The sequence below is a fragment of the Drosophila elegans genome, unplaced genomic scaffold, assembly GCF_018152505.1.
Source record: "Drosophila elegans isolate 14027-0461.03 unplaced genomic scaffold, ASM1815250v1 contig_814, whole genome shotgun sequence".
NCBI classification, from domain to species: domain Eukaryota; kingdom Metazoa; phylum Arthropoda; class Insecta; order Diptera; family Drosophilidae; genus Drosophila; species Drosophila elegans.
Genome location: NW_024546167.1, coordinates 1628441 through 1905775, shown reverse-complemented (window position 1 = coordinate 1905775; position 277335 = coordinate 1628441). Strand labels below are relative to the sequence as shown.

The window sequence follows — 277335 nt, the reverse complement described above, 5'->3', positions numbered from 1 at the left end:
TTGGTTGTTTAGTCAGCAGGGGGCATTACCCAAAAAGAATGAGAAAATCTTTTACTTCCTGGAAACTTTCATACGTAATATGTATTTAAAAGAGATTCGAATTCGGAATCGGCTTCCATTCAAAAATAATAAAAAAATAAAATTAATATATGTACATTTTGAGCTTTTGGAAATAAAATACTTAAAGGTTTCCTGTAGGAAGATTCAACATACTTCTCACTTTAGGAAATTAAAATTCCCATAACAAACAGACTTGCAACCTCACGGATGTCCAACTCAAACACACAGTCGAGAAATTCCTTCACATAACAAGAATAAAATATTATTGATGTGATGAATGCGAATATGGGAGATAAAAGCTGAACTCTTTATACAGCTTTATGGTAATCAGATTGGTAAATATTCTTTTTTAACATAGCACAATATTTATTTTTTTTATATTTAGTAAAGTTTTTATTGTGGAATAAACAGATTTTTGTCTCTCCTCCCTTCGAATACTCTTGCGTTGGTGGTTTGAAAACAGGTTGTTCCCTTCCCTTTGTACTTGGGGATTTAAGAGGTTTATGGTCTCTCTCCATATGAACCACAAATTGTTGCAAGCTGGCCCAGTTCAATGTCCCAAAATCGGTTTCGAGAATCGTTTGAATTGCGTTAATTCTTTTTTTCCGAATGAAATAATCGAACACTTCACAATGGAAGCGAAAGCGAACAGCACTTGACTCATTGTATCATTGAAGACAAAATTACCATAAGACGAGTCTAGATGTGGACTCATCGACTCTTAGAGTTGTCTTGGATTCCATCTTGCCTTTATAAAGATGATTCACAGTGAATTTCACACACTGCCACACATGTACATTTTTCGGTATGCGAATCACGCAATTATGCAAATCACCGCCAATCGCTATCTGTCTTTATTTTGCGCCAAACTCAAAGACGGAACGTGCCATCTCTGGACGATCTACAAGATTTGGCTACTCTTCGGTTTTAGTTTCCAATTACCAAATTGACACGCCATTCATGAGTCTCTAAATCTGTTTTTGGGATGGGCTCTTTGGTCTGGCGCCAGGCATAATTTTTTAATTTCGGATATAAATGCGATGAAAATTTGTCGCGTCTGGCGCAATGCTTCTTATGTTTTTATGTTTGGTGTTTTTTGGGGATTCTAAGAATTTGACGTGTTGTTCGGGCACATTCGAAATGGATTTTATTTTTCGATATTGTGTCGGGCGACCGTCACAAGTGGTTTGATAGCTTTATTGGCTGTGTTCTCAATGTTCCCCTGTCTGGCCAGAGTTTTTGTGTAATTTGTTGTGATTATCGGATCATGATTGGGGGTTTTAGAAACGTGATCGAGGAACGAGAGACACAAGTTCTTCTAAGGCACACATTTGGAAATCCATTCAGCAGAGACCAAATATCAAAATTATGATTGAGAGACTATTGTGTCAGCCCCTATCTTATCATTATATGATTGAAATAACAGTGGTATATAAGGGGGGCAATTAAGGGATAGTAAAATAGGTATATCTTTAGCTTTTCAAAAAAGTAAACATGCAATTGGAAACATGTAATTCTTAATCTTGATATTAAAATAAATTGTCTAACATTTAAGTAACTCATTGTATCTGCTAAACATTGTTAGCTTATCTTTATAAGCTTATTTTGTTAAAAAATGTTTCTACCGTGAATTAATCACTACTTGGATCACAAGCAATGATTTATAAATACAAATAAATGCTTGCAAAATATTGCTTATCTAATCGGAATACATATACAAATTTAATAGACCCCTAAGTGTGCCATTTGTGGTGTCTTTTCATAATCATTCAAATGTTTCTATGGCTTTCTATAGCTTCTACACCACCGCCATAGAAGGCGGCGTTCGGTCTTGGGTTTTTACTTTTCTGGTTCTGTGCCGCATTTCCGTTCCGTATTGGAAAAAGCTTCGTTTAATGTTTTTTTTTTTTTTTTTTGTTCTAACATTTTCAATGGTTTATCAAAATGCCGGCGACGCCGTTTCGTCTGGTCGCCTTTTTGAGACAAAAGTTTCTTCTGTTCTTCCTCGGCATTGTTTGCGTCTCTTTTTCGCTGTATATCCGACCCCCTTTCTCCTGCCAAGTTTCCTTGATACTTCTCTATGCATATCGGCTTGGCCATATCTTTAGTATGCATTCAACGCATTCGAGAAGTTTTTTCCCCTTTTATCGCAAACTTTGGCAGGGCAGGAAAAGGCGCGTTCGGACTTTGTGCTGCGCTCTTTTCCCCGTTTTCCTTCCATATTTTATTCAATTGTATGAGTATATGAAGATTTGTCATATGTTTTGTATGCAGCACTGCATAAAACAATGCAAAAGTGACATTTCCTCAACTCGCCTTTCACTCTTATCAGCTGCCGAGGAAGAGCAGCTGGGCTCAGCTCAACATGCTGGTTGTCGGATGCCGATTGCTGATTCCACACCCACTACGCCTTCACTCCGCTTTTCTGTCAGACCTTAATACTTCTACAATCGAAAGACTGGACGCCCGATAAGCCCCACTACCGAAGTGATAGTACGGCAAAAGAACAGTCAGTCGAGTCAAAAGAGCAAACTTCGCTCTGATTGCCAACTGACGATTGCCGATTGTCGATGTGCTGCAATTGACGATTGTGGAAGCTTCCTAAAGTGCCAGAAATACTCTATTTAGCCATCAGTAGCTTAATTGTGCTAATTAAGATTCAATTGAATGAAAGGGAAAGAATCTCAATTTTTATAATATAAATATTAACAGGTAAGGAGTAGATCGGCTTTAATAGGAAACTTGTGCAAATACAATAAAGATACATTTTAAATTTCAAAATATAATCTTTTAGAAATAAGAAATACAAAATTTGTAATATAAATAAATATAAATAAATATAAATATAAATAGTTTTAACATAAATAGTTTAGTATTGATTTATATTTTATGAGCAGTTTGCGCATATTTCCTGATTGCAAATTTCATCTTGTTGATGGGCTGATGGCTTGTTTTCAAAACACCCATCCATAAATCACTGATAAAATGTCGAAGTATGCATAAAGTACCATTCCATTTATATTAATTTATATGGCTTTTGTTGCAGCGACTGATTGTGCATTTTTCTCTGTACACACTTGTAAATCAGTTTCCGCGGATCGTTCGTGGCCAGGCACTGACCATGGGCAATTAGTCAATGTGCGGCGCTTGTAATAGAAACTAATAGCCAGGGTCGCATTCCCAATTCCATTTCAGTTTTCATTCCCCATTAAGCCATTCCGAAAACACGCATTCTCTTCTAGCGACTTGAAAGGGACCGTCCCATCAGGGGACCCGGGGTATTTTTAATTAGCTGTGTAAATTGGTCAACGAAAATTAAATTAATTAATCTAAGCGATGTTAATAACTTTATCGGCGTTGACAACTTTATTGGTCATCAACTGGAGGCTTGACTTTGTGGGTTGTGATGAGAACAGATTTAATAGTGGAGTATTTAAGATGAGGGAACATTTATAAAGAAAAAAAAAAACAAAATATAATACCAGGGCATCAACTCTGGAACTGCTACTTTACTTAAAAATTTGTTAAGCATTTAGTTTTAAGCAAAAAAAAATTTAATATTGAAAATTGATATATATTTAGCAAAATAGAAGTAGCCTACCGCTAAATAAATATTTGTGGCATTATATTTATAGTTTGAAATTCATGTAACAATAGTTTAGTTTATAATGCTTTTTTTTTGGTGTACATATTCTTTGACGATTTAAATATTATAAAGTATTTATAATTTTATAGCAATCATATCAAGTTCAATATCAACTCTACATTTCTCTTATAGTTGACTGAATTTTAACCCCAATAAACTGGATTCACATATGGTGTCAGCCTTGACTTTATCTTCTGCTGAACTCCTTTTCCACTCTTCCTTGACAGCTAGCTCGCATAGCGATTTACATTCCTTGGCCGACTACCTGGCCTCTTTGGTTCACAGGTAGCCAGCCAAAAAATCCACTCATTGAGAACGCTCATAATCTTATTAGAATTCGATTGCGGTACGAGAGTCGCTTGAATTCGGACGGAAAAAAAGGTTTCCCATTCCCCAACCATCTCATTTCATTTCATTAAAATGGTTTCGATGTTCGCCGGTATTTCTTTTGTCCGTCTCATATTGACGCCCGCCTGTCTACTGCATCTTTTCAATAATAATTTGGGTTTTATTTAGCCGCCAACGAAATACAAAAAAAATCGCCTGGCCAATGACTTTTTTTGAGGTGTGAGGAGAGGCTGAGTCATGACGTCTGTTCCCTGGAAAGAAACGACGGCGACGATGATGAAGATGGGATCTTCGATGATACACAGGAACCAGGACAAATTGATGGGGCTATATAAATAACTGATTAATCGCTCTCATAAAAGTCACGAACATTTTTTATTTTTTAAGCTACAAATTTGTGTTTCATGGCTGTTTCAATTCCCACTTTTGAGCAGAGCAACTATAAATTTCGAATTTTCATTGCATACTTTTAAGTGCCCATAAATATTCGATGACAAACAGTCACATAGATGCACTTTTAGGCATCTCCGCAAATATTCCGCTGAGAGATATCAGCTAAGATGAGAAAACTTTTGAGCGCTATAGTTGCAACAATTTTTTAGTGGGCGTGGCAGGGGCGAAGGCGCGTGCCTAAGTGCCGCTTGTCTAGACTGCTCAGCTAGCAAATGTCAAATGGAATAAATTTCTATTCGCCCACAACGAGCAAGGTAAATATTAGTGAGTAATTGAAAAGGCTTACTCTGAGGAGTGCTCTGAGGAAAAGCGAATGGAACACTGCTAAACGTCAGTCATTGTTGTTTGATGTGAAGTATTTTTGGTGGGAAAAGCGAAAAACTTAAGGAACCAGAGAGAAGCCTTTGAAAAAGTCTACGATTCTAGACTTGACTGCATTGGGATTTAACGAGGCAAATCAAAAGAAGTAAACAGATGGTTTGGGGTGAAAATAGTAGTTGAACATTGAATACACTTTCTTTAATAATCCGAAATGGAACATTAAGTAGAGTTTTTAAGATTATATTACTTACACCCAGAGTATAATCATGGTAAATCCAAATATTTTCACTTTGAAATAAATAATTTTGGTTCTGATTTAGCCCCGAGGGGTTCAATTTCATTTTTATTTTTAGGTATGCAAAAATTTAGTTTTATATAAAAAAAATATAAAAGTCTATAACATTCCGATAAAATAAAAAAAAACTTTATTAAGTTTTTAGTTGACTTAAAGTAAGTTTATATTTAAAAAAAAATGTTACGTTCAAAAATTTTAATGTTTAATTTTACTATCCGGTTTTTTTCTGGGTGTACTATTAGTAAATGTAGACATACAATAAAATAATTCAGAAAATACATTTTATTTAAATTTCTTATAGCACAACCTGAAACAGGCATTTTAATTAAAATAAAATAAAATTCTAGCAGAAAATAAACAAAAATTATAAAATTTTTTTAAATTGTATTTTTAAATAAATACAACCGCTTTCCATAAGTAGTACAGCAAATTAAAAAAAATTATTTTGGCATTAAAAAGAGTATTTTAGAATGGGGTAACGTTTTCTTTCATCTTAAGAAAATCCGTTTCTGCCTTTTTTTCATCCCCTTCTCATAAGCAAGCCTCGAGCCATCATTCAAGGGCCTCTACCCCATTTGGCGTTAATTAGTTTGGCAAGGCTGCGGGCGTGTGACTTTCACCAATCATTTATAACAGCAGCACCCCGTTTTCCTCCCACCTCCCACCTCCCGCCTCCCATTCGAAGGAAAATTCAACGATTCTCGCGTATTTTTTCCACGCAGCCAAAACAATTTTCATTAACAGTCAGTCGCCGTCATCGACAGTTGCTGACATGCCTTTCCCCAATCCACTCACTTCTGACCTTTCCAAACTCCAAGCTGATCCCCTTTTCGTGTCGCTTCTCTGATTACACATTTTAACGCCATTTTTGGCGCAACTTTTTCCCTTCTGACTTGCCTGTTAAACCCTTTAGGACACAGAAGGAAAAAAAGTTTTTCTCTTGCTTGGACGAACAGAAAATGAAAAGAATCTCAATGAAGGGTTAACAAGGAAAATTTGATTTATTTGATGAGTTTCTCTGTTTGCCAGAGAAGACGTATTTAATGAGCATGAAAATGAACTTGGCAAAGGTTTTGGAGCTAGTCAGGAATGGTCCAAACAAAAACTAGAAAAACTTGGCTGGAATAACTTTGAAACTGTAATTAATCAGGAAAGTAAAATTAAATGGGTAGTGAAATTTAATTGAAAATTGTTAACCATTAGATAAAAGAAGGGGAGAAGTCTTATGTAGCAGAAAACCCTTATTAGAAATTCTATAAAAGTGAAGCTTTTTAAGCATTCAATTTTATTATTTTTCGTCAGTAAGGAACTTTTAGTCAGACATTCCAGTTGATTTCTCCCCTCCCCCATTTTTCATTGCTTTCAATTTATTTGTTTTATTTTATTTGGCGATTGACAACTGAAAACTTTCTTTTTTATTTCCGGTTTATCGTTGCCTCTCTGGCATTGTTTATGTATGTCACATTATTGTCTTATCCTGTCCATTTCAGTTTAGATAAAGGACATCTCAGTGGCAGCAATGGAATTTCAATGCACTCCCCATCGTCTTGCCCACCATGCCATCCTCCAGAGCCAGTCTCTAATAAACAAGCGACACATTTCCCCTCGCATTTTGCTCTAAATTCAATAAAATCCAAGAAAAGCAAGGGGAAACTTTTCAGTGTCGCAACAAAGCCGCTGATTATCCAAGTAGCTTCCTGAATATCCTCCAGGCACCTCCTCCTTAGGATGGGGGCGTGTCAAGTTGGCAAGTGACATGAATAATTCCCAAGTCGGTTGGGCAAACATATCCATAGCCGAACCCTTATTGTAATCACATTTGGGCAAACTCAAATGGAAGTTGTAAATTCAATTAGAATTAATTTACGCAACTTTGCAGCGAACCAAAACGAAAGGAAGTGTGTTAATGCTAAGGGGACGAAAGGCAAAAAACTTCAGACCCAAAGTTTTAGTCGCTCAGGTTGACGGGCATAATTAACTAAGAATGCTCACAGTCTTAAAGTTTACGCAAACTTTAACAAGTCCGTTGCAGCGTCAAATGTCAAGTAAGTGTCTGACATTAAATGTGCAAAAATTGCAAAACTTTTCTCATATAAAAAGCATATTAAATCATTTTTATGGCAACATTTTTTGTGATTTTAGTTTATAAGGGAGTGTTTCCACCGAGTGTTTCCACCTTTTTACATTGTTTTCTCGCCGGTTTTTTATGCCCGGCTCATTCTCGTTTTATGCGCCATTTGGCGAGGCTCGTTTAGTGTTTTCGCCTCGTCTAGGCTTTACATTACCCACGGTGCGTATGAGTGATATTTTTATGATAGTTGAATCTAGAGTTATAGTTCATTTAGAGCATTATGATGTTTATGAGTACTTCTGCAGCATATTTGCAGTTAAATTATTGTCATCTAAGATTTAGATGATAATGCAGGCTTAGTGTAGATTATCACATCTTTATTTCTTAGCTGAATAAAAATTTAACAACTTGAATGCTATTCTTAGTGTGTAATTTGGCATGATGCGCATTTTATTTTAAATTTGGAATTTAATATCGCACTTGAGTTGTCATAAACTCTGCACAACTGGTATTTGTTTAAGAAAAAAAACAACATTTTAGTCTACGAAACAGTTGTCGACCTCAGGTCAGTTGCCTCCGCACAGAATCAACAAAAACAAAATGCAGTATTTTTCTTTTGGCCATTGTAAATCAAGTCATCGCCGTGTTTATATATAGACATACAGTGTCTGCTGGTAACTGAATTATCATAAGCAGTCACGTCAAGTGTTTGGCAACTGCTGCAGTGAAATTTCCACAGAGAGTGCAAAGTAATCGGAATGCAAAATAGTTCGCCAGCAGCAGCAGCTGCGAAAGTGAACTTTACATTTGACATGTGACAGCGACTCTGACAGCCAGACAAATAAAATGTAAACAAAAAGCCAAAGCCGAAGAGCTAAAATCGAAACAAAGGCCACAGCCACCAGAAGTTGACAGCATCATAATTTGGCGAAAAGTTTCGCCCAACTATTGCAATCAGGCATGCAAATAAGAATGGGGAAATGTTAATTCTGAGGGAACTGTAGTTGGGCTTGGCAAAGTCAAGGTTAAATTAGCTAATTGGCTGAATGTGGCGTGACAAAACGAGCTGGCAAATGTCAGCATGGCATAGTTGTTAAAAATATTTATGACATGTCAGATAAGAATGGGTATTAACTGGGAGCTAATAAAGTTCTTTAAGTTGAAGCCCCAACGTGAAGTGTTTTTAAAGAAAATGTGTCGACATTTTTTCTCCTCTCTTCCCTGCCAATATAATATTTAAATTAGAATTGAAATGCTGAAAAGGCAAAGAGGCAGCAAACGGCACCAGGCACATTGGCCGTGACGGTGATAATCTTCCCCGGAGACCAAACAGGCCCTAATGGAGTAGACTCAAAAGGAGCGTGAAAGTAAAAATACCGAGGCAAAATGTAAAGCGACAGGCCACTACAAAGTGTCAGAACCGTCAGACAAGCGTCAGAGGCAAAAAAAAAAAAAAACCAATATATTGTTAGACAACAAACAATAAAACGAAATGCATAACAAATAAATGGCTTGTTTGAAAAATTGAAAAAAGTAAAAAGTGCAGAAAGTGACCGCAGGATAATCCAATTCGAAAAACTCAAAGTAATAGAAAGAAAATACAATAAAACGGACAAAACGGAAGTAAAAACAGATTCTTTGACAAAGAAAAACTCCACGGGGCAATATTGGAAAAAGAACTTGGTTAATCCAGAGAATTGGCTTGCATTGATTGATTAAGTTAACAACGCTGTTAAGTGGCTAAAAAGAAAAATAAAGTGAACTGAAAATGGATTCTCAAATCAAATTAAGCATATGCTTACACTAAATTTCTATGAATTTTAAGGCTATAATAAGCCTACGATTCATAAAAAAACGTAAGCTTTATGATATAGACGTCCGATTTTAACGCAATTTAAACCGTAAATCTAAAATACTTAACCATTCCTACATTTTGAAGAGCTGAAAAAATAAATTAAAAAAACCACAGTTTTAATTGATTTTTTCCGATTGTTCCTATGGGAGCTATATGCTATAGTCGTCCGATCCGGCTCGAAATACACTTATAATCCGATTAAAATGTTTAGTAACAATAAAATTGAAAAACACAAAACACACTAAAAATCCGATTAAAATGTGTAATCAACCCAAAAATGTGTCCACCTGCATTGCCATCGCTGCTAGCTTTTCTTCTTTCAGTTTCAAGTGACACAATCCTGAAACTCGGTGTCTATCGCTTTGTTTTTGCCAGAATGTGAAAGGCTTTCAGACTGCAATTAGCCTGCAGCCAAAACGACACTGGGCAAACACGGAAACATTAAGAGGGAGGCTACTGCCTCCATAATCCGGTCCAAAAAGGAGACATTCCTGCAATGGCACTGGTCACGCACTCTCGTTTGGCATTCATAAATCGCTTACCCAACTGAAATCTTAATCAGATTTGTGCAGCAATTTTGATGGCATTTGGCAGATCCTGCCGACCTGTCCGTACCGTAAATAGCAATTTGTCGAACGGGCAACCAGCAAGCAGCAATCTGGGCTCTTGGCCAAATTTAAACGCATTTTATCGGAGAATTTGCAACTTTGATTCTCATTGTCAGTGTTTCTCCGGTCTTTGAACCCAATCGCATAAATGCCTGCAATTAATATGGCCAAACTAATTTCATTAGATTGGCAAATACGCATAAGGCAAACGCCGCCACGTACTCACTAACCAGCTGTTTAGTCAGTTAATTAAATTTGATTTGACCACCACACACAAAGGCCACTCTGCCTTCAATTATGCAAGAGACACTACATTTCAGGTAGCGCTTTTAGTTTCAATTACCCTTGCAATGCAACTGAAATTGCACTAAATTATTCAGAGTGTGGTCTAATGGAAAACTGAGCTTCTCAGGTAATTCAATGGCATAGATAACAGATGGACACTGGTCAAGGCAACTAATGGAACGAGAAAGCGAGACTTTTTGCCAAAGGATTGAGACAGATAGTCGTTGAGATTAAATTAAGCTTGAGTCATTTGGTACATTCCGAATTTTAAAGAAGAAAACTAACAAATTTTAAACTAAATATTTCCCCACAAAACAAAAAAAAACAGAGGTTTTTAGTGTTTCGTGATTTGTGGTCGTAAGAGTGAACGTGGCTCATTTTTAAAAAAACACGCGCTGCTTAGGAAACACTGGAATCTCCATGACAAATGAAAAAACTTTTGGTTCTATAGTTTCCAAAATCTCGACCATCATACAGACGGATAGACAGACGGACATGGCTAGATCAACTAGGCTATTGATCCTGAGAATTGATCTTGATCTATTGATCAAGAATATATATACTTTATAGAGTCGGAAACCTTTCATTTAACTTGTTACATACTTTTCAACGAAGACGAGTAACGGGTATAAAAAAGCAATAGCAAATAATTAAATTAATTAATAAGTTTATGGTTGTATATAATATACTTTATATAATAACTTTGTTACCAGGACTAACTGCTTCGATTTCTCAATACCGACTTTAATAACAATAATAGTTAATGCTAACTTATATAAACAAATAAATACTGAATACCGACTTGAATTTAGTAATAATAACAATAGTAATTGTTAATCTTATAATTATAATAATTAATCGAAATGTTTGACTGAAATCCTAAGTGCGACATTAAAATATTGCCTTTAGTTCTATAAGTTTAATTTTTTTTTCGACAAAATACACATAAAAACTTAAGGCTTTACAGTTATATTAAGTTATGCTGGCCAAACTTTCTAGTTAAATAAAATCTGAGCTAAACAATTTTTTCCGCCCTTAAGTTCGTGCCATGACTTCCCCTTTCCATTCAACTTTTTGTCACTGCAGGCAAACATCATAAAACCCTTGGAAGGTTTTTATTTACCACCCTCTCCATAAAGAAAAAAAACATAAAACACTTGACCGCTTGACCTAAATTTCCCAACCAGAGCAGGATCAACGACTCTCGTTGACTGTCCCTTTTGGCCCGGTCAAAAGTCAAATGTCAACAAAACAAGCGGAGGAGAACACGAGAAATGTTTTAAAAATTCCAACACGTAGGCAATTTCTGGATGATGCGCATAAAACAAGCTTTGAGTTCGAGCAGCGAGAACTATGAAAGTAAATTCACTATGGAGAAGGGTTATATCTGAGTCGCCTCATTAGACACTGGCAGCAGTCATGATTTCCACTCAAGCAATCTTCTCACATAACTTGGCCCGAGGCTGGAATTGACGTAAATTGATTTGAGCCTCTGATAAATTTCGAATGCCTGGAGGGCTGTTTCAACTGCCACCTGCCTGGAAAATTAAAGATTGCCAAGAGTTGACTTGTAGTGATGCCAAGTTAGCGAATTCATCTTAATAAGGTTCAAAAACAATCAGAAAAAAAAAATAGAAATAAAAATAATGTTTTAAGAATCAAATCAATGTCGTTAAAAAATTTGTCTTAAAATTAAAAATAATGTTTTAAGACTTAAATCAATGTCGTTAAAAAATTAGTAATACAATAAGGGGGTTCCTTGGAATTCACTAGATTTTTGAAATTACTTAAAAATGTGTCCCACTCTTATTTATAAGCTTTATAAAAATCATCAACAGTTTTGCAAAGAGTAGTTTATTTGTTTTTTTTTTTCTCAAACCTAAGCAAATTGAACATTAGAAATTCTACAGATTCAGTGACACTAACGGATTTTTGGGTCGATTTAACGAAACTGTAAATTATTCTTAGCTATTTCGAGGAGTTCTTTTTTTAATCCTTGGCTGCCATCACTGTTGCCTGCTGCTTTTTGCTGTTAGTGTTGATAAGCTCCAGGCTCGCACGTACAACATTTTAGCACACTATTTGGGTTGCGGGATGGCGGGAATATCCGCCCTAGAAATGTGTCAATTTGGCGTCAAAGACGTTGACGGAACAACAACATGTTTACATTAGCAATAAAGTACCATCTGAAATTCAAGATGGGCCAGCTGCCATCGAGGGAAGGGATGGGAAGGGAAGCGAAGTCGAAGTCCTTAGGTGTTTGCCAGCGCCTCACGTACTCATGGATGTTAGAATTAAGGGGACTCTTCTCCTTCCAAAACAAGCCAAGACCAGCCAGACAATAACTATAATTGTCGCATCAGCATTTTTTCCGGCCTCTGCCACAGCCTCAGCCTCAGTCTCAGAGCCAAAAAGTATGCAGTAAAACGCGTCAGTCATGATTCGGATTCCGGGAAGGAGGAAAATTCCATTAAACCGACTCAGACAGAGACGCAGACAATGCTTGAAGGCTCGTCAAGCGAATCCATTTGTAGCTCTGCCACCGACTTCTGCTTCCTCGTTCTGGTTCTTTGGTCCTGGCTGAGCTGTGAGGGGCATATATAAAATTCTTAAATTAAAGTCAATTCCAAGACAAGTCGTCTGCCGTGGAATCAGATGTTGATGATGGGAGGTTTTGCAAAGGGGGGGACACAAGTCTTCAGCCTGAAGTGAAAGTTAATGCTGATTAGGAAAATTGAAGTGATAATGCGAAAGGCAGTGTGTGGGGCATTTGCTTAAAGTAATGTCGTTTAAATAAAGGGGAAAAGCATACGGTTTACAGGTTGAAATAATCGGAAGATTAGCTAAAATATTAATCAAGCAAAAAAAACTCCTCTTAACGAGGTAAAAAAAAAGTGACGGTTGCACCTTGGACAAACTAAATTTCTGATAGCAATTTTCGGGACGCTTTATTGAAGCTTCAGTAACTTCCTCATTTAACTGAATGTTTTCCATTTCTCCGGAACCAAATGACTTTCTAAACCTTTTTTTTCACAAACTCTTGTGAAAGTGAAACCTTTTGATTGCTAAATCGTTTATTTATTAGGATCGGACTATTCTTTGCTGATTTACAATATTTCGGCTATATATAGTAGTCTACTTGTGCGTCGTCACTAGGTGGACGGCTATCCACAGTGCTAAAAAATAGTTTATTTTTCAGTAACATGAGAATGTTATTGCTTAAACGTTAAAATGTAAAAACTTTGTTTTTAAATGCCAAAGCAAAACATTTTTTTTTTATTTTTAGTTCTATTGAAAATTGTTATTCAAAAATTTCTTATTTTGAAAACTATAATATTTCAAGATAATGATACATCCGATTTCGTGCTGTCTAACACAAGCGAAGCAATTTTTTTTACACATTTTATCTACAAATTGTGTTGCCTAGGTTCGATTTTCCATTTTGGAAAATGAAGCAATAAATGCTTTTCTCCCCCTCTTCAATGACCTCTTTGGAGATAAACAACCGAGTTTCCAATTTCCAGCATTAATTAACAATTTGGTTCACTTGGCACTCAGAGTGGGAATTTGTAAGCTATTTCGGGCACAATAGAGAGGTGGCACCCAGGTCCAGGGAATCCCTGTATCAGCTGGCTGCAGACTGGACAACGTTTATTTTACGAGAACATTTTAATCTAATTTAGCACACTTTAGATTTATATTTGCTTAAATAGAAGTTATCTGAATGGCACGTGCCGGGCATAACAAAGAGGCAACAACAAAGGGAAGCGCTTGTGGTCAACTGCCAGTAGAAGATGTGGCCAAAAGGGCAACAAAGGATCCAGAAAAGCAATTTTATTATAGTTTATTTCGTTGGTAGCTCCTTTGGAATATTTCGGAGACGTGTTGCAGTTGCCTCGAATGCATTTGCAACAATCCAATTGCACCGCAATTGCAATATCCTTAGAGGAGAACGTTCCCCGCTTAAATGCAATCAATTGTGGCAATTGTTCGTCCTTTCAAGGCTGCCAAAGGATAACCTTGTGAGCGAAAGGAAACTTAGCCATAAACCCGACGTAGAAGGGTGAACAACGAGTAGATGGCGTTTAAAAGAGATTGTAACATTTTCAGGTTCATGGGGTATGTGCCACCAACCAAAATCTAGAGAGGAAATATTGGTTAATAACAAGACACAACTCAGTAAATATATAAAAGACTTCACCGCCAAGGGCTTTTGTGAACGCATTATGAGAAACTTCAAAGTCTTTTGTGTGTCCACATCAAAGTCCATCCAATTGCTCTCATAGGCAGCAATGGCAATATCAAAACTCTAAAGGAAAGTTGGGAAGTTAATGGTGTTTTAAAAAAAAAATAGAAGGGAAACTCTTACTTGAAAGTACAGTTCATTGGCCACGTAGTAGAGAACTACGCTATTGGCAAATATCATTACCATGTATGCAATTACTATGACGGTCTGGGCAATTGTTTGAGCCTGTTGGGAGGGTAATAAATAATAATTAAAATATAAACTTATTATTTATAATTATTCCCCAACACCTACAATCAAAAGCGAAAAAAGTAGAACACATAACATGGCCCCAAAGCATAAGAACTCAACCAGGTGAAGATGGGTATTCAAGGCATTCATGGAGTCCACTAATCTGTATATGGAAAAAGCATTAAATACTATTAATAAATACACTTTTTAATACTCTTACCCTGTTAATTTAAGCTGATATTTAATGCACCCAATAATTTCCCCATGAACTTGGTCTTCTTTCAGCTTTTCCAGGCTCCTCAGCTTATGTTGCAGAACTCGACACATGAGTATGGCAAAAAGGGTAAAGGTCACTACCATATTTGAATAGGGAATGTACATGCAACAGCCCATGGGAGCCATAATGCCTTGGATAACAAAGAAAATCTCATAATACGGAGATGCGTACTTGTACTCATCAATCGTGGGCAAATACATGCCATAAGGCAGTACTAAATATGTATGAAAACATAAAAAATATAAATAAAGATCTAGGAATAGCGCACTACTCACCTCTTTCTGATCCAAAAATGGGATAGGTAACAAAGCCAATGCAAGTGCAACAGCCCATCATCAAATTAACTCTTCCTATGAAAACCGAAAGGCGTGTGGTCTCTTTAACCAGTGAGATAATAAAAGGATCTTCCGATTCCTATAAATTGCAATTCTTATAAAAAGTATGACCTTAAGATACTTTTCTATGCTTACCAATAATTCTATATAGAAGCTTTTCAACATCTCAATAAATCGCTCATAACTGGAACGCTGCACACACAACAAAACACCTCTTACGATGGTGTTGGTAAACAAAACAGCCAGATATACATTTCTGATAATAAAATCCAAGGATTCGGTGCTCAGATATATATCCACATACTGAGTGCAGTTAATAATCATGTATGGAGCCATTGCCACATATCGACGCCAATTGTGAACGAAGAGATACGACCAGAATTTCATTAGCTTTAGAGTACTCCCGAAAATGGGCATATCCACTGTTTCCATCGATTTCAATTCCATACTGCCGTTGACAATATCCACAGAGGTGTGAATTACACAGGCAATACGAGCTTCATTTTATAGGTATCCCAGTGATTAGGGGTGGGATTTGTATGTCTTGTAGTGATGTCATCATTATTAGCATTTAATTAATGGCCTTCCGACGTGATTATGGGAGGGCAAATGTGTTAATTAGCCCGCTAAAGGCTGTTATTAGAGGTGTAAAGGATACAATTGTATTTCGAGGGTGAAGTCCTTCGATGACAATTTAAAGTCTCAAACAATACAGTCACTTTAATTTTATTTACCCAAAGTGAACGTTCTTTAAGAAGCTTACTTCTCAAAAGGTTCCTTGGACTACTTAACTTCATTTAACCAATACCCAGAGAAGCAACCACAACATCTTCATTTTTCATGGCAGCCCCTCAGTGGTCCGATAAAAAATCTTAATCGGTGGCAATTTGTTTGAGGCCCTGCTGAAGGAACCCACAGAAATACCAAAACCTCAAGCAAACAAAAGGCGTTCAAAGGGCAACCTTTTTCATTAGAACCCCAAGGAGCCGAACAAAACCCACTACATATGTTCCAGACTCACAATCTGTGTGCCAATTACAAGTTGTAGACCCTCGACTTCTTTGAACTTTGAACTAACAATGGAGTTGGTTCACAAATATTTATGGCCAAGGGAACTGAATCATTTGTCATTAAGTTGGGAATTCCTTTTATTACTAAGATCGAGAATCTTAATTGAGTTGCAATTGGAAATATCTTTGAGTGGACAAAGCAGAGAAAATATATTATCAATCACACAAGTTATTAAAGAAAAGAAACTAGCAGCTTAATTACATTTTAACTTGGCTGAGAATGATAAATTGCGTATACGCCCTGTGTTTACCCGAGTTTCGCTGTCACTTAAGCTTTATATCAAGGTGTTACTTACGCTTGATTTGCTTTATGATGCATGTGACCATCTTCTCCCCTCGTTTTTCAGTCTGGCAGCTGTCTTAATATGAAACTTAGTTAGTCGGTTTCAAAACTGCACTGCGAAAAGTTTTCCAGGGCTTAGAGCGGAATTTTTAACGTATTTGGCAGTTAGTTTTTACGTCGGCCAATTATAATTTTAATTGGCTGAACGTGGCCATTAACAGAGGCAACTATAAAAGGCATAAAGACAATGGTTGGAAATTTCTTCTTCCACTTGCTGTGAAAATATCTTAATATTATCCGATATGCTTTAAGTGTTTCCGAAAAGCGAAAAAAGTAACGGAGAATTCGAGGAAAACAAGCTGCAGGGCGCACCTTTTTGCGAAAGCGGAAACTAACAAGCAAAAAGGACGAAACATTTGAACTTGTATCTCGTATCTTGTATCTGCGACGGGGAAGCACTTAACACGCGTTATGAGGAGCTGCCGTCGGGGATTGGGGCAAATGCAACGAGCTTGCAACTTTTCCTAGCTGCTAAGTAGGAAAATCGCTTCCAGACAGTACAAAAAAAGGGCAAGGAAACTACGTGTCATATGACAAGTGAAATGTGCGCAAAATTACTTGTTTAGTTGCGGTTAAGACGCCTCAGACTTGGCCCCACCTTCCATGGGTCTTGTGTTTGCCAGACCAACTATACAGATATTTGCATTTCTTGAGGTTTGCTTTATGAATTGCGCTAGTGGTGGTGTGGATGCGCAAGATAAACATTTGCTAAGACCGCTGGAGAAACCAACAGAAATTTGTGGCGAAACTAAATTAGAGGCGACGATGAACAGGAGAATTTAATAAATGGAAATAGGTTTTATTAAATTCTGTTCAGTAGCAATTTTTATGCCTTTCACGTTGTGGCTGTTTTCGTGGAAAGAAAAGGCATCCCTCAAGGCAGGGCAAGAGGAAAGTTTGTGCCACTTTTCTGTTTCTTGCCATTGTTGTTAGCCTCTTTTCCCTTCCCCATAAATATACATATACATATACATATACATATACATACATATTCCTCAGGGGATGTCATTTGGAGGCGGCAAGTGTAAAAATTAAGCAGTCGGGAGGCGAGGCAATGAGTGAGATAAAATTACATGGGAGGGTGTTTGGTTGGAATGCGAGCAGTGGTGGCTACAAGTAATTGTAAAGTATGCTAAGAGGCGTGGCATGGCAGCCTCAAGAGATGCGTTTCCTTTTTTTGCGTTTTGTCTTCACAAGATACAAAGGAAGCGGCAGTGAGCGGAAAATGTGGCACAAGGTTGATTCAGTTTTCCATGTGGGTAATTAGTCTGAGTTTTACCCCTCAACAGTGGCTCACACAGAATTCAAGTCCAATCCATGATCACAGTCATTTTGCTTTTCATGGAGAATCTTGTTTGCGTTTTTTCGAAACCCACTTGCGTAATGTTGAGAAACTTTTTCAATCTAAAATTATCAAAGCAAACATCAAAGTTGACACAGCAGCTAGAACAGCGACAACAAATTAGTAAAATGGGGGAAAACCGAAAAGGAAAAGAGGAAAAAACTGTCAACATGAAAGGGACACTCAGTAAAAACTTTCACAAGCCGACGCACAACAGACATTTTCACACCTCATGAGTGGAATTTAAATTTCTGCCTCGCAGAACTTTCTTGACGTGCGACACTGTATGTTTGTTTGTTACTCATCCGCCCCGTGTGTCGCTGGTGCTGGTGTCTGTAAAATTTCATATCAATTTCGTTAGGATTAAGTTATATTTTAGTGCTTGCCAAGGTGTTTATAGCAAGTTGAGTGTGTGCTTTCCCTGCTGAGATTTTGAGCACGTGCTAGTCCTCAGGGCTTTCACACTTTGGTTGTTTTCGCTTTTTTAAGCCGAGTGGAGATATTCATTCGAACCAAAATATTGAGACAGCCTCATGTGCTTGTGGAAAACAAGAAAACGCTTTTGGATCATGATATGCTGCGTGTAAGAAAAGAGAATAATTCGAAAATATTATAATAGAAATGCAAGTAGAAATAAATGTGACCACAACATAAGTACTTAGAAAATTACATATCTTAATAAGTATAAGTAAGGCTAGCAGCGGAAAATATTAGTGGAAGGCTTAGAGTTTTTGTGTGATTTCTAAAATGCCATAAATAAAAAATACTACTTTCATTTCTTATACTGAAGTTTTTTTTCCAACTCATATTATTTATCAGCCACACACATTTTCACCCCTCGATTTGCCGCATTGTCATTTCATCATATTGCTTAATTCAATGAGTTTTGTGAGTGAAACGACACACATGTGAGTATGTACTTACCTAAAGCTCCATGGACCCATGGACTTACAAATCATAAAAGTCATGACCCGGACAGTTCATTAAAAATTCGGCCCAGAGCAGCAATTGCCGTACAAAACGGGCGCATTACGGCAGTGGGGGCAGTGTTGGGAGTCCAGGTCCACCAATTGCGAACCCAAATCCCGATTCACAGCATGACCGGCATATAATTCAAACACGTACCAATACAGTGCTATATGTATATAGAGCTCGGTACACACGATGGTCCTGGGCAAAACGATTTGGCCAGCGGTAATCAGGCAATTTCATATGAATAAGTAAGCAGGCAATGCCGCCTGAGTGTATGCAATAAATTTCGTTGTATTACGAATGCGACGCCGGCGCTTCTTATGAAAATTTTAAAAGCCGCCAAACTATGCACCCGACTGTGATTGCTTCCATCCTGCCCCCCGTCCGTCCCACCATCTCTGTCCCTTCTTGCCACCCGCAGCCACTACAAGCCAGAACAACAGGAAAATATAAATTTATTACTACGAAACGTGCAGGAGGTGGCCGAGTCAAGGTGTTTATTACTTATTTAGAGCAGCAACGCCTCCAAAACTCCTAGGGAGCGAAACAGGGCCAATGCTTCTCAGATAAGAGAAATAGCTGGCAAGTCATGCAAGATAGTAAGAATAGCGATACTCTTTCAACTTAGGTTTTTGTACAAAATAAAAAAGTTATTTTTTATATTTCCTAAATTAATATTGTCAGGTTTAACTTCACAAATTATAATTTTTAAAACATTTATATTGTATATATTTTGGTTTCTTTTAAATTCAATAATATATGAATCATTATTATAATGTAAATTTTAATGAAAGTAAATTTAAAACTTTATGCTCTTTATATTTTGGTAAGAATATGCATTTATTTTTTATATATATTCTTATATATATAATTTTATATATATCTATAATTTTAGTAAGAATTCTATAATAATTTCTGATTTATGTTTTATTTTAAATACTTTTGTTTCTATTTGTTTGTTAGTTAATAGTCATTTTTCTAAAAAGTATTTTAAAACTCGCCAATTTTCAGATTTTGTGGAAGTATATTTCGAATAAAATGTACCATTCAAAATTTTCTGAATCACATTAAAATAAAGAATGCAGTTTAATTAAGGTTATGCCTTAGCCTATTTCCAAACAAGTCTTGTTTAAAATGTTACAATTAATTAGTGAGAATAACTATTTGGAATTCGATATATTGTTGATAGATGTTCTTATAGCTCTAGTTCTAAATATTACCTTATTGACCACTCATACGTCATACCGCAGCCACAATACCCACATTGTACATTGTACAGGTAACTGAAGTTCGTTCCCCTCACAGCGGGAAAGGACTTGAGCTACTTGACGGGGAACCCCGCGTAGAGAACGTGCCTGAGGCTTTGGCGCCATCAAGTGGCAATCGAGGACCTCTCCGAAGACTTGAATATTGGAACGGATGGAGGGCGATCGTAAGGCGAGGCGGCGACCTGCTGCCACTAAACATTTTAATTAGAAAATTTTGCACAGCCAGTTGAGCCGACCACAAATCCAATTATCAAGTAATTATGCATTTAATTTGGCACAGCGGTGAGGTGTATGAGGCAGACTCTTCATGGGGCAGTCATTAATGCAGATGGCTAGCCATCAAATCAGCTCAACTCGACGCCCAACAAACTACGCCCACATGTGTGTATGCAAAATAACACAAAAAGTTTTTGCCGCATAACTTTGGGCGCCAAGGCTTGAAAATTTCAATTTTGTGTGTGTCTAGCCTCGTGATTTCCTCACCCCCAGTCCCTTCACGAGGGCTTACTGTACTATCTGCCATGCAATTAAAAGTTGTTTCCATGTTTTGTCTGCTCCCAGACGCTTATTACAAATGTCGAGACCAGCCGACCACAATCAAAGAGGTCAAGTGCAGTCTGCAAATGTTTTTTCAAGTGCGTAATTTATGGCCGCTTGTCTTGTAATTGGCCCAGGTCGTGGTCCAGCCTTTAAACAAGTTTTCTCCTCTATTCAGATATTTTATCTTGTTTTTTTGGTTCTCAGCCTGCTATAAAACTGTCAACATGCCGGCCACTAGGCAAATATTTACCACTTGAATGCCACATTTTTTCTTGTTCATTTTCGACTACTTTTTGGCAAAAACGGCGGCAAAAAACGAGCTAAAATTTATGTGGTGACCTGGTTTAGTATCGTCCAACTGCATTTGCTGAAGAAATTAAATAAAAAAAATGCTGCATGTTGAAGAACAAAATGGTATAAGTTAAATAAGGCTTTGGGGCATTGAGATTGAATTTCCCAGATGGATTACCCTTGTCTGCATAATTTAGACAGAACCGCAGGACAAAGAATCCTTCTTTACCTTCGCTGGCCTTCAATCGATAGACAGTTTTCCTTGATTGGCGAACCCTGAAAACGTGTTTATTTTCAGCTTAGTTCTGTCCTTGCTGTCCCTTGCCTTGACACACTTTTCGAAGGCGTAATCAGGGAAATTTGCCTAAAAAGAAAAAGAAGAGTGAAACTTTTCCAAGACCCAAACTAAATCGCCCACCTTTTTGAGTCGATTTTCTACGCATGTCAGCCAACGGTTGAGATTGATGAGGGCAATCTTTCCCCCACCAAATTAGAATAATCCCCACTTGCCGCAACGAATGGGTCTAAAGATTTTACAACCAAAACTTTAAGGTAAGCATAAATAATTTTATAGTTTTTTTCCAACAAATTGATTTAAAATTAATTTTAATCGAGTTTGTCGACTAATTGTTTGTTTAAGTCTGCCCTGTTGATGCAGCAATAAAGCAATTTGCAACATTTGCATTAGCTGGCAAGCGAAGTTCGATAAAATTTCAAAAATTGCCTATGATTGGTAAATATTTAATGCGCATAATTTAATTAAAAACATAATAAAAGGCAGCACAAAATGCGACACAGGTGCACACATCTGTTTGTGAGGGTGAGCATGTTTGCTCGTTTTTCCATGCATTTAAATTAGTTATATGCATTTTTTATAACCATATGTATGGTAGAAAAATTCACGCTTACATTGCTAAAATGTTTTCGTATACTTTTTGGGAGAGAAAACACTAATAGGGATTGATGGATGTCAACGTAATGGAAAATGTACAACATTTAACAGAAAAAATATAGGAATTTAACAAAATTGTTGGGAAATACATGTATGTTTTTCCTTTTAAGCCAAATACATCTTTAAATCTGACCCTGCCGGCAATCAATCAATATCAAGCCACAGGCATTCGTATTCATGCAATGTGTCAAGTACTTGGTTGGCTCTAAATAACTTTTGTCCCACTTCTCTAACATATTCGAGGGCGCCACTATTTAGTCAACCTAAATCCACAGAGAAAAAACAGGAAACAAAGAAAAAACGAAGAAAAGCGCCTGGCAGACTCAGACTCATCAATAAGCCAGTCCAATAAACAGGATGTATGCTTGAAGGCGCCGGCAGCCGGCAGGATTTAGCATCCCCTCGAGCAACTTCACTCCTCAATCAGCGCGGCCAAGTGGAAAATGCCTTGGCGTAGCGCCCTCTGACACCTTGTTAGGGGAAGATAGACAACCGGGCCAGGAGACTTATTAACATTTAGATGAAATGCCACAGAAATCGGGGAAGAACAAAGGAGAAAGGTGCTTTTTTGGGGGTCCTCTTCTCACTTGCTTACTTTTTTGCATTTGAATGCCACAAAACTGGCTATGAACTCGGCGATTTGTCTTTTTTTTTGTGATTTAATTTGGTGGGTTAAAAGGAAGGTAGCTCCGACTTCTATTTGATTGCCAAATAATTTACATTGACTAATGAAAGCAAAAACTCGGAACAGAACAAAGCAAAACTTTCCCTGGGCACTCAGACAAAGCAAAGAGGGGAATTTAAAGTTCTCCTTGGAACTTATTTCCCCGACAGCTTCAACACTTCCGACCAAAAGTTGACAAAATCTGCAAATTACTAGCCTCGAGGCAGAGACAATTGTCGTCGAGCCAGACAATTGAGCCAATTGTCTCAATTTCTTGTCCTCCATTGTTTGCCATTGTCGAGGCTTTGTTTGGTTTCATTTTGATTTTTTGTTTAACCAGAATATGCTAATTTTCCACCAGATCCATTGGATTAGTTCAAGAGCTGTGCGGGACTGTACCGCACAAAGCAGTTGGTCAACTGGCGCTCATTAGCCATGCACTCAACGTGCTAATGAGCTCGCTTAGACTTTCGGGGCAGGCCAATAAAAGTGTAACAAGAATTGCATGATTAGTGTAAATGCCCTCGCCATAAAACAGCCAAACTAAACCGCAGCAAACACATGTGTTGGCCTGGTCAGGGATTATTTGTCTAGGTCCGAAAATAAACGAATTCCCCGAAATGAGTAGGAGCCGCATGCTGAGGGCTATTGTTCGAGGCCAAAAGTAAGCTACATATAAACAGGGAAATTGTACAAAGAAAATCGCTTAAGACAGCAAAAGTGTAAGGATTGGGCTGAGTAGATTCGATAATGGCCTGCAACAATAATATTTTTTTTTTTCAAGATAAATATAAAACGATTTTCTTTTTCGCTTTCATTTTTATTTGCTGACCCAAGCCAAAAATGTATATTTATACTGCTTCTCAGGAGGGTATCTGAAACCAGCTTAGCCACAAATCTGTGGTTAAATAATGAACTCACGATATAGAGTGATCTCCTACTACGCAGCATTTGTAACTAAATCTTGATATGCTCGAAAATAAAACGAAATGTGTGAGCACAATAATCGTAAATATGCAAGTGAAGCACAACTAAGCGTTTGCTGGGTAAACCTACAGAGAAGCTCCAAATAAACCGAGCACATACCTTCGAATACTTCTTATATCAATGATTGGTTTATTTTGGCGAATCTTTTTTAGTGCCTGACTGTCCTGGATTTGGTCTAGTCGAGATAACTTCCTGGACTCTTAGTAAAACAATAAATCCCACTTCCTAGTCCGAGAATCAGCGGAATGGGGAAACCTACTCTCTTTGCTGTTTATATTAAAATAAGGAAATTACGCTCAAGTCATGCGTGTGCCACATAAACAAGTGGCGCAATCTGTGCGTGTGTGTATTTGCTTACTCTGTGGTTTCCGGTTTGCATCTGTGTGTGCGAGCGTCTCATGTCCGGCTGGTTTCCTTTTTGGCTCCGCCAAATAAAGCCTCCCCAATCAATCTTTATCAAGTGCGCTAATTATACGCATTAATAATGACAGCTCACAGAGCGCAAGATTGAGTAAGAGGTCGGCTAAAAGATTGGGAGCGGGCAACAGCAACACGTACACGCATCGTATACTTGATGTCTTAAAGGCGCGCCTTTAAGTCGGCCATATCTTATAGAATTGGTACAAGTCGAAAAAAGACTATATTTTAAAGCAAAATTAAAGGATAAAACCTTAAAAATCATGGTACAAAACAATAACGAAAAATTAAGCAATAATCAATATGAAACTTCAATTATTATTTATACTCCTTTCGAATATATTGATTAGAGAAAACATAAGAAAATGAAATAAATAGAACTTTATATATAAAAAAACCTAGTAGGTCAAAATATTTTTTACTAAATTTCAAAAACAGATTTTCGTCACTTTAGGATTTTAGTAAATTTTAATATGAAAATATACACCTTTTTTAAAGTTTTTCATTGATTATTTATGAAACAGATTTTAATATTTTAAAATTTAATTTAAATCTAATAGGAACTATTTCAAATTTTACGATTTCCACAATTATGAAAATGTCTTAATATTAATAGTAAATTTAATATTTTAGTAAATTTAATTATGAATATATAAAAGTTTTTCATTGAGTATTTTTGAAATAAGTTTTAATATCTAAAATTGTAATTTATTTTAATCTGAAATTTTCCACAACTATTAAATTATTCAGTGGAATGCTATGATTTAAGATTTGATTTAAATATTGACTATTAAACAGATTAAAATTATTAGGCGTATGAGCCATTTATGTTAAATTTTAAATTAAATTTGAGAGTGTAGGCTGTAAATTCTATGGGTTACTTACCAGGAAACCAACAGTGTGATGCGCGCTTAACTTTAAACAATGCTGGCCAAAGAATTTATAAATAATGCCCAACTGATTTTTAATTTTCTCCATTTGCAAGTGGCGACAGCAGCGATGACAGAGAATTATTCGCACGGCAACGAAAAAAAAGGGAAGCAGAAACCACTGCAGACCCGGTCAGAAATGGAACAATGTTAAACTGCTCCACAAGCATGCAAGGACAGCAGCAGCCGCAGGCGGAGTCGGGGAAAATAACTTGCAATTAGTTGCTGTCAGTGGCTGTGGCAATTTCTGCTGGAAATTTAAAGTCAAACCCAAAAAAAAACTGTATGAGGACAAAATGACACGGGGTATGCAAGTAGAACGGTTTATTTTTGTGCCTGAGATTTTTTACTTTTCCCTTGAAGTTGAGCTCGAGATTGGCAAATGTCTGGTTTTTTACTTTAAATTGAATCGAGAGAAAGGAAACGGAAATTCTGTTTGGCTAATGAAAATCAATGAACAAGGTTTCCATTTTTATTTTCTCGTTTTTCGAGTACAAGAAATGTGTCTGGAGCTAAATTGAGTCGTCGAGCTCTTAGACGAAACGTGCAAAGTGCCAGAGAAAAATAAATAAAATATGCAGCAGTATTCTTCTTTAAAGTCTATCCCTCGCTAAAGGACGTTTATTTGCTATGTAAGCTGTCTTGAGCACATCTAATCTATGCATAATTATTATGAAAATATCTCCGCAAGAAACACCTGCGGTTGAGCAAAAGGCTTAGGGCCAACAAAAAAGAGAAAATCACAGCACATTCCCACTTCAGACCCAAGCTCATTATTATGCACAAGCTGTGCCTGGGCTGAAAATTACATTTTGATGTCCTACATCGTTGAGTTTTGTTGATATTTTAATGGATTTGCTATCGAGAAAATTTCCGTGGCCTGGGGGCTGTCACATTGAATTTGCTCTTTTTGAATTTTGAATGAAGTTGAATTCTATCAGCATGTGAAAGGTTTCAATGGATAGTGAGAAAAAACGGCAAGCGATACAACAAAATAAAGCTTTCCCTGCGGATTAATGGTAGCCTTATGTGTGTCAGTTTCGAAAAAAAGGGTCTTTCACTAATCCTCTCTAATTGTTCATTAAATCTCCACTGTCGCCCCATCGACATTCATCTTCTACGGGGTTCCAACATATCTACCCCTCGGAGTATTTCACACGCTTCCAAGCCATAAATTCCAATTAATTTGTCGCATTTTTCTACACAGACCTTCGCCTTTTATTATCTTGCTTTTTTTTGTTTAGGGTAGCACCCTCCTTAGGAAATACGCAAATCATTGTTTTATAGCATTTTAATTTTGTTTTCTGCTGCAATAAAAAAGTAAAAAGGGAGTTGCAAAAAAAAAGAAAAACATTAAAAATCCAAATCAACTGAGAGCTCTGTTATTTATTTATAACAAATTGCCCGATTACGTTGCTTCTCTCCCGGATTGCTTATCAATATTTAAAGGCCAGACATTTCGAGGGACATGACTCCTTTTGGCCCTTGGCCCTTGGAAATTCCATTAGAAATGTGTCAAAAAAAATGCCATAAAAAATGCAATAATGGTCAGCCATTGCACATGCAGCCCGGCCGGAAATCGGAGACAAGGGTTAGGCACATCTCTTGATATTTTCCAGCTGCAGTTGCCGGCTTAAATGTACGCCATAAAATGCCAAACAGACAATAGACCCCGAGGAGTGCGAGAAGACAATGAATACTGGTGATGGGCAGTACCCAGCTCCTTGCGGCTTTATTGCATGCAAATATACAGCAAAACACCCCGGACAGACAGACAGTTGGTCGAGACACGTGAAATGATGTGCAAATCTTATTAACAATTGCTGCCAGGAGCAGGCCACAGAAGCAGATCCAGCCGAATGGATAGGATAGGATACCACTTTGGGTTTGCCTTCGTTGCCTGCCACGCCTTTTCCCCCCTTTTCGTAATTTTCGTCCTTTTCGTCCTTTTCCTTCCCTTGAATTGCATTTGCGTTGAGTGCAGCTTTGTTGCTGCCAGGTCCTTTGGGTGTTTTTCTGGTTGTGAAAAGCAGAGAAGCATTGTGGTCTATAGGAAATGGTTGGGGACTCGTTTATGGTATGGTTAAAGTTGTCCAGGGGGCAGGTTAGCATAGGAAATAGAATGGGCGGGCTGTGTTAGGTGTTAAAAGGTATGTGAACTTTAAGACGGTTAAGTAGAGTGAATGCAATTCGTATATAGTTGTATGTAGGTATTGGCAAATATGATAATTGAATAAATAGTACTTGAAATACATTTGAATTTTAATAATTAAAAACCTTTAATACGACTTAGGACCTATTTCTCGACTTAATAATTGGTGGTTCTAGTTGGTAGTCTGGCAGAAAAGTTAATTTGAATTTATTTGTTAAAAAAACACTTTGCTATTTCAATGTTATTTTAATTTACTTAGCAAGAATTTTTACAAACTCTTCAAAATTACAAATTTATCTATAACTTTAGCTGGTTAAATATTTTCTATTAGATAAATTGTAAAATAATTTCTCAAAAATTAAAGTATTTGTAAAGGAAGTTAACTTAATGTCAAATCTAGCATTACATTAAGAGATTGATTCCAATGCACCCAGACTTTAATTAACCAAATCTATAATCTTGTTCGAAAAATCCCAACTGAGGAGAAGTCTGTCCAATTAAATTATCTGATCATAAAAACTTTAATTTTCTTGTGATTTCCCCTTTAATTTATGCATCATCTACAAGTATTTGCCTAAAGCCCACTTAAATTTGCATGACATCAGCTTTCCCTACACCCCAGAAATCTCTAGTTTTATGTCTTGGCATAAGTCTCCGCCAGCAACAATTATGTATGCCAAGTGTTCGCCGGGGTTTTTCCATTAAAATCAACTAATAAATATCCAGAGCGGTCCGACAACGCAAAGCCAAGGCGAGTGGGTCCACAGAAGTCTCCGGCGGATATTAAACACTTAAATGCTGGCATAATTTTTACGCCAAGCGGTGCCGAGCAGCAGCTAAGTATTTAATTTAATGCGGCATACCTTACTATCCAACCGAATACCCCAGCCCTTAGGACAGAAGCTAAAACAAATAAATTGAGTCAGGGATTCGAAGGGGGAGAACCGACAGTTGGATAGACAGACAGTCTGGTTAGGGGGGGGGGGCGGAAAATTAAAGATTAAACGCTGGCAAAAATATTCTCGGGGTCAGTCTGGGATCCGAAAACAACAGGGTCTGACTAGACAGGCAGACAGATGGTAGTTGGAGGGCAGACAAGGGGTGTCAAGTCAAACAAAAGCTAAATGAAACGCTGGCATGCTCCCCACTCGATTCCCGATTCCGTAGCCAAGGAATGAAGCAGTCAAAAGGTCCGAATACGACTACCAATTTATGCGCATTATTAAAGTAAACGCATGATATGCCCGGAATGCCAGCCCCCAAGCAACGTGGCGACTGCACATGGACAGCTTCCCCAAAATAAGACCAAAATAACCCCGAATTGCTACGGGGCACGTTCGTAGGTGTCCAAAATGGACATTTATTTATTTAGATTTTAGTTGAAGACAACATGGGGCGAATTACGTTGGGGTCTGGGTGTTTGGCTTTGGGATCTTATTGGTGTTATTAAATCAAGTGGATTGGGATGGAGAATTAAGGTACATTGTAGATATTAATGGAGGAATGTAGATTTGATAGAGGGAAATAACGAAAGTTGGAATATTCTTTAAAATAGTATTTAAATTGAGGAGGTTTACAAATTTCTTAGCTTATTCAGTTTTCTTAAAAGTTTTTGATTTACTAATATGCTAATAATAACTAATTTTATTGGAATTGGTCTCCAAATTTAATTTAGCCTAATGACATAATATAAACCGATTATTCTATTTTCTTATTAAACTAAACTAGGGCTTAAAAAAGAACGTTCTTTATAATAGATATTAAGGAGACATACCTGCATATTAATAAAATAAAACAAATCAAATTAATTTAATTTTAATAGTCATATGGCTTAGATTAACTTTCGTTTTCTTTTATTTTTATTTTTGCAACAAACGAATTTGTTGTACGTTTTGTTCATTTACAACTTTAAAGTAAATAAATTGCATTGGACGAAAGGATGAAGGCTTACAAGTTAAAAAATATAATTATGGTATAAACAAATGTTGTATATTGATAAGATTTGACAAATATTTAAAAACGCTCAAATTATCTGGATGCTTTAAATTAAATGTTGACTTAATTACACTTTTTTTCTTTACATCTACCATTTTTCGGACCTTTCAATATTTGAATTCATTATTCGAAGAGGGTTTTCTAAGCCGCCAAATTGATCCCATAACCAGGAAGCCATTTGACCGCCACTGCTTCATTAAGTCCAACATTTTGGGGCAATAAAAGGGGATTTATGAACACCACCAATAGCAGGAATTATAAGTTTTTAATACGCCCCCCGCCCCAACCATTTGTAATGAGGCCTTGGTGCAGTGCGTCGCATTATGTACGCGCCATTTGAAAGAGACTGCCAGCAATGGCCAACTCGGGCCAAGATGGCCAACAACACAATAGGCATAAAAATCAATTATGAACCATTAGCCGGGCCCAGAAGAAGAGGCAGTTCGTGGGGAGGGGCGAACAAAGGGCCAGACCAAGAGCGAAGGTCATAAATCATCTGGCCAGGCTGTTGCTCCGAAGGTTCCTTGGGGAGGTGCCCCCTAACCACACTACCAACCAACCACCCACCCACTACTCACCAGTTGTTCACGCATTAAATATTTATTTAGCAAGATTTTAATGGAGCCAAATAAGCTAAGTGTAGGAACAGTCCATGGTCGAGACAGAAGTTGGCCCAAACACGTGTTCTCTTGAACTCGAGAGTAGGTGGCTTGGGCCGGGAAATGGCAAGGATCACGGAGAAGGGGCTGCCCAGGACATTCACAGTGAGTCAGTCAGGCAGGCAGGCACACTTCGCCTGTGCTTTATGTATTTGACAGCAGCTGGAAGCACTGGAGTTGGAAAAACGAGGGACAGAACGCTTACTGAACTCCAGACAAATTCATTTCATTCGTGCGGAAATTAAATGCATATTTGACCTATTTAAATTTTGAGCGGAGTGTCGTCCCGGAAGCAAGTCCTTCTGAAATTTAATTTATTGTGAACGATTTTTCAAGTCGTTGAACTGGCAGAACAGTCAAACGATGTTGGACACCAGCAACAGATGATGTCAGAATTAAGATGACAAGCAGCGAGTTGAGCTCTTGATTTACACATCGAATAATAAAAGTTAAATAAGCTGAAAGACATTGATACTCCACTTTATATGGAAAATTTCTCTTTGGTTTTTTAAGTTGAATCAAGCAAAAATATCGAAAAAAAAGTTTAAATTTTAACAATAAATATTTTTAGCTTTAATAGTTAAGTATAAAAGGAAATACTTACCTATGAACATCAGCTACAAAATCAAACCTTTTTTATAGACAAACTTTGATCTAATTGTTCCCAAGCTACTTTTCCCTTATTTTCAAAGAAGGCCACAAGCCATTCTTTTTAATTTATATTTCCTCAGCCCACTCACCCCGAAATATTACCCATTTAATTGGCTGCCCCGTCCAAAAAGTCCAGGCATTGTCTGCACACCTGATCCCTGTCGTTCCCGAGCCCCCTAAATTACCACAAGTTGCTCATTAACCATAAAAGTAGTCACATCCAGAGCCAAGTGGCAATTAAATGGCCGGAACACAACATAATCAGTCATAAAAGTCTTGGGGGACGACGAACAAAGGGAAGGAGCAGAAAAGCAACGTGAGCAGAAAGTCAAATAGGTGGCTGGGAAACACCTCTAAGGCACAAATTCAGGTTCAGATCCTGCTGCCCGACACCACAGGACACGAAAGTGTCACATGACCAAATAAGAATGTTCGACATTTAACTGGGAACAACTTTTATGATTGCTAATTAAGCCTAACGAGCAGAGGTCCATGTAAAGAGCACAGAATAGGCAAACAAAATTCTTTCCAATTAGCAGGGCATTTTCTTTTGTGACTGCTTTCCGTAGGAGCATAAATTAAAGTGGGAAAAGTAAAAGGTATCTCTGCGGATTTGGGCAAAGTATCAACAAAGATGAGCCTCATCTGCATTCGCTGCCAAAACTTATCGCAGCCTGCAGGCGAATGTCAAAATCCACAACCGAAATATGGTTGCAGCATATGGAAATTGCAAATTGCATGTCAAAAATTGTCAGAATCGCAACGCAATACACATAAAATGTTTGATAAATAACCCTTGGAGTCGAGAACAGGATATTTCTGCCGAGTCCTCTGTGCAGCTCTCAAATTGCTTCAAACTGTTTGACTTAATGGCCGTCGCTCAGATTGGCAGCAAACAGACGTCTAGAGAAATATGTATTCGGAGTAGCGGAATAGGGAATAGCAGTAGATGGCTAAAAGAAAACGCATTACAACCAACTCGACGGGAAGTTCTTTCTTTCAAACTGAAATTATGCGTTTGCACAACGAATCAAAAGTTAGCTTGACTTAATCGGCTCTCCGGAATGGCGATATTTGAATACCCTTTTTTGATCAAAATTCCGATTTATCCCATTGGTCCCAGTTGTCAATGTCCTCCTCAAACTCCTCCTCTTCCTCCTCGTCTATTTGGCCTTCCCTTTTTATCCGATTTGGCGGTCTATACACCCGACAAGTCTTCAGGCACTCTTCTTTTGTATAGAACCGATTCGGATTTCCACCACATCCACCATAATAAAAGAAAATGCAGCGATTGGTCATGTAATCGTAACCCCAGACTTTGACCCAGTTTTCACAGGGTCCGGGATTTGCCACATACCAGCATTTTGCTAAGGAAGAGTATGATTTCGTTTTCAATCGCTAACTGTATGGATCTTAAGACTTACGTTCTTTAATAGTCACTCCATTGGGCACTATAGCTACAAGGGGTTTCAGAAAAATCACCCAGATAAAAAATTTAAGATACATGCTAATAACATTTGAAATTACAAAAGCTTAAATGTATAAATTTGTGACAACTCAACGCTAATATGATCTCAAACGTAAAATTCAAATTTTCACTTCCCCAAAACGACTGAGTCTCTGAGTTCCATTCAATTTCAACTGGCTGAAAATGATTCGTTGTGGGGGCTGCCGAAAATGTTGCTGAACTGCTAAAAAGCCAGGGTAGTCGCTCTTTCCTAATAAAATTGAGAAGGCAACACTGCAGTGATATGCAAATCAAAAGTTAATAAATCCAAGGCATTTTGCATCGTATTGTTCTCTAACGTAAGCAAATGCAGTTGTATATAATTTAATTTCCCTAATTTGCTGAAAATGACTTCTGAATTCTAGCAATTCAGAGCTTCAGTCGTTTAGGGAATAGCTAAACTATATTATGATACCGTTCTTTAGCTTTTGGTAAAAATAATACAATTTATTTACCAGAAAATAAGTTTAAATCAATTTTACTTACAAGTGTCACGTACATGTATAGCAAAAACAATATTCCAGTTTCATTGTTTCATGACTTTCTAAAAATTTAAAGTTCATATGAAACAATCTTTACTTATAATAATACAATACAATATTAGCACAATTTTCCAACTGAATTTTTATTAAAGGAAATTACAATTAATATCAGAAATATCAAGTATCATTCCTGCATTTTGAGAATTTGAATATACCCCTTTTGTGTAAGTTTAAAAACCAAAGAATATGCCGGGAATGCAAGCCTTTTCAACTTCTTTGCTCTTGTTCCTAACCCATTCCTACTCGAAGTCCGAAGTACTTCATCATTTTTATTGCCACGAGAGACTCGAGAGAAGAGCAAAGAACTTAAATATTTTTTCTTTTTCTCGTATTTGACTAACGATTTGATGACGTTGATGGGTCTTTGAGATGCAATCCAGCGACATTGCAAGGACCAAAAGGAAACTGCAGATGCATATATCTCAGAGCTTTAAGCTCTGGTTCCGAAACGGAAGCGGAAATGAAAAACCATAATGCATATTTACAAGCTTTGCAACTTTTGGCAGAACAATTTTCCCCCAATTCATCCCCCATATTATCGTCTCGAAGAAATCGATTTAATTTAATTTGCAAAACGATTTTCACTTAAAATGTGATTACGCAAATTTTCAATTTGAAAACGATAACGTAAATTGGCAGACACAAAAGTGGGGGAAATGGCTTAAAAGGAGGGGCTATACCCAAATTTCGTTGCCAGCCGAAAGAAAGCGATTTGAAAATTGTTGTACCCAAGAATGCGGGGTGGTGGTGCAGATAAGCCAGCCGCTTTTTGTCTCGCGGGTATTAACTGTCTCCACATAATTCTTTATTACTCTTTAAAGGTAATTTTTAACAAACGCAAAGATCCAATCGAAGTGCATTTAAAATTTGATTTCCATGTTTACACATTTTGGTGTGAGTCAGTTGAGATGTAGATAAGACCATAGAAATTATTTAGGGGGATAACGTGGGAAATAAATTAAACATATTTTCACAGCATCTTTAAAGTGGGTAACATTTTATTTAAAACATTTATAAATGATATTATTTAAATTTCACACGTGAAAACTTTATAAATTAATATGGATAGTTTATAAGATAAACATGTAAGTAAGCCTAAAATATTCAACTTTAAATATTACTACAATGTTTAAATTCTGGTTGGATTTGAATACAAGTCTCAAAAATCGAGTAAAACCTTTGGCAAACATGTGTCTGTGACCGCCAAACAATTATTTTCCATTTCTTCTCCAGGGCGCAGGTGGATTTTGCATTGGTGCCGGCACTTAATTAAGTTTCAATATAACTCGATGCCCGCCGTTATCCTCAAAATCATCGAATAGCAACCACGGCAAAGCTCAGTGGCAACCACCAAAGTGGTTTAGTCGGTAAAATAGCCACAAAATGGTAACTCGCTGTAAAATTCCGCTAGCAGTTGATTTCAGTTCGCTGATTATCGTCGCACTGTCACCGAAAATTACACAATCCAACATAGGTACAAACCAGAACAAAAAAACAACAAGTATTGCGGATTGTACCCAATATTGCGACAACGGCTCTCTAGCATTTGGAAATTTAAATAGTTGCGTGGAGAGGTATTCCACGGAGGCAGGAGAACCCTCATCAACTTCCATTAGAATGTTAAAGTTCAGCGGATGTTCGTAGGCTTTCGGTTAAACCGTGCGCAAAAGTGTCAAAATGTTTAACATATGCCCACATGAGACACTGCAGGACCAACACAATGTCCTGTCCCAGTTGGCAATGTTGTTTTTGTTGCTGTTGTTGCTGCTATTTTGGTGTCGCCATTTGCACTGACAGCGTTGATAACAATGACAATAACAAGCGTCCTGAGCCCAGGGACTTGCTGCCTGTGAATCGGAGTCGGAGTCGAATTCGGAGTGGGAATCGGAAAGGTTATCCTCCCAGAGCTGTGCTTTGTGAGTAATCACATGAAATGGGCTGTTGACCCGTTAGTGGCTGCACTGATGTGGGACTGCACACAATGGGGGCGCTCCGATTTGATGGATGTCGAGGGGAAACCCGAGACGAGCAACTTGAAATAGCTGTTTGATCAAAGATGAACATCTGGGAATATGTTTCCAGTCTGCGCGCAATCTAAATATCTTGGAGTCGATCTTAACTATGGTATTAGCATGAGAAATTGGTTAAAAAAAGGAAACGAGATTTATATCGTTTCATATAAGCTTCACTCTTAAGGGATGTTCTTTATTTATCAATCACTTATTTTGAAAAAATAAATGTGCGAATTATACTAAAAAAATGTTTTACAATTTTAGTGGCGCATTTTACAAATGCAAATAAAGTGGAAGCACAAAGAGCTAAGATGAGCAAGAAGATTTATTATAATGAAAAAGGAAATAACAATTACAAGAAAATATAATACCCTCTGCAAGGGTATATATCATTCATATACATCTCTAGTTTGTACATAAAACTTGACCGTCTTGTCCTTTTACTAAATAGTTCCCCCGTTTTCCCATTTCAAAAATTTCTGAGACTTTTTAAAATATTTATTCAAAGCAAGTCTGGTTCACTGCTATTACAGAGCCCTTAAAAACATGCACCGCCCTTTCCGACAAATATTTTCATTAGCTGTCAGTCGAGGCGCCGCATTTCCACACCAACCCCTTCACTTACAGGAAATTCTTAAAATTACGTAAAATTCGAGCTTACTTTTCGGGCCTTAATGTTCAACTTAATTTAAGAGAACGAGTTAACAAGCAACGAAAAAATTTGATTTATCGCTGGCCAAACTTTTTCGGCTTGATGAGCTTCGGCAAAAGTTTTTGGGGATGGGCTGTCGTAGGCGGTCGAGGGCGTGGCTGGAGGAAAACGTCTGCTGCACTTTGCTGCCTCCTTAGCTGGTTTCCTTTTGCTTCTACTTCGGCTTTCCTTCTTGGCGCGTATTTCGGTGGCTCAGCAAAACGCTATGCAAAATCGCCCACTAAACTTTAATGGCCTGACATTGGGGCGCCGCCGTCGTCATGTCCGCCATTTGGGCGCCAGTTAGGCACCAGAAGTTTGCCACATGCAACATGGAGCCGGAGTTTTGGATGGGCCGCTTTAATTGCTTGGCGTGCCATGTGAAAATGGAATGGTTTTTGGAAAATGGTTTGAGACTCGCACATTTTTCAATCCCACTCCCCGTATTTTTCCCCTTTTTGATTTTATGTGCACTTTTATGGGACACGAGCTAACAATTTGCAACAACATTTCGAAGGCTCCATTTATTTAGGAATTGGCTTGGGGTCGGTCAGTTTACTGAAATGTTGCCGTTTGTTTTAATTTGTTTGTTGGCTGTTACCTGTCGAAAGCGTAAACTTTCGTCTAGACACGGCACTTGAACACGCGCTCTAAAAGTGTTTGAAAAATGTCACAATTAATGAGAAATGCTCACAACTTTTGCTCTTTTTTGGAGGAGAGTGATAAAATTAGAAGTGGTAACTCATATTTCAGTGCAAATAGGTCTCAATTTGGCACCGAAAATATATGAAAGGTAACTGGGTTTCGCACGAGCCATATCAATATGCAAAAGAGCTTTAGCGCACAGCCTTGCACTAAGTGAATGTGAAGGCACGAGCTCAAAACGAGAGCAGAGCAGGGCAGAGCAGCCACAGAAGGGGAAAACCTGGGAAAGCTGGAACTTGGGCCCAGGACACAAGTGGCTAGACGTGACTAGCATACATTATATCAGCTCTGGTCACAATAAATGCAAAATATATGTATGCATCAAGTGCAAAACACGCCGTTGCGACGAAAAATACAAGTGCGGGCGACAGCTTAAAATGGAAAACGAACAAAATATTCAATCAGACAGCAAGTGTGCAGGGAAAAGGGGACAACGGAAAATTCGTGAGAAAAATCGCGAAACATTTTTTTAGGTAAGCGAACTTAACTTAAAATAGACATAAGACCTCAAGGGCAAAAGTACTCGATAGCTCTTAAAAAATTGTAAATAAATATACCTAATCTAATGGTATTATTTAATTTCGAAACCGTTTAAATTTTTGTCTTCAATAGCCCTTTGAAAAATCGTGACCCAACTATATAAAATTTGTTAACCCACGATATAAATTCATTTAATTGAAATTTATAATCTGGAATGAAACAAGACCAAAAAATGTTATTATTATGCTTTCTTTGCGCCCAAACATACCATTTTTTTCATTGTCAGCAATGAAAATAAAAAAGTTCCGCTCAATATTAATGCATAATATTAATCGTAAGCTTATTTCATTTGAATGCAATCGAGAGGTAAAAAGGTAGAAAAAAAAACTCTTGAGAAAATTCCATTTGTTGGGAAAAATTCAATTTATATTCGATTACGCGACGATGTCTAAGTAGAAAAATAGAGAATGGCTCAAGTGCTTGTGAGCGAATTTCTTTCTATATTTGGCTTGAAGCGCATTGAGAATGCCCTGTCATGCGTTAAAATTGCAATTTCTTTTGCCAGGCAAAGCAGGAAAAACGTTAAGAAAATTGATAAATGAAAAATATATAAAACCATGGAGAAAATCAATCTCAAGCTCCAAAATCCCTGTGGCCTTTCGCCCAATCCCCATTCTAATTGTAAAGCACGAGGCACCAACAAACATAACAATCATAGTCAATTGTTGGCAGTTAAATATTCATGAGTCGAGTGAGAAATAAAACTGGAAATAGATATCCCCAAAACAAAAAGTCGTGTGGCGCAAACAAAATTCTGGGAATGGGGCTAAAAAGCCGAAGAAGTATCCCCTGGACATGAGCGCTGATTGCCCACATGACGTGCATAGAAAATGGCCAAAACTGCTCTGGGGTAAACTCCATATATATACACCGTATTCAATACTGTATTGGAAAACGATTTCCATTCAATGGTAGGCGGCGACGGCGAGCAGACAAAACAAAGACAGGCGCAGTACTTGCGAAAATTTCATTGCAAATGAAACGAAAAGCGTTTTATTTTGATTTTCTGCACACGCCCGAATTAAAGGGGAATGGGATTCTGGTGATGGTGAAATCCTCTTCAAAGGCAAATGTTTCGGCACTTTTTCTGTTTTCATTTGGCAATTGCTAGAGAGCATCCTGTTTTTCTGCTTTTTACGTGGCCAATTTAGGGAAGTTCGGAAAGAGGGTGGTTTGGTTAGCCAGAATTGAGGGTTAACGCCACATGTTGACAGCCGCATGTCATTAGATATAGGGGCTCTTTACATTTTGACTTTAAAATTTAATCAAGTGGTCTGAGCTTAATTAAGGTAATGAGATAATGCACTCGAAGGCAGCCAGATTTAATAAATTATTAAATTGGAAGTCAATGGTTGGGTTCCGTGACTTTTATAAGTGTAGGTACAAATTAAAATTGATTTGAATTTCTAAAATTAACATTTTTTATATATTTATAACGGCTTAGCTTTGGAGCCAATTTTCAAAAAGGAATTTGCCAATGATATACATATATCAGACAATATTTACACAACTCGATATAAACACAAGTGAATTTTAAATATAATCAGATTTCCTCTTTGAGTTTTCACTTTCCTTTTCGTCAAAAAAAGTTTACGCATTGACTTATTGTTTTCTCCATTTCAGTTTGATTCAAGGCCATCATATTTTGTTTCTTCTTACAGGACTTAATAAACCACTCAGCAGAGGACTCAGAGGACAATTGTCAGTACCTCCCCGAAGCAATGGCATCTGGAAACACTAAGAGAAGTGGAAGTAGACTGAATGCAAGTCTGAATCCGCTGCAGCTAAAATGATTTCCATGTTGTAAATCTCCTCCCTTTTATTTCCATCTAAGGACTTTACTCAGGCGGACAAATAACTGAGCACACAGAACACGAAGGAATCGATGTCTAGATGGAGGGATGTCAAAGTGAAACAACTCGAGAAATATCAACTTATGTAAATTATTATAGACGAGGAGTGGGGCGGCGAAACAGTTGCCACTATTTGTATTGACAGGACTCGGGACTGTCTGCCAGTTGTCCCTCAAGGAATTGTGGGCATATTTGCTTCTGCTGAAATGAGCAAAAATAATTGCAAATCGTAAAAGAAAAAGGAGCTAGAGTAGGATAGGGAATTTTTCCAGGCGACTGTCGTCGCTTTTCCACATGTGGATTCCACAAGGATTCAGGGGGCTGGGGAACTGAATAGTCCGGACTCCGGACTGAAGGAAACGGAAATATGCAATGAAGCAGAAGTTGGCAGGAAATTGTTAAGACGCCGCGCCTCCTTCGTCCCGTCTCGCTTTAACTCTTCCTCCCTTTCGTTTACTCACTACACTGACAAAAAGATGAAATGATTGGCTATTGAATTCAAAATTTCATTTGTGGACTTTAATTTAATTTCAAATCTTTATATTACATACAAAGTATGATTTAATCTTAAAATATTTGTACACTCAGAAAAAAATTTCGCTGATATTAGATAATTTTCTAAAAAGAGCCTCTTATGCATATGAAGGAAATTACTTAAGACATATTTTAAGGTCAAGTTTTCGTAAATTTATATGGTAAGCTAAACTTTATGGCCATTCCTTGAATTAAGAAAAGTTTCCTAAAATCAAGGAATTTTTTTAAACAAACAAAAAAAAGATTAAACAGACTAAACAATTCACATATTCTAATACGAAAATAATAAAATTAGTAATTGAACAAAAATTTTAGAAATTAAATTTTTAGAATAATTATAAACCACAATGGATATCAATTAAAGGAAAAAATATTTAACGTGAGTATAAAATACATGGACTTACTACGCTTTTTTTGAGTGTAGTTTCTCTGTTCTCGTTTTACAACTCTACTTTATTTTCCATCATCGAAAGGGTTCCCCGAAGTTTCCCCTGACCTGCGTTTTATGTTCTTGGAGGAATTGAAAAGCCGCATGCAAATAAAATTTGCCTTCTTTTTAGTGTTGTCCTATGACCTGACTGCCCCCCTCTGTTTTCTCTTTCTCTTTTCCGTTTCCGTCTTTTATTCTTTGTGTTCTTGCGGTTTTTATTTTTCAATCGAGTCCTTTGTATGCCTTAAAGTGTTTTCCCTTTTCTCCCTTTTGTGTTTTGGCAAAATTTATAGAACATTTATAAGGCATGCAAATGATGATCTATAGCGTGAGTAGCTCTCTAGGGATCTATACTCCTGATTATGTAATGGATTCCTCTCTCTGTATAGAGGGGCAAAATATTAAAGCAGTCAAGTGGAAAGCCACATAAGATGGTTATAAGGATTGTGTTTTATTTAATATTATTAATTTGAAGTTTTACAAATATAAAACAACTATTGCAAGAATTAAAAATTCTTGAAAACACTTCAAAATAATGAATATTATTAGTTTAGTACTTTTTAAAATCTCGTTTGACCCAGCTGAGACCTAAAATACTTATAAAATGTAATACGAAAATGTTTGCATAATTTTAACAACTGTCACAATAAATTTTAACCGACGACAGCAATATATGAACTGCGAACTAAATCGCTTGCCAAATGCGAAAAGTTGACCCAACCAAGAGCCAAAAAAAAAGTACAGCAAATCGGAGTAAAACGAAAACTTTGCCTAACAACTTTTGAAATAAAGTAAACAACAAAATGTGCCAATTGTGATTATGTGCCAAGAAAATATAATTAGGAAAACCATATAGGCAAGGAGGAATATCATCAGGAGCCATAAAATGCTAAAGTTATGATAAAATGTTCTACTAATTTAGGGATGCAATAAGACCAACATAAGTTGTCCATTTAATTGCGCTTGCGTTTTACAATTGGTAATCAATTTATTTGTATGTAACATTTTTGCAGCTTGCATCACTGATTGAATAATAATACATCATAGTGAGGGAGTGAAAATTGTGAAAATGTGTTACAAAAAACTAGTATGCATTTTAAAAATCCACTCCTAAAAGGGTGGCATGAAGATTTATACGCCAAATGCGAATGGTGAGGCACACGTGTCATGGTTTAGTCTGCACGCGATTTTCCCCAACCACAAGTGTCGTCCATCCGCTTCGTCTGCCGCCTGTCGCCAAAAAAAGTGGCTAAAAACGTGATGTGCATTTCAAATCGGGTTCCATCATCACCTCTAACCGATTGAGAGCTGCATCCCACCCAAACCCTGTCACACTTTCGCATGCACCTGCTCAACCCCGCCGATGAAGCGCTTGCACTTTTGCTTATGTCCTGTGCAAAGCGTGAGAAATTGAAACCCAGGGGTAGCGCCGAGTGAATAATTGGGGGTGTTAACAAGTCTTTCTTCTCTAGAAGTCCGACTCTTAAATGAAGCTGCAAAAAATCAGACAAAATAGGCTTTGCATAGACAGTCAGCTGGACGAAAATTATACCTTTCCAAACTCAAATCAAAAGCACATCCCAGTTGTATAACATCATCATGAAAATGAGGCGGCACTTCAAAGATTCTGGGGACAACGATCTGGACGAGATGAAGTGAAGCAGGAGTGCGACTGTTCATCAATCGACGAGGTCGAAGAGAAAGAGTCAAGGTGGCCATATCGCAAGTGGGTCAGACTTCCACTATCTACATGGAGTTGGGCATCATTAAAAAGTATATTGTTTACCAGCTAGTTTGCCAGCCTCTAAAGCAGCTTTCTCCAAAAACGGAATATTCTCGCAAATCCGAAAATGCGAATCCAGCATTTTTAAAAAGAAGCTAGACAAAAGTGGCAGTGCATAATTTGCTCAGAAATTTTCCTGCCCTCTAATGTGCGACAAAATATGCAAATAACCCCAAACAAAAATTTTTTTTGGGCATGTTGGCAGTCTCACGCCGCTTTTTACTTAGATCAACTTAAATTATACTTATACAACTCTTATAGTACATATTAAGAATGCCACCACTCTAGGACGAGCCTAAAAAGCTCTATTCAAATAAAGCTCGGGAAGTACAAATTTCGGGGGGTTGAGCTCCGGAAACGGAGAAAAAGTTCAGTTCGACTGTCGACTCGGTTTTCCAAACGTGTAACAAGCTCGAAAAAAGCCAATGTGTAAGCTTTTACGAGAACCTCGAAGATTTGACAGGGACAATCCTGGTCAAACTGTCTCAGCAGGTTTATCTTAATTAGGTTAACTCGCACTCATTTGACAATTATGCCCTAAAAACGTACTTTTCCGTCGTCCAGTAAAGTAGAAGTTAATACCTTTATATTCATATTATCGGAATGACATGTGTTCAAATAAATACATTCAAAAACATTTCCCGAAGACTTGGCCAATACATAAAAAATACTGAATCACAACCGAATTTACAGCCTACTTCTCGCCACTGTGCTTGTTTGTTTTGCTGAACGCTTAATTAACGCATTAATTATTTTATTTTAGCTTGTTTTGTTTGTTTTTTATTTATAGAGACATTTACTCAGAAGCACCGAATTATTATGGAACAGTACAATTGGCACGTGGAAATTTCAAGAATTTCGTTATTGTGTTCCTGTGTAATAAAGTACAATACAAAGGGCATGAAAACGTTTGGTTAGCGTAATTTTCTAGACCAGAAGCACCATTATATCAAACTTTGGTTCGTATAGAAAAGGTTGCTAATAAGGTTGAAATATTTTTAATTAATTATTTATTTATCTCTAACAAAAATTTAAAACTCAAACTTTGCGTAACATTTGGAGCAAATACACATAAAATAATGAATATTAACATTTATTTTTGCTTACAATATAATTGTATCATTATTTAAAAATAATATTTAAATTGTTTTTGTTTTGGCGCCAAAATAGTGATGTGAGTTCCTTTGAAAGCTTGGCAAGAGCTCAGGGATGAAGACATAGTTCATGAACGTTTTCGGTGGTTCTTTTTGCGTATTCAGGGATGCAACGAATTTGTAGTGTCGTAAAATTTAGTTTATAATAGCTAGCAAACTGCGGCAAAATTAAAAAGAAGTATTTATTTGAACCAAGGATTATACAAATATGTTATATCGCTGCTTTAGGAACAGTCGAAAAGTCAAGTGCACAAATTATAGCTTTCTAGTAATTTTAAACAATTTCAGAAATAGGGCTTAAACTACATTTCGAGCTAGGTGGTTGTGCTCGATTCTGAAATCGGTGAACAATCACCTCGTTTTAGAGATGTGAATTAAAAAAAAATTCAATACTCAACTGAAACATCTTTTTGTTGTTTCCTTAAATGTATACATTTTAAACTGTTTTGAAATTCTTGTTTGAATAAAACATAAGTTTTATTTAACTTATATTTTTGTTTCAAGCACGGAAAGATTTCTTTGTAGCCGCTGTCCCAGCATGACGTGTGGCATCGCATACATCAGCTTGTTCCAGAAGTTCGAATTATTTCGCTCGAGATATGTGTTCAGGACCATGTAGGCCTTCAACTCGCTGTCCAAATTATCAAAGTTCTCCACGTCCGGATAGAGGACAACGATCAGGCGCTTGCACCGATCCCTTGAGGTGGCATGAAGAGCCATCCTGAACTCAAGTCGTCCCCAGGTGGACTTCAGGAAGTTCTTCGTCATCAGGATGATTATTCGCCTTGAGTCCTTGACGGACTGGCTAATGCACTCGGGAATGGACTCGCCCACCAGCCAGTCCCGCAGATAAAAGCAGAGCCGGTACTTGTGTCTTCCGTTCTCCAGTCGGTCCACGAATTCGGCAATGAGCTCTTCGTCCTTGTGGGTGAATGACAGGAAGGCATCGAACTTCTTGTCCTGGTCGAGTTCCCGTCGGGCTGCCAGACTTAGGCATATTTCGTGTTCGTAGAACCAGATCAATATGGGTTGCTTAAAGCAAAAAAAAACGTTAATAGATAAAGCCAGAATTAATAAAGTGACCCCAAGGGATGCATAGTAGATGATGGCTGAGGGACATATGTCGATCTCCTCGATTTCAATCAGGGATTTGCCAGTGTCAGCGCATTTAACAGCTGATGTGTTTCTTATATTTTTCGCTTGCTCCTTCACGAATTCTAAAAAATCCTTTTTGTCGCAACTGCAAGTCCACGGATTCCCATGGATTACAAGCTGCAACTGCGAAGAATTCATTCTCTTCTGAAGGAAGCCCTGAACACGATCACTTAGTTCCGAGAATTTATTGTAACTAATGTCCAAATAGTCAGTGTTGTCTGGTAGATTATCGACATTGGTTAGTTGGTTGCTGGCCAAATAAAATCGTGAAATGCTCGAGTATCCTGGTAGCGAGCTAGAGGGCCACACCCTCAGAACATTCCTTTCAAAGATGAGAGTTGTGTGTCCAATTGTGGGCGTAGGCAGTGCTGGTACCTCCCCAAGACCTTTGTCGCTGCAGTCGACGATAAGTGCCGGCAGTTCGGGGTTGGAAGTGTCGAGGCAACAAATGCAGTCTTCGGGACATTTATCCTGGGTTATATTGACACGCCGAAGAACTGTTTCGTACTCCAATGGTTCACGTTCCCTCAGCAAAGAGAGAAAGGACTTCGCCCTGCAGTTGCACTCCCACGGGTTACCAGATAGTTCTATCTTTGTGATTTCGTCGCGATATCGCAGAAAGTCTACCACATCATCATCGAGTGCTCTCAAGCGATTATTTCTTAGATCTAGATATGTTATGTTCTCGGGCAGCAAATGAAGCGGAAGTTCAGTTAACAAGTTCTGCGACATATGCAACTTCTGTATCGAGGCAAGACCCATGACGATAAGATTTTGGGAATTAGTAAGCTTTCTTATTTCATTTCCTTCCAGAAATAATGTCGTGTTGTACTCAATCAAATTCGGCAGCCTTGGATAAAAGTCAAGATTTAAATTGCTGCAATATATTACGAATTGCCCAGTGGGGCGTTCAAGGCAACAAGTGCATCTATAGGGGCAGCTGGCGTTCAGATGGTGGAGCACATATTCATCAAACTCGCCTGATATCAGCCAAATTGCTTTGTTCAGTTCTTCCAGTATCTTCAATGTGAAGTAATTGTCCGAAAAATCAAATGTGCTCAATATGTCGTCTTCATTCGCTTCCAAATATAAATTATCGAACTGATATACAAAAAAATCTCCTAGATATGAGGCTTTCGAATTTACTTCCATAAATTCCATAACGGCATCAAATTTTGATGTTTTTATGCGTATCAATTTGGCTTTGTACCAAAAGAACTCTGTTAAGTAGGCTTCATCGCAATGGGCAATCCATTTGTTACCAAACTGAATGAAAGTATTTACGCTACCGAGATATTCAACCATTTCTTGGTTGAGGGTGCTTATTCGATTCAAACTTATGTTCAGGTAGTCTAAGGCTTCAGGCAGGTGTTCAACGTTGAGACTGGTTAGTCGGTTTTGTGAGACGTCCAGACCTTTTAAGTTGTTATAGCCTGCTAATGACCTATGAGGTAGTTGAGACAATTCGTTCTGCTGAAAGGCCAGCACCGACTTTCCCGTGACAGGAACCGGTAACGATGGGATTGTTTTAAGATTTAGTTGCAAGCAATTTATTTCTAGCTGTGACGTGTCTCGATTATATTGGCATCTGCATTTGGTGGGGCATGAAATGCCATTCACACCCGATGTAAACCGACATTTATTTTCACCCGTGTGACACAATAAAGCGGTCAGATTTGAAAATTTTTTATACTTGTTCACTTCAATGATTTCAAGTTTGGGAAATTGGTCAAAGTGTTTCAGATCCACAACATTGTCAAGCTTCATAATACAGTATTTTAAAGATGATCGAAGAGTAGGAGATCTGAAACGAAGAAATAATTTATTCTAAGGCCAAAATTTATATTTCATTACAAACCTCAAAAATGTGAAATTTTCTAAATCAACATTGTCAAAAGTTAGCCATTCCAAATTTTGTATGTAATCGAATGTCTCTTCTGTCAGACCTTCCACATTGAACCCAGTAACAACTAGTGAGTTTATTTGCGTTTTGCCAGCAAAAATAGTTTTCTCAAAAGTAAACGTTGGCTTTTCGAAAGTATTTTGATAATGAATTTGAATTTTTTTTGTGTTGTTCATGCTCTTTTGAATATAGTTATTTGTTACGTTAGAAATGACAGGACTTTCAATTAAATATTTAAAAGTTAAATTTTGTGCTCCATTTACATCATCTACTTGTTTCTCAAATATTGTTAAGGAAGGAAAGTAAATTTCGTATCCAACAACTTTTTTAATGCCCAGCAGACGAAGATAATTTATGCCAGGTTGAAGTCTTTCATCGTCAACACTCGGTATTCCACTCACTGTAATTTTAACTAGTTCGCAATCGGTTTCACCAGACACTCGATAAATATTCCACTGCTGAAAAACTGGATTTGTCCAAATAAATTGTAAATTAAATAAAACCAACTTTATTTGATAGTCATCTGTGATTAAATTTCTGTTGGATATTGAGCATGTCCTGTTATCACAAGTTCCAGCACAATAGGTTTCACAGTAATCCTCTTTTATCCCGTCCAATCCCTTGGTACAGTCATTTAAGGAATGTTTGAACAAAACAATAAAAAATATGGATAATATTTTCCTATCCATTTTATGATACACACGCGACCGATCCTCAACTTAAACTGAATTCTACAAAAATTTGTTTATTATTTAATCATTAAATGAGAAATCAGAAAAACTCCATTGAGATCAACCCCCATATGTATATACAAAAGTTTACTCTTAAGTGCCATACACTCGACGATTCGTTCCCAAAAGTCTGATAAAATAAACCGCGATTTATTTCGGTATTTGTGACTATGGAAATTTTCATTTATATAATTCCCTTTGCAACCATTTAGTATATATATGGTTATACAACTAACAAAAAAAACATATTTTACCCAGAAAAAACAAGAGGTTATTATATATGGCGCAAAGGGTAAATAACTACCCTTTAAATTTCAATAAAAATGTAATTAGTTTTAAAAAGGTATGGCGTGGGCCAAAATGTGTCCTTCGTTGTAAAACAACATTGCCCCTTTGATGCTCAGTTTAATATGTTATTTATTTATTAATTTTCTATAAAAGAAAAATGTGTAAAGAATTTATTGTAAAATAATAATATGAATTACGTTTTAATTTTAACACTGATTGGCTGATTGAAAAAATAAGATAGGAGGGCTATCTTTATTAAAGCCAGGAATTTTGTTTTAAATCTCTTTGACCTTAAACTCACCTTATTCAATGTGGTTTTCGTTAAATTAAATACAACATTTTCTGCCTGTCGACCAAATCGACTTCATTAAAAAAGCTGTTTACATTCATAGGGCAGTTTTGTTTCAAAAGCTTTAAAAATCTTCAAGAATTTATGGGAAAAATAAGAGCCTAACACGTGTTATGCAAACTATTGAATACTTTGCCGTCAAATGCGTTCAGCCCGCCTTTATTTGCACTCACACCCCAAAGAGGAGGTCGGCTAAGATCAGCTGAGTTTTTTTTTGCAATTTGGCTCACATCCACACCAGTGCTCCCCGTCTATACCCACTTCAGTCCGCCACTTTTCGACCAGCCGTTTGCCTCGGCCTGACTGTCAGACCTTCGTTGGCCACATGCCGTGGCAATTGATGTCAAATTTATAACGACAAATACTCGAAAAGTTTGCCACGTAGCCCAAACACACACACACACCCATGCAGTTATAGTGGCCAGGGCATGGCCATGCCCACTTTTCACACCGCCCGCATTTGCCGGTCGTCCATCCCGGCTGTTCAGATTTCGAGCATCATTATTGCTTTTTGATTTTTGGTGTGAATTTGCCGAGCAACAGAGGTCCTTGCGATAGTTGTGTGTGTTTTTGTTTTTATTGTTGTTGTTTTTGATATTGTTTTTGTTGGCCCCCCTACCAGATGAATTATGACCAGCAGATCCGGGGAAGGCACGAAAAGCTCTTCTTATGGCTGGAAATTTTTGGCCAGGACACAGCCTGCTCTCGGGTATCCTTTCTGGATGGGGAAAACATATTAATGCAATTTTATTTAAATTACGCTACATTTATGCCTCTTGCCCGTTTTGATATATTTGTTTTTTACTCGTCGCTGACTGTGGAAACAGCAATCGGAACTGGTTTCCTTATTGTTCTTTTGTGCGCTTTTCATATTGCCTTGTGTGCAAAGTTGCTCCCTCCGTTCGTCGGCCATCAAACAATTTATGTCAACTGATAATTTTAAATGTTAATTAGCCTTGTTGGCTCTTCGCTGAGAACGAATGGCCAATTATTAAAGATTTAACCAATGACACATACATTTATGTTTTACAGGACGAATGAATTAAATACAAATTGATATATTAATGTTTATAATTAAATTGAAGTAATGCGTAATCAATTGTCAACGAGTTGTTATTGCGCAACGTGCTTGAATAAAACGCCTTTAATATCTTAATGGTTAAATGTTTGCTGGTATTAAATTGGTGCCGTGCTCTGAAGCCAAGCATGATATTAAATCAAACAGTAATTATTCATTGGAGCTGTTCCATATGAGTCCCAGAAGTTCTAGACAACTTCCTTGCAATTCCGTAGTTATTAAGTGAACTCAGTGACGGGGAAAACACCTTGGGTAAATTGAAATTGCTTAATTTCATTTGCACTCACATTGAAAATCACCAGGAATTGTTTGCGGACAGCCTTTGGGATGAGCTGAGGTCCCAAGGAGCCGCAGGAACGGGAACTTTGCAATTATGGATAAGAAATAGAAATTCCCGTCGAGCCGTCAAAACCGGAAATGGCAAAGTGGCAAAGCGCAAAGCGCAGAGCGGAAATGGCAGGCACAACAAAACGCAACGCAACAGAAAAATGCAAATTTCCACGAAAAGGAAATTATAAAAATATTTGTTGGCGTCGCACCTGCTTGCCGCCTTCCTGCCCCTTGAAAAATAGCAAGAGAATTTTTGCACGTGGGTCGTCCTTGTTATTGCATAGGTTGTTCTTGTTGCTGTTGGCCGTCTGAAGTCCACTTGAAGCGACGTTCCCGCACTTTGGGACGAAGGTCTCACAACTTGGAGTGCCCCGTCGTCTGGTCCAAAGGTTTCTATTTTTATTTTATTTTATTTTATTTGACTTTTTTTTGGTCGCCACTATATAACAAATAACAAGTAGCCGCACCGTATATATATTGCCCAGATAAAAATAGGTGTGCGAGAGCAAGTAAATTTATGCACTGGCAAGTGAAAGGTGGAGTTCATATTTTAGCCATTGCCAGAACAAGCCAGCAAGCGATTTCACCTTTAATTATTTTTACAGGTGCAATTTATTTACATGAATTTCAATCTCCGCACCGGGGTATAAATTACCATAAACATCTCCTATACGGATATATGGATATATGCACGTATTGGGCTCTCTCCCAATTTTTTTTTTTCGCCTCCCCGCTTGCCAGTGCTTTTTCCATGATGAATATTTAATGCAAAGGAAAGCCGTGGATGAGGGGGGGAAACCACTCGAAATGTCAGAAACAGCGAGACAGCAAAACGAGCATTACAAAGGCTTGTTCCAGACTTACGTTTGCGAGGCCTTTTCCCGAAATCATAAATGCACAGGCACTCACACATTTAATAGTGTGCTAGTGAGTGTGCGGATGCACAGGTGAAAAGTCAGGCAGAGTCAAATTAATTCCACTTAATTTGTTTTAACCACAAAAGCCAAAGTATCGAATACCAAACGGATGTCACTATTTCAAGGTAATTTTACTGCAAGCCGTGACCAGAGATTTTTCGGGCCTTACTTTAATTTACTATTAAATATAACCCTGAATAATTTGTAGGCTTTCGAATCATTTCGAATTTATAAAGACACATTACACATTTCACATAAAAAAATAAGCAATGTGCATTCGGTTTTAACTTATTTAAGGTAACATGTCTGTAACATTTTTTTTAACATATTTGGGATAACATTTCTGCAAAAATTTAGCAGTCCACTTAAACATATATTATATAACATTTCTGTGAAAATTTCACAATCTGTTATAAGTTCGTGCCCTGTTAAGGTCTCTTAAGATGTTAACTTGTTAACAACCTCTTTCTCTTTCGCTGCTAGCTTTAACACTCTCTCTTTAACTGTAAGGACATCCTCTTAGTACAAACAGCAATGTTATGGTCTCTAGTTTTCATCACTTTTACATCACAAACAATTACCCCTACATAACTGTTGGCTTTTATTTCCCGCAAATACTGGTAAATTCACCCCTTCAAAAAGCTCTTTGTCATGCTAGCTTTCAAGTTTACCCGAAGAGCTTTCAGTATTTAACATTAGCTTTTGTTATCAGCAACCCCAATATAACCCACCCTCTGAATTTGGTATTTAGGAACTCTATATCTTGGCTCCGATTGGCTGGGCCTGCTTATAAAAGACAAGGCAGTGCCCAATTGAAGTTTAGTTAGGCCATGGACAAGCTCAACGGTTGCTGCTTGAAGTTGTGACGGAATCCAGAATTTTCCCAATACTTGGAGGCTAGAGGAAAAATAATAAAATTGATTTTGGCCAACAAAAATATTTTCAATAAAGAAACAATTTCTTTTTCAACGCTTTTTACTGGTGGTCAGATTATCCTTAATGAAATAAGTTGTGCAAACAATAAAAGTAGAAATAAGAATATATTAAATATTTGTTGTATTTTTTAATATATATATTTATCTTACATATTTTTTATATTATCATTATTTTATATTTGCTGCTAGACTTTTATAATATTTAAAGTTTGATTGTTTTTCAATGTTATCTGTCAATATTATTAATCATCCGCCTTGTTAGACAACTTTTTCAAGTTTTTTTTGCAGAGCTGGGCCTATTTTTGGTATAGTTAGAAGATAAATAAAAAAAACGACATTATATAAAAAGTCACTACGGTAGAAAAACAATATACAACAATTTCTTGTATTGTTGCAGGTTATTTTTTAGGAAACATTCTTTTTTAACATATTTTTAATTGGAAGAATAGAAAATGAAAGGAAATTGGATTCAAATTAAGTACATTTTCTTTAAGTCAACCGCAAATAAATGCGGGACTCACTTGATGTTACGTACTGTTAATATCCTTCGAAAGTCCCTCTTCGGACTTTTAAACATTATTGTCCCTAAATGGACGGCGATTTTTTCAAAATAAAAAAATGGTAAACAACAACAATAAATATTGGTGTTTTCACTGCTTAATATTTGGAAAATATAAAAAAGCTACCCTTTACCTAATTTCTGACCTTATCTACACCAAAGTAAACTATTTTACACAGGCTTATTACATGTATAAAATAACTGTTAATTTATCAGTACTTTACATGTATATGTTTCGGATTATCTACAGTTATCTACATGATTAAAAAAATGGTAAGTAATGGATATTGGCTGTTTACGGTTGGAAGTAATAACTGAAGAAATTTCTAGAAATTAAAACACCTCGGATTTTAACTTTTCTTCTAGTTCACATGCTTACAAGTCTGAATAGTTCCTTCAGGGTATTGATTTCGTCAAACCATTCAACAAACTTGTTTTTAATGTTTTAATATTTCTTTTTTAGTTAATAAACATTTTGCTCAAAAAACGTTTTTTTCAGTCAAGAGTAAGAATAAAAACGATCAGTGAAGCAACAAAAAAATAAAATGATGGTAGATGTACAATGTACATTGTACATACAGATATTGCCTTATACTAATATCGAAAGGTATTTAAGAAAATGTTGTTTTTTCATCAATTAGTAAAAGGAAATTTCAGCGTAGAATTGTAGATGGAGAACCCAAAATAGCCATCGCGATATTTATAGTTACCTTTGATCAAATATAGGTACTATCTTTCATATTGGCAGCAATCTATATTCCATATATATAATCAATTATTTACAGAGAATTATGAAAAAGTTGCTAAGGGTTTTAACCCAATTTTGAAACCAACACCGCCCTTCCACTTAACAGCTTAGTTTTCATTGCCCACATAGCACGACTTGGCGCAATTATTTATATCACCCCTTTATTACACCAAAGTAATGTCTTTGGGAAAGTCACCCTTCTCTTTTAACCTTTCTCAAAAACTCCAATTACGACCTAATTAACAGCGCCTAATTACATCCGACCCCGCCCACTTTGCGTTCGGAAGAAGAAGTCCACCCATAACCTTAAACGCATTTCTCTTGTGCAGTTGACTAGAGACATGGGTAAATGAAATGCTACGCGAATCATTCGATCCTTTTTATTTTCGCCAATTTGGCAAAGTCGAAAATGCGAGGAAGCGAAACTACTCGAGGCTGGAAACAATTTATTGGAAATGCAATTGAAAATGCAGCAAGCGTGTCGAGGTCGATTCAGAAAAAATGCCAGCCATCGAAACGTTTTGAACTTGCGGCAATAAATTCTTCGTTTTTGGCAAGCTATAAAATATCCAAAAAGAAATAAAAGTCCTAATGAAGAGCCGGGTCAGAGAGAGAGAGAGAGATTCAGAGAGCCTACAAATTGTATTAAAAGTAATACGTTTCTATTTTTGCCAGCACTCAAGTGCTGTTTTCGTTCTGTGGCTTCATATTCATTGCGAAATTACTCACGTATCAAGGGGCTAGACTTAGGGGGTATGGGTTGCACGATAGTGTTGAGCCAAAGAGCCGGAAAAGTCGACTACTTGTGATCTTTAACTTCGTTCGATACGCTTACGCCCAACAAGCTCATGGTGAACATTAAACTATCCCACAACACAACACAACACAGCCGAACGGACTAATTCCAGTTTTCAACTTATTTACTCTTTTCCATGTCCATCTAAGGCGGGCAAACAAGTTGTCAGACCTCCACAGACTATCCATGACTGACTGGCTAACAAGTCGTTTAACGCCCACTCAGCTCCTGTGCTCTTGGTCCTTTACCGAGCCCCTAAACATATGCCGCAAATAATTTGTTATTCAATACGAAACACGAAAAAGTACACAAAGCGGCAAACGAGCTTCAACAATTCAACACACACTGGACATTTAGTAAATTGGCTAACAACTTTTTGTTCGGCTCCGCTGTTGTTGTTGCTATTGTTGTTACGTGATTGTCCGTTGAGTGTGTGTGTGTGAGTGTGTATCTGTGTATCAGTGTGTTTGTGGGGACAGAACAGCATGTTGCTCTGTGTTGTGTGCCATATGCTTGACCACAAGCAAAAACAAAAACCCAGTCCAGACTAAAGGGGGGGGTGGACGACAACATCAAGCCGTTCCGTACAAAAAGAAAAGAGATTTCACGGACACAAAGGACAGATGACAGGGAGAACTTTCGGACAGGATGACAGTGCGGATTGAAGGGTGGGATTTTAGGGCGCCGAAAGGGTTTGTCGCGGCCAATTAATCGTGGCGGCTTTCAGGTCCATTTGAGATTACACTTCAATCTGAACATGACACATAGGTTTGTTGTTGGAAATTCAAAATCTCTTCTTGAATATACAATTAAAAATTATCCCTAAAGGTGGCATGTCCTTAACAACACTTTAAATTTACACAACTTACTGCTTGGTACACAATTACTTAGTTGAATTCTTTAAAATTTGTATCATTTGCTTTAAAAAGAATTGTTTTTATAAATATTTCATTTTATTTATTGAAAATCAATTATTTAAATACCCTTGCCGAAAAAACAGAATTTTCACCGAGGCAAGTGCAGTCTCTTCCAAATAACTTCCCCAGATGATCTACAAATTTACTACCAAAATTCCTCCCAAAACAAAAAACTTTATATAAGAAAGAAGACATTATAATTTGTATGTCAAATTATTGTTTTGGCCTTTGGGCAGCAGTACTCAGGCTACCAAAGAAAAAATACAATAAATGATGGTCAAGAAATGATTTTACCCTCCAAATAGGCCTCAGCATCGGCAATCACATTTGTATCCTACTGATAACTTTTTCCCTGGAGGTATTATACTTTTTGAGATCTGAAAAAGTCAGTAGAAAAAAGTGTTATTCTGACACTTAAAAACAAAAGTATACTGCTGTTAAGCCGCAACATTGAAAAACTGTTACCTCTTATTTAAGATATATAACTACGTACCTTAACGAAGTCTATGTTTACACCAGTTTTCGTAGTACACAGCCACTTAGGTTATTTTATGCTTCTACCCCTCAATCACCTCACCCATATTGTTTTCCTTAGCTTTCCCCGTGCCACTTCCTTTGTTGTTTACGCTATGGCCACTTGAGCTGCTTTTATTTTATTGAAGATTTGTATCAAAATGTCAACAGGAGCGCAAGTCAACAACAACTAAGGGAACAGGAGCAACAACATTGGCGTCGAGAACTGAGGAAAAATGCAGAAGTTGCTCTTTTGATGTGGGTTGTGTGTCTCAAGTTCCATTCTCACCCCATCTTCCACGGCGTTGTTTTTGTGTTTTCCTAGCATTTGAGCAAATAAAATGTTTGCTTAAAAAATTGCAGACATGCATTGCCAGTTGCCTTGTCTCATGTTCTTCTTTTTATTTTCGGTCCCCAGCTTAAGTTGAAAATGTTGAAATGCTCATTTCTACCAAGTTTGCCATTCTCCAGTTTTCTATGAATTTTTGGGTAGTCAGGAATTTACTGCAGTCACGACTTCAGCCTGACACAAATACATTTAAAAATGTGCTAACATATGTATGCCGCCCGCCCCAAGAAGCTCACATATTTCTTCTCCGTCCGCTGACAGAATACTCGAATTTCCCGAAACACCCTTCTTATCACCCATCCTGGAGCAGTGAGCTACTAACGACAGTTGGCATTTAAGTTCGGATAATGCAAGAAGGGGGCGAGGAGCAGGATGTTTGGGGGAATTATCTGGGAGTGCGTGAAGATAATCTACTAAGCTATATACAACCCTGATTTGAGCTTAAAGTGGTGTTGGGGGGTAAACAAGTCCAGCTAGAAAGTGTTAAAAAAATAAGGAATGTTTAGACAATTTCTAATTTTAATTAGTTATAAAAATTCTCATTTAAGAAACTTGTTTCTTCAGTGCATACTTTTCTCTTTGAATTCTTATACGGGTTTTATGCAAAGTTGATGCCAGTAATGCGCAACCGGCTTATTCGTTTACGAATACAAAGGTCCTCGGGGCAAAAATAGGTTGAGTCATCTTGGCATGGAAAAGAAGTAAGTTTGTTTTTCCCTTTAACATATCATTATAATTTATCGTATTTCCTTTCCTTTCCAGAGAGCGGGTTTAAGAGGGTGGGCGCATGAAAAAAATTAATATAATATAAAATAAAATAAGAGATATAAAAATATGTATCAGCCCTCACCCAGGGCTTAGGGTAGTTTTAGAAACTCTTTTTTCTAAAAAAAAAGTTATTTTTATTTTGTTTGTGTATTTTCTTAAAGATAATTTAGATTTATACCGATCTATACTGAAGGTTATACAACTGTAGTCTTAGGCCTTGATTTGAAACCACATAAGTTTTACTTTGATACTTTAGTGGTATTAATTTGGTACATATCTTACTAAGAAATGGTTCATACCCAATAGTTTAAAATTCATGGACCCAATAGTTTCAGTTCATGTGACAATAGTTTAATTTCTAGTGTAATAGAAAGCGATAAAAAACAACCCTTTGCACTTTTTCAATTTTCCCAACGAAACACAAGCATTGGCGTAGATACCTTGAGACAAATAACTCACAGACAGCGCAACCGGAAGAACTGACTTCCCAGTGATCCCCAGACACGTAGAATGTGAAATATTTAATATACTTCTCCCTTGTTCTCCTATTCCAAGCCCATTCAGCTCCAGCCCCATCAACATCGAATCAACACAAGAACAAATTCAATTACTCAACACTGGGACAACATTGCGAATGGATCGGGGTGGCTGAGAATGTGGCGTGTGAGTGACATTAATGCGATTCCGGCAACTGTCAATCATATTAGTATTTCCAAAGCAATTGCCAAAAATAATGTTCGGCTCTTGTTTTTCTGGCACTTTATTTTTATTCGCCCGCTCTTTGATGAGCAAAACAAGCCAAAGTTGAATTTGCAATTTAATCGATTGCATCTAAATTGGTGTAAATATTTGTGTTAGCTGTGATGTTCTGCAATTACAATTTCTCTCTAAATTCAAAGGTTCTTAATAGAAATGTTTACAGAAAGAAAACTCATACCCTTTTGATATTGGCCAACAAAAAAATGTTTTTACTTTACTTTATAAAGTTTGCGATTCTAACTAAAAATCTAGAAATATTTGTGTTAGCTGTGAAGTTCAGGAAATGAAATTTCTCTGAAAATGCAACAGTTTGTAAATTAAAAATGTAAACAAAACATTTATTTATGTGTAACATAAAGGAACAGTTGCTTAAAGTGCCACTGCCGTAGAATGAGTTGATTGAATTTAAAAATACTTAGAAAATGGGAGTGATTTATTCTTGGCTAAATTTGGAACATGTTCCACGCTACCTTGCAACTCGCTGTCAACTACCTGGCAAATAAATAACACCCTTGACACACTCATTAACACCCTATTCCCGCTCCTGGATCCCACCGCCCCTCGGCGCTGTGCAGGGAGTAAAAAAACAAACAGAATCGCTTTCAACTTATTTCGAAACGAAATCGAATGTCGAACGTTTGTCGGACAGATTAAAAATACAATTTACGGCAAATCAATTGCGGCTAACATGGCAACAACGTCGACGTCGACGACGAGGGAAGGAAAAAAGGCGAAAATTAAAATGGCCACCGCAAGGAAAACAGTTGGAGCAAAAAATGAAAAGCAAACAAAGGGAGGACCGAATGCCGGAAAATCGGAAAATCGAAAAATGAAAGGCATTCATCCGCCCACCGAAAAAAAGAAAGGACGTCGACTACAACAATAAGGCCGGCGATAGCAACAGCTGTTGGCATAAATTTGTATAAATAATAAACAATTCACGAGGACAACAGCTCCGGCTCTGTCGCTTGATCCTGGTTGTCCGGCATTTCCTCGTCCACTTGACTTTCGGGATTGGGGACAGCGGGCTCCTCCTTCTTCCGCATCATCTGGGAACGCAGCAGTTGCATTTCAAAGGCGCGAACCGATAGCAAACGTTGCTCCCGAGTTAGTTGGCAAAAGTAGATGGCGCCCATCACATAGGTGCGCACATCCTGAAGGTAGTTTAAAACGGGTCCGGCACTGGCGGGCATGGGAATGGGTAGGCTGCCCAGGACCTCAGCCACCGAATCTTTCAGCTGGATGGGACACACGACCTCGAGCACAATGCACAGCGATGCAATGGCCCCGAAAACCGTGCAAAATGTAGTCAATCCGTACTCGCACCACAATCGCCTGTGGCAGACAAGCCGCACAGTCTGATGGGTAATCCTTTCGAATCCACACCAGCCCACCTGCATCAACAGTTCGGTGACGAAGATAGTGCATAACAGATCGGCACAGGCGAAAATCCTGGGTGAAAATTGCCTGAATCTCTTGGGTATCATGTCTGAGTCCCAAAACAGCAAGAGGATGGCCAGCAGAAAGATGTGGCCGCCGATGAGGGGAGCCGGCGAGGACTGATCCTTCGGCTGGGACACGAAAAAGGATATGCCCAGCACTTGCAGCAGACCAGTGACCGCAATCGTTGTCTGGCTCACCATCTTGATGCTTGCAATTTCCGCTAAGGAAAAAATAATTTATTTAGTTACTCGGAAAATTTCGTTACTCTTTATCGACTTTCTAATCTGTTGAACAGCTTACTTGGAGTTTTTCCAACTGATAAACCTATCAATTGGGTGTCAGACTGCTGGACTGATAAGTCAAAGGGATACTGGCTCAACTGCTGGCCTTCCTGCTGCCCCTCCCAACATTAAGGAGTTGCACAAAAACATTTTCACATTTTCAGCTGCTACTGGCAGATTCAAGCTCTCTTGGCTTTTAAACACGCCATAAGCTTTCGTTCTGAGATCCCGGCTCAGCTTGGCCTTAACATTTATGGCATACATTTGAGGGCCATGGCTTATAAAACACATTCTGAAGTGGCGTAGGTGAAATAATGCTCTACTAACTCTGGGCATCGCGCTTCTGACACTCAATTAATAATTTTAACATTATTTCACTTTTAGTTTTTTACTTTATTGCAAAGTTACTTATCTAATGGGTTTTGTATAAATCTGCTCGTGAGAATTTTACATGACTTCAGTTATATGTTATGAAAAAATGGACATAATGCTGACAATTTTGTGAATGTCACCGTGTTGGAACCTGAACAGCAGTCGAAAGGATTCTTGTCTTTGAAAATTTTATTACAACATGGCCAAGTGCAAATTCTGGGCTCTCGAATATTTATTTTAAAGTAAATTAACGGAGTAATTAGCAGAAAAATAAGACTATTCTGTACAAATGTTGTTTAAAGAAAGTAAGAAAGTTAGTCTCACCCTTCTTTTGAAAATTCCACTAAAAAATATTTTTAGATTGAAGGATATTTAAAATGAATAACTCGCAAAATAATATACTCTACTCGTTTGCCAATTAATATCAGTTCTTGTCGCAGAAAATATGCATTGGGCTTACTTTTGCAAATTTAATTTAAATTTACGTTTAAAACTTTTAAAATAAAAGCTACAAATTTTACTTTAAAAGGTATATTCAAAACACTACAAGAATAAAGGGTATCCCAAAACTATAAGTAAATAATTAAAAAAGTCACATTTCTCCACTGCTTGGACTTGCTCGTTTGCCTCTTTGGAATTTATATTGGGCACTTCTCTGACGTCTTTCTGGTTTCAGTTTGTGTGATTTTGACTGGCCTCATAAATAATTTGTGGTCCAAAAAAACAGGTTTTAGTGCACACTTTGTGGCCAGCCCACAAACAAACAGTCACTTAATGTGCTATCAAACAATTTCATGGCCAATATAAGGCCTCACCAGCTTTGACATTTAAGCGTGACAAATTCCCGCAGAAGTCAAGCACTTTAAATTATCATAGCCCTAGGAACAAGCAGAGGTTTACTTCGAACAAACATTGGCCAAAGTCAATGACAAAACTTTTCGGTGCAGCAATAAAAATCAACATTATTATGCTAATTGGCTTGGATGCGGTGGCGCAGAAGAAGAAGGCCAAGCCCTCCGGCTTCCCCACGGTTGGGTCAAGATTTTAATCTCTAAATTAGTTTACAAAATACGTAAGTTTTTTCTTGGAATTTTTAACCGAGTGCCTTAGGTCAGGTACGAACAATCAGGTTGTGAAAAGGCCTAAAAGCATGTGGCCCTTATTTGTCTTGTGGCACGATGGCAAAAGGTACATCGCGGGTTCTTTTTGTTAACTGCGCAAAGTTTTGCACTTGTTAATTTTTTTTTTTGCCCTTACCTTCATTCTTTTCCAGCCAAAAATAATAAGTAAACATTATTTATTTTACAGGAAGCAGCCGAAGAGCCGAAGAGCCGTTGCATATCCCAGGGCGTTTCAAAGTGGAAACAATACCGGAAAGGAGGCTGGGAGAAAAACGAGGAAGTTCGCTTGTCATGGTCGCGGGCAGAACGTCAAAGTAATTAAACAAAAGTAATTAAGATTAGCGGACTTGGAGTAGCTCGGAGTCATCAGCGAGGTTCTCGCCTCAACCCGCCAACCATTATGCTCATTATCATTATAATAGTGAACGGGGAACGGTACAAAAAGGTAAGGTTAATGTTTAAAGGCAACAATATGAGAAACTCCCCGACAACTTTGACGTCATTATAGCCGGCCATCTCTCACGGACTCTTTATATATATTAATGTGGGCTACTCCCTACCCTTTTTCCCCCTCCATTCCTCTGGGGCATTTGGCAAATTATTATTGTTATGAAAAGTTTAGCCGAACAAAGCTAATGATCTTTAAAGATTAGTTTCGAACAATAACAGCACACCCACTTGAAACTGGACGCGGGCAATCATCAAGGGGTCCCAAACCCCCCCTGGAACAATCATCATCAGGCACTAAACTTAATCGACAGCTGACTTGCCATATTTCTCTCTCGACCTCTGAACCCTCTTGTGCCGTGCTTCATTAACTCCCACACACTCATCCCCTGTCCCTATCAATGCAATCCTTCATTGGCTTAACTCCTGGCTATCATCAACTAAAAAGAAAATCCCTTCGACTCTGATTCGAAACGCTTGCCAAAGTTTCGGCCAAACAACTTTCGCAGATGTTTGGCTGCTTAAATTATATTTCCCGCTGCCAAAGGTCGGGTTTAAGCGTTGATAGGCATCCCACAACCACGCACCGAACGAGATTTATTAGCATTCAAAGAGGCATTCTAGCCTGCCGCTTACCTCTACTGTATGGGGTAATTTTTCACCAGACCAACTTTTGTTTTGATTAAATGAAGCTTAACGAGCGACCGCACCAGCCACAAGCAAGTTCACTAAAAAAAATGTTTACGGAGAAATTACAGTGACTTGATTATGCAAAGTGTTGAATGTATAACACATGTTGTACAATATATATAACAAAATTGTAACTTATTTTTGTATGGCAATAATTACATAATTGCAAAACCAATTTAAAGGAATCAATTTGTTTAAAATTAAGATGTTTTCTTAAACTAATCGTTTTAAATGTTTTGACTTCAATGAACTAATTGCGCGCCAAATATCACATTGGTTTTGTGATTTTTAAAGTTTTAAAATTTCTTTAGCACTCTCATTGCTTCATAATAAATCACTTTTTCAAGAGAATAAAAGCATGATCAACATTTCGTTCGCTGTTAATTTGTTTCAGTGTAGCAGCAGCTACGTGTTACTCATAGACGGGTCTTAGCCAAGCTCGAGGTGCTGCCAACTAACTAATGAGCTGATTTACAGCCCAACACGTCCAGGACAAAGGCCAAGGACTGCAGTTTGCCAAAAGGTGAATGGCTGGGGAGTGAGAGTCGGAATTCCGGATTCGGGAATCAAGGTGGAGCGAGGTCGTATGACAAATGCGCTTTTGTGTTATTTATGGTGACCGCAGGACAAGATGTTCTACGTGCGGTCATTAGGCTGTAGGCGTTACTGCCTCACCATATAAAGGCAATTTGTAGTGGTTATCGATGTTCTACAACTGACTTTGAAACGCGGGGTAAAATGAAAGTTCTACTAATTTGAAGATGTGCCTTAAAACCATTCCTTATCCTTCAGAACTTTCAAAGTCCACTTTTCATCAGATAATCCATAAGTCTTAGTACTTACAATTGTATGTTAATAAATTGCTTTTATTTTTTTAATTTAAGAAAATACATAAAAATATATAAATGAGCAAACTTAAGAAATAAAGATTTTCGTGCTCTTATATTTTTTCTCTGTACACTTATTAAATCTTTATTGTAAAATATTTATTATTTTTTATATTATTTGCATTTATTTTCCCCGCGATTATCCCTAATTAGGCTCTGGCATGGATACCTTTTGCAGCCAATCAGGCGAAGGATAAACGCAATCCCGGCGACCTAAGCCCCACTGACAAATTGTAATTGTGTGACAAACAGCCGGAAATCGGCTTAAACTTGCCTTGCCACAAAGGAAATCCCCAGAATGCGGTGGCGGATGGTTTAGCGCATGACTTCCTTTATTGAGTTATTAGCCGCACTTTGTGGCAGCTCGCTTTTAGGCCATGTGGCAAGTCAATTTGTCAGTGGTAAAAAGTTTCATCAGTCGCGCTTACTCATGATTGCTAATAAAGTGCAGACAGGTTCTGGGCGATGAAACCCCCAGCGTCGACCAATTGACAGCCGATGGAAATGTTTATTTTAATTTAGTAGCAATGACGGAACAAATTTCTCGCCATTTTGTTATGTAATGGCTCGATGGAATCCCGTTAACCGCACGTCCTTTTCCATTATTCACACATTGCTTTTTTTCGTTTAAATTGTAAAACATTATGTTTCCTGTGTTCGCTTGATTTCGAAACGTGTTCATGAAACACTTGGCATTTTATAACTTTTTAAAAACATTTTAACACCCACAACTAAAAATATTTTAACTACAGAAAAAAGGTCAAAAAATACAGTTTAATACAATTGTTAATAAAAAGTGATTTAAGTTTAAGTTTAATCAGGCCCTAAATTCGGATTAAAACACATTCACATTTTTAAATTCCCTCCATAGAATTTATTTATAAATAAGCATTTTTAGTTAGAGAAAACTGTATAGTTATTTAGGTATGCGATTTCTTAACTTTAAGTATGTTTCTTAGAAAAAGGTATCAAGTAAAATTTATACAAATTTACTAAGGAACAACGAAAATCCTGTAACATATCTGTGCTTCGTTTTAAGTGGAGGGAAAACACAAATATTTCTCGTATAATAAGCCCTCATCGACTGCCAGAAAACGTGAAATAAAAAATGTTTTACTTGCTAGGTGCTAAAGGGCACTTATGCGTAACATTGCGTAAGTGCAGCTGTCAGATAACACGGGTTTCTGGAGGAGGTGCCGTGGAGGGGATGCAGCCAAAGTGCATGCCAGCTTGGGTGTGAAAATTGCTGGAAAAATGAATGCATGCTCAGGGGGAGCCAGCTCTGATTTCATACCATTTTTGCCTTGAATGGGAGGGTAAATGGAAATGGAAATGCGACGTCAGCCTGCGGTTTGTTCATCCTTCACAATACGTGATGTTATTACGTTGGTGGCCCATAAAAGGGTCTACAAATCTATGCCCATTAAACTTTCGATTCTCTTCTTAAATCTTATTTTATTACTCGCTCGGAGTTCTCCACATGTATTGTTTTCTTTTCGAAACTTGAATATCCCAAGTATAAATCTTCACCAAGATGGCTAAGAAGGAGAAACTTTTCCGATAGTATTCCCCAAACTATTTTACCTCATTTGGACACTCCTTAGCACAAAGACTAGACTGCCAGCCATACTTAACTAAAGTCGCAGACAAACTGCAAAAGGAATTCTGAATATATCTACACAGGAAGACAGGAACCAAACTTTCCATTTTCAATTTGCTGCAGACTTTTGCTAAGTACCAGAGAAACAGGTCCAGCATTTCCGACCTATTCTTGTTTTTTTCGTGTATTTTGTATGGCTCTGTCTACTTTAACTCGCATTGAACTGGAAGAATAACATTGAACAGCAAACAATCAGCAGTCAAAAATTTCATTGTTAAGGCAGCAGCGGGAAAAAATAGCTAAACAAGTAGGGGGGAAAAAAACAGGAAACTTTCGGACAAGGCGTGAAAAATACAAAAAGACTGGGGGAGAGAAAAAAAAAGTTTTGCCATGGTGGCGAAAAACTTTACAAAGCAGCCAACAAAGTGCTGTAATGGCTGGCATCCAAGGGGATCCCCCGCCCAACGCTTGACTTTTGACCCAACGAAGCGAATGTGTTGCAACGACCTTTGTGGCCTTTCCGCCTCCGCCTCCTGTCCACCCCAATCTCATCCTGTGTTGGTCACATGCTGGCGCAACAGTCGACCACGCCCACTCCAGGCCCCGCACCTCTGGGAATCCTCTCACAATGAACTTACCAAGCGACGATGCACGTTTTTCCTTGGGTTCCGTGCAGGGGAAACCCAGGAGAGGATCAGAGGGCAGTCATCTTGTCTACCGTCTAGCCTTGTCAGTTTTAATATTTTTGGCATTGAGCGATGTCTGTGATTTGAAAGAGTTCATTAAGTTGGTTCAGATGGCCAACTGGGGAAATCTATCACATATCCGTCTTTATATTCACTGTCTTTCTGTGTCTATGGAAAAACTTTATAAAGCGTTGTTGCCGTTCACTGTTGTTTTCGTTTTCATTTTGAGCCATTTTTTTGTTTTAAATTTGCTCTCTGTTAAATAAAAAAAATGCTTAAAACAAAAACCAAAAATAAAACTAGACCACCTCGTATAGAAATAAACAAACACAAAAACAAAGCATTGGAAACCCAGAAGATATCTTCTCTATTCTGCTCCCTTTTCCTACCAATTGACCAATTTTGCTGCAAACTCATTCAGTCATTAAACACAATTATCACCCTCAATTAGTTGAGCCTGCATCAGCGAAAAGCAAACTGGCATAGCTTGCAAATTAAATATATCAAATTAAATGATTTTTTTTTGGGCCAAAATATACATGAAGACTTGAAATAAAATGCAAATAAATTTAATTAACTCTTCTAATTAAAAGCTTGCCTCCGAAATGCAATATGCCCCAAAACAAACAACTTCATGTGCTGCGAGAAACAAATATGGGATTTGAATTTGCTTTTAATTTGGCTTGATTCGATTATTATTAAAAAGCAACCCAACGGTCGGTTCGCCCATCAGGCCCAAAATGTTCGACAGCGAAATTGGCTTGCAACTCGAACATCATGGGGCGGTTTTCGGGGGTATGAGTTGGGAGTTAGGGTGGATTCTGTTAACATTTTTGTCGCGTGTTTTGCGGTCTGTTGTTGTGGTTGCAGTTGCACGCAAACTACAAGCCGCCGAACACAACAAGGATACCGGGGCAAAGGCAGCAACAACTACCAATGGACAGCATCCTGCGGCCTTTGGTTGGCTTACACCGAACCTCCACTTCGGCTTCGTTCTGTCGGACGTCGGCTCGTCCCGGCCTGTTATCACTCGTCTAACGCGGCGTATACGTAACAGCAATTTTCATTCGTTGGATTTTCTTTTCTTGTTGTTGGTGGAAATCCAGAGCCGGGCTCTGTGCGAGCATTAAGTGTCCTCGGCAAATCAGTTTCGCTACGGGTTCTGCACGAAGCGGACGCGTTTTGTCACAGTTACTCAAAAGAAATCGTGAGTGAAGATCCCGGCTGACTGAAAGTCGTACTTAAGTGAAGCGCGCTCTTCGCCATGTGATCGATTGTAAAGAAATAGCACATAACTTTATGTGATAGTGTGTTTATTACTTGACTGTGGTGAAAGATTATTCAAACTCTTTACTGATAATTTAGTAACGGCATTTTTTTGTTGATACCATGCACATAAATAAAGTAGTTGCAAAGTTTGTATGGTGTATGTTTTAAGAACCATTAAATGTATATCAAAAAGTTTTACATACTGAATATTTGCTAGGTTGAAACTAGAAGACGATTTTTGAGGATCAAGATTAAATATTTGTATAACAGGATTTTGAAATAAATTTGGAGAACAACAACTAAATCCACAACAATGAAAAAAAATAACATATTTTATTTCACAAGATTTTTAAACACAATAAACTAGGAAACAGATTCCCACAGGTTGAGGAAAGTCAAGCGCAAAAAGAAAAGTTTCAAACAAGAGGTTTTTTATATCCTGTACCTTTAATAAAAACCATTTTTAATTTAACTCATTTGAAAGTGAATTATTTTCATTTGTAATGCAACAGATTAAGTAAATTTTGGATTTTCAAATAAAGGCGATTTTATATCGTTTAATTAGGGGTGGCTTTTAAATAAGTAAGAAATATATAAATTTAAAACCAACAATAATTTCCATATTATCTTTCAAATTGTATTTGCTTATTATATTAAAACCTATTAAAATTTCTCAAGGCCAAAAAATGTCGTTTTATGTTGGTAATAACAATCCTACATGAATGTCAGTCTAAAACATGTTAATGAAAATACATTTTTAATTTCAAAGATATTTTAAGAAATTATGATATTTAAAAATGTATTTGAAAAACAACTTACCGATCATATCCTAATAAAAAAAACCATGTTTGAGCTAGCCATCTATTTAAAGTTATAAAATATATGTTTATGTATTTCAAATATAATGTTATCGGTGTGTTTTATATTTCTATATCTAAGCCTATTAGAAAATGTAGAAATGAAATGAGAAATGAAAACGATAAAACAATTTCATGACCGTATAGTCATAAAATTCAATTGAGTTCTATGATTTATCTAAGTGAAAGTAATTCAAAAATACTCTCAAATAACTGAGTACCTATTTAACGTTAACCACAACTTCAATCCATACCACACACTCAAATGTCACTTGTCAGGCACTCCAAATGGGTAAACAATTAACAGTTAACTCTGCTAATGCACATTTCATGCCAACAAAAAGTAAACAAACATCGAGACTAACTCCAGGACCCTCAAAGTCCCGAAGTACCGCACACAGAGACACTCTCTGAATCTCTGAAAAAATCCCTAACAAACTTATAAGCGAATAAATGAATCCACCAGAGTTCACTTTGGGACAACTCGCAAAAAGATGTTGAGGGGGAACTTTGGTGCGATTGATAAAGGACTGCAGTTGTTGCCACTGCAACGCAACGCACAACAGACAAACACAACCGAAAACAGCAAGGCAAATATAAACAAAGAATTTAGCTTAAAAATACATTAACCCACTACATCCACGGAGAGTAGGGAGCTGCGGAGAGAAGGGCCAGGGCCAGGACTGCCAACTGCTGAAAACTTGCATACGTAATGGGGCAGTATATAGAGAGTCAACGCGTGCAACTACAGTGAAGCTTGGCTTGAGCTGGAAACTGCAGGATATATATATTTTCTGTTCTTATAAATTATGTTATGTTTATTAAATAGACAACAAATTAGACATAGAAAGAGAAATTACAAACAAATTGTATGTTAATAGTATATAGTAAGAATTTTGTTTAACACCAATTATATTATAAAACAATTGTCTTTTCTTTAAATTGAGCCTTATAACTTAAACTGATATTAACAATAATAGTTTAATTAATTCACAATCATCTAAATAATCCTATAGATAGGTTTCGGTCGGAATAGGTTCGATAATATAAGCATTGTGCTTTTCAAAATAAGTCAATCCTTATAAAAGTTTTCTTAAAGTTTCCTTTCATAAGATTAAGTTTGAGACTGTTCATTCAATATTTAATCAAAAAGTGGTATTTAATATAATATATACATATATGATTTTGTAGAATTTTTATGCCATATAACTCCGAACATAAGATATATCTATATTGTAGGAAATATTCTTGCAATAACTAAATCGATTTGTTTTAACCGAGAATAGAGGTCCCATAGTTTAACCAATAAAATAAAAATAAGTAAAATTAGAAATCTATATAATAATACATTATTTTTGCTTTTAGAATGAATTTAATTTTAACAATGAGTAAATCTAAAGCAGCATTATACATTTAGTTTTCACTGTAAAGTTTGGTTGTGTTGCATTCAATGCAGATCAATGGCAAGATACAGGGCCGGAGAAGGATAGTAAACTCCAGGATGTCAGCTGTTTCTGAACTTTTTGTCGTCAGCCAGGGCAAGGCTTATTGCCTCTTTATTTATTTCCATTTTTTTTCGAAATATTATTTTCTGTTCAGCTCTGTTTCGTTTTGTTTGCTGGAATTTGGTTTGTCGTTTGCTGTTGCAACTTTACAAATTGTGCAAACAAAATTGCAAAAATATGATGATAATGATGATGATATGGAAATATGGAAATTATATGTGTGATAGGAATTTTGATCAAAAGTGGACATTTTTTGATGCGCATATTGAAAAACTCTTGCCAATTTCACATTTGTGTGAATTTAATAGGGCAATTAAGGCGAATAGGAATTCGCTTGCAAAGGAGCCCAATCTAATTCCTATTGCGTACACTAAAATAGTTTTTTAATTTTACAGAAGATAAAAGTTTTCTTAAAAGTAATATTTACGTAAATTTTTTTTTTTTTTTTTTAATTTTTAATTTTTGCAATAGCTGCTAGGATACATAAACTTTGGCTTGATGAAGTTTGCTTCCTTTCTTGTAAATAAATTGTGGATACAAAAATTAAGAAGAACTTAATCAAGATAAAGGTATTGATAAAGTTGATCGCAGTGGGTAGGCGCCTAATAAAAGGAGGGACCTTTTAATTTTTAGTTATTTTATTTATATCTGTTTCTTTACATTTGAATTATTTCAATAGTTACCTTTAAATTGAGTTCTTCCTACAGGACTTTTAAATATAAATAAACAAGGCCACAGGTCTACTTAGCTTTCCATCCCGGCAACCTTTTTGCCTACTCAGTGTCCTCCCCTCAATTACCATGGCAATATGGAAGTTAAAAGCTGTCAAGTATTAAGCGAAGCTTAAGAGAAATCGCCTGAGGACAGGGACCATTTTGCATGGCCTGATGATTTACTTAGGGGACAGGGCATGGCTGTCAAGGCTTATTATTGTTTACAGAATTCCTTTTACATAATTTTAAGTAAATTGGACAACCACATTCCGAAACCCTTATACATGGTATGATCTTTACTGCCGTTACAAATATTACATATTTAATTCATTAGCTTTCCCCTAAACACTGCATAACTTTCATTTAGTTAATCTTTCAAAAACCCACAACAATTATAAGCCAAAAGTTATCATTCAAAAACAGAACAAGCCAAAGCCAAACACACACTAAGTGGCCTCATTAAAATTTAATTTCCTAGCATAAAAATAAAGGAAAAACACAAACACATTCGGAACAAGTTCCTCCCCCAACAATTTATTAATTTAATTACAAACACTTTGCCAAACTCATAAAAAAGTGCATAAAATTTGTTGGACTTCTTGTTCTTGTTTCTGATGGTAAATCTGTTTTGGTCCATACCAAAAAAGCTTCATCATGTGTGAGTGGTGTGGAGGATTTTGGGCGGCTGGGGCGTCGGCAAAAATTGCTTAATTTCATAAGCGAGTCATAAGGGAAAAAGTTTTGTCTCTGTGACTACGAGTGGGTTTTTGTGGGGAGCTCTGTCTGAGTAAGTGTTTGCCAAGCTGCGTGTGGACCCCACAAAAAGCTGAAGGCGACACGCTTAAAAGCCATAAAAAATATAACATTTTTGAAGAGAAAGTTTTGGATCAGATGGCCAAGAAACAGCAACGAAACAGAGTAAGGGCAGTGCGTGACACAACTATAACGCACAAGGCAGCTGGAAACAGACTAATAAAATAAATTGTATTTTTGCGTTATATATCATTATGCTAAGTTAAAGATAATAATTTTAAGTTTGTAAGCTTTATATAAAATAATAGACCGTGTTTTCTATGAGCATATTTTAAACGAGCACAATCTGAAGTAAATTTATGGGCGAAACGCACTGTAAGCCAATCATAGGACGTACTTTCTTGTTAGAGAAACTTAAGATATTACAACATTGACAGAAATAAAGTTGTAAAAGTATAAAATGAAGTCAAAGAAGTAAGAAGCAAGCCAAAAAACCAAAACTTAAGATAAACAACAAATGAAAAGAGCATTTAAATTAATTGGCATAAACTTGGCTGTCTGCACATGTGGAATAGAAACTTTTATTTTGCCAACTTTTCATAAAGTTCGCAGTCTCTAGTACCTTTACTTTCAAAGATAACGAATGCATTTTTCTATGAGTTCCGGTTAGGCCTTTCCCGAGTTTTAATTTTATCAACTACCCGCCAGGGGCTGTTCGAATTCCTTGTTCTGAGGCAAATCTTTATGACTTTTGGAAAATTCCGTTGGTTTTCTTTCCTTTTTGGTGGCTTAAACTTTGCTGCAACACGTGCGAACCGCCTACGCAAAGGGGGCGTGGCAGGCAGCTAACATGCGGGTCTATGGCATAATATTTTGCCAAACTTTATTGAATTCCCCAGAAAATCTGCATGCCATCTGTGTGCATGCGTTGAAAGTTACTAGACAGCAAACAATTGGGCAGGGAACAGGAAAGTGGGAATCCAGTGCATTGAAGGCAAATTTATGGGTTCTAAAGTCAAATGGAAAAATCCAGAATTAAGGCAGTTTTTCCCATTCCTTTTGCTCATGGCAAATGGAATATGTATCACTAGAAAAGAGTCCAAATTGAAAAACGGGAGAGTTTGAAATAACTAGACAAAGTCTTTAAGAAACAAATAGTAGTAGATATATTTCTCGTTTTTCTTATTGCGAAATTGAAACTTGTTCCTTAATTTTAAAATCATATTCTTTAAGTCATTTCAAAAAAATGTTAAAAGGACTTAACGATTCTTCTTATCAGGTAAAAGTTCTTTGCAATTAAAATAATTTATAAAAATTCAGTTATAACTTATACGATAAGTTGATTCAATTAAAAAAGTAATGAGAATACAGTCTAATTAAATAGATTTTATAAGCCTTGATTAGATAATTTAAAGCTTGCAACTTACAAGAATAAATTTATATTTAATATCGAGTTTAAAAATATGCTATATTCAGGCTAAATACCATTTAGAATTCATTTTAAAAATTCTGCACTCCAGTTTCACCAGATCCTTATAAAATGGTTTCACCAGATTGGCTTTGCTTAAACCACAATACATATTAAGTGAGTGCCCAAGGAAATGTATAAAGTAAACAAAGTCTAAAATCTGATAATTGCCACGAGCCAAAAACTGCGATAGCAAAACCGTGTGAAAGACTCCCGAACAAAAGTAAAAACACAAACAAACCCCGCGGCGTGCAAAAAACTAGAGTGGCGGAGCGGTGGTAAAAACTGAGCCAGTAGATCCGAGAGGATGCACTTTGGCCAGGAGGCGAGGCCATCATTGGGGCTCCTGGCTGTGGCTGAGTCGACCGCAACGGCAAGTTGATGTTGCCCCCGTCCTGGCATCTAATTGGGGCCCTCCTCGTGCTCGCGGCAACAGCGGGGGACTCCACCAACAAGATCATCTTGCCGCAGATTCTCAACGGCGGCGGCGTCGGGGGCATCGGAATCGCCTCGGGCAAACATCCGTCCGGCTCCAAGACAGTGGCAGTTGGAGCGGTTCCAAGTCTCGTCGCTGGAGCAGGAGGAGCCGGAGGCGGAGGAGGAGCTGTGGCTGGCAGCGGCGGAACCGGCAGCACGGTGGTCGGGAGCAATGGCGTGATTGTGGCCGGAGGCGGGGCCAATGTGCCGACCTCGAATTTAAACAGTGAGTATCTGGCATGACATATCTAAATGAATATTAAACTCAAGTCATTTTACACTGTGGTACAGAGCTTTTGTAATCAATCTGTTTACTACACAATTGAGTTTTCCCCCTTTTTTATTTTCCTGCCTATAAAATGCATTGCCGATAAAGGTCAAACTTAATCTGGTCATCAGGAAAATCATCTTGCTAGCTCTTTATTTTTATTTAATTTCATTAGTTACATAAATCAAAATTCGTACTTAGTATATTTAGTTATACCGTGATACGCAGGAAATTCAATAAGTTCTTATTCTAAATATTTACCCTTCTAAATAGGTTTTGTTTTCCATTATCCACTATTTTCTGATTATTTAGTTCATTGCTGGCCCTTTATTGTTACATTTTTAATCCCTCACCTTATTAGGTAACGCTTAAAGAGTTGTATTTGTTAAAAAATTAAAAACATTTATTCTGTAACTAGATTTATACGGCTGCTATAAAACATTTTCCAATTTATATATTTATACTTAAATTGCAATTAAAATAAATAGATTTTGGCAATTAGTCAAACAAAAATGGTGGGCTAAAAATTGTGCATTAGCATAGCAGCATTCATGCAAATAAAAAAATGATTTTCTATTTTAAAAAATGGTATATTTTCGATGATTTTTTAAAGGTTTTTCTTTGCTTAAACAAATTGAATTTGTTTGTAACTTGTATTCATTTTTTGTCCAACGTCTGAGAAATTTTTAATGTTTACTAATATTTTCACCATGTAACTTGTCCCTTGACTGGCAATTTTGTAGTGCAGTGTAAATACTGCAATCGCACTTTATCTTTATCCGCGATTGCCTTTTGGCTGCTTTCCGACTCCCGCTGCCTGATGCCATCAATAACACTCTGATGCCACGTGGGCGACCAACGCCCCCGCAGCGAATCATATTTGCACAGACAAGCGGGGGAAAGGGTCTCCAATACACCCACAGATTGAAGAGCCAGTGATACTGGCAATAGGGAGCCCCAGGGCAAAAGGTGATACAAGGCTTTACGGCAAAAATTGAAAGCCATCATGGCTTAGGTGGCAATTTCGCAGATATCCCCTTATCATGCACATGCAAACAAATTTATCACTAATATAAGGTTAGGATAAACTTAATTTGGAAAAAAAACATCTTTTATATTTTTAAGATTCAAGAAATAGTTTGATCAAATGTATAAATCAATTTAAAAAAAAATTTCAGAACTATGCATTACATAGCAGAGTGCTTACCACAACCCCTAATTTGAAAACTATAAAATAGCTTTTGAATATTGGTGTTTATGATTTATTATAATTTCAATCAGAAGTTTGCAACGCAGTGTTTAGCTCCCATGGAAAAAACCCAATTGTAAAAATAAATAAATAAAAACATGTAACTTCTAAATTTTATAAATCTTTTTAAAATGTAGTTCTAAAATGTAGTTGTAAGGAAATATGTATATGTATATACGTATATTTCCGAAATTTCTGTCCCAAATTAAATAGATAAAAAAAGTACTTTAAAAGTATTTTCCCAAGTTCAAAAAATGCCAAAAGCATAGATTGTTTCATAAGAGAAATTTAAATGTTACAATAACAGACGAGATTTCGATCCGAAGAAAAAAAGTTCTGAGTGTGCACATGTGAAATGTGTGAAGGGGAAGAATAAATCCAGAATGGTGACATAGCCGCGGGGCTAACACGCCTCCAACTCCGATCCGTCACACAACTCCTGCGAATGCCGGCTGTCATTGTTCTCAGGTGCAGTGGCAACAAAAGCAGGGGGAAACAGGACCAGCAACAGCAATAATGCAGTTTAACTGTGCACAAAATTCATTCAGGCAGCGCAATTTATGTCGCAACAGGCGACATTCACCGCATCATCATCCTCGTCGTCATCGCCATTGACATCGACATCCTCTCACTTCGTCGTCTCAACTGCCGATGGCCAATATCATAACCAACGTGTTTTTGCATTGCTGCGAATTTATTCATGAGTCGAGCACCTTGACTATGCAGGCAAAAATGCAATATCAACTTCAATTAAGTGTTGAATATTTAGTTGAAGACATTCATGGTAATATTAAGATGCTTGGTTGCAGAAATAAAATGAATAGTAATTTATGAATATATTTGTTGCTTCTATACGGAGAAATTTTCAATTTCTTAAACATTTTACTTTAAATTGTAGTAAAACACTGACATATATTAAATCTTTCTTCACAAAATGAAATTGCATGATTTGAAATGGCAAGCATTAAGCGGCCTACTGACTTAAGCATAAAGAAAAAACCAAATATTAGCAACAAAATTATACTCTAGCTTATAAATTGCATAAAGAATTCGTTAGCTGATCGCTACAAAAATTAAGTTAATTGGCAAGTCAAAAACCAATGGCTGCATATAGCTGGTCCTCATTTTAATATTGTCTAGTTATTTGCTAAAATAAATTTAATAAAAATTAAAGGCCTTAATATCAATGTAGTCTTAAAAATTGATTGAATTACTTTTCCTGAAAATGCAATGCCTTAAGTAAAAGTTAGCAACAGAAAGTATTTTTTTTTATCATATAGTAAGGGATTTAATTATATCCCATTCCTTGAAAACTGGCATCTCTATCAGACTTCTCATTTGATTGTTTGTTGTCACTGTTTTAGGGCGTGGTCGTGTGGGCGTGGGCGGACGGCTGAGACCCCAACAAAATTTATATGCAGACACGCGCTCTGGCGCGAAAATTGCAGCTGGATGAAATCCCATGATTATGCAGACTATTTTCCCCGCCGTTGGTGCCATTGCGTAAACGTTGCACGCTAGACTTGCAACAAGGGGCTCACAGTGCTGCCCTTTGCATCTATTTTTTGTCTCTTCAAGAGATAGTCACTCAGAAAAAGAAAACTATATTTTGTTTATCATGGTACTGACAGTTGAAGTTACATACTGTTTTATACGAGGCCTGACCTTTAAACAACTTTCCTTGATTATATATCTTTACATTATTCAATATAAAACTGGGTATACATTTTTTTAAGTGAGCTGGATTTATTTTTTGTCCGATAAAAACAATAAAATATATAACTTTAAACAACCGTATTTTAATGTCATTATCGAAATCTGTCAATAATTTTTTTTGTGCAAGAAACTTTTCACTAATTTATGCAACTCTTGTGTTATTGATTCATAATTAGTTGGGCTTTAAGGGTGCGGCCAAAATGGCGGAGAGGTGGGCATATTGTTTATATCGCCATGGCCTCGCGAAGTCAACCAAATTCAATTGACTTGTGCACATTTCGATTCGGCAAATGTGTAACTCTATATGGGCTGCTGTTTGTGTTTGAGTTTATATTGTGCATATGTACATTTGACTGGCAGGCACAACGGCCATCATAAATAGCTAATTAAGCTAAAGCAATAGTTCGATATCATTTCTGGGCCGTGAAATTAGGTTCCCAAATGAAATTTGCGCAAATATACATTTTAATTATAATCCGAACTTTTGTCAATTTATAAATCAGCAAAAAGTCACAATAAGTATTTCAATTTGAATACCTTCATTAAATGCGCTAATATAAACCTTTTTAACACGGTTTAATGTTATTAAAAAGGACTTATTTTAAATAGAAAATTATTTCAATAAATGAATTCAAAAAATCAGCTGAAATCACTTTAAATCGAAACACATTCGAAAGACTTTTAGAGTCCTTCTAAGCCGCACACTTCATTAAAATTGTGTGATTTGTTATGCATAATTGTTGCCTTTTCAGGAATGCGATTAAATAATTGCAACTCAAACAGTTTAATTGAATTGCCAAAGCTATTTCGTTAGGCTATCATGCTCAAAGCAAACAAAAATTGAATTTCTATGTTAAATATTTGCTTAGCTCAACTAAATTAGCAGCTAAATGAATGAAGCTAAGTCTCCTCCTCTTTTGTGGTCTTGTCGCCTGTGGAGTTTCAATATTTGTCTGAATAATAAAGGAAATGCTGCTAGGAACATTCCCAGTTGCTTTCGTAGCACAATTAAATGCATTTCGGCAAATTTGTTGCACGGTCATTAAAAGTTTAATGATTGCAGCTGGCTGCAGCCGCGAATGAAAATTTCCGCATCGAGTGTTGCAAAAAAGAGTTTAACTTGTTGATGTTTGAAGCAAATATGTGCGTTCGAACATGTGTTTAATTATAATTGTGCATTCCCGGAAAATACCCGTACAGCAGTCGGAATAATGAGTCAACGCAAAAATCAATGATATAATTATTTTGCATCCCCGAAATCCATATTTCGAACCACTGCCGCCGCCGCCGACGCCTTTTCGCCCGCAGCCAAATCCGAAAACATTTTTACAATTAATTTTCCGCGCATAATTGATTTTTATGGTTTATTTGATTATGCAAATTCATGAGCGGCATATTGACATAGAACTAAGACAAATAGAAATAAAATTGAATAAATATTTTATGCACTTAATGAAAATAAATTCATTTTTAACTATCTTTTTTAATACATTATGTGTTTTGCAGTTGTCGTCGAAGAACCCGAATTTACTGAATACATCGAAAATGTAACTGTACCTGCTGGACGTAATGTTAAACTTGGTTGCTCCGTTAAAAATCTGGGCTCATATAAGGTGAGAAGAAGTTTTCTTTTCCGGTTTCTTATTTTATAAGTGGTGGCATAAGTTTCTAAACGAAACTTGGTTTAAATATAATGCATAAAAATTCGCTTTAGTTATAACGATAATGTAAGAACTATGGTACGTAATTTAATCAAAAATATAAATGTATTTTTAGTAGAAATTAATATAAATTTATAAATCTCATTTATTTATCATTGTCTTCATTTGTCTGTTGCAACAAATTCAACAAACCTTTACCACTTAGCATTTACGATTAAATACGTAAAATCCCGCACTTAAATCACTACAAATATAATTTTTACAATTGGCTAAATCCATTTAAAACCGGAGTGAGACTTTCCTGAAAAGTGCTGACATCGTTTCGCTTAGTTTTTATGCATCATTAGCCGTTCCCTTTTGGCGGTGAAAAGAAGTCCAAACAGAGCAAGAAAAGCGACGGGGCCACGATAAATGGGGTTGTACAAGGGACGTGAAATGATTTATTAATTAAGCAGCTTGTAATGAGTGCTAATGATTTGATTACTTAGCATAAAAACCATGTCTTAAAAGATTAGACTGGGAGTGCATAGCAAATGAGGTGGGATGAGCCCGCTAATTAATTTTCATTGAATGCAGACTGCAATCTCCACATCCCCAACATCACCAACTCGGCCATTCGCTATTGAGGCTATCCGAATGCTTTTGACGGGTCTTAAACAGATCATTACCATGAATGGCGGAAGCGGTTTACTTGCACTGACTTTGGCCATCATTAGGGGACACTCAAAGTGCTGGATTCCCAGCTCAAGTAGCCATCACCATCACCATCGCCGGCCTTGTTAGCGTGCTGGCTCCGAAAACCCATCCAACGGTATGTCGGAACGCAGGAAATAGAATCAAATTGAGGTGTAAATGAGAGCAACAAAAAAATGTGTGCAGCAAAAAGAAGAACGTGCAGTGCATGCAAGTAAATGGAAAAGCCCTTGGCAAACTCCTGCCAGAGAAACGAGAGACCCGACTTGGCTTTAGTCGAATGGCATGTTTAAGTAACTGGGCGTCTGTGAGTAAGGCTTCGCCTTACATATATTGGCTGCATGTAATTCATAGCTATCACCACACACACAGGACTCTCTGCTTTTCCCTTTCAGAACATGCAGGAACTTGTAACCGGTTGCGTTTATTTTTATATGCGACACTATGATGCAATTTTCTCGCTTCCGCCCCCTGCCATTTCCATTTCCCGCCCGTTCTTTTCCCTTTTTCTCCCCCATTTCGACTGCCGATGCTGAGCTGTGAAATTGCTGGATGTTCCATATACTACGTGTGTGTAGTGACAGAACGCAAAAAAAAGAGACGTTAGGATGTTATTAAAAAGTTCTCGCTTTTTTAAGCACCAGTAGTGGTAGTGGTTAAAGGGTTCAACCGAAAATTAGACTAAGAGTTAAGCTTTTATTTTTAGTATTCTATACTTGGTTCGGGTTTTAATTAAATTACATTTTTTTCTTTTTTTTACACAAAAACTTTTGAGTAATTAAATATTACTTTAAGCAAAGCAATGATTACAAATTATTTTTCCCATTTTTAAACCCTTGGAGTGGCTATTATAATTTCAGTCAGAAGTTAGCAACGCAAAGTAGTCTCTCAGTTGTCTTCCCGGATCGAACTACTATATCACGTAGCTCCGAAGAAAGTTATAACTTTGTTGTTTTTAACTATTTTTGTTTTGTTCTTCGATATACAGTAATGGTTTATTATTTTACAACTACGGATAAAATTTTTTTTTAAAACCGGCCGACTTTATCATTTAGCTTCCATGAGAACAATAGGAATATTTAAAAAAAAATAATGTAACTTCTCTAATTATCAATTTATTTTTAATTCCTTAGGACATAGTTTAATAATTAAGATCTACGCTTAAAATTTTATTCAAATCGGAAAACTATATTATAGCTTTTCTAGAAACGACCGAATAATTGATCTGAAAATTATCAAGGGTTTTATTGTTTTATACATATTCAAATTATATAAAAATGTAGATGTTTCGATGACTATCCGAGGTTTCTTCCTGTTTTTGTTTTTTTAATAATTTTAATTTAAGTTTTTTTTTTTTTTAATTTGCTTTATCTTATAGTTAGTTTAGTTTAACGATAGTTTGTAAGGAATGTATCACAATGTGGTTTTCGATTTATCTTTTAGGTTGCCTGGATGCACTTTGAGCAGTCCGCCATCCTGACCGTTCACAATCATGTGATCACGCGCAATCCGCGCATCAGTGTCACGCACGACAAGCACGACCGGCATCGCACGTGGTATTTGCATATAAACAACGTGCACGAGGAGGACAGGGGTCGGTATATGTGCCAGATCAATACGGTGACGGCCAAAACGCAGTTTGGCTACCTGAACGTTGTGGGTAAGTTGTGGGGAAACTAATCAAAGCGGCAAAGCGGAGTACCTCGGGGATTTTGTTGGTGCTCCCAAAAATCCTGTGCAAATACGCCGCGTATTAAAAAATAATTTATGTGCCTTAAAGCGTGGTGCAAACATGGCGAAAACAAAAGCAAAAGCAAAACAGAAAGCCGGTCCAGAACCGAATCCAGGAATCAGGACGAGGACGCAGGCCAGTACCCGGAACGGAGCACAGTTCAGTGAATCCTTTGCCCAGGCAAAATTATTTTCCCTGCCTGGGCAAACAACAAACAAATTATTAAAAATGCATGCGATATTTGTGGAGCAGGGAGCGAATGCGCGTGCTTTTAATTAAAAAATGTGAGAAACAGAAACGAAATTATATGCAGACAATAAAAGATATCAGACACAACTTTAAAAATGGAAAAAACGTAAACATAGTTACATTAAAATGGTTTCTAGTGAAATTTAAAATTAAAAGCTTCCGAAACGGAAAGCCAATCCCTGATAATTATGTTAGCTTAAAAATAAGTGACAGTTTTTATTTGCAATAAAATTGAATAAACCAGGTTACCCGAATACATTCGAATACAAAAATTGAGCACATGTTTCTGGCGAATGACCAATAAATGCTTTTCTATTTAAACGAATAATGAGAAATGGGAAAATAATTGCTGTGCGACAGCGGGGTTCATATTAAAAGCAATTTCCTGATGCTAAACTAGAGTTTGTCATGTTTATTCGCAAATATTTATCATGCATAAATACGAGGGCAGAGTTCAATTTTAAATGGGCGCTGACTGCATCTATTTAAGAGGATTACCGGTGCGCAACAGTTTAGCGGATATTGCAGATTATTCGTTATTCCCCGATTTTCACTGATTTTCACCCCGCAGTTCCGCCCAACATTGATGACTCGTTGAGCTCCAGCGATGTGATTGTGCGAGAGGGCGCCAACATTTCGCTGAGGTGTCGGGCGAGCGGCAGTCCCAGACCCATTATTAAATGGAAACGCGATGATAACTCCCGCATAGCCATCAATAAGAATCACATAGGTAAGCGCGGATGCAGTGCATCAATCATTTAGCACTGTCCCCTGTCATTTTCCATTCCATTTTCCCCCCGTTTTCAGTGAACGAATGGGAGGGCGACACCCTCGAGATCACTCGCATTTCCCGGCTGGACATGGGCGCCTATCTGTGCATCGCCTCCAATGGGGTCCCCCCCACGGTTTCCAAGCGCATCAAAGTCAGCGTGGACTGTAAGTACCCCAGATGGGAGTGTTTTTGGTTTTGGTGATAGGACACTGATTAAGGGACCCCTAGAAACTGTGAACGTGTATAGTTATATAGTTAACAGTTTGGTTAGCTATTCCATAACGTGTCCACGAAAGTCGACTTAAATCTAAATACAAACGTTGTTATTTCTGTTCATAGTCTCTATTTTTCCGTTCCGGCTTTCAATTTATTTTTGTTACGTGCGTACTGGGAATATTGTTGTTTGGCTGTTGAAATTGTTGAGTTTTTTCCTGTACACTTCGTGATTCGCTGCCGCTCATATTTCCATTTGTCGGCAGCGGATTAAAGTCGAACATCCAGGAAAATTGTCAGAGACTGATGAAAACTACTATGGAGCAGAATGAATAAGGATCACATAGGTCCAGTTTAGCTATAAGAAAATATTTAATTCACTTAGACGGCTGAGGAGCTGTTTAATTAAGGTCAAACCTTATTCAACCGCCTTTTTTTTTTCGTTGAAAGTCTTTAGAAAATTCCAGGTTGAGGTTAAATAATTTCTTTGAAACAATATACGATATATTATGTTATAAACTTGGTCTAAAAATGTTTGGTTGGACCATTTATATGGCAAGTGTATGAAATCAAATTGGTTTTTTGTTTATATAAACATTTAACATTTTAAAAAAGAAAGAAAATTCTTAAAAAAAGTAAATTCTTAATTTGTATTTAAAAATTCTTTTTTTTAGTCATCTTAAAAAATAATTATATTACAAATTTTGTTTTATGTTTGGTACCGTTAAACCAGTAGTTTTAAAAATGGCAAGTTTTGTTGATGTCAAATGTTCTTAATGAAGAGCCCCAGTTGGGTTAAAAAAATTTTAAGAAATTGATTACGGTAATAACAATATTAATGTTGTAATAACTTTTAAAAACAGTGTCAAAAATGTTTGTTGGCCTTTAAACTTATTTTCTTTCTGTTATTTAATATTAATAAAAGAAAGCTAGGGAAATTATCCATTTTGTAGAATTTTTAAATTATTGTTGTCTAATTTCTAAAATGTTGTTCATTCTTAACCATTTGTAAAGCATATTAATACTTAACAAAATGTCGCAAAGCATAATTTTCTCATTCCTTAAAGCTGCCTCACATGTCTGAGTCTGAAGTCCCGCAAAAACCCCACAAAGAGGCCCATGGTTACGGTTTTTTTTAATCGGCAGGCAACACACTTGTAGCTGCTGCAGTTTGTGGCTTATAGTAGAGCGGGTAGCTGGACAAAAAAATAAAAGACGGAATCAAATCACTGCGTTTGCCGTTGTGCACTTTTTAAGATTTATTACAGCCGACAGACACATCACATGTGCTGTCAAGTCCTGTCATTCCCGGGGAGGTGGGCGGCTTTCAGTGGGCGTGGTCGTAGTCGTGGTCTAGGTCGTCACAGAAATTTGCTCGTTTGCTGTCACTTAAAAATGCCGCAAGCATAAATCTATTTTTGTTTTGTACACGACATTCGGTGCTTTAACCAAACAATCCGCCGTCGAACAGTGGTTGCAATCCCCTCGTGGCAATAGTAAGCCAAACTGGGCAGAAACCAGTTCCAGTTTCCGTTAACAGTCGGCAGTGGCTAACCTCTGGCCAGCAAAAAGTGCAATACAAATTACGGTTGTGCAAGGGGTCGCAAAAAAATTGGCAAACTACAAATAGAAGAGCCGAAAATACCTTGATTGCCGCAGATGTCCTCCATAAAAAAATACACTCTATTGTTCAATGTGTGTGTGCGAATCCCCTAGACAAAAAAAAAATTGGTGTATCTAAAGGACAACATTGGTGAAATTGGTGTTGGGCTTAAAGTACAAATAAAACTAGAGAAAAAATTTATTATGTTATTAAATGTAAACAAATAGTTTTAATATTTTTCAAGCGGAACTTATTTTGGCGGTAATATTAATGTAAACTTATGTTAATATTTATTTTTTATTTAAAAAATGGACTGCGATGAAATAAATTATTATTTATTTGTGTGTAGTAAAAATTCATTGATTAATATTTTATTCTTAATAAGGGGATATTGATATCCAATTAAGATCATAATATTTTATTTCCTGAACAAATTTCCTTTTAAAGAACTTCAATAATTTTGTATTATCTCAAATAACCATTAAAGGCTTTAAAGCATGTAGTTGGGTTTTTTATATTAACAGCCACTTCCCATCCACACACATAACCATTTTCAATCCTCCGATAGCCCTTACAATCGATGATTGCCCAGCCAGACGCAACTTTTAGTCTGGCAATCAAGTCGATCCCATCATTCCCATTTCGAGCCACACTAATTCCACAAATATTGTCCCTGCATTTTGCCCCGGCAGGGCAATCAATGGTCCGCAACTGTTCAACAATGATGCTGCTTGAACAGTAATCCTCTCGGCCGTCGGCCATCGGCCATCTTGCAACCCCTTAACGAGGCTTCATTAACGGCTAATTTTCAAGTTGTTTACACTAGCAGTCAGCTTACCTTTTTTCTTGCCATTTTCAATGGAGCCGGGCGGAAAGAAAAGAATGTCACTCAATGTCCGGGCCAAGCAACCCACCCACCGTGCTAAATTATTGTTGACTCAACGCGAGTCCTTGTGGCACTTAACAGCTGCTTGACTCGCTACTTCCCTGCGCCAGTACTTGCCCGACTTGCCTTTCCTTTCGCCAATATTGTCGCCACTCAATTGTAATTTAAATCAGTGCCCGAGTGAAAGGAGTGGAGGAAGCTGTTATCCCGGACAAATGTTTGTCCTTCCCCGTCCAGTCCAGTCTCGGCACTCGAGTCCTGCGCTTTTCACTCGACTCCCTCGTTTTTGTGTGGGCAATTAAAATGAATGGAAATAAAGGAAACGACGGCGACAACTTCAAGGTGATTTCTGCTTGACTTTCGCTTAAGAGCTCCGCTCAAAAGTTGTCTGGGGAAAAATGAACAGAAACAGAAATTATATCAATATAGAATATCTGTACTGCATACGAAATTAGCAAGGAAAATGTTTCGCCTTTGCTTTTTGCCTTGGACGCTTTTCCTTTGGAGTGGCGCAGGTTAAGGGTCGTTTGCAGCATATGTTGTCCTCTTGCCGGCAAGAGGCGAACTTTGGCCATTTCTGCTCCGGTTTCGGTTGCACACAAAGGCAACAAATCAGTATGCAGTCAGAAATACGTATGGCATAGGAACCGCTTCTCTTCGCAGCCGGAAACAGAAACTGAATTTGTTGCTTCCTGCTTGCTAAGCAACGCACGCCACAAAAATAAACGTAGTGTGTGTAGATGTATGTGTGTCCTAGCCAAAGGACATGAGGACATAAGGACATATGCAAGCTGTCACAGTTGTTTTAACAAATTGTTCGGGCCGTCTGTGTATTTCCCCCATATTCTATATACCATAAAAATCAAAGAAAAATCATCGTGTTTATGTTAAAGAATCTGCCAATCAAAATGTTATTGGTAAATTGGCAAATCAGAAAGCAGTGAAAGAAAATTGGTTTTTGTATCTCCTCAGCCGGGCGTATAATTGGTGAGCAGTACCAACTAACCCACTTGACCCAACTCGTTGACAGGCTAATTAAGCCGCTTACTTCGTCACACTTAAGCTTGTTTTGATTAAAAGGATTATACCCAGCCCTGATGGTGCCACCGAGCGAGCACCTCATCAAAAATACAAAAGAGCCACGAGATACTTTTCATAAGCGTACAAAGCCGAGCGGGGAAAAGCCGGGGCGCTAATTTGTGTCCGAGCTGATTAAAAATTCAATTGGACCATCAGCAGGACTGCTTTTCCGTGCCATTTTTTGTTAGCCTTCAGCTTAATTGCCAACTCTTGGTGGACATAAATCAACAAAAGGTAAAACAGGCAGACAAATGACAAGGCGGAAAAAAGCACCGAAGAATATCCATTGTGCCCCTTAATGATGATGAAGATGCTGATGACACTCGGATGCTGACAATAACTATAGGCGAAACGTAGTGCTCGAGTGTTCATTAGTCCCGCTCTCTGCGACATTTCCCCATTTAATATCTTAATTAAAAAAGTGTGCGCCAAATGCGCCTGAAGTGCGGAAATTTTTTATATTTGTTTTTTTTTTTTTTTGAGGTGCCAAAGGTTGGATTTCCATAGATGTCCTCGCACATAATTACAAAGGTGCAGGCGGTGAAAGCGGTGCAGGCTGGCAGTCAACTCAAGATGGAAAAAATCCCGAATAATGCTATTCATAAGATTTCGTTGCAAGGAAATAGTTTCTTTTTTTTTCGTTCTGTTCGAGGCTCAAGAACTTTCTCCTGGTGACTCGTCTTGACTTGCAATTTAAATGAAAATCAGTCTGGGGAGAAAATGCCTGCTTAAATCAAAACTAAAAGAGCGCATTTGCATACACCCAAAAACAGCAGGAAAAAATCTATATGAAATATATGCATATACACTTTGCTCTTGAAACTTTGTTGTTTGTCAATAAAAAATGGATAAAATAACTTCCAAAGTTGTCAAATGAATTATAGAGAACTTGACCACAAGTTTGCTTCCTAGTTGAGTTTATGCATTTGCTGAGTTGAACTTTTTTGATTACAGAAGTGAGTGAGCTGCAATTTTACAACTGAAATGTAAAATGATTTAATAGTCATTTAGGAAGGGTTTTTCGTGCTAAACAACTAATAAGTGTATGAAAATATTTGAAAACTTATTTGCATGAATTGTCTTACATTCAGTTCCACCAATGCTGCTTATTCCCCATCAATTGGTTGGTGCTCCAGAATATTCCAACGTTACCATCGAATGCTTCACTGAGGCACATCCCACATCGCTGAACTATTGGACACGTGGCGAGGGACCAATCATTCACGATTCGCACAAGTACAAGTGAGTACCGAAACCATATATATTTATAAAGTAAGTGATTGAAGATAGAAAGCAAACTTCGGCAACCCTAATTTGATATACCTTGCAGCTATTACAAGAGTAAAATATTATAAAAACCTACTACTATGAGTATAAAACTATTTCGATTTTCCGTTGAGCTTTTCAAAGTTTCCTATATTAGCTATATGATATCGTTGTACAATGTTAATAATATTTTAACTCTAATTTTGGAATAGTAAGCCATTACAATCTCTAAGTAGATTGAGCTATATTTTTATTTATAAGACTTTTTGAAAAACTTTATACAGATAGCTCTTAAACTGAAACGGACACTACTGACTCTTTTGGTGATGCTGGTCAAGAATACATATACTTTTTAGTGTCCAGAATATATCCCTAACTAAGTTGCGCACTTCATACCCTCTGCAGGGTAAACAAATATAATTAAATTCCTTTTTTTAAAAGTGTTTCCTCTTAAACCTCCTTACTTGCAGAGTTGAAGCTACAATCGGATTGCCAGCTTATAAAACCCATATGAAGTTGACCATCATAAATGTGAGCAGTGGAGATGATGGCATTTACAAATGTGTGGCCAAAAATCCCAGAGGCGAAACGGACGGCATTATACGCTTGTATGGTAAGTTTAAAAGCAAAGTAAATATACTGAATTCAATTCAGACAAGTTGGTGGCCATTGCTTTCTTTAAGTTCTTCGCTCGCCAGTTCAATCCCAACTAATTAAGCTCTCCATGTCCGGCGGGTCTAATAAAGGACTCGAGGCATTGAAAAACTACCGCATTGGCCTTAACACAAATTGACAAATCTAAGCCATTTAGATGTTTGTCCGTGCCAGGGAGAAAGCCAAATGAAAGGCCAAAGTGAAAGGGGCGAGAAAGAACCTCGGCCACATCCGTGGTCTGACTTAATTGCCTGTCTACGAGGCAGAACTCACTCTCTTGGCCCGAATGAACCGGAATAGCCGCCCCAAAAAACGGGGAAGGACGAGCTCGTTGAGCGGCCATAATAATCAAGCCAGTGAAAAATCAAGTCACGTCCCTTCACCAAGGTGTGGAATTTTTGGCCAGGCTGCTCTGGCTTAGCCGGCGAACTTTCCTTCTGCAGGCTCCCTCAGCCTCATGTGATCCAATGGCGAAACTTGGCTTTAAACTTAATGTGCATGTGCATGTATGTGCCACAAGATTGGTAGCAAGTTAATATCACGTATTTAGTTTAATTACGTGATGGATTCGCTACCATTGAGAACGTTTTTAAGTTATCGATTGTGAAAATGGTTTTGCAATTTCTTGGCAGTGAATTCAAAGTTGCACCGAGAACATAGTCCACAAAACCAATATAAAAGCTTTAACGGGCAAACCTACAATATAAGGCATTCAAAAGTGTTCAGTTCACAAATAATTACAATTTATTTAGAAAGGTTTAGAACAAAAGAAGTTAACATTTTTGGTGTGGGAAAATTGGTTTTACAAATTATATCAAACGGCATTTTTCAGTTGACATTTTAATTAATTTAAAATTTTTGGTTTTTGTCCATCAGAATGGGACAAAAGCATCATTCCAAAGCACATTGCATTTTAAAATATTTGGTTACATATATCCAGCATTGATTTTCCAAACTGACCTGGCATAAATTTCAACATCCAAATTATAATTTCAACAAATTGAAATGGGAAACGGAAAAGGCCCCCTGCTTTAATTATGACAGTTTTCTGGGTGCCCGGCGGCGCACATAAATATGCATATTGACACATTATTATGAAAATACAAAATAATTAGCATTTTGCGAAAGCCACTGAGGCGTATGAAATACCCAACAAGAGACAAGTGCAAAAATTATTCAGAATGAGACACAAAAAATCAGTAAAATGAGACTGCATCAAAATTTAAATAAGTATAAATGACGGAAAAAAATGAATCGAAACGTGCTGTAAATGCCAAATTGAAAAATGTAAATTTTATGAAAACAAGAACATTCTCCCACAAATAGAATATTTATTGTGGCGTATATTTATATGGACTTAAATAAATGCAGAGTAAATGAAAACACAATACAGTGCAATGCCACAATCAAATAAAACTGTGCTTTTTTAAAGACTCCATTGTAAATATTTTGACAACATCAGAAGGCAAAGCTTATTATGGATTGACGTATGGATTTGCTTTTGATTTGGTTCAATGTTTCAACTAATGTTTAAAAAAAAACGCAGCTATTCTTGAAGCTCGAATTAATTCTGTTTGGTTTTTGTAAAATGCATACATTATCTATAATAATCAATATGGAAAATGATTCCTTCTTTTCAGTGTCCTATCCTCAAACTACTGCCTCATCGGGTCTATACTCCACCGATTCACATTGGGGAGAGAACGGGATCAACAACAACTATGCATATGGTGGCTCCGATTCCACACGATCCATTTATGCGCAGGATAAAAGTGAGTTAATAATAGATGTCTTCCTAATATCTACTTCCACCGAGCACCCTACTTATTCATCTGTCCCTACTCACACGATTTCTTCGGCTTCTATTTGTGCTCTATTTCATTTCATGCCCATCATTTCATGGCCACCCATTCAGATACGCGGTATCAATCGAATTTGAACGAAATCGGTTTATCTGAACAAAAATCCTTCCTAGATAAGACGCAGAATCCGCTGTTGGCCAATGGCAATGCCAACGGGGCGGATGCGGAATCTAACGGAGGCCACAAATCTTCGATGGCCATTGCGTGGCTGTTCGTCGTCATCTCGACACTATTGTTAACAATCCAAACTGCGGTTGGTTCTAGCCTTAGCGTAAGTCTATGTTAGTTAATGCGAATCTAGCTTAGAGTTACCTATTTCACCTAAGTATGGGATAAGCTGTAAGGCTTCATGTTAGCGAATAAAGTATATACTAAAACATATATGTGTAATCGACTAGTCCCTAGTGAAACAGACCCTAATTACGATCCGCCCTTCCCTCATATATATTCCAAAATATGTATATGTGAATATACAGCTTGGACAGCATATGTATAGCCATCAATCACAAAACCCTTAGACGGGAGTCTATATACACTCACATTCGCATCTATGTCTAGGAGGTACGACAAACCAACCAAAGGGTAAATGCAATTTCATTTTGCTTTCAATGCTGTGCTTTCAACTGAGAACGTTTCATAGTTATCAACTTAACAAACCACGGTCTATATAAATATGCATATACATCTATATATTCGTGCGTTAAACGCTGCTGACTCACACTTGCATATAAGATTACACTTAATTATATAATTATGCATATGCCTTAAGGATTGCAAGCTGAAATGCAAAATAAACTTAACATAAGACACCACACATATCGATCATCGAAATTGTTTAAGTAATCCAAAAATACCGAACCACATATATATATATATTATTTTTTTGAGTTCAGGGAAACAAGCGGCGATTTAATTTATTTCGACTTTTAGTGGATATAAGCTTTGAAAACAAAAAATGAAATAATTTTATATAAAGAAAAGAAAATAATAATAGCTATGTTGCAGCCTATTAATTATTAAATATTTCCTACAATAAATATTGAGAACTAAACTGCCAAAAAACCAGGTCATGCTCTGTTTAACATTCGTTTATATAATTTCAGCTATCGTATAGCAGTTTAATTAAGTTCATTAAATGCTTCTACCACAGTTCAAACAATAAAATAAATATCGTTCATCATAAGCCAAAAAATTAATTACGATGTAACTAATGGATTAATAATAATGTAAGATAAAACGAAATGTTAAACATTTAAGCTAAAATAATACAAAATAAAATTGTGTTGCTTTAAATACAAATTGAAATATAAAACGAGAAGCATGTTGAATGATGAGAAATATATTTGAATTAAATGCAGAGCTATGGATACAATTGAAAAGATATATACATATGTAACATTATATACAATTATAGACCTACGTATATACAAAGAAACACACGCATACACGGACTACACTTATGTAACATGTATTTAAGCATATAAAATGAGTTGTAACTGAGGCATTAAATTAAATAAAAATCCCAAAAAGACAAAAAATCAACTGAAATGGTATTCAGGGGATGATGAAAGTGAGAAAATTGAAATAAAAAAGAAATGCATCAGCAAGAAGCCAGAATGATGTGTTAAATGCTTAATTAGCAACCAAATTAAACAACGCCGCGCGCAAACAACGCCAAACGTTAATATTAACAAAAAATAAACAATAAAAAAACCCTGCAAAACATTAATAAACAATTAACCTTGTTGCAGTTTTTTATGCTCTGATCTAGCAAGTGGCTGGAACTCTGACCGCATTTTATTCGTTATGCAATTTTATTGTATCCATTTTTAATACCCATTCCAATAAAAACAAAAACCATAACAGCGATGAATACAAAAAAAAAAAACGGTCGAAAAAGTTTTGGAATCCGACTTTTATATACTCTTAAATGCATTATGCATTATACAAACGAAATCATCACATCCCTTTTTCCAATCACTTGTCGAGACTGAACAAATTTAACGACAATAAAGCCCAACGAACAGTTTTGATAGCAAAATAAATAGAAGAACATTGAAAATTGTTTCAGTTCTTAAACTCTTAAGTTATAAAAATTAAGCATAGGTAAGGACGTGTCTATATTGAATATCTTTTTAAAGTCTTACAAAAATTATAATACCCCCGGCAAAGGTATGACAACAAGGGAAGTTGCTTAAAATTGCCATATTCAATTTAATTATTATGCGGACGTGTGATGTCTGTGGGCTTAACATCTGGGATTGCGGGATGGGAATGGCTGTGTGTCACTTGAATTTCAATGACACAAACGCACCAAACTTTAGTATGCATTTTTCATTACGCTTTTTAATCATTTGAAAGCGCAACCAGGACTGCCATGGTTAATGAGGCATCCCAGCGGATGTGGAAGATCATGATAATGGCTTATTGAAGTTTACAAATTATTGTCGCCTGAGGATATCGATGTTGTAGTTGGATATTGTAGATATATTTATTTCTCACTTATCAGTAAAAAAAAGTAGAAAAATGTAGATAGTTATTAGCTGGTTAAATAAGTAAGTAAATAAGTAGGAAATCCCGAAAAGGTCCAATAAAACTTATTTTTAAAGCACAATTAAGAAGTAATTCTCTTAATAAATAAGAGCTTTAACTTTTTCCCCTACAATTTGCTTAGTCGCTGAGGTAAAAAAAGCCAAACAAATGCGGAAATGGAATTGAGAAACACTATGAAAGGGAAAATGGAAAAAGATATTAAGAGTTGTGGAGAATTCCAAAAGCTTGATGAGGAAATTCGGAATACTAAGAGAACATAACAGAGCGGAACAAAAACGAAATCAGCTTGAAATCGCGACACAAGATGTCAATTTCATTACAGAAAAGGACATTGCAAACGGGACTCATCTGCATAAAAGGGAAATTATTTTTCCTATTTTTTGCTAGTTATTTTTCTTCTGCTCTTCGCAATTGCAATCTGCTTGGACAAACTTTTCGCCAAGAATGATGGCAAAAACGATGTATAAATAATTTTCCGGAAAACTGCTGAAATGAAGTATTCAAACCAATTTCCGGAAATGCTCTGCAAGAGGCGTAAAAAGATGTCACCGAATTAATGTAAAGTTAACAAACTCAATCAAACAAAATAAGGATCAGATGGAGTAAACTAAGTTCGAAGTAAATGGGAAAGAGACCCTAAAGCCGAAATGTGTTGAAAATGCATAAATCGCTTAAGGAAATGGCGTTCCAATCCATTATTAACCCATTGCCTTTGCTGTGGGCTCTTTTTATTCGCAACTCATTGTTGAAAACTTTGAAAAACCCACGGAGTCTGGTACAAAATGGATGCAACTGCTACTGCATATTGTTAGGGCTGCCTCATAAAATAAAGCAAAAAGGGCCCAAATGTCTTTGTGCATGCCTCGCGAGCCTAACAACAGAGATTTTTCTTTGCGTACTACATACTATTTGGGCAGGATGGGGCCATCATATGCCAGTGGAAAAAAGTTTTCTGCGAAACATGCTTGCCATACTGTTGGTCTTTTATTAAGTAGGAAGTACAAAATAAGTTCAAATATGTGGAATGCAAAGAAATGGGGAGGGAAATAGTCTTCAGTGCATGTCGCTTAAATGGAAAATGGTTTAATATAGTGGGCAAGACTTTAATATATTGAAAAGATAAATATTTTTATTGTTGGTCAACCCACTACTTGGCCCATCAACAGAGATTTGAATAAGCAATTCCTTATCTAGACCAATCTTTATCCCTTGTAATTGCCACAAATGAGGCGTATCGAATTTGATTTGATTTCAGCGCTTAAACCACAGTAATAGGAGTGGGTATAACAATCGAAGGACAACACTTACAGCGAAATAAGTGGCAAGCGAAGTGAAAGTCGGTGGAGGAATGATAAAAATATCAACAAGCCAGCAATAAAACATTCAGGCAGCGAAGTGGGGATAAGAGATCTGAACTGGGGCAGCCAAGTGAGCACTGGAGGAGTATTGTCCAAATGACATCAATAAAATATTTAAAGCCAACAAGAAGGGTATGTCCTTGTGCCACGCAACCACTTGAATGGAACGAACAGAAATCACAAGAAGGGAGCCAGGAGGTGGAAAACTCCACTCGAGTGGCGCCGTGGCAAACGAGCTTAACGGGATAAACAGGAATAAGGATGTGAATGAAAATAAAACTCACTTGAAGCTGGAACTGGAACTGGAGAAGGAGATGGAGCTGGAGATGGAGTTCAATCCTCGCTGGAGTTCCTCGTCTCGGTTTCAGCTTGACTTTGAAGTAGGATGAAGGAATTTGAATTCAATTGCAATCGCTAACCAATCCTTCTTTTATATTTCCCCTTTCTAGCAGCCATAACCGAGTTTTTATTGCGGCTTCACGCTTTTATTTTGGTTTTGCTTGAATCATTTGTCAGCAAGGAGGCATCCTGCAAAGGACCAGGACTTATTTGCTGAATAGAGAAGGGGTGCTTTGTCAGTTTGTTTTGCCACAGAGTTGATCCGCTCAAGAAACCGCGGAGGCCAATGAAAAGAAAAAACAAGAGGAGGACTCATAGATGGGTTCTCGATGATAGGCAAGCCATTGAGATGGCCGATACCAAATGGACAATTCGAAAAGATGGGGAAATTGCGGTGTATACTTAAAGGATGCTGCTGTTGTCTTGGTTTCCATTTCACGTCTCTTGATTTCTCATAATTTGTGCACTGCTATTGGAATTTGTGCCGTTTCTGTAATCATTCCCCTTTGAAAAGCTCGAATCTCGTGCTCAATTTTTGCTGCCAGAAATTTACATATTTTAATCAGAAATTGTCGATTTCCCAACGGCAATCAATTTGCCGGCATGCCTAACTTTCTTCCTCTGCCTCAGATCCACTCCCATTTTTAGTTCAGTGGAGATTTCATCTTTGATTTGGCTTGATCTCATTTTGTTGCCCAGTTGCAAATTGGTTTTTGAGAATTTCAACTTTAGGCCGAGTTTGGGATGTCAAGTGTCCGCGGTAGTCGCGACCAAAGCTTTAGAGGTGTCCCCGGAATGATAAATGACTTGGCTGGAAATTCATACTAAAGTGGTTTTCTATTAAACGTATGCCTCGCACCTTTCACAGTCAATAAAGTATCAAATTACCTTTTAATATGGCCACATGGCTTAATGAGCTGCCCCTCCCTCCTACAACCAATCATCAAGTTAAGTGTTTTACAGCATTTTCTCCTGTACTTTTTGCCTGTAAATTTTTCATTGAGTCCCAGATTCTGTTTGTGGCCTGTTAATGCGTTCAGGAAATTTCACAATTTTAACGCAAATTTAATACAATTAGGAGGGAACACGGAAGCGTCGAATTTAAAGCGGAAATGGAGGGGAATGGCACAGAAGGCAGAATGTTGAACTGGAGGAAAACCAATAATCAGCCTGAGCAAACTTTCTTTGTGGTCTGCGATAGAGGCAGATAACGAGGGAGGGGAAGTGAGGGCAAGGGGAAGCCTGAAAATGCAATTGGGACATAAATTTCCATTTTCGGTTTTATGCCCCCGAGAGTTCGCAGTAATTTAACGCTAAGTTTTCCGCTTCGGCCGCCTCTTGCCTTTGGGGGCCACAATAAAATAGTAAACATGAATAAGAAAATAAGTCGCGCAAAAAATGAGAAAAGGAAATTTTTGCTAAGTGTCTTGGCTGTCCTGTCTGGGTCTCCAGTTGACCGCCATTGCGTCCGGGTCCTGGGAAAAAGTTTTCCCCCCGCAGGACGACTGGGAGATCTCCAATTTACGCAGCTGTGAGTGGTTTTTGTTTTCCTATTTATCTTGGCCTGGTTACGAGTTCTCCTCTTAGCCCTTTCTTCTGCTTTTTTTTCGGCGGCAATTTAATATCATCATAAATACAAATTCAACTTGCTGAAAGCTTCTGCTCTGGCCTGTAGTCCTGTTCTTAAACTTGAACTTCACGGCCAGGCACTTATTTTTCTTTCTGTGGTCCACATTCAGTTACTTTCGGCGGCTTTAAGCCTTTGTCCTGCTGCAATTCTATTAAGCGAATTCAGCCGCAAGTTGCCAGACCCACTGGATTGCCTATAAATTTCAACTGTTATCAAGCTAACCCGACCACTTATTCATACCCATGCAACGGCATCCAGCTGCTCGGAAAACCAGAGCTCCATAGCTCTCAGCCTGCTCCAGACTACATTATTTAGCATTTTTCCTGGGCAGAACGTAAAACTATCAAAGGATGTAATGCAGTGCTTAAGCAGCATAGGAATGCCCTTTGTGGTGAATACAAATATTTGCTAAAAGCATATGAATATTTGCCTACTGCATATAATTTTAAATGAGAACGGTTTTGTTAATCTGTAAAACTGTGTGTGTCTGTGTATCTTAATGTGGATGGAAAATCGAAATTTTGCATTAAAAACCAGAATTCCTAATTTTTAGAAAACATGTGTTTTTGGACAATGCTCTTATCTTATTAAAAAATAAATTTTTTTTGAGAAAACCCATGCATATCCATCAAACATACTTTAATATTTGCGAGCAAAAATGTGTGAATAATTTTTAGTTTTGACAAAACTTGTAATTAAGTTTTTACTCAAAAAAAGGGCATTTGCGCAAGGGGCAAACCTCATTTGGAAAGAGAATAAACAGACGCCATGTCCTTGCACTTGAGCAGCACTAACAAATGCAATCAACGGAAAAAGTCTGTAACAGCAAAAGGCAAGCCACCAGAGCACGTACCTACGTTCCACTTCCGAATGGGGAATCCCCTTTCCCGGCAACTAAAGCGCTACAAGTGCTCCGGCTTTTGCCTCGCGTTTTGTTTTACCGCCGAGTGCAAATTATTTATGCCACATGGGGGAATAACACACCTCAAACCCTTTTTGCACAAAAGCACCTGGCAATGCAATCAAAGCGAGCGGTGAGAGGCAAATAACAAAAGCCACAATGCCACATTGCCACTTTCCACATTGCCACATTGCCACTTTCCACTTTCTACTTTCACTCGAGTGCAATTCGGCGAGTTCTCGCTCTGCTTTTCCACCGGAAGTTGAAGTCTTTTGTTTTCATTTCCGTTATTTAATGCAAGTGCCAGCCGAGCATGTTGTTGTTGCTATTGTTGGTCCTGTTTGCCTTGCTGCCTTGCTGCCTCGACTAACATAATATATGGAGGCCAGGATCCCCGCGGCTCCCCATGATGAAAGTTACCCCCTTTCGACAACTTTTAACGCAAACTTGTTGGCACCTAGTTCAGTTCCCTTTTTACCTTCGTTCGCCACTTGAAAAGAATTTGCATTTTAGCCTCTCCGCCTGTGTTTGTTTGTTGGCTTTTTGACTGCATTTTGAAAAATGTTTGCATTTTCCCGGTGAACTTTTCTTCGGCGTGCTCTTGCACTATATTTTTTTGCGGTTCTTTTCTAAACGAACTTAACCAGATTTTCATGTGCAGATAATGATTTTCGCTTTATTTGCATGCATTTTTTTTCAGCTTCACCTTTTATGCGATTTACTTTTTTTTAAGGATTTTAACTTTGCTTTGGAGTTGGTTTAGTGGCTGCGCGGAATTTATTGCACACTTTTGTGCGCTCCGAAAATGAACTTGGTCCTAGTAGTCTGGACTGCATTTATAAGGTAAAATCTGGATTAAGAAGTGCAAAACGGAAAAGGACTTCTATTGAGACAAAATTTATAATACTACTTTGAATGTGAACTCGTGTAATCAATGACTGAATTCCAAATTTCATTTATCTTGTTGTTTTATGGAGAAATGATTAAATTGACTAGAAGTAAAAGACGGTATGCATTTAGTTTAATGAAATCCTTTATTATTCTAAATGAAATCATGTTTAAATATAGTTGCTTAACATCTTCTTAAATGGCTCCAGTATTGTTAATGTTAATGTGAACTATGAGAATTAACATGATTTTTAATAGAATTTTATAGAATGTTATATATATTTTAACTTTCAATTAAATGTCTTTAAATGGTTATCTTTGATCAATACTTTAAACCAAATTATAAAGTCTTTTTAAGCCTTTAAAACTAAATTTAGCCTCTCTAAGCAATTGATTGGCTTAATTCTGCTGAGCTGCTTACTTAACCCATTGATGCCCATCTTTGGGCTAACAAGTTTGCTTCTGCAACTTTTTGGCCATCTGCTCGCTCAATCTGCTGCCACACACATTCCCAAACGAGCGACGGCCACAAATTGCTTTTTAATAACTCAACTAAGCCAACTTAACACAAGCAAAGCAACCGCAGTGTGGCAGCACCCAAAACAACGACTAACAACCTTCAACAGGAAGTTAAATGAAGGCATCAACTATAACATCAAAAACAACTCCAAGCTACACTGCACAAAGAAAATACCAAATGGGCATTTATGGAGAACTCAGTTTAGACGGTTTACTGCTACCAAACTTTTCTTAACTTAAAAATAAGTTATTTAAAATGGCTGCAATAATTGTAAAATGTGTCGCAAAGTATGCAATGAAAACAATGAATGTAGCCTTTCGTATGAAAACATCCGGATTAAAAATATATTTTATCATGGGTAGCATACTTTTAGACCACTTTTATAAATTATTAGGAAACTCATAACATTTCTTAATGAGTAAATATCTAATAATCATTTTTTCAGTGCAAGCAAATCTGCATTCACCACCAGGATCTTTCCCAACTCCTACTGCGGCTGCTGCAAATCTCTGTTTCTGAATAGTTTCCCGGCCTGCCCAAACACACACACACACACAGTCTGATCCTGGGCGAAATTCACCCCTTTAACCCTCTTCCCTCCTGTCGAAACTTTAAAACTTGAGCAATTTGTGAATTTAGTGCCAAAGTTTTGCATCAATTTTGTGGTTGCCACTTTTTCATTATCGTTCGTTGTTCGTGTTGTTGTCGTCATTTCCAATCCTCATTCCGATTGTTGTTTCTCGGCAAATTGCTTCTGCTGAGATTCCTCGCCGGGCAACCGGAAAATGATAAACTGCTTAGACAAATATTGCAATCATTTCGGGGTTCACAATCCCCGTTTGTTGTTCTTGTGCGGAGGTAAAGTTTGCTTTCGGCAGTTTTGAATTGAGCCAGCTGAAAGGATAATCAGGATGATCGTGCTAAAGAGTTGTGCTGAGTTTGATTCGAATTATAGGGAACTAACAAACAGATGTCAGAGGGCTTTTTGATAAGCTGATTAATTGAGTGATTAGAATCACAAGTTTGGATAGATGAATCTTAAATTGCTACTGATGCTGTACTCTAAGATGCTTATTAGCGAAGAACTTTATTAATTAAACTAATATACTCTAGCCCTCATCGACTAGAATGGTATATGAATTAATTAGAAACATAAATAAATTATTTTAAAATGTAGGCTTGAGTGATTTTATATTTTCTTATGTTTATTTTTGAAACAAACGGATCAAAGTATGCCCCTTAATGTAAGGAACGAGTTATATCTTTCCTTAAATTTAAAAAAAATATGAATTTTTCTTAAATAACTTTATTTTTGAATTTTTTTTGTATTTTTTTATGATTATGAAAAGGTTATAAGTATCAAAAGTATCAAAAACAAAATTATTAAATTAAACAAATAAACGCGACAAATAAATAATGCGACTTATTAATATTAACAATAAATAATAAATATGTGTAATAGAATATCATTTTTTTTAGAATAAGATAGATCCTAAGTCATCAAACAAAGTTTTAATATTTTCAACTCATTTAGACTAGTGCACTAGGATAGTAAATAAATATTTTACTGTCCTTGAAAAAATGTTCTCATTAATTTGCGACCTCGCTGTTTTTCCCACTTCAACTTTTCGTACATTTTCCCAATAAAAGTAATACACATAGCCGCCAACACTGCGCGACATAAACCAACATTTAAATAGGTATGAGTGCCAAGGATGTAGCTCCAAAACCTAGACAACGCAAAAGTGAGCAACATAAAATGGAACTATTAGGAGGCGCCATCAAATTCGCTGCAGATAGAAAGAGAAAGGAATAAATGCTGAAAAGAGACAGCAAAACAGCAGACAGCCATGAAAAGTTTCACATGCAACAACAAACCATCTTTTTTTTTTTTTTTTGCTGTGTTGTGGTAATAAAAACTAATTAAATCTGCAGGAAAAAAACATGGAAAACTGGGTAAGCGAAGGAACAGAATCTCGCCCCCTCTTTCTCTAACTACCCATATCCTTCTCTTTCTCTTGGCGGTGGCTGTAGCTGTGTAACATGTTTTAACACTTTGCGTCTAGCCGGAAAACAACAGGCCAAAGGGATCTGACTGCTGGAGAGCAATTCAAATTCCCATTGAAAATTTAATAACCGAAAATGTTCGGTGCACAAGTGGATTTTTCTTTCGTTTTTTGTTTTGTTTGCTTTTTTTTTTGCTACGGATTTTCCCCACAGCTGCTGAGCTGCCAAATTGCAAAAGCGAGTGGAGTCTATCAGCCTGTCTCGGCCTGCTCTAAGCTACTAATTGTTGTTGTTATTCATTTATGTTTTATGCGGCATTTCCCGCTGTCGTTTCCTATTTTCCTATTTTTTTGCTTGTATTTTTCTCTTCGTGGCATTTGCTGACAAAAAACTTTGCCTGCCAGCAGACAGCAAAGTGTTGTTGCTGCTGCTGTTGCAATTATTATTGTTGGCACTTTCTGCTAAGTAATAAGCAACCGCAACACCAACTACCAACAACTACAAAAATCAGTGCAGAAGTGTCGACAAACGAAAATGTAATAAAATTGTTGGCAAACTTCCGAGGCGAGACGAGTGCCAACAGTGGCTGGAAAATTTGGGTGGGAAAGGGGGAGGTGCTTCCCCCATATACACACACACACACACACACACACACACACCACACAGACATATACAAACACCTCCATCGTAAGCAGGTGTAATTGAATGGCCCAGACTTCCGCTTTTCCCCCGGGAAACTCTTCCGCTTTTGGCACGAGACTCGAAGTGAGCAGCACACGACAAGGCTCTTTCTAGAGACCGTTCGCCATCTCTCTCGCGCCGCCTGCCTGTGCGAATTTCCTCCAGGAAATTTTCATATGCATTGTGCACGGGCATTAAATGTGATAATTGTATTAATTGCGCGACGGTTTCCCACAAAAGCTGGGGAAAACAATGTGGTTGGGCCGGAAGAAAACGATTGGAAGGAAATTTAACTAGCAAGAGTAGACTGAAAGAGAGTTTTCCTGATGAAGAAGGATTAGCAGGGAAAATACTTATTTAAGTTTTAAAGTTAAACTTATAAAATGGGTAGATAATGTGGCAAATACCTATATTCCTTTAAGAAAACCATATAAACTTTCTGTGGTAATAATTTTAAATCAATAACAAATATTAAAAGTCAATCAAACTAATATTTTGCTACTTTTCTTAGTCTAAGTCTATTAATATTTTAATTTGTACTCAATTAATATACCAAAATTCAATAAGCTTTTTCTAAATTTCAATTTTAATGTCTTTTCCACCCAACCCCTTTTGAAATAAATTAGCAAACATTAATAACTCATTGAAATTGGAGAGCTGAACTTAATTATCATTGAACGGCCATCGTCAAATGATATTTTAACTAGTTTATGACTTGGCCCAAGTGGAGAAGTCATGCCTTTGGGCATTGGGAAGCAGTTCAAAGGTTTACAAAGGCCTATGGGCTCAAATGCTAATTTGATATTTTATTGCCCTGGCCTAGAACTCTCCACCTGCCTTTCATCCCCATGGCGAATGTCCATGGATACTTTAAAATTAAATGTAAATTTGCAGGGAAGCAACAGACAAAACAACTCGATGGAGTCGTTTATCATTTCGGCGTGGACTACTGTAAGCTTTGGTCGCGACGACGGCGGACACTTGACAGCCTGAAAATCCTTGGCGGATAACCAAGGCGTCAACACGGGATTATATCCATTTTAAAGTGTCTTTGAGACTCCTGAGCCTTAAGGCAGGATTTTGCAGCACAACTTTTCACAGGCCTTAAAATGCGAGCCAAGTCAAAGATGAAATCTGCACTCGCCCTTAAACGAAGGAAGCAAATTGATTGCCATTGGGAAATCTTAAAACTCGGATTAAATAATGTAAATTTTCGTCATAACAAATTGTGCAAATATTCGATCTTTTCAAAGGGAAATCAGTATAGGAACTGAAAAATTTCAAAAGCAGTACGCAAATTATGAGAAATAAAAGATGGTGAAAGGGAAACGCAAATTATGAGAAATAAAAGATTGTGAAAGGGAAACCGCAGCAATAGCATCTTTATTTCATAGCCAGCTATTTCCTTTAACTTCCGACTTTCCTATTTACTATCTGCCATCTGAATTGCTATCCTATCATCGAGAACCCATCTTTAAGCCCTTTCAGCTCCGCCTCCTCTTGATTGGCCTCCGCGATTTCTTGAGCGGATCAACGCAATGGCAAAACAAACTTAAGTCCCACATTCAACCCCATAAGACGCGTAAACAGCTGAAAGGCCTTACTAACAAGTCTAAGTCCTTTGGCAGAAGGCTTCTATTCCGGCAAATGATTCAAACCAGAAGGAAGCCGCAATAAAATCTCTGTTATTGCTGGTTAAAGGGTGGACAAAAGTGAGGAGAGGGGCGAAAACATGAAAAAGAAGGATTGGTTAGCGATTGCAATTGAATTCAAATTCCAACCATCTCCCCCTCAAAGTCAAGATGAAACCGAGTCAAGAGGTTTCTACTATTGAGCTTCATCTCCAGTTCCTGTTCTGGTTCCAAGTGTGTTTTTATGCACATCCTTATTCCTGTTTATCCTGTTAAGCTTGTTTGCCCCGGCGAAACTCGAGTGGAGTCTTCCCTGCTTGAGTCGCTTTTTTTCCCGGTACCATCTTGTTGTTGGGCTTAAATGTTTTATTGATGTCATTTGGACAATGCTCCTCCAGTGCTCACTTGGCTGCCTCAGTTCAGATCTCTTATCCCCACTTCGCTGTCTGAATGTTTTATTGCTGGCTTGTTGATATTTTTATCATTCCTTCTGCGACTTTCACTTCCTTGCCATCCACCTCTCATTGCGTTTTAAGAGTTGTCCCTCGATTGTTATCATCATTGTTGTTTTCATTCCCCGTCTTGTTATTGCTTAAATGCTCAAATCAAATTTTATACGGCTCATTTGTGGCAATTACAAGGACTGAAGAAATTGAGGATGCCGAAGCGAAGTTGGCTTATTCAAATTTAAGTTTACTTTTTGGCTCCTCCGAAGTTTGTGGGGTTAACCGAGTTGACCAACATCGAAAACATTTATGTTTTCCATTTCGTAAAGTTATTTCTCTGGCCATGTTCCAAGTTTCAATTCTTTGTGTTTGCCTCGATAAATTGAACAATTTCCCATTTATGCGAAATGCTCTTACAACTTTTTCACCCAAAACTACGTTATTCCCTCCACATATTTGGACTTCTTTTGTGCCTTCTTCTTAATAAACTATCTTCCTCTCTGCTTCGAAAGGATAAAGAGTATGGCAAGCATGTTCAGCACAAAAAACTTTTACCCACACTCGCATATGTTCACCGCCCCCTTCATTATATGGCTGCCACGCCCGTTTGGTTCCCTAACCATTGGGCAGGATTCTGTTGTTAGGCAGGAATGCATAAAGAATTTCATACGCGTTTCGTTTATTTTTTTGTCGGTTAGTGCCCAAAGTATGCGGATTTTTTTTTGGCTGGCGAGATTGGCGCAGATATTTTTTAGGCTACTTGAAATACTTATGGTAGAAATGCAGTTGGATTCCTTTTAAGTCGGCCGGTTCTTTGTTGTTCTTTGATAACATGCTTTTTACAATTAGTAGTTTTTGTGGAACCTTGGTTTTGCTGAAACAAAGTTTAAGTCTTTAAGAATTTAGTTACAAGGCATGTGCAAATTAAGACCTAAATCCAGATTTTGCAAGAAACACTGTTCTTTTAAATAGAATGTACTTATTAAGACTTCAAATAAGCTTTCCATAATAACACTTTACAAAGCACATTTTAAACTAGTTACGAAGAGACCATGCTATTTTTCTGGAACAGCTTCTGTGTGGTTACCCCTTAAAGGTATTACAGCATGCCCCTTTTTGGGGAACCTTTTATATCCGGCTCCTCCGCTTTTCCGAGCTCTCCTCCCGATAATCGAAAGCTATTATGCTCACATTAGTCTGACTCCCAGATTTTCCGGCGCTGTTGTTGTTGCTGTCTGTGGATGGAGATGGTGTCGCCTCTTTGCAAATATTTACATATGCTCAACGACGACACTGGCGGCTGCGGCACACTTCTCTGGTGTCCTTGTCACCAGAGGGGGTGTGCCTCCTCCCTCCTCCCACCACCCACCACCACGCCTACGACATTTATTTTCGATTGTTTGCAGAGGCTGCCAGCTTTGCTCCCTCCAAAAAACACAAAAATATTCCTGTCTCGCTTGTCTCGTATTTTATTGTTATTTTTCCTATTAAATTGCGTCGGCTTATCGCACGTTTAAAATAGCAGCAACAACAATATCAACAGCATGCTGCAGCCCCGAAGAAACCGTTTGAATTGTAACTTTTAACTCCATTTATTGTAAATTGTTGTCTGTACAATACACCCCCCACACCCACGCCCACGCCCAGCGGGTATGTTGCGTGTAGGCGTGGCGTCTATCATTACAGATAAGAAAGAAAATAAAATGGAGCGTGTGCTTTACGCGTTTCTTGACGGGATGTGCTGGCAGCGCGGAAAAAAGAATTTAAGCTGTAAAAACAGCCATCGATTTCGGTTTTCCATAAATTTAATTTTTTTTTGAGGATAACGAGGAATTTAAGGGGTGACCGCATTGTTCATATGTTTTATTCCAGATTAAAAAAGTTAGCACTATTAAATCCTTACTATTTAAAATGTAATATATATAAGTTACTTTATAAATAAATAAAATTATTTAATTATTAAAATAAATTTGTTGTTTTATCCAGCTTATATGGAAAGGGTTTTATTACAACAATCCTTTATTTGCCACACAAATAATAGTATAAAGCAAAAAGTCACTTTCTTTTCACCTAATTCTTAGGTCAAGAGCGTAATTATTTTGCATATTTCATTCAACTTCTGAAAGGATAAGGAGATTGAGGAGCTGGGTGAAAGGCAAACAAGTTGAATAGCTGTCGACTTGTGGTTTGCTCCCTAATACCCACTTGAAGGAACGAGACCCACTCGAGTTCACAACTTGTCTATCTTTTCAGCTGCCCGCCCAAGCATTCGACTCTTTTCAAATTGAATCAACACAATTTTCTTTGCCAGAATTATCATCGTCATCATCATCATCATCAACATCCTCGCCAACGTCTTCGATGTCGTTTTGTGCTCTTGTTTTCTGTGCATATATAAGTGACCAAAGGAATCGAGGCCTTCGTTCGGGGAACTCAAGTTTTTAAGACTTGTGACAAGCCACTTAATTACAAAATAATAAAGATTTTGGCTGCAGACGGTGGCGCTTTCATTAACACAATTTCAACGTGTCTCCGCCCACAAAGTTTATTCTAATTTCAGACTCGTCGCCGTTCATAATGACCTGGTTACCAGGATCGCATCTCCATCTCCATCTCACCCGACCTCTTCCTAATTTCAATTTGAAGAGTCCTCGGACTCACTTGTGGGACTCACGTGGCGCCTGGGTCGAGTTCGGCGGTTCGTGGCCCGTTTGTCTGATTTGATTATTAATTGAAATTATGTTTGCCGCGGCAACGCGCATTGAATTTCTGACAGTTTTGTGGCAGCACTGTGGCGGGGATTTCCATTTTACCCCTCAAAACTCCCTTTGGGACGGGCAGTGGCAGCAAATCCATTCTGATTATTAACCCAATGGAGGAGGTGGTCTCGGTAATGTATGGTTAACTTGCTGTTTCAATGAAAAGTTGGAATTTCGATTCGATAACGTAATTTAAGCATTCCAATTTATAAAACAAAATATTTAATAGGGTTCAAAAAGAAAATTCGTTAATTTAATTGTATTCTTGTATCTTATATGTTCTCAAATGGAACAACAAAGCCAACCAGCTATTATTTCAATCATCCACCAGTGTAGATTTGATAAGATTTTCTCATGTTTGGACAAAATTATGATTTCGTTAGCTGTTAACGGCTGTTAACAGCTGTTATCGACTGTTAACGGCTGTTAATTTTTGCTAAGCGCTTTTTACAGATGTTAAAGACGACAACAGAGGTCTTACAGATTTAAAAAACGCTTTTCTCTCAAGATAAAAACTTTATAAAACCTATATATGTTATCTTAATTAATATAAGTTCTACATTCGAATCGAACCAATAAAATGTATTTCGCTCAACCGACCGCAAACAAAAACTTAAGCTGACACAAATTTGCATTGAATGTTTTACATATAAATTTCGAATTGTTATAAAAAAATATTTTATATCAGGTGATAAGATAGTTAAAGTACTAACTAAAGGTCTACTCGTATCTGAAACATTTGTGGGAACATGCTGCTTCATGGGTGTTGCATTTTATTGGATGGCCTATTCCCAAAAATGCCTTTGGCAGATTTCACTTTGTTATGCAGAAACATGTCGGTGTAGGTTTCATCTGGTGTAACCCCAGAGTTTCCTCATCCCGTCTGACATTTATGATGACAGGCGGTCATGTTGGCTGCGCGAGTGTGTGAGCGTCATTCGTTACCATTCCAACTGATGTTGACACGTGCTACATCATCATAGATGGCGATTCCCCCGGTTTTTCCTGCCTCCTGGTTGGCATGTCTCCTCCTCTGACGCTTTCCTCGGAGGCACGTACGAAACATAAAAGTAACTGCACTGCGCTTTGTTGAAATAGTTGCAAAAGGAAACGGGTAGCAAAGCACCAGAGGGCCAGCACAGGGCAGAACGGAAAAAAGCTGCAAAAATTAGAAAAACGAGGAAAAAATGCAAGCCAACACACAGAACGTCCAAATTCGACTGGACTTCAAAGTGTTCAAATTGCAGCGTCACGGAAAGTGCGAGAGAGATTTCCGCTGAGTGCAATGCACCCAGAACAAAATAAGAAAAAAAAGATATAAAAAAGAATAGCTCGAATGGAGATAGACAGCGATAAGCCTGAAAAAAACTGCACAGCCTAATGACGAAAAGAACGTCGAGGAAACGATTTTAGCAGAGGACCCACAAAGATGCAGGATCTGTTTGAAGTGCGAGCTCATATTCATGCAGGCTCAATCGAACTCAGATGCAAAGGGGAAGCTTAATTGAAGAAGGACTTAGTCCAAAGAGATCTGAATTATTTTTCCAAAAAGATTAAATTGTATTATTAATACTATAATAAGCAAAGGGAAATGTGGGCGTAGTTTGAGCCCTGAGTAATCCTTGTCATTTGTTAAAATATATATAAGCGACTGAGCATAAGAATATATGTATGAATTTAGGCATAAAAACATTAACAACTCAGAAATTGATCAAAATGTTTATTATTAAACATTTGATAATACTATACTAAGCTACATTATCCTATCTAATGTATTTCTTGTAAATTTCAAACCTTTATTAAAATATACTCAAAAAAAAAAGATTGTCTATCTTATTTGTCAAAATCTCCAAGAGCTTCTGATCGAACGCAGTCCTTTAAGTTCGTTTCAATTGCAATGGCCCAATCACATCAGCAGTAAGCCACTTTAAGTAAACATTAGCCTCGGAATACATACATGTGGCCAAAAGGTTGCGTCTGAATGCTTACAACGTCCTTGCAGCCACCCACTGGACTCCCAGGGGGCGGGATGGGGAATCCTGGGAGAGCACACCGATGGCAACTCTCACTTGACTGCCCTGAAAGTGCATTTCATGTTCAAATCAAAGTAAAGGTTGCCGGCTCAGTCACCCACAAAGTTCAGTTTTGCTGGCAATTTTTCAATGACGTGCCACCGACGACTACAGATGCTGTGGCTTTAAGAATTTATGAAAATGAAAATGATGGTTGCCATGGCCATCAGATAGGGCCAAAACAAGCCAAGCCAAGGCAAAGGCAAAGGCAAACAAAAGTAGCTCGGAAGGGAAACAGGGATCCTTTTGGCTGGGTTGGAAAAGGTTGCCAATGCCATTACCACAATGCAGTCATCGTTGTTGTGCTTATATATCCTTGCAATGATTTTCAGCGTTCTGTTTACTCACGTTTGCCCCCCTCCCCCTTTCGTAGCCATCCCTCTCTCCACCACCCTGCTGCCCAGTGAACCGTACGAAGAACTGGCGGCCCTGGCCGGGAATAAATTATTAAATCATACACCGTTTTAGTGCGCTTTAAGCTGTGCGGTTTACCTTGTTATATCTTGGTGGGATTTGCCATACTTAAGAATGACATCACCAAACAATTTTAAAAATCACAATGGCGAGTGGAATTTAAAAGGAAGTTAGCTCTAAATTCACTGTTGAAAACACAACAAAAATTGTTTATTTTTAATTTTTGTTGGTAACAAGTACATATTGTGTTTTTAAGGCTTTTGTTTTAATATACCCAATATTGTTATGTCCGAGCAATTGCAAGCCAAGGTGCAGTAATCTTAAATTTGTTCTCTTTCCCTTTGAAAATCTCTAAGCAATCTGGGTCGATAACCATAAGTATTATAAGATAAAAGATGCCTAGTAAACTGCAACTTAAGTTTGGTAGAAAAGAACTGAAGTTATGCGTCGAAAAACACTAAATTCAACCTTTCACAAAACTTAATATCTTAAAAATATTTAAAGTTTTACAAGTTTTTTGAATGCAAAATGTTAGTTTTAGCTGATTTTTTAAGAAAAACTGTAGTTGAATTTCTAGGAAAACTTTTTACAAATTATAAGGGCAAACATTTTCTACATTTCTTAGCTGCTTGTTTTTGTGAGTGTTGTGAGCTCCTTCATTTTTGCCAACTTAAGCCAGTTATGAATACGAGGCTTAGACAGCGAACAACAAATTTCACAGTCAGCGCTTTGCAAAAACCTTCATCCAACTTAAATACCAGACAGACGAAAAATAGGAGTTTCCTGCGCTCAAGCGCTTAATTGAAGTCGGATAAGGACGACGAAAGAGAGTGAAAAAGTGTAGCCAACCTACAGGGCTTTGGGCCATAAATCCCCGTAATTTCAGAAAGCGAGTGGAGAGAAGTCGCCGCAATCGATAAGCGCTTAATTGGCCACACGAAAGACATCTTGATGCAGTAGAAGGAGGAGGCTCAGGAAACCCGGGCAATTGGCTTAGCCCCGAAATCAGGTCTGAGATGGCTAAATAAAGTTCTCAGATTATAGGGGTTTCAATGGCGTGGTACAAAAGGTTCTGCAACTCTGAAAATGCTTCATTAAAATGTAGCCGATATTAAACTTTAACGCCTGACCAAAGGTCCTTAATTGCACAAACTTTTTACCCCGAAATGTATGGGTGGGTGGGTCACAAAAGATGTTTTCCCACACACACATATGCCACAATTTTATGAGGACAATGAGCGGTGGTAGTGTGGGATCGGATCACATTGTAAATAAAACATTGTAGAAAATGACAAAGGAGCCGTACCGTGAAATGAGCCACGACCAAGAGTTCCATAAAACATAATTCCAAAAAACTGTGAAAAAAGCAACGGCAAAGTGCCGCGAGTGCCGTCAAGTGCGAAATTTAAATTTGCATAAATTATACAATGGGCAGAGCCCCGAACAGAAAAACAGACAACGGAAACCAACCACAAACACGAAAGACAAAAGCTCAAAATGTTCCGAACAAATTTTTTGTGTAAAGTCATGAAATATATATGCGATAATCATGAAGGCGTGAGATTTGAGTGGCCATAAAGTGTTTGACAAGAGGGGCAAATTGTGGAATGGGGCTTATAAAAGGACTGAATGGAGGGTCACTGTAATGACCAGCGAAAATATTAACGGGCGAAGGAATAAATTACTTTTAAATTAAGTTAAATTTGGCATTTGAAGCGCATTTCATGAGGATTAACTTACACTATTTTTTCATACTCATTATTTGTTATTAAAAAGTATCCTTCATATAACCATTATGTAAATTAACAATACAAGTTATTATGCAAATTTATAATCACAATGAGACACGCGAAATCTCTTTGTTTAACAATTAATTGTAAAAAAGTTCAGAAATTTAAATAGTCTATAGCTTACAGTAAAAGTCAAAAATATGCTGACTTCCTTCTCTTCTCTTTTCTTATATAATGTTAAATTTGAAAACAATCCTATGCGTTTGACTCGTCTTAAATCTTAATAGAAGCACGCTTTTTTACAAAAATGTTTACAAATAGCAACCATTGTCTGGAATATTCGCAGGTATTAATCACAACAACTAGCCTCGAGCAAACACAAATCTCTAGCCTTCACTAACCAAAACAAAGGCCGCAAAATCCCCATAAACAAGCGCAACAACAGCAAACTATTAAATATAAGCACGCACATATGCATACAGGACTGACTTATTCCAGGACATTTGAGGAAAGGGCTTCCCCAAACAGAATCCGAAAAACCGCAGCTTGTCATAATGGCAGAGGGCAGGCGACGGAGGGTGGAAGCACGTTTAGTTTGGCTGAGCAAACGGCAGGACATCTACAAAACAAAGGGATCGAGGAGCAGAAGGGGGCTTTTGATGGACACGGGCTAGTCGAGGTCCTGCCGAGTTCCCATCTCTCTGGTTGTTGGGTACGTGACTTTGTGATTTTATGAGCGCCGAGAATGCCACACGTACTCGGCCAGGATTTGCTTTGCCCAGCCCACTCGTCCCCATTCGAAATCCCCTGCATTAACACTCAACTAGTGGGGAGTCCTGGCAATGCTTTTTATGGCTGTGTTTAGTGAAAAAAAGGATTCAGCTTGATTGCACCCCCAGGAATCTTGGCCTGTGCCAGGATATTGGCCTTATGGCGAATTTAATTGGCCAAAAGGACAGAGCATGAGTGGGGCAATCCCGGCCAATTAGGAACCTCAGACAGCCACTTGCAATGATCTGGAATTACTGGAATTTCAAGCGCAAACTTTGGGCCACATTTCGCCCCTTTGACTGTGCTGAAATGAAAGTAATATTATTTGTTTATGGCAAAGGCAAGGGGCAACGGGCAGCGAGCACCAGATCAGACTCAAACTATGCAACCAGGAGCAATTTAATGCAAAGTCGTCTGTAAAGTTTCCATCCCCTGCCTCTTCGCTATGTGCCTTTCCCCGTTTGAATTCTTTTTTAAAGCCCGGCGAAATGTTTCAAGTGCACAGAAACAAAGAGTAAAAAATTCAGATACAGAGGCCCAAGCAAGGATAAAGGCATTTTTTTTCACAGAGCAAAGGAAGAAATTGAAAGACAGCAGCGGTGGCCCGTCTGGCTGCGGATTTCCTGATGATTTTATTGGGCCGCCAGCAAACATTTTTGAGTGTTGCCAGCAGCGGTGGACTGCGGAATGCGCCAAAGTATTTGGCAACTTTTTTATTCCTCCACTTTCCTTGCCGGCGGCCAGCCAAAGGATGCGGCAAAAAGGATTAAGCATGGGTAGCCAGCAGGCTTGTAAATTGTTCACGAAGTTTTTCGCTGGGTGTTTTTAAATTTCATTTTTTTGCTCGCCTTGCCACGCGAAACCGAAGAAGACCCAATAAAATGTGGCAAAATATTGAGAATTTGTAATGGGCATCAACAGGAGGGGGGCAACCGAACCCACATGTGCTACGAATGCATTTCTAGGTATCCTTTCGCTCCGTCATTGCCACTACGGTTTAGTTCGCTCGCCTTCGCTCGCTTATTGCAGCCGACATCCTGCAGGCTACTTAGCGCAGCATATAGAATCCAGGCCGAAACCCACCCGCCTCCCCCTCCCCCTCACCATCCTGCGCCACCCATGTGTGCACTATATTTCAGCCAGGACTAGAACTCCTTCTCCTTGGGCCTTTCGTATCGCTGCTTATAGACTATGGCATGGCTGCTGGGCAACTTACTTAGCGGTTGAGTGCAAATCTTATGCGAGTGTGTTTGTCTGCACACGAGTGTGTTTGAGAGGGTGTGCGTAAGTGGGTGTTTGGTTGTGCCGGTGGGTGTGCATATGCATGTGTGAAGGGGCTGGTTTTGTAGGTTTATAGTTGCACGGGTATGTTAAACATTTGGTCTGGCGGTGGCACATTACGTGAATGTGATTGAAATTACCTATAAGGCATCGAAATCTGCAAATAAGGAAATGTGATTGAGGTTATTGGGTAAGTAACAAGATGGTTATACTTCATAGAGCTTTCCCATATTAACCGTATTAATTAGTTTTTGGTTATATGAAAGCTAGTTACGCAAAACCAAAGTTCATATAACCTAAACATTTATCCCAAAACTGTAACTCTTCAGATATACAACAATTTTTTAAAGACATTTTTAGAGTCCTGATAAAAGCACATAAGCCCCTTTAAACAATGCTAGAATGAGCTTTAAAAATAGTTTGAAGATTATATATTATATATTATATTCTTAAAAAACAGTAAAAACTGATTAATTAAACAAGTCCATCATGAAAGTTTGATTGAATAAGGACATACATGTTAATTTTATTTCACATGCATGTTGTTAATAAATAGAAAACTATTAGACTTTAGTAAACTACATTTCGTGTAAATATTATATATAGAAAATTAACGTAGGCACATATAAGACTTGGATTTAGTTAAGGTACTTTAGCATTTTCCTTCTTTAGACAACTTACCATGAACTCCCTAGTCAACACTTATCTTAAGTTCATACCTTATAGAAAAATACTTTTAAAACTTTCAACCTCAACTGAGAAAAACTTTAGCCAGCAGCTGCAGAAAATGTTTCTGCGTAATTATCACTCACAAATAGTTAGAAAACTGTGAGAAGCCAACGTATTTTTTAAATTGTATCGAGTACTACCATTTATATTAAATGGCTTTTGAAAGAATTTATGTCTTTTTCGCTAAGCTTTTACCTGCAAGTGTGGAACAGTGCCCGCCAGACAAATGCTTCTCCCTATTTTAATGTCACGAAGTCATAGACCAGACAAGTCGGCACTTGAATCGTTAATCATTTGCGTCAAGAAATTACGTATACGTCAAGTGTAGCCGGCCAGATAAGCACAAGGAGACTTAAGAGGAAAATGGGAAAAGGAGCGAAACAAGGTTAAGGTTTGAGTGGGACAAAAGGGTTTATCGTTTGATAAATGGCCCTCGGAGTTCACCAACCTTAGAAACCGCCTCATTCCTGTCTATTTTCATATGTTTGCAGTTGAGTTCAAGGTGAATCTGTGAACTGGCTTCTTGCCCAAAATGGGTGGAATACTAAGATGAGCAGCGACATTCGGGGATAGAATTATGCAAATGAGCGCCCACAGCCAAGGACCCAATTTGTCAGCCGTTTGGAGCAAAAGGAGTTGCCGAAAAACTTTCAAGGCAAATCAATAGAAGACCTCAATTGCAATTAAAATAGTTGGGTGACAGTTGTTCAGGGCTAAAGACGTGACCGAACGGCGTTCTCCTTCTAATTGGGCTCGAGAGAAAATCGATATAAGCTTTCTTCCGCAATCTATGCCACATTTCCACTAATTCAGCTTCATATCAATCGAATCGACAAATGAAATTTTACAAGCAACTGAAGACAGACAATGAACTTCAGACGAATAAAGGGGATTTCGCGTTCCACGCAAGTCTGTGCACATATATCGGATAAGACTCAGACGTTTGTGTTTTTCATTTCTTGTATTGGGTGCTGCACATTTTTATGCAGCATGTTGTCTGTCTGGAATCGTAGCATACCCCATATCCTGCACCCATATCCTTTGATCTCTCTCGACTGTCATTTAACTGTCAGTTTCTCTGCTTGTTTGTGTCGCCTTGCTGTCGCTTAAACGTCGCCTCAGGAATCGCTGGGGGCGGCTGCCAAGGGCGGGGCGTGGCTGAAACACAAATCGGGGAATTCTTCTGGGCATATGTGCGACTTTTTGCGGTGATTATCTCTTTTGGATGGCGGGTATTTTGGCTCGAACGAGCGGAAAATCAGCCAAAAGATAATTGATATGGAGTGGGTAAAATAAGAAAATGTTTGATAGCCAAATATGTTTTGGTTCTTATAAAATATACATGATATGACTAGAAATTATTCACTATTTTTAATTATTTTCTTATTTCTTATTTCTTATTGTAGATTTTGTAAAAAGGACAGAAAAATGAGACATGCGTTGAGCAAAAAGTACTCATCAAGCTCAAATATGAAATAAGTATTAAAAACTTGTATGAAATCACATTGCATGCCACTTAATATTATATTTTTGTATAATCTTTACTAAATAAATAATTTCTATCTATTTTATTCTATTTAGCAAAGGGGACAAATTGCAACTCCAATTATTAAATTTGACACTCCATAGTTTCCACACATATAATACTTGATCAAAAAAAGTCCAGCGCACCTTGTTCATCCTTTGTAAATTATTAAAATTTTAATAATATCCTTTTTTCGTCAACGGGCACATTTTTCGCGAATCAAAATTCCAAATTGCAGCTCCCTTTCAGGCTAATTGATTTCATTGCACCCACTTGCAGCCCGGAAAAACCGAAAAATTTAAATAAACTAGTTGGGCAAGAGGCATGAAAAAGTGCACATAGAAGGGGGATGGACTAAAAGCCAAACGGGAAACATATTTTAGCCATGAAATTTATGCCGCCACACACTAAATGAATTTCGCAGTCCAAGGACCTCCTGCAAGCCAGGACGAGAACGACGGCGGCAGCAACAACAAAAAAGGCAACAAAGGACAAATGCAAACAATGCAGATAATTTAGTTGGCGGCGGATAGTTTTGCAACAAAAGCCCAACACAGGGAAAGAGATCAGGCTGGACTTTAACCAGAAAAGCGAAACGGAAAAGGGGAGGTGCTGGTGTCGTGGTAAATTCGTTTGGCCAACTAGGCCTCTCAACTAGTTTAAATTGGCGCCAAGCTCAACGGAAAAGGGGGGTTGGGTGGGGCAGTCAAGGGCCGGAAAATCCATTGGCACGCCACAAAAATAGTTAACTTTGTGCAGGCAACGTTTAAATTATGCAAGCTCCGCAGGACTCTGAACCGAGGACCTCGACCACCAATCCCCTCAGCCCTGTTCTTTATGCTTTCATTTGCGAATGTTGCCTTGTTTGCTCGTTTGTTTGCTAAACGTCTGTCAGGCTTCACAAATGTTTGCATTTGGCATTCAAAAAGTTCATGCAAAATGAAATTAAGTTGACTCCGCCAGTGGCTTTAAGGATTTACAAGTTTCTAAGCTGTATCTGCTTGTGCGCCCCGACACCCAGTACCCAGTACCCAACACCCAGCACTCGGCACTCGGAACTCGGCAAATGCAGCTCATTTAAACACATGTCACAATACTTTCGCACAGCTGTCACTTTGACAATTTTCTAGATGAGTTTCTTGCGATTTCGTCGACGCTTCCGCATACGAAGTCCCGAATCGGGGGAAAAATGCGAATCTTTAAGCCATCTCGGGCGGCGTCTGCGTAGGTCTGTCAACGTCATCATCCTGCTCGTAATGTGGCTCCTCACAGGACCACGGCACATGGTCCTTCCTCTTCCAAGGACCCCTCGCACACGTCACACGCCGGCTTCTTAAACTTCCAGACGCATAATGAAAACTTATATCACGAGTATTAGAGAAATGGCGAGCACATGTGGCCCCTGACTTTTGTTGAATGCCAGATAAGGGCTCTTAAGGCGGTATTGATGGAGCTATTACATAATCCATAATCATTCACGAACTTTTATTATTTAGTATAATAAATCTTCTTTTCTACGCTTTGTATTCCAAATCCAACAAGTTAACATTTTACTTTTACTTAACTGTGTACTTCACTTTTTACATAAATACATTTTTGTTTTGAATATAAATTGAATCGAACTGATAATTCCATAATCATTCACGAACTTTTATCATTTAGTATAATACATCTTCTCTTTTACGCTTGGTATTCTAAATCGAACAATTTAACATTTTACTTTTACTTTACTGTGTATTTTACTTTTTACATAAATACATTATGGTTTTGAATATAAATTGAATCGAACTGAAAATTCTAAGGCTTTTGTTTTAAAGAAACAAAATATCTAAAAAAATATAATATCATTGTTAAAAAGTATTTAAATTACGTAAGTGTTAATATAAAATACAATTCAGATGTGATGAAACAATTGTATTGTATTTCCTAAATTTAAAATACAACTGAGAAGTGATGAAACTATTTTATTATATTTCCTAAATTTCAATAGCTTTCTGCAACCCAAAAATGTAACTTTCCAATTGGAAAAGGAGATATTAAATTGCGAAAAAATAAACCTCTTCGACTTTCTTTGCATTAGCGAAATTAAAACCCATGACCGAGGAGTGCACAATTCCTGCGTTTTCCTTGTAATCCTATTTCTCCAGTTGGGTGGCATAAAATTTCATAACAAGAGTCTTTGCCCCAAATGGTGAGGATGCGCTTTGTGGCACTGACATCCACATCCACATCCACATCCGCATCCGCATCCGCATCCTCATCCGCTCCATCTTCCTGTTCGCGGTTTACTAGGAAGTAAATTTCGTTATCGTTTATTATTATTATTATGCGCGATGTGTGAAATGTCTAAGTCCGGCGTCTTCCCGCCCACTTGATTCTTTGCCAGAGTCGGTGTTTGTGTTGTGACGTGGGAAATAAATTTATATTCATAACACACAGGACGAGCAGGAAGCCAGGGCCAGGAAAGTGGGAGGAGCAAAGGGCGCCCGACATGCATACAAAGTGCTTTATGTGTGCCACAAGATGCTGAAAGATGGGCCCGCTCCTGTAGTAGCATTCCATCAACAGACTCTGCAAGTTTTTTGATTAAACTCGAGTGCCTCAGTCGGTGGGCTCTTTTTGGGGCTGTTCCTCTGCCTGGTAGCTTATTAAAGCCACGTCAAGTGCGTGTCGGGAGTAAAGTGCTAGTAGAGTATGTGCAGCTAATGGGATTAGCGTTGCAGCCAGAGAGGAAGAGCCTCCTCAGAGGACCCGAGCAGAGTTCCTTCAATCTCCCTATCTCCCTGTATTGATTAGTAATTTACTTGCCGGAGCGTACACCCCCAGTCTGAGCATTCCGAAAACTTCCTTTACAGTGAAGCTCCTTGTAGCGGTTACTTTATCTGAAAATATATGTGATTTATTCTTAAATACATTTATAGGGCAATTTAACTGTAAGGCAGTTCTCACTCACCATCCAACAGGAATTTTTCCGAGAAATTGTACAAATAATTGGCAAACCATCATAATTTTTGTCTTGTTGATTTTCAACTAGTTAGTAAACCTGTAACAAGATCATGTAAAGTAAACACCTCCAAAAAAAAGCAATTTAACTCAATGTTAAAACTTAACATGGCTTCGAAACTTATAAACTATTACATTGTCTTTAATCAAGTATTTTTTAGTTAGACAAACTCTAAATAGTGAGTAAGAAATTGTTTCCTAAACGTCAATTCAACTTGGTGTTAAAAATTTATCATTGCCGTCATAATTTCGAAATGAATTGTTTTAAGTGCAGCAATGGATATTTGTCATTAGGATAATAAGTTTTTTTTGCTATTAAAGTTGTATAAAAATGAATTGCATTAAAGCAGAATATAATTTAAATGAAACTGGCATACTAGTTTTACGTAGATTATGAACAATGCCAATATATTTAAATATCAATAATTACACTGCTTTACAAATTTAAATCGATCAAATCCTCCAGAGATCAAACCTTGATTTTCCGGTGCAGATTGACTCCCTGTTTCAAATTTTGATTTTGATTTTTTAAAGTGCAAATAACGTTATTTACCTATCTTTATGCCAATTTTATTTTTATATCCAGATTTTCACAACAGATTTCAATCATCGGTCATCGGTCATCTTAAAAATTACGCGCCTGAAAACCGAAATGTTATCACTTTATCTTGAAATCTAAAAAATTATTATTATTTATTATTATTATTCCGCCGGTAAATCTAATTTTAACCTTACTCAAAGACAATCGTTGGAGCTAGAGAATATTGACTGTAACACGTCAGCCCAGATACACAGGCAGACAGATGCAGATAACTCGATTTCAGGTAGCCAAACTTGGCATTAACATGACGACGGCAACGGCCAAAGTTGAAACATGCGTCTGGAATCCACGACGCTGGACAACTTTGTCGTGATATAAAATGTACAAAGCACAGGTAGTAGTTTCCCGAACAGCAGGGGACAATCCGAGCAATGCCCTGCAGTCACATGAAGTCCAGATTCCACTCAAAGTCATCCATGCATAAAGTCAAACGCAGGCGAACATCGCAGCACAACAATCAAAATAGCGTTTCTGAAGTCAAAGACGCCGCTGGGCAACTGGAACTATCGAAAAAAGGGAAAAAGGTGGTACTGGGAATGGAAATGGTCATGGAAATGAGTTGGGAATAGGCAAGCGAATGTGGATGGGCCATATGCATTGCAATAACTTGCCAAACTGACACCATGTCCTTGGGGTCCACTTTTTTCGGGAAGAGCTCGCGCGTTTCATCGATAACGATCCGTCCACATCTAACAAGTGGTGGCGCTGGAGGGCAGGTTATATAGTGTATCTGTTCATCATATGTCGGAGGACATCTAGGGGATTACAGTGCACGAAAATGTTATCTGATAAAATATTCTAGGTGTCACAATGGAAGATTCCTTGACAGACATCTAATGGAAATTATGAATATAGGACATATCCGACACTCGTCTGTTCGTCTATAGGAACGTCGAAATCTTGAAAACTACAAGAGCTATAGAATTTCATGCTTAAGGCAAGGCTAGTTTTTTTTTTTTTTAATTTACCAAAATACATATTTTAGCTTGGCTAATATTTATTAAGTCAAATTGTTATGTTACACCAAAATTTTCCCTATCGAATAATTATTTTAGAAGTTATTACAAATTAAGTTAAACAATGACGTCAACATAAGCAAACAATTACATCCTATCGCTAGATGGTCGCAAATATTTTTGCGCCAATAGAACTGCAAGTGACGCCATCTGTTGGCTTTTTACGAAATTGCTTTCCGATTCCTTGGTGTCATTGCTGTAACTCCTTTGAGTCAACATTTTTCACATTTTCATTTAATTTAAAAAGTTTATGAGTACTGTGTACTTTTTGATATAAGTATATTATTTTCGCACATGTGTCTGGATAATTTCTTTTAAGAACAAATATTTTCAGATTACCAACACTACCAGTTTCTCTCACTGTATTTGACTCGACAAACAATGAGAAATCATGCACAAATCGAGCAAATTGCATATTTCTTATTTCTTACGCTGGCGACTTTTAATTTTTTATGCGAAATGCAGTGGAGACAGGACTGCGACTGCAGGATCTTTTCCCTTTTTCCGCCGCCGTTTCCACTCCGATTCGCCGAAAATGCATTCCCCGTTGGCCATAGAAAGATGAGGACGATGCTGCCATCCAACCGCATTCCTCGCTTTTGCCATTTTTCAAACGCTATATTTTGTACGCTCGTGTGTGACTTGTAAATTTCCCTAGTCGGACTCTTAGAGGCGCTTGATTGAGCTCACGTTCTCCGGCTTCTCCGTCTACTCCAACTCTCCGTCTCTTTTTCCGTATCCGTCTTCGGTTTGACTGCCAGACGGAGTGCTCACTTCGCTTGACTTTTTATTCAAAATATATGAAATGGAGTGTATACTCGAATAAGCCCTGAAATTAAACCGGGGCTGGGAAAACGCCTTTTATTTCCCCCGTGAGTGTGAGCGAAGTTTGCCGCAATTTTCGCTTAGTTTTGGGTTTTGGGTTGGATTCGAACATGAGCCCCGGAATTCCTGGGCCTCAAATGAGTTTCCAAAGTTCCAAACTTCGACATCATTGTCTTTAATCAAAGAGCATTAAAATGTGCATGCGTTGAGCAGTATCCTAAACCTAATCCCAACCCGAATCCCCATTCGAATCCCTTTTTGCTCAGTGAGTCCGGAGTGGCATTTTTGCATGTCACACGGCGTATTGCGAAACATGAGTATGTAAATTTTTTGTTCTGTTCGTCTCAACCTCCTCAACCTCCTATTTCCACGCTCAGCTCTTATGGGTGTTCCCTATGCCATTATACTGTATTAAGTACAGAGTTGATTTCACATGTGTCCCCAAGTTGGGGTGGCTGCTGTGAAAAATGTTGCAAAGATGCAAAACAACTGTTGGCAGTTTGTCAAATTTGATTTGTCATACATCAAATGGCTTTAAAATGACAAGGAGCTGTCTGATGTGCTGCTGACAGTGGGTGAGAAGCTTTCTCCATTTCCCTTTTTTTTTGGGTTTGCTGTGAAGGAAAAAATAAAGTAAAATCTGAGTAAAATTCTGTGGGTTTCTCTTTACTCTGCGGCTGGGAAAATGTCCAGCAAATAACGAAAGTGTTGATGTGTAAACTCAATTGTGGGTTGTTTTTAGACATGGGGTTGGTCAGAAAAGATTTCACTGGATAAGGGTTTAGGTAATTAAGTGGATTGTGTCGGTAGCATATTAAATAACGAAGAGTGTTGCTTTGGAAATGTGTTGTTTGTAATACATTTATTCCATACTCAACTGCCTGTAAAACATTATCTTATATTTTAAGGTCTAAGATCCCCAAGTTAGATATTCCATTGAACTATCATTTGTCAAAGTAATACTGAACCCTCTGAGCTTCTCCACTTAATGAAGGAGTCATCAGTCACTGGGCCAGCACCAAATGCCAACAGCTTAAGCCGCAAAGTGATGCCACTTCACCTTAGCTAAGAGCCCTGCTCATTGCCCTAATATTCTAATATAAATTTAACGCTCTCCATCAAGAATGTGGCTAACTCGTCCCCAGGATACCAGAACAACAGGGCCACAGGAACAGCCGGCGGCAATAAGCTGACTTATGAACAAGGACCTGGGCAACATGGCCCCACGCCAAAAGGTACTTGAGGCCAACAAGGCAGGAGCAGTCAAGGACCAGCTGAAGGACTTGCAAGCGAAACTCATTTGCCTCATCAGGCCGAGGAGAGTAGGAAGCTCCACAGTTGGTTGTGGCCAGGACATGGTCTGCAATTGTGCAGCGTGACAAGCAAATTGCCAGGATACACACCTAGCCACAGACAATGTCGGTCCTTCACTCCACTCGCGTGTTAAACTTTGCCGAACGGACTCCCCTTCCCTCCCCTTCCCTTCACTCCTCTCCGTTTTCACAACCAGCCAAACACCCCATTCAACCGCCACACACACATTCCAAACTGGGCCAAAAGAGCTCGGTTGTGTGTGGATGAAGATGGGCAGCGTGGGCTGGGACTTCACTGGCCTGTGCGACCATGACTAATTTGTTAGCAATTATGTTGGATTGACGTCCCGGATTGGGCCACATTAGCATAATTGTTGTTATGAGATCGCCCAGGAGTCCAACAACAGACATTTTGAAGGGGGAATGCGGATGGGGTTGGGAGTTCCTACATGCAGTGCACTTGACATTCATTAACATGGCACTCGGAGAATCATTAGGGCAATGTGACGCGAGGCGAAAATAGCTAGAAAGGTCCTTTAAGAAAGGCCTCAAATGTGCCCTTAGTCACAGTTGATGTAACCAAGTCTATAGGGAAAATTAATTCGTTTTTAAACTTGTAACTCAAAGTGGGAGCTTTAAATGTTTGAACCATTTGAACCATAGTTCTAATTAAGGCTTTACAATTCAATTAACACTAAGTAATTGTTAAGCAATTAATGCTAAATGTACAACATATAACATAAACTAAATTGCTAATAAATAGTTTAGTTTATTAAAGTTTCTCCTAATCACAGTTCTGTTGCAGTCTTTTGGGAATATCAATTAATTTTAGATTTGTTATTCTCACTGTGAACTAAAATTACTCTTTTTAGGGCTACATATATTAATTGTACCTGATGAATCGCTAATCAATGTATGCAAAATATCTTATAAAATTAAATGTATGTTTGTAAATTTGTTATAAACTATTTAAGGTGAAAGTAATAAGTTCTACCAAACAAAAGAAGGAACATGTTGAGTACATTGTTAGTTGGAGTAATTATCATGCGACTAAGACACCAATTTGTTTTAACATGTTTTAATATTAATACTTATTAAGGGCCTTAAATTTATGTTAGTTTATGATTAAATAAGCTAAGCTTACTTTAAGCAAACTTAAATTTCTAGTTGGCTTTTAAATCACTGTCAAAAACGCTGGATTACTTTTATATGGACAAGATGATTCCAGACCAAATTCAAAATTTGTCGTCGTCGTCCGAATGCCGATCTTTTGTGAGGCGTCGGCCAGGCCAGAAACGCACTACCAATTTGTGGCTGGCGGTTTGTCCGGCTTCCTGGAGGTGGTCTGTTTCCATCCCCTCGATGTGGTGAGGTCGCGATTGCAGTTGCAGGGCCCACGTTCCGTTAGGGGCGAGGTGCTGTACCGGGGACCTCTGCACGCCATGGCCATTATTTACCGCCAAGAGGGGCTGACTGCCTTTTGGAAGGGCATTGTGCCGCCGGTTTGCGTTGAAACCCCAAAGAGGGGCGCCAAGTTTATGATGTACGAGGTGTTCAAGCCGTACTTTTATTTTGGTGCCCCACAGCCCACTCCCTTGACCCATGCCATGGCCGGCACACTGGCCGGAACTCTGGAGTCCTTCGTCGTTAACCCCTTCGAGGTGGTCAAGATCATACAGCAGGCCAACCGCTTGGAGCGCCTGTCAACATTGTCGGTGGTCAGGAGCATCATCAAGCACGATGGCTGGGGGTTGGAAGGACTATATCGAGGGATTACAGCCCTAATGGCTCGTAATGCTGTCTTCCACTTTGGCTTCTTTGGCTTCTACAACGCGATCAAAGACTGGGTTCCCATCTCGCAGAATTCCCGCTCTGAGCTCCTTCAAAAGGTCACAATCGCCGGATTCGCCAGCTGCCTAGCTGGCGTGATGAGCTTCACTTTGGACATGGCCAAGTGCCGGATTCAAGGACCCCAGCCGGTGAAGGGCGAGGTCAAGTATAGGTGGGCCATCGCGACGATTAGAACCACCTACAGGGAGGAGGGCTTTCGCGCCCTGTTCAAGGGTCTGTCCTCCATGCTAATGAAGGTCGTTCCGGGTGGAGCTATGCTGCTAGTGTCCTACGAATATATATATGAATTCCTTAAAACTACAGATTTTTAACATTTATATTTATAAAGAATATACTCGACTTTCATATCTGACTCATTACTTAATAATTGTTTGTTTTGTAGGCTATAAAATTAATGATTTTTAAGTCCACACTTGGTGCACATAAAAAGTAACATACATGATGCTGGTGTCCTACGATTATTTATATGAATTCCTTAAAACTACTAATTTGAAACCTTTATATAAAGAGTATATACTACTTTAATATAGAACTTTTAACTACTGTTCTCAATTGTAGGCTAAAAGCTGTTGTATTTTTTTTACTAAGAAAATTTACTTATTGTGATTATTATTATTATTGTTTCAATATTTCTACTAATAATGGGGACTACACCAATGATGTAGATGGAAATTTAATTATTCGACGGATCCTTATAAAAATAATCCACAAAACACTACCAATAAAGAATATGTACCTTTACGCAACTGCTTATCATAAATCAATTATAGTATATATTAAAGAATGTCTACATCATATCATATCCTCTCTATTGAAATCTCAATTGACAAAACTCCAATTAATACTTCAATCGAGAGCACTAGTTAAAGCCATTAATATATTTGAAATTAAACTGTAATTAGATAATCGATATAATTAAGTGTCGCAATACGTGATGGCTCAATAACTCTGTACAGTTTTTCCTCGCTAATTACTCAAAAACCTCAAACCATCAAGTCGAAATCTGTTTACCTCCCTGCTGATTATGGTCACCCAAACAATATTAATTTATCTTCGAGACCCAAATTGCCATTTGTGTTTTTGTTTCAGCTTCGACTTCCGTTTCCGTTTCGGGGTTTCCCCACAAACACACACATACAGACACACACACACACACAGAGATACATGACCGCAGACCGCAACTCCGCATGTTTCACACTTTACACTTAATTGTTTAGCACGACAAGAGCAGAAACACCGAAAACAGCAACTGAAACGGCATCAACAAGACCGACAATTGTAAGCCAGCCATAACAACAATTACAATTACACGGTGAACTTACAGGGCGATTTATAATTAATTTATGCCTAGTGTTGCAAGTGCTTGCTTGGACGCCTCTAAGTGAGCTACTGACTTCGTTTCCCTATTTCCCATAGTTTTTCCCTTTTTTTTGGCTTCATTCCACTTGACACTCGCACCTAATTGCGTGGTAATTGAAGGGTCCTGCAGGACGAAAGGAATGGCAATTAAGAGTCGTTACGGTGAGATAATTGGAAGCTGCCAAGCAGAGCAAAAGTATCTCACCCAGTGGGGTATTCATATCTAACATTAAGACCCAATTGAGCCACTTAAATCGTATAAATCAAAGTTGAATGCTTGGCCAATTTGGCCAACTGCAAATCAACATTTGTTGCCATCAATCAAATTTTCAATCCCAACAAGCTGGCCCCGGACTTTTCCCTTCTAAAGGGGGAGGTTGTCAAATAGAGTTTCATGCTTAATTAGTTTTAATGCGTAATAAGCATATTTCGGCTGAATTAGTCAAAAACATCAACCGTAACTGCGACTGCAATTGCAATTGCAATTGCAACAACAGCACAAATGTTCAATTGTAATGGCAATTTGGGCCTTAAAGTATGCAGTGCACAATTTCAATTATTCATAGTTGAAATTGCAAATGCGTAATGAAATGAAATCAAAAGCAGAATTTCCGATATGTGCAGTCCAAACCTAATTCCGCCCCCCCAAAAAGCCCCAACCCAATCGATTTCGTCCCCAATGGAGTAGAAATGCCCTTGAGCCATTTGCCATGTTCATGTCGACGTCATTTTCCATGGTATAGTAATTACACTAATCTATGTTTCGAGTATCTGTGTGTTTGCTCCAGTGTGTGAGTGTGGGTGTGGGTGTGGGTGTGTGTGTTCGCCTATGTAAATGCATTTGAAATTGACCCTGGAGACATTTGGTTGGCAAGAAAATGCAAGCCAAAACTCATTTATTGTTTTGTCCTCTTGTTGTTTGCTGTTTGCTTCTCAGTTTGTTTAATTGTTTGCCAGCTCCAAGTGTTTCTTGCTTGTTGGCAATTTGTCGACCGGTTTAAATTTATTGCAAACAGAACCAAGAACAGAATGTTGACCAAATTAAAATACTCGTTTTAATAAATGCTTCACTAATTGAGTGAGCCATGGCAAAATTTGAAATTTATAGTCTGCTTATTTACGGAACAACTGACTGATTTGATTATGTCTCTAATGAGTCCATTAAATATAAGCGCTAAAAATTTGACCAGTGAGGCAGACATAAACTATTTCACTTATTTTCTCGATCAATTGCTAAACAAAATTTCGCTTTGAAAAATCATATTGAATTAGCACAGAAGTGCACAATACAATTTAATTGCTCTGGTCAGAGAGTTGGCAACTGTGCTCCTCTGCTCACTCCGCCACCAGTGGTCGTGTCTAGTCAATAAAATATGAATTATTTGAAATATTCAAACGGCCCAAATAAATCAAATGCCAACACTCAACACCATCAGAAGCCAGAGAGAAGTAGAAATTTACAAGTATTTTTTGTGTTGCTGAATTGTGTGCGGCCTGACTGCCTGCCAAAAAATTTACCAACTGAGGATAATATTTTTTATCACGAAACTGTACAAATTTGTGTTGCCGTTGTGGTTGTCTAAATAAATTTTTTATTGACCATGGTTAACGCTTCACTGGCCAATAACCAGAGACATGGCACGCGGGGCAGGGCCAAAACCATGCAAAAGGCAAAAACCACTGGAGAATGCCAAATTGTGGGGCCAAAAGGGAGGCTGAGGTTGCGACTGTGTGGCTGTGTGGCTGTGTTGTGGGGCAGAGGAGTGTTCAAAGTTCTGGCTTCCCACACAAACGCCTCAAAGCATGCCACAAGTTATTTTCACAGCCCAGCTCACTCACACAGCAGGCAGTCGAGTGTGCGTGGCTATGGCCACATATTTGTGCCTTTGTCGGTGCTCGTGTGCGAGCGAATAAATGTATGACTGAACGAATGAAATGCTCAAATTACACATGTTATACAATTGTTGGTAGAAAATATGATTATGCTCGAGGGAAAAAGGCCAGCAAGACCCCCCAACACGCCCAACGAAATTTCAAATGTCTAAACGTGCGTCTGTGTGCCTCCTTAGAGGTGTTAGTCTGGAAGATAAAAGGACGACTAAATGCATATACTCTTTTATGGATTTCGTTTATGATTTAATTAGGATCTCCCCAATGTGCACTCACAAGAACAGTATTTAGGATTAAATTGATTTATTCTGTAAGTTTGACTTATATGGTAAATATTTAAAATAATTATGTTGACTCTTTTGTAAGTTTCACTTAAAGAGTAAATACCTTAAAAAAATTACCTTTTTGATTAACACACTTACATCTATTTATATTAGGAACCGTAACCATTAGAAGTTTTGTTTTTAAAAATCACAAAGTTACGCTATTTTTTTTTTTTGTTAACTAATGATTATTTTAAAGACAAAAAAGCAACAAAATCAACACTGATAATTGTTTTTGATAAAAATAAAATATGTTTTAGTGGCATAGTGAAATTGTTTAATCAGTTAATCAAAAATCTATCCAAAGCTTATAAAAAAAATTATTAAATTAATTTTAAATACATAAGTTTGTCAACAAAGCAAAAGTTAAACAAATATAGACATAAATAAATTGTTCTTGTAAAGAAGCTTTAAATCAGGATGTTAAATAGTTTTTCAACAATAAGCCCCAAAGAATAAAATTTACGATTTATTATTGCCAGTTCTAAACAATTTTATTAATTAAATTATTAATAAATTATATATTAAAAAAACAATTTTTGATTAGTTAAAAAAATATAAATATTTTGTATTGATAGAAGGTTTATTATTCGATGTTTTCTTGAACTACCACATTCCATAAATTCATAACACGTTTTCCGGTTACCGTATTTCGTATAAAATCCGTCTGAGGAGTCGATAGTAGGACTGCTCAGAAGGATTTTATCCTTCTTGACTGGCTTTTATTTTCGCATTTTACGTGTCTCATGTGCGCTCATTTTCAACTTTAAAGCAGCCAGAGGAAAGAGGCAGAGGGCTGGTTGAAAACGAAATGAAATTAATATGAAGTTTGACTTAACGCCTCATAAATCATTGTCCAATTTTCAGTCGACAACGATACGGGGACACAGGGCTTCTGGACTCCGGACTCCGGACTTCAAGACTCTGGCAAAGAGCCGGAGAAAATAGGGGCAATCCTGTGGTGGCATCACTGTCCTGCTGACGTTGTAACACAAACACACTTAAAATGATTGAAATATATGTAGAGTCGGATATATGCGTAACATGGCACGACATCGCCCCATATATAGTACACATCCCGACTATATATTGGCTGGCTATGGCTAGCATCCTAGACGAGCGAAGACTGAAGACTTCCTCATTACACGCTTGTCACGTGCACATTTAACGTTCCGTTGCACACACACACATCCATATAATTATACGCACACAAGCAGGACCACCAACACCAACACAAACACCAAGGCATGACAGTCATTCATATTAATATTGTTGGTCAAAAAAAAAAACGAACATGGAGAAAAAACAACGGCATGGAGAAACGACTCTTTAGACGCTAGGAGGGCACCGCTGCATACCAATTTTTAGGTTCTAAAAGTCTCAAAAAAAAAATACAATTAAAGTAACGATGTAAGTCGGCAAGCACTTTAAATTAAATGATGTTTGAAATACAAATATTAAATTTTAAATATAAAAATAACTATAACTTTAAGTCTTAAATTGAAATGATGAAATAAATTAAAAAAAAATTAAGTAATTTATAGCCTGCAATAATTTAAAGTTTAATGAATTTGAGTGAAAAACTGACCCAAAGTAAAATTTATGTTCTGCATACATAAATTATTTAAATTCACTTGTTAATTTTTTTTTTTAATTTTTTATAAATAAAAAGAAACTTTTTGACAATTTTACATACTTTCAGTTAAAAAAAAAAGCTTCTCTCTCTTATAAACTTAATCTACTTGAGCAATAAAATTAATTCTAAGTCCCCATGAACAACTTAAAGTCGACACAAAACAATCTCTTGAAAACAAAAGCAAAGTAAACCATCATATCAAGTTCTTGTTAAGTTAGTCAAATTTTTCGTTACCACAACTGCTGGGATATGTAAATTTTTCCTGTGAACAAACTAGAAGAACAATATACAGCAGTATAAGCAATGCATGGCAAGTGTTTTTCAATTTGTTTTGCAAATTATGCAGCAAAGTGGGAACTAGAAAATGAAACTCCTCCCAGGTCTGGATATATTATTGAAGTTAAAGATTTAAGTCAGGGAAAACTTTAAAGTGCAACATTTGCAATGGAAGCTGAATAATTTAAAAGCTATGTCAGCACGTATATGGAATTTTAAATTGCATACCCTAAAATGGACCTAATCAAATTGCCCCCTACTACTTTTAATTCCATTTACAATTTTCTGCACTATTTCGAAATGCAGCCAACAAGTTCATGTGTAATTTAATGGCAACTAAACAGACCCAGATCCGAGTCGGGTCATTAAGCTTGGACTTGAAACACTGACCACATGAGCCGCAACCACATGACGCCGTCGCCCTACTCAACCACATATCCACATACATATAGGGCCACCCAACCACCCATTCACATTTGGAGATAATTAAACATGCTGCGCACGTGCAGCGGCTGCTTTCAACATTTTATGCTCAAGCAAAAATGAAATAAAATGCGGGGAGCTCTACGGGCGAATTTCGGAGGAGGATAAAGGGACTTTTGGGGGACTCGTGTGTCTGGGTCTGTGTTCCACAAATTGAACCGCAAGTAGACGGAGCAACTGCTGACCAACAACGGCAACAATTTTATATATATTAATTAAAAGGAATTTTACGCGCTAATGAAATAAAATGTGAAAGTGTGTGTGTCTGTCAGACGGGGGAAATGTAATAAGGATGTGTGTGTGTGTTTTTGTGTAACGGTGCATATGTGCAGTGAAAAAGATTGCCACAATTTAATTTGGAAAGGAAATAAGGCACACAAAAAAAAATGCACGTTACACATACGCCCCGTGGGCCACGTTATGTCAATGATATATCAAGATCCGGAGGAGCGTTGTCCTTGCGAAATCCTGGCAGTTCCAACAGCAGTTGCCGAGGAACTGAAAGAGTGTTAAGTTGCCTGAACACAGTTGGGTCTCAGCTGCGAACATGTTAGTAGTACAACAGGTTCGATCGAACCACTGTTATTGTGGGCGGTATCGGCAAATGTTATGGCCACTGTTAAGGTAATGATGTGTGGCCATTGGTAATTGAATATGTGGCGTATTCACGGCAAAATAATTAATGGCAAACCCAAAAACACTCATCTTCTGCTGCTGCATGCCATGCATCACAATTAATGGAGTTTTTTATTTTCATTTTTCATTGCACATTTGGCCGCAGCGTTAAAGCAAGCCGGGATTTACAACCCTTTACACACACTCAAGCCATATCCTTTTCCATCTGCTGCCCATTGCTGACCCATATCGTGGCAGTTCTGTCAACGTTTTCTGACAAATATTGTGACAGCTGTCACCGAAAGCGAAAGTGACAGACCACTGACCCCCACTTCCGGCTTGCTGTTGACTTCTCAGCTCCCCGTTTCCGAGCACAACTGTACCTCGTGCGAGGGGATTTACCCCGACGCATCTTTATAATTGAAAATTAATAGTCGCTAGTTGCTTGTTTATGCATTCTCCGGTTGCCCATCGACCTCCTCTGTTTTTCTGGCTTGCATTTCCCTGGCTTTGGTTTCCATTTTGCATTTTCGGTGTCTGAATGCAGGGTGTGGGTGGCAACTCTGGCCATTCCCGGAGAGTGGACACGCGTTCAGGCAAACAATACCAATTATCAGGCGCGTAACGGCGCGGTACAGGATATATGCCAGGTTGGAGGATATGAGAGCCCGTACGTGTGTGTGTGAGTACTTCCTGACTGCCCTCACATATTCATATAGATATATATGCACGTGGGTGAGTGAGTGTGTGCGAATGTGGCTGTGTGTCAACCATGGCCAATGCAGATGTCTGCTTGTGTTTGTTTTTTGCTGTTTGTTCGTTTAACTGACATTCGTCCAGTGTTATTTTTCCCTCCCACCGCCCCACCACTTTTTGGTTTTTTTGTTTGGAGTCACTGCCTGACCGAGAAGCCATTGTACAATTTTAATTGGCGTTTCAGTTATTGAAATGTTGCACCCAGATCGATTTATATATGCCCTATGGAAACGGGGTATCATGGCAAATTAAAAAGGAAGATACAAATTGATTAAATATGTTCGATTGAGAGAGCAGACCATTTTCATCGAAGTAATCTTCTTTATTAAGCTTATTTCATATTTACAATTAAAAGTAGCATTATAAGGATTAAAATATTTTGCAGTATTTTAGGACTTTTTTGTAACAACATTTGATTATTTATTATTACGCCTACACAATATTATTAACTATAGTATTAATAAGTGTAACAGAAATGTTTTTAAAGAACCTTTGACAAGGTATAAAATTTTTGCGTTCGCATAAAAGCTAGCGTAACCAAACTTCACCTTTAACCAACAAAATCCTCTTGATGTTTTCCAGGATATTAACAGTCAATAATGTCAGGTTTTTGTCGAACATATGCGGCAGCGATTTTTCATTGTCGCCGCCAATAAAAGGAGTTTTTTACCTCTCGGTCTATCTTAATATTTTAATTTTTCCTGCATTTCACTTTTAATATGCTTAAATGCAGCTGAAGAAAAAACAATAACTTTATGAAGTGTCACTTTTCACGGTGCAAATAACGATTGATTTTCTGGTAGAGTGGAGATTTTGGATGGCCTTAAACAGATTTTCAATTCGATTTAAATGCAACGAAGTGCTCGTTAAAATTAAACTCTGTTGCTCACTGTTTTTGTTTACCGTTTCAGATTTTCGTGTGAATAATAATATAAGCAGGGAAAGACTTGTTTTGCTTCAGCGATTGTTTCCTAATAACAAACACGACACACCCAATTCCCAGTCACTACAAAATCTCTTGCACTTTCATCCAGCATCCGACAGATCACGTTGGCGCCTCGGTAAGGATTAAGTCCTGCTGCTGTCATGCATAAATTCTGCAAGTTGTGCAACGTGGAATGGAATACGAGCTGGGTGAGAAATGGCCCTGTATTTAGTACAGTAAAACTTATGAACTAAATATTATGCTCGCAGCTGAAAAATATTAAAATATGAAGGATTATTAGATAGAAATACAAATTGAAGGAAATTATTTATTATCAACACAAGTTATTAATTGCATAAGTGAAGCTAAAATAAATACACCTTTAACAATTTATAAAATTGTCTAGTATTTATATAGTCCAATGTTTTGTTAATTTAAAAAATTTTTTTATCAAAATTATAAATAAAATTAAAAATTTCTTAGCACTGGATTAATTCAATTGGATATTCAATATGTAAGGTATAAATTTAAGATCTCTTCAAAAACTATAAAATTGTCTAGTTTTTATGTTGTTAGAAATTGTTGATAAATTAAAATGAATAAAACGATTTATTTCACTGTATAACCCATTTCACCAAGCCTAAGTTTGAAAATCATTAGCCGAACTTGCCTTCCTCTACACATCATCATTACCATCATAATAAAGTTGTTGGGTCGACACCAAATCACCAGCAAATAAGCCAAATATCTTTTTAATTACTTACAAACAAATTTCAACCAAAACCGAAACCGAAAGCAAAGTCGAGCACAAATTACATTGGTAGCCGGCTACTAAAGGCATTTACTAATCTCTTGACAAAACCGAAAATCCGACCCTTTTCTCCGCTCGTTATGCTGAATTTTGTGACAATGAGATAAACGTTTTAGGCAAATATTACAATAATTACTTTCAACCAATTTATGGCCAAGGAATCTCAAGTTACATTAAATCAGATTTCCCCTCATTTCTTCGTTGGGATTTTCACTTTTCATTTACAAATTTTTGGGGTTTACACTTTGGCTGCGTCTCATAAATTATGAATTCTGTACATTTGTACGGTTGACATATTTATATAAACAATTCGAAAAACAGCAAACGGGTGTGTACATTTTTGTTTGCTTCTGATTTATTTGGTTCATATTAAAATGAGCAGGTTTATGATTTGGCACTCTGTTATGTCCTTATGCTGATTTTTGGAAACACTTTCTCTTAAAACTATTTTTAAAATTATTCGTACTTCCAGCGTATCAATAAAATATATTCTCTTTTATCATAATGTACTTATTTTCCATGTTTTGAGTACGAAAATTGGTATTGAATTCAATCAAAATTATGAAACACTTTGAAACAATTTAATCAAGCTTAACCTAACTATTTATGCAAATGAAGAAGAATTTGAATTATATTTTGAAACATTTGCATTGAAAATTAATATGAACTTTGAATAATTCATATATGTTTGTGTTTATGTATTTATTAAATGAAGAATAGAACAGAATGCTGTTTTAAATTTATGCAGAATATTGAATTGTTTATTTGGTCTTTAATATCAGCACGTCAAATTTTCTATTTAATTCTGATTTCAGCATCATTATTCAAATTGCTTTTCTTTGATTTGCATTCCAAAAATTCACAAAGCATCGAGCCATAATGTCTGCGGCATTTTGCGACAATTTAAAATTTTAATTCATATTTAATTCACACATTTATTCACGGTAAGGCTTTATACAAAGGGCAATTGAAATAACTGTCAGGCATTCCGTGTCAAATTACAATAATAATAAAAACGTAAAAAAGGAACGAAAACTAACAATGTGAAATTTAATAAAAGTGACCAAAGAAAAGAGAGTTAAAAAAAAAACCAAATTAACCGCGAATTACAAATCAATTTAAATGCGGCAAACTTTTTTGTGAAAAGCCAAACAATGAAACTTCTCGTTATTCTATTTCCGCGAAAAAAGCGGAAACTTTTAATTCAATTCCTGTCTAAGGCATGTCAATGAGTTTGCCTTTGTGGGTGGAGTCAAGTTTCGGGCCTCTTTTGGCCTCTCCAATGCAACATTTTCGGTCGTCAGGAAGAATGGAAATTTGTTTAGTAAATTAAAAGTACTTAAAGTGCAATTCAAGATCTCAGGCTCCCTCTCTTAATAGCGTCCTTTTCTCCACTCCCCGCTTCATCTGTGGCATTATGTATTCTTTTTTTAAAACATGCAAAATCACGTCTATGCATCTTAATAACTTTTCGTGCTTGTGCAAACAATGCGAACGTGAAAGTTGAATAGGTTTGGCTTAGTTATCAGAGGGTTCCCGTCTACGTTTTCGTAGCAGCGAATTTCTGGGGCTGCGAGAAGGTTGTTCAGTATATGGTCTCTCAATGCATAAATCAAATGTACATATTGTAGTTGAACTTAAACTTAATTTAGTTTCTGCGAGTTCCGCACAAGTTTTCGAACTGAGGGTGGGCTGCAAGAGAAATGGGGAATTCTAAATGTTAAGGGGTGTGCTTTGATTTTTGTGGAAGCAATTTGGTCCTTGTCAAAGATAAAGTGTTTAACAGTGTGTTGAGTGGATCATTCGATACATTTTTTAAATTTGGTTTTTATAACAAAATGCCAAACATTTCTCTTGAATATATTAATTTTTCCAAACTTAATTAAAACAAATTTTGAGATTTTGTGCTATTTTGTTAGTTTTATATAAAATGGATGCCAGGTCTTAATAAAACGTTGGTTTTTTAATTTCAGTTACCAATAAATTATTATTACGCATCGCATATGCCAATACCAATAATTACATTAGAAACTCTGTGAACTCAGGCCATTTATTGGTTTTTAGTGAATGGTAGAATTTTAAGAAATTCTGCTTTGAAGGACCACCTTATTCTCCAAATCGTGTCCTGGGATCATCGAAAAGTATTTTTTGATATACAGGTCGATTTCATCCTTAAAGTAGGCTCATTAGGCGCAGTAGTAATATGAAAAATATGCTCCAGCTGAAATCCTCCGCTCTGGTCATACACCTCGCTCCAGATGTCAAAGCCATAACCATAACATTGTTTAGCAAACACATCCATTCCCATTCCACGGACACATGAAACAATTGAATCGAAAAGAAACCAATCAGTCAACAGGGGGATTGGGATTCCCCATACGCGACCCATCGAGTGCAGCAAAAAACCATCCAAAAAACAAAGTAACAACAATACAAAAATTAATTGATGACGGACACCCACATACACACACACACTGCATACACAGCGTACACAGATGACGCACCAACACTAATTGGCAGCAGGACCAACGTGGGCCACACATAGCCAGGAAGTCGATTTGATAACGGTGCAGGATGCTTCGGGACCCTTTCCGTTCTGGTTATGAAACATCGGAACGGGGGAGTCCGAAACGGGGGGTTTGGCAGCGGGTTAGAGGGCGGTGTGAACACGGCCAAATCGATGCAGACATAGACGAGCAACAATCAATCAATTAAATGCCTGACTGCAGCTCCAACAAACCGACGAGCCACAACAACCATCGAATGACCCAAAGGATAATGTTCGGCAAGCAAAAATGTTAGGCTGCCTTTTCGGCAGCCAGCCAGCCAGCCGGGCAACACTATTAAAGATTTATTCATGTTTCTCGACTCATTTCAACTCCGCTTTCTCTGGAATAGTTAGCCAATTTGACTGAGAGTTCCCTACATGGCTAGTGTAGCAAAGAGAATTTTTATGAAGATGGAGGGCCAGGGCTTACCATTTCATATTGGCAAAAAAAATGAGGAATAATTTAAATTAACCGAAGAAGAGGTATAATTTTTTAACAGATCTGTTCAAACTGGTTAAGAGGATTAATTTAAAAAAAATGGCAGCATTTAAGTCAAATAGTAAATGATAAAAATTCTCTCACTTGAAATTTTTTATAGCATGTCTCTGATTTCAGTCGTTTATATAATAAGGAGCAGTAAAGTATTAAAAAACAATGAATTTGGTGGTAAAAAAATAAGTTTGAAAATACATTAAAAAAAGTTTACTTTCAAAAATTATCTTTTTAATACTTTTAACGAAAAAATCAAAATAATAATTAATTAATTAAAGAATTTAAATTGTTTTATATAAGAACGCTGACTTTAGTCCGTTTGTTACACTCTTTAACTCACGTTGCAACTGGGTATCGAATACAACTTATAACAAGAAAGAAAGCAAACTTCGGCAAGCCGAAGTTCATATACCCTTGCAGCTATTGCAAGAATTAAACATTTTTGAAAACATTAAAATTATAATTTACTTGCGTATATGTTTAAAAACATTGAAGCTATGATGATTTGCAGCTCAATTATTTGATAGGTCTTTTATATATTTTTATTGTTCCTATGGGAGCTACATGATATAGTCGTCCGACTTTGATGAAACTTAAACCGTAAATTGGAAATATTTAACCATTACTAAATGTCGAAGAACTAAACAAAAAATTAAAAAACAGAAAAATTATAATTTTTTTTCATTTATTTCTCCGATTGTTCCTATTGAAGCTATATGCTATAGTCGTCCGATTTTGATGAAATTTAAACCGTAAATCGGAAATATTTAACCATTACTAAATGTCGAAGAACTAAACAAAAAATTAAAAAACAGCGAAGTTATAATTTATTTTCATTTATTTTTCCGATTGTTCCTATGGGAGCTATATGCTATAGTCGTCCGATTTTGATGAAATTTAAACCATAATTCTGAAATATTTAACCATTGCTATATATCGAAGAACTAAACAAAAAATTAAAAAACAGCAAAGTTATAATTTTTTTTCATTTATTTTTCCGATTGTTCCTATGGGAGCTATATGCTATAGTCGTCCGATCCGGCTCGTTCCGACTTATATACTACCTGCAATAGAAAGACAACTTTTGGGAAAGTTTCATGCAGATAGCTTTAAAACTGAGAGACTAGTTTGCATATAAACGGACGGACAGACGGACGGACAGACGGACATGGCTAGATCGACTCGCCTAGTGATGCTGATCAAGAATATATATACTTTATAGGGTCGGAGATGTCTCCTTCACTGCGTTGCAAACTTCTGACTGAAATTATAATACCCTCTGCAAGGGTATAAAAATCAAGTACAGAAATGGATAGGCAATAGATAAGTAGGTGAGACCACTTCTAGTTGTCCCTCCATCGCATCTAACATATATGCATTCTTAAAATACATTGTTATTCAATAACTAAGCAATAACCGTGGGGTATGACTCAAGTGCTTATCACCCCAGTTGCATTCGTAAAACCAATTGGTTTATCAACGTTTTTTATACTGAACAATCAAAGATCTGGAACTGAGCTAAAATTACACAAATATAATCATAAATTTTAATCACCTGCTGATTAAACCCTTGTGAAATATTAAGAAAACGTGTACGGTTGGAAAGTCCAAGAACTCAATCTAATCAATGCTGATAAGCCAATAACAAATTAGAGAAGATATTGGAAAAATAACTTATTACGAAATTTCGTTCGGTGCTTTTAACTCATCTATATTAATAGTCGTGCTCTAGGCATAAATCTTGAACAGCAAGAGACCCAAAACGCTAGCCGCAATTGTGATCGTGCTGCTGCTCATTTTTCCCGCCGGATTCTTGTTGCACTTGTCGCCGGAACAGGTTACACACGTGGTCTTATTATAATGGCTATAAGCCGGCTTCAAGCTCAAACTACAGGCTCCAACATTTGGGTGAATGCAGCCATGGAGCTGATGGATCACTTCGTTATCTGGAGGGACAAAGATATATTAGTATGTATCTACCCTGATTTCTTCTGTGATCCAAACTACTCACTCAATTTGTACTGAAGAGCCAGACAGTCGAATCGGCTGCTGGTTAGCTTCCTAACTCCAGTGTGATAGGTTTCCAACTGGTCACTAGTCTTGTTGGCAGCATCATTGCTACAAGTTACTTTCTGGGGACTCTTGCAGTCCTTTGGCGTAACACAGGTGTAGCACACCAGGGAATCAGCTATTCAATGTTAAAGATCATCAGTTTAAGTTTAAATCCATATTTCTAGCCTTATGACTCACCAATTTTCACACAGACAAAGGCGACGAACAAAGTGACTATTAAAGCTTTCGCATTCATCTTTGGTTATATTCTTTTTCTTCACAATTGACAAAGCACTACCACTTTCCTAGTCGACTTTTCGTTAAAAACTAAACTCTGTTGGGAATTGGAGAACTCCTTTATATGGCGATTCTCTTGGGTTTTCGAACCTTCTCTGTTCTCGACAGATAAGCACTAGTATTTTGGTTGAATAGCTTATCGCAACGTTTATAGCCTAGTAAGCTTATCAAAAAAGTTTCAATGGGAAACAGAAAGGGTTTCCCCTTTAGGTGTTCATTCAATTGATGCAGTAAATATTGGTTTTCATTTTATGCATTAAATATGTTTTTTTTTTACAAATCAAAACGTCAGACTTAATATTCTAAATAAGCTCTATCTCCAAAATTATACAAGTTAATTCAGGCGACCCACGGGGGAGCCAAGGTGGCCCACATTTAACATTATTTATTAAGAGGTCTATTAAGAGCTCCCCCTAGATTTGACGAAGTTGCGTGTCCTCTATAAACATGGTGTTGTGTAAATTCTATTGGACTTAAATTGCGCATAGTAAAGAGTTATTACATTTTATCGGATCAATTCCGTACACGCCACGAATACGTTAGGTGGTTGGGAGTTGACGAGTTGACCTCAAACTTAAGTTATCCATATTACTTCTATGGTAAATAAAGCCAAAGGAGTGCTTTGATTTATAAAAAGGTGGTCTTAGGAATTGGATAAATTTATTTGTATTTAAATTTATATTTATTTATTTATATATATTTAATTTTATATAATTAAATTTACAATTCCAGAAAAATAATCTTTAATATGAAAACTTTTGCACTTACAAGCATGTTTGTAAGATTTGACAGCAGTTTTGGTTTTCACTCTCTTTACTTATTGTTACCTTATTGGGACCCAGCCCACAATTTCAAATCTTACTCACAGCATGACAATTTCACACCTGACTGAGATAGGCCGCTCTCATACAATCGCACTTAATAACTCTTATCTTTTTCCGAACCTTATCAATATGCGCACCTATATGGCAATAAAAAACACTTGAAAAAAATAGGTAACAATCAAAAAGGGGAAGTTTTTAGCTAATTCATTAAATAAGTAGCCAAGAGGCTTAAAAAATAAAAATGACACTTTATTTACGAAATTTTTTTTCTACTTATCCAATTGTTAGTTTTGTTTTCATGTTAAAAAAAAATTGCAAAAAATATAAAGCTTGTCCTTTTAAAAAGGAAGTCATAACTGGAAGCTAATAAATATTTTAAGTGAGCCCATAAAACGATTAATTAGTCCAATAAAAGTTTCAGAAAAAATGTGGGTTAAGAACTGTGAATCACATAAGAATTTTAATAAACAAGTGACTTAAATGGGTATGCAATATTTCAAGTCTTAATTTTGTATATACAAAATTGGCAAATCAGTAAATAATAGATTGGACTTATATATTTTCCATTTAAGCTACTTGTATATAAAAATCTTGTTACTATCTGAGGTTGCAATTTGCATGTACATTTCAAGCTAGTTTTCTGAAAACAAATTGATATAACTTAAACTTGTTCTCACTCTAAAACAAAGTCTTTTATTTTGGTGTTTTAATAAAATTTCATTTTAATTCGCCATATCGAAAATAAATATTATACAATTGGAATTAAGTTTAATACTGCTCCCCAGTCAGAATATGGGTCTAGCTAAGGACCTTGGCCAGAAGCACGGCAATCACCGAACCCACAATGGTATAGCCACTTCCGCTGAAAGTTCCCGCAGGATTGCAATAATCGGTGCCACATTGGAAGCACTTCTTGCTCCATCCAGAAGCGGTGTTAGTTAAAGTTAGATCGCACACTTTTGTCTCATTGAAGACGCAGCCCAGGAACTCCGAAGTGTGAGAGTTGTCTGGAGGAAAGTTAAAAACAACGATTACATAAAGCCTTTTAAAGCATAAAAATGATTAAAATACATACTTGCTGCATGGTAGTATGTGAGATTGGCACAAGCGAAATTCAGACTGCCATTGACGGCGGGCACATTACTGTGGTACGATTCCAAATGAGCCTTATTGACATTGGCCGTAGCATTCGAGCAGGTCTCAGACGAAGGACTTTTGCATCCGGAGGGAGTGCTACATTTGGAGCAGGTCAGCGAGTTGGCTAAAAGTTAAGAGCATTCTGTTAATCGAAATTCTTTTTTAATTTATCCTTTTTTCTCACCAAACTGCACGCCTACAAAGGCCACAAGAACCACACAAAAGATCACTTTCTTCCACATTTCGATCGGGGAAATACACCACTTTGCACAAAGCTGTCTGAAGCGAAACTGACTCAAATGCAGCCGATTGCTGCTCATTTGTATTCAAAAATTGAACCACCACAGAAGCGGATATTATGCCTTAATCTATAAAGATTAGGTTCTGTTATCAATATGCTTCAATTCACTTTGAGTCACACGAGCAGATGTGTTGACTACACTTCAATACTGTGACTTTTGACGGTGGAATGTACTTCAAATATGTTGTGGATATTTTCTAATCAATAAAATTACAACGCAATGGCTGTTTTTATAAAATTTTCCACATTCGTTAATAAATGGGCGAATAGCCAATTGGTTGAAACAATTCATAAGAATATGGAAATAAAAATAGTAAAAGCGACGTCAAACATTATCATTGTAATCAGCTAATATATCAGTAGATATCAAAGATATAATATATCGTAAAATTGATATCTGAATAAATTTACAACGGAATACCTATAAAATTTTTGGATTACTATTAAATATTATACCATTTGTTTCAGGACTATAGTTTTATTTAGAAAATCAATGAATGTGACATACTTTGAGTCTGAGGTATAACTTTCTGATTTAAAAAAAATTAAGAAAAGACAACAAAATTAAGCACTTATCGAAGGGTTGTTTTAAAATTTGATTCGATATGAATCGGGGGTCTTGTTTTCATATCTTTAGCTTAGTGCTTCATAAAGAAACTATGGCGTTTTGAATTAAAATTTAAACATTTAACAGTTTGAATTTTATCAAAAATAAAAAACTGATACAAACGAATATTAAAATGTCCTTGTCAATAAATAAAATAAACACAAATAGTGTCAAGAAGACACGTAGCTTAGCCGGCAGATAAACCCAAACAAGCCCCACAAAAATATATTTATTTCATTTGTTTTTTGGTTAAGCCGAGGAATAATTTAAACAAAATTAGAAGGGGACTTGCCGTAGGTGGAATTGAAAAGCATACATCACAATCGTGGCCATTGCCCAGGACATGCCTCGAATAGCTAAGCAGCTAAAACAACAACAATGCTAAGCCGCTGTCAAGGATGCGTAGGGGAATATTACAAATGACAGGACAAATGACTGAGTGCATTGAGGAGAATTCGGGCAAGGAGCAGGACGAGAGCACTCTAATCTGGTAAGCAAAAAAACAAGGGATCGCCTGCGGTCGAGATTTAAAAAGTACGTGTATCCGAGTGTCCAAACAGGTAAACAACAGAATTACAATATGCTTTCTTAAAAATTAAAAACGAAACAAAACACGAGAAAACGAGGAGCAGCGGGCTTTTTCTGACAGGACAATAAGCAAGGATAAGCATCGAAATGATGATGATGATGGCGATGGAGGGTGGAGCAAAGTGGCTGAGAGCTGGCAAGAAAAATACAAGCACAAACATAGATACAGATACATGCGACAGGCGACAACGATAGCAAAAGTCGACGAGTCTGACAGATACATTTTAGTCCTGTTGCGGCTCCTGTTTGTCTACTTTTCCGTCCGCTTTTTGTTCCTGCCCTTTTTGTGCCGCTTCTCGCAGGTCCTGGCCACATTTCCGCATGCACATTGCACTCGTATTCCGGTCACGTATCCTTTTTAATCCTGACAAGAATATTATTTCCATAAAAAACCCCAACACACCCCAACACACCCCAACACACAGGGATAGCGAGTTGTGGCAGCATCCCGGCAGATCAAGCATACGCCGCGTAGGCCACCTAACTGAGTCATAGACAAGTCGCAATGGCCCTAGAGCAGATGTATTTAATCTTTCGAATATATATTTCCATACAACTCCAGGCCAAGATGGTAGTGCAATAAATAATCAAATTTTAATAAGTAGCAAGGCAAATTCATTCTTAAGCAAACAAGAAAACTATTCCTTTAAAACTAAAATGTATATAAGATACCTATTTTCGTAAATATAAAGAATGTTTATAAATGAAAATAAATAGAAAATGTTTAAATCTAATTATTATTTTCGTACTTTTCTTTTATCTTGTAACACTGCAATAATAATAAGTATAAGTTTGTTAGAATGAGTGCATTGGAATACGAAACCACTTTTGAGGAAACGTTGAGTTTTGTTCACGCTTTCAAACATGTTTTTCTCTGGCTGCCCTATTAATAAAATCTAGCAATTATAAGCTTTGTAGAATTGCGGTCTAAAAATTGAATTTTTGCTTCTCATTAGTCTGCAATCTTCTATGGCGAAAACAAGAATTCAATAGATCCTCTGTGTTCTCGTCAATATTTGTTATTCACATAACAAATTACAAAAGCTGCAAAATAATTTATAACAATCGATTGTTGTTGGGCCATCTGGACGCACACACCAACGCACACACACACAGTCGCTTTTGGACTGGCTAAGAGAACAACAATGTCGGCTACAATGCAAACAAATCGACAAACTACAATAATAAGACAGTCCCCAGGCATGCCAGCAGATAAAATTAGAGACCGAGGAGGTCCTCCAGAAATGGGTGAAGAATATAGGACCCGACTCATTGCATTGTCTGCAGCAGCTGCAAAAACTTTCAACATCAATGAAAGGAAACAAACAAATTTTACATTTTCTATGTCTCGGTGGCTCCCATGAACAACAAAAAAAAAAGGGAAGCGAAAAAACAAAAACAAGGGAAAGGGAAAGGGAAAGGGAAATGGAAAGGGGGGAGATTCAGAAAGAAAAATAATAACAAAAGCAGCTTAAGTACTGCCACAAGTCGTTATTGGAGGTCTCCAATCCAGAAGAAGGCCTGGGGAACTTTAAAGGATAAACTGAAGCCTCCTAATTACATTTCGACTAGTAAAATGTCCAGCTGCAATTCAAATATTATGAAACAAGGCATAATCAAACACTAAAAGTGAATAGGAATCTGAATCTACATAATACACCGAAATAAACATGGGCATCCTAATTGGATCTCAATTAGTTAGCACGATTGTAGATTATGGTAAAACGAATAATTACACAATGAAACTTAATGTGTTTCTCTATGTTTTCCCACTTACAAAAAGCTGTTTACCTAATCTAACGTTTTAGAGAACAAGTGGTCTTTTGCTAATAAATAAATAAATAAATTTCAACGTATAAATACTTTAAAAATATTCATCCTATTTTTTATGATTAGTCATTTTAAAACGCGACTTTTTTGCAGGCCACTGAAGAGACGACCTTTGTTGCAAGGGAAAATTCCTTTATGTATACAAATGTTTTTGAAAACCATTGATAAGTATTATATTAGTCCTTTAAAACTTATGATAACTTTTACTAATAAATAAATTTTCAACAAATAAATATTTTACAAAATATTCACCCTATTTTTTTTTGTTTAGCCATTTTAAAACGGGACTTTTTTGCAGGCCACCCCGTATTTCAACAAAACTGAAGAGACAAAGTATTATAATAATCTTACAAAACTTATAATAATAATTTTACTAATGATAAACATTATTTGATATTCTCTTGTCATTTGTAAATATTTTCCATCAAAATGACAAAATGCTCAGTTTGGGTATTAAAAGATCATAGTTTTGTTTATATGATCAGTTTTAAATCTTCAAATAGACAAAATAAATGAAAGGTGTCAAAAGTAGAAAATATAGTTTTTAGAAGAAGTATAATATATTGTATGTCAAAATTCGCATGCTAGTTGACTCCCATTGAGCAGTAAGTACCCCTAAGAGTATGCTTCGAAGCAACCCACTCGAGTTCATTTGAAAGTTGAAAACTGCAACGTTAAGTTTACCTTGTGACCAATCTCTCGACATAACCGTTCAATTTGCAGTTCATGTCTTGGCTTCCTGCACACTTCACCCCTTTTTTGTGCAGCGCCTTGCTGTTAACAAGTTCACGTGCAAAATTGCAATGACCCAAAGGACACATCGGACGTTTTTCCCCTTTTAGCACCTGTGGTCGTCGTGCTAACTGCTCTGCCAAGCGTAGTTGGTAAAAGGTAACCGAAAACGTCAACGGAAAAGCCAGAAGAAAGACAACAATGGGAAACATTCGCAGCAATTTGCAGCATTTAATCAACAATTAGTGAATGCTGGAAATTGGAAAATGGTTGAGAGAACTAGTAGGAAAAACGGGAAACTGCAATCGAAGATGAAAAACATCGGGAGGAAGCACTCGAAATGGAAACTTGTGCCACTCTTACCAATCAATTCACTTTACCTATGCCAACTTTGTACTTTTTTACGTCTTGTGAACTTTTATTTGCCTTTGGGCCAATCATTAAGTAAATTTGCTCTTCTCCTCTGTCTGTCTATGCAGTTATTGATATGACGTTGTTATCCCTGCACAAAAACCCTTTCTACTTTCCCTCCAGACTTTAATAATATTTGTACTCAAGGTTTTTCTGGGTCAATTGCTTCAGTTGAACATGATAAATGGTCCAATAGAGGTGCAGCTGCTGCAAATTAAGTGTCGCAAACTCATTGATTGAATCGCTTAATCAAATACTAAGGGGGGATTCTTGATTCAAAATTTGTACACTAAATATGCTATTAATTGTTTAGTTGTAATGATTATTAAATACCATAGAAACCTTTTTAAAATACTGGATATAATGATTTGTGGTAATAAAAAGCAATTTACATTTGGGTGGTAAAAATTTGTATGAAAAACTTAAAGTGCGGTTATTTTGGCCTTTAGTTATTGGATTGAAAGTATATCACTCATACACACTGTTGCCTTTTTTCAATACGTTACATCTCGTTTGATTTGTTTTTACAGACATTTTGAGGCCATTTCTCAACGTTTAAAACTTTGAATTAAATGTTTACATTTATTGCACACCAAAAGGTGGGAGCAAAGCCCCCCAAAAGTACATTCTTTATTTTCTCTAAGTTTTAAATAAAATTTTTAATAATGCTACCGAATTTTAAAAGGTTTGTATGTTTGTTATTTATAAAAGTATATTTTTAGTAAGAATTTTATGAGTTACCGACCTCAGATGCCACTAATAGACGCAATCCAGTCGCGGACCGCAGCGACCCGTGAGTAGACGCCTGGATAGTTTGGCCTGGCACATCCGTAGCCCCAGGAGACGACGCCCCAAAGGATGCCGTCGGCGGCCAGCGGACCGCCCGAGTCACCTTGGCAGGCATCCTTGCCGCCCTCCGGCAGACCAGCGCACAGCATGCGGTCCGTGATGCTGCCGAAGTTGCCATAGGCCTCGGTGCACTGCGTCTGGCTGACTTTCGGTACGGTTACGGCCCGAAGAATGGCTGTGGATTCCTGGCTGCTCTGCGTGTTTCCCCAGCCGGAAACCAGGACGGGTGTGCCATCGGCAATGTCCGCATCCTGTTCAGGAAGTCCCACGAAGGCCTGGGTCACGTTCTCCACACTATACGCGTCCAGTTCGAGGAGCGAGAAGTCATAGTCGATGGTGTAGGCATCGAATTTGGGATGCCGATGGACCCGCTTTATCCCCACCAGCTGTCCACCCTCAGCAGTTCGCGACGATCCAATGCGGACCTTGGAGATGAGTATGGCCGATCCTTCGGTGCAGTGGGCTGCTGTGAGGACCCAGCCCTGGGCGATCAGAGAGCCGCCGCAGAAATGATAGCCCCGCTGGAGGGAAACCTGGTAGGGAATGTCCTGTATGCTGGTCACCTGACCGCCCACAATGCGTCCATCGAGGCGTGGTCGCCTTGCCGTTCCCGCCAGACTCAGATTCACCAGGAGAATCGCAGCGAGAAGCAGCTGAAGAATGGTCCGCGTCATGCTTTCAACTCCGATGATCGATTGCTATTGCTGCAGGTGCAACCAGATCGCTCTTTATATAGCGACCAGCAATCAATCAATCAAGTGACTATCAGCTTTCAGGGTCAGCTCCTCGCTCTGTCCACTTGGCCTAGTTCGACGAGGAGGCCCTCTCACACTTGGCAATAAAATTTATTGCCTTCAAATAAACGTTGTTATCTTAGAGGGTTTAATCGCCCCATAGCCTTAGTCTAGTGCACTATTTTACAGCTTAAGCCAGGTCAGAAACTTGTTGTTCGACGGCATCTCCGTGAGTTTCTCCAGCTGGAGGCCGTTCTGGGCCGCCAGGACCTTCAGATCCCTGATGTCGCGAACGCCCCAGGAGGAGTCTCTCTGCCGTAGGCTCCAGTCGAAGTCCACATTGCTCTGCGGAGCAAGGACACCGTCCTGGGCGTAGGGTCCATAGGTAAACATCCGGCCACCTTTCTTCAGCAGCTGCCCGGCGGCGTGGAAAAGTCCTATGGAGCAGATCCACGGACTGATGTGCATCATGTTGGAGTTGAACATGTAATCGTAGCTGGCTGGCACAGGGGGATTCTCCCAGTCCTTGGGATCCCGGCTGATGTCCACATGAAGGGGTGCTCGGATATTGCCGGTTGAACAATCCTGCGCATAGGCGGATATCGATTCGAACTGGCCCCTTTCGTACTCCGTCGGTTGGAAGGTGATGTTGGGCAGCAGGGGCGCCAGGAATCCCACATGTTGTCCGGATCCCGATGCAATCTCCAGCAATTGCAAGTTTTGGGTGCTCCTGTCGACTTGGGAAAGAAGCGCCTCCGAAATTGGCTGCGAATTGCGATCCGCAGAGGGATGAGACCTCTTCGCGAAACTACAACGAGGGAAAATGTGCAGGAGTCGTTTTGTCAGGCTGTGTTAATGTTTGTTTAAATTAAAAAAAAATTAAAAGTATAATTTGCCAGATTGTTTACCTCATTTTATTTGCAAAATGATGTGCAAAATCCGGCTTTAGTGATGGGTTGAAACTAGGGATGGGAGTTGTTATAAAAACCGTTAAATATTTTTAAAGTAGCAGGGAAACAGTCACGGGTAAGTAGTATTGTTTTAATTAGTGGTTGTTATTTGGAAAAAAAAATACAACAAAAAAAATGGTTTGTCATGTGTTCATAATTTTACCCACCATCAAATTTTATATTAATTTTTTTTTATAAATAAAACCAACTCAGTCACTCTTTTGCTTAAGCAGCTCTACTAACAGTTATCGAATCACTGGCGAACAGCTGATGGCCACATTTGACATCATTATTTGGCTACTCAGCGAATGGTCACATTTTTTCTTGCTTTGTGTTTTCTTGCAAAAAATATTGTTGTTTGTCGCATTTATTTGCTGATAAAGTGTAATTTGGAAAGCCAAAGCCACAGAATGTCCGACAACGATGACGATTTTATGTGCGACGACGATGAGGATTATGGATTGGTAAGAAAGAAGTGAAATTAAGCAGATTTTAAGACCTGCAACGATGACCGGCTTTTGTTGACTCCCAACTTTTGTATACCTTTTTAGGAATACTCGGAGGATAGCAACTCGGAACCGGATGTGGATCTGGAGAATCAGTACTACAACAGCAAGGCTTTGAAGGAGGAGGAGCCCAAGGCTGCTTTGGCCAGTTTCCAGAAGGTTCTCGATCTGGAAAATGGCGAAAAGGGAGAGTGGGGATTCAAGGCGCTGAAGCAAATGATCAAGATCAACTTTAGACTGGTGAGGCAGTACGAAATAGGTTAATTATATCGTTAACTTAATTTTAACTATACCTGCAGTGCAACTACGATGAGATGATGGTGCGCTACAAGCAGCTGCTCACTTACATCAAAAGTGCCGTGACCAGGAATCATTCTGAAAAGAGCATCAATTCGATCCTGGACTATATATCCACGTCGAAGAATGTGAGCATCCAAAACTATTGTACTCTTTTAATTGGATATAATTATTTATCTGTGAAGATCTTTTTAAAATAAGTGTTGCGTTTTAAAGCCATTACATATTTAATTAAATATTTAAGTGAGGAATATGATCATCCAAAACAATTTGATCCTTTTGGATTATTTCATTAGTTTTCAAAAGATTGTAGTACAATAACTGTATTATTCTAAAGGCCTAAAATATTTAATGCAGGTCATATGTTCACATTTAATTCAGATATACCTTTCTAATTACAAACATATATCTGAATTATATACTTATCTTTTAAAGACAATTAAAATTTTTACGAAAGGAGTCTTGAATGGTATTGACCTCAAATTTGTTTAACAAAATAACATATTTACTAATTAAATGTACCTATTTCCAGATGGCCCTGCTGCAGAACTTTTACGAGACCACGCTGGACGCCCTGCGAGATGCCAAAAACGATCGCCTGTGGTTCAAGACCAACACCAAGCTCGGCAAACTCTACTTCGACCGCAGCGATTTTACCAAGCTGCAGAAGATACTGAAGCAGTTGCATCAGAGCTGCCAGACAGACGATGGCGAGGACGACCTGAAGAAGGGCACCCAGCTGCTGGAAATCTATGCCCTGGAGATTCAGATGTACACGGTGCAGAAGAACAACAAGAAGCTTAAGGCCCTCTACGAACAGTCGCTCCACATCAAGTCGGCCATTCCACATCCCCTGATCATGGGTGTGATTCGTGAGTGCGGCGGTAAAATGCACCTGCGAGAGGGTGAGTTTGAAAAGGCGCACACGGACTTCTTTGAGGCGTTCAAAAACTACGATGAGAGCGGATCGCCACGGAGGACGACTTGCTTAAAGTACTTGGTATTGGCTAACATGTAGGTGGAATACTATGTACCTATGAAACACTCGCTTAATTAATTATCCATCTTATTTTCAGGCTGATGAAATCCGGCATAAATCCCTTTGACTCACAGGAAGCCAAGCCGTATAAGAACGATCCTGAAATCCTGGCCATGACAAATCTGGTGAACTCCTATCAAAACAACGATATTAATGAGTTTGAGACCATTTTGCGTCAGCATCGCAGCAACATCATGGCCGATCAGTTTATACGGGAGCACATTGAAGACTTGTTGCGAAATATTCGCACCCAGGTGCTCATAAAACTGATCAGGCCCTATAAGAACATTGCTATACCCTTCATAGCCAATGCGCTAAACATAGAGCCAGCTGAAGTAGAGAGTCTGTTGGTCTCCTGCATTCTAGATGAGTAAGATATTAGCCTTGAAGATACTGAGAATTTGACTAATGTTTATTGCGCCATTGCAGCACCATTAAAGGACGGATCGACCAAGTTAATCAGGTGCTCCAGCTGGACAAGATCAACAGCAGCGCCTCGCGATACAATGCGCTGGAGAAATGGTCCAACCAAATCCAATCGCTGCAGTTCGCCGTAGTTCAGAAAATGGCCTAAGCTTGTGTCCTATATGGCTTTGAAACCGATTAAAATTATTGAATTTAAACTAAACAGCTAGAGATGATTGCTTGGGAGTCGGTTTTAGCGCTGCTGTTTCCTCCTGTTCTTTTACACAGCACTTGTACATCGCAATCCTTAATCGGTAAATTCCAAAGGCCACAAAGGCGAAACAACAGATTAGGAACAAGGCAGCGCAAACAAATCCAATCGCTAGGCCAGGACGTGCCCAGTCCAAAGCGAAATAAATAAAACGATTCCCGTCCCTGTTGAGTAAATTTAAACGTGATTCTGTTGGATGCAATTGCTCAGCTTTACTTACATGTCGGTTCCTCCAGCCCAATAGTAAATTAAGGAATGCACCAAAAAGATAAGCACAACGGAGAAGGGATATATAAAGTGCATAAGACGGTTGGGATAAGCCACCATAAAACAATCAAACACCATGCAGATCGAATTGAACGCATGACACCACAAGTTGTACAGTTCACCCGCTATTTCTGGCATGGCTAAACGAGATAAATATGTGATTAAATATAGAGTAAATAGGTTTTAGAGCCCCACTTACTGTTGGAAAGTGCAGCCCAGAAGACCGTGGTTATTAACATGGAGAGCACTGAAGTGGTATAGTGTGAGATCCAGTAAATCTTCAGAGACCGATCGCCAGCAGCTGAAAGTTAAAGAAAGAATGTTAAATAATTTTGGAAATACATATAAAAATATTGTATTAAATTTATCAATGGATGAACAACCACTGACCAAAATAAGATGGATTAATGTAGTAAATGGTGGCGATAACAGCGCCATAAGTGCAGGTAAATAAGCACAGTGTAAATCCCCAATCCGTGAGGAATATGAACCATCGGCCGCCATTAAAATCCTGCATCATGCTGCCAATGACTCCAGCGGCAAAGAAAGCCGCCAGAATCCATCGATACAAGACCCAGATTAAATTCCGATTTCCCTTCTGCCATTGCGAGCGAAAAAAGATTCCGGGATCCTCGAAATCAAGCGAGAACTTGGAGCGCTGGAACTCCTCCTTTAAGACCAGACAGCAGGACTCTTTGTGTTTATCACTCATGATTTTGGATGTGAATGGAGTCGAGTCCAAGCAAGTTATTGCTTTGGTGGTAAGCCGCAGACTGATGGGAACACAGGTGTTCCATAGTCTAAATGGGGGGCCATATTTCCCGCACATAGTTTCGGCTTGAATTATCACGATCCTTATCATCCCAGTGAGTACCTTTTATGTCTGATTCGGCAGCAGTCCACGCCCCCGATAAGACCACCAATGTGGACTGAATCGAACTTCGAGACGAGGAACATACCACTAATCTTCAATCTGGCGCAATCGTCGTAGCAGATATTGGAATTCGTAGAGTCATTTCGGGAATTTCCATTTATGCATGTCGAGCATTAAACAATTAACGAAAAAAATGCCTCAAGTATCGGCTGATTTTAACTATATTCAACTTATTTTAGTAACACTTTTTAATAAGTATGCTTAGGAATTCTTAAACAGAGTTCGCGCTAGACTTGATCTGTCCGCAGTCGCGATTCGCAAAAAACCCTATCAGCAATTATTTTTAAGATAGAGAATATAAGTTCAATACTCATACTTGTGTAGACATTATCGAACTGTCTATCAAATCAGTCACAGATATGAAAATTTTACTAAAGTTTCACTATCGCTATTATTACCGGCATGTATTAGGGTACAATAGCACTTTCAGGTATACAATATTATGCCGATACATACGTAATATTGATATATTGAAATTAATTAAGGAGTTTCTTGATAAGCACCCAATAAAGGTATTCTACCAATTGCTGTAGCTTAATTTCTCAAATTATGGAGGGTAAACTATTTCGTTTAAGGATAGGAATGTATCTGAGGAAAAAGTCGTGATTCACTATTCTAGTCTAAGCTATAAAAATAAGTAATAAAATTTCTTGAAAAGCATAAGGTTGTGGAAAATACTTTCGTTATTCCCAAATTAATATTATACAATAAAAGTATTTTATTTAAAGTGTTTGTTTAAATTTTAAAAATTGTCTATTCAATTTCAATATGAATTGTACAACATTTTTAATAGGGCGTTAAACAATAATAGTTTTAATAATAACTAACTCGAGTCTCGTAATTAGTTAACTTATTACAAAAAAAACATAACTTGTCTGGATTAGGTGGTTATATCGGTGCTATTAATGGACTGTCTGAAGCTTCCAAGCATATATGCAATCCACTATCTACTTTTTTTGGAATCCCTTGAAAACTAAGGAATTTTGATCAAACAGTTTGACGTGGCTCCTTAGGAGGAGCAGAGGTAGCTGGAATTTCCTCAGGTTCTCTGCAACAGTACTTGTGCATTGAGATACGCAATCTGTACAATCCGAAGATCAACACACAGAAGCAAAAGGCCAGAACCACACAGCCACAAATGGATCCGATGGCCAGGCCAGGTTGCTCCCAATCCAAGATGAAGTAGATGAAACGATTTCCCATTCTGTAATAAATGAGTTACAAATTTGCGAATTGTCAAACATTTTGTAGCATGTACTTACCGATCCACACCACCAGACCAGAAGTAAATCAATGAGAATAGACCATAGGTTAGGCCAGCGATTAGGGGATATACGAAGTGCATGATGCGGGTGGGAAATGCGACCATGAAGCAGTCGAAGATCATGCAAACCGAGTTGAATGCGTGCGCCCACAGGCTGTACAGCCCTGCTCCCATTTCCGGCATAGCTATTAAGGAAATTATAATTATATATTAAAAAATTGATTTTTTGACAACTCATTAACACTACTCACATGGATAGAGAGCAGCCCAGAAGACCAATGTGATCAGCATAGCCAGCACCACAGTTGTGTAGTGGGAAATCCAGTACATCTTCAAAGTCCGGCTGCCAGGAGCTAAATTTGTGAATGGTAAGAAACATATATTTATTAATATTTTATAAAAAATATAATAGTGACTAACAGGATATGTTTCAGTCAGCACGAATGAAAACGTTACACAAAAATGCATTAATTATCGTTTTCACGGCTTTATTTCTTTAAAAAAAAGTATAATGTTTATATTCTTTGAAAAAATATATTTTCTTTTAATGTTTTATATGCCTAATATATTTTATAGTGTTTTGATACTTGCACATATTAATTACATATTGGAAAATTACCCTTTTCTCTTAATGATTTGTAGCGTATCCCTCAATACTCACCAAAATACGAGGGCTTTATGAAGTAAATTGTGGCGATTACGGCGCCATAGGTGCAGCAAAAGAAGCACAGGGAGAATCCCCAATCCGTGAGGTAGATGAACCATCGTCCGCCGTTGAAGGCCTTCACCATGCTGCCAATGACGCCGCCGGCGAAGAAACCGGCCAGGATCCATCGGTAGAGCAGCCAGATCACGCTGCGATCCCCCTTCTGCCATTGCGATCGACAGAAGGCGCCAGGATCATCGTGGTGCAACGAGAACTTGGAGCGCTGGAACTCCTCCTTCAGCGGCAGACAGCAGGGCTCCTGGCTCTGGTCACGCATGATGGTAGCTGGATGGACTCGTCGTCGGCTTCGTTGGACTAGGAGGGCCAGAAGAGTCCAGACCAGGCGACTGACTTGCCCGTAGATCGAAGACTGACGGAACCGTGCGGCAAAGGTGCCAAACACTCCGAATGGAGGGCCATTTTTTGCGCAAATCGCGTCGGCTTGAATCGCGGTAATCGGCTGTTATAGGAAACGCTTCAGTGATCTGGATTCTTATCTCCTGAACGAGTACCGTTTATGTCTAATTCACGGACGAAGCAGCGTGCGCCTTTGATAAGGCCAGCAAAAATTTGAGATGTGGATGTGGATGTGGACAAGTGCGGTCAGAGCCATAGACTGAATTGAACCCGAGTCCCAATGAGTCATTGGAAATACATATTGGAACTTGAAATTTTTATGAACATGGAATTTTTTGATTCCTATGAATCATGGATTGTAGGTACTGTGATAAAGCTTTTTAATGGGACAGGGTGTTTTTTAATGTAGTTTTTCGTAAATTTACTACTAGTACTAGTATTTCCGTTTTTTAAATCAAGATCTTAAAATATAAAAGCTATATCTACCATGAGGCTTGCTTTATTTAGCCCGTTATTATTTTCTTGGAAATTGGAAATCATTTGAATCTTTCATGAACTTATCTTGTTTGCCAATCATGCCTATCAACTTTTATCAGCTCTTTATGCGATATCCTTTATATAATCAGATGCATAAATAATTATTGAGCTATATTTTGATTAAACTAAATTGCATAAAACGTTGGCACACAAAAACAATGTTTAGTTCAAAATAGATAGGAAGATGATAAAGAACTAAAGTTCATTTATTTTACTTGTTTTAATTTCAATTAGAAACAAAATATTTAAATATCTTGTAATAGAAAAGAGAGTCGCGGAAATACTCTTTTGAAAAGGCATGGAAATTTTCGTATATCACATTTGATATGCTGTTGGTCTTACCCTGATTTTTCAAGGCTTTCAGAATCTGATCTTTTCTCAGCTTTTCATTAACCGAATATAAGCAAAGCTCTCATAATTTACTCAAATGTTTACTAAATTTCGACGGGATTCTTAGATTTCCAATGCGAGACTTCCAATTAATAAATGTAACTTATTTGTAAACAACTTATTGTTTATATCATTATTTAAAAAAAATCATTGCTGTTTGTCTGGCCATTCCCACAGATTTTAGCCACAGGTCAATTTCAGAATATGTCGCCTGAAATTGAATTTCAATTATAGAGGCCAATTAAATTTATACAATAAAGAGGAAGTTTCAATTGTGCTTTTTGCGTATCTTTACAACAAATGCCGACGACACTTTCGGTTTCTTGCTCTCGGCCAATGACGAGGTCAGGAAAAAGGGTAACGACCAGTTACTCTTTTGATTACCTACAATTTGCGTTTGCGGTGGGTCTCTAAATTTTACGGAATGGGTATGAAAAATTCAGCTGGAATGTCCACATGTAATCGATGCTAGGCGTTTGTTAAGCGCGCAAATTGATCCAATTTCAGCTGCGAAAATGTGACAACGAGAAGGTCAAACTAACGTGCAGCTCTTTTTCTATCTCATCAGAGTGTCAAGTAATAAATAACAAAACAATATTTTGCAATTAATGTTTAACCAGCCAGTAAACAATATGATCTATAATTATTGCCGACGATCTAACTGAATAAATACCTTATCATAGAGCTGATTTTCATCCAATAATTAGTTTTAATGAGAGAAACTTTATTAAAATTTGTGTATTTTTTAAACTAATAATGCCTTTTTTGAGGGCCTTGATCTAGTTAAGTAAAAAACCAAAAGCTGGAAAAATTTCATATCTTGTAAAACCAAAAAACCTTAAAACTTTCTAACGAAATAAGGACCTGTTATTGAATTCTCGATATATATGAGTATTTATTATTTAACCATTAACAAATAAATTATGATGATGATCAAATAAATCAACAATAACCCACTAAGCCACCATGAAACAATCAAACACCATGCAGATCGAATTGAACGCATGACACCACAAGTTGTACAGTTCACCCGCTATTTCTGGCATGGCTAAACGAGATAAATATGTGATTAAATATAGAGTAAATAGGTTTTAGAGCCCCACTTACTGTTGGAAAGTGCAGCCCAGAAGACCGTGGTTATTAACATGGAGAGCACTGAAGTGGTATAGTGTGAGATCCAGTAAATCTTCAGAGACCGATCGCCAGCAGCTGAAAGTTATTTAGAATCTTAAATAATTTTGGGTATACATATAAAAATATTGCATTAAATTTATCAATGGCTGAACAACCACTCACCAAAATAAGATGGATTAATGTAGTAAATGGTGGCGATAACAGCGCCGTAAGTGCAGGTAAATAAGCACAGTGTAAATCCCCAATCCGTGAGGAATATGAACCATCGGCCGCCATTGAAATCCTGCATCATGCTGCCAATGACTCCAGCGGCAAAGAAAGCCGCCAGAATCCATCGATACAAGACCCAGATTAAATTCCGATTTCCCTTCTGCCATTGCGAGCGAAAAAAGATTCCGGGATCCTCGAAATCAAGCGAAACTTGGAGCGCTGAAATTCCTCCTTTAAGACCAGACAGCAGGACTCTTTGTGTTTATCACTCATGATTTTGAATGTGAATGGAGTCGAGTCCAAGCAAGTTATTGCTTTGGTGGTAAGCCGCAGACTGATGGGAACACAGGTGTTCCATAGTCTAAATGGGAGGCCATATTTCCCGCACATAGTTTCGGCTTGAATTATCACGATCCTTATCATCCCAGTGAGCACCATTTATGTCTGATTCGGCAGCAGTCCACGCCCCCGATAAGACCACCAACGTGGACTGAATCGAACTTCGAGACGAGGAACATACCACTAATCTTCAATCTGGCGCAACCGCCGTAGCAGATATTGGAATTCGTAGAGTCATTTCGGGAATTTTCATTTATGCATGTGGGGCATTAAACAATTAACGAAAAAAATGTCTCAAGTATCGGCTGATTTTAACTATATTTAACTTATTGTAGTATAACTTTTTGGTAAGTATTCTTAGGAATTCTTAAACGGAGTGCGCGATAGACTTGATCTGTCCGCAGTCGCGATTCGCAAAAAACCCTATCAGCAATTATTTTTAAGATAGAGAATATAAGTTTAATACTCATACTTGTGTAGACATTATAGCACTGTCTATCAAATCAGTCACAGATATGAAAATTTTACTAAAGTTTCACTATCGCTATTATTACCGGCATGTATTAGGGTACAATAGCACTTTCAGGTATACAATATTATGCCGATACATACGTAATATTGATATATTGAAATTAATTAAGGAGTTTCTTGATAAGCACCCAATAAAGGGATTCTACCAATTGCTGTAGCCTAATTTCTCTAATTATGGAGGGTACAATAAAGTATTATATTTAAAGTGTTTGTTTAAATATTAAAAATTGTCTATTCAATTTCAATGTGAATTGTAAAACATTTTTAATAGGGAGTTAAACAATAATAGCTTTAATAATATATAGCTCGTGTCTCGTAATTAGTTAACTTATTGCAAAAAAAACATAACTTGTCTGGATTAGGTGGTTATATCGGTGCTATGGGCTGTCTGAAGCTTCCAAGCATATATGCAATCCACTATCTACTTTTTTTGGAATCCCTTGAAAAACTAAGGAATTTTGATCAAACAGTTTGACGTGGCTCCTTGGGAGGAGCAGTGGTAGCTGGAATTTCCTCAGGTTCTTTGCAACAGCACTCGTGCATTGAGATACGCAATCTGTACAATCCGAAGATCAACACACAGAAGCAAAAGGCCAGAACCACACAGCCACAAATGGATCCGATGGCCAGGCCAGGTTGCTCCCAATCCAAGATGAAGTAGATGAAACGATTTCCCATTCTGTAATAAATGAGTTACAAATTTGCGAATTGTCAAACATTTTGTAGCATGTACTTACGGATCCACACCACCCGACCAGAAGTAAATCAATGAGAATAGACCATAGGTTAAGCCAGCGATTAGGGGATATACGAAGTGCATGATGCGGGTGGGAAATGCGACCATGAAGCAGTCAAAGATCATGCAAACCGAGTTGAATGCGTGCGCCCACAGGTTGTACAGCTCTGCTCCCATTTCCGGCATAGCTATTAAGGAAAATATAATTATAAATTTAAAAATTTATTTTTTGACTACTCATTAGCACCAATCACATGGATAGAGAGCAGCCCAGAAGACCAATGTGATCAGCATAGCCAGCACCACAGTTGTGTAGTGGGAAATCCAGTACATCTTCAAAGTCCGGCTGCCAGGAGCTAAATTTGTGAATGGTAAGAAACATATTTATTAATATCTTATAATATAATATAATAGTGACTTACAGGATATGATTTAGTCAGCACGAATGAAAACGTTACACAAAAATGCATTAATTATCGTTTTAAAGGCTTTATTTCTTTAAAAAAGAGTATAATGTTTTTATTCCTTGAAAAAATATATTTTCTCTTAATGTTTTATATGCCTAATATATTTTATAGTGTTTTGATAATAACGATTACTTTCACATATTAAATACATATTGGAAAATTACCTTTTTCTCTTAACATTTTGTAGTGTATCCCTCAATACTCACCAAAATACGAGGGCTTTATGAAGTAAATGGTGGCGATTACGGCGCCATAGGTGCAGCAAAAGAAGCACAGGGAGAATCCCCAATCCGTGAGGTAGATGAACCACCGACCACCGTTGAAGGCCTCCACCATGCTGCCGATGACGCCGCCGGCGAAGAAACCGGCCAGGATCCATCGGTAGAGCAGCCAGATCACGCTGCGATCCCCCTTCTGCCATTGCGATCGACAGAAGGCGCCAGGATCATCGTGGTGCAACGAGAACTTGGAGCGCTGGAACTCCTCCTTCAGCGGCAGACAGCAGGGCTCCTGGCTCTGGTCACGCATAATGGTGGCTGGATGGACTCGTCGTCGGCTTCGTTGGACTAGGAGGGCCAGAAGAGTCCAGAGCAGGCGACTGACTTGCCCGTAGATCGAAGACTGACGGAACCGTGCGGCAAAGGTGTTAAACACTCCGAATGGAGGGCCATTTTTTGCGCAAATCGCGTCGGCTTGAATCGCGGTAATCGGCTGTTATAGGAAACGCTTCAGTTATCTGGATTCTTATCACCTGAACGAGTACCGTTTATGTCTAATTCACAACCGCAGCAGCGTGCGCCTTTGATAAGGCCAGCAAAAATTTGAAACGTGGATGTGGATGTGGACAAGTGCGGTCAGAGCCATAGACTGAATTGAACCCGAGTCCCAATAGTTCGTCGATGGGAATTTTCCCACACGAATAATATCCACACGGCAATCGATGGCCCTGAATTTTTAAACATTTTTGGGAATTTTCGCATATCTGGCAGATGGGCTATAAACATGTTGATAAACACTCGTGTGCAGTGTCAAGTGCTGGCGGTTTTTCCTCCGTGACGAGCCAAGTTCCATCAGTCCAATTCCCCCAGACGAAGACGCGATAAGATGCCGCCGCCAAAAAAAAAAACAATTCAAAAGAAAATATGGACTAAATACTCTTGCTAATGGCATTCAGTACACGTGCTCCCAATCGTCTACACTATCAAATATCAAGAAATCCATTCGGTTTATTAGCTGTGTAAATTAACAAGTTTAAACTAAGCAATACAAATCTATAACTAAGTAGCATGCAAAGAAATAATTTATTAACTTTGTTTACCATAACTATTAATGTTAAAAGAGTATACAAAGATTTATAATGGACATTTTTTAAAAACAATTATCTAGTTGTAACATTATAGATAGGTTTTGTATACTGATTAGACAAGAAGATATTTACGTTCTTTTTTTATGGTGGCTATTGAAGTTACCAATTAATTTAAATTTATTGGACATAAAAAACCAATTTGTCTTAAATTCTTAAGTATCCAAGTGGCTTACCTCGAAGTCGATTAAAATACTTTTTATTTTTCAATTAACTTAAGTGCTAAATTTTCTTTTTACTTTCTAATACGTTTTTGCAAACTTTTTTGATAAATTAGATAACCCTTTTATAGAGTACACTAACATTTTCTGCCAGACTCATCTAGGTAACTTATCAATTTGGCTATTATGAATTGTTTAAAGTGGAGGAAAGGTGACGTTGTTTCCGTTTCTGATATTGATATGAGACATTGCAAATACATATTGAAATTTTTATGGACTCTAAGCAAATAGTTTTCCAAGCTTGGGGGAGTGTGCTAACTCTTCAAAAAAAGCGTTATTTATGACGTAGGTTTTTTAACTTGATTCCTATGAATCATGGATTCCTTGATAAGAAAAAAGTGAAGTACAAAATTGTAGGTACTGTGATAAAGCTTTTTAATGGGACAGGGTGTTTTTTAATGTAGTTTTTCGTAAATTTACTACTAGTATTCGTATTTCGGTTTTTTAAATCAAGATCTTAAAATATAAAAGCTATATCTACCATGAGGCTTGCTTTATTTAGCCCGTTATTATTTTCTTGGAAATTGGAAATCATTTAAATCTTTCATGAACTTATCTTGTTTGCCAATCATGCCTATCAACTTTTATCAGCTCTTTATGCGATATCCTTTATATAGTCAGATGCATAAATAATTATTGAGCTATATTTTGATTAAACTAAATTGCATAAAACGTTGGCACACAAAAACAATGTTTAGTTCAAAATAGATAGGAAGATGATAAAGAACTAAAGTTCATTTATTTTACTTGGTTTAATTTCAATTAGAAACAAAATATTTAAATATCTTGTAATAGAAAAGAGAGTCGTGGAAAACCCAAGTTTTTTTTGGTTTAGTTTTTCTTTTGAAAAGGCATGGAAATTTTCCGTATATCACATTTGATATGCTGTTGGTCTTACCCTGATTTTTCAAGGCTTTCAGAATCTGATCTTTTCTCAGCTTTTCATTAACCGAATATAAGCAAAGCTCTCATAATTTACTCAAATGTTTACTAATTTTCGACGGGATTCTTAGATTTCCAATGCGAGACTTCCAATTAATAAATGTAACTTATTTGTAAACAACTTATTGCTTATATCATTTTAATGTAACCAGAGAACACGTCAACAATTACCGATCAATGGAAATTTTCCTTTAAAAAAAATCATTGCTGTTTGTCTGGCCATTCCCACAGATTCAAGCCACAGGTCAATTTCAGAATATGTCGCCTGAAATTGAATTTCAATTACAGAGGCAAATTAAATTTATACAATAAAGAGGAAGTTTCAATTGTGCTTTTTGCGTATCTTTACAACAAATGCCGACGACACTTTCGGTTTCTTGCTCTCGGCCAATATCGAGGTCAGGAAAAAGGGTAACGACCAGTTTGCTCTTTTGATTACCTACAATTTGCGTTTGCTGGTGGGTCTCTAAATTTTACGGAATGGGTATGAAAAATTCAGCTGGAATGTCCACATGTAATCGATGCTAGGCGTTTGTTAAGCGCGCAAATTGATCCAATTTCAGCTGCGAAAATGTGACAGCGAGAAGGTCAAACTGACGTGCAGCTCTTTTTCTATCTCATCAAAGTAATAATAAAAATAATATATTTTTTTCTTGTAATAATTGTTTAACCACCCAGTAATTTCTAATTATTGCTGACGATCAAACTGAATAAATACCTTATCATAGAGCTGATTTTCATCCAATAATTAGTTTTAATGAGAGAAACTTTATTAAAATTGGTGTATTTTTTAAACTAATAATGCCTTTTTTGAGGGCCTTGATCTAGTTAAGTAAAAAACCCAAAGCTGGACAAATTTCATATCTTGTAAAACCAAAAAACCTTAAAACTTCCTAACGAAATAAGGACCTGTTATTGAATTCTCGATTTATATGAGTATTTATTATTTAACCATTAACAAATAAATTATGATTATGATCAAATAAACCAACAATAACCCACTATGCCAAAGCTACTTTCATTTAAACACCAATTATCTGTCATTCGAGTGCATAATAACGCTCACTCTGATGGATTAGATAAGGCCGAACCCACTTTGCTTATCGCTCTACGAACATTTCCACCCACAATAATGTAGGTCAACTGGAATTTCTGGCATCGAGTGCTGCACGGCATATATATTATTTGACTTTCGGAGCTTTTGACTGGCACTGGTTAATGGAGATCTTAATTGACCGACCTCTATGGCTTCAAGTTCAGTGCTGTCAATATTAGTGATACAATGTGGTCCGTAGAATTCGGTTCCCACCAACGGGAGGGTGTCAAGTGGCACACTCTTTTGGGCAGGCGAGTGCTCCACATTATTTTAAATTAAATTTGGTCGCGATGTCGCCATATAAAAAGCATGATACGCCAGTGCTTGGAGTGTCCAATTCCCGTTAGGCAACCAACCGATGTGTCTGGTGATCGTCTGCCGACTGGAATCGAGTCGTCGATCACTAATTTCCGATCGAGTTCCGAATCGATTCAGTCCGCCGTTTGCAGTGCTCGAGTGCGCGTGCCAACTCGGAGCTCAGACTTGCCAATAACCCCAAAATCCCATCACGCCGGTCCTCTGGAAGATCGCTTTTCAAGATCGCCGAGGAGATTCCACCGCTCCTTACTCATCGTATTCCACCGCCCTAACTCTCTCCACCTATCTCTCTTCGCGCAACTCGTGTGGGTCATAAACATAACTCAAAAGCGCTGCTGAAGTCAGTAGCCGGCTACACGCGACTCGGTTCGGAAGTCTCCGCTCCTAACAATCGCCAATTCCAACCAAAAAAAAGGAAAAAAAATAACCAAAACTCGATAAGGGAGTACATAAAATACAAAATTAATATAAAACAAGTTAAATTAATACCAAAACCAATAAAAAACATATGAAATGCAACTTTTCGACGACTTTTGCAAAAGCTTTAACAAGGAATTGCAACGGGCCAATTTTGGTTTCGCATACAACCGCGTTCATTTGTTCTACAGATCTCAGGTGAGCACTGAGTAGCCCGTAATTATTGTCCAAATACAGCAGACTTTATCGGTGCTGTAACAGCTCAGGTGGTATCATGCGGGTAGTGCAAATAGGCAGTAGCAAAAATAAGTGAAAACATTGTAGTCACTGTCATTAGTGAGCCTAACTCTTCATGTGAGATCACAGGGCACGTGTTTTTTGAGTACGAAAAGCTAAGGTGTTATTAGTGTTGTAGCACTTTAACACTTAAGACATTTAAAATAACATTAAGTTTCTAGAAGCTTAGAAATAATGTTCTTAAACTATTGTTTTCTACAGGCAACGACGCACATCTTGGCTATTAACAATCTAACAAAGTTGTGCAATTAAAAATATAAACTGATAAGAGAAACACCAGTAAAAAGTGTATTCAAAATTCATCTAATAAAAATATAAAATAATACGTCAGCCAAAAAGCCCAAATTAAAACTGAGTGCCTCAGGGCATTCAACCATCCATTAGGAATACAAAAAAAAAAAAAAAAAAGAGAAAAGTGGCTTTCATACAAAAAGTTCGTTAGAATGTGCTCAACAAAAAAAAGCGAAGTTCACATGAAACATAAAATGTTATGGTGAGAGCACAGTATACATGCGAGCATTGTTAATTAGCTTGAATTTAATTAGCACAACTAAACTAAAAGCTTGACTGTATTCAAAGTGGTAGTGTTCTCAACAAATATCACACATGAACGATAGTTATATACAAACCCGTAACCCACATAGATATGAAACTATGTTTTAAGCTAACTTTTTATGAATGAATGAAATATTTAACAATACCATATAGACTTAGACATACCGACCCATACAAATAACCAACTATATGGATAAAAGTTGTTTGTCAGACGCATTATAAATACCAACTTTGATAAGAATGTCTAAGTTAACAACCCTCTTTTTTACGTTTCATTGTGAGTAGGAATGAAGCAAACAAACTAAAAATCGGCAACAAATCAACATTATGGGTCATTTGAAAAATCGCCCAAAGCGATTCGCCCCTTAAAAGTTATCCCCATGGCACTGCAAAATTCTGGGAAGTAATGTTAGCTTCACCATAAAAACTATTACATATTTCGCACCAATGAAATACTAAGCAAATCAAAACAGGAACCAGAGTACTGTTTTGGTTCAGGCCATAAATTTTGTAGGCAGGCCTTATCAGACGGCAAACGTGCCCATAAATATCCATGGAGGACCGCGTAATCTGACAAATCAACTGACTTTATTTCCGTAATAATTACGTTCAAAACAAATAAATTTGAATATTATTGCACACACGAAACCAAAAGATTTTGACACGAAGGTGGAATTACTTAGACAGGAACTAATTCTCACTACGTCATTGGGAGTGATAAGCATTAAACAGTGATAAGTGCTCTCATTAACAAATAGAATTTGTTTTCGCTAATTAAAGCGGGCAAAGGTGTGAAATATTTTAATTGAAATGTTACATAATCATTAATAGATCATCAAGCAAGAGTCAGTCTGCGATAAGGATGGAAATTTCACTGTTAGCGCAGTAAAAGCAACAAAGTATGACGACTAATAGATGTAACAAAATAGATTACCTACCATTTAGTCATTGATTTTTATATAATTAATAATTAATTAATTTTTGCAGTGGCAAAAGGATGAGATCAACACAATATACCTGCTGTACCGTTGGCTATGGGCCTTCTTTTTCCTGGGCGTGTATATCATGTGCATAATAGTTCAGTTTTGCGACGGAAAGTTCTTTATCTACATGACCAACTGGGGATTCGGGCTGTGCACGATCACCATGCTGATTTCCGCCGTACAGGTCACCTGCTGGCACTTCGATCTGAGGAATACCCGGAGTCTGGTGCAGGAATCCGCCCACAAGACCGAGACCTCGAGGGGGCTGAAAATATACTGGTGGCTATATAATATGACCCTGTCACTGGCGCTGATCATATCAACAGTCTACTGGGTGTTCCTCCATGGAAAAATGAGTGAGTATACGTCTGTATGACGTAAAATGTGCGGAAATTAATCTATTTTTCCATGGACTACTATATATAGTCTATCATTTTTGTAAAGTGCTTATATCTATTTATTACGTTTTTAATTTATAAATTGAAATTAAGGAAGTTTTCTTATCAGAAAGTATTAAACTTGTTTTCCCACAATTTTTGTTGCATATTTAAGTTGATTAAAATAACATGGTTTTCATTTTATCATGCATAATATTAATAATGTTTTATTAAAAATATTTTTACTGGATCTTTCTATTATTTTTGTATGATTTTAAATTGAGTTGTTAATTATTTAGAAGAATCTTAAAAGATTTCTAATTGAACTTATAACAAATATTATATATTGAATGTTTTCCACAAATAAATGAGAATAATAATATTAATGTTTTATTATTATTATTATTATTTTTCCTTAAAATCTTTCAGATTTATATGATTGCTTATCCATTAAATAATATACTTATTAATTGAAATCTAGGAAGAATTTTTATTAACTCATAAGAAATTCACAAGTTATTGGAAAATTTGTGTTGCTTTTTAAACGTTTTCCTTTTGACTCGTAATACGTATAATACCAATATTTAATTATTTTAAATAGATAAACCCATGCGATACCCAGCTATAAGCATAATTACCCACGGACTAAATTCTGTGATGATGATGATCGATTTCTTTGTCGTTGCATTTCCGCTTAGGATCTTGCATATGGTTTACGGCATGAGTCTGGCGATTTTCTTCTTCATTTTCACTTTCGTCTACCACTTATGCGGGGGTACAGATGAGTAAGTACAGAACATTACCCGCATACGCTACACTTGAATACTGATCACTTGCATAATCCTCCTGCAGATTTGGCAATGCCTATGTGTATCCCATTCTGGATTGGAACAATCCCAACCGCTGTTTGGTGACATTTGTGGGCATCTTTTTGCTCATAATGTGCTACTGGATGCTGCTCTTCGGACTTTACAAGCTGAAGAGAATGTTCAACAGGGCATTCAGTGTGGTTTGGACTCCCCATGCAGTGGGTCTGATATGAGGGATTTAAAATAGATGAAATAGACACCACTGACACCCATGTAATGTCACCTCATTGGCACCCGCACAAATACCAAGTTCTATTAGCATCGCCAGCATTATGTAAGTTCCATTTAGAACCCATCCTACATCACATTCGCATGCATTTATTTATAACTATTTTCTGCTATTGTAAGTTTTAATCTTCTGGTTCCTTAACTTTGAATTGGTTTAGTTAGGTATAATAAGAAATTATTTTGTTACTACATATATGGATTAAACATTACTATGAAACTTGTTGAAATACTCTAATTGATGTTATCGTATTTTAGTGACATTCAAGAGAACTATGGAATTGTATAAATATATACCGAAAATCGGAATAAAAGAAAGTGTATATATATATATAAATTATGAATTTATTAATAAAAGTTATAGTTAATTAGAGGTTTGAAAATCATGGGAAAACATTGAAAAAAAATTAAAATTACTCTAACTTAATATTTAAGATATTGTTGTTGTATGTTTTCTGTCATAATCTATCGAACACAACCAGGGATATATTATAATTTTAACAATTTGTTAAGTACCTATCTTAAATCTTAGTCTTTTGATTTATTCAAAATAGAACAAAACCCGTAAAGGTTACTTAAATTTTTAGTGTACGGTATCAAGTTCAATGACACAAAGAATTAGGTAACCAGAAGAAATACATTTTTGCTCACTTTCTTAACCCAGTTCCAAGATTTTTGATGTTCTTGAATAAAACGATGACTAAGCATTTTTCTTGTGACGTTGCAGTTAGATTACAAATCCAGTGTTTACACAGAAAAAACCGAGTTAAGTTCTTGGTTTAAATTACGAAATTTGCCACTGTTATTAAGACATTAATAAGCGAGAAGTTGCCTTCTCTCTTTTACCAAACTGTACCCGCAGGTAAAATCTTCTACTTTTGTTTGCCTGCAAACATTTGCCAAATAAAAGCACACAAAAACTCACAAAATACGGTTAGCGAGTAATTAAGCTCAAAGTGGATAAAAGAGGAGGGCAGAAAACAGAGCAAAAGGCATCCATCGGTTTTTATGTGTGCCTTATCGTTCTATTAGTATCGAAACACTGTAAAAATCAAAAATAATCGCAGTAAGTATGGAAAGAATGTAATAAAATAATACGAAAATAACTATTTTTAAAATTTTTAAATTAAGTATTTAAAATAATAACTATTTGCAGCACATTATTAGGTTTATTAGGTTAACTAAGAAAAGAGTATTCAAATAATACGATGTTCAATATTTTTCAAATGAATTAATCAAGGTTCGGTTATTTTATTTAGTTAAACAAATTGCCAAATGATAAATAAATCAAATACAATTGAATAAGATATTCCAAAACTTTAAATATTTTATTTGTTTTACGAAAAATAAATAAACTTTCATATAGCTTTAACGTCTGATTTATAGTGGATTCCAAACAAATTGATAAACATGTGGTAAATATTTTGCGTATTTATACATTTTATTTTTATTAAGTCATTACAATTACCAGCATAAAAGGCAATATAATTGTCGAAAAGTATAAGCAAAACATTCTTTAAATATGTTTCTAAGATAAATAGATATATGCCAAGAAAAACTTAAAAATCAACGATTCAAACTAATAAATAGTACGAACTGGAACTGAAATGACTACGAAGTTTTTCTCTGTGAAGTCTCTCTCTCTCTCTCTCTCTCTCTTTTATTTCTCAGCCATAAAACACATGGGCAAACACACCTGGCTACGTCGACGTCGACGTCGGCGTCGCAGCAGCCGCGTCTGCGCTTACGATATTACGATATAACGACATACGATCCAAAACGGCGCGACTCCACCAGACCAAAATCCAAGCCACGATCAGTTGAAATTCTTTTTTTGCCGTGAGAAGTTGTGATTTGTGCTCCGTTCTTCGCAACTTTTATTTGCTTGCTTGGTGCGTTTACTAAATAGTATTTATATATTGGTTGCTGTTGTTTCCCCGGCTGTTCTGGTGCATCGGTGCGTGAATGTGAAGTGATCGGTTGGTGTAATACTACAACAGACTACAAATGCACAAGGCACATCAAACAAACAAACCAGCAAACAAACAAACTCGAAATGGCTAGATACCGTTATGCAAAGTTGTTGTTGTTGTTGCTGTTGCTGTGGTGACCCAAATAGAAATTACCAACCAGGCCAAAAAAATAAAAGACAATAAAAGACAGCCAGACCGCGTTTATAATCCGCGAAGTAAATGGCGCAAAACAATTAATTGAAATAAAGTTGGTCTATGACACAGCTAAAGAAAAATGTCAAAGTGTAATCAATATGAGAAACGTGGAAAACATTCCTAACTGGAGGAATAGTTGTTACGATAAACAATACAAAAAAAAAATGTTTCTTTTACAAACAATGTGATTTGTGTACTCAGTTCATTTAAATGGCTAAGCAAAGCTTTACCTTAGAATAAATATGTTCTGAGCGCTATCTAAAAATATGGCAGTATTGCAAAGATACAAATATACAAATTAAACCTAATTGTATTCCTTTTAAGAAAAAAAAATGCATTTACTGATTTAACAAGCTTTCTATTGTTCTTAATTCGTTTGGCTTCTGAAACATTTATTTTTCCGATTCCAATAAGTTTCATTTGAAAGCAAAATACAATCTTTTCGTAGTTAATGTTGTTTCAAGGCTTTTTGAAAATTTAAAACAAGGTTTACCTTGTTCAATGTATGTTCTTATGTAAATTTTCGTTCTTAAATGTACATATATAATTGTTGAGTTTCTACTTTTATGGCATTAGTTTTGCATACATATTGGCTCATTGGGTTTTACGCTACGCTTCAAATTTTAGGCACGTCCTCAAAAAACGTTAATGAAAAAGCGAGCTAAGTGAAGTTTCCTGTTCATCAAATATCAACAATTCCAATTAAATTCGGACTGAATTGGAATCGTACTGACAGTTGCGCTTGCAATTTGTTTAAGGTGAGTCTGGCTATGTAAAATCTGCAAATGCGGTTTAAATACCCATCGAATCTTGAATGTTAGCTAATTGACCGGCTTCCATAAGCAAACTAGTTTGTTCGCATTTTTTCTGCGGTTTACTTTGGGTGGCTTACGAATAATACAGGCCAGTCAAGATTTGTTTATTTAAGCATTCTCACAAACATTATAGATTTATTAACACTTTTATAATACATTCGCTTCCGGTTGCTCGAATTAGAAGAGTACATTTTCACACCTTTGATACAATAACTGACCTCGTTAAATTCGATAATGGCAATTATTCCAAAAACCGGATTCATTTTATAACAGAAAGTAGTCTCATAGTGACAATTTCAAGAACGTAATGAATAAAAACAAAAGCTGGACTATGAGTCTTCTTTGGTATAACACAAAATTGCTAAATAAACCAATAGTTTCTTATCTATATTACCAAATCAAAAATCCCAGAAAAGGTAAACAATTTATATTGTTAGCACTCTACGTATAATCAACAATTCGCAGACTAATTATATTGAGGGCCCCAATCACCAATCAGGATTTATCAATTGGCCAATTAGCGTCTAAAAGTGGTCGGTAAAAAACTTAAGAATTTTTATGATGACTTTCGATTGGTCTTTGGACCAAGCTTTTGGGCATCCACTTGAAAATCATTTGAAAGTTTTTTTCAGCTATGCTTGTGACATTAACATAAGAAATGCTTCCAATGGCGTTGAACTCTTTGATTTCACTTTCTATTAAAATGATTGAATAGATTGTGTCTGGTGAATAGATGACGAGTCTTATCTATTTGATAAGTGGATCTTGATGAGGGAGTAGTTAATAATGGAATCTAAAGTCTTCGTCTTGCCATTCACTCAAGGGGTTTGACTTCATTCAAGTCGAAAAGTGATTTACACAGCTTGTAAAGGTCAATGAGTTTTATTTTAAGGTTCAATGTGGAACAACTTCAAGAGCCATAAACCTAAATAAAATTGCCTACAGTGCGTTTCAAAATAAAAGGGCACTTTAACTTAGTGAGTAAACTTAGCTTTTGAGTTATATTGCGTAGAAAAGTTGCGCAAATCTAATATTTACATCATCAGTTTTGGTAGTTCTGGTGGTTCATAATGTACCAAGAAATAGAGATAAAAAGGAAGAAGTAAAATAACTTTAATGGTGATGATTCTTTGCAATTTTTAGTTGGCCAACTTTTATTTTAAGTCTTACCGCAATTGTTTGTTTGTATTAACGTTTTACCAAAACTGGTTGCCTTACCGTTTCGACACGCACTGTAAACATATGTATTTTGAAGGCAGTTTGGTCTCTTTTGTTGACGAAAATGTGGCACAAGGGACAGTCGAAAAAGTGTGTAAATAAAATCCACACTAAACAAGACTTCAAACCGTCTTGGCCACCATGGCGGATGGTTAAGAGTTTGTTACCTGAATGAGCCGCCCTCCTTCTCAAGTTTTTTTCTTGTTTAAATGTCTCATTAGCGTGATATTCGTGCAAGTTCAGGGACAATAAACATTGCACTCGAAAAATGTGTTTATAGCTGAGTTATACTCTGGAGAAGTAATTATTATTTAGACGTTGGTTGTATGAGCCAAAGCAATTGCCGTGAAAGTTATGACTGAATCCAGTCTAAGGTCTAGAGTTACAGACGGAAAAGCTGTTCGCGATGCAGTTCTAGTACACCAAGCATATGCCAGTTTAATGATTGCTTAAGTAGAAGTTGTATTATACTTTTTTATACAGAGGATAAAAATAACTCTCTTAAGAGGCACTTAATATCTTATCAAGAATGCCGAGGGCACCAGGGTAATCAGAAGAAAAACAAAGATGTTTTATTTAGTCATAGCTCATTATGGCAGATTGTTGCGAATTCAGAGCCTAGTACTTTATAATTACTCAGCACTTTGGGCGCCTGACATCAAGGTTGTTTTTTTTTTCAATGTTTGACCTTAGTGAGCTAATTAATATATTTATTGCATAACTTTTTGTTATTTTATACAATGACAGGCAAAACACAATAACTTGCTGAGGGTCTCTACGTCTGTTAGCCTGCTGAAGCGAATAATTATTCACTGACTATATAATAACAGAGCGCTCGGCGAAGCGAATGAACTGTCTGGTAAATTGATCCATAAATGATGCCATCCCACCGAGCCACTTCATATAATTACATGAATAGTCGGTCACACAATGGTCGCTTTATTAGCACGATTAAGCAGTCTACTAGGCTCAAGCCTTCACAGCTTGTGTTTCGCATTTCGCACATTAGCCGCTAACCTTTTTAGTGTCAAACTAAAGGGTTGCAAATGCTTAAACCGAAACACCAGGGAAATTTAACACCGCGCTATGTTGTTGTGGAGAAACTAAAGTCATAAGTCCAGAGTTAAATTTAATATTAATTAATTGAAATTATTTACACTGTCCTAAGACCAAAATTTATAATAAATGTTTAAGCCAATAGAGACTCAAAACCGAAAATATTGGCCGGACCAAAAGTATAAGTTCCTCTAGGGTTCCATACCGCCAGATTCAGCATCTATCTTGTGATCGTTGTAGATGGCTTGAAGTAATTCACGGGCGGCTTCGTGGTCGGCCTTTCCCAGAGCCTGTGACCTTCCATACAGCTTGATGTACTTCTTTTCCTTGTCGTGAACCAAGTAGCCACCACCCAGACCCTGGGTGCACAGTCCCATTGCCTCAGCCTCCTTTTTTAGTTCATCATAGACATCGACTGAGGAGAAGGGTGAATGCAATATTGATATTGAATAAACCAAGAGATCGTGAGACTTCTTTGAACTTACGATGATACTTGGCTTTGGAATGGCTGCGAATCACCTGCTTGGCACTGCCCATCTCCCCATGAATGTAAACGTGGGCCATCATGTACTTGGACTTTCCACTTTCCACTTTGGCTACAGGAAATGCGACCAGACTCCGCATCGCCTTCTCGCAATAGAGTCGCGTTACTAGCCCCAAGATTTATCCATTATAAATGTGTTTAACTACTGATTGTTCTTTAGTCACTCACCCTGCATCATTGGCCGCCAGACGGGCTTCAGAAATTTTCCTGCTAACTCCATCAAAACAAGAAACTATTTTCCTTTTTATAAATTTAAGATGTTTAGAATGGGACCGATTTGTATACTTGTCGTCGACAATACTGAGAATGAACTGTGGCTAAGGAATCGTCTGAAGCAGGGCCAATGAGTTTTATATAAATGTTTACTGAGGTTTGGAAATTGTGTTCTGAGGAAAATATTGCCTACGTCTTTCACACAGGCGTTGGGGTAAACAAAATAAATTGCATTTTTTAAATAGTTTTGAATACAATATAAGTGTATCATTAAATATATGTTATTATTGTTACATAAGGTTTTTATTAGAAAAATCAGCTTTAATAAGAGAGCCGATTAAAATAAGAAGTGTACTTTACAAAATAACAAAACACAAACTAAAATCAATAGAAAACTTCAAATTATTATCCAGAAAATTGCATTTTACATGGGACAAAATGTTGTGTACGCATTTTTAAAATTCTTTAAATTTTTTAAATTTTATTTATATTTTTTATATAAGCTTTAAGAACAAACCATCAGCTTGCAAGTTATTTAATTTTTATGATTAACTTAGTCTAGTCAATTATATGCCAATATTTACTAAAAATTGTATGGCTTACAAATAATTTTTAATAAATAATATATATTCAAAATTATAATGTCATGTTCGTTTCAGCGATCTGTGATAAGCAATATACAACTGCATCGAGAATGGCATCGCTAAATACGATTTGAATTGCATAACCGCACAGGGAACTAAACTTGCGTGAATCGACTGCTTACGTAAGATCTCAAGTCAAATTAAGTCCGGTTCTGAGCGGCACAAAAGCCAGCGAGATGAGCAAACTCCAGGTGATCGTGCACCCAGTGAAGAAGGAGTTCCAGCGCAAGAGCTGCGGCTTCGACCATGATACGCCCGATGATTTTGTCAAGTCGCAGGTAAGAATCATTTCACAGGATGGGTCAGTTTAAATAGTTCAATAAAACATTGACGACAGTACAAATAGCCGCGTCCTTGGGCCCACAATAATAACGCCTCCGCTCGACACGCACCTCAGCAGGTGTGTTTCTATTTGATTTGCGCTTGGGCTGCGGGTCAATGTACATGGTGGGCATTTTAAAGTGTAGGTTAGTCATTGGCTATTGGCTATCATAGAACTTTAGAGAATAAGGTGGGTAAAGGTCTTGGAAATACCCAACAATTTTTACAAAATTAAGTAGCCGTTGGTTTTAATTCATGAGTAATGTACGATTAATTTGTTTAAAGTACAAAGTAACTTTAGGGTGTATGCCAAGCATAAACTTATATTTTTTGTTTCGTAAAATGTTTTTGTTTTTAATAAAATTTAAGATTTATTTAGATTTTGGCTTTAAGCCACATTTAAAGTAGTAGTTCTAAGTTTATATAAAATGAAATAATGTTACATAATGCTTATATGACAATTTGTTAATAGGCCCTAACCAAATCGAATCTCCTTACTTTTGCGACAGTAAAAGACATTGAGCGTTTTAACATTTTGTTTTGGACTTACCTTGAGCATATTTAATGACTTCTTTTATTCAGAGTATCAACAGAATGGGGGTCTGTTTGGGTACAAATATATATGCACAAACTGATATATATGACAGTACACTTTGTCTTGTGTACACCGATTGCTCTTGCATTGTAAATTACTGTATTGAAATATTCATAAGCAGCAAGACGTTACAAACTGGACGGTCGGTCAAGAAAGCAATTCTTTAAACATGCGACAGGTACAATAAACTGCGCTTCTCAGGTCAGGTGGCCTTTAACCTTTCTAAGTCAAAATTGGGCAAAGGTTCAATTCGCTGCCTTATTTGTATTTTTGTATTTGTATGTAATTTATACAAATGAATATTAATTAAACTAACGTAACACCAAAATTTAAATTAAAAAAAAAGTATCATAAATGCAAATAAATATTACGATATTTCCGATGCAATGCTTTGGTAAAAAAAAAGGGTAGTAAATCGAAACATTTTGTACTCAATTAAAATATATTTCTCCTATTTCATCTTTTGATTATTTTATATGAGAACATTTTTTAATTTTTTTATTTGTTTATTTTGGGAATTGATTTTAAATCTGAAAATTTAAACTTAAATAAAATGCACTTGTATCAAATAGGAAATATTTTAAATCTAATATAGTCTACAGTATTTAAAAAATTTTAAAATTAAATCATGCAATTAAATATGCATTGATTAAATATTCAATTTAAATATTCAATACTAAATTTGAAATTCAATAGTCAGATATTTATTTTTCTATTTTCTTATCAGTGTAGTAGTAGTTAGATCAGTATAGCTTATCTTGCACCTTATTTCCATTTAGAAATTTATATAATTTATATTTTACCTTTATTAGCAGTGTAAAAATGTCTAAATAAATTCTTTTAATTCTTCTTAGTGGCAGTCATGCACAAAGAGTTTGGCGTATTTGTTTTATCGTTGGTTCATTGCTCTTTTTTTCGTGGTCGTGGTAATTATTTCGATGTGGCCAGAAGCAGATGATGAGAGCAGTTATTGGCTGTACTTTATCTACATGACCAACTGGGGAATATGGATGTGCATGTTGACGAACGTGTTGGGTGCTATTCTAGTCACCGTTTGGCATTATCATCCAGAATATGCGGGTAAGTTGTTTATACAAATTGTTTAAGTCCATCACGGAATGCTAAAGTGGTATTTACTTATGTTTCCCAGATAAACTCTTGAATATTAAGAGTTCCTTCAGCTATTTTCGAGTGTACTGGGGTATGCATATTATAACCTTGGTTCTGTCCATTGTCATCACCATTATCTACTGGAGTATTTTGTACGATGGTGAGTTATTCTTGAATTTGTTAAACCTTCTTTGAAGTTAATGTTTTTTTTATTTTTTTTCCAGCTAATGAAAGCGCTTTGGACGCCACGAATGTACTCACTCATGCATTTAACTCCATTTGCATGTTCATCGATCTGTGGATTGTAGCACATCCGATGAGGTTGCTGCATATATTTTTGCCAGTATTATTCGGAGTTGTGTTTGCCGTCTTCTCATACATCTATCATTTGTGCGGTGGCATTAACAAGTGAGTTTTATCGTTGGGTAATAAACTTAAATAATGATTTTTAATTCACCATTTGTTTTTAGGAAAGGCAAACCTTACATCTATCATGTAATTGACTGGAACAAGCCAGAAAACGCTTTTATCACGGTTGTTGGCGTACTAATCCTGTCCTGTTGCGTCTATGTGCTGCTTTTTGCCTTCTTCAAGCTGCGATCATTCCTCCATAGACGCTGTCGCAATGCAAATTTTGTACTGCCCACCAGTGCAAAATCGAATGGTCAAACTAATGGACTGGACGATAAATCCGGAAATGGAATACAGCACTCGCCTTCGCGCATATCAATGGTATTGGGCAATTTCGCTGGCTATGAGAACCAGGCCTATTCACCCACTGGCGAACTCTCGAACAAAAGCTAATACTTCTAATACTTCAAATTAGACTGTAGTAATAGCCAAATTAATTTCTAGAATTTACAACCAGTGATATTATAAACTATAGTTTTGTGTAAAGTAAATAAACTCGTTCTGTGCAGGACTTTTGGTGAACGGTTTTTTAAAATTAAAACGAATATTCAAAAATGCGAGTGTCCTTCTGAGGAATCAATATTTATACTCAAACGAAAAACACGTTTAAAAATTCTGATCAAAAATTCAAACAGTTAAATGTTCAAGAAGAAAAACATGAATGTGCCCAATAGCCTTCGGGTTTTTCGATTCGATTGACACGCCCGCCTTTGGGAACTTTACAGTTGATAATTAAAAATTTATAACTGACCATAGATGGATGGCACCAAGTAAATATGCACTTAAAAAAACTGTAAGCCAATCAGGATTCTCATTGTGGCTAGCTCTGAGATGTGTAAATATTTAACTTAAGCCCTTAATCACCTTTGAATGACTACATTAGCCCAAATAGTCCCTGAAGGACAGCGAGTTAGATACAATAAACTAGCAAGGACAGGTTTAATTTTGGTAGTGGGACATGCCTATTTATAAGTACTAGCGAATGTCAGGAGTTTTAAGAGTGAGTTATATTTAATTATATGCATTAGAGTTCATTCCGCGCAAATTTAAAGTGCAATATTGCGAAAAAAAAAGCTCAAAATTGTAATAAAATCCAACTTCCACCGAAAACTTCTAAAAATATGATTAGCCACCCAATATTGAATTGTTAGTTTTTGGTTTAAAAATTAAACAAAAATATTGATAATAGAAAATATTATATTTAAATTCCTTGTAACAAAAGAGAATAATAATTACTAAAATAATTAAACATTTCCTTGTCCCAAAAATTAAAATCTCTGTTAAGATAAACTAATAAAATATCCGTGTGTAATGAAAAATTGAAAGAGATTCAATATTTGTGACTCATGTGACGCTTTAACTCACTTCATATGAGGTCACGTATGGGTTGTTTTGTCCTTACCTTAAATAATGTATTTTAATAATTTATTTGAATGCATCCTTATTTGCATGGAAGGGGTACTTTAACATTTTCCCGTCCTTTGGGGCACTTAGCACCTTGGCCAGTGTCCTTAATCACAGATGTTCGGCTCGAGTTGCTTAACACTAAGTTGACCGCGCCCGTCCGCAATTGTGTACACACGTTGGCCAAAACGCGTAGCCTTAATTAAGTTCGAAAAGGGGATTTAATAACCAAAGAACCCGCCCAGTGGGCCCAAGGACGAACACCAGAGACACGAGCTGTTCCACTGTGTTGTGGTCATTGGTGGTCATTGCGAAGGATTTACTTCACGCATAAGTATTACCGGTCAGGTGTGGGCCTCAATGTCGGTCGAATAGAGCCAGTTCTGGTGAATTCGGTTGTTGTTTTTGTCTCTTTTTCTGTTTCTGTTTCTGTTTCTGCTGACCTTGTGTCGACGGCACATGACATGTCACAAATTCCAACAAATTAGGCGTCTCATCTGTGGTTGTCCATGGATCGATATGAGACCAATTTGATCGATATGAAGTTTCCTTGAGCTTTGAACTTCTTTGCGTGTCCTTGACAAGCCTATTCCACCTGTCTCCCCCTCCAGTGTCAACTTAAAAAGCACCGGCTCCACGTATCCAATTGAATTTTAATCGAACACATTTTGGAAATTTGGACAGCTGGCCACGCTTTGCTTCTATTCCTCCTACAAAAGTCCGGTTTCATTGAACTGCAACTAGAAGCAAACTAAATAATTAACGCCAATTAATAGTGTGAAATATTAATTGAACGCTCGCCCACTGCACATCAGACAGCCCAGTGTTCTAATTCCCATCTATTGTTCAGAAAAGCCAACCCTCCGCCGGGTTTATCAATTTAGGGCCCTTGTCCCTGTGTGGCGGCATGATTGTGCAATTTCTCTGTCATCAAAAGTCCACAAAAGTGATTCAGAATGAACACATACCGTTTGCCAGACTCATGATAGGTGTACACTTTGCCAGGGTAACATGCGGTATTTTCCTAGGACCTGTTCTTAGGTCGTAACAAATAATAATTAAAACAAATTTTTAGCTTACTTGCAGCTGAAGAACAAGGAAAACGGTGGTCCTTAAACATTTTTTTTAATTAATCACATCAATCCCAAATGGATTTTAGAAATAAATAATTTTTTTATCGGTTTATTCGGTTAAACTGATTGGTTTTTGGAAATATCAAAAACCTTGATTCCACAAAAAACCAATTGTTCTGCAGCACTAATAGAATATGGGTAAGCTCGAAATAAAAGCTAATAAAATAACATCAGTTCAGCTCATTGTGTTGAGCATGTCTTGGCAATAATGAAAAAAGTAGTTCAACTTTCATTTACTATAAGAGAAAAGAGTACGTGCAGATAAACCTTTTCCCATTATGAGAACTTAATAATGCCCTCATGTTATAAGTCATTTATCCAAAACTGTTTTTTTTCTGCATTATTCTTACTCCCAAAGATAATTTTTAGATAAATTTATATGAACTTAAAAAAGATTTATTTATTTTTACAAATTTTTGTATATAACTGCTATAACTACTTAATAATGCCCTCGATTTATAAGTCATTTATTTAATTCAAACCATTTTTTTGCTTTTATTCTTACCCCCAAAGAAAATATTTAGATAAATTTATATGAATTAAAAATATATTTATTTATTTTTACAAATTTTTGTATATAACTGGAACTATTTTTTCGAGCCGCAAAAACATTATATTTGCCCTCTTGACTTGAACAGCTGCAAGTCAGAGGATTTATTTACACCTATAGAAACAGAAGGCAAGCTGACAACAGCAAACAACAAAGACGACAGGACACGCCGGTAGTAATGGCAACCAAAATCGGGAAAATGTTTCAAAAAGCGTTCCACACATGTGATAGTTCGTACCCATAAAGGATGTGTGGGAAACGCACCTCTGGCTCCAGGACACAGGACACTTTGTTTGGAGCGCATAAACAAATGGCGGCCCATGAATGACACGGACAGGAGAACTGGATATTACTGAAAAGGGGTGGGGGGTGAGGAGGGGAAAGGCGCGGAGGGGTTCTAAGGTCGTGCGTGAAACTTCCAGCGGGCGAGGAAATCCCGACCGCCATAGACAAGGGGAAGCCATCCACCCACGCTCCACTGGAACTGCACTGCTGGAACTCATAAAGTATTCATTAATTGGAAAAGTGACCAGGGCACTCGGAACCGGGCTCGTAGAGCTAAAAACCGAGTCACTTGTCAATTTTGAAACTCAGTTTCGTTTCGGACGTTCGTCGAGGAGTACGTGTTCGGTTTGTTGAACCCTCGGAAATCAGAACGCCGCCAATTCAGGAATCAAAACACACCAGAACCGGCAACGTCATGTAGTTCGCTTTTGTGCGTGTTGCCGACGATAAAACGCGAGAACAAGTATCCCAGAGATACCGATAATAAATGTAGACATATATTTTATAATATGCACATTGAGCGAATACCATTAACGGTAGCCATGGACAGCGTGCAAAACATTTGTGGAATTTAATAACCAGAACTCCTTCTGAAGAACTCCATTAGCGGAATAAACACTTTTTTGAGTAGAGAGTGAACACTCACGGGTGTGCGGTAGGGAAAACACAATTGCGAAAATTCAGCTATACTGGCCACCGAATGGATAATGGGTATTTGTTTAGACACAGGTGAGTAATGCCACAGCCAGGAGATTCGTAATCAAAGATTAGCATTGCCTCTCCACGGCCAAAGATAATAAAAAGAACCCTAATGAGTCGCGCAGGCCAAACACGCCAGGTGGAATACAATACAGAAAGTTTCATTAGTTTTTGTAACTACGAATTCCATATGACGAAGCTCGAAACGAAGACTCAAAGTTGTAGAATAAATTTCAGCTGATCATTAAAGCTTAGTTAACATTTTGGGGCATACTTTTGGGGGAAAAATGAGTGTGGAATTTACCTTCCTTAAAATGTTTGAATAAGTTTATTTAAACAAAAACTAAAAGTTTATTATAAAACAGCTCAAATACATAAATTATTGGGGTAGATTTGTATACTCTTTAGTGTTTTGGTATAAATTTATTCGATCAAAAGCTTACCGTTTATAATATGTAACTTGCATAGAAATATGAAATTAAAGCAGCCATGAATTTTCTCTTTTATTTCAATGCCAAAAGACTTACAAATATATTTTCCGGTTTTAGTACTAAGCCATTGTGGACATATTCAATTGACCACAATTCAATGGACAGTTTCAATTGAAATTACTGCAATCAGTTGCTTTGAAAATCATTTAAAAAACAATTATCTGTGGCAAAACGGCTGTGTAATGCTTATACGGATATTAAATGTATAATACAAAGCGTTATATCGAAATCGAGACCTTGCCCAACGCTGTAATTTGTATCGGAACTCGGACCCTTTGGCCTCGATGGCTGTCAGGTCCTTGGACATGTTCGTTGACCACCAAAGCCAATACACATAAATCCTGAAAAACAAAAAGGAAACTAAAACTAAAACTAAAGTAGAGAAACCACTGCGCGGAAAAGGGAAAGCAACAATAACAAAACATGTCAATTAAATAAAACTGCAGGAAAATCAATAAAAATGTCACAAGACCGAACTGGTTTTCCGGCTGGAAAAACGTGAAATTGCCGCGGTGGTTAACTCGAAGTGGGGGTGGGTTGGGGGCGGGGTCTGTATCTAAAGCCACAAAATCGCTAGAGAATTGCCAGGAACCGCAGCTGATTTTCCATGAATGAATTCAGCGGTGACGCCATACTATACTACATACGGTTGCCATACAATTAAATAATTGTTAAACATGTTTTAATGATGTGTTTTGCGATTTGTTTCGATCCCCTTTTTCCATTACGAGTGAGTCGAGTGCGTGTGCTTCTGTCACTAATTTCCTACTCCTGGCAAATTGCTTCCGGCCTCGACGAAGGCTGGCTAATGCCAACTTGGCACGTTACGGCCTGCCCTTGTCCGGACCCGTGTTTCCTCGCGCTAACTTGCCAACACATCCGGTTTCCGGTTGAAAAATTGCTGAGCTTTGGCCGAGGGTCAACTGTTGCTCCCGCCCACGAACAAAAAACTTTCGAACTACCTGTTAAATCATCAATATAATTTTCAATCGATTTTGACTATGTCGTTGGTAAAAATACAATTTTGATAACTACTGCTTAAAAGATTTCCACTGGCCAATAAAAACCATTTCAATTTACTATTTATAAAATTGTATCGTATTTTTTGTATGGAAGAGTCAAGTGAATTTTGTTAAAAATAAATTGTTGATATATACGTTTGAGATCCCAAAAACAAAAATATTAATCTAGAATAGATAAAACATTACAAATGTTTAGTGAAGCTTTCTAATTTAATTTATATTTAAGTCAAAAAATCCTGGAGGAACCTTTAAAATATATTAATAATATTGTAATTAAATTAATTATTAATAATAATAACTAAAACAACATTCAGAAGATAGTTGTTCGTATTTTGTAGAATTAAAAAGCTGATATTTATATAATCTTTTCAACATTTTCCAGATGCCAGCGCGGCACAAGATACCGGCGAACAAGGCAACGATTGGAGTCTTACACGGAATCGAAATGGCCAAAATGCTGGCGATTTGGAGGCCGCTGCGGCGGGGGGGCGATTCGGTTCTGCCAATGTCGGCGCTATCGATATGCAAAATGCTGGAAAAATCAAATTCGATCCGCCCAAAGTGCCAGTGATATTTGTTTTAGGCGGCCCCGGTAGTGGCAAGGTCACCCATTGCGATACTTTCATGCAGGAGCGACGCGGAGTAACGCACATCAACATGATGGATCTGCTGCAGCAATATGCAATGGGCAATGGTAAGTAGTTAACTTAAAGTCACATGGGATTTAAAAACGGTGTCCAAAAGTATGCAATAAAAAAAGAAATGGCGCCTTTTGCAGTGAATCTATCAGACTTGCGGATTCTAAATAGATTGTTGCATACTTTTAGGAGGCTTCTAAAGTGATTTGAAAGTTTTAGGCCATTCTGTAGCACATCCAATATAGTATTAAGTGGTCTCATGCTAAAATTGAACTGCTTTATTTTCTCATTACAGACATGCAGGACTTTTCGCAACTATCGTCGAAAACAGTCACCGAGGTGCTGATGTTGGAAATGAAAATGGCTCCAGCTGCCAAAGCATACCTGATATCGGGATATCCACGCTCCATGCGCGACGTTGTCGAGTATTCTGAGAAGGTAGGGTAGTTTTCCGCCCACCAACGGCTAATTTGCCAGCTCTTTTATTTATTATGAAGCCCTTTTGGTTGCCGCACACTTTATTTGCCCAGTAAATTGCTGCTGAACTATTTGAACTAATTAACGGGCAAATGGGTCGCCGACAGTGTGTTTATTCGGCCATAATTCCCATGGATTTACAGTGAGGTCCACATTCACTGGCTATTACATATGCAGGTGGTAATTGAACAGCCTTGGGGCCAAGCGGTACTTAGGAGGTTCCCAACGCCCAGTCACGTACACATGGCGTTAACCAATGGAATAAACCCCTATCATTGCATAAGTAGGACACATTTTGTAAATAGAACTTTGAGCCTTACAATTTGGGTAGTATATAACTCAAAACTAATATTCTTTGATTAATTTTTTGTTTTTATGTTTCTCTCTTTCAGATTCAAGTCGTGAATGGCGTGATTCTCATATCCTGGCGCCAATCGGTTCTACAGAAGCAAATCGATTATGGGGCCAAATTAGGTCATGTAGTACTCTCCTTAGCCAAAATGGAATTAGAAAATTTCTTCAAAAATGTGATGCCAGTCGCTGATTATTTTGATCAGAGCGACATGTTGCTGGCCGTGAGTATTTTATAATTTATTCCCGAAATAAATGTAAAATGAAATAACAAAATAATGTATGTTTTAAAATGCGTTTTACAAACCTGATAAATTGTAACTTCAAAGTATGGGTTCCAGTGTATATGTTTTCTTTTGACACAATTCTATAAATACCCAAAGGCCTAAGTAAATATAGGTCGATAAATTTAAGTTTAATTCCATCACACTAATTTACTTATTTTACTTAAATTATGTTCATCCGATGATGATCACATTAAAAAGGTCTCCTAAGAATATTACAATCGATTAATAAAATTACATTAAATAAATTAAGCAAAATTATATTCAGAAACAAAAATAGCCCATAATTAGAGTTCCTCAAAAGAAACCATAATTACTTTTCTAAATGGTTTAAAAAATAGCTTAAGAGTTCCGAGATATAAGATTGTTTAAGAAAGCATTAAATTGCCATGCGAAATTTCTGACGAATACCGTAAGGCACTCTGCAAGGTTCTAATAGTAAAAATAATATTGGTTTTACCGATTATTTAATTTGATTCTTTCCGCTTTCTCTTGCAGGTAAATGGCGAGCGTGCTCCCACAGAGGTGTACAAAGACTTTCGCACCGCCGTCCTCGATATACTAAGCGCCCTCGAGAACCAAGAGGCCGTGATGAACGGAGTTACAGGTATGGGCAGAGGGATACATGATATACCCGGCAGTATAGTTAGCGTAGACACCGCACCAAGTCAAGCCCAACAAGCGCCTCAAATTGCAGAAGACATCGCCACCACGGGCACCGTTCTGGCCAGAGATTTGGCCATCGAACCCATGGTTGGTGGTCGTGTTGGGCCCAATGGGTCAGTGGCCGTGGCCATCAGAACTGGGACCACCAGTGCGGATGACGACAGTGGTGTTGTGGTCACCCAGCAGCCAAAGTTGCGACCGGAAACCGGACCGGATGAATCGAGTCTGCCACCCATTATTTGGGTAATCGGCGGTCCTGGCAGCAACAAGGCCACACTTTGCCTCAAGGCCGTCGGTCTAAATCCTGGCTGGGCTCACATTAGGTATGTTGGAGTAGCATATGTACCCTAATTACTATTTATAAATTTATAAATTCTGTTTCCAGTGTCGGTCGCCTGTTGCGCAATATCACGGACTCTGCACCACGTGCCAATACGGAAAGTTTCGCAGTGAAAGAGGCTTTGGCCGCCGGGGATATGGCACCAGAAAAGGCGCTCAATCAGCTGCTGGAAACCAATCTGCGACAGTTACGAGATAGAACTGGAATCATCATAGATGGGTACCCCAGAAATATTCAGCAGGTGAAGTACTTTGAGAATAAGGTGAGAATTGGGTTGATATAACAAAAGGAACTTGTATCGTTTTCGTAAAATTTTATCAATGGTTCGATATATTATTATATTTTAATTGCTTCTTTATTTTTTAGTACAAACAAAGACCGCCCATTATCCTGCTCGATTGCTCAAAACTTCAGCTTGGCAGAGGACGAATAGATGACACGGTATCCTCATTTCGCCGTCGTTTGGAGCTCTTTCGCGAGCAAACCCTACCAATGCTCAAGATCCTGGATACCAGCAATCGTTTGCAGATTGTGAGTAGCTGACAACAGCAGTACAGAATATTGTTTACAACGATTCAACGATTTCCCAGGTCGATGGAGACACGGACAGTCCATCCGTGCAGCGTGAATTCGAGCGTCTCATCCGGAATCACATTCAGAGGCTGTTGAATAAAACCGATGACACCGATGATGCAGTTCCGCTGGACAACCAAATGATGCGGAACGAGCAAACGGATGCCATACTCCATGATCTGGAGACCAATGTGCCGGGAGCCGTGCCCACGATAAGTCACCACGTGAGCATGATGAACGGCCATCTGAAGAATCGGGGCAGTGCCTTGGGCAGTGGAAAGCACCAGGGTCAGATGATGAACGGACATGTCCCCGGCAGACCCGGAACCGGAACCGGAAACGGACCCGTCGTTCAACCCGTTCCCGTCGATTTCCGGCACATGCTCGAGGAGGCCGAGCGATATCCGGTCGATTCGTATATGTAGAGTGGGCGTACGAGTCAAAGGAATCCGTAGTGCATATGCGTATTTCAAAGTTTTATAGTTTTCTAATGGACCTAGACTAAGCGTATTGTTAATGCTGGTTTTGTTGAATTTTTGAGGGAGTAGGTATGTGCTAGGGACCAATGCGTAAATAAGTCCGACTAGTTTAAGAGTTAGAAGAATTCAATTCAGTACTTTATTTCACTAGACGAGTACCGACTAAGACTAACCTAAGAGTGCCTTCGTTGCAGGCACCAATGTAATTGAGGGGTAGCCATAAACTTGAACAATTTCAATAAAAGCAAAAACTCCAGATATGGTCAGTAAACTAAAAGATTTATTTACATTTCTGTTTTGCTACCATTTTAAAATTTCTCTTCTGCACTTTACATACTACTGACATCCGCCGCTTTTAAATCGACTAACTCATTGAGTTCTTGAGTATAGCGAATAAGTCTTGACTTGTCCGTATATGTTTTCCTCGTTAATCAGCTTTTGCTCCACAAATTCCAGGTCAAATAGTTGCAACCGTTGGCAAAATCGATTGAAGGGTAACACCTTTAGGATGGACAGACACTGGTCGCATTTAATGTTTCTAAAATAATCCATTCTCGGATGGGTCTGCTCAATAAAGTTTCTTAGGCCGAGGTATAGATCGTAATTGGAACTCAGGCGATTTCTATTCAAGTTCAGGGCCTCGACCACCGATGGATAGAGTTTTCGATACCAGGGTGGCAGGTAAATGTGCAACATGGGCTGACGCTCCTCCAGAAACCCTGTGTAATGCTCTGCCAGCGCTCCGTTCCTGGAGCCATGATCACTGAGGAGTATCACAACAGATTTTTCGAACAATCCGTAGTCCTTGAACTGCTCCATGTAGCTTAGAAAAAGGCCATCCAAATTGGCACCACCCCTGCAATCATCGTGGGTAAAACTGCTCGTCCAGAATAAGCCAAAGAGTGGTTTTGGCTGCTCGAAAACAAATCGCTCTATCAACTGCTTGGCATAATCAAATACATAACTGAAACTGTGCCTCCTGCCCACGCAGTATTTGAAGCCAAAGTACTCCACTGTTTGTAGAAACTGTCCAATGACCATGAGAAAGGGCCGCAAATAAAAATCCACCGGCGGGCGTTTAAACCCCATCTTCAGGTAGTTAAAGGTGGAGATCGAGGACAAGTCTTCGGCGTAGGCTGTTAAGTAACCGACGTTGTGAAAGTGGTGCCACAAAAAGTGGAGACTGTCCAGGCAGCCAGGCTTTCTCACATCACACAGCGATTGCCATTGCCTCGGAGTACGACCCGTGAGAATGGCCATTAAATTCGGCAGGGTATTGTCGCCCACCTTATTGAATCCCTCCATCTCGAACCATCCCTTTTGCCGCACAAACTTCGAAGTGAGTGGCATGCTCCGCCGGAAGTTCATCCGTGACATGCTGTCGATTCCGAAAAGGAAAACACTCGGATACTGCGCACCCCTTAGAGCATCGTTCGCCTCGTTGCGATTCTTTGGATGCTGGACAAAGGCGAAGGCGTCCCGCTGCAACACCCTCGACTTGTTCGCCATCTCATGGCACTCAACTATTACGCCCAGAAAGTGACTCGGCACAACCCAGTCTTGGTGGAAGTATTCCGGGGCCTTTACACTGCAGAGAAAAAATAATAACAAACTGATTTGCTTTATTAGTTTCCAAGAAATCTCTTCCAACTTATTTAACCGGAAGTGGCTTAGCTCAAACTTAAACTAAATTTGAGCATATCATTGGGTTTTTTCGATCGTTGCTATGGCAATATATATACTCGATCCGATTCATATACTACAACGGTTTCAAGCCTTTAAAAATATATATATCTAGATCTTCGATTAATAGCTGAGACGATCATCGTGCATTTCTGTCTGTCCGTATGCTTGTCGATCACCTATAAACTATAAAGCTAAAGATTTGCATAGGCAGCGGCAATTTGGTTAAAACATTTACCAAGCCCACTCTGAGGCCCACGAATTTTTAAAGTAATTTGTTAGAAAGTATTTATTCCGTTAATCGGTCTACCAACACACCCACAATTTTTTAATTTAAACCAATATTTCAGATCTTATTTAAAATTTAAATTTTAAATGGTCATTGACTTTAACGCTATATTTAAATATGCCTTCGCCTAGATGGCGCCACATCTTTTTTGTCCTGCGAAAAGGATTACAAGTGGCGCCATCTATTGGGGGCAATTTGATATTGTTAAAGATATCTTCCGATTTTTTTTTTACTTTTGACGCAAAATTGTACTACACCAGATAAACAGAGTCAAACAAAAAATAAAATAAAGCGTGATTATTGCTTACTACGCTTCAATGTCGGCTGCTCCAGGAACAATTTCAAAGTATGTGCATCCAAAAGCCGAATAATTCGCAAAGTTTTTCAAAGATTTCTCCATGTTCAAGTGCAGCATGTAGTGTTTTTTGGCAAGATCGTAGATAACGCTGACCAAACTTGGTTCATCTGTACAGGCTTTGAACTTGAGGGGTTTCAACTCAGGGAATCCCTCAACAAAGGGATTAACCTTTGGCATTTTGCACTTCGAACTGAAGACGAAGAACTTTTTATACAGCTCCCTCTGATCAAGACCGCCAGCTTGTACATTACTGATATTCATACGGGTTATGGGATCTATTTCGATCTGCCAGGCCTTATCCACTTCTCTCGAGTCGTTTGTCACGTGGTTTACAAGTAGAAAAATCAAACCCATGACACCCATGCATAGGTATATTAGTTTGCGACCATTGTAGCGAATCATTATTATATTTTGGGTTAATTTATAAAGTGACTTTTGCTTGATTAGGCGATACTCACTTTGTTCTTAAAATTTTGCTCAGATATATTAACAATCTACGATAAGATCTATTAAGGGTCTGGAAAATAGTTAAACTAGAATGCATTACAGAACGACACTTAAACAATATTCTAAACAATTTTCAAAAGATATATTGAATGGTACGTCAAGGGCAGCAATCCGAAATCTTAAAATCAAAATTACATTGTTAGATAATCGTTTGCCCCAAGAAACGTCGTGGACGGTTTTTCTAAATTTAAATTTTACACTTTTTAACGAGTGCTTAAGAAATTAGAAAAAAAAACCCAATGAGGTAACCTCGCAAACACACGATCGGTTCGGGTTTTTCACTCTTTAAAGTTTTCAGAATGAGTGCTATAGTGCTATAGTAATTATGAATGGTTATAAACAAGCCAAGCTTTCGTCAACTGTTCTCTGTCCCGAATTACCTATAAAAAAAAACAAATTCATTCATGACTAAGTTTGCATTCTAGGGAACGAAAATCATACAACTATTTTAAGTAGAGAATCTCGAGGCTGTCTGGCAGCTAAGTAAACTAATAAGTTTTTGCAATGACGACTTCAAGTTATTTACTTATGTGATGGTGACCATTAACTAGCTGCTTTTAAACGTGTTAGCCCTCTTTGCAGCTGTTAATATTATCGGCTAAACCCAGCAAATAGTAACGCCAAGGCTTGATATCATTGAGTCGTTTTATGGGATTAGAAACAGTTGCCTACTAGCTTATCTAATTATATGTAAATCGAGAAGAGTTTCCCACAAAAACTATCGGTTAAACATGCGAATAATTTTGATATTCATACATTGTAATGCTTATATGTACATATCTATTTTTTAATTTTTTTTTTAAATTTTACAAAGCACACAAAGCACAATTAAATTAAATATATATGCCTTACCAATTATAAGATATATATAAGATATATAAAAGTTCGAAAAACCCTTTCCAAGTTTTTAAACTTTATATTTTATATTTTATTTTGCTATAAATAGTTTTAGATATTATTTTATTTTCCTAAACTAAATTAAGATAGCATTTACTTAATATCTTTAGTTTCCTTAAAAAAAAAAACTTCGTAATCGCAGGAAACAAAAATGACCATTAAGCCGAAAATATAAGAAACAATTTTCAAAGTCTACATTTTAATTTGTACCTAAATTGCTCTAAGGAGATTGTTATGACTTGAGGTCACTAAAGCAAATGCAATACAGCTTGGCCAGCTTGTCCTCGATGCAGGTGGAGTCCTCCTTGTAGGTGTTAGTCCTGCTGATTTTCTCCACATCCACATCGGCGTTTTGGGTGACGTTGTTGTAGACCACGGTGGCCTGAAAATCGGCACTGTTTTCCGCGACCTTGAACTTGATACGATAGACGGCAGTCTCGACCTGCTTGAGTTCGTCGTACCATTGGACATCCAGACCCGTTTTCATCTCAGTCTTGTGGACATAGTTCAGTGTTAGATTGCTGCACAGCTGACTGAGATTCTTGTGCACGAAATACTCGTTCATCCGATCGATCACACTCTCGGCAATGGTGTTCGTCCACGTCTGACCCATGATCTTCTTGTAGGGATCGCAGGTGCACCAGTGCTCCGCGATTCCTGCCTGTGAGCAGGTGCGATCCACTGGCAGTGGATAAAATAGTGACTGGCAGGTGGGACAATCGAATGACTTGGGCAACACCGGGCCATCGGGGGTGCCACCAATCTCGACGATGTGCTTCAGCGTATTGTGTAGATCAAAGTTGGAGCTCAGCCTGTGCTGATTCAATTCCAATGCCTGTACATAGGTGGGATATGTTTCGCGGAACCAGGGCGGCAGGTATATGAACATCATGGGCAGTCGCTCCTCCAGAAAGCCCTCCTGCAGCCGGGTAAGCTTGCCAAATCTGGTGCCGTGGTCGGCAAAGAATATCATTATCATTTCCTCAAAAGCCCCATCTGCGTGAAAATCGAGCAGGTCGCCAAGGACCTTGTCCTGCATGGCCGAGGGCATGAAGGGATCGTCGTGACTGAAGTGATTCGACCAGAACATGCCCCAAATGGGACGCTCGTGGACAAAACGCTGCGCAAACTGGCGGCCATAGTCGTAAATATATCGATTCGCCATTCTACGGCCCAGACAATATCGCATGTAGTCATGTTCGGGCAGCCGATACACATCCAACTCGGACTCCAGAGCCCGCAACATTGGCCGGAAGTAGAAGTCCATGGGCTTTCTGGTGAAGCCCGGCTTCAGATAGCTGAAATGATTCGAATTACTCTCGTCCTCCGCATAGCCCGTCAAATAGCTGGCGTTCTTAAAGTACTTCCACATCATCGGCATCTCATCCAAGCAGCCAGCTTTGTTCGTATCGCACACCTGTTCCCTGGCCGTTCTCTCCGAATAACCACTTAGGATGGCTAGTATATTGGGAAAGGAATTATCGGCCACCTGCGAAAAGATCAAATTAAATTTTGAAAATGCAAGTTTAAACCAATAACTATAGACATTTGAATCGATTTTTTTCTAGCTTTCATAAAAAAGTATTTCAAATTACACTTACACATAAAACGTCAAATTTACTGGTCATCTAAGTAATTATTGGTTTATGCATAGTTATTTACTCATAATGTGGACATGACTTTATTTCAAATTGTTTGTTTGTCAAATTGAACACCTTTACATCTGTGAGTATTTGATGATAAGCTTACTCGTTGCAAACAATTAGAAGTGGGTCTTCTCAATTAAAAAAAAAATAAAGTAACTGACCGAAAGGAAGATATTGATCAACATCATCTGGCGAGACGCTTTGGCTTTGTTTACCTGACCCTTATCTGTAAATACGAAAGCTTTCACTTTGCTGCCTTTTCTATTTAGTATAGATTTCCGTGTAAAAATACACATTTTTAACCAAAAATGTACATTTATTATCATATATATGTCTTTCTAAAATAATTCAGCGTGCTAAATTTGAATCTGAACTCAAAAAGTTCTTACAAACTCAACAGCATATAAGCAAGTTCATTATTTCTAAATTATTTATCAAGTAAATGAATAGTTCCTTTTATAAATCGTTATTTATTTCAAAATTAATTATTATTGATATATTTATTTAAAAATTATTTATCAAGTTAAATAAAAGTTATTTTAATAAATCGGCTTTATTAAGGATTCAAAATTATCAATATCAATATTTTCTTGACCTGGTTCGGAACGTGCTTATCGAAATCTTTTAAAAAATAATTTTTTTATTGTTGTAAAAACATTAGGTTTAAGCTTCATAGTATAAAGCTTATACCATATTATCATTATTTTTCTTTAAATTTAATTAAACTTTTTGTTTTAAGTAGTGTTAGTAAATATAAGCAAACTATGAAATAATGGAAAACTTTGCTTTTTTTAGAAAAATTCAAATTAAAATGCATTCTATATATTCTTAACTTTTACCAAACATTTTTAGATTTTGGCTTGCTTCTCTGCTTAGATTTGTTTAGAAATGTAACTATTTTCTCACCTTATTGTAACCCTGCATCTCGTACCACCCGGCACCCTGAAGGAAGCTAAAGACCTTGGGCATAGTGCGGCGTAGATTTATGCGGGACAGCGAGTCGATGCCGTACATTATGACACTTGGCTTGCGGGCGGCCCGCGGTTTTTGGAGGTCCTTGGGCAGCGGCTGATGTTGGACGAACACGAAGGCGTCCTTCTGGAGGACCACTTTGGGATCCTCAGCCGTCTGGCACTCGACGACCATGCCCTCCACATGCTGCGGCACCACATATCCATCGGTGAAATACTTTTTGGCCGAGAGACTGCGCGATTGAATAATTGGACAACATTTGGATAACGTTTTTCTAGCAATTTGGGGATTCACCGTATCTTACTTGTCATAGGTATCTGCCTGACTTCTATATTTGATTTCCCGGTAGAAACAATTGTATTCCGCTTCAGTGAAGTTGAGCAGTTGTAGAGCAACTTCATCGTCGATATGCAAAATATGTCGTTTAAGTTTTTCATTGTACTCGGTCGATACGAGATCGGACTCATTCGAGCAGGTGACTAGGACTTGAGGCTTATATATTTCCATCACTTCGGCATTAAAGGGATCCACATAGGGGATCTGGCACTTTGGGGTTTTCACATAATACAGCTGTGGCTTGGGCTTGGCCAAAATTCGCGATCGCGGAGATGACTGTAATTCGCCCAACTCCAAAGATATATTTGACCGCTGCAACAGAAACACTACGGTTACAACAAAACAGCACAAGCCCAAGATCTTGTAGAGCGGGTGGCTGGCGCGAAATCTCGTCTCCATGGTGTGACTTCGAGCACATGAACGACCCAACTGAACCAAAATCACAGAACCCCGAAGAAAACGGCCTCGTCAAATATACGCGCTTTCGTTATCACACTTCTTTAATGAGCAGCACGCACACACAAATACCTTCGAACTGGAGCCTACACGCTTAAACTCTTTCAAATATTTTTACGCTGCTGTTAATGAATAATGTCAAATGGCACGAGCACTGATAGTAAGAAAAAGGTTTGTCACAAGAAAATTCGGGGAACACCACAGAGCAGTATGCCAAACGATTACTTAAATCGAAGATGCTGTTGTGGGTGCGTTAAAGAAATTCGATTGATTAGCTTGGACAAATTTAGCTGCCACTAGTTGTAGTAATTTCAAAGACCTTCAAACAATTAATTTAATTAAAAAAGACACATAGAAGATAACAAATTACATACCAACAAATAATAGATATCATATTTTATGATATTAAATTAGTTCTTTCTAGGGAATAAATTAACTTATCTTTGTAAAGGGCAGTTAAATGTTGCGCCTTCGTCCGTACATTAGATTGGTATATGCAAAATAGCCTTCGGACCTTATCGTCAACACACTACGATTCGGGGCCATATATATTAATGAGGTGATGAGCTCAACATTTATCATGCTTATGATTCTATCTCGTAGAGTAGTGGCAAAGATGAAACTGTAACTTGTTCGGTAAAAGCAAGAAAAGTCATTGGTTTCTGACTGGGACAGCTTAAAATGCACTTCTTCAACCACATATTGTTTAAACATTTAACGAGGTTCACTGTAATAGGGTCATTTTGATTGGAGCATGGTGTAGAGTTTTTTTTTTGTTTTTAGACTTTCATGAACTAAAAGTTAAAGGGCTCCCCCAGATTTATGGTTTTAATTTCATTGAAATCAGACGTCTAAATCATAAGAACAATCCAAATATAAAAAACAATATTTTAAATAAATGTTACTTCTAATTTTATAATTTTATCTAAATCAGATAAGGGTTTCTGATAGCTGCCATTGGAACGATCGAATAATTAAGCTGTTTTTCAGTTTATTAATTATGCTATTGAAAGCAAGACGTGCTGTTAACATATGTGTAAATTAAGAATAACTTTGATGGATGCAACTTTATAGCAACAGATCGGTAGATGCCTTTAAACTTTTTTTTTTTTTTTATTTTGTAAGCCATTATGTATTGTACATTTTTTTTTTGCGATTTTCTTTTATTTTGTAAGTGTTTGCAGTTTATTTTGTTATTGTCCGTAATTTTGATAGACATATGCAATATAACTTTTGTATCTTATTATGCACGCACACCGAATCGGATCCATACCTATTGATGCGGCTGATGAGCTCAACATTGATCTCCAGTTCTTCAGTTTCCACATCGTAGAGAGTGGTGGCAAAGAACTCGGCCATGTTCTGGTGAACCTGGAACTTAGTGTGATAGTGTCGCATTCCCTTCGGTCGGCTTTCATCCTCCTCGACCTCGTCCATTCTCTGTTCGGTGATGTTGACTGTCTTCAGAGTGAGGTTGCTGCACAGATGCTGAATGTGGTTTTGCCGGAGGTAGTGGTTAATGCGATCCACCACCAGATCGGCCATGCGCCACGTCCATGATGCCTCCTCCTCCACTTCCTGGTAGTTGTGGCAAGTGCAGTAGGCCTCCGCTATGGAAGCTTCCAAACAGCTGCGATTCTCGGGCAGTGGATAAAAGAGCGATTGACACTGGGGGCAGTCAAAGGACCACGAAGTTTTGCTGCCCTCCAGTGGTCCTTCGATATTTAATATATGCTTTAACGTGTTGTACACATCGAAGTTCGAGCTCAAACGCTTCTGATTCTGTGACAGAGCCTCGGCATACTGCGGATACTTCTTGCGGAACCAGGGTGGCAGGTAAATGAACATCATGGGCAGCCGCTCCTCCAGAAATGATTCCTTCATATGCATCAGGGGACCGAAACGAGCTCCATGGTCCGAGAAAAATATCATAATCGTGTGCTCGAAAGCTCCGTCTTTCTCAAAATTCAGCAGGTCGTTAAGGATCTTGTGTTGCATGGCCGATAGCATAAAGAAGTCGTCGTGACTGAAGTGAGTCGACCAGAACATGCCCCAAATGGGCCGATCGGCCACAAAGCGCTGCATGAACTGGCGGCAGTAGTCGAAGATATAGCTGTTGGCCAGCCGTCGACCCAGGCAGTATTTCATAGAACAACCGGGAAAAAATTGGATAAGAGTTTCTTTTTCCAGGGCCGTTATAAAGGGGCGAAAATAGTAATCGGTGGGCTTTACGGAAAAGCCTGGTTTCAGGTAATTAAATGTATTCAAGGACCCCTCATCCTCAGCATAGGCCGTCAAATAGCCTTGTTTTTTGAAGTCTTTCCATATAAAGGGTATTTTATCCAAACAGCCATCATTATCAGTATTGCAAACCTGAGTGGCTGCCGTTTCCGGCGAATAGCCAGTTAGCATAGCAAATATGTTGGGAAAGGAATTATCCGACACCTGTTGTATAATTAAATTAAATAATTTCATTAAATGGACAACACTGTTCTAACCTTGTTGTATCCCATCATTTCGAACCAGCCTGGTGACTTAAGGAACTCGTATATCATGGGCATCATGCGACGCAGATTTGTGCGTGAAACAGTATCTATGCCGTACATAATGACACTGGGCTTTCGATGTGGCTGTATGTTTTGAGGAGTTTCCTGGTATTGGACAAACATAAACGCGTCCTTTTGTAGGGTTCTCATCTCGTCCGCTGTCCTGCAGTCCACCAGCATCCCTTCGACATCCAATGGCACCACATAATCCTGAGTTAGCTTAGTTCTGTTTCCTTTTCTGTTTTTTTATAAAAATGTATTTTTTACAAAATCCTAACATTAGTTATATCACAACATTACTTATCGTAGCGATCCGGTGATTGACCGTAAATAATTTTCTGGTAAAAGCACGCAAAGTCATTCCTGTTTGTCAGGGACAACTTATGAACCACCTCTTCATTAATGTGCAGCACATATTGATTTAAAAGGTCATCGTAGTGCACCGTAATCAGATCACTTTCGTTGGTGCAAGGTATAAACATCGTCGGTTTGTTGAATTTCAAGAATTCCTCATTAAAGGGATCCACATAGGGAATTTTACACATGCCAGATTTCACGTAAAAGCGTTTTTCGACTCCGTGAATTTCCCGTATACTGATTTTAAAATTTGTAGTATCATTCGAGAAAAACACAACCCATAGACATATAAACGTTATCACTAGAAAGCATCCAATAAGTTGTTTAATAGAGCTTGTAAAAAAACGCAGCATTGCAGATATGTCAGCCAAATAAAATTTTTTATGTTCTTAACTTCTGTCTTAGCTACCAAATAAAATTTAATTTCACCGCGGATTTTTTAATTTTAATTTAAATAATTACGATACACCAATGTTACTGGATTGGCTTTCAACTACCGAGTGACTTGAAAAATTAATTTCCAAGCTACTTAAGAAACTGTTGATTTGAGAATGCGTAACTATGAGATAAAAGCTTTTCTCTCATTAATACACTTTTGCATAAATACAAGCAGTCGATCTAAGTAGCTTTAGCCTAAGGTAAGAAACTATTTATGCTCATTAGTTCGTAATTTTTTTTATTCCTACAAACATTCTACTAGTCCTCATCTTTAACTAACCTTCACGCTCCACAGTTGTAGATTCAATTCATTTCCTGCATTTTTTTAACTGAGAATTACTAAAGATCTTCGGTTTTACTTTGTTAAAGGTATGCAATCTTCACTGATATTTCCGATAGATCCCAGGTCAAAAGATGGATTAATGATTGACAGATTTTTGCCGAAAGAACGTGGGAAAATGGCTTTCCAAATTTGTTTTGTACGATATCATTGGGAGTGACTGTTCGAGATCTTTGAACCGACAAATGAAATATATTTTAGCAGCATTTTACATTTATTCTGGTATAACACCTTGTAAATGTGAATTAACCATGAAATTTATTTTCTCTTGGCGTTAAATGAACTCCATGAAATAATATATACGCAGATCAGTTGGAAATAGGTATGACAGCACATAGGACACTGCTCTTGATATTCAGCTTGCTCGCATTGAGCTCTTTGCCTATAGCTGCAAAAAGACGACCAGTTTATCGATCTACACAAATCGAACACAAGCACTACATCAAGACATCGGAGTGTCATATTGCGTACAACCCAAAGGAGGAAAAAAATAAGAAAAAAGTCACCTCAAATGCTGGCAACAATAATAGTTGCTCAAAAGGTGATAATTTGATTAGTACTCGATTCGATGAAAAGCTCCAGCAATATGTAATGCTTATCAACGATTCGGTTGCCCAATCGATTTTGAGGATTATGAAGGAGGAATCGCCTAATTTGATAGGCTACAATTGCAGTTATCGTGAGATCAAAAGAGTGAATAAAAGTAACACTGCAAACGCTCCTGTTGTGTAAGTACTCTATTAGCTCTTATATGAGTAACAAAAACTTAAATGAATACAATTTCAAACAGCTTGGGAGAAGAGGTGGCTTTTTGGGATAACTATGTTGTTCCTCGGCATGTCGATGGCCTGAAAGCAGCCTGCAGAAATGAACTGTTCGAGGATCTACAATCGGACACCTTTGCCTTTGTGCAACCTCTTAAAACTGATCCGCCACTTGTTTCCTGGCATCGAAGACCGAGTGTAATAATGATTGGTATCGATGGAGTTTCCCAACTGAACTTCCGTCGCAATATGCCTGAACTAATCAACCATCTTAGAATGCAGGGATGGATAAATATGGAGGGATATGCAGCAGTGGGTAACCAAAGTCTGCCCAATTTAATGGCTCTTCTGACAGGATATAGTCCTCATACTTGGACAAATCTCAAGTGCAATTCGAAAGAAGTGGGTTGCATAAAAACATTGCCGCTGATATGGAAGCGTTTTAAGCAAAAGGGTTATATCACAGCCTATGGCGAGGGTATGTCTAACTTATCAATATTCAACCAGGACAAGCTCGGTTTTTTGGAAAAACCCATGGACTTTTATGCTCGACCATTTTTTGAGCCAAGTAACGGTGAAGAGTGCATTGACAGACGGTTGAATATCAGGTATATCCTCGACTATTGTGAGCAGTATTTAAAGCGGCATGCACACTCGCCACGACCATTGTTTGGATTATTCCTGGGCAACAGTATGGGGCATGATAAATTCTATGTACTGTTGAACAAACTAAAGACACTCAGGAAAATGGGTGTTTTCTCCCAGTCGCTTGTGATCCTCTTCAGCGATCAGGGATCAGGCAAAAGCAAGGACTTGGTCGGAGAAAGACTGCCCATTCTATTCATTTGGCTGCCACCCTGGTTCAGATCTCTACATCCGGAAATAGTTCAGGGCCTGAGAATCAACAGCAAACGCCTCACTTCTCCATACGATCTGCATCTCACATTGCAGCACCTCTTGGAGATGGGTGAACGTTGGCCCCGAGCGGTGGACAAACTGGTGGATTGTCCCACCTGCCAGACACTTTTTGCTCCAGTTCCCGAGAATCGCACCTGTTCGGATGCCGGTATACCAGAATCGCACTGCCCGTGTGATAGCTACAAGCGGCTGAGCACCAAGCAGATACGGCAAATGTCTTTGGGAAAGCTGCTCGTCCGGAGTATAAACAATTTCCTGCACCACCACAATTTGCAAGAGATCTGCTCCAATCTCACTCTTAAAACCGTGAAAATGGTGCAACAACGCAAGGACAGGAAGTTGTCGAGTGGCAGCACCTTTCGGGTTGATTTTATAGCCACCCCGAATAGCCCAATGTTCTCGGCAACCACTCGCTATAATCGAATGTACCAATATCTGGAATACTTAAATGTAGAATCCATAAATCGTTTGGATTCCTATCGAAAGGATTCCGATTGTATGCGAAGGCCGAAAGGCAGAAAGTTCTGCATTTGCATGAATCGAATAGTTAACGATGAGCCAAAAACCAAAGATAATGATAAAGAAAAGAACAACATAAAAAAGAAAGTAAAAACAGAAATTCCAAACACAAAAACTAAAACGAAATTAGAGTCCAAAATAGATATAAGGAAAATTGATGAAAGTTTATTTGAATATCCAGACATGCAGCCAGAAAATAACCAAAAAATTGAAATTATTTCGGTATAAATGTGTTATTCTTAAAGTAAAGTTTTACACTGCCCAACTTTTCAGTACTTTTATCAGAAATAAAACAACGATAAATTTGTTATGCCTATTATGCAGCCAGAAAATAACCAATAAATGTAAATTACCTCGGTATAAATGTGTTAAGCCTTAAATAAAGATTAAGACCTCTCAGTTGTTCAGTCTTTTGTCAATAATAAAGATGTGCAGAAAGTGGTGTCAGTCAATAGCTGTTATTTGCATTGTTGTAGAACTACAGGCCATAAACCGAAATGTGAAGACAACTACTAAAATAAAAATAAATACGACTCTTGAAAGCGACATTGTTAGATACAAATATGACGACCGAAAAGAACAATTTGTACTACTTTTAAACCAAACAGCAGCCAATCAAAGTTTACAAAAACTTAAGAAAAAGTCAAGTCGAAACCCTAGTTTTACCTGTAGTTATAAAAGCTTGATCAAAAATTCAATGGGATCATATGAGAGAAATAAGTATGTTTTTAAATATTTACAGGAATACAATGGCATATATAAGTTTATTTTTTCACAGTCAGATAGCTGAAGTTTCACTTAAGGATGGATATGTGGTGCCCAAAAGTGTTGAAGCTATAATTACCACCTGTAGGAGTAAAATGAATGAGGTGCTCCAAGTGAAACCCATCATCTTTGTGCAAACTAAAAAAGAAATCGTCTTCAAAAGAACGCGAAACAATTTCCCAAACGTTGTGTTATTTGGATTTAATGGAGTGAACGACCGTTTTCAATCAGCACTTAAAGAAATAATAGGGTCCAAGAAAACGGACGCTTTGTTTGGATTCAATAAGTACGGCAGAAATGGAGAAAACGAATACCTAAATTTGATTGTATTATTATCCGGCCATAATGCAAGTGCCACTGAAAGCCGTCATTTAAATCTTTCGTCGCAATCTATTTTACAGCGTTTTAAAAATAAGGGTTATCTCACAGCGTTTGCAGAAGATATAACGCTAATAAGGAAGTTTCCCTACGAGTTTGAGGCTCAACCTGCTGATTTTTACCTTAGACCCGCGTTAAAAGCAATCGCCGAGCAAAAGCACAATTTGCCACCAGGTAAAAGTGCCAATTTGGTTTACGACTATGGCCAGCAATTATTTGAGCGTTATCTTAACACCTCGCAGCCATTTTTTGGGCTATTTTGGGCTGATACTTCTGAAGAGGAACAGCATTATCGATTCAATTTTCTGGACTATTTAAAACGATTCAAGGAGCTGGGATTGTTCAAAGAGTCAATTGTGATTTTCCTCAGCGATCATGTGTGCAAGCCAATGCTTTTCATATGGCTGCCCATCTCGATTCGTAAGAAATATCCCGAAATGGTTCAGAGTCTGAGAAAAAACAAGAGGCGAGTGATATCACCGTTTGACCTTTACCTAACCCTGCAAAATATTTTGGAACTTGGAGATATAAGCACCCGGAATCGAACCCACACCGTGATTTGTCCAAGATGTCAAACACTTTTCGAGAAAATGCCCGAAACTCGAACGTGTCAAGATGCGGGATTTATCAAAAATGACTGCGAGTGTGCGTATTCTACTGAACTTCGTCAAGGGTATCCCTTAAATTTAATACTTGGAAAATTTTTGGTTAGACGACTTAACAAATATCTTCGTAATAACAACCTGTTAGACGTTTGTGAAGAGTTTACTTTGTTATTGTTGAAATCAGTTCACCAAATTAAAACAAACTTTAGAGGACAGATCAACACATATCGAGTTAACTTTGTAACCACTCCGAATTCAACCAATTTTGTTGCCACTGTTGACTATTTTCCCGGTAAAAAGTGGCGCAATATTGAAAGTGCATCAATCCGATCTTTCTATCGATTTTATAGACATGTCCACGAATCGGAATGCGTGACAAAAAATGAATTCAAAAAGTATTGCCTGTGCAAGTCTGCAACACTTCGTTCCAAAACTAAACTAATGATAGATGATATCGTACACGAAGTAGAAGATCTGGAGCACAGTAGCTTATTGAAAGAGGAGCAAATCAGAGAGGACATCGTCAGATTAAAGGATTTGCTATCTAGCTTTTCAGGGCAGTCATTTGCATGGGCATTTCGAACTGCTGCCACCACTGAACCACCTGAGAGCAATGAAGCCCATGTGAATGCTGAAAATAGCCTGCATTTTTGATTCAAAACTTTCCGCCTGACTTATAAAATAATTTGCAGTAGATAAGATAAACCAGTGGCATAAATCTTTAATTTATTTGACGTCTGGAGCGTTTGCGTCGGCGATCTTGAGATGGTTGGTGCGGCAAGAAATAGTTTTATCTTTGTTTGTAAATTACGCCGACAGGTGTCACATTACTGTTCAAAACCTGATAGCGAAAAACAACTGATGGACCTGCTTGATAGCATCCAACATTTAAAATTCATGAAAAAGAGGAAGTTTCGATACAAGCGAATTTTAGATAAAATCAAATTTTAATGACAGAGCAGAATGCAGTTTGAAATTCTACGAAGAACAATTTTTTTGTGTAATGATTTTTTTTGTGCAGGGTTTGGTACACTTTGTTTATTTTGTCGACGTTATTTTGCTTTTATTTTTCAAACCGGAAATTGCAATTTATTTGCATTTCCGCTATGATATTAAATATCCAATCAACCAAATGGAGCTTTGCCGAATGTGCCAAAAATATCTTTGTTGCCAAGGGTATATTGAATAGGCAGATAAATAGTTATGTGGATGTGTTAAGGTTCAAAGTCAATCTAGTCTAACTAGTCTAACAGACAATAACAATTAGTCGCTTATCAATTGTAGGGCTGGTGCAGGTTTTATGTTTTGTCCACTTTTAAACAGTGTTTACAAACTCATTATGATAATAGGCCAACGCGACTATCAGTATCAGTTCGCATGAGGACAGGCACCCCCGAAGCACTGTGGAACGCAATACGTTGCAGAAATGCAATTGCTCATCCCCGCCTTAAAAATTGTAAATTAATTCATCTTGTAAAAAACTTTCTTTCTTTTTTTTATTTTTAAATTTTATTAAAAGTTATAACATTTTAAAGTTGACTCAAAACAATTATTTAAGTCTTAAAGCAAATAAAAGAGGTAAGTTCTACAGAAAATAATGATTATACTTTAAAAACTTAAACTTTAATTGGCCGCCATTAATTATTATTTGTATTTTTTTTTGCATAAAGCATTTTAATACTTATATACGTATATTATTTTTTATGTAAAAAAAAGATGTATCAGAAGTCATTTAAACTATTCGATTACTTTATTTGGTTAGAAAGGAATGATTTTTGCAACGAATAAACTGAAATTGCGCCACTGTGCGACGACTGTTTGAATTAAGCGTCATCGTTATCCCAAACACTTTCCACAGTTTGACTCTCGTCCGATTCGGATTATATTCATTCCATTAGTTCACTGCGATAATTCGCAGGCTTCGGTTCTGCTCTGGCTCTCATCAAAGTGCGTAGAAAAAATAACACTTAATACCCAGGATGGCCAACAAAAAGATGTTCAACAGGAGTACTTCAATTAGTCCTGGACAATTACATTATTATCACACGGATTTCTATTACTCCATGCCGGATTTGCATAGTAAGTATTATATTACATCCGCTTATAACTCCAATTCCTTTTGAAAATAAATGCAGTTTAAGAAGGAATGCAGTTTAAACAAATGATATATGTATGTACATATAAAGTGTTTAAAAGGAAAAGTTTTGCATTGAATCCTTAAGCAATGTCATTGCATTTTTGAACGGTTCTACTTATTTAGATTTTAATACGTCGTGGACTTTCACATACTTTTGTGTGGTTGATACAGTGTGATTTATAATTTCTGTTTTGTTCAACCTCTTTAAGATTTTATTGGGTAAACAAGATATAGTGATACTGATTACATACATGAAAAAACATTCTCATCTCCTCTTAAATTCGTGATTTGATAATTTTAGTATTCTTTTTCTTCGTATAAGGTAATAGTTTTGAACTTATCATCAACAAGATAAGATAAGTTATTTATTGTTTATTAAATTAAATAAGTAAAGTATATATAAAGCAAATAAAACCAAAGATGGACTAAATGTTTACTCTACGAGTAACGGGTATTAAAATTAAATATTGTTTAGTTCAGTTTTCAACCTTAGTTTTAGCGCAGCCAACTTCGCTTCAAAACAAAAGCAGTTTCTCTTAAAATTTTCTGGCCAAAGTAAAATTTTTCCGAGCAGTGTTTCTCTTTTTCGCTCACGCTCACGGTGGGAAATGAGAGCAAACACTCAAAAAAATACATGCAATATTTTCTATTTTTTAAAAACAATTCTTTAACGGGTCTGTGCTAAGAATGTAGATTATTTTTTATTTTATTTTATGAGCCTAAAATATTTAGCTGAAGTCTGTGGTCTGTATGAGTTCCGGGAAAACAAAACATAAAAAAATGAAGAGTAATTAAGGTAATTTTTGTATGTGTACTCTTAAAACAGAGAGCGCAGAGAGCATTTCGCAATGCGCTATCGCATTGTCTATATTTCTTTGGGGTTAAAATTTCCATTGCAGCAGAGCAGTTGAGTTGAGTTTCCGTCTCATTTGTTGGATTGCTTTGCGAGTGACTGAAGCGTTTTGTTTTTCCTCTGCCGAGTCGATTAAAAATTTCGTAATAATGATGATTGATTAAATATTTAACCAATTGGAACAGAGGGGCGAAATGCTGAGTTAACTACACGAAAAAAGAGCAAATAAAATGCCTATTAATTTATAAATATTCAACGACGTGTTTCAAAAACAAACAAAGATATGCGGAAGCAGACCTAAAAACAAAGTGTTAAATAGAAGAGACAACGGGAGATATTCGAACGAGAGAGCGTGGGAGAAAGAAAAAGAGAGTGCCGCGATAAGAGAGAGAGCAAATTGTTGATTATAATGTGTGTCAAAATATAACAACAAACCAATGGAAAAATCACTTGTTTTTGATAATAAATCATGGGAAGCGGCACGTGTTTTTCGGATTCCCTATAAACATACATATATCAACCCACATATACCCGTCTAATTTTAAATATATGTTCACCTAAACAAAAAAAAAAAAAAAGAAAACAAAACAAAAGAAAAGAAAAGACAACAAAATCGACAAGTGCATGTGAAATTTACAAAAAAAGTCTCACTTGTCACCACCTTATGACGTCAGCTAATCCCAAAGATATAGTGCAAATATAGGAAAGATACAAAAATCATGTAAGTGCCAACTAATTAAGTTGCTGAGAAACGAATTTAAGACTACATGTGTAAATATGATTCGACTCCCTCGGTAAAATAAACAAACAAGAATAACATTTCCACAGGTGCCTGCAGCGGGTTTTGTATTTGAAATGCATATTTCCGTCGCGGCTACAAATGTTTTTCAAAACCAGAAAAAAGAACCGGCTAAGATAGTTTCAAGGAAATGAAAACACTTAAAAAACTAGTTTTCGTTATATTTTGTACAATTATTATTATTTTAATATTTGTATGTTATAATAAGTTTTATTCAATATTTCATATTTACTTTTTGTTCAGGTCAAAAATAAAACTTTGTATGTATTTTTAGGTTAAAAATGTTTCTGTGTGATCACAACAGGTTTTTTTACACGAAAATAATAGTCAAAATGGCATAAAATGTAAATAAAATAAAATCCCAATAATTCACGACCTATGCCATTTTTTTTTGAGGTCACATACTTATGGGTGTCTTTGTCATGGGAACGACCGGAAAAACCTGACAAAGGAAAATAACAGCAATAACGGTAATCGTGAGAAATTCAAAAAGTATACCTCTCTTCAGATGGCGACAGATGAATTGTTGTTAAGTCAAGATTTAGAATGTATCTGTGATAAGAAAAGTGGGGCGCGTATGGTAACTAGCTTATATCTTATCACTGACGTTAGATTTAAAATAGCTATAACTTATTTATAGAGATTATTTTACCACCCGTGTATATTTCGGTAAAATGTGTTCAAGAAAAATAATCTTAATAGTATTAATAAAATAATTTTTACTTATATAGCTTACACAATTGTTGTTTTCAAAATCGTGCTAATGACATTTGGGATATATTTGTTTAACTATTGAATGTAACAATTGCTCAATTTTTTAAAAGTATCTTGTTTAAAGGCTTTCTCATTTAAATCCAACCATCTTCTGTATTTTAATCTGATGATTTTAATTTTTGTATTATTTCTTGCCATGCCTGTAAAATTTTAATTTAAGACTCTCTTATCTCTAATATTTTATTATGAGATTTTACTTTAATAAGGTAACGTTTTTTATCTGTCGGTACTGAACATGTTTCGTTGATAAGCAGTGAGAAGCGAAATTTGTTTATGATATTGTTTTTAGCTCGAAGCACATTTCAGTCGGGTTCAAAAAGCACTCGACAAAAACGTGACAAATAAAAACATCACTCGTGTGTGCCATAAATACTATATTTATGTCACATAAGTAAGGCATATATGAAATTTTGTATATGTATTCTTGATCACAACTCATTCGCTGACGTTGATAAGACCTGACTAATATAAACATCGTTATGAAAAAGAAATAGGGCTTATCAAAGTTGGCATCAATAGTCTGGCGGTAATTAGCTAAGATCCTGATAACCAATATGCGTAACATTAATACCAATTGAAATTTAAAAGTAACAGTAACAGTGGTAATAGAAAAATATTTAAATAAAAATCCCAAGATGTACCCATGTATTACCTCCGATTTGAGTCGTTTTTACTGAAACGTAAATATATTTTCCTCTATGATTTTAAATTGGTTTCAAATTTTAACAAAGTTGTTTCAATTATTTTAAATAATAATATTTAATTAATATTTACATATTATAAACTATTATATTTTCCAAATAAATATATATTTCAATAAAATAAAAAAGTATAGCTAAACAAACAAATTTAAGTCGCTATAAATTTGCCTTTGTCAAATGGAATTTTGGTTTTCTGATATAATTAAAAAAAAACCCAAGTAAATGTACTAATAACTTGGTAAAAATTATAAATCATTTTAAAACCAAGAAGGAAAATGTATAAAGGTTTCAGTAAGAAAAGCTGATGTATATGTTTACAAAAGCACTGCTGGATTTTAAAGTATAGTATTTTAAAATATTGAACGAATTAAATAATTAGAAAATTCCGCTCCTGTTCTAATTGTGATATGCCAACAGTGATATGCGAATCTTTTTCCGCAAATCAAGTCGGAGAAGAGCGAATGTTCCGGAGTCGTGGGTCGCTAAAAATCGATCAAACAGAGGCTGTCACTTGGCTGGCCATCGATCTGGGCCTGCCAATTGAATCTTGTGAATAGCTTAGTTAAACACCGGGCCAATATCAATAATCGTGTCGGATTGTTGATACAATCTCGCCTCTCACAAATACTCGGCTAGTCATATAAAAATATAAGAAGGGGGCGGCGGCGGCGGCGGCAGGCGTGAAAACAAACTGAGTCGGCTAGACTAATTTGATAATCGCACTATCAGACAGTGTACAACAAACCTGGCTGGCAATCAGACGTATTCGCAGAAAACTGTTTCCCCGACATCCTTTATTTTTTTTTTTGAGCCTCCAAGATGCAGCCCTTAACGGAATATCACTTTGAAGGTGCCCCGTCAGGCCATATAAAAAATATGAATATTTATATATCACGAGATAGTAAACTGTGTTATCTTTATATTTTCGCAGAAACCCGCAAAATGCACGGAGTGAAGAGGGTGCTGATCTTCTGCCTGATGATTGTAATACTGCCGGCCATTCTTATCATTATGCCATTGCATCTGCGAAAGACAGTCTTTGCGGACGTCATTTATCCCATGGCCGAATCCGATATCATCGAGATTCGGGCCGGAATCTCGTCGATCTTCTGCTCGAAACACACCCTGCGAATGAGCTCCAATTTCAACGCCTTTCAGTTGCGAAATAAGCCAGAGATCGCCACAAACCGCAAGCATATTAGGCTGAAGAAGTCGATGACCCTGCCAGATGATACCCTGGAATATTGGGGCTTCTTTTTGCTGAAAGGAGCCAAGGTGCATGTGAAATTGTGCTCCCGTTACGATGGCTCGAGCATCCTAATCATCCATGGCCACAGGGAGCTTAATCTCTGTGGCCTCACCGATCACAATAAGAACAAGGTGGGCGCCAATTATGCCAAAGGACACGAACAAGTTCAAGTGTTCTTCGAAGATAATGTGGAGATCACTGAGGAAAAGAGCAACCAGGACGTTATGATGGAGCATGAGAATCATGGGGGCGAGGACCTCAGCGAGGATGAATCGCAGCCACATTTGAGTATACCACCCAAACACAATGGTTCGTCACAACCAAAACTTTTCAGAAAGAAACTGAAAAAAGGTGTAATTCATCACAGTGATCCCGATTTGAATGCAGTTACAGATCTGCAAGGATCACATCACACAGAACATATTTTAAATCATCACGATCACAGCTCCAACTCACCTGCACATCATCATAATCATTCTTTAAATAGTAGTCCAACGCATCATCAAGATCATACCGAGCAGAGTTCGAATATCACAACCGAGGAAACTAGTCATAATCCCAAGCACATTCGTGATGAGCATCATTTGGATCTCAATTCGAGAGAGAATCAACGCGATCACAATTCAAGTGAGGATCATCGAGATGACAATTTGAGTGAGGAGCATCCAAATCACAATTTGAATGAGGATCATCCAAGTCATAATTCGAGTGAGATCCATAACTTAAATAGTGGGCACCATCGCCAACGCCGAAAAAGACACAATGGCGGAACCCATAGAAATCAGAGGAGGCAGGATCTCTACGAGAAGCTCTATAAGAGACCAAAACGGGATAACTTGCGGAATGTGTACGACAGAAGGCCCACTCATGGAGGCAATGCCATTAACTTCACTGAAACCGACGAGTCCAATTCAGTGTCCAGCTTTGAAACAGGACTGCAACAATGCTTTGATGGGATGGTTCTGCTGCAGAAATTCTTTAAGCCAAAAAATGAGTGCTCCAATCCGCACATAATGGAGTCATCGCCAAACAAGAGTTCGATGGTGGTGCACAATGTGATCGAAGATGGCTACTACTACTATATATTCTACAGCGACAACGATCATGTGAAGAACGAGATACACGCCATCTTCGATATTTACAAGCCGACCTATCAGTACTCCAACATGAGCGATACGCAGAGTTGTCTGAACACGACGAATTGTACGTTCACCATCAGTTTCCTTTCGGACGAGATCGTGGTGGTGGAGGTGCCCACGCGGGATGGCATCGAACACGAGGAGGATGACATCACCAACCTGATCTCCACCTGCCATCCGCGCAGCGAAATCTACGCCATATTTCCCATTACCGTGCTGGTCCTGATCCTCTGCTGCTCCTTCCTGTAGTCCCCCAGAAAATCCAGCGAAGTCTTGTGATATTTATAGGGAGGCAACTAGCGGGTGATATACACGCATGTGAGTGTGTGGTAACGTGATGGCCGGCCCCAAAACGAGAGCTTTTCGAGTAGCCATATAAAGTATATCTATAGCCCATATCGATTATACACACGGAATGAACAGTCTGAACAATTCGTTATCAATATTCGTAGTTTGTAATATGAATGTAGCCTAAGACGCAAGCATTTGATAGTCTACAAATACTGGATTATATTAGGAATATAGGAAATAAATGTAAATTGTATATTAAATACATGTAATTGTAGACAACAGTAGTTTTAAGATAGAACTTTAGGAATTAACAACAATATAAATAATTCTCATTTTGTATATCGGGATATATGTACCTCCTTGCTTTTTCGGTTGACCTTTAAAGTTGTTAGTTTCATTAAGTAGATACAAATTAAAAAGACATATTTTTAACTGAGATTTTTCGTTAAATTTGGTAGTATTCATTTTAGAATTAAGTTCATTTTTCGGTTTAGATTAAAATAAATTTAAAGAGAAAAAACTGGATTTTTGTTTGTTATTTTCAATGCAGACATTTGGTCGGTGTCGTAATCATAAGCAGAATATTTTCCATTGGCTCTAATTTCAGGACAGAAAACAATTTTGTTGACTCTAGTTATTTTAGATTAATTCACACACAAGTCAGGCAGTCAATGCCCATTTGCCCGTCCTTTGTGGGTGGCTTGTTATTTTATTTCCTAATTTGGACACGGGGGTAATGCAAATATTTACACAAATTGTATGCCTCGCAGTTGGCATTATAAATGAACAGAAAATAACATTGTCATCAAAAATGAATTGATTAACTTTGTACTTTCATGGTTTATTGAGTTAAAGTGAGCGTGAATATAGTGCCTTGGATTATCCGACTAACATAGTTTCATTAGGGTAAGCATACCTAAATGTAGACAACCAAATAAATAAAAAAGAACACAGTGTTCAAAAATATATATTTTTTATTGGCATGTGGGAGAAATTAAGCGGAAAAGTTTTTTTTTTAAGCTGATCGCTATAAGCGTAGGCAAACAAAAGGTAACGACTACAAAATTATGGTGGCTACATTGACTTATCTACATATTTTAGAGCTGAGTAGAATGCGCGAAAACTGCATGTAAAATTACAAAATAGTTTAATTTTTTGTTTAAGAGGCCCTAAGACTTTTGTTAATACCTTAAATTTCTTTGTCTTTTATAATTAAACAGATTACACGGATAATAAAAATAAAAATAAAATTGTTCACTTCTCTAATTTTTTATTGAGCTTCTTATGTATTACAGTACATTCTTAAAAGCCACTTAAATTAAATTTTTTAAATCTAAATTTTTCAAAAACTATGTTTCTAATTTTCTTCAAGTTTATTAAGGCGCCGTGTCGGACTAATTAAAAGTGCCAGTTCAACCTTATCATGTTTGTCACAATTGTGTGTACATACAAACTTATGTAGGTTATATATCTTATCTGAATTGATCGATAGCAAACTGTTATTTGAAACACGCCATTTCATTAATGGTGTCTGGCGCTCATAACTAATTTACTAATAATGTATACGGAAATTAAAAGCTATAATTTCTTTTTTTTATGAGTCATGATAAACTACGATAATTCTGGTTTCAAAATAATTTTTAATTTGAGACTGGAATATCAGGGTTGCCGATTACTCTTGGTGATAACGAATCGAACAAAAATATCTCTTAACGAGCGAGCGCTTAGAACTTGTTTAATTACAGCTCAATCAGAACAAATTATAAGTATTTTGGAAAGGTTAATAATTACTCACTTAGAAAGTACAGTAAAAAGTTTATATATTTTTTTGCTTATAGTGTTTTGTTTTATTAATTAAATCTTTCCAGATTTTTTTGAATAGGATGCTTAGTATCGTCCAATTCGTGGAATACATCGCTTATATTAAATACTTTTATAATTATTTTGAAAGTTATAAAAACGTTGCTATGGAAATTTATAACCAATCATGATCTTGAGTTTAACTAGAAAAAAAACTTATTCAATTGATGCTTTCAAATTAAAACCATGTTGTTTAAATAATTTTTAAAAAGACTACGGGCCAGAATAACAAAGTTTTAACGGCTAATAGTTCTTATGTAGGTATATAAATAAATTTGTAAAATATTTAACAGAAATTTGGGTTTAATGCTAAGACTGCAATAAAGAAATTACTACTGTTCGCCTTTTGCTTTATGGTCTTGCGGTCTGTTAAACATGTTTTTGGGAATATCTCGTTAACGGTTCTTTTCGAATTTTTTTTAAGTCACGCTTTCGTGTTAGCGGGTTTTCAAAAAAAAAACCCGAACACTCGAGAAAAGACCGATGATGTGATATTAAAACTTGTTTTTTAAATATCTTAAATTATTTTTGAAGCCGACAAACTCAGGAAGTCGAATTTAAGAGTGAGCAGTTCAAATTGAAGAGATAGTATAAATAGAAAATTCTACCCCTAAAAACAAACCCTTAACCTAGACAACAGTTCTCAACAGCTGTTTTTCATCTCTTTAAAAGTTCAAAGAGTTAAGCGATTCGTAGAACAAGACAATTTTATTTGTAAGTGTTTTATAATAGATTTAATTATAATCTATTCCTAAATTGCTAGTTTTCAAATCATTGACTTTATTAACACTCTTTTGCTGTCGCTTTTTATACCCGTTACTCGTCGACTGAATGGGTATGATGTATTCGTTGAAAAGTACGTAACGCGTAGAAGGAAGAATTTTAGAGCCTTACTATGTATATCTATTCTTGAACAGGATCAATAACCAAATCGACCTAATTCTATCCGTATAAACGTCGAGTTCTCGCACAAATCGGAATTCTGACGTGGTAGAGGGGAGTTATGTTTTATTCGGTGTATGTTATGTATAACTGGACATATAAAATATTTTAAAAACATTATTTAAGAAGTTACTAGCATAATTGTAACATTTTGAATGATTGAAAATTCGAGGTAGATGACGCCTCCTTTTGTTTTTTCAGAGCATATTTATTTTAAATTTGGTTAACTGAATAACGGCTATTTAATAGTCGGTGCACTCGATTAAAGCGTTCCTTCTGGGGAGCTCTCTTTATCTCTTTCTGTCTCCGGGAAAAAAGCTGCAGCCGGTTTGTTAAGAGAAATTTTGCCGGCTGTTTTTTGCTATCTGCCATCCACCCTCCTTCACCCGCCTCCAACGAAAAGAACAAATGCGCGAGAGCGAGAAACTACTCTCTTCATGCACTCAAAAAAATTGTTTTTCTTATAAAATAAGAACAAATAAAATATTTTCTGAATTTTATTAAAATCTACATATGTAATGTTGTTGTGTATGTTTATTTATAATAATGTTCTGTTTTTATTTCAAGTTTTTACTGAGCTGATTTAAAAAAAAAAACTAGCTTAAAAAGCCATTTGATTGCAAACATTTCCCTTTTTAATGTTATACGAATTAAACTATTCCCAATTTAAAGGTAAATTTTGTAGGCAACTCTTTCTTTTCTTAAATATTTGAAAAATAAACAATTTTGTTCTTTGAAAAATGTGTTCCCTATATTCTAAGAACCTTCTTTCTGTAATATAGGCAAAATCGCCCATAAATATAATCAAAGGCGATTTTCTAAAATCAAAGTCAATGTTCTATATTTTCGTAAAATATTTTTGTAAGTGTGCCTTATGGCACTCTCTTCGGGGCAGTCACTGCTCAGTTTAGAATTCGCGCCAGTTCTTTTTGTTTCTCCGAAGCGTTTGCTAGTTTTTCATTAATGCGCTGCTCAAAGAGGAAAAAGGGGGCGGAAAATAAGTTTTATTAAATATTTCGAGTGTCTCGACTAAAGCGGCAATTAAGTGAATGTGCAAAACGTGAGTGTAATAGCAGAAACATACTCGTCGTTCAACACAAAAAAAATAAGCTTTTGGGAGCGTCCTGCGACGGAGAAACGTGTGAGAGATTGTGCAAAAAATCAATTCGTAAGTAAATGGACGCCGGGGCAGCAGATTAAATCAACTTAAATGAAACGTTCGTGAATTTTTACCTGAAACGCAAAACTATTCAGTCAGCAGAAATCGCATATTGTGTCAAAACAGAAAACGCAACGAATATGTATAGAGCGCAAAACAACGTGACTGTGAATAACCAAAGGAAGGTGATGAGTACCAATAAAACATTTTCGCATTCTTTTTTTTGGGCCATAACAAAAAGAACAAGTTTAAGCAACTGCAACGCCGAGTAAGGCACGAAAATATATACATTTAGTCTTCCAACTGGATGGCAACCAAAATGGAACCCGAAGGAAGTGGAAGGAATACGTACTCGCTTGGTGCCCTTCTTCCAGTTCGGTTACACCAACTTCGCAAGCCCCTTTGCTGAAGGGTATAAAAATGCATGCAGCCAAATGATGAAAAAAACACAAAGGCCTTACGAACTCCTGAATTTTTTGTATATTTTAAAATTCCTATTTTTCAAAATAGATCGTTCGAAATTCTTAGTATTTGTTTATGTGTTTGTTAAATCCATTTGAAAATTATAGTTTTTTTGAAGACGGTATCTGTATCGTGTTCAACCTCTAAAGCTTACCAACGAGTTTGTTAGTTAATGCTTAACAAGTTTTTATATACCAAATCAAAAAAATTATGTTTAGAAATATATTTATTAACATTGAATAGATTTCGTGCTACGACACTGACTTTTTCAAAAAGTTATTTAAACTGATGTGTAATATCGCCAAATTGCTTAATTCTTATCATGTTCATATCCATGATTATCAATCATTATTTATTGCATAATAAATATTTGTTTCACAATAATAATAAAAGATTGAAGGCAATTTGGAACTTACACAAACAATGTTACACTTTCTTGTTTAATTGCTTATAATTTGTATCAAACTGAAATACCATTGTTTGTATTAGGCACCCCTATTATAAAGGTTTTTTAAAAATTTAAACTTAAGCCGTTACATAAAAGTGTTATTTTAATATTAATCTAGTTTCAGCAAACATTTTAACGTTCAAAGGTTTTGTTAAAAAATTACATTTTTATGAAGGGCATTCACAATGTTATCAGAGAAAAAATGTTATCTCTTCAAGTGAATGGAATTGTGTTATTTTAGCACATGTACAAGAGAATGTTATAAGTGTCTTTCCTAGTCGTTATTTGGTGTCTTTTTCTATCCTGGTGGTTGTTGTTATTTTTAAAACTATGACATTCCCCCTCTGCCAAACAGCTGCCCCAACCCCCGTCTCCATGTCCTCCTCTCCGGCTCTCTTCAGTTGTCATTTCCGTTCTGTGATCAACCAGCCCCCTGCCCTGTCCCCATCCCCTTTTCCCTCGGGGGGTGAATTGCCTGCATTTACTTTAATTTATTTGTGGTTCCAATTCCATTCTCTCTCCACTCTCCCTCTTTCTCTTTATTTTGCGAGAGTGCAGCGCATGTGATTGTGTCTCTCTGATTAGTGTTCGTTGTTGTGGTTGTTATTGTTGTTATTGTAGTTGGGATAATTCGTATGCAGATTGCAACCCGAGATTTCCAATTCGATTCAACTGATAAGGAAAGCGTATTTTACAGTAAAACCGTACCACCATCTGTCAACAAAAATCAATTAAAATTGAATGTCAATGAATTCACTTTAAGAAGATTGTTTTTCTTTAGGGAAAATTAGAAAATAACAATTCGATTTTGAATAAAAAAGTGAGCACTCGATAATGTGAACTACGAGTGAACAACTTTGTGTAGTTTTTAAAATATTTAAAAACTAATCCAAAAAAATAATATAAACTATCACAACAAATGAAATCTTCTCATAATGTTTTAAGTTAAGAAATATAAACCGACCGAAATTCCTTGAACTACCCAAGGATAATATTATTTAAAAAATCGCTTTATGAAAGAAACAAAGCTACGTTTTTGTAAATACTTATTTTAAAGCACTCAACCCTTTATGAACTGCATTTTTTGAACTCCCCAATAGGAACGTATACAAAACGCTGAGAATATGGGTTTATTTATCTTTCACCAGTTTTATATAGGCGAATAGGTAAATTTCTATTGTGATAATGTCAAAAAAGGAAGCACTATAATAAAAATAAAAGAGTTTATTTTGCAGAAGGTGTTTGTTCTTCGGAATTTGTATGTTCTCAACATATATTGATGAATTCAACTTATTTTTGTGTGTGTAGTACTAGAAATTTGTATTTGAATAGAACGACCCACAAATTTTAAATCAGCTGTTATGCCCCAAGGGCTAGTCTATACAACATCAATGAATGACTCCCATAATCTTGCCATTTGACGTAAGAATTGGTCGAAAAGACCTAGACGTTTTTCATCAATCAGCAATCAATTATCCCTCAACAAAGATTTTAAATTTGTTAATATTTCATAAATCCCGTTTAACTAACTATTTCCAATATTTATTCTTAAAGCATTGTCATTTCCATCTATACAAGTACAAAAAAGGTCACAAAGTATTGGCTGTTGATTGAGACGGTAAATAAATGGTTTTAATTATCTGACATGCTTATAGATTCACTTTAAACGATATACAAAGTAATTACATTTTCAGGTGATATAAAAATAAATTCTGGTTCGACTGTCAGTTTCAAATAATTGATTCAACTTAGATTTCTGATGTTATAAGTACACAGACTTTTTGCAGCACTCCTTACTTCTTTATCTGAATCTGAAACAATTAGTCAGCGTCAAGAGTTATGAGTTCAAAAAATGTGTTTCTGTAAAGCTACTGATTTAACAATGTGGACTGAGTTCTGAAACGGATGCAAGCCATATTTCTTTTTGTGCTTGATAACAATTCTCCGCAGTCCAGTTCCACGTTGATAAGCACCCATCTATTGTACGAATAGTTTCTGTATTGTTTATCTGAAAGGGAAGTTACTGAAAGTGAATTTAAAAAAAAACGAGACCCATAGAGCAAATTCATGTAGAATAAAGTACTTTGCATTCTGGCTTCAAAAATAAAAACAGAATCTGCATTGAAATATACGCGGGATCGTAGAGCGTGGCTGATTTTATTGACCGCAGATGAACAGCTGCCTAACAAAACAATTTAACAATTGGGGTTCGGTTTCTGGTTTTGGTTTGGTATTCCGTTTTTTTTTTTTTGAGTGCGATGAATTGAAAGTCACGCCAATGTGAGTTTAGGGCAGCAATAAAATCTACTCTGTTACTGAATGACATAATAGTAAATTAATTTTAACGGTATTTCAACTAACATATGTTTGATTGTCCATTACTGAAATGGAAAATGGGTTTTCATATAAAAAACAATTAATGAAGTAGTTAAAATTAATTTCAATTAAAAGTATTCATATAATTATTCATTTACTTGACAAACTTCCATTCTTGTATACTGAAAGTTTATTGCAAAAAGGTGTAAATACTTTGTATATTGTCCATCTCTGCATAACAAAAATCTTATTCAAATTAAACATTTGTTTAATCAAAGTATGTATGTTTTTGCGTTTTGTTGATTTATATTATGATTATGATTTATGTTATCTGTTATCTTAGATAAAACAATTTATGTCACGGCCTTAAACACCTTGACTTGGAGACAAGTTTTTGTTTTACAATCTGACAAAACTTTTCTAAGCTTGTATTATCTTTTCAAGGCTTTTTTATTTGTTTTTACCTTATTTAAAGCTTGCGTTATATAGTCTTACTACCTCAAGTGTTATCTTACGAACCCTTTAAAACAACATTTTCAATGATAACGACACGGTAACGTAATTGTATGAATAAAGACAACCAGAATAGATAGCAAATATGTATAACAATAAAATAGATTGCTGGACGGGATGAATTATAGGCACGTTCATATATTCGTGTTTCTGAACAACATGTCATTATATAATTTTCTTTTTTGTTCACCTACTAATTTTTCAATTGACAGCTGCAGTGCATGGGATAGTTTTACGTTTTACGTTGGCAATGGGTCTAAAATTAGAACATTAGTAGAGAAAATATTTGCTTTGAATCCGTGAACTCTTGTTAGTGTTCCTCTTCACGCAAATCAGGCATCTAATATGCAGTTGGTTTTCATGAGTCTCCTACAATGATAAGCAAATATGCTGTTAAATTGCGTTTAAATGCAATTGTACATTGAATTGGAGCGGAGCTGGAGGTCTGACATGTTGCTCATGCTTAAATTTAATTAATTTGCAATTACAATTGCAATTTAGCCAAGCAAGCCGGGTAAACATTGTGGTCCCAGACATGCTGGAATTGCATTCTCACAACAATAATTTGCGATCTGGTTATTCCATGATTGCTGGATTCAGTGGTTTAGCACAGATTTCCCAAATCCTTGACCTGCTAATTGGACATCCTGAGTGGGGTTCAACCTGAAGCTATCAAAGTCGTCGATGCGCAGCGGAATGGACACGAGTTTAGCCAGGCCGAAAAACACAATTAGACACAAAAAACTTGTTAAAATCAATTGGCTCAATGGCACTGAAATACAAGAAATACTTGATTTAACTCGTGTTTTAGGTAGTTTACAATTTTCAAACCTTTACTGGATAACCAAGGCAGCTGAATATAAGACATCATTTTTTATCACACTTCACCCTTTGGTGACTGAATTCCGAATGAAAAATAAAGTTGAATTGAAACATCTAGATCTGGAGCAAACAGCTGATCAAACAAAAATTACGTCTACAATATTTTAGACATTCGAACAAACAGTGATCTCTGGAAAAAAGAGCGCAACTACAAAGAAATATGATATGATTCTCTTAAAAAATTATATTTCCTTAAAAAGATTAAAGTAAAGAAACCCAAATGAAAAGAATTGTCAATTCTTTTGATAAACTGTAAACATTAAATTCACCAATTGTTTTCCCCAAACAATTAAAAACCCTTGTTATTATTAATCTCTGATCATATTGTTCTACTGATAGAACAACTTTAAAAGGCTTATTAAAAGTATATCATATATACCATGGGGAACTTTGAGTATGTTTCCATTGATAAGGGAATTCCTCGGAACAGGTTAGTCAATAGATCAACTTATCATGCCGACGAGACTTGACCCACAAAATTTTATTAAAAACCATTGAAGCTATCGCTTAGCACTTTCAACATTCTGAGGCAAATGAATGATAATGAGTAATTATTGGTTTCAGATAGCGTTAAGTAGTTGCTGAATGATAAGGGACGTCCATGATATAATGAACAATCCATGTGATTCACCAAAAATACTGAAATACTGAATACTGAAATGCCTATGCCATTATATGCATACATGCATTTGCAAGGCACTTTTTTTCCTGGTTTTCCTTACTGATAAGTCTAGACTGCGACAAACAAAAGAGAACAAAACTGAGAACCGGCGGAAAATGCAACTGCAAATTGCTTAAAAAACTCTGCTTTTTGGTTGTCGGGCTGCATTTATTAACGAAGTGTCGACTCGTCCGGGTTCAGAACTGCAGCCAAGTTTGATTTGTTTAAGCCCAATCTGTTGTCGCAGCTGTTTTGCATCCTCCTGCTATTATTATTACCAATATTGTTATTTGTCGATGCAAACAAAATCATTAAGTGAGTGCTAAACAAAAGATATGCTAAACAATGACTGCAGCAAAACCAAACAAAGAGATATTCATACCTAAATCGGAAATTTAATTGTTCTAACTATTGTGACGCTGGGAAGACAAGTTGAAAGACGAGAGAACCTTATTAAAGTTTAATTCAATTTATTTTAGTCATTATGTAAAGTTTTTGTTTTAAAAGATTTATGACCTTCCCAATTAACTCTAGAACTAAAAGCTTATTTTCGTGATTATTTGTGATTTATGGACAAAATAATTATATTTAAACAAGCTTTAGGTTCATCATCAGTAATAAAATCAAAACTTATTTAAATATATAGTTTATTAATTAACATTAATTATGCAACTAACACTAAACGAGTGTTTAGTTCAACGACACCAACCAACACAATATATTGTATTGGTTTAGTATTCGTTAGGCTCGTTCCTAACTAAACAAAAATGTGTAAAACTTAAGCAAAGCCATGGCGAAAAAATTATCTTTATTGCGGTGTCAAAAGTGTAATTGCTTTTCTATTGGCACTTCGCAACAAAATAGGTAAATTCTTATGTTTTCAAATCTCTATATTGTCTGCTAGTTTTATGACACAAATTCAAAAATAGCAAAATATGTTTACGTATGCCAAAAAGCCAACGTAGAGTATTGCAGTTATCTCGGAAGGGAAATACTCCAAAAGAGGAAAACACACACTGACATGTGCAAAGTTAAAAATGAGCAAATAAGAAAAATTAAAATGATTTCAGAAATTAATATTTATCAGCAACGCGCCAGCAGTTGCAGAATGCAACTCCGACCAGAGGCAATTGTCACGTTTTGCATGAGATTAACACAGTTCGACTAAACCGGGCGCAGGCGAGCCAAACCGAGCAGAACCAGCTCAATGTTCTCAGATAGTTGACACTAATGGCCGAGTGCAGATGCGAACCGAAAACGCATCGCGCACTCCAGCTGTGATTTACTTTTAAGAAACACGTGGCTAAAGGTGTGCATTTGTTCGTTTGCATTGCAGAAAATGTAAGGCGAAACCGTGGTGGATTTCCCAGCTGAAGAAACGCAACCAAAGAAGCTGCCAGTCCTCAAAACGGCGCTCTGCCGACACTCACCCTGAAAGTTCCTCATATCCCCACACCAGTACACCCAAAACTAAAGCCAAATGACTGCCAACAGTCTGCTAGGAAGGTCATTACTCAATGAAGGTGAGTAAAATTATAAATAAATTGTCTGTTTGCTTTTTGTTATCTTATCAAGTTATTAGTTTAAATATTGAATACGTTTAATTACACGAATAAACTCATCAAATGCGAGCTAAAAGTATTGCAAACAGGGGGAAAATATGGTTTATGAGTATTTTATATGAAGTTCCTAAATTTATCGAAAATTGTCTGAGAATGTTACCCACAAATTTTAAAAATCACAAATTTCAAATTTTTTACAATATTGTATTGAAATTATTTTCTATTTATTGTCCATAAATTTAATAGTTACATTTTAACAATAATAAATAGAATGCCCATAAAGAAACATAAAAATAATCATAAAAAACATCCAGTATTTTTTGATATTTCCTAATAATATTTATATTTATTAAACTAAACCGTGATCAGAAAAATGTATAATAATACCCAAGGAGTTATGAACAACATTTCATAAAACATTTATAGACTTCCTTTAACGAAATAAAATATTAAAGAAATCATAAACTTAATATAGGTACACGTGGCCATAAACTCAATGTCAGTAGTAACTATTAAATTTTAGTTTTAGTTTTAATAGGTTACCAATTTTAAAAAATATGTTTAAAAGGAATTATAGTTAATGTAACTCTTTGGTGTTTAGATTATTTTTACTAAGCTAGTTATTCCTCTTGTATATGTACACTGGTAAAAAAAAAAACGTAGTAAATCCAAATATTTTGTATTCAATTTAAATATTTGATTTTCAAATATACTAAATTAAATTTAACTATTTTCGGAATTGATTGATGATAATTAAGTTTAAATTTTAATTTAAATTTATATGAAATAAAATGTATTTAAATGAAATAGGAATTATTTTAAATCTAATATTTTCAACAGTGTATTTAAATATATATTTTCGTTCACAGGACGCTCGAATAAGCGATCGTTTGTGTCCCTGATTGTGGGCCTGGTCGTTGGCTTCTGTCTGGCCGAGCTGTTCGTGTACTCCTCCGCGCCGGAACGCAGCGAGTTCATGCCGTACGATGGCCACCGGCACGGGGATGTCAACGATGCCCATCACAGCCACGACATGATGGAGATGTCGGGACCGGAGCAGGATGTGGGCGGCCATGAGCACGTCCACGAGAACTCGACCATTGCGGAGAAGCTGTACAGCGAGGTGCGCGTGCTCTGCTGGATCATGACCAATCCGAGCAACCACCAGAAGAAGGCGCGCCACGTGAAGAGGACGTGGGGCAAGCGGTGCAACAAGCTGATCTTCATGAGTTCGGCCAAGGATGATGAACTGGATGCGGTGGCTCTGCCCGTGGGCGAGGGTCGCAACAATCTGTGGGGCAAGACGAAGGAGGCCTACAAGTATATCTACGAGCACCACATCAACGATGCCGACTGGTTCCTGAAGGCCGACGACGACACCTACACGATAGTGGAGAACATGCGCTACATGCTCTATCCGTACAGTCCGGACACGCCTGTCTACTTTGGCTGCAAGTTCAAGCCGTATGTGAAGCAGGGCTACATGTCCGGCGGTGCCGGATACGTTCTCAGTCGGGAGGCAGTGCGTCGCTTTGTGGTCGAAGCTCTGCCCAATCCCAAGCTGTGCAAGGCGGACAACACGGGGGCCGAGGACGTCGAGATTGGCAAGTGCCTGCAGAATGTCAAGGTCCTGGCGGGCGACTCCCGCGACTCCAACGGACGAGGTCGCTTCTTTCCCTTCGTTCCGGAGCACCATTTGATCCCGGCGCACACGGACAAGAAGTTCTGGTACTGGCAGTACATCTTCTACAAGACCGATGAGGTGAGATCGCACAGTTGATGGAAGCAAAGAGCACAGGATTTAAAGAGTTTTTTGAATGAATTTGTTCAACAAGAGGTTAACAATAATTATTAAAAGCTTTTTTTTTAAGCGATTTCACCAATTAAAGGCCAAGGTTTATAATTTTAAAAAATAGTTTCAACAAAACTGATTAACTCAAACACCGTTTAAACTGCTTAAAATTTTTCAATTTTCTGTTTTGACACTGGCTAAAAAAAGTGGTAGTCCAAATATTTTCTTTACAATTTAAATATTTTCCTTTAAATATTTTCCCTTTGATATTCATCCATTGCGGTTTTTAGCTATTTTAAATATGAAAATAGTTAAAAATTGTTTGTTTTTTTCTTTGAGCTTTTTACGGATTATATTTAAATATCTGAAAATTAAATTTAATTTTAAACCATTTAATTGAAATAAAATGCATTTAAATGAATATGAACTTTTTGATATCCTGTAATTCCAAAATTAATTTGTATTTTCAATATTAAGTCAGTTAATAAATATGCATTGCATTTAATATTATAATTTAATTTTAATTTAATTTCAATATTTAATATACAATTTTAAATTCAATAGTCAGATATTTATTATTACTGTTCCATTTTTTTATCAGTGAAGTTAAGTTATCCTCCATAGGGAAGATGAATTCCATTCAATCAGTATCGAGTCGACATGTACCTGTACCGTTTGTGTAATCAATTTACAATTCCTAATGATCTACATCCTTTTGTGGGTTTTAAGATATTTTTAGTTTTGTAATTTATTTTTATTTTTAAATTAACCAATACATTTTAGCTATCAACTCAAGCTTATATTCACTTTATTCGCCAAAACTAACTTTTTCAATACAGTTTATTTTGAAAAGCAAGTATAGATGCTAATATCATTAAATCAGCCGTCAATGTCCGCTTGATTATCTTGTTATTCAGATTTATCATCTATTGATTTTATTTCAGGGCCTGGACTGCTGCTCGGACAACGCCATATCCTTCCATTACGTCTCGCCCAATCAAATGTATGTGCTGGACTATCTGATCTACCATCTGCGACCGTATGGCATTATAAACACACCCGATGCACTGCCCAATAAGTTGGCCGTGGGCGAACTGATGCCGGTGCCCAAGGAGCAGCCAACGGAGAGTTCGAGCGATGGGGTCTCTAAGAGATCCGTCGAGACAAAGACACAATAATAGAGACAGTTGGGTACACTCTCAATGTATATAGATAGCATTTGTATATATTTATAAATAATTGTGTACTCCCGCATATTGAATCACTATAAGCCATTCTATAGATTGAAAATAGAAAAAGGAACATTTTTCTATATTTCAGAAAAATAAGTTTTTGAGTGTAGCATTGCCATTACCATTTCCATTAACATAAATCTATTTTATGTCGTCCGGTCCTTTGATTTAGTTGAACTTCCTTCACGTCTCAGAGAAAGGTTTCGTTTGGGCTCTATTGCAGGTTCGTTCCTTTTGTAAAAATACCAAACCTAGCTTTAATTTAGATTTGTTACTATAGTTTGTAATTAAGACTAGGTTGTACAATTATGAAGTCATCACTAATAGGGCGCGCACTCACGATTTCTACTCCGGTTTTCCGTTAGCCACTTGCATATTTACTATAAGTCGACTAGGTAAATCTTATATATCTCTTTTGTGATTGAGATTATTTCGTATTATAGATATTAATCTTCTACAAATTTAAATGTGTATTAATAAAAAGCAAATGTAATACAAAAGAAATTAACTGTTTTTAGTATTTAAAAAAGGTTATCCGCCCAATTTCAAATTAATTATGTATTTAAAATTGGAAAATCGGTTCTAAAAATATCGATATCTTGTGAACGAACCGGGAAAAAATTGCAGCAATCAAATTAACATGGAGTGTTGTTCCATCTCTATGTAGAGATGTTAAGAATTTTTGTTAACATTTTTTACATGAGTGGTGTTAAATACTGAGTGAATTTTAGTAAAATTTAGGCATTTTTACAGAGAGTGGACGTGAAATGAAGGTTGAGTGTGCAAGAACTCAGGTGAAAACCAACAGCAATGCGCCAGAACTGTACTTAAAAGTTAACAGTGCAGTAACAGTATTACGGGTATATCGTTAGAGATGGATAAACTTCGATGATCCCTGGCAAACATCGAAAAGAGCGATATTTTTAAAAGTCCTCCACCTCTAACCTCCAAGACACATGTTTTTGTTTGTAAATAAAATAAGTTATAATGTTGGCGCCAATTAAGCATTTACTGGGAAACTATCGCATTGTTTTGGCCAGCGGGTCTCCCAGAAGACAAGAACTGGTCAAAATGCTGGTGAGTTGTAATAGAAATGCAAGTTTTTTAAATACCCCAATCAATATTTCCATTTCAGGGCCTCAATGCAGAGCTGTGTCCCTCAACATTTGAGGAGAATTTAAACCACGAGGATTTCAAGGAGTTCTCGGATTACATTGAGGCCACTGCTCTGGGAAAAGCGGAGGAAGTGTTTTCCAGATTAAGTGCCTCGGGCGATTCCAAGGACTTAATTGTCATAGCCGCGGATACGATGGTGACCTTGGGAAAGGAGATCTACGGAAAACCAAAGGATCCTGCTGATGCCATTCGCATGCTGACCAAGTAGTTATTACTAGGCGTCAACCTTACAACCTTTTTTTTATTTACATTAATGTAATCTAATAGAATTTGGAGAAAGAATTCCCCATTTTGGATAACATAAAAAACATGTTTTGGAAATTACGTAATTCTCTTCTAATTAGTCCCTTAGAAATATTTTTAAATTGTTGGAGAGATATATTCACTTGCACTTAGCTACATTCTTAATATATAAAAAAAAAATGCTTCTGATTTTATTAAGGTTACAAAATGATCAAAATTGTAATTTTTTAAAATTTAATGTTCAATTTCTCAAATTGCTGACGTCCATTAAGTGTTAAAAAAAGTTTTCTAATAGTTTCTTGATATTTGTCTAAATTAAACCTGTTTTAAAATAGATTAATTTATTTGCTCCGGTCGATCACAATATGTTATTCATGCACATATTATATTATTAGAAATAATCGGTTCATCTTTAAAATTGTACTGTTATTTTTTAAGTTTGTGTTACTTATTTTAAGTTATCCTTCTCGTACATTTTTTTTTGTATTCCTTTAGTTTGTCTGGAACCTCGAATCGCGTATTTAGCGGCGTTGTTTTGAAACATGCCCACGGAATTCGCAAGTTTACGGACACGGCGGACGTGTACTTTGGTGATCTGCTGCCAGAACAAATTCAAAGCTATGTGGATACAGGACATCCTCTGTAAGCTGTTGTATTTCACAATAAATAATTTGAGACTAAATTAAATGAATTCAATGCAGAGATAAAGCTGGAGCTTATGGCGTTCAAGGACCTGGAGGAGCTCTCATCCACCGGATCGATGGTGACTTTTACTGTGTGATGGGACTGCCTTTGCATCGCCTCTGCTGTGAATTAAACAAGCTCTTTCTGGAGGATCTCTCCTCGTAAGCGAGGTGTCATCATCGCAACAATCAAAACCAGACTATCTGGAGTTTGTACGGCAAGAAGCGTTAGAGGCTACACACGCTCTGCTGATTTTAATCTTGGCTGATAAGCGGCTATATCTCTACGACGCTGGAGGTTTATTTGTTTTTTTTTTTTTGTTTTAGCCCAAGTCAATTAAAAATAAAAATCCAAATAACAGCAAGCAGAAAAATCAAATTGCTTACGGGAGAGCAAGGCACAGTGGCTATAAAGCTATGATGTAATGTAATTTTTTACTCTTTCACTTTAAATTGCACTTCAAATTAGTGCAAAAACTATTGTAAATTTTGAGATTTATTTTAAAAAGAAAACCCACAAAAGCTTTTAAAAATCAGACAGGTTGCAAACAAAATACGATTTTTCTTTTAAAAGTAAAAGTCGAAAATAAAAACTATTTTCTGTAAAAAAACTTATTTACTCCTGAATTTATTTTTCTTTTCTTCAGAAATTATGAGATGTATAGTTAAATATTCTTTTGTTGATTAGCCTAATTAGCAGTGATTAATTTTGAACTAAAGTTGCCACTCTTACTTAGCTTTGGCTATTTTTAATAACTTAAACCACTGTTCCCGCGGAGAGCACTTTATTTCTGACTTGCCCTAATCATTTACAACTCATATGAAAAACTGAGCCACATATTATTTTCAAAAAGATAACACGATTACATAAAAAAGCGAAGAGCACAATATAGAACTGCTGAGCACGCAGTCCCAGTAGTCAACCAATTGTTACGCCAAGCGGATCGGATCCATCATGTCCCAGAATCCCAAGAGCACCTACAAATTGTGGGGCGGTAGGTTCAGCGAGAAGCCCAACGAAGCACTTCAGTCGCTGAACAATAGCCTGCCCTACGATTCCCGCCTGTATGCGGATGATCTGGATGCCAGCAAGGCGTATGCCGAGGCACTCCACAGAGCAGGTCACCTGAACGAAGCGGAGGCGGATAAGCTGGTGAAGAATCTGGAGCTGTTGCGATTCGACTGGATCGAGGGATCGGTGAAGTTCCAGCCCGGCGACGAGGATGTGCACACGGTCAACGAGCGACTGCTGGTGGGGATCACCGGTGAGCTGGGCCAGCGGCTTCATACGGGAAGGAGTAGGAACGACCAGGTGGTCACCGACATGAAGCTTTGGCTTCGCAAGGCCGTTCGTGAGATTTTGGCAAAACTTGGTCGCATCATAGAGACCGCCACCCGACAGGCGGAACTCCACCTGGGTGTCCTGATGCCCGGATACACCCATCTGCAGCGGGCCCAGGTCGTCCAGTTTTCCCACTGGCTGCTCTCCCATGCCTTCGCCCTGCGCGAGGATGGCCAGCGGTTGATGGAGCTCCGGGATCGGGCCAATGTCCTGCCCCTCGGCAGCGGCGCCCTGGCGGGGAATCCCCTCGGCATCGATCGCCTGTGGCTGGCCGAAAGGTTGGGATTCTCGGGCGTCACCGCAAACAGCATGCACGCCGTTGGAGATCGCGATTTTGTGGGTGAGTCGTCGTCCCTCGAAGAGTAACGCCCACTTAAGTCATTTCAAAGTCATTGATATGGCAACTTGGAAACTTGGGCTTGATTGATTTCTTATCGGCGTACTGCTCAAATTTAGATTATTTCGGGGAGACGCTGATACAGAGCGCTAGTACCGTATAATCTACAAAGCAAACAAGAAAGGAAGCAAAATTCGGCAAACCGAAGTTCATATACCCTTGCAGCTAATGCAAAATTATATAATCTTAAAAACATTAAAATAATTATTTACTTGCGTATATGTTTAAAAAGGTATAAAAATATTATTATTATTATTTTTATACCCTTGCAGAGGGTATTATAATTTTAGTCAGAAGTTTGCAACACAGACGGACAGAATTAATTTAAATAAATTAATTTAAATGTCAATAAAAAAAATAGAGTCGGCTATGAAGTATGCGTAGCTGCATCTTCTTCAAGATAAAGCGATAAAAATATTTCCATTTACATTGAGTGTATTTTTCAAGAAATACTTTGTGGTGTATTTTATTTTATTTTATTAGTATAAAAGTTAAATTATAAATTTTTCCTAAATTATAACACATAAAAAAAAGTATTTTAAACCTTGTTCTTTTAGTTGACTTTATCTACTGCTGCTCCCTGGTGAGTCTGCATCTGTCCCGTTTGGCCGAGGATCTGATCATCTACAGCACCAAGGAGTTCGACTTCATCCGACTGGCCGATGGCTTTTCCAGCGGAAGCAGCCTGATGCCCCAGAAACGGAATCCGGACAGCTTGGAACTGATTCGCGGCATGGCCGGAGTGATCACTGCCAATCTGACGGGCATCATGATGACCATCAAGGGCACCCCGTCCACCTACAACAAGGACCTGCAGTTCGACAAGGAGTACTGCTTCCAGTCCTTCGACAAGCTGTCCCAGGTGCTGGAGGTGACCGAAGGCGTCCTGCTGACAATGCAGGTGAAACAGGAGTCCATGGAGGCTGCCCTTAGCACGGACATGTTGGCCACTGACTGGGTAAGATGACTCCATTTGATTAAGGATTACCTATTATGAATTCTCTCTACCACTGTTGAAAACAAAACTCTTTTCAAGTGAATTTTAAAATCAAACTTATCAAGAGGTTTTGTTTTAAGTAAATATTAAATAAAAAAAAAAAAATTGTTGCCCTTTCTTCTTTTCAATGTAAACTAAAACTGAGAAAAGTTATAGAAATTTTGCAGCTTGCAACCAAATCTAACTTATATTTTATTGAGAAATTATTACTGGTATAGATACCACAATATTTTATGAAAAAAAAACTGTATAGTTTTAGTTTCTTAATAAAATGAAATTTTATTTATGGCAGTCTGAAAGTAGAACATATTTAATTTTAATTTATTGTAGTCTAAAAGTGGAATTATCAGTTCCAAATCAATTTTTGACGTAGCATAATCAGAATTGAATCTTTTTGAGAAATGTAAAATAATAGGTAAATCAAATATACAAAATCTAATGGAATTCAAATACGAAACACATAATTGAAAATTGCCTTTTATTTTTAGGCCTACTACCTAGTGAAGAAGGGGATTCCCTTCCGTCAGGCGCACCACATTATCGGTCGCGTGGTTTCGGAGGCCGAAAGTCGAGGCGTGGACATTACCGATTTGCCGCTGGGCGATCTGCAGGCCTTTAGTCCGGTCTTTGGATCGGACATCGTCGGTGTGGCGGACTACGCCAACAATGTGCAGCAGTACAATGCGATCGGTGGCACCGCAAGTAGCAGCATTGTGGAGCAGCTGCGGTTACTCAAGAATTACGTCAAGAACTTGCGCAAACAGTCCTAGGAACTGCCATTTTATTTGTGTTGTACTTTGGTTATCAAATTAAAAATTTTATGTAAACACTTTATTACAAATTACTCGCCAGTATTAAATTCATTCAATAAGTTGACGCGATAAGCCAGCCGCAAGGACTTGTTCCAGCGCAGCATTTTGGCCAACAAAAAGGCACACACCATGCCCATCGCCTGGAAAAAGGCCTCGATAGTGACTCCGATGGTAATCCAAGTGAAACTCTTCGATACCCTGGAGTGAACCTCGTCGAAGCAGCCGTTTTTGAAAGGTTTTTGGCAGACCAAATGGGTGTCGTTTCTCACATGTTTCGTCTCTTGATGGTGGCAGCAGGAATTTGGCACCACCTTGGCATCCCGTTCAATGTGATAGTTTCCGTTGCCTAAATGCTCCTCCCAATCTGTATGATTTTTCACTCCGCAGCAATTAAACTGTAAATTACGTTTATTTTTAATTTTCGAAAACATTTCGATTTGATCAAAATTACTTCAGATTGCAAATGATTTAGTTCTTGTGTCACATAGTGATCATTGCCATATTTTGCAAGAGCCTCGTTCATTGTGTCAAAGGTTTTCTCCTTCGAATATGACGCTTGAGCTGTAATGGCTAGTGATATTTCTAAGATTAAAACCAGCAACAGGCATAGCCCAAACTGCAAAAGAGATGAAAATTATTTAATAATCGTTCTCTCAAAAAAATATAATTTTAACAAATATATTTTAAAGTTGCAAAAAAGTTGATAAACTACTATAGAATGGTTATAAGTTAATGTTATTTTTACAGCCATGAAATAATACATTTTTAAAAACAAAATTAATGCAGTGCTCATACATTTTTCATGCTTATATGTTGAACCAATGTATTTTTACTAAAATTCCACTTACCAAGTTAATTAACATCACACTCTCCTTGAGGGATCCAACAGTTCCCAAAGTGGCCACTGCGATGATAAAAAATCCAATGGCGATGAGAAACGCCGGTGGAGTTGATAAGTGTACATCGACGAACAGGTGGAGGTGTTTAATACTTTGGAAACTTCCAAGGAGAACGGTTCCCAACCCTATTAGAAAAACTCCAGTCAGCTATGGAAAAAGAGAAACATGGTCAACAAATTTATTTAAATGTACTACATTTTTTTTTTATTTTAATGTTATTTGTATTATTTATTTAAGGCAGATATTTAAAAAATGCAAATTGTATAAGGTAATCTCTCTTCTTGTTCTCGTTCTTATGCTCAAAAAACTAATAAGAACAGGAACTACAAATGCTCAGAAACAAAGCCAATTTAAATGGCTCATTTTAAATCCTTTGATTAAATTAATAAATAATTATATTTCCAGGACCAACTCACCTTAAACAAAATGCTTACAATCAAAAGCGCGTATTTTATGCAATTTATTCTGTACTCTTGATTCGCCATTATTGTAATCCTTATTTAGCCAGATGCAATGTAGTTACACGCATATAAAAAAGATAATAACTTCTCGCATTAAGCACTTGACACTTATTCTTGGAAAAATAATAAAAAATATCTAAAATTAACATATGTTCTAAATTTCTATGGGTAATTAGTTTTAATGGCTTTAAATAGCCAAATAACATTATTTCACAAGCCAAAAATTACTTTCTCAATATTTTTTTTTTTTATAGTTGTTTCTCAAAAAGTTGAATTTTAACTCGAAAGTATTTCATTAATTGATCGGACCCGCACTCAGAATTTAAACATACTTTAAGTTTTGCTTGCCTCGAGTGAACTGAAATGGTGAACGTAATCGGCATACCATTATGTTGAGTTTGCACTCGAAAGAAAATCCCAGGAGATTTTTAAAATATTTTGTAGACTTTTAAGCTGATAAGCAGCACTGAAAGTATCAAGAGTTAATAAGTTATTGTGATATAGTTTTATACGTCTACGGTGTTCATAAGATTATCGCCAAAATCAAGTTTTTTGGATGCCGTGTCAAACAACTTTCAAATCGATGATAGATAGAATAAGCACTGAATCGAAAACCCTATAAGATCAATTTATCTAATTGCTATTGAGACATTGTAATATACATATACACCCAAAAAATAACTAATATCCCTTCAATAAATATAAAGATTCGGAGGAACTTGTTTATTTCTTTCATTGCATGTGGGACCTTTTCTTTTAGAATTTCGAGTATAAGAAACAAAAATTTGTGTTTAAAAATACAAAACTGTTTTCCTCTCACAGAGTCGATTCTCACATGGTATTGTAAGTTGCCGTATCAACTGTCTACACATTAAGCTTTGACATAAAAACCATAATGTTCCTATACTTAGATTTTTTATTGGCTAAGTAAAAACAGGCCAGATAAGGAGTAGTCAAATTTGAACTTAGTTCAAGCACTTATATTTAAGAAGCTAAGTATTTAAAACTTAATTTGATAATTAGAATGGAAATATATAAATTTAATAATTAAACACACTTAAATGAATTGTTAAGTATACAAGTGTTTTAAAGGCTTGGAAGTTAAGTTGAAGAAATAAAAAAAAAACACAATGGCTAGTATCTTTGCCTTTAATTGTACAATTGCTAACAAAGAGTTGTTCAAATAGAACGTCTATTTAAGACATATTTTTAATCACGATATTTTTCGCACTCTTACTGTTTTGTTAATTGAATCCCTTACCCAATTGACTGACCAATTATTTCAGCAAGTGGTCCTAGGACCACCGCGTTTATTTCGTTCAACTATGTTTTTAGTTAACAATTTCAAAAGTTACATGTACAAAGGGATCTTTTTGGGGTGTGCTATACGGTATAAATTTATGGCCTTCATCGCAATGGCAAAGCCTAGTTAACACTGGGGCTCTGGGGCGTGTAGGTGTCGCCATTGTCCAGCTGCTGGTAGCCAGTCACCGCCGAGTTCTGGGGCGGGGCCATCTTGCCGCCGGAGATGAGGACGCCGAGGCTCTGTTGCAGCTGCCAGCGGCGTGCCTCGCGGATCGACTTGTTCCGGCGCAGCGTCTTGGCCAGCATGAAGGCACAGAGGACGCCCAGCAGCTGGACGAAGGCCACCGTGGTGGCTCCGGTGGCAATCAGCATGGCACTCTGCGACACGATGAAGTTCATCTTGCGGAAGCAGCCGTAGTCGAAAGTCTCCTGGCAGGTCACCTCCTCGGCGAATGTGAAGCTCCTGTCTATCTTGCCGCAGCAGGAGTTGGGCACCACCACGTCGTCGGAGCCGAGGGTGGAGTTCTTGTTGGGCGCGAAGTACTCCTTCCAGTCCTCCGGCTGGTCAACTCCGCAGCACTCAAGCTGTAAGCCAGGGAATTAAATAATTTTTCTTTATTTATATTTAATAAAAGCTACAAAATCTTTCAAGCCAAACTTGTTATGTGAATGAAAAGGATTTCGACCACCCGGAAAAGAAACTTTAAAATTATATTTTGGTAAATGTGTAAGTAATTTCAAATATTTGTTCTTATTCGAATTAAAATAAAAATCATTTAAATGGCAATTAATTTATAATTCAAATGTAAACATTTCTAACTATTTTTGGAACATGTATGTTCAAAATTGATGTAAATTAAATCTAGTATTTAATTGATTTCATAGAAAAGCTTTATCTTATAGATTTAACGTACCCCGGTTTGCATAAAGTCCACTCCAGCTTTCACTTTGGGATCGTGGTCGTATTGCTCCAGGGCCTGGTGCATTGTACGAACCAACATTTCCCTCACTTGCGACTGCATCATGAAGGCGGCGATGGCGGCAGAAACCTCCAGAATGAACACCAGGAACAGGCACACTCCGTACTAAAATCATATAAAGAGTATTATTCTATTTTTATATTGAACAAAATTGAAGTTCTCAAAAAGGCCCCCAAATCGAAGGATAAACTATTTTCTTGTTCAGACTCATTAGGATGAGTTCATTGCTAGAAGAATGAAATTAGTAAGTCAGTTTGTGGCATCACAATTTAAAGCTGTGAATATAGTTTCAAGTTTCTTTGATGACTAAAGTGTAAATGGTATAGCAGGTTCCTTAAATAGGTAATCCAGGTAACGAACTCGAAATTCACTCAGAGAAACAATTGATGTTTTAATACAAGGTATTTATAAAGTTACAGAATGCTATAAGTCATGTGCCACATAGATGAATTTGGATTTTCTATATGGCAAATGACTTATAAATCAATATACACAGATAAGAAAAAATTCAGTTTTAAATATATTTATTAAATTAATTGGTTTTGTAGCTAAATATGCCTTACACAGATGGTGAATTGATATGATAAGGAAGTCCATTATATCCATGTTTCTTAGATTTAATCTACCTTTCAACTTTATTTGAAGTAATTGACTTACCAGATTAATGACCATCACACTCTCCTTGACGGCGCCATAAGCTCCCAGAGTGGCCACTGCGATCAGAACGGTTCCAATGGCGACGAGCAGTACCGGAGGATCCATGAAGTGACCATCGATAAACAGACTGAAGTCGCCGAAGATCGTCTGGATCGTAGTTCCCACCATTATAAGGAGGATGGCGGTCAGCTGCGGGAAAAGGGAAACCATTGTACAAAATCATTGCAAATTGCATGTCAGATCTAATTTGAGGTGAGATTTTTAGTGTGACTTTGTGAGCACATGAAACGCAGTGGTTACGTGATGGTATGGTGATGCACTCAGTTAGGCTTTGTATCTATTATTATGTCGATCAGCTAATAACCCACTCCGAAATATCTAGCATTGCCAAACACCTGTGATTTTTTAAATAATGCTTTTGAAATGTAAAGCTTTAATATACCCCTTTATGGAAAGTTAAAATGTCATAAGATTTGTATATATTTGTATATTTGTAATAAAATAAATATAATTAAAGTCACTTACAGATTATACTTAACATAGTTCACAGTATAAGTAAAACTCTATTAATATTTTTTATTTTTTTCGTAATTTTATTTGTTAATTTTTAAAACCCTGTTTGCTTTAACTACTCATTTATACGTTTGTTAACAAGTGTAAAGTGTTTTTTGTTTTAAAACAAGTTTGTAAATATTTGAAATTGTTGATCAACAACGTTAAAATTACGAGTATGAGAAGTTGAGAGAAGAATTTATTTTCTGGTTCCGGTTATACTTATGCACTCGTACATTTTTTCCAACACATCGAAATGTATTTCTGTCTTGTTATCTTATCAAAATGAGTAATTGTTATACAGTTTTATGGCAACAGAGATATTATAAGAATGGTGAAATATTGGCTGACAATTAAATGAAAACGTTGGCAGAAAAGCTATAATGTTAGGAGCCATCAAAAACAGATTTCAAACAATAAATTGTTCGGCAAAAATCTTTATCAGATTTGTAAAAATTTGAATTTTATTAAATTGTTCATTGTTCAGCAATAAATGTTATTCGTTGAAATTTTTCTATCTATTTTATCAACAATATTTCGGATGTCTCTAACAATTGTTTTTGATCTTGTTGATATTTGTTTTTAAAAGCTACCAGTATAAAAGAGAACATTTTGCTTGCTCTTGAACCGTTTCTCTTTCTCTCCGATTTTCCAGTCTGCTCTCATTTATTTTTTTTTATCACCTACTTACGTAGGAGAAAAATGATTCACAAAAAAAAAAAGAACTATACCAACACACACGCATTTCTTAATGGTTGATAAGAATAGGTGTGCCATATCATAAAAAAAGAACGCGCAGAAAAATGGAAATAAATCAAAATGGCGGAATTGTGATTCATGGATCGAATAAATAAAGGATTAGGCTCCAGGATCGACTCACCGCAAACATAAAGCTCACTATGATGAGCATGTATTTGGCGCACTTCATGCCCGAGTTCAATTGTAATTCCCGATTCATTGTGCTGTTCGGATTTTCGGTCGGTTGTAAGAAGCAATTTGTAAAAGTGTTATTAACAGGCCGATTCCGATATACAGTATATAGTATATATCGCTCGCTATAATTTGTCGCCGACCGAGTCGGCAGTGAACGTACTTTAACTTTTGCTAGTCACACGTGAACTGAGTGGCAAAACGGTAAACGCAATCGACGAGCTCAACTGCGAGTCGGTCTCGCTCTCTCCCACGCTCCGGCAGGTGCCGCCTGGCCTTGCCACCCACTCCCACCCACTCGCTCATACACTGCGCGAAAATTTTATTCGCAAAAGGGCTTTATAATATTTTGTTTTGCTCTTTAAGGATGTTCCATCAATTAAATCATTTTTATTAAGTTTTTCTTCCATTCAAACTTGTGAAGCCATTAGTCACCATTTCTTTTTGAATTTTCTTTTATATTATCCAGGGATATTGATTTTTTTTTTTAGAAAAACATAGTTTTTACTTAAATGTTATTGTATTAAAGATCCAATCTGCATATTAGAGAAAACTGGGCTTAGTCTTTAATCATACTCCTATTACTTGTTCGTTTTGTTTACTTTTACATAAACAAATTTAAAATGTTTTTTGGAAATTTCTTGTATTTCTTTCAGTGCAGCTGGAACTTCCACACTCAGCTTTCCAAGCGACGCTTATCAGGCAGTAATTGTTCGTGGTCTTCCAGTTAGACAAATAGCAGATAAGATAATGATTTTCTTGTTTTCATTAGGCGAGTTTTCGCAATATGACGGAATTTCTGTAATCGAATATTGAAGCGACACGATTGAACATTCAGTGCGGTTTTGAAAATATCTAACTAACTGCAATTAACTACCTATCCCACTGAATGTCTTCACTCCCCCAACTTTAACATATATTTTACTGGTCAAGTTCACATGTCAATGCCGTTAGCCTCAATCGAGTATAATATCGATTTATTTTCAGTTTTAAGTGAGTCAAGCTTATGACTTATCGATTTCTTATTCGCACTGCACTTCCGAATAGCTTTAATTATTCACAGGCAAACACAGGTGTTCCAGTTCATAAGTGTGTTGGCTCGTTGTCTGACTTGGGTGGGAAATAATAGTTTTATTTGTTCTGACTGGGTTTTTTTCGAACTAAGCATGGCTTATACGGGTCCTCATAAAATTAAGACTGTTATTCTCAGTTATTTTTGATGCTAATAATGTTTCCTAAAAATAATACGGGTTTTTAATTTGTCTTCTCTATCGAAATTTAGTTGTTTTTGTTGTATTTTTAGACAAGAAGAAATCTTTATAACTGACTGAACGATGACTCGTAGTGAGTAGACAGACTGAAATGTCTAGATCGACTCGGCTATTGTTCTTGATCAAGCATTTATATATACTTTTTAGGGTCGGAAGCGCTTTACATACTTTTCAGCGAATTCAAAGTACCCTTTTCACTATACGATTGATATGCAAGTTTGACTCCAAACGTAGTTTTAAAAATGTTGAACGTGTTAACAGTGTGCCCCAGACAATAAATAAATACATCGTATATGATAATTTCCACTTTTGTACAGATTTTATTGGATGTTTATTACTAACCACGTAAGCGTTTATTAGTTTAATAAATACAACAAAAATGTGTTGAAAAACTTTGTATTAATAATAACAATATTTAATGTGATAAATTGTAAGATCGTTGTTATCCATAATTGCCATTACTTTGCACATTATGTACATTAGTGTGTTTGGATTGTTTATCGTGGTAGATATTTTTGTATTTAAAAACCAATGGTTTCAGAGACTCATGAAAAATTCGTATTATGACTGTGCTAACAAAAAATGTGATATGAAAAGTATGAAACTCTTAGAAAAAAACACTTATTATTTCTAAGGTAATGTGTGGGCACGAGTGTTGATGTGATAATGAACAATGCATTTCAAATAGAACCTAATACCACTAAGATAAGAACGATAAGATTGGATTTCTAAATCCGACCAATATCAACCAATTTGACTTGCAATAGCTTAAGAAATAAAGGAATCCAAACCCATATAAATTAGTTTGAATACTTGACAAAAGTACAGTTTGTTTATAAATGTGTATGTTTATTAATATAATCAGAAGAAAAAGTGAATATTAAGCAAAAAACATCCAATGAATTTAGGAATGTCTTATAATTAAATAGCGGGATTCGGCTCCTCCAGCACCTGTTCCGAAACTCAAAGAATCGAGTTTTTCTGGACTTAGATAAAACCAGTAATTCCGTTACGGATCTTGATCTCACGTGCAATATAACAGGCAAAGAGTACACCAAAGAACTGGAAAGAAAATGAGGAAATATACAATTAGTTTGGTAATAGTATGAACTGGATGAAGAGGTTTTCAATATGAATAATTGCGTTAAATCAAAAAGGTTTGTTTAAAATATACATATTCAAACCCAAATGAATCAATAATAAATAACATTCGTTGCCCAAATATTAAAAATGTAAATAAAAACATTATAAATAAGAACTTAAGGTCTATTGAGACATTCTAATTTAAGACTTCGGTATTTGTGATCAGATTTGATTGTCAATTAGCTGAAATGGCAACAAAAAAAGAAAACAAACAAATTTCATAAATTGACTAAAACCCATATAATTTTAGGAACATTTTCAAACTTTTTTTTTGAATAGTTATTAAAATATATAATGTAGGATTTCTATTGGGTGATAATTCATAAAGCTTTAAAATTTTTTTAAATTTTAACTTTTGTTTTTGTGGATGCAAAATCAGAAAAACCTGACATGTTTTATCATCTATTCAGAAATGAGAGGCTTTACAAAAATGGTAAATAAATATGTACCAATATTTGTAAAGACCCATTATTTGGTTTAAATATAAGGTTTTAAATCAAATTCGATCGAGAGAAGCCATGAGGTGCGTCTGCAGCTCGGGTCAACTCACCTGCAGGATGGCGATGACCACGCCCGCTGCTCCCAAGCTGACCGCATGGGCGGCAATGTAGTTGGAGAAGCCATCGAGGCAGCCATTTTTGTGGCGGTCATCCACACTGCTGGTGTTGGCGAAGCAGTTGAAGGTGCCCGCCGCACCCACCGGAATGGAGCAGCACGAGATGGGCAGCGACTGGTTCGGATAGGTCACACTCCAGTCCTCGTACTTGTTCACACCGCAGCACTCGAAATGCCGCTGCACATCGTCCCAGAGACGGGTGGTCGGATTCTGATTGAAGGTATTGTACTCCTTCAGAGAGTTGGTCAGCGAAGTGCTGATCAACTTGGAGGCGTCGTTGCGCAGCACATAGCCACTAATGCCAGCAGCCAGCTCGAGAATGAAGATGATGGCCAGCATAATCGAGAAGCCGAGCACCAGGCAGTAATTCTCCTTCAGGGCACCCCAGCAGCCGAAGAACGAGATCAAGATGATGAAGGAACCGATCACGATCAGGAACGTGGGGATCGAGAAGAACTTGGCGGCCAGGAAGAGCTCATAGCCGGTATAGACCGCACCAACGCCGGCTCCAACGGCGATCAGAATAATGCCAGTGATCTGGTTGGAGAAGTTTTGTGATCAATATTAACAACTGATAATAACAATTCTCCGAATCTCCTAAATAATTATAATTTGCTTTTGATATATTTACAAAATTGACAAACTATTTCCACGAATCTTTTTCTACACTGATCCATTAAAACCTATAAAATAAATTCGTATTTTATGGTGACAGTTGCTAGCAAATATGATAAGATAGTGATTTTTTAGGTTTTTCAGACGTTGGTTTTGTTTAAATTAATGACGTTCTTGAGATGGAATGTAGCAAATACCTACATTATTCTATAATCTTTAACATAACATAATACTGGAGTTTAATAAATGAAAATATGAGAACAACATTAATATTTAAAAATTAATAATTTTAATATTTAAAATTAAATCCAAAGCCTATTTTCTGTAAATTCATTAAAATTTAACAAAAAGTAAGAAAAAATTTTAATTAATGTCAAAAATTATTGTTATTAAAATATGTATTATTTTATTCAAATTTTTTTTTTTTTTAATTTAATTTTTTTAGTGTTGTATCTGGAGCTAGAACAGGAGAGCTGAATTAGTAATAAATAACAAAATTTTCTTTAAAAGTTCAATTAAATATTCATCAAAGTCTATATGGAAATGTAAAATAAATATTTAATTATATGAAATTGATCAAGGTAATTCCCCGTAGAAAATGACCATCAATCGTTGGCTAATCTAATCTTCACATGTTGTCTATCAGTAGGCTGCTACTGGTGACTCATCCAAACAAAACTATGTCATTTACTTACCAAAAAGATCAAGTTAAATCCAAATAGCGTGTATTTCACCGCATTCGCGCTGCCGGTTAGAAGCGACATCTTGTCTAATTAAGTTTAAGCTCTGTAAAGTCAGGAATATCAAAGGTTATTATAAAATATTTGTGTCTAAACATTGGACTAAAGAAAGCTAGACTAACTTCTTGGACAAGCAGAAAATGATACACAACCGTTGCGAATCGATTGCGAAAGTTAATTAAAGTGTGCAGCAGTCCAAACTTAGACACAAATGGAGGTTTCACTTCTAATCAGTGAAAAACTATATATATATTTACTTATCAGTAAATGATATGGCAAATTGCTTTTGTTTAAGCTGAAGGTGGTCAACTACCTGCTGTGTTTCGTATGCGCTGGTGTTGCCTAGACCGCCAATTCAGACAAGATAAGCCAAATGCTCAAAAAACGATAAGATACGCTAGAATAGGATAGAAGTTTGGTATTTATTTTATAACTAAAAACAAAATACAAATAAAAGTGAAATTTGAATTTTTAAAATTTATTTTGTTGTTAAGTGTATGCTTATAGCAATTTAGAAGCTCATTGAGAAAAGCTTACATGCCACGGAATGTGGGTGTTTATTTTTTATAAGCATGTCAAATTAAACCAACCAAACAAAATGTTCCAATATATACTACACTGGATTAAAAAACAAAGTATCTTGATATCTTAAACCTTACTAAACTTAAATAAAATGCATTTAAATCAATTACAAAATCTAATATTTTCCACATAAATATAAAATGTTGCATTCAATAGTCAGATATTTTTGTTTTTACTATTTTTATCAGTGTAGGACTTAAGTTATAAGCTTCCATTCGCATTAATAAAATTGTTAATATAATGCCTTTACTGTGGTTATTCAAATGCACTTTATTTATTATTATAAATTAGTAAGCTTATAACAATTTTGATTTGACTATCCAAAGTAGGGCAATTAGTAAGTAAGAAGGCTTGAACTTTGTGCCAAACATTCGTGTGACTCATTTAACGAAATAATTCTAGACAGTTATCAACACAGGTGTTACCACAATTAAACTTGATGGAAGACACATACTCTATACGTTTTTCTTTCGATATTTTTTGGTCTGATAATGCAGATTAGTGTTTTATCTGCCTATCAGATCGATGACTCATTTATGTATCACAGCAGGTGTCTTAAATCACTTTTAACGCTGAAATACATAGCGATGTGGAGATTTTGAAGTGTATTTCCAAAATATGCTGCTCTCATTTTTGTTTTTATGTAAACAATTTTCTTATCAGAGGCCCCGCCAAAAGATATTGCAGTGGAAGTTGACTGGTTTGTTGCTTTTTTTTTATCAGTTTTCTTACATTTTACTCACGGCACAGAAAGTGGTCGATTTTAGTTGGACGTGACGGCAGTTGGACAACAACTGAGAGCCGCTTCAATTTACCGGAACGCTCGCAGAGGATTATTGTCATAACAAGCACCCATAAGCTTTACTACCTATCACCGCGTTGGTCTGTGTGAGTTTAGTGATAAAAAGTAAAATATATATAATGAAATACTTGGCTGAAAAGCTGCGAAAAAGCTTTTCACAGAGTTAGCACGGGTCTGCGAAAAAGAACTTCGACATTGTTTTATCACTACATCGACCGACTGTCTTTAGTTTACCTAGATTGTCTAACTATTTTATTTATGCACTTTGAATTCAAATTGACAGTTAAAACCACATAGTTTTTGGCGATTTTACCATATTTTTAAAGTTGTTGTTATATTTTGAATGCTTTTAAATTGCTTTTTAATTAAAGGGTCTATGAACAATTAAATATTTGATTTTGATCTTCGTTCCTAAATTGTTGTACCTGAATTCAGTTTATTTAAAATATTTTAGAGAGCTAAAATGTTTGATCCTTCCCACTTAATCATCACACAATAATTATAATTGAAAAATATATTATATTTATTTTCATTCATGTTTGCTTGTCGTATACTAAATGCTATCGAAGAATATATATGAGTATCATTTGTTATTTTATATGTTTAGTTTTTAGTTTCATTTTGGGGAACTGCTGGCATAATTTTAATACTTGAATTTTGAGTGCAATGCCAAAGCGCTTATGTGTGTGATTGGGAGTGGGAAAATGTGTGGAAATGCGATCAGGAACTGGGAGCTGGAACATTTTCAAAGTCACATTTTGCAATATCGAATGTTAGTCAATCGGTTAGTTTTGGGTCCCATCAACCTCGAGTAATTTGTTTGAAATTTTTTCACAATGCCAGAAAATTTCGCAAATTACCAAAAGAAAGTCTCATCGAAATGGGTTGGTTGGTCGCTCGTTTGGGTGTTAGTACGTACATATTACAAATGTAAATATATGTCATTTAAATTAGGTGTCTTTCATTTCATTAGTAGTTCGTTGCTTCCTCGCTGCAGTTTGCCCACAACTATTTCCTGTCCTTGCCGTGGCGATCGCGTTGATGTCTGCTGGCGGCAATCGACGAAGTGGTCAGACTATGCAAATGATGTGGCTGCTGCTCCCGATGACCATGTCCGGATCCTTGATGCTTGCCGCTGCTGCTGTGCTGGTGCTGATGATGGTGGTGTCCATTCAGTGTGCCTTTACCGTGTCTGGGGAAACAGAAAGTAACCGATTAGCCTTGTTATTCCCATCCAAAGATTAATGTATTTTTTTAATAGTCTTTCTACTGTTTGGTTGTTTTTCTTATGATAATCCAAATTGCTACTTCAACTACGTAGTTCCAGTTGCTAAAGAGAAATAGAATAGAGCAAGGCTGCTTAAAATGTTGTGTTTCGTTGTTTGTTTAATTCCAATTTCATTGATGATTTCGGTTGAATTTATATTTTTGTTTCTGGTTTCCAGCAACATGTTCATAGTCAGTTTTTAAACTTTATTCTACTGATAGAGCGGAGTGTGCATGAGGTTAGAAATTTACGTGGGGTAAGTTTATTAATAGTCGTCAAACATGCGAGGTCAATTGAATAGATAGAGAATTAGGTTGTTAAAATATTTAAATAAGTGTATTAGTTGAGTTTCAATTCTAATGAAATAAAAGTCTATATTAATTGCTACAATTTGATTGCTTGCGAAATTAAATGAAATCAGTTATACCTATATCCAAACCAATTTTCGTAAACCCAACATGCAATACTGGGGGTTAAAGAAGAAAACGAAATTTGGAAAAATCGCTTACGCTGTGAAAAGTAAAAACTGAACCCAGACAGGCCCTTTTTCATTTTGTGCGAGTGTGTGCTTTGGCCGAGTTTTTGATTGTGTGCGCTCCGAAATAAATAATAATTGAAAATTAACAACGAAAATCTCTCACGCTTGAGTATTATTTTTGGGGTTTAGTATTAGTAGTGGGGAACACAGTGGTTGGGTGGTTTTGTTTTGTTTTGTTTTGGGTTAGGAAAATGCAGTTCGCTGTTTGCCGGCAATGGTGTCAAACGTATACGTGCATTGGGTATTATTTTGGGTGTGTTTATATATTTTTGTGACGAGATCCTGGCAGCCAAAGGACTATATATTTATTCTGATTTTTTGATTTTTTGGTTTGTATTTTTTTTTTCTATCCCGCGCTGACTATGAACATGTGCAGATGCCGAAGGGCTGGTGGGTGGAAACGGTGCTGCGCACTTGGCGCATTTTCAGCCGCTTTGGCCAGCCGCCCAGGCGGCCACGCCCCTCTCTGGCCACCGCCCCCGCACCGCTGCCAAAGCTGCCAAAAAGCTGGGCATGCTCATTGCTCAGATTGTTTTGATATGGCTTTAGCTTGTCCGCCTTTCCCGGATCTTCACTCATGGCATACAGCAGATAGTTATCATAAACATGGCTAACACTCGAATTCCTCTTAGCTGGCAAATATGGCAGAAAGGCAAAGCTCGAGCTGGTCGATTGGGTGGCCTTTAGCGAGGGTTTCCTGCACCTCAGCGTGGACTGATTCGAATAGCTGGGCGGGATCATCTGTAACTTGGTGCGGTACTCATAGCTGGCCGGCTGATTTACGGGCACTGGGATCATAGATCTCTTGCGTTTGCTACGCGGCGGTGGCTGTGGGACTTTCGACACCTCCACCTCGTCGATGCTTGCGTAGTCTGCCTCTTTGGCAGAATCTTCTCTAGCAGGGCGATCCTCGGGGGTCTCCTCGATGGTTTGATTATGGGCTAAATTCGTTACGTATACGTACGTCAGTTCGTTGTGCGTGGGTGGTGCTGTTGTTGCTGTGGTGCTGGCTGATGGCTTATGCGTTGTGGTTTTCGATGATTTCGAACCGGCTGTTGCCGTTGTGCTCGTGGCTGTCGTTGTGGACTTTTTGTGCGATGTTGTGGTGTCGTGGCTACTGCGACTCGATCTCGTCTTACTTGGCCGACTGCTCTCCCGCGTTCCCGTCGACGGGTGCTCACTGTGCCTAGAGCGACTGGAGTGACCTGTAGCGGGATGTCAAGGATAATTAATAGTTTCAACTTGAATACATTCTCAATTGTGCTAATGGTAGAATTTTCTTAGTAAAAGTATAGTATTAAGGGCTTTTAGATTGCATTTTAATTTCAATTATATTAAAAGTTGATATAACCAATTAAAATGTACGTGCAATTAATTTTCATGAGCTTAAATATGGATCTTATAATTATGAAAAAAAGAATGTCACATTCTATTTTAAGAAGATTTTTGAAATAAAACTAGTTACAATTCTATAGTTTTGAATTCGTATGGTGATCAGAACTAAATTTCCTACAAAAAAAATCAAAAAGTTTGTGAAATTGCAAAAACATTTTTCAAAATCAATATATTAAATGCTTGTTTTACTTAGTAACTTGAATTGTATTTGTGTTTTATCTTTTTAAATGTTAACTGTGTGAATCTACTGTGTGCGTGTGACAAGGTGCAAAATAAAAAGTGAATAATAAATAAATCCGGAGGATTAAGTTGTTGAAAAGTAATCTTTCTTTTCGCTATAGGTTTTCACTGACAAGATATTGAACAAATCAAATGTGGGCCTTGGAAGGCTAATCGTAGTTCTTCTGCTTAAATCATTTGATCGGAGTGTTTTTTGTGTTCAAGTGTGTAATTTTGTGTGTTCAACTGTGTTATTTAAGTGTTAACTGATCGCAACTGAAACTCATATGGCGAACCTATAACGTTTGCTCAGCCTCTGCGGCTGTGTGGCACCCATAATGAGCAAGCCCAAAACAAGAAGTTCTGCAAGAGACACGATCATTTTAACCGGATTATCCTTTCACTCGTTTGGATCCTTTGGGTGAAGAGTTGGTCATTTTGGATAGGTTTTTTCACAACTTACCCCTGGAGCGTGTGAGTTCTTCGCGATGTTTCTCGGTGCCTCGGGAGCGTTCTCGGTCGCGTTCCTTCTCCCGATCGCGATGGGTGCTCTGCCTGGGGCGACTTTCATCGGCGACACGGGAGGATCTCACCAAACGACTACCGGAGGAGGTCTTGGTCTCACTGGTGGAGTGATCCACCTCTCGGCTGTGCCGATGGGAGCTGCGCTTGGACTCCAGAGAAGATGATCCCGGTGCAGTGGCACTGGAACTGCTCCTCGGCTTACTGCTGTGCCGGTGGACGCGAACTTCGATCGGCTCATGACGAGTTGCCTTCTCCCGCTTGGGGGTGCGCATGCGCAGACGTTCGGCCCGCTGCTTGGTGGCCACCTGGTCGTCGGATGATCCGCCGCCATGCGTCATCGATTCCCGCGAACTGGAGCGGGATCGATCGCGTGGACAGCACTCGATGGAGGACTGGGAGGAGCTGCGTGCCCTCGAGGGCGATGGAGTCGACTGCCGGGAGTTGCGACGCGCCTCCGAGGCGAAGGTGCCCCGGGCCACGCCTACCGACTGGGGGTAGACTTTGACCTTCTCGTCGATGGTCTCCAGCGGCTTGGCGCTGCGACGCTGCAGGGAACAGGATCTGCGCCGCTGATCCTTGATGGCCGCCTCGTCGGAGAGAGCCTGTGGAAGTAGAGGTAGAATTATTATTTGTCCTTTTTTATTTTTAAAAATACATAGTAATTTGGACTCTTAAAGAATCAAAAAACAAGAACAAAAATGAAAAAAAAATTATACATCTACATTTATTGTATAAATATTTCAACATGAATTTTCTGAATTGAAATAATTTAAAGACAACCCTTACATCAATTGGCTATTAGCAACGTGAATAAAATAAAAAGAAGCAATCAATGCAAATGAATAAATACAAAAAAACTTAACATTTAAAATGTTACATATTAAACATTTTAATTTAATATTTGTAACACGTAAAAATCGCATTTAACCATTTTAAAATTTGGCATTCGATATGCTTTTCTAAATCAATTGCTCGCAAGTTTGGAACTTAAATGGCAGCGTATTTTAAAATTGTTTAGCTTTTTTTGATTCTGTGCAGTATAATAGTGTTTTCATTCGAAACCCAAAAATAACTTGAAATAAAATTGAAACGTCATTCTAAATAAGCAAAACTTTAAAGTTGAAACTAACTTATTGAAATTTGTACTGCGTTGAGAGGAAACTGTCAATTAATATTTATAATTTTAAGCGGGGTGAAGTTGTAATAATCAATTTTAAAATCGTTTGAATATGAATATCTTTTGTTTTAAAATAACCAGTGCTTAAAATATTTATTTTTTAAAGTCTGCACTGATTTTTATTTTCAAACCTTATGTGAATAAATATCAGTCGAATTGCAAAACAATAAAACTTTATGCTTTTTTGCCCACACAAAGTATAAAACTCAGAAAAATTGAAAAGAAAATATACAAATCACGGAGTTTGGTTAAAATTAAAAGTTTCGAATAATCCAATAATCCAATCCAATAGAATCCAACTTGGTTATATCTGGAACCTAGTTACCTAGATTTTCTCCACGTTGCTTACCTTCAAAGTCTGATCAGCGTTGCGGGTCATTTCGCTGAGGATCTGGGCGTCCCTCTGCAGGTCGCTTTTCCGCTCGTAACTGCCCGGCGATCGGGATCTGTCCGGGGAGTGGACCGGCGACTTGACCCGGAAGGTGGTGGTCAGCTCGGTGGCAATGTTCTCGTAACAGTGCTCCTCGTCCAGATCCTCCCCATCCAGACCATCGTCCTGGAACGTGGCGTTCTTCTTCTCCTGAGGACTGCTGTGCCTCAGCAGGTCGGGTCGATCGTTGAGCAGTTGCCACTTGGTGGTGGTCGTGGTGTTGCTGGCCCTGGTGACCTCGTCACCTGGTTGGGTCACCTTGCTGCGGCTGGGCAGTGTCCTTCGGGGATTCGAGCTGATTGTGGAGAGTTTCGTCTGCTGTTGCTGCTGCTGCTCCTTCTGCTGCACTCCAAAGTAGGAGAGCTCATGCTCACGCAGCTTGCGAGCTCCACGTGCCTCCTTGACAATCTTCAAGGACTCGCTGCCGGATTCATCGGCATTGTCTGAAGTGACCTGCGCCTGGACCTGCGGCTGAATGAATAGTGTCCTCGGCTTGGCCACCGGTATGAGTTGGCCAATTCGCAGGGTGGGAGGCGTGGCCTTGGGCTTCTCGATTCGGGGAGCGTGCAGAGCTATATTCATCACATTCGATTTTGGAAGATCTGCAAAGGAGATTTTGTAATTATAACTAAGTAAAAGCTAAACAAGTATTTCCGGCAAATAAATTTTAAAATCTTACTTAAAAACAAAACTTACATTTTGCTAAGTATAAAAATATGATTTCTATCTACAAATAAAATATTTAACTGGAATAAATCTTTAACAATATATAAGATTTGTGATCATAAAATATAATTTTGTTCTTTAAAGTAAGACTTATTTTCCTAAAATCTAAAAAAGCTTTAAAAATATTTGTATTTCGCTAAAATTACTACATATAGTTTTTGTAGCTATAATAAAAATAGTTAGGTACCTAAAAATAAAACAAAGTAATAGCAATTTATCTTTTTGATTTAAATTTTTAAGGGTAGTTGTTAGAAAGCATTTTCTTTGTATAGTATATGGATTTGCAATCAATAAATTTGTGATTTAAATAAAGTCTGTTAAATCTAAGGGTTTGCAATCACTAAATATTTGTTTGTTCTTTAAAAAATTGTCAACTTATCGTTAAATCCGATTAATATTTCATTTGTGTTTCATGTAAAAAAGATTTGTCACTTATAATTAAAATGAAATTATAGCAGTTAAAATTAAAATTGTATTTTTTTCAGCTAGTGTCCTCTAAACACCCTAAAAAAGAGTATTTTTTGCTAGCCACCAGATCTGATCCCTTAAATGGAACTCCTCTAACTCAACCCCTCAGTTCTCTGTGATGAAACAAGCGTTACCTGCGCGCTGCAGGATCTGGTCTTGTGCCTCGATTTTCCAGATGGTTCGCTTGGCCTTCATCCGACTCCAGCTGCTGGAGTACTCGCTGCCCTTGAACAACTCCGCCGGCGTCTGTTGGTCCGGCGAGGAGCTGCCCTGTGTGCCGCCGCCACTGTCGCTGTTGCTGTCCCGGAAGTAGCGCTTCACCTCCTCGTCGGCACTGTCCTCCTGGTCCTGCTCGGCGGCGTCGTAGAGCCGTCTCAACTGGGTCAGCTGCTGGCTCACCGGGATTTGTGTGTTTCCCAGCAATTTGAGACGTGGCGGAGCCAAAGGAGTGCGAGGCAGGGAGTCGTAGAGGGCACTCCCGAAGAGATCACTGCTCGTAATGGAGGTGGTGGACACGGTGGAAGGACGGCGCGATGAGGAGTAGGATCCCTCTTCCTGGTAACTGTGCGATCGCAGCATGGGCGTGGGCACCACAATCGTCGGCTGGACCAGAGCGGACTCAATCGAAGCTATGCTCAGGCGTCGCATGGCCTCATCGAATTCACTGGCCGACCGCATGGTCCTCATGATCAGCGAGGTGGACTTCAAGCCCTCGTCCAGGATGCGCTGATGCTGGCGCAGATCCTCCAGCAACAGCTCCTGGGCACTGGGACGCCGGAACTGGCAGAACTGTTTCGAGCTGACCTGATGAAGATCCAAGGCGGTGCCTGTGTGGGAATTGTGCGAAAGGTGTCGTTGGTTGGCAATTCATTCGTGGCATTTATGTTTGTTTATGTTTATGTATTTATTTTTTTTTTAGCGTGGTTATCGGAGCTGAGCTTAGCGAGTGGTGTTAGATGTAGCAGATTAGATGTGTGGTTTAGAGAAGCGGCTGTCAGAGTTCACAACATGCATTAAAAATACAATTCAGAGTACAGAGAGTTCGAGTCAAGTAGAGGAGTCCATGGCTAAAACCCAGATAGACTAGATCAAACAACGTATTTCGGTGGACAAGGTACTACAAACTACAGGCATACCAACTAGCTAATCGAATGTACAACTAAATATTTTCAAGGAAATACATATTTAAAATGCCCACCTGGTTCTGTCCACTCCTCTGAGCCCAGGCTCACATTGATCTTGGTCGAATATCCATTGCCAGCTGGCGAGGGCTGCTGATGCTGTTGCCGCTGCTCCACGATGCGAATCCTTTCGGCCACCGACTTGGGACTAATTGGTGAGTCACTCGTGATTCCTTTTGGTGAAAAATGACAAAGTGAGTAAGGTTTGTAAAAACAAAGTTCCTTAAAGAAACCAAATTATATCTCAAATACTTAAGTTAATATAAAAATCCTTAGTATACGCATAGGATGCTAATAGTATAGTATGTTAAATTTAGTTTTGTTTCTAACATTCTAACATCAAAATAATTAAGTTGATAAATAATAAAATTTTCAAAGTGTTTTACTGATAGTGATTTTTCTTGTTTCTTTTTTCTTATAATAAATAAGTTAAGCTTTTCCTTAATCTTTAAATAACTTACCACTATCTCTAGCTGAAGGACTCTCCCGATCCACTTTCATAGCGGGCACACTCCAGAGGACATCGGCACTCTCTATGTTCTCCCCCAAGTGATAGGGTTTCGGTTTGACGGGCTTGTTCTTCAGGATGCCCCGAATGTTGGACAACTCATCCGTCTCGTTGTCCGTGGTGTCCACTCCACTGGTTGAGGTGTAGCTGTTCCGTGAAGTGGACTCCATCAGGCTGTATCGTGGCTCATGCATCGGCTTGGCCACAGTGGTCACTGTCACCTGAGTGCTGCTGGAGGAGTTGTTGCTGCTGCTCGAAATCTGGAGAGAATAGAAAATATTTATGAGGTTATATTACTTTACAATTTTAAAGGAATTTATAAAATGTTTTTACATGTTATACCTCAACATATACGGAGCAGTATTTAAATGAGATAAAATGAGCTTTATAAGATCAATTCAATTTGAATTTCCTCTGGAAAAATACTCACTGGCTGAGTAACCACCTCCGGCGGATCCATGAGCGTGGCTCGGTAGGCCACCGTGCTGGTGGCTATCGTCTTGCGGCGCTGTGGATCGTCGCCAAAGCGGATCACCTCGCTGCTCTGCTGCTGAGTGGTGGTGCTGGTTGTGCTAGTGGTGCTGCTGCTACTGCCGGCGGCACTGGCCGACTTAACCAGACTCTGGAGCGGACCGCTGGCGGTGGTGCGGCGGCGTCGGCGAAAGTTTTGCGTGGGCGGCGGCTTGCCGTCGGTCTCCACGATATTGACGCGACCCGATTCGGCGGCAAAATGCACCTCCGTCTTGCAGAACTCGACTCGTTTCTGGGCGCTGCCCTTGCTGAGGATGTGGCTGGTGCTGTTCACGGAGCTGGATGCTCCACCACTGCCTCCATTTACATGCACCTGCGAGGTCTTGCGAACGTCACGCCACGTTTCCTCCACCGCAATCGAGTGTCGCTTGCTGAGCTCTCCTTCTGTGGGACTTGAAGATGGGATGGGTTTCAGGGATCGTCCGAAGTGTACAATGGTTCCTCCACCATTTTGATTTTGATTTGCAGCATTTCTTTCGTTCCTCTCCCTTTCCCTCTCCGTGGGTGACCAGTTGCCCAGCTGCTCGCCGGATCTGCCCAGTCCACTGTCCGTGGAGGCATCTACCCGGAAGATGCTCTTGTCCTCCGGCGGCGACATCTTCTCGAAGCCGTACGACTTGCGCCGCAAGTGCCACTCGCTGGAGTCCTTGGTGTCCTTTTGCCGCTGGCGGGACTGCGACTCCAGGCTGTGGGTATTGTGCACGGGTCGAAAGGCAGAAGCAGAAGTTGCTTCGGGGGCAACCGCCTGCTCCACACTGATCTCTCCCACCACCACTGGCTTCTTCGCCTGGTGGTAGGCCAGAAAGTCCTCCTTGTAGAGACTCTCGTCGGAGAGCTTCTTCAGCTTGCCGCGTATCTCCTGCAGGGATTCGGCGGTGAGGAAGGTGTTCCTCTTGGCCACCGTTGGCTTGGCTGTGGGGGGAGTGTTTAGTATGTTATCCAGAGCGGCCAGATCCACGTGATTGTTCCGCATGGCCGTGTGCAGGCGACGTCCGTTCTCCAGTTCCGCCCGCAAACGGGCCACGCTCACCGAATTTCCCGGCAAATCCAGGGGTCTAGTGGGTCGCGCCGCCAAGGAAGCCGGACTCTTGTAGTGATCTTGGGACTGGAAGGATCTGCGCAACTTGCTGACCCGACGCCACTCGCCCACCGGCTGCTCGGCGGGATCCTCACGCTCCCAGTCGTTGCTGAGATCATCCGTGGAAATGGAGCGGGAGCGCTGGAGCAAAGTGGATCCAATGGAGGGCACTGGAGGGGCGTAGACCGACTGGGACACCTGCTGACGACGCTGGTGGCGAGCCGTGAGCCTGGAGGAAAGAAATTCGTATGAGATGTGTATGTGTTTGTGTGTGTTGACTTAAGGCCAGCCAATCGGCAAATGGCCAGAAATTTCGTACCGCAGATCGTCGTCTCCGTCGTCATCGTTATAATGCCGGAAACTTTCCAAATCACGACGATGCGTTGGCGGGGCTACGTCAGCATCAGCAGAGGTACTGCCAGAACCACCCACGCCGCCTGGCAGTTGGCCATATAAGTCGGCCTGCTTGGCCCAAACCGCCGACGATGATGATGCTGACAATGGCGATGATGATGATGACGACGACGAATCTGGTCCCACAATTGCATGTAGGCTTATTTTGCCCGCACTTCTGTGGGTGTTGCTCGCTTGTTTCGCTTGACTCGCTTGTGCTGCAGTTGTTAAGTTCGAATTGTTGCTGCTCTGGCTGGAAATGCTCGAACTGCTTTTCTGTAAATGGCAGGCAAACAACAACAAAAAGGCGCAAAATTAAAAACAAAATTAAAATCAAAATTAAACAAAATCAACTAAAATCAGCCAAATCAGCGAGCACAAAGAAGAGCTCAGCACTCAGTCGAACTGAGCGCATTATATCGCTATGTATATCTCGAGTGCGGGTGTCTTTCGTATGGTTATTGTTATTGATGCCGTTGTTATTGTAATTGTTGTGCTATATAGGAGTGGGTGCACCTTTTGACAGGAACTGCTTTAGGAAGCTGGGCACTTAAGTCGCAGCTTGAATGGTAAGTAAGTCGTAGCTTATGAGTTTCCGCATTGGGATAAAAGAATTAAATCCTTGAATAAATTAAGAACTAACAGAGAAACTAAGTGGGCCAAAGGAGCTTAAGTGAACAAGGCTTTTTGCTATAAAGTGATTTAAATTACTGAATAAATTAATCGCTGATTGAGAAATTAAAAGCGGATTACAAGATTTGTCTTAAAAAACAAATAAAAAGCATTTGATTTATTGAAATAGTCTTATGGCATCACAGTATAAATTATTTTTTTTTAGTTTTTGTAATTATTTATACATTTAATATGGCTTATTATTATTACAAATAGTCTATTTATTTTACGAACTGGTTTAACCTTACCAAGACTTAATCGTTTTTGAATAAATTGGCAAGTCCATTTATGACAAAAGATATTCTTTCAATTATTATTGATGTTTTAAATATATTTTCACTATTTTTTCTCTACTTGCTATTTGCCTTGTTTAACCCCAGCGGTTTGAGAAACAAAACGAAATTCCCCTAACGAAATTTTCGTAGCAAGATTGATGGCCAGAACCCTAAGGTGATTGTGGGCGTTGATCTTGTCTCAAGACACTTTCGCAGTCACTTTTTTGGCTGCCCAATAATTAGACAGCTTTTACTGTTTTGCCTAATGAGCGCGTCGCGTTTCGAGAGAGTTGGCGTAGAAATTTCCTTTGTGGTCATGACCCAGATGTCCAGCTGAAGTGCTAAGCAACGCCTAAATGAGCCGCACTATTATTAAACATTTCCATTCGATTTCGATACGGTTGATGAGTCAAAGGTTCGTCAGAGCCAGACAGATTGTGGAAAGTCTAGTGAGATATAGTGTGATATATGACTTTTGACCAATTGCAGAATAATAAAAACATTTGTTGTATTTTTTTGGTAGCTGTCTGATGTTCTTAAATGACACTTCCATTAATTTATACCAGGTTTTTTTTGGCCAAAACAACATTGTCTAAGTAGGAAATCCCCTATATTTATGGATAAACATTTATCCATAAATTCACATTTTTTGTCAATAAAAAAAATATTTTTTTTCCTAGAAGTTCTATAAATATTTAGAGTTTTTATTTGTTACCTTAGGCACAGAGATAAGCTTTTAGAGCCTTTACTTAATGCTGTGAAGCTAACAACTATTTTGGGCTTTTCGTAAGTAATTTTTCGACCCCAGTTCATTACATGTTTTCCATGATTTTCCCAGCGGCTAAGAGCCAACGATTTTCCCCCAAACACGACAATCTGCGACCGTTAACAACTTGCCATTTTCGGTCATTGCCATGGCCATGGTCATGAGATTACTCCTCGGAAACAAGCGAATACAAATTCGAGATGGAAGAAAGCAAACATTGGCTCATGCTAATGAGCTAGCTAAACAAAGCGAACTACACTGAGTAAATAAGGGGCTTACCCTGCTATTGAGCCGATATTTTTCATTTTAAGTAGTAATATTTTCAGTAATGGCAATAATAATTAACTTTGTTTTAATCCTTTAAGTAAAAATTTAATTTGAAAATTATTCTAGATATATTTGAAAATTATTTTTGTTTTCTTACAGTTTTAGTACCTTTAAACCAATTTGGTTACAAATCTGATTAATAAATTTATTGAAATTATTTACTTTACAGATTTCATTCACACATTTGGATACAAAAAATGGTGTATTTAATTTTATTTTATTTTATTTATTTCATTATTAAAATATGAAATTTGTTTAATGAAAATATGTCAGAATTAAATATTTCTGGGAGCAATTTGACTAAGTGAGAATGATCATAAAAACGAATAAAACAAAAATTAAAAAAAAGATGACAACATTCAATACAAAAGTTCTTATTTATATAAGACAATATTTATCGAAAAGAAAAGATGAATTGCTAACAAAAAATACACCCCAGATTACTTTGATTGGCATGTAAATCCATTTTTTGCTGTGTTGCACAGTCAGTAGAAGCGAGACCCTGACTGTGGACTACCGCATTTGAGCCTGGCCCAGGCGACTTACCATTAGATTGCTCAATTTCAGACTCGGAGCCGTATCGGGTAACAAATTGTGGCCGCCTTTGTGCAAATGCTCGTCGGCAGCGTCGTCTTGATCGCTCGCCTCGCCATTAATCACAACAAAGTCAACATGATCGTCGATGAGCTCCTGGCTCAGTGCGGATGCGAATGCGGGGGCGGAGGCGGATGTGGATGCGGACGAGGTACGAATAATGCCAGCATCGCTGCCGCTGAGACTGCAATCGTCGCTCAGTTCGCAAATGTCAACACCACCCTGCTCGATTTGGGGAAGGATAGTGGACTTTGGAGGTGCATCATAGCCATTGCTATTGCGGGTGCGTTGGGTGGTGGATGTGGTGGTGGTGGATGTGGAGGAGGACCACGAGGACGAGCTCTTTTGTACTGTCTGGGTGCGGATCACCTGCATAGCGCCGTTGGCGGTGCGAGCCTTCAGCACCTCCAACTGTTTGCGCTGCGTGTGCTGTGTGCCATTCGGCTGTGAGATGTTTTGGGAGTCGGATATCTGGGAAAAGATCGGAGAGAGAGTGGGATTCAGTGGTGGCAGGATAATGAGTGGATGTCACAGGGGGATTTATCAAGGGTTCTATATTATAATGCAATGCCAGTTATTGAAAATTATTGGTATTTTAGTAAGACTTAAGGTTTAGTTGGACTTTGACTTAGTGGAAATCCCTATCTGTAGTCTTTGTTTGTTATATAAATGGTGTCCCACAAGCCCATGTTAAAATATCTGTATCATGGCTTTCATTTCGATTATTAGATCACAAAAATATATAAAAATAGAAATATTACAAAAATAGGAATATTAATTTTCAACCCAGAGTTATTCATTAAAATGTTTGTTTATATAATGGCTAGGTTTTATATATTTTTGTATCAATTTTTGTAAAAGCCATTTTAAGCCACATCTAATAAGACTTAAAAAGACTTTCTCACAAAACATATTAACAAATATATATAAAATCAGAGTTTATATATTTAGACACCTTAGCTCACTTGAAAGAGCTTAAGTCTGCCAGATCAATTAATGCATAAAGAAACTACCGATAATTGTCTTGCTTTATCGATTTTTTGCCTAAAATAACATTCAAATCTGTTAAAAATAAGATAAACAAAAAACTAAATAAGCGATCACAATGTGATTGTATGGATGTGGGTGTGGCGCATGCTGGGCGTTAATGTGCTTTGTCGCATGGCATTCGGCCGTTGGCAACGGGGCGTATGAAAGTTGCCAGACGAAGCACTTGACCGTCAAGCCTCCCCTTCCCCTTCCCCTTCAAATTCCCCCCTCCAGATTCCCCCTCCAAAATGGTTAGATGCCTCTTATCTCGACAGCTGGGCGTGCTTAGTTCGCCCGCTCGGCACACGTGACCAAACGCCAGCCACAAATCAAAAGACTCTCGAGAGCAACAGCAATTGCAACGGCAACTGAAACAGAAACTGCACCCTTTTGTGGCTATGCACTTGGAAAAAAATAGTGAAAATACCTTAAATATTTAAAAAGTTAAAGTATAGCAATATTTTATTGACTAATTTAGAATTTTAAATGAGAATATTAGTTAGTAGTTAATAACATTAAAATTAATGAATAATATGTTATTTCCTTGAGTTTTTTATTTTTATTTTATGATTTCTTTAGCAAAATAATATATGTTTATTTATTTTTTTTATTACGCGGCAGTAAACTCCTAATTGGTTTATTAGTGTTTAATTAGTGAATGAGCTAAGAAAAAAATTTATTTCTGATTATAAAGTAAGAAATTTGAAGTCCGGCTTAATGTAATAACCGTTTGGCTATAGAAAGTTATTCTCACTTTATTCACTTTAAAATAAGGTTAAATTAAACCACTTAAATGCTATGTTTGTTTTTTTTTTAATTACTTTTGGTTATATTTCTTTTGGTGCATAGATTTGAACAATTAGCAGATCCGTTCATTTGATCGTGCCATGACACACCATCGAAGGAAGAAAACTAAAAAAAAAATACAAAAAGCAACAAACACACTCGAACTGGCCCAAAAGATCGATTATGGCAATCGATTGCATTGATGATTTATAGAGCTAAAAATGCATAATATGCTCCAGATGAAAACTTTAACCCGCCGGTGTCCAGTTCGCGGCGTATTCGTGTCAATGACCAAAATGCAGCCGCACATTTGACTATGAGTCAAAGTGCAGCATTGTTTGTATAGAATATAAAAATTTGAATGTTCTCCGAGCTCGGCGAAACAAAGAAAAATGCATATTGTATGCAAGTTGTGGGTTGAGTCACTTCAATGGTTCTTGCTTCTCACTTGGGGTCTAGTCTTTTTTGTGCTGCAACTCGTAACTCGCCGAATGGCGCGAATAATACCTGTGGTTAAACCTCTGTAATTAGCTTCATTAGATGAGAATTTTTTCGGGTTGTTGAACAAAGAATAGTCTCATTTTAGGTTGTTAAAATACTTTTCAAAAGTCTTACCGAATAAATAACCCTATACAGGTAAAAGGCAAAGATGGCTAAAATGAAGAACTTCGTTTGGCATAAGTTTTTGTTCATATTAAATGCATTCTATACATATAAGTATTAATGAATAAAATTTAAATATTTTTAAAATATTCATAAAGTGTGGATTATTTTATTAGAGGAAATCAATTTCGAATCATTTCAATTTAGGTTTGATTCTTCGAACTGTATTATATACTCCCTACTAATAAGCGGATTTCTTTAGCGAAGATATTTAAAATGCCTTTGTAATAAAAAAGAGTATCGAGAGAATGAATTTTAAGATTTCCCTGGTCATAAATTTAAGCATTGTTTGAGTTCAGGGTTATCCCTTCCAAAGTTCTCAATCAGGCGGTTTCACTCATTCACTTTAGTTCGATTTGGGCTGAGTCTGGTTTGGTCGGCTTGTGATTTTAAGCTTCCCATTGACCCGAGGGCAAGCGGACAATGCACAATAATTTCAGCGGCTCCCTAAAGTCACACTCATCCTTGGGTGACTGTGACTCTGGGAAGGAGTGCAGAATAGCGTGGCAGACATAAATTACCAGCCGAGTTTGGCACCCGCGGCCATGCACGTTCTGCCACAGTTTCTCACGATGGTCAAAAAAGGAGGCTCTTGGGGATCTATAGTAGAGCCCACTTTTCGAAGTGCCTGGCAATTTACAGAGCCCGCTGCAATATGTGTCTATGCCTGTCTATCGATGACCTCTTTTCGCCGTTCGCCGTTCGTCGTTCGCCGTTCGCTGATTTTCCATTTTAGTTCGGCTTAGCATGTGTAGGCTGCTGGCTGGTCTTGATCTTGGCCAGAGTCGCGATGACTGCTCGTGCTAATTAAGCTGTGCTCAAACGACCAACATGGCCCAGGGGGTGGCTCAATCATGGCAACTCACAAGCGCGACAACACAGCTGGCGAAAGAAAGCCAAACTGTAAATGAATAATTTCGACCTAGCCAAAATCAGCCAGCGATCAGTGTCATGATCTTGTACAGCCTCCGCCGGCCAGCTGATGCCGATAAAAACATACCATGCACCCGGCAAAAAAAAGGAAAAAAAAAATAGAAAATGAAACCACAAAATTGAAAACGCTGTATCCGAAACCGAACCGAAGCGCAAAGTCAAGTTGAAGGTTCAATGAAATGCAGAGACTTGCCACGACTTCCACAGAGCCCAGCACTCGCATATATTATATGCCAGCCAAAGTCGTGATGATGTAGAGGAAGACTTTGCTTTTGGCTCTACACTGGGAGAAATTCGGATACTCTTTCAATTGAGCTGTTATTAATGTGATGTGTAAATACAGTACAAGATATTCAAATAAGAATAGGATCACCTTTAACCTATACAAATTTATTACACGAACTAAAATACTTTTCATAAAAACTTTTGAACTGTCTAAATTTTGCATGTTTTAAAAAACATTTTGATACCTTAAACACTAAGCTTAAGGCATAAGTAATTTATTTTATGTTGTCAATGAAGACTAAAACCTTCTTAAAACAAAACACAGAAAATAGACAAGGAATTCTAAAAATACATATATAAGTTGTGTGGTATAAAAAGCGTCACACATTTATTCTATATGGTAAAATATATTACATTTGCTAGTTAAGTAAAAGGTGAGTAGTTTGAAAAATCTTTGAATTTGTTGCTTAAATTTATTGTGGAAAACAATAAAACCCTACAAATAATTTGTTTAATTTTGTATAAAACTCTTACATTTTATTTAAGGAAAAATATACATTTTGGTAGATTGTTCATTTAAGTAGTAATCTAAGTCTGATTTTCATAAGTAATTAGTTTTTGTTAATTCAATAAAATATAAACAATTGTTAGTTCTTTTGGTTAAAGGACAGTTCTGTGAATATTCACAGAATTTTTTCCCAGTACACGTATATGCCAAAATATTTGGTTGCCTGCGATTGGCCGAGCTTGAAACGAATTTAATGATGCAGCACCATCATCATCACGGTCTTCGCAGTCGGAGTCTCAGTCGCAATCGCAGTCGCAGTCGTCTGCCCGGTCGTGTAAGTCTGTCTGTGGCCACAAGATTGACTGTCTATCTCCCGACTCCGACTTCTGCCACACTGTGTGACTCTGCTCTTCTATATGCCCCATGTCGGTGCATGTCTATCCATATCCACCATCCAGTCATACAGTCATCCAGTCCGACCCTCGGTCCATCTGTCCCTCTGTTCGTGGCATGCATGTCGCCTTTTCTGCCTTTTCTTTGCCTTTTCTGGCTCTTCGGGCTGCCAGCTCGCACAGATCGCCTGCATAGACATGCCAAAGCGTTGACTCTTTTTATTTTTAGCTGGCACTGACTTTGGTGCTCTGCAGCCAAAACACTGCACCGTGGGATGCGTTTTCTTGGCACTTAATAATTCTAGATGAATTAACGATCCAGCTGGCATGAGTTGCCCATTTGGTTAGTTCTTTTAAACTGTAAATTACGGAGCACCATTTTGTAGTTAGCATCGCAAGGTTGGCCACTTTATATGGTATTTAATACATTTTTAAAAAAGTTAAAGTAAGTGTTCACTCAAAATTGAAGATCTAATCAAAATTTTGTTTAATTATTATTAACTTTTTGCTGAAACAAAATTTTAACAAATAGAAACCAAATCAAACTGGCTATAATAAAACTTTGCATTAAGAAAATTTTAATAATTTTCTTATTATTTTCCAATAAAATTAATTTAATTAAAAAATTTAAATAAATAACTTCTGTGAATTGCCAATTTTGCAAAACTTGTTAATTTATTTACGGTTTGAAGTAAATATTTTACTCAAAGCCTTTTTCAAGCTAGTAACTTTCAAAAAAGTATTGAAAATGTTTTTAATTAGATTGCGTTGATCTTAAAACATATTAAAAATCATAAGCATAATTATTGGACAAAATTTGTCGTTAAAAGAAAAATTAATCAACCACATGAGTAATTTAGGCAAAGAAAATCTGTTATATTAACCGATTTAGACTAACGTTTCTATACATAAGCAATCCACTGTCGCAGCACAGTGCCCTTTGAAAAGTTCTGTAGTCTGGTTTGGGTCATTTTGTGGACCTTTTGCCTCTGCGATCAGTGCTTTTAAACTATAATAATATACATTTTGTATGCATTAATTCTGTCACGATCTTGTTGGCTTTATATCTCTATATGCTCGAGCTTCAGGCTGCAGCTAGTAAGTCATGTGCTTGCGTCATTGAAGCTGATGCCCCAAGTCGTTTGCTTTGGGCGTAGAATGTGTTTGGTGTGGAGTTCATTAGCGGCAGAGGAAGCACTTAATTGCGGCAAGACACGTCAGTTGACATCCTCAATTAGTTGCAAGTAATTTACGTGTGTGTCGGCCAAGTGGCTTCAAGAGCATGGGGAAAAAAGACAAATGAAATGTAATGCTGCTGCTGACCACAGGTAAATCTCTCAACTGGATGGCTGCATCTTCACCGCGGGCAGCATCTCTGCTTTTTTTTATTTTCTGGTTTGACTTGTGGCAACCCAGTGACCCACAAAGGCGGCGGCATTGCCAGCGGTTCAGTACCGTTAGGCGGCAACATTGCAGCAAGATTGCAGCAACAACTGCAACTGCAACTTCTGGCAAATAATTCAAACGCTGCGCTTGCATGCTGCAGAAAGTCTAGCAAAATGTAAATTTCTACCTTGCCTTTCCTTCGCCGCCATCCGCCATCCACAATCCACGATCCATAATGCAAATGAAGAAGTTGTCAGGGATCTATCCGTCTACGTCTATCTGGTTGAGTAACGGTGTCTGGGTGCGTCTGCATCTGCATCTGCTTTGCTTTAATTCTGCTCCAGCCGATTCGATATTGGATATTGGATGCTGGCTATTGCCAAATTGATTTCTCTGCGATCCGAGGCGGCAGTCGCTGCCTTTGACTTTGTCTTTGTCGGCAAAAGCGCTTCGGACGAACAGCGGGATGTCGGTGATATAAATCCCGGACTTGGCCATCAAATCGAGTCGAGTCGAGCTCCTTAAACTGAAACTAATGTCGACTAGGACCAGCGATGGCAGACTTTTAGCCAAATTGATAGCACTTCTTCTAGTAGTCTTAGGTACCTACATTTTAAATATCTATTTGCTATCATAAGAAAGCACTTAGAATTAAAAAAGTATATATTTTATTCGATACAAAATTTTCTATAAATTTACCACTTCTATTTGAAGTTTTAGCTACCATTAATTGTAATTATAAATTGTAACTATTTCATTTTCTTTTCAATATTAAAACCTTTATAAATGGCTAGCAATTTTAAGTACTTTCATTTGTAAACTTCGTTTCCCCAAGTAAAAAAAACATTTGAACTTTAAAAAATTTATTTTCTTATATATAATCTTATGTATAATATCATCTATTTATTTAGCATTTTTTAACCAGATTTAAGTACCTACATTTGTAAATATCTATTTTCCAAAGTAAAAAAAATATTTGAAAATAAAGAAATGTAACACTTCATAGGATTGATTCCATTGCAATGGTCTGAATTTTAATTACAAAATTCCAGCCTGAAACCTTAAAATTCAATTATTTTAATGTTAACAGTTCTTAATATGTACTATTTCAGTGTCAAACAATTTTGAATAAACAAGCGAAATGTTATCAAATCATTAATCATTTCAATTGTTGTTGAAAATCTATTTTGTGATAATTACAAAAACGGTTTTTAATGGCTTGTATTTTGTACCCTGGGTTAAAAAGGGGAACTTTTCCCATCACTGGCAAGGACCTGGTGTCTTCTTTCGGCTGATCGTTTCCAATTGATTGTACTGATCGCTTCCCTAGTCGACCCCCCTCCGCACTCTATTACCCTTTCATCTTTCGGCCAGGCTCTCAGCGTCGTCAGCCGCAGTGGCAACAAAGTTCAATCGCGATAAGATACAAAGTCAGCGGAATGAAACAACTTTCAATGGTATTTTTTCTTTTGGGATTTCGCTGTTTCTCCGCCAAATACCCTGCAGCCATAAAAGTTTGGCTGAAAAAGGGCATATCAACACTGATCGGGTGAATGTAACAGTTGCCAAATTGAGTGACTGTGCGGTCGGTTATTAAATGATCTCGAATTTCGCTCCGGGAGAATGCATTCGAAATGTCAACTTTGAACTGAACCGCAGTTGATCGTAAAATGCGGAAAGAGAAGGTAATATGTCATTATAATCGGTAATCCAAGCCATGATCGCAAAAGTTAACCCAAATATTTGTTGGTGCTCCCAAAACGGATTAAATCATAATGCTTATTTCGTAATGGCCAAAATGTCATAGAATTTCTCGGATGGCTGAGCAATCCTAAGGTCAACAGTCTTTAAATATTTTTTCCATGATCTCATCGATGGGGGCAATAGGATATTCCATTGTTTCGTAAGCCGATCAGAACTCAAAGGCGAAAAAATCACTTAATTATTTGGATCAATCTCTTCAGTTTGAGTGCGGCTATACCAAAGCAATGATGTCATTGCATTTGATGGACGTTCCCGGGGCAGACCAAAGCGAATAGCTCGCAGTTGGCCAGAGTATCTTAAGTTCCAGATCTCGTTAAGTATGTGGTGCTATTTCAGTTGGCCAGGCCACGAGCAGAACCACCAACTAAGCCACCATCGTGATTTTATTTCGAGTTGGTTTTGGGCCGAGCACTTGAGGCGCAAACTCGACTTGACCACACACACACACAACCATATATAAGTTGATGACGGCTGCCAGTGGATGAACCAGCATAAAATTAACGATAGGCCCTGAAGTGCTGCTGGGCCATCTAGCCAAAAGCATTTATAGCATTAACCGACAAATTCTAGAGCAATCAATGCTGAAGCGTAGCCCAAAGACAAGTGAAATTCGACTCTGAAGAGGAATAGCACGATTTAATTAAAGGTAAGACTTTACCGAAAACAAAAATCCAAGCCTATTGCTGAAATCTCTCCGCTTAGAAATCGAATCATAAGTGGCACAGCGTGTGCAACTGCGTTAAAGCTCTTTAATTTCCTTTCTTTAACTTTTTATTTTGATCAGAGTGCTGTGCGTGTGACCTGTTAATTATGGTTGAGTAAAAGCGGTCAACGTATCTCTGCGCATGTCCATGTCCATGTTGATGTCTGCGGTTAGATAGTCACTCGGGGAAAAGCCGTCTGACACACAAAACGATCTCAACCGGCCAATCGGACTTGCGGTATTTGGCATTCAGTAACCACCATCGAGCAGCATCGACGGGTTCTCAAGCGATTAACTTGGCTATGCGTAGTTAGCGTTCCGTTCTTGCCGAATTATTTCGTATTATTAAAAGCCAGATGACTGCGTTTTCATCTGAAGAATTTGTGTCAAATTTAATTGTGCTTTTACTATATAAGTAATGTTAAATTCTTGATTTAATGTTGGTGGGCACATTTTGTTTTATAATTAAGAAAGGGGATCTAGAAGATGGTCAGCTTTCATCCTCATTTTAATCATTACAGCTTAAATTGACTGAAATTCCCATTGATTTGATTCAAACTCAAAGCACTTAACTTATGTTTCTAGCTGCCTACTCAAGAGTCAAGCTTTGGGTATTCAACTAAATAAACTATTAACTGATTAAAATCAAAAAGCAGCGTAACCGAAACTAGCAATCAAGCCACAATTGCCGCAGACTCTACTAAATTAGTGAACGCCTTCCCATTTAGAGAGTCTGGACCTTTCAATTTCATTTAAAATACGATGGACAAACAGAGGGCCCAGCAATTAGGTCTAGACCCGGTCCCGGTGGAAGCTGAGCAGACTAGAGCGACCAGCATCACGGGCTGGAGCCACGGTTTCCATCAATCAGAGCCAAAAGCAATCGATTTGTGGTTGGGGCTTTATTTCAGGGATGAGTGATCAACTCGTGAGTGGAAGAACTGCTACCAGTGTTGGTAAAAGCAAATAACAAAGCTATTATAAATAAATCTGAGTCTGTTAATCTGTTATAAAATATTTGAAAACAAATGTATGATATATAAATACATAAAGGCAGGATACATCGATTTTAATTTATTATTTATGAAATGTAGTTCGTTCTTTTTAAATAAATTTCCGTTTGAAGAATGTGGCCTCAATCTAACCAAATTTCTATATCAAATAATATTTTTGTTTATATATTCTATTGCTAAAATAACCCGTTTTTAATTGGATAATATTTGCTTTTCACAGTTGATATAAAAAGTCTTGTAGAGCTGATGCTGGGTTTCCCAGCTTGGCATGGTACATTGGAGACCGATCTGTGAGATTTCCCCTTACTCCCGGAAGCGTTTCCCACTGATGGGTAGCTCCGGATCACGCCACCACCTTTAGTCTGTAGCCACTCACCTTGCCGTAGCTGTTCAGCGGTCCATTTATCCAGCGGTCTGCCTCCAAGCGTCCGCTGAAGAGGGCTCCGGTGCTGGGATCGATGCGTTGCCATTCACGCACCTCCCTCTGGAAGGGGGACCTCGATCCGCCCGCTGCCCCCGGTGGCTGCAGATGATGATGATGATGATGATGATGGTGGCTCTGACTGTGATTGTTTGTTGTGGCCACTTCCATGTCGAGGCGATGGAGTTGGAGTTGTAGTTGGAGCTACTGTGGTTCGCTTTTAATTTGCACGCTCGATGCACTCGAGCTGCCTTGGTTTTCCTCGCTGCTCCTCTGAAAACGGGAGGCTGCACTTGGCTTGGCCACTCTTCTCTGTGGTCGTCTTCTGTTCGCTGGTTGGCTGGTTGGCTGACTGGCTGTGGTGCTCGCCTATTTGAAATTATTATTTATTGTTATTATGCTACCGTCTACGTTCACGTTTGTGGCCACTTCCCAGGCCTCGTTCGCGTTCGCGATCGCGCTCGAGTTCGAGTTCTCGTTCCGTTTTGGCTAAATTAATGGCAACTTTAATTTATTATCATAATAATAATTTTCTAGCTATTCCAGGCCTGCTACTGTGTGCACGTGGCTGCCCCATCACTGCACGCCCCTCGCAAATATAATTTCCTTGGCTTTTCCTTTTGCACGCTTTGCTGCCTATTTGCTTGACGGCTTTCACGGTCTAATTTGAGACTTCTCTGTGTGCCTTTCTGTGTTTTCTGGCTGAAATGACAAGAGCAGAGTGGATAGAAATTTCGTTAGTTAATTATGCTGCAAAGTGTGAAGAGAGATATAGGGAATACTATATGTAGTGTCTTGTTTTTGCTGATGTATGGCGGAAACAAAAGTGCTTTGAACTGGCTTTGAAGTCTCTCCCCAGCCGAAGCCGTCGTGCAGATTTCTAATTAAATTGGCGGCCAACGTCCTCCGGATATGACAGAGTTATACCCGGAGACTGATAGCCCCCAACGGCGCAGAATCGGATTCTTTTGATTCCCCTCGCTGGCTGTCGGCGGATGTCACAGTCTATTTCCGGTTCAGAAGCCCCTCTACAAGTTGCGGACATGTGTGTCCACTTGTTTCTCTGCTTTTAATTTAATTTAATCTGTTGTTTCGTTATTATTTCAGGTAGTCGAGCGAAAAGTCCGCATCTCCAAATGCGTGGCTTTTTTTTTGGTGCTTGTCGTCATATGTCAGACACATCATTTGTAATTGTCAAAGTTATGCAAGAACTTCATTTATTTCGGGGCACAGTGGTTGGTCTTCGATTTAAGGTTAAGGTTCCCAAAAGTTATTAGGCTAAATTAATGATTTATGTGTGGCAAATTTATGAATTTATCCAAATTAATGGAGTTTTGGTTATGAAATAGAGGAAATAATGATCTAACTAAATATTGTTTATTCCTACTTTACTCCGATGAAAAACAAATAAATGACAAAAACTTCGCAAGCAAAAACTGTTTTAACAAATTCTTTATTTATTAACTTTAAAAAATTACTTGGGCTGTCTTTAAGAGTTTCCATTATGGATTCAACACTAAATATTTTTAATTGGTCAAATTCGCCATTCTTGCATTAGATAACCTACTAAAATGTCAATAACAAATGTTTGGGAAAAGTTTGATAAAATTTATATTAAATGGAAAAAAACAACACCATGCTAAAGTTTGTTGCTTAAGTCATTTGTTTAAAATTTTTTAAATTTTTTGCACAATTGGTAAAGAATAATAATAATATAAATACATTTTGAGGTATATTAAAATAGGGTGGGCAAAAATAGCAAAACCTAAAAATATATATTTGTTACAACATTTTTTAATAAGGGACTAATACAACCTATTTTGCCCTATAATTGAACTTCCTGCCCCACTGTTGTGCCCATTAAGGCTGTCCAAATAAGTGCCGGGCGGCATTAACACTGAAATACTTGTGTCTTATGGCTCTGGAAAAATAAAGCGAAAATGAAACGAAAAAAGCCAAATTTAGCACAATCCAAGACGTGAAGACCCAAGTCGAAAGCAGACCAGCGGATGCAATTGGGTGGACATGAACACCCCTCCTCCCCCGCCGCCAAAGGCACCCACAAAGGAGAGAGAAAAGCAATTTTCTGAATATTTTATGCGGCTTTGGCCGACCGCTAAATAGTAACTGTTACTACGTTTTCCACAGCTTCGCTTGGCTGTGTTTTTTCAGCTCGGTGTTAGTCGAGCGAGCTGCTCAGGCATTAACTTCCTCATATGCCGAAAGAGCAGACGGTGGAAACCCGTTTTCCCCGTTGAACTTGCACTCGTTTTGGCTTTTGGTTTTTGGTTTCGGTTTTGGCGTCGAGTGCGTCGCTGAATCTTTTAGCACATTGGCTAGAAATAAAAGTTGCTCGAAATTGTGGCGATTTTATTTCGCCGGCACGCAGACTTACTCCACATTCACAAATTGGATTCGTATGTCGGACACGTTTTGCCGGTTTCCTTTAGGTGACTTCGCTGTTTATGCATCTCAGTGTGAGCGCTGGTTGATTGTGTTAATTAAAATTTAATTAGACGTAATTTAGTGTAATTAAGCGATGGCATAAATTTAATGACATGGAACCTGGGCACTGGGGCGTAGGCATGCCAATTTATTTGCGCTATCCAATTGCTTGATTTATACTTTTTGGCGGCTGGCCAAAAGGTTATGCTGATTGCACATAAAAAACAAATTGAATGCATTAAAGCCGCGGGCCATGTAAATAATGAACTAATCAAGTTCGTTGCCTAAGTCTTTTGTTGGGTGATATTTTTTTAAAATGCTTATAAATTGATAGTTTTCAGCTTCAGTTGCAAAACAAACTTGTTCTGAAGTTCTTATGCGAAAGTCGTTTTGTTATCTAGTAGTCGTGTTCTAGCCACCGGGAGAATAACCACAGAAATACAATTTTCAACTTGAGTTGTTCACGTCCACTTGGCGACTTTGGGCGCAATACCAACAATGAAGTGACGATGAAGGTCAGCGTAATTATTACTATTATATTTTGTACGGTTTGGTTGTCACCCAACCGCAGTAAGGAAATACCTACAACTGTGGCCATTCACAACGGTTATTTTCGTTACAATACTTGGTCAAAACGAAAGTCATTTTGCTTGAGGTTTCTGCGGTTGATTTCGTATTGGGTTCCAGTTATTTCAATATCAAATTGATGCGTAATTCGTCAGAAATTTGTATTTTTCCACGGGCTAAGTGTCCCTATGTAGGTTAATCCCTCAGTTTTTGGTTTTGCATTACATTTTTTCTTTTCACCCACTCGCCATTTATTTAAAAATAGTTATATTTGCGTGGGCAGGGAAAAAAAACAATATGTCCATGTTTATTAATAAATGCAAAAATTCGAGCCTAAAAAGTGACAGCAACAACGTGAGGGTGTTCAATTGGCATTGAACGTGCGTTACAGTACAGTAAATATTTTTAACAAGAAATTGGAATTTTAATTCACACTTTTTTGTGTATTTGCAACGCGTGCGCAGACCACGAAAATCGTGCAACAATTGACCGATATGCAAATTGTTCTTGATATTTCAGAGGCAGACAGTCGGACAGGCTGACAGACAGCCGAAAATTTGCATAATTGGCTCGCACTCGCGTGTTTTTCGTGTGTTCTAATTTGAATTTGATTTGTGCGACACAAAAACAGAAGCAGCACGCTCCACAAGACTTGGACAGCAAGTGTGAACAGAAAAGTTGGCACAACAATAAATTGTCGGTTTTATTTTTACAAACTCTGCTTTGCAAAACAGCAAAGACAGCTGCAGAATATCGAATTGCAATGAGCTACATGAATCGTTAAAAAACTTTGCTGATATGTTTAGTATTTTATTTTAATCTTAACCTATACATTTTAAATCTTTGTTTTATTCTGTTCTTTTTTTTTATAAATAATCTATTAAAACCCAAAAAACTGGTCATGCTATTTTTTCTTTAAAGTCATTCATTTCAAGTTCTCGTTTCATTAGTTTCTCCAATTCTTAGCCTTTATAATTATTTATTTCTTATTTATCTCTATTTGCCTTTCAACAGTAATCTTTAGCCTCATGATTTATGTGGCTCAATCTACTCTTGATGGCTTGGCTTCATTTTTCAACAAAGGCAATTTTTTGCTTTGCTACAATTCAATTATGAGAATATAAAAAAACTATTTGATTGCCGCCACAATTGAACAGCAACGCCTCAATGCGTCTGTTGATATATCTTACCATAAATGTATTTATCTACATATGAAAGAAACCACAATTGAGGCTAGCTTCCGTCTTTTAATACCTGGGCTGGGTTTGAATATGTTTATGTTTTATGACTGTGTGGCTTGGAACATAATTCACTTTTAATATATATTTCTTTTCAGATTTGTTAATTTGAAGCTGAACTTGGATAGGGGTTGGCTTTCGTTTAGCACTCGTTATTAGTCACACGCAAAATAATCTTTGTTTCTTTGTGAGACTTCCGCATGAGGCAAGCGGTGCTATAGACAAATGCGCAAATCGGTTAATTATATATTGTAACGAATCTCGCCAGTCGGCAGCACCCGCACTTGATTTGTCCGTAGATGGTATATGTTCGTTTTCTCATTTCTATTTAATTAGGCAAATGAGCAATTATACTGCAATCGAGTTGACATCTGTGAGTACTGGAAATTTATGATTTGTAATTTATTGTACAACGAAATGGTTCCTTCGAGCATTTCTCTCGTATTACACAATTACATAATTATATCTTGGGCCCGCCAAAGTGCCAAAAGCAGAGACAGGTTCCAGCCTCTAAGCCATTCACACTCTACCCACGAAACAGGTAATTGTGGTCGTTGTTTTTGTGGCCGTGTCTCAAATGTACAGACATATCATAGATATTAGTATAATGATAGATATACTTGTTCCGTCCAATGAAAATTGTATTTTTATGATTTCCTGCTGACGCCCACAAGCAGCCCGTGCGATCAATTTTCCGCTACCTGCACCTCAAACACAACACAACACACCAGCCACCAGTGCGTATGTGTAATATGCATACGACGCGTATGCGTAACATGCAATTTCATACCCGACTTGTGTAACATCTCTTTGCCAACGGAAAGTTGTAAGCTAATTTTGCGAAAGTTTTCAGCCGCGCGCGTCTTCAATATTTATGATGCTCTAAAAAGTTTGAAAATTATACATTTTTTTGTTGTTAGTAAGCCTGATACCGTTAGCTTTAACACTTGCACTTGGCTTTTATTTGTAAACAAATATTAGATCTTATAATTAGCAAGCATAGACTAAATCAACAGAAAACATACAAACCAGAGATGCTTGCTTTAACAATTCGGTTTGTTTACGTTGAGGAATTGAGTCATGAAGGTATTGGTATTACCATAGATAGTTGAATCTCGCGTAGATAAAAAATTAACAAATTTTCTTGTGAAAAACTTTCTATATGACAGTGAGTAAAATGTGCTCAAAGTGTAATTTTAACACAAGAAATTTTCCTTAGAATTGTTTGGAAGAGTACTTAGTGTGAAATTTTAATAAAACCAAAGGTCTTTTGGGGCGTTGAAGAACTTGACACTTTTAGTTGTATATTGTTATTTTTTTAATTCGTAATTGATTTGTTTATTATTTAAATCAGTTTATGAGTCATTGAGCAGTCGTTGTCTAAGACATTAGTCTCCGTATTTTAACAATAACAGGTAACGAGCTGTCTTGGTGAACTAAAACATAGTTCGTCACATAAATATCTTTTCGAAAAGGAAACAAATTGAGTTGCATGCCGCGGCGCCTGCAATTGTCAGGCAACATTTACAACTAATCGCCCTCACAGCGGTTTTGCCCCCAAAAGTGAAACAAGCCAATAAATAAAGCCAACATCCAGGGTTTATCGGACTTGAAAGATCTGGCCACAAAACGTATAGTATTTAACCAACCTCCGCCCTTCTTTTTCGCGCTCCCACATGCATTTCAAGCTCCAATGTGACAAAATAAATGAGCCGTTTGGCAATGCGAACAGACAGAGCGAAAAGAAAAGGCGAAAATCAGGAACTGCATATTAAATGAAGCGTAACGAAAGAAAAACGACAGCGGGAAAGAGGCTGGGGATTCGGTGGAAGGGAAAAGGGTCGCTGCAGGGCCAAAAGTTAATTACAAGTGACGCCTACAAGGGAACCCGCTGGGTGGCCCACAAACTCCTCGACTTGCGGCTCACCTTTTTGTCGTTTTCGCTTAAGTGAAATATGAGCCGTAAACATATATTTTTTTTGGTCGGATTTTTCATGGTTTCCTTTTTGTCAGCCGCTGAAACATAATTTCATCATTGTTTTACACTTTTACTTTTGTGGCGGCAAGGCAACTCCGGCAGTAAGAAATTATAATTTACATAATAATTTGGCGCTATTTTGCTGATTGATTTGCGCTGCTTGTCGCTCATTTCTTGTCGCTAGCTAATCTCCAGCCTTGAACACCTCAAACAAGCTGTGTGCGCGCATTTGTCGCCGCAGTCTTTTGTTGGCTTTAATTGGTTTCGATTTTGGCAAGAGAAGGTGGAGAAAAACATGCAAAATGTTGCCATAGATACCGAAAAGAAAGAAATAACAATGAAAGAGTGGCCAAATTTGCATATGAAGTTGGCGATGCCACGATAAGTTGACATGGCTGGTGTGCGAATTTTGTTCGCAGATTAAGATGGATCGGGCTTTCATTTACATAAATGGAATTAAATAAGGCGAAAGACTCCTGCTGGCGAACACCAACGGATATTAGAATTTTAATTGACAGCAAGAGATATGCTTTTTAAATTGGTTTCATATTAATTTTAAGAAAATTTGGAATGCTTTGAACATTATCAAAATTCATACATACGTATTATTCTATTGATTTGTCGTCGTATTATTACAACTTTTAAATGTATTAATCTCTTTTTAAAAAAAGAATGGAGTCGGAAAGTTCTTTTGTAAGTTTATATAATCTGAGGAAGTTTTATTGACAATATGTTTATTTTTATGTGTTCCAAAAACACTGAATATGTTATAATACCTAACTAGGTAAATATACTGCAGTACTTCAACTTCGTTGGTGTTAACTAAGGTTTGTTAACAAATTTCTACAACTTCAAATTCCCTTTCGCCAAAAGCAGAACTTTCATTCTTCAATTCGTTGACACCAATTGTGTCTTTCAATGTCATTACAGAAAATTATATGCCCGAGTATATCTAAAGTACCCACTACACAGTGAAGTACCGAAAACCAAACGACTTTCACCCAACAGCTGGCTGCTGCTGCCAGATGCCAGATGCCAATTGCCACTGCTGCTGTGAGAAATCTCTGACATTTCTCCTGATTTCAGTTCACTTTATTTTGCACCATTTTATGACACATTCTTCGTGTCGCTTTTCTGTCAATTGTGGTTCCCGAACAACTGGCACAATGGGTGCCATGGCTCGAACAGAAAGCAAAAGCGAAAAGTACTTTGGTGGTAGAATGGCAGTTGTCTTGTGACCGTAATTATATGCAGGGTAAAGAGCAAAATAAAATAAACTTGATACTTATTTGAGGCTTGCGAGAAGAAAGTCAAAAGTGGAGTGATTTGTCAAGCGTGACTGATAGAAAAAAAAAGAGAGTAATACAAGTTAACTTCGCATTATTTGAAGGTTCTTTGGGAACTTTGCGAACGAGTCTAGTGAACAATGGAAGGGGAAAGTGCTTGGTGCCCCTATTCTACGGCGAGTATTCCTCTTTTTGTTTAACTAATTTCATGCAACAGAAGCTGTTTATGGCCTATTAGATATGCAAATTGAACACGATTCGCAATCAGCCTTATCACATAAATTATTTAACAAGTCGCTGCCGCTATTGTTGCTGTTGTTGTTCCTTATGCCCAACTAAGCTAAGCTTAGCTTGTTTTGTTTGCTTTGTCATTGCCATGTACGAATGTTTGGTTGTACAACAACCTATCTTATCGGCCGGACCTTTTCTGATACTTGCCGCGAGTATTTTCAGTACTTGATGGCATGAGTACGTCATTGAACTTGACTTTGAAGGCGTTCCACTTTATAATACCATGTTTAGCTTTAGATCTTCACCACAGAGTCAGCATCGCATCGCATCGCATCGCCATCCCCATATCCATCGTCGCCCCCTTCTGAACACTCGGTGTCAGTTGGAAACGCATTCGAAGTCACATCTGTTGGCCAGAGGAAACCAGTTTCCCAAGAGTGTCTGATGGTCACTCACTCGGTCGAACGGTCGCTTGGCTGGAAATTAAAGTTAATTTTTGCCTTTTTACTTTGCTGATCGGCCAGTGTGGGGGCGTCAGACAGAACTGGGGGCAAAACTTGGCTGCCGTCTCATGGCTGCTCGCATCAGTATGCTAATTAAAACTGGAAACTGGAAATCATCCAACGACAGAGACAAATAAAATGTGATTTTAGTAGTCTTTTCGTTTTGTCATGAAATTTCCCCCTTTGGCCCATCGGTGCGTTCCCATTGAGTCACAGTTATATCGTTCTTTCCTGCGCCCATTTCACCAAGTTCGTCGCCTAAGTCTTTTGTTTTTTCACTTACTCCAAAACTGGATGAAAAATTCCTGCTAATAAAACGGAATGACTTGTTAAAATACAAAATGTATGAATTGCCGTTAGCATTTTGGGTGAAATTACACAACTTAACGGTTAATTTCGTATTTTTTCGTATCTTTTTTGCGTAATTTGCGTTTTGTTTGTCTGGCCAAACCGAAATAACGAGCGCAAAGGGCAACTTTGCGGCGTTGTTGCACTTAATGAAAGAGAAAAACCGAAAAGAAAACAGACGGGACCAAATAAAAGACAAAACGGTCGAGCAATCCGTCAGACTGACAGGCTTTTGACAGCTGAAACGCTTTTGAGGGAATTTCGCTTCGCTCTTTGTTCATTCTTTGTATTGGTCAAAAAAAAATTTCAATTTTCATTATTTATTTATTTTGCTTTTCGGTTTCGTTGTTTCACAGTTGCACGCGGAAATAATTCAGATAATCGATGACAGCTTCATTTTTACGTTGCTTGAATGGCGAGTAAGAGGTTTTTTGAAGAAATACCTTGTTCATATTTAACTTTACAGGCTTAACAGCTTCAAAGAAACCGTTCTTGACTTCACAGAATCAACAATTGCATTTTTAAAAATGACGTGAATTTATGTTTTAAGTTCTTATAATTAATGGCTGCAAATCAAATTGTCATTAGATTCGAACGTTGAAGTGTAAGATAAATTAAGTAATATATTTTGTTTGGACTTTAACCATTGGGTAATATAATTATTTCACGTCTTTCTATGATTCGCTGATCGTGTTTGATCACTAAGTCGTTTTAATTTCTAGCTCCGATTACGTTCTTTCTTCTTTCCTTTTGTCCAATTTCCATATTGATTGTCCGTCACACGGCTTGGGACTTTATCTTCTCTTATTTTTTTTTGCGATTTTGCCGTTAAGTCATGAAACGTTGACCCGTAGAACTTGTTTGTCTAGGCTTTGCCATCAGTCGACTTGATCTTTTAATTGAGTAAGGTTAGGTTAGGTGGAACTGAGACGTAAATGGGACTCTGATGGATGTCAGTCAATGAACGAGAGCCCAAGATCAGATTTCCTAGAGTTCTATCGTAATCCCGTTGCGTGGGCGATGACAAATTTTTTCGGGCCACACGTGTCTCAGCACAAAGATCAAACGAAAAGTTTCTGTTGAATATGTCGCCATATTGCGTCATTTGGATTATTCCGCATGGCTCGCCACACGTTGGTCATAAAACTGCAGTTTATGGGAGTTCGCAGTGACTGGCTGTGCGCAAAACCATATCCAGGAACTGGAAGTTGGAACTTGGCCAAAAAAACACACTGACATTAACACTGCACGTCTTTGCTCTAAAGATTCAAATCGCCTTCGGCGGATGGACCAAATAAACTGCATAGAGCATCGTAGAATCTTTGTTTTTATAGAAATTCTAGTTCTTCGACCTTTCGGGACCAATACAATACGAGCTCACACAACAATGCCAAGCACATACCAAATAGATTGTGATTCAGCCGTTTGATTAGCGCTGACACTTTTCCCATAAATAACCAGGTAAAACATGTGCCCCCAAAGGCAGCCGAAGAACAGAAACAGAACAGCGCACCGGAGTCGAATGCGCCCCTGACACGCAAAAGTACTTAACAATGACCAAAGTGTACTTAAATGGCTAAAAATGGTCAATACTGCAAGTACGTGGTCCGTACAAGCGACAAACTTGAAATGGCAGAAAACAGACAGCAGCTGGACTGGCCGGCTAACAAGCTCTGATGCCTTTTGGCCAAAAGACAAAAGGATGCCCATCCACCTCGCCTGCTGCTGCTGCTGCTGCTGCTGCTGCTTAGAACTGTCTGTTCAGAATAGCAATAGCAGCAGCAGCAGCAGGAAATAAGCTGCAGCTCCTTTTAAAGCTAACCAAGGCCTTAAACAAACAGCCATTGGGACTTGGGACTCTCCTCCCCCAGAATCAGCAGAAGATTCGGTGGAAGGGGTCTGGCCAGAGCATCCTAAGTGCTGCAGCTTGTTAGGGCCCAAACTCCACGGCTCTGGCCATCTCTGTCTCGCTGTGTGAGAAATCATTTCAAGGTGTCTTTCGATTGCTCTGCTAGGTCACTTAATCACGGGGTATATTAATTACCTATACAGAATTAACCTTTTCATAGAACGTTATGATAAAAACTTTCCGGACTTTAATTAAATTTATGGACTATATAAATAGGAAACAGCGCAATATTAACTTCAAATTATGAATAAATAAGTAAACACATTTTAAACTTAAAAATAATATTAAATTATTTAATCTGCCCTGCTTGGGAAAAACAAACCAATTTAAGATTTCACCCCTTAATATCCAGAACTTTAACCTTAGTATAAAAAAGCTAAATGCTATAACTTTATCCTCTATATTCAAAACAAACATTTTAAAAACTATGTTGTTTTAACATAAAATAAAGTAAAAGACTTCAAAAACATGTTATTTAAATTTTAAATTATGTATACAATAATAATAGTTCAAGAAAAGGTACTTTTCTTATAGATACAATAACTGGTACTATTGTTAGACGTGAAACATACGTAAGAATTTTATGATATTAAAAAGAAAGTCATTAAACTTGAAAAATCAAGATAAGAATAATTTTGAAACTATTTGGATGTTCATTGAGTTAAGTATATAGAACATTTTTAATTCTTTACCTTTTACTTTTTCAGCTCCCATATATACCCCTTGGAAAATATTTCTAGGGCATCAGTTTACCCTAACCCCCATCTGAATCATTGCGAGGCTTACTTCTTTCCTGTTGTTATTGCCTTGGCGGCTGCTGCGTTGTTAGTTCCTTTTGTGGCTGTCTTTAAAAATAGTTTATCGCCCGATCGCGCATTTATTTCGTTTGTCTCTGTCGAAGTGTTGCCCCAACCACCCCCTTTGGGTCCCCTGCAGACCACAAAGTAAATGCTGTCAAGATAGCAGAAAGGAAATCAATGCAGCAGCTTCTTGGCCGGGCCTCTAAGGGCCCTTACCACCTCCGATCCGCCGCCCTCTCCTCAGATGTCCGTTTTTGTGTGAGTTACATGATAAATGCAACAGCTGTGCCAACAACTACAATAATAGCCACAAAGTGTCCAAGAAACAGGAAACGAAATCTGGGCCCTCCACCACTCGACATCTTTTGTGCTGGGCTTTTTGGCCCCAAACAGGAAAAACAAACTGCGAGTGCAGAAAATATTCTAAATTGCTGATTAACACGCCGCCTTCTGCTGGCTCGATCTAATGCAAAATATAGCTTTCCAACTGAACATAATGAGGTGGTTTGTGCAAGAGCCATAAGCCCGAATGCAAATCATGCAAGAGGATGACTTGGATGTTTGCTAAATTATGTTGGTCAGCTATGAGTAAGGGGAAATTACATAATTGGGGAAGATTTCCATTTGCACTCGATAAACAAATCGTTTGTGAGTCTAGAATCGCCAAACTTCGAAATCTGAATTAACTTTGTGAAAACACTGAAAATGTCCTGGTTACTAGGTAGAAAATCAGCAGCCACTTTGGAAAACAAAATTCTTCTCTACAAAGCCATTTTGAAGCCTGTTTGGACCTACGCTATCCAACTCTGGGGAACAGCTAGCAATTCAAATATTGAAATACTTCAGCGCTACCAATCAAAAATTTTGCGACAAATTGTTAACGCTCCATATTATGTAACCAATGCAAATATTCATAAAGATCTAAATATTCCAACTGTAAAAGAGGAGATAAAAAAATATAGTAAGAAATATACAGACAGACTTCACAATCATGTAAATAATTTAGCCCTAGGTCTTTTAGACAATAGCTTAACATTTAGAAGACTCAAAAGATTCCACATTCTTGATCTCCCTGATAGGTACATTTAAGTAAACGAGAAATTAAATTAATAGCAGGTTTCACTGGAAATCTGCTATTCCTATTATGTAAATATTAGTGATACAATTTACTTATTGTCATTAGACAGATTGTAAATAAAAAATTAAATTAAAAAAAAAAAAATTTATTTCTAAAATCAAAAGAGATTTATTACAATTACTTGCAATTTTTTGTAGAAGCCCAAAATGTAAGAAATAAATAAGTGTTTATAGCGAAAATCCTAAAACTAAGATACATTTAAATATCTTCCAACTTTCTTAAAGCCTAATCATCATAAACATGTTCAGTTTAAAAAAAAAAAACAAAAAACTGATCTTACCCAAACCCATCTCTCACAGGAATCTATTCCCAAACTCCAGACATTTCAAATTCAATTTCAAAACCAAACACATGGCCTTTTATTGTAACTTTCGCTTCGGTCGATTTATCACCTACACTCAATCACACCGCATCACCTCTATAGTTAAAGTAGAGCGATAGCATAAAAGATTTCAATCCATCCACAGACCTAATGACTTTCAAAATGTTCACTTTTTGTGCGGCCGGTTATTGTCAGTTGTTGCCATTTCTTGCAACAATTAAATCATAAAGCGCAAAAATTAATTATGACAAATGGCGAAACGAAAACTTTTCATTTTAGCAGGAGCAAAAAGAAGAAAAACACATGGACCAAAATGAGAGCAATAATCAATAATCGATACAAAAGTGAGTTGTTAAGGAAAAGTGAACAGCGAAACGGAAAAGTGAAAGCCGCCAAAACGCAGAATGAAGTTGAAAAAGTTTAAGGAAATTATGTCTGAATGTCTGTGAGTGTCGGGCGCAACCGCAAGATATAGGAAAATTATATCTTGGTTCCGCGTTTCGTATTGAGTAACCGAATTTGCAGCCCATGCAGCCATATGAATGTCAGCCAATCCCCCCACACATAACTGAACCTGCTGGGCCATTGGACTTATTAAAGCCTGACTAAGCAAGCCGTCAATAGTGTATACAGAAAGAGAGTTATTGAGTATTCCCCCGTTGTACGAAGTCAATTAATTTTCAGGGTCAGGGAACAGAAAACAGCCCGAAAAAATAACACGAAATTGCTTGTTTCCTCGCCCAGTTATCGCACCTCAATAGTTATAAAGTCGCACAAAAGCCATTTCTGTCTTTAATTCTAGGGCAGCGACGACCTTCACGTGTGTGCGCCGACAAAAATTTGCATATCGCCCCATATAAATACTGTTATATAATTTCAACCAATTAGCCCGCATTATTAAATTTCAACTTGAACTTTTCTAACGACCGAAATATAAACAGAGGAAATTGAGCTATCAAAAAACGCTCAAAACGACGCGACGAAAAACGATTTTATCGTTACAACATATTTGGAAACATAGAAATTTAGATTAGATTTTACTTAAGGTCATGTTGTTTGTCTATATAAAAAAAAATATATTGTAAATGTGCCTAATTTTCTGCCTAAAATTTTTAATTTTTCTTTTCTTTGAGAATGAACAATTTTATTATTGAATAAAGTTGACAAATACTTATTTAATTAAAAACTTTTTTAAATATAATATAAATACATATTAACATTTTTGATTAAATATTGCATAATAAAAATAGATAAGACTTAATTCTCACATAAAATTAATTAGTTTTTTTATTGTCAAATGCTGAAAATACATTTTTATTATTTTTTTTAGCTACGCGTGCTACATGCAATTTGTCAGTTAGTTTTTAATTTGCTGTTTGGCAACTAAGCCCAGAAGTTTGGCAATTATTAAATAACGTTGGCTGTGGGTAAGAAATGAGAATATAAATTTAAAAGTACAGAGGCCATTAAAAATATTCTAGCTGATTAATTGGTAAAGCTTAAAGCTAATTAAAACATTAAATTATAAATGGTAAAACAAATTAACCGAACAAACAATTGCTGAACCAAGGTATGTGGGTTAACGGAAAAACTCCGATCGACTGTCAAAGCTTCCATTTAGAAATCGTGTAAAAGTTAATTGCGAATGGCGATCGGAGTTAATTGAAAAAAATTGTTTCTGTCGGCCGTCAGTTTTCTTGGCTTGATGACAGAAAGTGCAAGTGGGAAATGCCTGAAAAATTAATGAAAATGCTTGGAAAACAAATATATCTGCCTGCCATGGAAAGCATTTGCATTAGACCAGCAGGCAAAATCTCGATTATCTGCTTGACATTGTACAACAATTTTCATTGCCATATCTTAAGCGTTTTGCAAGCCAATCAACTCAAGAGCGTGAAAAACATTCACAAAATATTAGGAAAAAACGTTTGAGAGGAAAAAATAAGCAATAATAAATAATATAATTGCTTGACTTCATGGGATAAGCAACGACGAACAAATTAAAACCATGAAAAACAAGTCATAAGCTGAAAAAACAAACTCGAAATGAGCTAAGACAACAACAAAATGTTACAAATTTTCTAGCTGTCTATGTAGTCGTTGGTTGGTGCTGCTAAGATTGCGCAGTCAAAGACCTTCATGCTCGTAATTGGCAGCTCCACATTAAGTCCGTACCCAAAATCCCCCGAAAACTGAAGAAAAAACGAAAGACGAGTGCCCAGAGGTGACGTCCCCCTGAACAAGAGAATATCGTGAACATAATTTATGCAAGCAAGTAAAAATAAAAAATAAATAAACAAAAAACCAAAAAACTAAGCATGAGACAGGAGCCAAGTCAGGACTGAACCGAACTGAACCCTCAACTAATGGGATTTAATATGGTCGCTCTGCACCCATATGAAAGCTACAAGAAGTTAACCCCTGATCAGGCAAATATGCTCCACAAGCTCTGGCAAAATCTCAGACAAGACAATGGCCAGAGTTTGATGTCCGCGAAATGCTATCCAATGAGTGATTTTCAGCAAGGGGTATTAGGTTTTATGAGGCAGTTTCAGTTGAATTGGAATAATAAGGTTTGTTCATACTTAAATGTCTAAGTATGTGTGATTGTAAAAATCTGAAACGTATATTAATAGATTTTAAGAGCCAGTTAGCTCGTACAATTTTTATTTACTTTCGTTAAGTTTTCTATAGATGAGTTTTATATAATTGCTTTACTTTTTGTATAAATAACTGATGGTACTTAGTTTTGGAATCAAGTATTTAGTATGAGTTGCACTTGTTTTGTATGTTTCGTAGACCTTTTGAGGGGTATCAAAAAGTCTTTTTCATAAATGCCACCACTACTCTCATTTTTTCCACCTCGCTTTAGTGTCTCTGTAATTGTTTGCAATTATTACAATTCGCAGGCATTTTTTGGCTTCGGCTTTGGCTTTGGCTACGGCTCAGCGGGTGGCGCTGGTTCGCTTTGGTCCACTCCCTCGGGTCCTCCCGCAAAAAAAAAATTGAAAAACCCGGACGGAGCCTGGATTTTCTCCACATTAAAAGTTTTTTGTGCCTGTCGGCTTGTTGGCTCCATGGAATGACGTCAATAAACACATTTCGGCTTTTTGTACGCTGTCATTTGGCTCTGGTTTCTGGTTTTAGTAGTAGGTTTTTTCAGCCTTTTTCATTCCTCTATTTTATGACACTTTGCCGCGTAAATAATTGTCATTTGGCATTGCTTGGCTTGTCATCAATCCTGAGCGTTGACGACTGCAAACTAAGAGTTTTTGTGTGACTTTTGGTAAGCGGCTTTGATTTGTTGGTTCAATGACACAAGTCGGGAGACGCGACTCGGTTGGGGTGCCGATTTGATGGCTCATTTAAATGGTACCAGCAGGATTAAAGTGGCAGTTGACGAGCGACGACACTTTGATATTTAGACGATTGGCCATGGAAAACTTTCACTTAGAGCGCACTCGCTGAGTTTGGATAAAGAGATTAATTGTATGCACTCGCGAAAGCCAATTTTGTCCAAGTTTGTGTCCTAAGTCTTTCGTATTTGACTGACTGGCAAAGCCTATTTCCACGCCATGAAAATTTTCAGAGGTTTTGCAGCTTTTAGGATATTGGCATCTTTTAATCTACTTACAATTAAGTCAAACCTAAGTAAATATAAATGTTACTGCTGGCAAATAACTCAAAAAATAACGAAATTTATCATTTACATGTGTATTACAGTATCTAAAAAAATCTCCTAAGAGATATAAATACACTCTATTACATTTTTATTGGTCATAATTGAATGAAATCAAATCAAGTACTATTTATTGCATTGTTCTATTTTATGGTCAGCTTAAAAAGACATCAAAAACTCACTCAGAGCCACAATAAAATCTATTCACAATTTCCTCAGCCCCTTCCCGATCTGTTCACACTCTATTCTTTAGCAAATTATTTTTATGAACCCAAAACAGAGCCGACACCCACTACAGTCCACCCACCCCCCCTTCAAGCTCTGTCCATTATGCATATCGAATGAAGCTATTAAATGTTTAATTGCCAGCATTGGCCAATTCAAAGTCTGATATGCATGCATTCATTTGAGAGTCGGGGAATCTAAACAAATTAGTTAGTGGCATTTTCCTCATTTGAATTTCATTTATGCAGATGCCGAGCCGAAGACTTTTCGCAATGTCCGCGGAACCACGAACAAAGCGCCTAATTGAAGGTAATTTAAATTGATTAAACATGTCTATAGGTTGGGCCTCCAATCCACTGTTCAGTGGATCGTGGTCGCTGTCTGTTTCGCGGAGGTGTTTGTTTGCTGCAGTTTTTTGGCTGCTCAATGATTTGGCATTGTCTTGGGTGAAAAATGAAAAATGAAACAAGAAAACGGTGTCGTGTGGGTCGTTTGGCAGTTGTGATGGGTGGGTCACCACCACTCTGTGTGGGGTTCTCTTGTGTGTTAAATATGGTAGCATGTTTTGAGGTGTTTATGGTTTAATTATGGCTGGCGACTGAAAGAAAAACAACAAAACTGAGAACCCAGGATTTATAAGCCAATGGGTCAAACAATAAAATTTTAACCCAGAAAACCAAGCCTTCTGAGCTCCTCATAGCCTGAAAAAGACCTTGAGCCAGGCTTTAAATCCAAATTTTCCATGAATCAAATTTGCACATCCTCCTCAAACCCGAAAAGATAAATATTTGGTTGCGAAAAGCAAACAAATTGCAAAAGTCTGGCAAAGTTCATTGGAAACATTTGCTAGAAAATGATTTATAAAGAATTTTATTTATTCCTCGGCCACAAGACCCAAAGCTAATAATTTGAAAGGCTTTGTTTTGTGCGTTTTTTTTTTGTATTTCTTTGGAAAAAAATATAACAATAGAAATCAATTTCGATGCACATTTAAAATTGTCATGAATATCATTCAGAATTATTATGAATACAAAACGAAATTTGAATTTTGGGCTGCCAGCCACCATTAAACCTTATCTGGTCATAAAGGGTGTGTAAAGTAAAGTGCCAGCTGCAATTTCGGCATACAAAATGAGAAAATAAACGTGAGAGGCTCGACTAATTTGAAATCCTTTCAGCATGGAAATATCCCTGCTTCCCATTTTAGACTTAACTATAACCCATTGGTAATTTTAGCTTAATTAAAAAGTCTCTCGCTGTGGTGTTGAAATGGTCTTAATGTCAACCACGAGCAACTCAAGTTCTAACTCTGACATTCAGCACGACCGATAAAACGACCCGAAGGCGCGTGCCCATAAAAATACATATACATGTATACAGGTAAAGAAATCAAGTATTATCGCGCTTTTTGACGAGGTAATGCAATATGCCATAAGCTCTGCGTTCCGCGCCCAGTTTTCCGTTTCAATATCTCTCGGAGGTGACAATTGGGGCCAACACCTTTTGAGCCCAAATGGTAATTTGCACTAATGCATGCCACAAAATCCCAATGCGACATTTGTCGTCCGCGAAATCACTGGATATAGAAGAAGTTTCGGTCTACATAAAAAGAGTCCGCAGTAAATATATGAAATAAAAGCAAAGAAACAAAACCAGACAACTATCCTCAAATGGCGTGAGTGCCAGAGTCTGGACATTCTGATGACTAATGGGCAATCTGTGAACTCATGCCCAGCTCTAGAATCATTGAACCTCAATTGTTCGAAAATATACTAATGATTCATGATATATGATATATGCATAGTTGATTGGGATCCCTAATGAGCCCTGATGAGTTGGGTGGAGGTGGTAATAAGACAAATTGGCCAACTTTGGGGTACACAAATTATCATATCAGACGAGATGTGTGCAGACCAAATTATTAACTGAGAAAAATAAATTTATAAATCAGACAATGGAAAGCATAAGAATATTCTCTTCCATTGTTGGCTGCTTGAAATGGAGCAGGGCGAAATGGCTGATTTCCGACATAATTATAATTATGGGAATGGTTTCTTGGCGTAAAAGAGAATGTATTTCTTTTATTTGCAATTTTTGTTGGATTTGAATGGAAAATAAATTAGCAGCAAGTGAAAAGAAAATGCTATAGTCAATGACCTCAACGTGGAAGTTTTATTCAATGTTTTACCAATAATAGTACTTGTTTTCTGTCTACATATGTTTAATGTTTTAACGATATTAATAAAAACCAATCAATTTTGCCTTTTTAGCTTTTATTAATTATTATTTTTTGAGAAGTCATGTTTATACTTTATATCTAAATTCTAAACAATTTTCTCACTGACTTATTGCATCATCGAGTATAGTTATTAGCTCATTAGTTGATCGATTTTTGGTCAGCAATTTGTCTTAGGTCCTAACGCCTCTCACCAAGTTTCTGGCAATTTTCATGTGAGTTTCAATGCCTATTAGACTAGCAAAAATATATGTACACACCACAATTTATGGCCAGAGTTCAGTTGAAATAAATCAAAATGAGACGAATTGCACGTACCTGTCTGCGCAGATATCTCTTTCCAGCCCGATGTCCACTGAAGGCGTTTTAGCTTATATTTTATTTGGCTTTATTTCATTATATTCTGGTCCGATGCAAAAAGCGGACGGAGGCAGCAACAACAACAACTGCACTGGCGATTGGCATCAATGTCGCTTGGCCGCTTTTTTTCCTTTTTTTTTCGCCGTGCTCCGTTGATTGTATTCACCAGCACACACACGCACGCACACAGTTACAGGCACACAGACAAGGGGCTCAATGAATCAATGGCAATTCGAATTAAACAAACAAAAAAACGCGTGGTATAGGGGAATTTATTTTTCTTTTTTTTTTAATTTTCAATAATTTTTGTCAGCTCTCGATGAATACGAAAAACGCGTAGTCAGCTAGGCATTGGACAAAAATTATTGAAAAGTCTCAATGATCAGTGGGCGATTGTCTTTGAGTGTAACAGCTGTTTTTTTTTTGGGCTTCGGGGGGGTGGTATTTGGTGGCCAGCGGCTTCTAAGCGTTGCACCTGACGGAGCATCTGATCTAAGCGACAAATGAAAAACCCGAGAAGCCACAACCTTTCCCTTTCTCGGACTTTTCCTTTTGTCTCTCTGGTGTTTCACTTTCTAGACAATTGCTTGTTTTTCGGGACTCTCCTCGGGCTGCTCAGTCTTTGAGACGGACTTGAGTCTTGAGTTCGCCAGTTTTGCATTTCACACTCAACGCTTGGCTTCACTTGAAGTCACAAAACACCAAAACGCCCAAGCACCACTGTTTAATGTTTACTCGTGTTTTTGTTTCTGGATTATTTGTATACTTTTATTTTCGGCACCGCAAGGTGAGTGTGTATGTCTACACACAATATTTGCTCTATAGTGATTATAACGAACTCGTTTTAAAGTCGACTGCGACTGCTGCTGCCCAGAAACCGAACCGTCTGTCTCGCACGCCAACGCTGTACTAAAAGAGTTTCGCGCTCGCACCGCGCATTAAATAAGCCTTCCGTCCGACACTTGGCTGTAGTTTTGTCGACTTGGCCAAGTCCGGAGACTGGGTCTCTCGATGATGTCAGCCCCGTTGGGAGCGGCTCTTGGCCAGAAAGAGATTTCCTCGGCCAGAAGAGAGCCTAGCTGAAGCTGCTCTTTGGCTTAGTTCCACTTTTTCAGCGGGGGATAAGTTAATGGGGCTCACAATAAACATACCTACACTCTGTGCTCAACTCATTGTTGTAAATGTTGATTTATCGGTTCTTGCTCAAAAAAGGAGCTGGCACAATAAAAGTTAACAACAATTGTAAGCTAAACGCCAACAAATGAAGTCATATCCTCCACTGCACCTATTTTCTTAAATGAAAAGATAACCCTGAAATGGTCAGCTAATTGCAAATGAATTATTTCATAAAATTGTTTATTAAATTTAAATATATTTTTTTATCTGCCAACAATGTTTTTTTTTAGACCTTTAAAGACTTCGACAACCCTGTTGAACGCTCTCTTACCAATTCTCTTTTTTAACCGGCTTTTGGCTGCCATACAACCGGCATTTTTTAACGTAACGTAACGAATGTTACGTATTCAGTATGCCATTGAACCAGACTTTATGGGTCTTGCACTGAAATTGGGCCTTATTTTAATATTTTTACGCTGCCTGTGGCTCTGGCTAATTAAACATTTATTGTTCTCAGCCTTAAGGTGTCATTGGTGAGCGTTGGTCGATCAAATTAAGCCATTAATTAGAACAGTGCACTTTCGATATGCGCGTATCTCAATGCTGAACGTGGGACGAGCCCAATGCAGTCTAGACTGATTACTACCCTACCTACAGCACTCAGGCAACACGCACTTGTTGGGAATCGGAGATCGAGGGGCTGTATATATATGTATATATACGTATATCAATTCGCATATGCATGTCAAGTTCAGACGCAACGTAAGGTCTCGCCACGCACTGGGGCATGAAGATCGAATGCTGGTGCTCGGTTCGGAAACCCTTCAGTGGGCGGCCATATTAGCCTTACAACCCATATAAGCCATATTATTTTAGCTACTGCTGCTGGCAGCGGTTTTAGCCATGGCTTTCGCTACACGCGCCACTTGACCCTTTCGGGGTCGGACGGTTCAAAAACGTGGCTCTGGCTGCCGCATTCGCAATGCAATTGCTATTGCTATTGCAATTGCAATTGGATTTGGACTTATTCGGACTCGCGAATTAGTTGCACTCCTTGGCTGGTAGCTAGCATGGCCAACTGTTGTCACGCCGTTCTCTTCCTCGAACTCTTTGCGCTACAAATTTTTGAACAAATCGCATTTGAAAGTTATGGCACGAGTCGTGGGCTGTTTTCGAGGGACCTACAAATTGTTATTCGTTCCCCATTTTTTGTGCTTGCTTGTAACAGCTTCAGTGCTTTATTTGTGGCCCTTAATTTCTTGACTTATATATTGCCCTAGTAAGGTGTATCTGTTAAAAAAGGTAAGGGATAGCTGTAAACAAGCATCCAAAAAGACTTAGTATACAAACATGTGTTCTGCTTAAATTTTGATTATATTTTTATTTTATAAAATAACCTTAATATTCGAATCAAAGTTCAAAAGCCAATGACTTGCCAAAGAGCCAACGACAAAAAAAATCAAAACTTTACACATTAATGCATCAACTAATGGGCAGCAAATGGGCGTGACATTGTGTATATCACTCCATCATTGGGTTTACCACGTGCCATACGCAGACATATATTAAATACATACAAAATGAAAAAATATACATAATAACACCAAAAAAAAATCCCACAAAATCCCACAAAAAAAGGTAAGCTAATATTTTTGTGTGCTCACCTGGGTGCTTCCTCAAACAAATTGTTGTACGTGTTTTGACAATCTTCCTGAATTCGACTAGACGGTGCATGCTTGACTAATTGCTAAACACAAAAACGAAAAAAAACCCAAAACAAGAGGCTAACTTGTGAAGAATTGGGTTTTTTCATACACTTGAATACTATTTATATTTCACAACAATAATATACTTCGACAAAGATATTTCAATTTTAAATTAATTCTGTAGTATATCACCTATTTATGATATTGTTTTAA

General features: G+C 37.5%; 31 protein-coding genes and 1 pseudogene across 53 annotated transcripts; 11 read left to right on the top strand and 21 right to left on the bottom strand.

The window, feature by feature from the left end:
- Positions 1 to 13980: 13980 nt before the first annotated feature.
- LOC108141762 (odorant receptor 30a) lies at positions 13981 to 15478 on the bottom strand. The gene is made up of 7 exons (XM_017265261.1): positions 15167 to 15478; positions 14972 to 15110; positions 14640 to 14910; positions 14483 to 14582; positions 14312 to 14413; positions 14144 to 14251; positions 13981 to 14082 (listed from the first exon to the last, which is right to left on the bottom strand). Exons 1-7 carry the CDS (start codon positions 15476 to 15478, stop codon positions 13981 to 13983), a joined length of 1134 nt encoding a protein of 377 aa, XP_017120750.1.
- A 15764-nt stretch (positions 15479 to 31242) lies between these two features.
- Positions 31243 to 31843, bottom strand: LOC108141760 (kunitz-type serine protease inhibitor nigrescinin-1). The gene is made up of 2 exons (XM_017265255.2): positions 31688 to 31843; positions 31243 to 31630 (listed from the first exon to the last, which is right to left on the bottom strand). The coding sequence occupies exons 1-2, from the start codon at positions 31767 to 31769 to the stop codon at positions 31356 to 31358; spliced, it is 357 nt and encodes a 118-aa protein (XP_017120744.1). The 5' UTR covers positions 31770 to 31843; the 3' UTR covers positions 31243 to 31355.
- A 10657-nt stretch (positions 31844 to 42500) lies between these two features.
- LOC108141647 (toll-like receptor 10) lies at positions 42501 to 48512 on the bottom strand. Its single transcript, XM_017265118.1, is given in 6 exon segments — positions 42501 to 44973; positions 45028 to 45715; positions 46877 to 46972; positions 48108 to 48130; positions 48132 to 48241; positions 48504 to 48512. Coding segments are annotated over 6 exon segments (3399 nt in total).
- Positions 48513 to 55992: 7480 nt separating this feature from the next.
- LOC108141743 lies at positions 55993 to 56888 on the bottom strand. Its single transcript, XM_017265236.1, has 2 exons — positions 56853 to 56888; positions 55993 to 56772 (listed from the first exon to the last, which is right to left on the bottom strand). Exon 2 carries the CDS (start codon positions 56750 to 56752, stop codon positions 56048 to 56050), a length of 705 nt encoding a protein of 234 aa, XP_017120725.1. The 5' UTR covers positions 56753 to 56772; positions 56853 to 56888; the 3' UTR covers positions 55993 to 56047.
- A 6905-nt stretch (positions 56889 to 63793) lies between these two features.
- Positions 63794 to 86515, top strand: LOC108142014 (lachesin). 4 transcript variants are annotated; one of them, XM_017265686.2, is made up of 10 exons: positions 63794 to 63843; positions 69254 to 69904; positions 74418 to 74524; positions 76709 to 76925; positions 77818 to 77976; positions 78054 to 78182; positions 82892 to 83042; positions 83537 to 83679; positions 85361 to 85492; positions 85696 to 86515. In XM_017265686.2, the coding sequence occupies exons 2-10, from the start codon at positions 69583 to 69585 to the stop codon at positions 85866 to 85868; spliced, it is 1533 nt and encodes a 510-aa protein (XP_017121175.1). In that variant the 5' UTR covers positions 63794 to 63843; positions 69254 to 69582; the 3' UTR covers positions 85869 to 86515. The 4 variants fall into 4 exon arrangements, with proteins under 4 accessions (XP_017121175.1, XP_017121173.1, XP_017121174.1 ...); XM_017265684.2 differs by having other exon boundaries at positions 85636 to 86515; XM_017265685.2 differs by lacking the exon at positions 63794 to 63843 and adding an exon at positions 63963 to 64062 and having other exon boundaries at positions 85636 to 86515.
- Positions 86516 to 117766: 31251 nt separating this feature from the next.
- Positions 117767 to 118778, top strand: LOC108141742 (mitochondrial 2-oxodicarboxylate carrier). The gene has a single exon (XM_017265235.2). The coding sequence runs from the start codon at positions 117835 to 117837 to the stop codon at positions 118735 to 118737; it is 903 nt and encodes a 300-aa protein (XP_017120724.1). The 5' UTR covers positions 117767 to 117834; the 3' UTR covers positions 118738 to 118778.
- Positions 118779 to 132134: 13356 nt separating this feature from the next.
- On the bottom strand, positions 132135 to 132933 carry LOC108142140. Its single transcript, XM_017265836.2, has 3 exons — positions 132792 to 132933; positions 132553 to 132729; positions 132135 to 132487 (listed from the first exon to the last, which is right to left on the bottom strand). Exons 1-3 carry the CDS (start codon positions 132847 to 132849, stop codon positions 132270 to 132272), a joined length of 453 nt encoding a protein of 150 aa, XP_017121325.1. The 5' UTR covers positions 132850 to 132933; the 3' UTR covers positions 132135 to 132269.
- A 1448-nt stretch (positions 132934 to 134381) lies between these two features.
- On the bottom strand, positions 134382 to 135159 carry LOC108141675. The gene is made up of 3 exons (XM_017265150.2): positions 135036 to 135159; positions 134790 to 134975; positions 134382 to 134721 (listed from the first exon to the last, which is right to left on the bottom strand). Exons 1-3 carry the CDS (start codon positions 135091 to 135093, stop codon positions 134513 to 134515), a joined length of 453 nt encoding a protein of 150 aa, XP_017120639.2. The 5' UTR covers positions 135094 to 135159; the 3' UTR covers positions 134382 to 134512.
- Positions 135160 to 139888: 4729 nt separating this feature from the next.
- Positions 139889 to 140949, bottom strand: LOC108141972 (trypsin-1). The gene has a single exon (XM_017265623.2). The coding sequence runs from the start codon at positions 140841 to 140843 to the stop codon at positions 140067 to 140069; it is 777 nt and encodes a 258-aa protein (XP_017121112.1). The 5' UTR covers positions 140844 to 140949; the 3' UTR covers positions 139889 to 140066.
- A 46-nt stretch (positions 140950 to 140995) lies between these two features.
- Positions 140996 to 141866, bottom strand: LOC108141973 (UPF0585 protein CG18661). Of its 2 annotated transcripts, none has more exons than XM_017265624.2 (2): positions 141812 to 141866; positions 140996 to 141750 (listed from the first exon to the last, which is right to left on the bottom strand). In XM_017265624.2, the coding sequence occupies exons 1-2, from the start codon at positions 141814 to 141816 to the stop codon at positions 141087 to 141089; spliced, it is 669 nt and encodes a 222-aa protein (XP_017121113.1). In that variant the 5' UTR covers positions 141817 to 141866; the 3' UTR covers positions 140996 to 141086. The 2 variants fall into 2 exon arrangements, with proteins under 2 accessions (XP_017121113.1, XP_017121114.1); XM_017265625.2 differs by having other exon boundaries at positions 140996 to 141711; positions 141812 to 141864.
- A 291-nt stretch (positions 141867 to 142157) lies between these two features.
- Positions 142158 to 144323, top strand: LOC108141933 (COP9 signalosome complex subunit 2). The gene is made up of 6 exons (XM_017265570.2): positions 142158 to 142317; positions 142405 to 142599; positions 142659 to 142784; positions 143189 to 143670; positions 143733 to 144065; positions 144125 to 144323. The coding sequence occupies exons 1-6, from the start codon at positions 142162 to 142164 to the stop codon at positions 144267 to 144269; spliced, it is 1437 nt and encodes a 478-aa protein (XP_017121059.1). The 5' UTR covers positions 142158 to 142161; the 3' UTR covers positions 144270 to 144323.
- Positions 144282 to 145350, bottom strand: LOC108141934 (protein rolling stone-like). Its single transcript, XM_017265572.2, has 4 exons — positions 145029 to 145350; positions 144838 to 144939; positions 144592 to 144778; positions 144282 to 144535 (listed from the first exon to the last, which is right to left on the bottom strand). Exons 1-4 carry the CDS (start codon positions 145348 to 145350, stop codon positions 144319 to 144321), a joined length of 828 nt encoding a protein of 275 aa, XP_017121061.2. The 3' UTR covers positions 144282 to 144318.
- Positions 145351 to 146337: 987 nt separating this feature from the next.
- Positions 146338 to 147939, bottom strand: LOC121467846 (protein rolling stone-like). The gene is made up of 4 exons (XM_041710303.1): positions 147498 to 147939; positions 147088 to 147189; positions 146835 to 147021; positions 146338 to 146776 (listed from the first exon to the last, which is right to left on the bottom strand). The coding sequence occupies exons 1-4, from the start codon at positions 147817 to 147819 to the stop codon at positions 146560 to 146562; spliced, it is 828 nt and encodes a 275-aa protein (XP_041566237.1). The 5' UTR covers positions 147820 to 147939; the 3' UTR covers positions 146338 to 146559.
- Positions 147940 to 147947: 8 nt separating this feature from the next.
- LOC108141936 lies at positions 147948 to 150628 on the bottom strand (annotated as a pseudogene).
- A 180-nt stretch (positions 150629 to 150808) lies between these two features.
- Positions 150809 to 152876, bottom strand: LOC108141935 (protein rolling stone). The gene is made up of 4 exons (XM_017265573.2): positions 152450 to 152876; positions 152031 to 152132; positions 151778 to 151964; positions 150809 to 151719 (listed from the first exon to the last, which is right to left on the bottom strand). Exons 1-4 carry the CDS (start codon positions 152769 to 152771, stop codon positions 151503 to 151505), a joined length of 828 nt encoding a protein of 275 aa, XP_017121062.2. The 5' UTR covers positions 152772 to 152876; the 3' UTR covers positions 150809 to 151502.
- A 3329-nt stretch (positions 152877 to 156205) lies between these two features.
- LOC108142039 (protein rolling stone) lies at positions 156206 to 160835 on the top strand. Its single transcript, XM_017265714.2, has 4 exons — positions 156206 to 156798; positions 158440 to 158791; positions 159414 to 159597; positions 159665 to 160835. Exons 1-4 carry the CDS (start codon positions 156697 to 156699, stop codon positions 159852 to 159854), a joined length of 828 nt encoding a protein of 275 aa, XP_017121203.1. The 5' UTR covers positions 156206 to 156696; the 3' UTR covers positions 159855 to 160835.
- An 874-nt stretch (positions 160836 to 161709) lies between these two features.
- Positions 161710 to 170305, top strand: LOC108142046 (protein rolling stone). Of its 3 annotated transcripts, none has more exons than XM_017265725.1 (7): positions 161710 to 161798; positions 162702 to 162832; positions 166580 to 166842; positions 168335 to 168560; positions 168631 to 168750; positions 168815 to 168998; positions 169061 to 170305. In XM_017265725.1, exons 3-7 carry the CDS (start codon positions 166741 to 166743, stop codon positions 169392 to 169394), a joined length of 966 nt encoding a protein of 321 aa, XP_017121214.1. In that variant the 5' UTR covers positions 161710 to 161798; positions 162702 to 162832; positions 166580 to 166740; the 3' UTR covers positions 169395 to 170305. The 3 variants fall into 3 exon arrangements, with proteins under 3 accessions (XP_017121214.1, XP_017121215.1, XP_017121216.1); XM_017265726.1 differs by having other exon boundaries at positions 161723 to 161863; XM_017265727.2 differs by lacking the exon at positions 162702 to 162832 and having other exon boundaries at positions 161737 to 161798.
- LOC108142047 (sex-regulated protein janus-B) lies at positions 165224 to 166025 on the bottom strand. The gene is made up of 3 exons (XM_017265728.2): positions 165876 to 166025; positions 165649 to 165813; positions 165224 to 165578 (listed from the first exon to the last, which is right to left on the bottom strand). The coding sequence occupies exons 1-3, from the start codon at positions 165925 to 165927 to the stop codon at positions 165355 to 165357; spliced, it is 441 nt and encodes a 146-aa protein (XP_017121217.1). The 5' UTR covers positions 165928 to 166025; the 3' UTR covers positions 165224 to 165354.
- Positions 170306 to 172104: 1799 nt separating the features above from the next.
- LOC108141684 (adenylate kinase isoenzyme 5) lies at positions 172105 to 178670 on the top strand. 2 transcript variants are annotated; one of them, XM_017265162.2, is made up of 8 exons: positions 172105 to 173102; positions 174968 to 175279; positions 175519 to 175661; positions 176093 to 176275; positions 176834 to 177324; positions 177387 to 177603; positions 177708 to 177872; positions 177932 to 178670. In XM_017265162.2, exons 1-8 carry the CDS (start codon positions 173081 to 173083, stop codon positions 178337 to 178339), a joined length of 1941 nt encoding a protein of 646 aa, XP_017120651.1. In that variant the 5' UTR covers positions 172105 to 173080; the 3' UTR covers positions 178340 to 178670. The 2 variants fall into 2 exon arrangements, with proteins under 2 accessions (XP_017120651.1, XP_041566498.1); XM_041710564.1 differs by lacking the exons at positions 172105 to 173102; positions 174968 to 175279; positions 175519 to 175661 and adding an exon at positions 175757 to 176027.
- An 85-nt stretch (positions 178671 to 178755) lies between these two features.
- On the bottom strand, positions 178756 to 181166 carry LOC108141646. Of its 2 annotated transcripts, none has more exons than XM_041710565.1 (2): positions 180674 to 181166; positions 178756 to 180005 (listed from the first exon to the last, which is right to left on the bottom strand). In XM_041710565.1, exons 1-2 carry the CDS (start codon positions 181123 to 181125, stop codon positions 178763 to 178765), a joined length of 1695 nt encoding a protein of 564 aa, XP_041566499.1. In that variant the 5' UTR covers positions 181126 to 181166; the 3' UTR covers positions 178756 to 178762. The 2 variants fall into 2 exon arrangements, with proteins under 2 accessions (XP_041566499.1, XP_017120606.1); XM_017265117.2 differs by having other exon boundaries at positions 178756 to 179981.
- Positions 181167 to 182131: 965 nt separating this feature from the next.
- LOC108142121 lies at positions 182132 to 185506 on the bottom strand. The gene is made up of 3 exons (XM_017265818.1): positions 185050 to 185506; positions 184680 to 184977; positions 182132 to 183616 (listed from the first exon to the last, which is right to left on the bottom strand). The coding sequence occupies exons 1-3, from the start codon at positions 185478 to 185480 to the stop codon at positions 182360 to 182362; spliced, it is 1986 nt and encodes a 661-aa protein (XP_017121307.1). The 5' UTR covers positions 185481 to 185506; the 3' UTR covers positions 182132 to 182359.
- Positions 185507 to 186609: 1103 nt separating this feature from the next.
- LOC108141645 lies at positions 186610 to 188793 on the bottom strand. Its single transcript, XM_017265116.2, has 3 exons — positions 188384 to 188793; positions 188036 to 188321; positions 186610 to 187982 (listed from the first exon to the last, which is right to left on the bottom strand). The coding sequence occupies exons 1-3, from the start codon at positions 188791 to 188793 to the stop codon at positions 186723 to 186725; spliced, it is 1956 nt and encodes a 651-aa protein (XP_017120605.1). The 3' UTR covers positions 186610 to 186722.
- A 749-nt stretch (positions 188794 to 189542) lies between these two features.
- LOC108141644 lies at positions 189543 to 193312 on the top strand. The gene is made up of 4 exons (XM_041710503.1): positions 189543 to 189946; positions 190009 to 191506; positions 192586 to 193207; positions 193275 to 193312. The coding sequence occupies exons 1-4, from the start codon at positions 189543 to 189545 to the stop codon at positions 193310 to 193312; spliced, it is 2562 nt and encodes an 853-aa protein (XP_041566437.1).
- A 1774-nt stretch (positions 193313 to 195086) lies between these two features.
- On the top strand, positions 195087 to 202011 carry LOC108142011. Of its 3 annotated transcripts, none has more exons than XM_017265679.2 (2): positions 195087 to 195246; positions 199363 to 202011. In XM_017265679.2, exons 1-2 carry the CDS (start codon positions 195147 to 195149, stop codon positions 201066 to 201068), a joined length of 1806 nt encoding a protein of 601 aa, XP_017121168.1. In that variant the 5' UTR covers positions 195087 to 195146; the 3' UTR covers positions 201069 to 202011. The 3 variants fall into 3 exon arrangements, with proteins under 3 accessions (XP_017121168.1, XP_017121167.1, XP_017121166.1); XM_017265678.2 differs by lacking the exon at positions 195087 to 195246 and adding an exon at positions 196214 to 196878 and having other exon boundaries at positions 199363 to 202005; XM_017265677.2 differs by lacking the exon at positions 195087 to 195246 and adding an exon at positions 199159 to 199281 and having other exon boundaries at positions 199363 to 202007.
- Positions 202012 to 204832: 2821 nt separating this feature from the next.
- LOC108141932 (glycoprotein-N-acetylgalactosamine 3-beta-galactosyltransferase 1) lies at positions 204833 to 215443 on the top strand. Of its 3 annotated transcripts, none has more exons than XM_017265569.2 (4): positions 204833 to 204972; positions 211690 to 211876; positions 212785 to 213677; positions 214652 to 215443. In XM_017265569.2, exons 2-4 carry the CDS (start codon positions 211834 to 211836, stop codon positions 214883 to 214885), a joined length of 1170 nt encoding a protein of 389 aa, XP_017121058.1. In that variant the 5' UTR covers positions 204833 to 204972; positions 211690 to 211833; the 3' UTR covers positions 214886 to 215443. The 3 variants fall into 3 exon arrangements, with proteins under 3 accessions (XP_017121058.1, XP_017121056.1, XP_017121057.1); XM_017265567.2 differs by having other exon boundaries at positions 204833 to 205080; XM_017265568.2 differs by lacking the exon at positions 204833 to 204972 and adding an exon at positions 209955 to 210668.
- On the bottom strand, positions 209407 to 209768 carry LOC121467879. The gene is made up of 2 exons (XM_041710501.1): positions 209642 to 209768; positions 209407 to 209582 (listed from the first exon to the last, which is right to left on the bottom strand). The coding sequence occupies exons 1-2, from the start codon at positions 209679 to 209681 to the stop codon at positions 209407 to 209409; spliced, it is 216 nt and encodes a 71-aa protein (XP_041566435.1). The 5' UTR covers positions 209682 to 209768.
- A 413-nt stretch (positions 215444 to 215856) lies between the features above and the next one.
- On the top strand, positions 215857 to 217585 carry LOC108141671 (dTTP/UTP pyrophosphatase). The gene is made up of 4 exons (XM_017265145.2): positions 215857 to 216016; positions 216075 to 216319; positions 216854 to 217000; positions 217060 to 217585. The coding sequence occupies exons 1-4, from the start codon at positions 215927 to 215929 to the stop codon at positions 217205 to 217207; spliced, it is 630 nt and encodes a 209-aa protein (XP_017120634.1). The 5' UTR covers positions 215857 to 215926; the 3' UTR covers positions 217208 to 217585.
- A 357-nt stretch (positions 217586 to 217942) lies between these two features.
- On the top strand, positions 217943 to 220621 carry LOC108142057 (argininosuccinate lyase). The gene is made up of 3 exons (XM_017265741.2): positions 217943 to 218723; positions 219338 to 219738; positions 220266 to 220621. Exons 1-3 carry the CDS (start codon positions 217997 to 217999, stop codon positions 220545 to 220547), a joined length of 1410 nt encoding a protein of 469 aa, XP_017121230.1. The 5' UTR covers positions 217943 to 217996; the 3' UTR covers positions 220548 to 220621.
- On the bottom strand, positions 220571 to 222672 carry LOC108142058 (CD63 antigen-like). Of its 2 annotated transcripts, XM_041710388.1 has the most exons (5): positions 222282 to 222292; positions 221905 to 222062; positions 221438 to 221635; positions 221041 to 221205; positions 220571 to 220984 (listed from the first exon to the last, which is right to left on the bottom strand). In XM_041710388.1, exons 2-5 carry the CDS (start codon positions 221971 to 221973, stop codon positions 220619 to 220621), a joined length of 798 nt encoding a protein of 265 aa, XP_041566322.1. In that variant the 5' UTR covers positions 221974 to 222062; positions 222282 to 222292; the 3' UTR covers positions 220571 to 220618. The 2 variants fall into 2 exon arrangements, with proteins under 2 accessions (XP_041566322.1, XP_041566321.1); XM_041710387.1 differs by having other exon boundaries at positions 221905 to 222672.
- Positions 222673 to 223226: 554 nt separating this feature from the next.
- On the bottom strand, positions 223227 to 226576 carry LOC108142028 (tetraspanin-6-like). Its single transcript, XM_017265704.2, has 4 exons — positions 226324 to 226576; positions 224892 to 225080; positions 224169 to 224339; positions 223227 to 223839 (listed from the first exon to the last, which is right to left on the bottom strand). Exons 1-4 carry the CDS (start codon positions 226399 to 226401, stop codon positions 223375 to 223377), a joined length of 903 nt encoding a protein of 300 aa, XP_017121193.1. The 5' UTR covers positions 226402 to 226576; the 3' UTR covers positions 223227 to 223374.
- Positions 226577 to 228472: 1896 nt separating this feature from the next.
- Positions 228473 to 232172, bottom strand: LOC108141811 (CD63 antigen). Of its 4 annotated transcripts, XM_041710389.1 has the most exons (5): positions 232073 to 232172; positions 231072 to 231155; positions 230714 to 230804; positions 229338 to 229940; positions 228473 to 228706 (listed from the first exon to the last, which is right to left on the bottom strand). In XM_041710389.1, the coding sequence occupies exons 3-5, from the start codon at positions 230780 to 230782 to the stop codon at positions 228632 to 228634; spliced, it is 747 nt and encodes a 248-aa protein (XP_041566323.1). In that variant the 5' UTR covers positions 230783 to 230804; positions 231072 to 231155; positions 232073 to 232172; the 3' UTR covers positions 228473 to 228631. The 4 variants fall into 4 exon arrangements, with proteins under 4 accessions (XP_041566323.1, XP_017120877.1, XP_041566324.1 ...); XM_017265388.2 differs by lacking the exon at positions 231072 to 231155 and having other exon boundaries at positions 232084 to 232167; XM_041710390.1 differs by lacking the exon at positions 231072 to 231155 and having other exon boundaries at positions 230714 to 230802; positions 232073 to 232152.
- A 469-nt stretch (positions 232173 to 232641) lies between these two features.
- Positions 232642 to 275214, bottom strand: LOC108141809 (probable GPI-anchored adhesin-like protein PGA55). 7 transcript variants are annotated; one of them, XM_041710382.1, is made up of 12 exons: positions 275067 to 275213; positions 254991 to 255404; positions 245165 to 245683; positions 242505 to 242854; positions 241007 to 242414; positions 240530 to 240836; positions 240086 to 240241; positions 239022 to 239714; positions 237613 to 238295; positions 236025 to 236688; positions 234912 to 235152; positions 232642 to 233334 (listed from the first exon to the last, which is right to left on the bottom strand). In XM_041710382.1, the coding sequence occupies exons 2-12, from the start codon at positions 255204 to 255206 to the stop codon at positions 233151 to 233153; spliced, it is 5421 nt and encodes a 1806-aa protein (XP_041566316.1). In that variant the 5' UTR covers positions 255207 to 255404; positions 275067 to 275213; the 3' UTR covers positions 232642 to 233150. The 7 variants fall into 7 exon arrangements, with proteins under 7 accessions (XP_041566316.1, XP_041566320.1, XP_017120865.1 ...); XM_017265376.2 differs by having other exon boundaries at positions 233251 to 233334; positions 233919 to 235152; positions 275067 to 275214; XM_017265377.1 differs by having other exon boundaries at positions 233251 to 233334; positions 233919 to 235152; positions 275140 to 275212.
- Between the last annotated feature and the right edge of the window lie 2121 nt (positions 275215 to 277335).

Coding starts and splice junctions, on each gene's coding strand:
- LOC108141762 (XM_017265261.1), bottom strand. CDS start 15,478: ATGGAATTGAAATCGATGGAAACAGTGGATATGCCCATTTTCGGGAGT. Junction 15,111..15,166: donor GCTTCTATATAGAATTATTG/GTAAGCATAGAA, acceptor TGCAATTTATAG/GAATCGGAAGATCCTTTTAT. Junction 14,911..14,971: donor CATTTTTGGATCAGAAAGAG/GTGAGTAGTGCG, acceptor ATACATATTTAG/TACTGCCTTATGGCATGTAT.
- LOC108141760 (XM_017265255.2), bottom strand. CDS start 31,769: ATGTATCTTAAATTTTTTATCTGGGTGATTTTTCTGAAACCCCTTGTA. Junction 31,631..31,687: donor TGGAGTGACTATTAAAGAAC/GTAAGTCTTAAG, acceptor ACTCTTCCTTAG/CAAAATGCTGGTATGTGGCA.
- LOC108141743 (XM_017265236.1), bottom strand. CDS start 56,752: ATGGTGAGCCAGACAACGATTGCGGTCACTGGTCTGCTGCAAGTGCTG.
- LOC108142014 (XM_017265684.2), top strand. CDS start 69,583: ATGTTGCCCCCGTCCTGGCATCTAATTGGGGCCCTCCTCGTGCTCGCG. Junction 74,525..76,708: donor AAAATCTGGGCTCATATAAG/GTGAGAAGAAGT, acceptor TTTATCTTTTAG/GTTGCCTGGATGCACTTTGA. Junction 78,183..82,891: donor CATCAAAGTCAGCGTGGACT/GTAAGTACCCCA, acceptor TCTTACATTCAG/TTCCACCAATGCTGCTTATT.
- LOC108141742 (XM_017265235.2), top strand. CDS start 117,835: ATGCCGATCTTTTGTGAGGCGTCGGCCAGGCCAGAAACGCACTACCAA.
- LOC108142140 (XM_017265836.2), bottom strand. CDS start 132,849: ATGAATGCGAAAGCTTTAATAGTCACTTTGTTCGTCGCCTTTGTCTGT. Junction 132,730..132,791: donor CTTTGTCTGTGTGAAAATTG/GTGAGTCATAAG, acceptor AACATTGAATAG/CTGATTCCCTGGTGTGCTAC. Junction 132,488..132,552: donor GGCTCTTCAGTACAAATTGA/GTGAGTAGTTTG, acceptor TTGTCCCTCCAG/ATAACGAAGTGATCCATCAG.
- LOC108141675 (XM_017265150.2), bottom strand. CDS start 135,093: ATGTGGAAGAAAGTGATCTTTTGTGTGGTTCTTGTGGCCTTTGTAGGC. Junction 134,976..135,035: donor CTTTGTAGGCGTGCAGTTTG/GTGAGAAAAAAG, acceptor CTTAACTTTTAG/CCAACTCGCTGACCTGCTCC. Junction 134,722..134,789: donor CACATACTACCATGCAGCAA/GTATGTATTTTA, acceptor ACTTTCCTCCAG/ACAACTCTCACACTTCGGAG.
- LOC108141972 (XM_017265623.2), bottom strand. CDS start 140,843: ATGACGCGGACCATTCTTCAGCTGCTTCTCGCTGCGATTCTCCTGGTG.
- LOC108141933 (XM_017265570.2), top strand. CDS start 142,162: ATGGTCACATTTTTTCTTGCTTTGTGTTTTCTTGCAAAAAATATTGTT. Junction 142,600..142,658: donor TCAAGATCAACTTTAGACTG/GTGAGGCAGTAC, acceptor CTATACCTGCAG/TGCAACTACGATGAGATGAT. Junction 143,671..143,732: donor TACTTGGTATTGGCTAACAT/GTAGGTGGAATA, acceptor TCTTATTTTCAG/GCTGATGAAATCCGGCATAA.
- LOC108141934 (XM_017265572.2), bottom strand. CDS start 145,350: ATGAGTGATAAACACAAAGAGTCCTGCTGTCTGGTCTTAAAGGAGGAG. Junction 144,940..145,028: donor CATTAATCCATCTTATTTTG/GTCAGTGGTTGT, acceptor TTTAACTTTCAG/CTGCTGGCGATCGGTCTCTG. Junction 144,536..144,591: donor TGGGCTGGAGGAACCGACAT/GTAAGTAAAGCT, acceptor TTTACTCAACAG/GGACGGGAATCGTTTTATTT.
- LOC121467846 (XM_041710303.1), bottom strand. CDS start 147,819: ATGCGTGACCAGAGCCAGGAGCCCTGCTGTCTGCCGCTGAAGGAGGAG. Junction 147,022..147,087: donor CTGGGCTGCTCTCTATCCAT/GTGAGTAGTGTT, acceptor TTTCCTTAATAG/CTATGCCGGAAATGGGAGCA. Junction 146,777..146,834: donor TGGTCTGGTGGTGTGGATCG/GTAAGTACATGC, acceptor CATTTATTACAG/AATGGGAAATCGTTTCATCT.
- LOC108141935 (XM_017265573.2), bottom strand. CDS start 152,771: ATGCGTGACCAGAGCCAGGAGCCCTGCTGTCTGCCGCTGAAGGAGGAG. Junction 151,965..152,030: donor CTGGGCTGCTCTCTATCCAT/GTGATTGGTGCT, acceptor TTTCCTTAATAG/CTATGCCGGAAATGGGAGCA. Junction 151,720..151,777: donor TGGTCGGGTGGTGTGGATCC/GTAAGTACATGC, acceptor CATTTATTACAG/AATGGGAAATCGTTTCATCT.
- LOC108142039 (XM_017265714.2), top strand. CDS start 156,697: ATGCAACTTTTCGACGACTTTTGCAAAAGCTTTAACAAGGAATTGCAA. Junction 156,799..158,439: donor ATTTGTTCTACAGATCTCAG/GTGAGCACTGAG, acceptor TAATTTTTGCAG/TGGCAAAAGGATGAGATCAA. Junction 159,598..159,664: donor TTATGCGGGGGTACAGATGA/GTAAGTACAGAA, acceptor ATCCTCCTGCAG/ATTTGGCAATGCCTATGTGT.
- LOC108142047 (XM_017265728.2), bottom strand. CDS start 165,927: ATGGAGTTAGCAGGAAAATTTCTGAAGCCCGTCTGGCGGCCAATGATG. Junction 165,814..165,875: donor CTGGCGGCCAATGATGCAGG/GTGAGTGACTAA, acceptor TCTTGGGGCTAG/TAACGCGACTCTATTGCGAG. Junction 165,579..165,648: donor TTCCAAAGCCAAGTATCATC/GTAAGTTCAAAG, acceptor CCTTCTCCTCAG/TCGATGTCTATGATGAACTA.
- LOC108142046 (XM_017265725.1), top strand. CDS start 166,741: ATGAGCAAACTCCAGGTGATCGTGCACCCAGTGAAGAAGGAGTTCCAG. Junction 166,843..168,334: donor ATGATTTTGTCAAGTCGCAG/GTAAGAATCATT, acceptor AATTCTTCTTAG/TGGCAGTCATGCACAAAGAG. Junction 168,751..168,814: donor CTGGAGTATTTTGTACGATG/GTGAGTTATTCT, acceptor TTTTTTTTCCAG/CTAATGAAAGCGCTTTGGAC.
- LOC108141684 (XM_017265162.2), top strand. CDS start 173,081: ATGGGTATTTGTTTAGACACAG. Junction 176,276..176,833: donor AGAGCGACATGTTGCTGGCC/GTGAGTATTTTA, acceptor TTTCTCTTGCAG/GTAAATGGCGAGCGTGCTCC. Junction 177,604..177,707: donor TGAAGTACTTTGAGAATAAG/GTGAGAATTGGG, acceptor TTTATTTTTTAG/TACAAACAAAGACCGCCCAT.
- LOC108141646 (XM_041710565.1), bottom strand. CDS start 181,125: ATGATTCGCTACAATGGTCGCAAACTAATATACCTATGCATGGGTGTC. Junction 180,006..180,673: donor GCAGCCGACATTGAAGCGTA/GTAAGCAATAAT, acceptor AAAGCAAATCAG/TTTGTTATTATTTTTTCTCT.
- LOC108142121 (XM_017265818.1), bottom strand. CDS start 185,480: ATGGAGACGAGATTTCGCGCCAGCCACCCGCTCTACAAGATCTTGGGC. Junction 184,978..185,049: donor CAGGCAGATACCTATGACAA/GTAAGATACGGT, acceptor TCAATCGCGCAG/TCTCTCGGCCAAAAAGTATT. Junction 183,617..184,679: donor AGATGCAGGGTTACAATAAG/GTGAGAAAATAG, acceptor ATCTTTTCGCAG/GTGGCCGATAATTCCTTTCC.
- LOC108141645 (XM_017265116.2), bottom strand. CDS start 188,793: ATGCTGCGTTTTTTTACAAGCTCTATTAAACAACTTATTGGATGCTTT. Junction 188,322..188,383: donor TCACCGGATCGCTACGATAA/GTAATGTTGTGA, acceptor ATAAAAAAACAG/AAAAGGAAACAGAACTAAGC. Junction 187,983..188,035: donor AAATGATGGGATACAACAAG/GTTAGAACAGTG, acceptor ATTATACAACAG/GTGTCGGATAATTCCTTTCC.
- LOC108141644 (XM_041710503.1), top strand. CDS start 189,543: ATGACAGCACATAGGACACTGCTCTTGATATTCAGCTTGCTCGCATTG. Junction 189,947..190,008: donor ACTGCAAACGCTCCTGTTGT/GTAAGTACTCTA, acceptor AATTTCAAACAG/CTTGGGAGAAGAGGTGGCTT. Junction 193,208..193,274: donor TATCAAAAATGACTGCGAGT/GTGCGTATTCTA, acceptor ATTTTTGGTTAG/ACGACTTAACAAATATCTTC.
- LOC108142011 (XM_017265679.2), top strand. CDS start 195,147: ATGGCCAACAAAAAGATGTTCAACAGGAGTACTTCAATTAGTCCTGGA. Junction 195,247..199,362: donor CTCCATGCCGGATTTGCATA/GTAAGTATTATA, acceptor ATATTTTCGCAG/AAACCCGCAAAATGCACGGA.
- LOC121467879 (XM_041710501.1), bottom strand. CDS start 209,681: ATGATGTCTTATATTCAGCTGCCTTGGTTATCCAGTAAAG. Junction 209,583..209,641: donor GCCTTGGTTATCCAGTAAAG/GTTTGAAAATTG, acceptor CTTGTATTTCAG/TGCCATTGAGCCAATTGATT.
- LOC108141932 (XM_017265569.2), top strand. CDS start 211,834: ATGACTGCCAACAGTCTGCTAGGAAGGTCATTACTCAATGAAG. Junction 211,877..212,784: donor AAGGTCATTACTCAATGAAG/GTGAGTAAAATT, acceptor TTTCGTTCACAG/GACGCTCGAATAAGCGATCG. Junction 213,678..214,651: donor TCTTCTACAAGACCGATGAG/GTGAGATCGCAC, acceptor ATTTTATTTCAG/GGCCTGGACTGCTGCTCGGA.
- LOC108141671 (XM_017265145.2), top strand. CDS start 215,927: ATGTTGGCGCCAATTAAGCATTTACTGGGAAACTATCGCATTGTTTTG. Junction 216,320..216,853: donor GCCATTCGCATGCTGACCAA/GTAGTTATTACT, acceptor GTATTCCTTTAG/TTTGTCTGGAACCTCGAATC. Junction 217,001..217,059: donor GTGGATACAGGACATCCTCT/GTAAGCTGTTGT, acceptor AATTCAATGCAG/AGATAAAGCTGGAGCTTATG.
- LOC108142057 (XM_017265741.2), top strand. CDS start 217,997: ATGTCCCAGAATCCCAAGAGCACCTACAAATTGTGGGGCGGTAGGTTC. Junction 218,724..219,337: donor TGGAGATCGCGATTTTGTGG/GTGAGTCGTCGT, acceptor TTGTTCTTTTAG/TTGACTTTATCTACTGCTGC. Junction 219,739..220,265: donor ACATGTTGGCCACTGACTGG/GTAAGATGACTC, acceptor TTTTATTTTTAG/GCCTACTACCTAGTGAAGAA.
- LOC108142058 (XM_041710387.1), bottom strand. CDS start 221,973: ATGGCGAATCAAGAGTACAGAATAAATTGCATAAAATACGCGCTTTTG. Junction 221,636..221,904: donor TTGTAAGCATTTTGTTTAAG/GTGAGTTGGTCC, acceptor CTTTTTCCATAG/CTGACTGGAGTTTTTCTAAT. Junction 220,985..221,040: donor TAAATCATTTGCAATCTGAA/GTAATTTTGATC, acceptor CGTAATTTACAG/TTTAATTGCTGCGGAGTGAA.
- LOC108142028 (XM_017265704.2), bottom strand. CDS start 226,401: ATGAATCGGGAATTACAATTGAACTCGGGCATGAAGTGCGCCAAATAC. Junction 224,340..224,891: donor GTGTGATGGTCATTAATCTG/GTAAGTCAATTA, acceptor ATATGATTTTAG/TACGGAGTGTGCCTGTTCCT. Junction 223,840..224,168: donor TGGACTTTATGCAAACCGGG/GTACGTTAAATC, acceptor CCTGGCTTACAG/CTTGAGTGCTGCGGAGTTGA.
- LOC108141811 (XM_041710389.1), bottom strand. CDS start 230,782: ATGTCGCTTCTAACCGGCAGCGCGAATGCGGTGAAATACACGCTATTT. Junction 229,941..230,713: donor GATTTAACTTGATCTTTTTG/GTAAGTAAATGA, acceptor TTCTCCAACCAG/ATCACTGGCATTATTCTGAT. Junction 228,707..229,337: donor TGGTCATCGCCATCCTGCAG/GTGAGTTGACCC, acceptor TTTTCTTTCCAG/TTCTTTGGTGTACTCTTTGC.
- LOC108141809 (XM_017265376.2), bottom strand. CDS start 255,206: ATGGAAGTGGCCACAACAAACAATCACAGTCAGAGCCACCATCATCAT. Junction 245,684..254,990: donor CGCTGAACAGCTACGGCAAG/GTGAGTGGCTAC, acceptor ATCTTTTCCCAG/ATATCCGACTCCCAAAACAT. Junction 235,153..236,024: donor AGAACTCACACGCTCCAGGG/GTAAGTTGTGAA, acceptor ATCCCGCTACAG/GTCACTCCAGTCGCTCTAGG.